Below are 288,358 nucleotides of genomic sequence, written 5' to 3'. Positions count from 1 at the left end.
TTTTTGATGTATGCCTTCAAGTCATTTCTGACTTATGGTGACCCTATGGGGTTTTCTTGGCAAGATTTGCTCAGAGGAAGTTTGCCTTTGCCTTCCTCTGAGGCTGAAAGTGTGTAATTTGCCTAAGATCACCCGGTGGTTTTCAATGGCGAACCAAGGATTCAAATCCTGGCGTCCAGAGTCATAGTCAAGGGCTCAGACCATTACACCATGCTGGCTCCTATGGCATGATGAGATCCGCAATCCAAAACAACCACCAGAAGGCCACATTTTATAAATAAATAAGAGGAAGTGCTTGTTCTTCTCTTAAAATAAGGTCATCTAAACATGAGACCAAGGTCTTGGTTTAACCACAGATGAAGTATAGGTAAACTAAAATGTACTGTGTAGCATGAACACAAAAGTATCAAGTGGTACTGGACCTCCGACTGTATTGTAACAGGACTTCTCTCTGCTCCCTCTATTTATCTGCTGTGGCTGCCAGGTTTGAATCCAACCCAGGAAGAGTACGGATGAGCTCCCTCTATCAGCTCCAGCTCCACGTGGGGACATGAGAAAAGCTTCGCACAAGGTTGGTAAAAACATCAAAACATCTGGGCGTCCCCTGGGTAACATCCTTGCAGACAGCCAATTCTCTTACACCAGAAGCGACTTGCAGTTTCTCAAGTCGCTCCTGACACGGAAAAAAAAAAAAACTGGTGCTGGGACTATGTGGCAAGTAATTTAATGTTCTGTATTGGTGAAGTTTGTTTAGAAGCACCGTGGTGTAGTGGTTAGCGTAATGAATTGAAATAATCTATATATATAACTGAGTGATGGCATCACAGCGACCCACAAAACAACAAAACTACAGGCCCCCCAACCTCGAAATTTGACAGCACAACCCATCATCCATGCCTCTAGGTTGATACAACAAAAAGAAAAGAAAAATAAAGTCCTAATTAGAGGGAAAGGAATAATTGTTTTTATCCAATTACTGCCAGTTTAGAGGGCTAATCTCTGCCCACTTGGTCTCCGAGCAACCAACTCAGCCCAGGGACAGGCAGACTTAGGCCTCACTTAGGTCTCTTCCACAGATTATCTAATTTGCACTGGATTATATGGCAGTGTAGACTCAAGACCCTTCCACACAGCTATATAACCCATTTATAATGGACTTAATGTCAGGGGAAAACCTTTACCTTTTACCTTAACTACCACCAATTCCTCAATACCTTATTTCCCATACCACCATACATCGCCACAGCAACGTGTGGCCGGGCACAGCTAGTAAGATATAATATTCAGTTTGTGACTAAGATGTATCAGTTTAGGTCAATGATGGGCAACCTTTTGCGCTTGATGTGTCAAAATTCACCAAAAAACCTAGCATGACTTGGGTGGTGTGTCACTTCGAGAAAAAAACCATGATTTTGCAATATATATAGTTTAAATAACAAAAATGTATAATTGTAATATATAACTGTATTTAATAAATCAAAAACTATTTACTACCATTATTTCCATGTACAACAATCTATGGTACCTCTTGCAGCTTCCACACTGATTTCTCTCTATTCTAGTTTCAATGAAGTCATGAATAATGAATAATAATATAATATGATAATATACTACAATAATAATAGATTAATAATTGAATGATATAATATATATATAAATGTAATGTGCATAATTCCCATAGAGTAAACAATGAAACCCCTGGACCAAATCACACCAAATTTGGCCACAAAAGACATACCCAATCAATCTGCACGCGGCAGCGTGTCAGCAAAAATGGCTAGGCGTGTCAGTGCTAACATGCATGTCATAGGTTGGCCATCACTGGTTTAGGTGGATTGCCATGTAACATCTTTTAGGTAGGAAATAAGCACAACATAACATTGGTGTGTTTGTTTATTCATCTTTAGACCAAGCAGTTACTGAAATTAATAGGCATTACATTGACTTGTTATGCATGTTTGTAAGTATTCTGCGGAGATGAGATGCACCTACTGAGTGGGTGGTTTCTCTTTGAGGGGAAAATATGCTTGTTGGCTGAAAACAGATGTCAGAAAATGAGTCCCAAGTGTGCTCTTGGCTGAAAGAGACACCAGTGCCATTTATTGATGTACAAATGGTCCCTCCCACAACTATAAAATGCTTTGGTGAAAATCTAATAGTGCTTATTATTCTTACAAAACAAAAGGAAAATATATTTCTTGCTTTATATTCTTTATATGAGTTGCAACAGAGCGCACTGGGGAACAATCAGGGTGAAAGGGGCTAAATTGTGCCAATTTTAAAGAAACAAAATTATTGAAAAATGGGAAATTCTCTTGTTTAATCTCCTTGAGGGTGTTGGTTGTTGGTAAGGACAGAGTAGATCTGCAAAGGTACCTTCTGTTTTTATAGTGCTCCATATGTTCCACTCTCTAAAGTTGAACTATAGTGCTGAAAAGAGTGTTCCTGGGAATAAATATAACACAAAGAGCTAAAGAGACAGATTTATGTGACAAGGGGCAGAATTGGGAAAGGCTTCCACTGTTGTTATTGGTTTTTTAAATTGCTTTGGAAATATGTCTGTGTTGAACACCAGATACCATAAAGGATTTCGAGCTCAATATTCAGACATCAGCTGCTGTGAAGTCTTCATTACTATGAGACCAATTCCCAAGGAGAGAGGGACTTCATGTCACAGAGTTCTTGTCCTCCTCCCTGTTGATACTACGCAGCAGGGAAGAACATCTGGCCTTTAGCCTGCTACAATTATATATTTAGAATCTGACTGCAAACTTATAGGAAACAGGAAACTGGAGAACTTTCATTTCATGTTACAATTTCCTAATGGAAAAAATTGTAACATGATTGTAACTTTCACAGCTCTCTGGGTACGTGTCAAATTATTGAAACAGGATTTCAAAATTAAAGAACACCAGTAATATATTTAAAAGGAATTTGAAAACAAACACATAATAAAACTTCCTTCCTTTTTTGGAGGAGGGTCTTTGTTGAGCGAGTGGGCTTATTAACAAAAGACCCTCCCCATAAATGCAGCGTAACTTATTAGTAGCAGCGTGACCCAGCACCAGTAGCCAAAAGTGATAAAAGAACAAAAACACACAGATCAATGTTATCTCTTTCTTTGGAGGCTTCCCTTTATAACAAAATAATATGGTTGCACTATTTACAAAAACAAGATTTCCATAACACAAATAAGTTCTTTATACTTCCTTCTTTGCTTCAGTGCTGGGTTTCTTTCTCATGCAGATAAACAGCTTCACTCTCACAGAGCCTCCTCTCACAACTAACGTACACAGGAGCTTCACACAGTAGCTTTACACACAAGGCCTACACCCTGAGGCTTCTCTCACAGATGCTTACTCATACCAGGGCTTCTCACATTGAGGCTTACCTCATACTGAGGCTTACCTCACACTGAGGCATTCTCTCACTGAGGCAAACCTCAGGATGGCACTAGCTTTAGCCCATTAACTCTAACAGGCTTCAGCCTACTTACTCTCCTCAGGGCAACACTAACTTATTTAACCCTTTCAGTGCTTGACTCACATTTTTGTAACTAAATACACCTAGTTAATTTTTAATATTTTTGACAGTCTTCTCCCCTTCCTCAAATTAAAAATGCTAAGATTGTCTGTACAAATACTAAATTTGCTAATGAAGCCATCTCTTTTTTAGTGCCACACAGAGAATGACATTAATCTCTTTCAAGTCAGGTTGCCAAAGTTACCAACTTGATCGTAGGTGTTGTGAATAAGGCAGGAGGGGGCTAAGTGAATGTGTATTGCAAGTGATTGCAAAAATAAAACATTTTCCTGGAAAGTTGCACAGCAATTTGATTTTGAAGAAAAATGTTTATAACATGCAGATCTTATTAACATGGCTGAAAGACAGGACAGTAACCAAATACACTTCTGTTCAATGAGAAATATGCTAACAATGTGAATTTTTAAATGTGTAGCCATATTGGTGTGCCAGCATAAAGATCTGCTGGATTGACCATTATAGCAACATAGATCCCCATAGATATTTTCCAAAGACGAGCAAAAATAAATAAATAATGCAAATGATCAAGGTGGCCAATTGCAACATTCACGCTTGCCTCAAACAGACAACAACAACAACAACAACAACAACAACAACAACAACAAACTTTCTTTATACTCGCCACCATCTCCCCGCAGGGATTCGGGCAGCTTACATGGGACAAGGCCCAAACAGCATAATTGAACAAAAATTCATACTATTCAGAAGATAAAACTGTAATACGATAAAACAAGAATTTTACAACAATTAATAATATCAGTCAACCATCAGGCACAGTTCTGTCATCTGCATAGGTGGAGGAACTGCTGCAGCTATGTAAGAATAAAATAATGAGTTAAAATGCATAAATGATAGGGACCTAATAAAATTCAGGATCGAATTATAATACAACCCACCCTAGACATTCCACAGATATATAAACCCCACTTGCCTAGTTCCCAACATCTGTGTATGTTTGCCATAGATGTGGGCGAAATGTTAGCAGAGAATGCTTCTGGAACATGGCCATACAGTCTGGAAAACTCACAACAATCCAATGCAAATGATTTTGGTGATCTATATCCACAGTCCCAGTTCCAGTAGGTTTTGTCTCCACTATGAACATGACTTTTCTAAGCTTCAGCTGTGATTCAACCAAGACCTTAGTCTTGTGTTATACAGTCAGCTCTTCACATTAGTGGGTTTAACTTTTGTGGATCTGATTATTTGCTGATTCAATTAATATGTTGGCTCTAGGAATCTCTTAACTGCCATAGCTCAGTGCTGTGGAATCCACTGCCATGGTTCAATGGAATTTGGAGTTAGCAGAGCTACCTGTTCTCTTTGACCCCTAATATTAGGAAGAAAGCCTTTACTGTAATAAGGTGTTTGTGGAATGCAATGCTTCAGAGAATACTGGATCCCCCTTTTGAGGGATGAGGTTGGATGGAGTATCCTTCAGAAGTGCTTTATTGTGTTTTCCTGTATGGCAGGGGGTTGACTTCCAAAATGAGACATATATTTAATACTACCAAAATGAAGAATTACTCAATTTAAGAAACCTTTGCAAATCCTGTGGCGCAGGTGTTGAGCAACCAGCTGCAGCCAGCTGCAATGAATCACTCTGACTAGGAGGTCATGAGTTCGAGGCCAGCTTGAAGCCCCGTGTTTGTCTTGTCTTTGTTCTATGTTAAGGCACTGAATGTTTGCCTTATATGTGTAATGTGATCCGCCCTGAGTCCCCTTCAGGGTGAGAAGGGTGGAATATAAATACTGTAAAATAAATTAAAAATAAAAATAAAAATCCTAGTCTGGATGGCTTTTTATCCAGTATCTCTTAAATACTACACAGAAATCAAGAAAAAACATCAATTGCTAGCCAATGTTGAACATCTTACAAAAGCTTTCAGTAAGCCTGTTGGAAGAGTGACCAATTCCACAGGGAGCTGTGCTCAAATCACGGATCAATGATCCCAGATCACATCCTTGTGGATTCAAGTATGGCATCATTTGCCTGTATCGTGGAAGTCAATTGCGTTTAGGAGCTGTGGGACTAGTGAGATGTACTATATTAAACAGCACATTGCCCCCAGTTCATGCAGTCTAATTTGTCACTGAATGCAAATGTTCAGGATGTCAGCTGTGACAAGGAAGCACAAAGTGAAGAGGCAGAGGCATCATTTTATTCATACTGTACTCATTCCAGCCTTCCTTCCTCTCTTGTTGTGTCTCCCACTCTCTCTTCATGAAGCCAAACATATCAGGAATAAAAAACCACACAAAATCAACTAACCCAAAGTTCCTGAAAGCGGGCAACAGCAAAGCGGACAACAATCTCACAGAGCGGACAAGAGCAAAGCAGACAGCAATCTCCCAAAGAGCACAAGACACAGAGGCTGCTGCCTTGAAGCCCTAAAGCCCTGTATTTTCACACTAGCACTCCCTCTGGTGCTAGCATTTAACTCAAAATGCTGCTCATATGTCAAAACAAAATCAGGGCCAAGCAATAGCTCTTAACTCAAAACACTCTTAAGTTGGGGTGCTTTTAAGTTAAGGTGCCTCTGTAGAATTAAGTACAAAATGAATGCAAGTACCAATGTCAAAAAGCTCCCAGTCTGGATTCTCTGAGACTGGAATAGAAATACCACCCGATTCATGCACAAGAGAGAACAAAAGACAACGCCATCAACCTGGAATCTACATGTAACACTTCACATCATTCATCCTCCCCGTGTGTTCTCTAGCTGTCCCCTTCGGTAGAGTATTATTTGGTTCAGAATAGCTGAGAAAGTCAGAAGCTAGAACATTCTGTTACAGCCTTTCAATATTTCTGTTTTGTTAGTCTAATAAACATATGCAAAAATGGAACAATCTGATTGTCATTAGGCAAGCATTGTTTATTTGTCTAGATGTGATTTTGCCATAATTTTATTATCATGGATGAATGCATGGCATTTCATTCACTGTAATTATGAAGCTGATTTTGGTCGCTGGGAAGCTTCACACTAATTTCTAATTTGCTCGGTTTGTTTGGGCTCTGATGTGAAGTGGGACTCCATCCCAGGACATCCTCTTTCTCTTTTCAAGAGAGCGTAAACTGAAAAGGAGACAAGACTGAACTCATTAATCCTGCAATGCCGGCTGAGCTCAGCAAGGACAGTTAGAAACCCAAACAATCTGAAGGCACAGAGTTTTATCTCAGGGTTTCTCAAATGATAATATCACGTCCCACCAGTTTCAAAATAAATGCATTTTGATGTGAATGTAAAGCTTTGTTTCCTAAAATTGTCTGCAGAATGGAAATGAAGGGGGAGGAAAGAGATTATTAATATGTGGATGGGATGAAAGAAGAAGACAGATTACTTCCACACAACAAACATTTCTACAGTGCTTCAAAAGAGAAATAAAAAACACAGAAATCCATATTTCTACATTTAATAGCTTTGAATATATTGGCCATAAGACGTTATTCCAGTTTGTTTCATAGTTGAATAGGACTGTCACTAGTTTCTGGCTTTGCTATAGATGGTTGCCACAATCATTTAATGGTACAGTAGAGTTTCACTTATCCAACACTCGCTTATCCAACGTTCTGTATTATCCAACACATTTTTATACTCAATGTTTTCAATACATCGTGATATTTTGGTGCTAAATTCATAAATACAGTAATTACTATATAGCATTACTGTGTATTGAACTACCTTTTCTGTAAAATTTGTTATATAACATGATGCTTTGGTGCTTAATTTGTAAAATCACAACCTAAATTGATGTTTAATAGGCTTTTCCTTAATCTCTCCTTATTATCCAACATATTCGCTTATCCAACGTTCTGACGGCCTGTTTACGTTGGATAAGTGAGACTCTACTGTATTACAAAAAGAAGGAGTTATCTGTTAATGCAATTTTCCTATGAAGATGGTCCAAATGTATTGAGGTTAATGACCAGAGCAGTAAGGCTAGATCTACACTGCAGTATAATCCAAATTATCAAAGCAGATAATCCAGATTATCTTCTTTGAACTGTATTATATGAGTTTATGGGCCTTTCCACACAACCATATAACCCAGAATATCAAGGCAGATAACTGGGTTATCTGAGTCCACACTGCCATATATTCCAGCTCAAAGCAGAAAATATGGGATTTTTATTCAGCTGCGTGGAAGGAGCCTTTGTTGTTGCTGTTTATTTGTTCAGATTCTTCGTGACCTCATGGACCAGCCCACACCAGGGCTCCCTGTCAGCCGTGGCCACCCGCAGCTCCTTCGAGGTCAAGCCAGTCACTTCAAGGATACCATCCATCCATCTTGTGCTTAGTCGGCCCCTCTTCCTTTTTCCTTCTATTTTCCCCAGCATCATTCTCTTCTCTAAACTTTCCTGTCTTCTCATTATGTGGCCAAAGTACTTCATCTTTGCTTCTAATATCCTTCCCTCCAGTGAGCAGCTGGGCATTATTTCCTGGATTATGGACTGGTTGGATCTTCTTGCAGTCCAAGGAACTCTCAGAATTTTCTTCCAACACCACAGTTCAAAAGCCTTTACTGCAATATAATCCAGTTCAAAGCAGATAATCTGGATTTTCAAAAGCACTGTAGATGGGGCCTAATTCTAGTTGGTGTTGGCTTAGGAAGTATCAGGTTAGACTGGCTGTAACACTCATGTGTAGTTGTGTACACTTAGTTTTGACACACCTATTCTGTCTTGCTCAAGATAGCAGGATTACAAACAATAGGTAGAAATTTTACGAAAACAGGGCTGGAACTCTATTGATCTCTTATACCAATGTTAACGTTCCAGAAGCCACTTTTTGGACATGTGAGCAGTGGCAGTGGGAGAAAATGATAGTAACCTTCCAGGGCTCAGGTTTTGTAAAGGCAGGTTTCATTGCTCATAGAGGGGGCTTTCATAATAATAATAACAATAGTAATAAACTCTATTTATATCCTGCCCCCTTTCCCGAAAATACGAAAAACAGTATACGTGGTATCAATCACACTCAAAATCAAGGATTAAATCAAGCAAACAAATAAAAAAGGGTGGATCACAGAAGTTAAAATTAAAATCCAACGAACATAATTAAGACAACTCATAAACATCAATCACATCAATGTAGGACTTAAACAATTAAAACATGTAGCTTCCCCCACCTCAACCACATCCACTATTGAAGCTACTGTGAAAATGCAGTCCCCTGTGATTTTTTTCCTCCTGGGTCTTTGTGGGGAGAGGGTAACTGGTACTCATGACCACCCACAACCAGCATCCCCCACAGGTCACTTTAGTCTTTGGCCGATATCCAGAGCCTGCCCCACTTCCATGACCTATGTCCCTCCCATGCAAATCTGGGCCAGCCAGAAATGTTCTGAATTGTTCTCAGAGACATTGTGAAATGGCAGACAACGTTTTGAGGTAATGAGACAAAGAGAGTTCCGGTGGCCAGAGAGAATATGGACCCTCCTGTCTCCAGGAAAAAAGGGTACAGAACAAAGAAACACAGGTCCTTTCATACCATTTTTGCCTTCATCTACCTACGTCATATAGGTATTATCCATCACCAATTAATGTCAAAAAAGTCTTACTTTGCACTTTACTAAAAGCTACTTTTGCATTTTCCTAAAATATAGGCTACTTTCAAGACCTCTGACCCTCCATTAGGCCTTATCTAAGGAATTCCTATCTAGGCTTCCTGGGGTCCCATTAATTGAGGAATTTTCCCCTATCTTAGCTCTTAGAGAGTCATTAGCACTCCTACATGGCGCCAAGTTACTTTAAGCTTATCTTGACATCCCAAAAGCCTTAATTTGTCTTTTGTCCATTAGCATGGAGCTTATTTATTCTTGTTGACACTTGACAGATGTCTCTGCCACTTTGGGTGAACTTTGGTCTCTGCTATGAGGAGATGGTTATTTGCTAGGCAGAGTGTATTTTTGGGCTATATACACACATTCTGCTTGTGATTATATATTTTCTTATTCCTATTTCTAATATGATTACATTCAATATATAGTTTCCAATACAAGTATTATTTTTTTCCAATACACCTTCATCAATTGCAGTTGGCGAAGAATGGGAAGAGCTTCTCACCTGAGCTGTGCAGGTAGAGCTATAAGCAAGGCCGTATGGACTGATCCTCTCTGGGTCTCCGATTCTACCTTCCTCCTCTATTATCATGACAGGTCTTGTATTGGCTTAAAGCTAACCTCAAAAAATGAGGCATAGACACTGAGAACTGGGAAACCCTGGCCCCTGAGCTCTCTAACTGGAGGTCAGCTGTGACCAGCAGTTCAGTGGAATTCGAAGAGGCATGAATTGAGGGCGAAAGGGAGAAATGTGCCAATAGGAAGGTGCATCAAGCCAACCCTGACTGGGACCACTTTCCACCTGAAAACAGATGCCCTCACTGTGGAAGAACATGTGGATCAAGAATAGGTCTCCACAGCCACCTACGTACCCACTGCCAAGACACTACACTTGGAGGGCCATCATACTCGGACAATGAGGGATCACCTAAGTAAGTAGGTACTTACTAAGTAAGTAATAAATATTTATTTTTATTTACAGCATTTATATTCCGCCCTTCTCACCCCGAAGGGGACTCAGGGCGGATCACATTACACATATAGGCAAACATTCAATGCCTTTTTAACATAGGACAAAGACAAACAACATAGCTCCAAGCGGGCCTCGAACTTATGACCTCTTGGTCAGTGATTCATTGCAGTTAATTGCACTGGCTTGCTCTCCTTTCTGCGCCACAGCCCCGGAGCTACTTGGGGTTTCTTCCAAAATCTTTCTTTCACCTGTTCCACTTATTCACATTCTCCCACTTTCTACCACTACCCATCCTGATATGCTTACACCGATAGGACTGTGATCTGGATTTTCACTCAGTTTAAGGCAGGCATCATAATGACAATTGCTGTTCAGGAATAGAACAGAGTAGCCTCAGGAGCTGGTGGCCTCTCTTTGTTGGCAGTAGTCAACTACAGTTCAGAAAGATTTTGAGAGGCTGCAACTTCAGGAACCTCTTTATTGCCATACCCACAAACATCTATGTTTTCTACACAAAGGCTGGATGATCCGAATGTTGTAATGTCATGTACAGTACAGAGGGAACGGGTTAGAGTACATGATGTTCAAGGAATCTTCCACTTTCCTTCAATATTTTTAAAAGCCCCAGAAAGCTGTGATTTTAAGCAAAATTAATGGTGGGAAATGGGAAGGAGGTGAGCAAATGAGGAAGGTATTTGCTCACAGACAAAAAGGTTAAACAGGTCCTTCCTGTTGTACATCTGCTTAAACTCATAAAATTCAGAGGCTGTATTTTCCTTTTTGAAATAGAAAAGAACACCCTCTTTTTCCAGGTGAAAACAAGGCCAGTCCTTCCATTATGTAGAATGAGATAGTCATCTGAGGACAAGTTTTTGGAAGGACATGTCATAACAGCCAGATAGCAGTTTTATAAAAACAATAGGAAATATATATACTATTCTCCATTTTTCCCAGTTTGTCTGGGCCAACCCCATCAATCCTCTGACTTCTTATCTTTTCAGCTGTTTTTCAATCTCTCTTTCTCTCTCTCTGGCTCCCGCTTTCCCTCTTCATCTTGGCTTACTTCAATTGCTACTGAATTCAAAGGGCAAAAGTAGTTTTCATTCGCTTAACTCAGCAGAAGGGAGAGGAAAGGAGAGGCTACAGCCTTGTAGCGTCAGGCTTTTCTAAACTCAGTACATATATTCCAGTATCTATCTGCTTAAAATGGTAGTTTTGTGTATCCTTGCACATTACTAATTTTTGTCTTCTTGTTACACACTTTTGACCACAGTCTGATGTTGCTTGGCACATGTCCAAATTTGCATTTGGGAAATGTTAGGGATATGTATATTGTTGGCAAATATTCATTGCTTCATATGTTTACTTGTTCAAAATGAAAAGTGTGTGTGTATGAGTGTGTGTTGTGGTGGTGGGGAGCTATTCAATAGTAAAAGGGGTTTACAGAAAAGAACTACTAACCTCTGCCTTGTTTTACACCTTCATGCTTTTTAATACATTTCTCCAGATGCTCTTCTGGAGTCATGTCTAGAAATGGAGCCAGAAGTAGGGAAAAGTAGTTGGAAACTCTCTGGAAAAAAGTGAAACCTTGAAAGGAAGACAAAATTGGCATGCTTTCTCATCTACCCTTTTAATAGCTGAAGTAATAAAACGCTAAACATGACATAACAATACTAGTGATGCTTGTAGTAGGAGCACAGCCTGAGTATCCCTTAGCCAAAATGCTTGGGACAAGAAGTGTTTGAGATTTTTGTTTTTTTGAAATGTTAGGATACATGTATTTGCATATACAAGCATGTTTTCTGCTGCCCTGGAGAACAGGATGTGGAACAATTGCTTTAAACTACAGGAAAGGAGATTCCACCTGAATATTAGGAAGAACTTCCTGACCATAAGAGCTGTTCAGCAGTGGAACTCTCTGCCCTGGAGTGTGATGGAGGCTCCTTCTTTGGAGGCTTTTAAACAGAGGCTGGATGGCCATCTGTCGGGGGTGTTTTGAATGTGATTTTCCTGCTTCTTGGAAAGGGGGTTGGACTGGATGGCCCACGAGGTCTCTTCCGACTCTATGATTCTATGATTCATACATAATTATGTATCTTGGAGATGGGAACCCAAGCCTAAACATGAAGTTCATTTATGTTTCATGTAAGCCTTATGTTTCATAAATTCCCACTGGCAATTTTATACATTTTTAACACAATACTGTGCATAAAACAAAGCTTGTGTCCATTAAACCATCAGAAAGCAAAAGTGTTGCTCTCAGCCACCCATGTGGACAATTTCAGATTTTGAACTTTTTCAGATTTCTGGATAAGGAATGCTCAACTTGCAGTACAAGTCATAATATTAATGTGATTATGGGGATTGGGTTGATATTGATAGGGCAGCAAACACTCTGGGTTTCAGTTGAACTTGAAAGAAGCTTTCTAAGGTGCTGAACTCTTTCCCTGAATAGTCATAGCACCTTGAATAGCTCCTTTCTAATACAAACTAAACATTCAAGAGGATTCACATCCTCGAAAAAGGAATCATCTACAATCCTTGAGTGCTAATGGGTATCACATCTGGCCTTGCCCTGAGAATTGAGAGCAGTCATGTCATAAAGCAAAATGAAAAAGGATTTTCTAAGAACTGGAAATTGTACATTCCGGAGAAACATATAGTGAAAAATGACAGCTCAGACATGAATGAATAGTAGAAGACAAGAATAGAGTTTGCTAAAAGAAGGTCACTGCAGAAAATGTTTCAGATTTCTCCCTGAGTCTATATTCTTTCATGTCCAATAATAGAACCAAAAGGACTGAGTTGGCAAAAGTAGATTTCTTCTGTCATTTTCGGCCTTACTGAAAGTACTTCTCTGTCACAGTATGTACAGTTTACTGTGGATGAATTTAATTATATCAATGAAGACATGATAATAAAGGGAAATATGGGTCCTTCCTATTATGCCCTGGTTTTCATTGTCTGGTTGTGTCTGAAGATACCTTGTTTAACACTATTTCTCCTGCACCCCCTGTGTGCATCCTTTCGTAAGAATTTTGACCTCTTTTATATCATGGCCTTCACAAATGCAGCTTAGAGTTTATAAGGCATTATAAATGTGTTTGTAGTGAACCAGTTCTAGACAACTTACTGGTGCTTTGACAGTTACTCTTTTTTATGTCTAGGGATTTCTGGACGAGGTTGCTTATTTGGATCCATTTCAATTTGGCTTCAGACCGGGACATAGAGCAGAAACAGCTTGGGTCACCTTAGTGGATGATCTACATGGAGAGCTTGATAGGGGGAGTGTGACCCTATTAACCCTCCTGGACCTCTCAGCAGCCTTTGATACCATCAGTCATGGTATCCTTCTGGGGAGACTCAAAGGGATGGAGTTAGGAGGCCCTGTGTTGCAATGGTTCCGATCCTTCCTCTCGGGCTGCTCCCAGAAGGTGGTATTGGGGAAATCCCACTCAACCTCACGACCGGTGGGTTGTGGGGTCCCGCAAGGCTCATCGCTATCCCTGATGTTATTTAACATCTACCTGAAGCCCCTGGGTGAGATCTTCTGGAGTTTTGGAGTTCAGTATCACCTGTATGGGAATGATGCCCAACTCTTCTACTCCTTTCCACCTGATGCCAAGGAAGCAGTCCTGACCCTGAGTGGCTGTCTGAGAGCAGTGATGGACTGGATGAGGGCAAACCAGCTGAAATTCAATACAGACAAGACAAAAGTACTGCTGGTCTCAAGGAAGATGGATCCAGGAACCTGAGCTGGATGGGGTTACACTCTCCCTGAAATCTCAGGCATGCAGTTTTGAGGTCCTCCTGGACTCCGCCTTAAACTTGGAGGCCCAGGCGGTGGCAGTGTCTAGGTCGGCCTTCACACAATTAAAGCTTGTATGCCAACTGCACCCATTCCTGGAGAAGTCAGACCTGGCCACAGTAGTACATGCAATGATTACATCCAGATATTGCAACACGCTTTACGTAGGTCTGCCCTTGAAAAGTGTTGAGAAACTACAGTTCGTACAAAGATCTGTAGCCAGGCTGGTAACGGGAGCACACTACACCACTCCTGAGACAGTGTCATGATCTCCAATCCTTGACATCTCTGGTTGGCTGACAAGGAACAGATGCCAGCCATAAAACAGGCCGGCCATAAAACCTCAATTACCCTCTGGTATGTGGGAGCCCCTATATATGTGGGCCAAAAGAAGGTTCTGGCATTTGGTACAATAAAAATCTGTTGGAATCTACCAGCGTGTCTTGGTGCTTTTTCCTTTGGAAGACGGACCCACAGCACAACTGAGAGAAGAGAACCCGACATTTTGTACCGAATCACCTACTCTCGCTAGCTCCTATCTACAGCAACATGGAGGGAGGAGAGAGAGAGAACCAATTCGAATATTTCGGGGGAGATGAAGCAAGCGTCAATGGAGGAGGGGAGGAAGAATCCCACAGCCCCTTGGACGAAGCAAGCTCCGATGGAGGGGAGAGGGAAGAATCTCACACCAGGCCCAATTCAAGGTGCTAGTTCTTACCTATAAAGTCATACACAGATTCGGTCCAGCCTACCTGGAACACCATGTCGCCTTTAGCTTACACAATTCCTAACAGCTGGTAAGCTGGTAAGGATTTTTGGGAGCTGAAGTCCAAAATACTTGGAGCAGAGTTTGGAAAACACTGTTCTAATGTGATGTAGCACATAATCCAGTTCAAAGCAGATAGTATGGATTTTAAATGGCAGGGTAAAAAGGACCAGAGTTGCATATATGGCGGCAGTTGTACTTTGTATATTAATGAACTATCACATATGCACATTGTATGGGGATGTGCATGTGATTGTACATTCATTCATACATGTTATGATTTTTTTCCATTGTACAAGATTGCCATTCTGAGCAAGGGCTGCTAGCCCAATTAACTGCATGTGAATTTTGCCAATATTCAATCTTCATGTAGAATCTTGGCTTTTAAATCACAAGGTAGGATACTACTTGTAGGCAATGTCATCTACCTCCTGCAAATGTGGTCAGGACACCACAACCTAACGTTTTTGTTTAGTTTTACTATTGGTATTTTAGTAGCACAGCTTTGCTTACAATAAAGGGAGCATGACCTACTTCCATAGCCTATGGTTGGATGGAGAATTGGTTATTAAAGGGATATGTGGAATATCTTTGCATGCAGAATTGATCATTTGAGTCAAGCTGGCTCAGTGACTTGGCTTTGCATTCTAATTGAGCTCATACATACTGGCTTCTGCTTCAGAAATGCCACATTTAATTCATATGCCTGAAAGTAAGCACACATATACTAAATGCGCAGTGGAGGTCAGGCAAAATTTACAATTGAAATCAAGCATTAGTTATGGTCACTACTTAGATAACACAGTTCTCAAGACAGACTTGTATCAACCTGATGAATTTGCTTATTAAAACCAATAAACTGCCATTTAAAAGCAAGAGCAAAACAACAACAAATACTGTACTGTCAAAAGCTAAATCCAATTGTGATGGGTTATATCTTTGTCAAGAAGCTTCTGTGCAAGACAGTGTATGTACCAAATCCAGACCTAAAAATAGATTGAAATATTTAGTTTCATCCAAGATTGCCTGAAGATTATCAGCAATCATTCAGAAGTGGCAATTTAATATGGCAGTTCTAGAACAAAAATGGATAATCTGCTGATGCTCTGCCACAATGGGAAGCAGTGTGTGCTTTAGTATTTGAGGATATTTCTAATTAGGGTGTCAAGGAGACTCATTTTAGGTTACCCTGAAGATTTCCTGACGGGGTAATGTTTTTCCTATTAGGATCTTCATACGTCAAAAATTCTCATTTGCACAGAAGCGCAACACTTTGTAAATCAGTTACAGTCCTATTTAGGGCTGAAAAAGCTCACCTCAGGTTATACTCAGATTACGGTCCTTGCCTGCTTATATTTGGGTCGTCTTATCTTACTAAAGTCTTATTACCCTGTTTCCTTGAAAATAAGACATACCCATAAAATAAGCCATAGCAGGATTTTTAAGCATTTGCGCAATATAAGCCATACCTTGAAAATAAGATAGGTGTGGTATGCAGCGTACCGGCGCAGACTGGTAAAAAAGACAGGCAGCTCTTTTTATCTGCCCCATTGTGACAGCTGCTATCTCGGAGGTGAATGGGAGAGGTGTGGGTAACCCCATCAACAAGGGATAAAATCACTGACAGTGTTGTTGCCAATGCACTCCAGGCAGATTACATGGATAAGAGTTGCTCATTTACTGAAAGCTCTATTGCTCGACATGAAAAATTAGGGCCAATGGTTCTAAATGAAATGGAGTTGCAAAAAATTCAGGATGGAATCCCGGGTTTGGAGAGTTATTATGATGTTCCAAAAGAAGAGGACTTAACTATATTTGAATAAATGTAGATTGTTATACCATACTTAATAAAAATAAGACATCCTCTAAAAATAACCCAGCGTGTCTTCTTTAGAAAAAATAAACTTAAGACAGTGTCTTATTTTTGGGGAAACACAGTATTATTTTAAATTAGTTTTATGTAAATATTCAAAAACATTTAACCTACTGATGCCACAATTAATGTAATTTTATTAGTGTCTTTTTTATTTTTATTTTTGAAATTTACCAGTAGCTGCTGCATTTCCCACTCTCATCTTATACTCGAGTCAATAAGTTTTCCCAGTTTTTTTGTGGTAAAATCAGGTGCCTCGGCTTATACTTGAGTATATACGATACTACACATTGGTGTACACGGGCTAATAATTTATACTTTAGCATCAAGATCCTTCTGTTTCTAAACTGCCTTGTACAGAATTTTGGAACAATAAAATGGTAATAGAAAAAGAATGGGATGAAAAAGAATTAATTTGGTATAACTGTGGTTGTGCAGTTACAGATTCAGAAAATGTGGCCCCAAAAAGGAAAGGCTTAATTTGTTGTCGAAGGCTTTCATGGTCGAAATCACTGAGTTGCTGTGAGTTTTCCAGGCTGTATGGCTATGTTCCAGAAGCATTCTCTCCTGATATTTCGCCCACATCTATGGCAGGCATGCTCAGAGGATGTGAGGTCTGTTGGAAACGAGGCAAGTGGGATTTATATATCTGTGGAATATCCATGTTGGGAGAAAGAACTCTTATTTATTTGAGGCAAGTGTGAATGTTGCAATTGACAGATATGTAAACCCCACTTGCCTAATTTCCAACAGACCTCACAACCTCTAAGGATGCCTGCCACAGATGTGGGTGAAATGTCAGGAGATAATGCTTCTGGAGGTAAAGGTAAAGGTTTCCCCTGACGTTAAGTCCAGTCATGTCTGACTCTGGGGGTTGGTGCTCATCTCCATTTCTAAGCCGAAGAGCCAGCGTTGTCCGTAGACACCTCCAAGGTCATGTGGCCGGCATGACTGCATGGAGTGCCATTACCTTCCCGCCGGAGCGGTACCTATTGATCTACTCACATTTGCCACCAGGGGCCCCAATGCTTCTGGAACATGGCCATAAAGCCCAGAAAACTCACAGCAGCCCAGGAAAGGCTTACATTATTTCTGGAAATAAATAGAGCTTGGTGTTCATAGATCACATTTTCCTTTTGAAAGACAATCGGACAACATCGAGGAGACAATCGTATGCATCAGCTCTTCATTTGTGCATCTTATAGTAGCTGTTCCCATGAAATATACCACAATAAAGGTTTCAGATGCCACTTACTTGAAGGTTAACTTTATACCGCTTTAGCACAAATGGAAATAAGATTCCTGATCAATTCTTTGTATAAATAACTCCAGTGGAAGGATATGGGGAAAGAGTAACTTGAACTGTTTGGATATAGGGATGATTTCGCTTATCCAGCTACAATTGCTGGAAAGGAAGTAGAAGTTATTGCTGTCATTGAGAACTGCTTAGTTTTGGGCAACTTCCATGGAAGTCAACATTGATTTCGATTTAAGTAAAAGGGTTAAGATAGGTCTGAGCAGCTACATCCTGTATTAATATTCTTTTTGACAGAAATTCTGCAGCCCTAGTCATTTCTAAAAAGATACTCTGCATTTTCAGCATTCCCAGGATGTTCCCCTAGTTCCTTTTGTAATTTGAGATTTTTTCTCCCCTGAAGCCAGTCCTACAAAATTTAAGAGAAAACATTAAAAGAATATTGTTCTTAATCCCAACTTGTGTTGATCCATTGAATTAATTGAAGAACAGTTCACACTTATATCAGTTCAATTGATTCAATTGGTATGTTTTAATTGATCTTAGCATTTAGATATAAACCATTGAAATGGCTAGTAAAAACCAGATCTCTTCTCCTGTAATTTCCCTTCAATTTGGTTCTCTCAGCTTATGCTCTCCACCCATTTGGGGGGGGGGGGAGCAGGATATCAGTTAATCAATCAATCAACTTATTGAACAAAGAATAAATTAAGTGACTACTGTTCATGGAAACGTATGCTATAATAAAATTTATTCAGATGATTAGGAAAAGTGCCATTAAATTGTTTGGCATCTTTGTTTTCAATGTGTCAAACTATCTTGACTATCTCAACTTATTATACTAGATCAGGTCATTGGGCCATTTAGTCCAATATTGTGAACTCTAATTGGCAGCAGCCCTCCAATGTTTCTGGCAACAATCTGTATCCTGGTGTCCTGTTTTGCTCCAGAAACAGCCTTACAACACAAGCAAAGGTAACAAAAAAGCTTTACTTCAGCAAAATAATAATGCAAACAGCAGTAAAGGAAATAGAAGGTAAAGTTTAAAAGCAATGCAAGGTCTTACAGCACATGCGAAACAAAAGTCTTTGGCACAAGTCTTCACAGCAGACAGGAGTAATAGTCTTTGGCAAAAAAGGGGCTTACAACATATAGGAACAAAAGTCTGTGGCAAGAAGTCTTTTGCAAAGCCAATGCTGGAGCTGTGGTATGGAGACTGGAACACAAACACATCAAGTAAGTCAGTTGCAGCCAGCACTGACTTCTGGCTTTGCTGCTAATTTATAGCGCTGAGCTCCCAGCACAGATGTTCCTAGGGCGAGGTCTGATTGCTTAACATTTTTGTTGTGATTCTAGCTGATCGTCTCCTTTCTTCTTTTACCCTTCGCCACTCTAAAAATGCAAGGACTTGTAGTATGTTCTCTGTCTCTTCTCCATCCTCAATACTTGGCCCCAAATTCCCAAGTGCTACCTCTTCAGCCTCCTGTTCTACCTCTTCCTCAGAAGCAGAAGAGTAGTCCACAACACAGGGTGAATTCATATTGAACATTTATAGCACAATGCTTCCACACTTTAGCTACCATTACAACATCCTATGAAATACTGAAGTTTACAGTTCGAGAGGGGCATTTAGAGTTCTCAGACAAAGTGGCTGTCAATGTGGAACCACAGTGCTACAATTATGTAATATGAAAGGGCCCCAGAAATCTCCAGCATTATTTGTTGGTACAGTACCTAAGAATCAATCAGTTCCTTGCTACCTTCTGAAAATGCCTTGCATCGCCACCATGTCTATCTTTATTATTTCCCTAAAGTACCGTAATAAGGCAAAGATTTGGCCACATAATGAAAAGACAGGAAAGCTAGGAGAAGAGAATGATGCTGGGGAAAATAGAAGGAAGAAGGAAGAGGGGCCGACCACGGGTAAGATGGATGGGTGTCATCCTTGAAGTGACTGGCTTGACCCTGAAGGATCTGGGGGTGGCAACGTCCAACAGGGAGCTCTGGCATGGGCTGGTCCATGAGGTCACGAAGAGTTAGAAGCGACTAAACGAATAAACAACAATAAGGTAACCACAAAAATATTGAATGATAAGTGCAATTTAAATTTCCAAATTCGGTGGACAATGGAGCAACAAGCAACCCTAAAAGACTGGAATACCAGCCTGCTTCACTTTCCTTAAGAGAAAAACCTATGCACATTTACCTGGGAGTAAATCCCATTGAACACTGTGAGTCTTACACCTGAATAGAAATATATGGAACTGTGATGCTAAAATATTTACATTGTATGTCCCAGTTTAGTGATTGGAAGGGAATGCAATTGCTCACAGCTGCTGTTGGGGACAAAAGGTCACCTTTGAGACATTAGCTGTCAGGAAATATATATCCCCCTATGGATATATTTTATTACTTAATGGTTTTAATCATCTGAACATTCATATATTCCTTTTCTGACCCCATTCTTTGGCTTCTCTAAGGGCAATTAATCTTTTCTTGAGTACTTAACGTTACTCAGTACAGCACTGTTGTGTCACCACCAACTGCCAGCTGACCTTTATTTGGAAGGACTGTGTCGTGTAATTCCCGGAACATGAGGATACTGCATAATGAATGCCATGTATTTTTCATAGCTTCTGTTGTTCTCTAGCACTTTATAGAATTGATGCCAATATGGCTCAATATTTAGCTTTGGCAATGCTTCGTCTCCAAAGTAATTAAACAGATCCAAAGCTAGATCCATCTGATTGGTCCAACTAGAATAGATACACTGAATGAATGGCATTTGGTAAGTCAATACGCAGGTGAGCCTCATTGTTTCAATGAATCTTTCCACATGGGATTAACAATGCATTTTAGCTCTTTAATGAACAGAACATTAACCAATTTTCCACCTGCAATCATTTTGGCTTCTAAGGCTTAGCTAAGGAATAAAACTATTGAAGACACTGATATACATTTCTGGCTAAATATTCATTCATTTGCAATATGTGATTTTTTTAAAAAAATGAGAGGTCATCAAAGTTGATTCTGTGGCCCTTGGACTCTGCAGATTCCCCTTAGAAAAGAACAGGGTTACACAGCTTCTTTTGGAAACGGTATTTAATTAATTTTAACTTATCTTTCTCTTACAATAGTTCCCTCCCACCCAAAAAAAAAAAAACCTACACAGATCTGGTTTCAGTATGTGTAAAAAGCCTGGCAAAAAGTTTGAGAGACACCCTTTTGGAAAGATTGCAGTTTATGCATGGGCATCTGTATCCAAATGCATAGAATCATAGACGTGGAAGATACCTCATGGGCCATCCAGTCCAACCGCCTGCCAAGAAACAGGAAAATCGCATTCAAAGCACCCCTAACAGATGGCCATCCAGCCTCTGCTTAAAAGCCTCCAAAGAAGGAGACTCCACCACACTCAAAGGCAGAGAGTTCCACTGCTGAACAGCTCCCATGGTTAGGAAGTTCTTCCTAACGTTCAGGTGGAATCTCCTTTCCTGTAGTTTAAAGTAAAATGGAAAGTGAAAATTTCAAGAAACAGGAAATGCGGCGCAAACATCAAGTTTTATTTCAGATAACTTTAAAGTGCCCGTAAGAAATAGTTTTAATGGAACCATTACCATCTACCAGTGAAATATCCCTTCAGTGAGATTTTTATAGGCTGGGCTTACATGGTCATTCTCAACTAATTACTTTTCTCTGTTCCTTGCCAAAGCTTTTTGAAACCTGTACAATTGCCAGAGCACAAAAACCCATTCTCTCAGTCCCCTCAGTTATATAGATGGCTCTTTTTAAAATTAGAAATTTGACACTTTGTAAAAAAAAAAAATCAGTAATGAAAGTTAGGTAGCAGATCTCTGACAATGCACTGCCACCGTGTGGTTGAATTTGGAAAGTGTCACATTTATACAGCAGTGCACCTATATAATACCCCTATATATTGTATTCTGGTGTATTCTGGTGTAGTGCTTCACATTTTGTCTATAGCAGTCGGATCTCTACATTCACCTGCTCTCCAGAATATACCAATTCATTTTTTATTAATTAAAAACCCTATAAAATGTGGCCTCTGTATGGTACAAGCCCTTTAAAGTCCAGACTATCTGAAAACGGTAGTCCTACACTGCCATATAAAATCCAGATTATCTAGTTTGAACTGGATTATATGGCAGTGTAGAATCATATATTCCAGTTCCAAGCAGATAATATGGATTATCTTCTTTGCTAATCTGGATTATATGACAGTGTAGAATCAGCCTATATCTCCTTTTATAAACCAGCATGAGCATTAAGGTCTACAATGCATTCTCTTGGGGTGAACCTACACTGAGCCCTTATTCTGAGTCTGATATGGGATGGTTTACATAGCCACCTCTGTGGCTACTATGGAGATATCAAACTCGGGCAGAGCAGGCCCAAGGTAATTTTCAAGTGTAGGCAAACAGAATTTTGGCTCCCCCCCCCAAACCAATTACTGAGAAATAAAAGCACTGGATAAGCGAAAATGTTGGCTAATAAGGAGGGATTAAGGAAAAGCCTAAATAATGAACAACACTCTGAAAACAGGGGAATTTCAGACAGGAAACAATCAGGGCCAGCTAACACCTCCCAACCAAGGATGCCCCCATGGAGGAAGCAGCCAGGCTTTGAATCTGCAAGGCCATTAAATGCTAATCAAGCTGGCCAATTGCAACATTCACACTAGCCTCAAACAGACAAGAGCTCTTTCTCCTACCCTGGACTTTCCACAGATATATAATCCCCACTTACCTAGCTTCCAACAGACCTCACAACCTCTGAGAATGCCTGCCATAGTTGTGGGCCTGGCCCCAGAGGCAGGCCTGGCCCCAGAGGCAGCCCTGGCCTTGGGCAAGGCCCCGGAGGCTGGGCGCAGGCCCCTAAGCCTAGCAGGCCCAGAGACTGAAGCCGAGAGGAGGTGGGGAGTGCGTGCCCGGGTGCCCGCGCATGCGCACATCCCCCGCCTCCTCTCAGCTTTGGTCTCTGGGCCCGCTAGGCTTTGGCCTGCAAGCAGGCCCAAACCAAAGCCGAGAGGAGGCAGGGGTACGCCTCAACTGCACCCCCAACAAAATGGCGCCACAGGCAAGTGCCTGGTTCGCCTGGTGGTTGAACCGCCTCTGCTCAGGGGCCTTCCATACAGTCATATAATCCAGAATATCTCGGAAGAAAATCCCACAATATCTGCTTTGAACTGGGCTGTCTGAGTCCACACTGCCATATATTCCAGTTCAAAGCAGATAATGTGGGATTTTATCCAGCTGTGTGGAAGGGGCCGCCGTTCTTCAGACAACTATATTTACTGTCCCCTCCCATTCCCGTTGTCCTGGCAGTCTCCAGGTCTAGCTGCCATGGTTTAATCCTATGGAATCCAAGGAGTTGTGGTTTTGCAAAGTGCTTAGCTTTCTTTACCAAAGAGTTTTGTTGTCCCACCAAACTACAAGTCCAAGATTCTACAGCATTGGGCCATAGCACCCAAATTAGCATCAATCAGTATTAATTCTACAGTGAAATGCACACTAAGAATATATACCAGAAAATTCTCAGCTCATTACATTGCAAATTCCAGGATTCTATAGAATGCAACCATGACTACAAAAGGGCAACCGAAGTGCTATAATTGTATGGTGTTTGATACACTCTCATACAGAATGGTGTAGTATCAATTGTAATGGGGGGGGGGGGAGAGAGTAAAAAGTAATGATTCACTATAATGTTTTCCTCTTTGTACAGTAAGTTCAAGAACGTATGTCTCACAGATGAAGAAATAGTATGGTATTTATAATTCATACCGGAGCCCCCAGTGGTGCAGCGGATTAAACCGCTGAGCTGCTGAACTTGCTGACCGAAAGGTCGGCGGTTTGAATCTGGGGAGCAGAGTGGGCTCCCATTGTTAGCTCTAAATATAAGGTTGTCCTGTTACTCACTAGTATTACAGAATAGAATAGTAGTTACAAACTGATTATAGTTTATAATACAGGAACATAAGGAATAAACAAATAAGAACTATTTTACAACAATGTACCAAACATTATATTCATGCTTGAATGTTTTGCCAAAGTAACTGATATCTAAAGTAAATGAATCTAGTTAAAGTGTTGACCACAGTTTATGATTGTACTTATCAGTTACTTTGGCAAAACATTCAAGCATGAATATAATGTTTGGTACATTGTTGTAAAATAGTCCTTATTTGTTTATTCCTTACGTTCCTGTAATATAAACTATAATCAGTTTGTAACTACTATTCTATTCTGTAATACTAGTGAGTAACAGGACAACCTTATATTTATACTTAATTCATAGATTTCTGTGTACATTAGTGATCTCCCGCTGTTAGCCCCAGCTTCTGCCAACCTAGCAGTTCGAAAACATGCAAATGTGAGTAGATCAATAGGTATCGATTCGGCGGGAAAGTAATGGTACTCTATGCAGGCATGCCGGCCACATGACCTGGGAGGTGTCTATGGACAACGCCGGCTCTTCAACTTAAAAATGGAGATGAGCACCAACCCCCAGAGTCGTACATGACTAGACTTAATGTCAGGGGAAAACCTTTATCTTAGAATTGATAGTCTGAGAGCTCTAGTGCCTCACCAAAGTACAATCCCCAGAATTCAATAGACTGTGCAGCTATGATGGTTAAAGTGGAATCACAGTAATATAATAGTAATAATCACAATAATAGTCAAAATACAACTAGTTGGGAAACATTCTAAAATTAAGTAGGGTATCCCTGTCCTCCATACACCCTTTGCTGATATTTGCATTATCCAGATAAGAGAGAAACACTGCAGAGTAGTTTTGTTGTTTTTGCAGAGTAGTCTTGCTCACAATGAGATGTGCTAAGCTATTGGTCCCCGCATGGGAATTGGAAGATTGCCTGGAATGATGGGTTTTATAGTCACAGGCCCTTCCATACAGCTGAATCAAATCTCACAATTTCTGCTTTGAACTGGAATATATGGCAGTGTGGACTCAGATAACCCAGTTCAAAGCAGATATTGTGGGATTTTCTGCGTTGATATTCTGGGTTATATGGTTGTTTGGAAGGGCCTCTGGACATCTAAAGGGCACCAGGTTATGGAAAGTTGCTATAGAATGGAAGGATGCTTTAAAATTCTTAGCTTGACTTTACCAGCATGGTTGGTAGTTGTAAGAGAAATCTTCAAGGCTTTCATTAAGTTCATCAACAGACATCCAGGAAATACTGAAATGGGAACAGTTTAATAACATCAGTGCTGCAGTATTTATTTCCTCCAGAGCATTCTATATTTTTAAGAAAAATTATGCAAAAGAGTTCTCTAAAAATCTGCCTTTAGGCTAAGCCTTTTATAAATCATTTAGTAGGCAAATGGACTTTTATCTTTAGATCGGTGCTTGATTTTTAATTATGCTTTTAATTACAATGATTGCATTCATTAAATGAAAATGAAATATCTGACTCTTAAAGTTCATTTGCCAGAGCAACAACTGCTGGGGAAGGTGTAAAGATAATTTTGCGTCTACTTATTTTAGAGATGTTTTTTAACAAGTCCATTTCATCTAGGCCCTATGCCAGTGGTATAAAAATATATGAAGCTGATTAGAGAGGATGAGTGCCATGGGGTTTGCATCTGTTGGGATAAAAAAGTGCTTTATTTTATTTTAAAATCATATGTTATTAAGAGTTTAGATGATGTAATAATAAATTATCCCCTCCCCAAGCTCCCCTGCCACAAATCACATTCTATGAGTGGAAGAGAATGTGTTCAGAGGAGGGCGACTAAAATGATCAAGGGTCTGGAGAACAAGCCCTATGAGGAGCGGCTTAAAGAGCTGGGCATGTTTAGCCTGCAGAAGAGAAGGCTGAGAGGAGACTTGGTGAGGGCCATGTATAAATATGTGAGGGGAAGTCATAGGGAGGAGGGAGCAAGATTGTTTGATGCTGCCCTGGAGACTAGGATGCAGAACAATGGCTTCAAACTTCAAAGGAGATTCCACCTGAACATTAGAAAAAATTTCCTCACAGTGAGAGCTGTTCAGCAGTGGAACTCTCTGCCCTGGAGTGTGGTGGAGGCTCCTTCTTTGGAGGCTTTTAAGAAGAGGCTCGATGGCCATCTATCGGGGTGCGTTGAATGCAATTTTCCAGCTTCTTGGCAGGGGGGTTGGACTGGATAGCTCATGAGGTCTCTTCAAACTCTATGATTCTAAGTATAATCAGATAATACTATAAAAGAACAATATACAAGAAGTGCTCATCATAAACATTCTTGAGGAGCGACACTAACTATACCTTTGACCCCAAACCAAACAAAGCAGCAAAAAATAAAGGCAGAGGGCAGAAAGATGCAGAAAGTTATTAGATTTAGCTAACTAATGTATTAAGGAGCCCCGGTGGTGAAGTGCGTTAAAGCTATGAGCTGGAGACTGAAAGGTCCCAGGTTCAAACCCCAGGAGCGGCGTGAGCAGCCGCTGTTAGCTCCAGCTCCTCGCCAACCTAGCAGTTTGAAAACACGCCAATGTGAGTAGATCAATAGGTACCGCTCCGGTGGGAAGGTAACGGTGCTCCATGCAGTTATGCCGGCCACATGACCTTGGAGGTGTCTATGGACAATGCCGGCTCTTCGGCTTAGAAATTGAGATGAGCACCAACCCCCAGAGTCAGACATGACTGGACTTAACGTCAGGGGAAACCTTTATATTTTTTAATCTATTGTATTAAAGGCGGCTGTACGCAAAAATTAGGACAATCGATTTTATTCTGGTAAATATCACAATTATTCTAGAATCAATTAATTTCTGCTTTCATATGGAGTTGCCTCTACAAAGTATGACATGAATTTCATTCCTGGTCTTATTTAATGCCATTCCACAATTCAAATGGACCCTCAAACCCCAATTTGTAGGTTAAACTCAGTCATAATACTTAACATAGATGTTTGGGATAAAAATATCAAGCAATTCTATGAAAAATACAGAACCCCCCGCCCCATAAAAATAAAGTCTTTAAAGCTGTCCTCAGGGCCCTTCCACACAACGTATCAAGGCAGAACATTCCACAGTATCTGCTTTGAATTGCGTTATCTGAACCCACACTGCCATATATTCCAGTTCCAGTGAGAAAATGTGGGATTATATTCAGCTGTGTGGAAAGAGAATATTCATAAAGGAAAAAGACAAAGCCAAGCTTAAACTTAGAGAGGGAAATAGAAGACTTAAGGCTGTTCCACACAGCCCTAATTCCCAGAATATCAAGGTAGAAAATCTCACAATATCACCTTTGCACTGGGTTATCTGAGTATGTACTCAGAAAATGTGGGATTTTCTGCCTTGATATTCTGGGATATTCTGGGATATTCTGTGGAAGGGCACACAGCCCTTCCTGAATAAAATCCCGCATCTTCTTCTTTGCACTGGAATATATGGCAATGTGGACTCAGATAACCCAGTTCAAAGCAGATATTGTGAGATTTTCTGCCTTGATATTCTGGGTTATATGGCTGTATGGAAGGTCTCTGAGATAGTGACATTTTTGCTTTTCTTAGTGTGTACAAGTTTTATTTCATGCACAAGAAAATCAAGAACAATGTAAAAATTGCCTTCAGGTCATGTATGTGAAACAAACGGTGTATATGAAACACAAACAAATTTCATGTTTAGACTTGGGTCCCATCTCCATGATGTATCATTATTCATATACCATTGGCCATTCCAAAATCCCCCAAATCTTAAATCTTAAGCAGTTCTGACCCCTAGCATTTCAGACAAGGAACATTCAGGCCCCTTTCACACAGCTGTATAAAATCAACATTGAACTAGATTATATGGCAATGTGGACTCATAATCCAGTTCAAAGCAGATATTATGGATTGTCTGACTTGATATTCTGGGTTATATGGCTGTGTGCAAGGGCCTTCAACTTGTACTGGATTTTGTTTGTGAATTTGGGACCTGAGGTGCCTGTGACTCAGGCCCCTTCTACACTGCCATATAAAATCCAGATTTTATATGCTTTGAATTGGGTTATATGGTAGTGTAGACTCATATAATCCAGTTCAAAGTAGATAATGTGGATCATCTGATTTGATAATATGGATTATATGGCAGTGTAGAAGGGATTTCAGGCCCCTTCCACACAGCTGAATAAAATCCAACATTATCTGCTTTGAACTGGGATATATGGCAGTGTGGACTCAGATAACACAGTTCAATGTAGATATTGTGGGATTTTCTGCCTTGATATTCTGGGTTATATGATTGTTGAAGGGCCCTCAGGCAGCAAAATAGTTTGGGGTGCAGAATGATATCACTATATAGAGGGAAGTCAGAATTTCAGATCAGTTCATTTTCAATAATAATTTGCCAAAGCAAACACATTTCTAGATGGCAAGGATGAAAAGAATGTGAGATTGTATAAAATGAGATGCACGAAGAACCCAAATAGACACATCTGTTTATCTCGAGGCCCTATACTTTGAGCATTTTGCTTTGACAAGCTGGATCTTCATTCCTGTGTAGTCAACTGTTTTAAACAGTGAATTGTATTTGACACATTTCCCAGTCTGGGGCTCCTAATTTTAATTGCAAGACAGACAAGTTGAAAATGGTTTGCACCATGTTGTGAATTGCTGTACCTATTGAATTAGGTGGGGAATATATGAGATATTTTTGTTTCAATGTGTTTTTGAGAAATGGACAAAAATTATAAATTTTACAGGGAAAGATTTTATTTTAAAAAAACCCATAAATGCAGAAGAAAGCAAAAGTGACAGATTTGCACAAATCCCATTACTGCTAGATGTACTGTGTATTTGATAGTTTTAATACATTAGAGTCTCACTTATCCAACGTTCTGGATTATCCAACGCATTTTTGTAGTCAATGTTTTCAATGCATTGTGATATTTTGGTGCTAAATTCGTAAATACAGTAATTACTACATAGCATTAATGTCTAATGAACTACTTTTTCTGTCAAATTTGTTGTATAACATGATGTTTTGGTGCTTAATTTGTAAAATCATAACCTATTTTGATGTTTAATAGGCTTTTTTCTTAATCTCCCCTTATTTTCCAACATATTTGCTTATCCAACGTTCTGCCAGCCTGTTTATGTTGGATAAGTGAGACTCTACTGTAGTTTCATCTATGCAAGTGCTGTGTATGTGCTGGTGTCTAAGGGCAACAGGGATACCAGATGCAGGTCCATTGCAAAATGGTCAGATTTTTCATTAGTTCTGTGTGCAATTTCTCTTCTCAGCTGGAAGTGAGTGGTAAGTGGCAGGATCCCGAAGATTGCTCTGCTAGATCTCACCAATTCCTTTATAGAGAACACTTCTACCTAACGGTTTGCACTCACAGCCGCAGAAATTCTGATTCATGCTCACAAATGTATTTATCCTCCCCTTGTTTGATTGACAGGTTGAGGCCTCATACATTCTAATTGATCTTTTGGCAGCAATATACTGTAATTTATATGGAAATACGCATGTGTCAGTCCAGGCTGTCCCGCAGCGGTCTGAACCCAGTCGTATCATTTAAGAAGAGCACTTCCCGATCCATAATTTTCTCCATGTAATTTGCACCTCAGCTTTGCAGGCACATGGAGAACCCTTCCATATAAACACACAGAAGTGATGAGCTGTCAAAACATGAAGCTTTTGAGAATATTCTCTATTGGCTCAGACTCAGGACACTTAACAACCCTTCCCCGAGCAGAATAAATGACTAGCAAATCATTTCCCAAATTGATGTACTGCTTATTGAATTTGGTTTTGGTGGCAAGGATCTATGCTTCCCGAGCTAGCTGATGTGGGAAATTGGCAATAATCTTTTCCCAGTGCCAGGGACCAGTAGCATAATAGTTAAAACTAATTTGTTAAAACTATTTATTTCATTCTTTATTGGAAATGCACCAGGGACTGGTGTAGCTCAGGGACCAGCACCAGTTCCTCAACCATGATTGTGAATAGCATTTGTCAACATTGGTACTTCTTAGACTTTTCCACTCGCTACCCTATTCAGCCTGAGAAATGTTTATGTTATCCCAGGTATATTGATATTCAAAATAGGTATAAAAATCAAACATTTACTGATAACAAATTGTTTTTTTTAAACTCACAAAACAATATATAATCAACACAATACAACCACCAGTGATGGCTTCCAAAGGAACATGAGGATCCCCAGTCAACAGAAAAGCCCCAAGTCCCAGTCCACATTGTTAGTTGCACCGATCTACTTCCCGTTGACGTCTCTCCCAATACAAATACAAATCAGTATTTGTAAGGCTTGCTAAACAGACTGATTTTCCTTTCATAAAAGAGTATACAGCACAACAGATTTGTGTAAATGTCTAAAATAGCCACCAGGTGGCATTCAGAAAACTTTTATTGTTGCCAAAATTTTCAGGACCCCAACATTGAAAGAAGAGGACCCCATTTGGGATCAGGGAACACACAGTTTTAGAAGAAGGTGATCTAGATAACTTCTAGAGCAAGCAGCAGACTGCTAGCTGGTAAATTCTGGAAATTGCATTTCAAGGCTATCCCTCTTACTCCAGTGGTTCTCAACCTGAGGGTCCCCAGATGTTTTGGCCTTCAGTTCCCAGAAATCCTAACAGCTGGAAAACTGGCTGAGGTTTCTGGGAGATGTAGGCCAAAAACACCTGGGAACCCTAGGTTGAGAACCACTACTTTACTCCCACCATTGTAGTTACTAAAATGTCCCATTCAGGACTGCCCCAAAATTTATGGGGTGAAACCTGAGATCTAGGGGCGGCATTTGGTGATTTCATTAAATGTTAGGTGCTGACTGCTACACCCCAACACTTGTCATTCAACACACATATACAGGACATATGTCTTAGCGAAATAGGATGTTTCTACTTCAAGATGAAATGAGATTATTTCTTTTCATTTATTTAGCAGGGTGGCATAAGGAATATTTAATCTAGTTTATTACAAGGAGCCCCCGGTGGTGCAATGGGTTAAAGCCTTGTGCCGCCATGACTGATGACTTGAAGGTTGGGTTGCTGACCTGAAGGTTGCCAGTTAAAATCCAACCCGGGGAAAGTGCAGATGAGCTCTCCCTGTCAGCTCCAGCTCCATGTGGGACATGAGAGACGCCTCCCACAAGGATGGTAAAACATTAAAAACGTCTGGGCATCCCCTGGGCAACGTCCTTGCAGATGGCAAATTCTCTCACACTGGAAGCAACTTGCGGTTTCTGAAGTTGCTCTTGACATGAAAAAAATAGTTCATGTCTAGCCTGCATATGAATGAAGAACAAAGTAGGGAGTGAACCCTAGCACACAAAAACAGGAAGAAAACTAGTTGTGTAAATGCATTGATACTCTAGAGAGTATTTGAGGGTTGCAGCAATAAATCATTTGTGTTCTTAATTGCCATGAAGTCATCTTGGATTTATGACAACTCTATCAAAGAGAGACCTCCAAGACGCCCTGTCATCAACAACAAATCAATCAATGCTTGCAAACTGTAGTAAGATACTACTGTACTAATCGAGCTAGAGATTTACACACAGACCTTTCCTCTTTCCTGGAGAGAGGTCTCCCAAAACAAGAGAATTCACACTCTCATTGCCCACTTGAAGATGACTCATGAAAATTGGGGAATCAAAGCTAAGTTCTGAAATGTGGCAGCCATTGTACTTCAGTGGGGAAGATGGTGTCAGTAATGCAATGCGGAAAAAAAAAACAGCAGTAGAAGACAATGGAGGAGACGGTTGAAAGGTTTGAACACTTTTTCTTTGAAACTATAAACCATTGGTGTCTTGAACACTCTGATAACAGCATGCTGTTTCTCAGTGTCAGATCTACATTAATTTAGGAAAAAAGTATATTGATTATAACAATTAAATCTTTAATCTATGCTAGTGGATCTCTCAAGTAGTATCAGGTGCTTAAGATACAGAATCTGTTCCATCCACCCTTGCCCATACAGGGTCCAGCAGACAAGATAAATAAGCTTAATTTTCTTTGTAAAACATACATAAAACATATCAATTGCACACAGTCGAACACATGCTCTAATGGAGAAGGGGGAAAATGATTGGAGGCTAGAGTGATGCAGGAAGAGAGGAGGCATAGTAAAGCAAGCAAGCAAACAAGATTTCCGCATCAATATATGCCGTGCCTAAATGCATATGCTGGATCTAAATGTCTAGTGGTATAGTGGGTTGGATGTGAAAATTAGCATAGACTGTTATCTCTGAGAATTATACAGTTGGAAGAGACCTCCTGGGCCATCCAGTCCAACCCCCTGCCAAGAAGCAGGAAAATCCCATTCGAATCGCCCCCGACAGATGGCCATCCAGCCTCTGCTTAAAAGCCTACAAAGAAGGAGCCTCCACCACACTCTGAGGCAGAGAGTTCCACTGCTGAACAGCTCTCACAATGAGGAAGTTCTTCCTAATGTTCAGGTGGAATCTCCTTTCCTGTAGTTTGAAGACATTGTTCTGTGTCCTAGTCTCCAGGACAACAAAAAACAAGCTTGCTCCCTCCTCCCCTCATATATTTATACATGGACACTATGTCTCCTCTCAGCCTTCTCTACTGCAGACTAAACGTGTCCAGCTCTTTAAGTTGCTCCTCATAGGGCTTGTTCTCCAGATCCTGGATCATTTTAGTCACCCTTCTCTGGACACATTCCAGCTTGTCCACATCTCCTTTAAACTGCAGTGCCCAGAATTGGACACAGTATTCCAGATGTGATCTGGCCAAGGCAGAATAGAAGGGTAGCATGACTTCCCTGGATCTAGACACTATACTATATGCAGGCCAAAATCCCATTGGCTTTTTAAGCCGCCGCATTACATTGTTAGCTCATGTTTACCTTGTTGTCCACGAGGACTCCAAAATCTTTAGTGTTTCCAAGATCTTAATGCAAATAAGGTTGGATTTACACTGCCATATAATGCAGTTTGAATCTGCATTATAAGGTCAGTATAGATTCATATAATGAAGTTCAGTGCAGTTAAACTGCATTATATGGGTCTACACTGCACTATATAGCAGCGTAGATCCAGCCTCAGACACACAATGCATTAGGAAATGAAGTTCTAGTGTAGATTGGCCCCATATCACCTTTTGCCTAGGTCAATTTCAATTGTCCTCTATGGAGAAGAGAACCTGTAGCATATACAAGTCCAATTCTGGGTGGGGATGATTTTAGGTGACAGCTTTCAAGAGCAATGAAACAAAATTTAAACTCAATCTACCACTTGTTATTTCTGTTTTAGCAGGATAATCCCCAAGTGCTGTTCTCTCCCCTTCTACTATAATGGCCTAAACTTTAGCACATTTACTTCTCCTAGGCATTTCATAGATTTGTTAAGAATCTTGATACAAGGGTGATGAACAATGGAAGGGGAAAAAAACTATTTCTCACGCAGATTTGTTGAAACCTATTTGAAGTGTGTTCCTATGCAACAAAAATTAAGTGTCTGTGTAGGTGTTCCATGGTTTACAAACTCTACTTCTCAGTTGTTATACGATAAAAAAAAAATCCACACACAATCCAATTTTCTCCCTCAGTAAATGCTTCCCTTGAAAAGCCTACTGGAAAAGCATAATTCATCTGCCCATTTACAGGCTCTATTTTCTTTCAGGCTGTGAAGAACCTTTGATTGTGATTGTTGTTTTCCCTTTTAAGAAGCCTGGTGTTGGAACAAGTGACAGATAAGACAATTTCAGAGCTTAGGGACCATACAGATCAATTGTTCATTTATTCTGAAGTTGGGTTTTTTTTAAAAAAAATACACCAAGCAGTCAAAGCACTACAGTGAAGATTCTGTTTGGCAAATTATCTTTCTATACTAAAGGAAATTTAATGGGTATTCTCGTTCTACTGGCAGGGAGTTTAAAGGCAGCTTTAGTCGTTACATCCATATACAGTACAGTATTTTTAAAGGCATTCAGTAATTTTTCTCCTTGCTCTGAATCATTTTATGTGCCATCTTTCAAAATCGTCTGGAGATATTGTACATCTTTAGGTGGCTGTAGCCGAACCGAAAACTAATGCATTGCCATAAAATTCTATAAAGCCCACTGTGGAGCAGAAATCCCCATGGATGAGGATGATGATGATGATAATGATAATAATAATAATAATAATAATAATTGTGCCGTTTTCTGGCATAGTATATTTCTGCCACTTCTGTGACTGTTCATTTGTATTTTGATTCTGTAGCCCACTTATCGATGGATGTCCAGAATCAGCAGCATCCACCGCAGTCCTTTTTATCCTGGGCGATGACTGAGCCAGTATAGACTTCGTTTTGGTTTGTTTCTCCATAATGCTAATGGGTTAGGTGCTCTTAGTTCCACTCCTCAACTGAGACCTCTCTGACTTGGTTGGACCTGCTGGTAGTTACACTACCACCAGCACAATTCTCAGCATCCTCGGAGCAGTTAAGCCCCCCTCCCCCCTCCCACAAACACACCACAACTCTCACAACACAGACGAACTACAAACAGAGGCACAACTATGTGGCCCAAATGATACATTGGAATTTATGTCACAAGTGCTATCTGCCAGCAGTACTGGTGGGATAACAAACTCGCAAAGGTAGTGGAAAATGAACACACAAAAATACTGTGGGACTTTCAAATCCAGACTGACAAAGTTTTGGAACACACCAGACCTCATGGTTGTGGAAAAGAAAAAAAGTTTGGATTATTGATGTTGCCATACCAGGTGACAGTCAAATTGACAAAAAACAACAGGAAAAACTCAGCCATTATCAGGAGCTTAAGATTGAACTGCAAAGGCTCTGGCATAAACCAGTACAGGTGGTCCCAGTGGTAATCGGCACACTGGGTGCCATGTCAAAAGATCTCAGATGACATTTGGAAACAATAAACATTGACAAAATTATGATATGTCAACTGCAAAAAGCCACCTTACTCGGATCTGTGCACATCATCCGAAAATACATCAAACAGTCCTAAACACTTGGGAAGTGTTCGACTTGTGATTTTGTGATACGAAATCCAGCATATATATCTCATTTGCTGTGTCATACTCTGCCTTTGTGTCAATATAACAATAACAATAACAACAACAACAATAATGATACTTTATTTATATCCCACCACCGTCTCCCTGAAGGAACTTGGGACAGCTCACAAAAAGCAAAGAATACACAATAATAAGCATATAAAACGATGACAACATAAACATAAATTTACACAACACTTTCACCTAAAAAGTCACATAATAAGGTTTAAAATTCCATAAAACACAGCAGTACCTGCAGACAAAAATGGTTGTCTTCAAGTATCCATCTAAAGTGCCGGAGTGAAGCAATCACTAAGTTCTCAAGTCTAACCACTAAAACTCTAATCAAGGTCAATGGCCTGTTTAAAAAACCATGTTTTCAGGTTAGACTGACAAACTTGAAGAGTGGGGGCTAGCCTAATCTCTCTAGGGAGGGAATTCCAGAGCTGGGGGCCACCACCGAGAAGGTCCTCTCTCTCGTCCCCACCAACCAAGCTTGGGACAGAGGTGGAACCGAGAGAAGGGCCTCCTTGGCAGATATCAGAGCCCACACCAGTTTATAGATGTGGTTACAAAGATAGGTTGGATCTGAAGCGTATAGGGCTTTATAACCTGCACTTTGAATTGGTCCCGGAAGCTTGTCGGCAGCCAGTGGAGCTGCTTTAATAGGGGTGTCGTATGCTCCCTGTAGCTAGTCCATTAATAATCTAGCTGCTGATCTTTGGATGGGTAGGTGAGCCCACCCCCATATCTGCAGAACCAATATCTGCAGTTTCACTGATTGGAGATTTCATTTATCCTTACAGTCTATGAGCTAAACCCAACTAGAACTTATGTCAGTGTTTACTAACCCAGTTTTCACTGATTCGGTGGGTCTACTTTAGGAACAGCTAATAGATAGGTTTGCCCTCTGTCTCCGACTCTGTTCTTGCCTGTGTATTTCCTTTGAAGTTCCACTATTAAACTCATGCCAATGATTTGTGATGGCTCAGCAGTGTGTGGAAGAATGAAGAAGTACTCTATCAAAGACTCAGTGTCACAAGCGGACGGTGAAGCGGCAGCTCCCCCGTGGCCAGAATTGAGCAAACCCTCATGAAGCTGGAAAATGTTAAATTGCTTCTGTGTCTCTCTATATATGTCGTATGTCTAATGGCATTGAATGTTTGCCATGTATATGTGCATTGCGATCCGCCCTGAATCCCCTTCGGGGTGAGAAGGGTGGAATAGAAATAGTAAAAGTTAAAGGTTTTCTCCTGACATTAAGTCCAGTTGTGACCGACTCTGGGGGTTGGTGCTCATCTCCATTTCTAAGCCGAAGAGCCAGCGTTGTCCGTAGACACCTCCAAGGTCATGTGGCCGGCATCACTGCATGGAGCGCCGTTACCTTCCCGCCGGAGCGGTACCTATTTATCTACTCACATTTGCATGTTTTCGAACTGCTAGGTTGGCAGGAGCTGGGGCTAACAGCGGGTGCTCATTCTGCTCCCAGGATTTGAACCTGGGACCTTTCGGTCTGCAAGTTCAGCAGCTCAGCGCTTTAACACACTGTGCCACCACCAGTAAATAAAATAAATAATAAAATAATAATAAAATCTTACTTGAATTCCATGCTGTGTTTATATAGCTGCTACTTCACCAAGTAAAGAATGCACTGATCCAGGACAATTTAAATATATTTTCCCTGTGCACTTAGTCCTGCCTCTGTTTCTTAAGTACAACACTTTACCCATATCTTTCTTTACATTCTTTTCTCACCAAATCTTTGTAAATGAACAGCAAGCACCGGTTCACTATCAGCGTTACAGCCTGTACAATGCAAATAATGTGTCTCTGTATATAGTACAGTGCTAGGTCCATTTACCAGTCACTTCAGTTAAACACCCACAAGCTTTTTCCCTCCTACTTGTTTCCTAATATGATTCTCTTTATAAAGGATAAGCCTCCTTTTTGCATCAGAAATGATGCTGCTTAGTTGTGTGACAAGGAGAAGGCTGTTCATTTGTAGTGATTATGTCTACAAATCAGCACAGCGTGTAGATAGGTGGCTGATTTATATGCACAGAACACTATATCGGATTAATACACCGCTCAGAAAAACAAAAGCATTATATTTGTGAGGTTGGCTTTGAAGATCCCATTTCCTAAGCCTAGTCATGCACTGCATTATTTTCTGCTTAAAATAGAAACTCTATATAGATTAAAAATGATAACTATATTCTATATTTGTTGGGCAGAGAAATCACAGATGGGAGGCTGAAAGAGGACCATAGGAAAAATTGTGCCAAATGGAGAAACCAAACTGCACTAGTGAGATCTGTGCTATATCAGTTGCAAAGAAGACAAAGTTAACAATAGCCTATTATCTGCTTCCCCTCACCTATAACATTAGGTAGGGCTCTAGATGAGTCAAAGAAGCATTGGACATTGGTAGAAAAAACTGGCAGCCTCATCCCACACCGCATTAAGGAATCAAATGGCAGCAAATGGATCTCCATATCGCTTTCTGGCAATCTGAGAGACAGTAAGGTCAACGTCAGGCTATTTGTATTGATTTTAAGCATAAATGAAATTTCTAGCCAATCAGAAAGCAGGTCAAAATCTGATAAATTCATTTCTTATTTTAATGATAGCTTTAAAAATCAGAAAATAGTGGAACACATTCTGACTCTTCCAGAATCACCAATGATTTAATTGCCTCTTTGCTCTTCCTTGTTTTGCATAAAATGTACACACGGCACACTGTAAACTGTGGACATAATCATTATTGGTGATTATTCTTGTCCTGTGCTCCATGAACATTTCACTTTCCATGCACTGTTACTATTTTTTCCTTTCTCCCTCCTGCTCTGTATTGGACTTCTATTCAAGGAGGTCAACAGGAGAATATGTGACTCATTTTTATCCCCTGCAAAATAGGTTAGAATGAAAAATATTGATTGGTTCCAAGGTCTCTCAGCAAACTTTGAGATTGAGCAGTGATGTAGACTTGGATCTCAATGCTTCATTGAAAATCAGCCCAAAGGCTACACTTCCGTATTGCAGCAAGACATTTGGGCATTATCATTATCATTATCATTATTATTATTTACAGCATTTATATTCCGCCCTTCTCACCCTGAAGGGGACTCAGGGCGGATCACATTGCACACATAAAGGCAAACATTAATAATAATAATAATAATAATAATAATAATAATAATAATAATAATAAACTTTATTTATACCCCGCCACCATCTCCCCAATGGGGACTCGGGGCGGCTTACATGGGGCCATGCCCAGAACAATACAATATAACAAAATATAATAGAACAACAAATCATAGCACATTAAACAACACAATAAAAGAAAATATACACTACATTAAACAAGGTCAAAGAACAATAAAACCAAGGGCGGGCCACATGAACACTAGATTAAAACTCGAGGTGAGAAAGGAAGTAGGAGTAAAAACCACAGAGGACAGGATCATAAAGTGGCGGTGCGATCTGGAGGACAAATATTGAAGGAGAGCAGCAAAAGGAATGTATGAAGTGATTACTCTCCAAAGGCACAACGGAAGAGCCATGTTTTCAGGTCTTTCTTAAAGGCTGCTAGTGTGGGGGCTTGCCTAATCTCACCGGGCAGTGAGTTCCACAATCGGGGGGCCACAGCAGAGAAGGCCCTCTCCCTTGTTCCCACAAGGCGGGCCTGAGATATTGGCAGTGGTGACAGGAGAGCCTCCCCTGACGATCGAAGGGATCGGGCAGGTTTATGATAGGAGATACGGTCACGAAGGTAGGTGGGTCCCAAACCGTTTAGGGCTTTATAAATGATGGTCTGCACCTTGAATTGGGACCGGAAGATGAACGGCAGCCAGTGGAGCTCCTTAAACAGGGGAGTAGATCTCTCCCTGTAACTCGCCCCCGTTATTAGTCTGGCCGCCGACCGCTGGACCAGTTGTAATTTCCGGGCCGTCTTCAAGGGAAGCCCCACGTAGAGTGCATTACAGTAGTCCAGTCTAGAGGTGACTAAGGCATGCACCACCGTGGTCAAGTCAGACTTCACGAGGTATGGTCGCAGTTAGCGCACAAGTTTGAGTTGTGCAAAGGCCCTCCCGGCCACCGCCAACACCTGCGCCTCAAGCGTCAGCGCTGAGTCCAGGAGGACCCCCAAACTGCGGACCTGTGACTTCAGGGGGAGTGCAACCCCGTCCAGCACAGGCTGCCACCCAATACCCCGATCAGACGAGCGACTGACCAGGAGGGCCTCTGTCTTGTCGGGATTGATCCTCAGCTTGTTCCTCCTCATCCAGTCCGCCACAGCGGCCAGGCACTGGTTCAGCATCCGAGGGGCTTCCTTGGAGTTAGATGGAAACAAGTAGTGGATTTGGGTGTCATCTGCGTAGAGATGGCAACGCCCTCCAAAACTCCGGATGACCTCTCCCAGCGGTTTCATGTAGATGTTGAATAGCATGGGGGATAGGATAGACCCTTGCGGGCACAGGTCAATGGCCAGGGGTCCGAGCAAGTATCCCCCAGCTTCACCATCTGGGAACGACCCTCCAGGAAGGACTGGAGTCACAGCAGAACCGTGCCCCCGAGCCCCATCCCGGAGAGCCTCCCCAGAAGGATACCATGGTCGATGGTATCGAAAGCCGCTGAGATGTCCAAGAGAACCAGCAGGGTCACACTCCCCCTGTCCAGCTCCCTGCAGAGGTCATCCACCAAGGCGACCAAAGCCGTCTCAGTACTGTGCCCAGGCCTGAAGCCAGACTGCGAGCAGTCCAGAAAATTGGTATCATCGAGGAATTCCTGGAGCTGCGTGGCAACCACCCGCTCCAGAACCTCTCCATTCAATGCCATGACATAGAACAGAGACAGAGACAAGACGCTGGCCTCAAACTCATGACCTCTTGGTCAGAGTGATTTGTTGATTTGTTGCAGCGGGCTTGCTTTCCAGCCTGCGCCACAGCCCGTTATACTGAATTGTCTTTTATACCTAATTAAGGTAAAGGTAAAGTCATTAAGTCTAGTCATGTCCGACTCTGGAGGTTGGTGCTCATCTCCATTTCTAAGCTGAAGAGTCGACATTGTCCATAGACACCTCCAAGGCCATGTGGCCGGCATGACTGCATGAAGCGCTGTTACTTTCCTGTCACTCTACTCACATTTGCAAGTTTTCGAACTGTTCGGTTGGCAGAAGCTGGGACTAACAGCAGGAGCTCACCCCCACATCCCAGATTTGAACCACCGACCTTTCAGTCAGCAAGTTCAGCAGCTCAGCAGCTTAATCCGCTATGCCACTGGGGGCTCTTTATACCTAATTAGGCTCTACTATTTTTCAGCATTGTGGCTCTGAATGTCAGTAAAATGTTTCACCCTGAATATGCCACCTGGTGAATATGATGCTGGGTGCGATCAGTGTGACCAGAGAATGGATACATGCTCCCATGGTCAGATGAGTGAAATTTCTGGATTGGGGCCTATTTTTCTGCTGGTGGGATACTACAACCAAAAAGGATCCCAGGGAAACTTAATAACATTGTCTAGCCAATTTAGCTCTTTAAATGTGTTTGTGAAATGTAGGAAAGTGTTTAGTGTTGGGAGAGCGGGGCAGATCTTTACCGATGATGGATAATTTTTTTCAATGAAGCACATTTAGCTTGGCCAAGGGTGCTTGAAAACACAGGTATGATTAATAATATTAGCTTTGGTTTCTAATATGGCTTAAACACAGCTCACAGGGTGGCAGGGTTCTGTCACCTCCTATGTTCATTCATCTCATCTGGCTTTGGGTTCACAATGTAAAGTGGGTGGCTTTCTGGAGTCCCGCATTGTTTCTGCACCAATGCCTCAGCCTCTATTGGTGAAGGAGGAGGATTGCCGCTAATGACCGCCCAGAAATAGGAGAAAATGCTGATTTATTGGAGGCCATTCTTGACCTTGACACAAGATGGGATGGGCAAAGGGAAGGAGCTCAGAACAGAGCAAAGACAAGACAGAGAGATCAAACGGGAGCTTGAGACTGACCATGTCCCCTGCTCCCTCCACCCGCATTCAGCTAACACCTGGCTGAGTTAGAAAACATGACCGGCCCAACCTTCCCGGTTGAAGCCAATTGAAGCTGTCAGCTCCCAGCTTGTCATCCGCTGTATCAGGAGGCCCCTGGGCTACCCCGAGAGCTCTAATTAGGCTGGAATGGTACTTCTGCAACTGACCTGCTAGGACCTTTGGCAAAGCAGTTAACATCATTACTTAATTTTTGGGGAAAAAAAACTCCAAAAATGTGTGAATGTAAATGAACAGCCAAGAATATCTGAACGGTTGGAGGAACGATGTCAGTGGCATCATTCTCCCAAACTCATGCAGTCATTCAAAGAATATGAATAGTTTACTTGTACTCTCTGAAAGGGGTGGTTGGAATATGTGCGCGTGTATGTATGCATTTATGTACAGCAGAGAGGGGTCTTCTAATATGCCTGGACTCAACCCAGTCTAAGCAAATCCAGAAAACATGGTAATCTTACTACCATTTTTGGGACAAAGGGTGGTAAACTAAAAAAAACTAGCAGAACACCACTGTGAACACAGACAGATAGAATGCTTTCCCTAAGAATTAAATTTGTTCATCACACATACTGTAGAGTCTCACTTATCCAACATAAACAGGCCGGCAGAATGTTGGATAAGTGAATATCTCAGATAATAAGGAGGGATTAAGGAAAAGCCTATTAAACATCAAATTAGGTTATGATTTTATAAATCAAGCACAAATTTTTTTTAAGAAAAAGCCTATTAAACATCAAAATAGGTTATGATTTTACAAATTAAGCACCAAAACATCATGTTATACAACAAATTTGACAGAAAAAATAGTTCATTACACATTAATGCTATGTAGTAATTACTGTATTTACGAATTTAGCACCAAAATATCACAATGCATTGAAAACATTGACTACAAAAATGTGTCGGATAATCCAGAATGTTGGATAAGTGAGTTGGATAAGTGAGACTCTACTGTATTATCAAATGTAGAAAGAAACAGAGAAAAGCTATTTGGTGTATGTGATGACCATCTAACTGGATGGGGAGTGGGGAGAGAATGCATTCTAACTCTTATTTTGGTGTTTTGTTTTGTAATTATGTATTGACAAAAATGTGTCAGATGAAGCGTAGAACAATATGTCTGTTCAGTTCTTTATTATGTTTAGATCTTGTCTTTCCCCTGACCTGGTCAGTGCTGCCAGGTGTCTCTTATTATAAGAGATTTCCCTTCTTTGAGAACTAGTAAGCGTTTCAGTTTGTATAAACTGAATAAAAGATGCTTATAAATCCCATATTTTGGGGTAGGCCCTTCATAAAAGCAGAACATGGTATCCTCTCTGTGGTCTCAGAATTTAGTGCTGATTGCAATAATAATGATAAAACTTTATTTATATTCCTCTCCCCCCCCCCCCCCCCGAAGGAACTCGGGAGGCTTACAAAAGCACTCCAAGGTGCCATATAATATACAGCAAGTAAAAAATAATACATAAGTATAAACAAGTAACAAAATTATAACAACCCCTGTAACACTATAACATAAATCAAAATACAATAGAATCTTGCTTATCCAACATAAACAGGCCAACAAAACGCTGGATAAGCAAAAATGTTGGCTAATAAGGAGGGATTAAGGAAAAGCTTATTTAACATCAAATTACGTTATGGTTTTACAAATTAAGCACCAAAACTTCATGTTTTACAACAAATCGACAGAAAAAGCAGTTCAATACACGGTAACATTATGTAGTAATTACTGTATTTACTAATTTAGCACCAAAACATCACAATTTATTGAAAACATTGACTACAAAAACACTGACTACTAAAAGGCAGACTGCGTTAGATAATACAGAATGTCGGATGAGCGAAGGTTGGATAAGCAAGACTCTACTGTAATACAATTTTAAAAACATCAGTAAATACCTCTACCAAGTGAATATTAGATACCAACTGCATGAAAAAAATGATGTAATAAGAGTCTCGTCAATCACCGTAATATAAAATCAGAACTATTGGATGGAGGGTGCATTTAGGCTCATTAAAAAGTTCAGAAAGTCCCAAATTTTGCTCGCATTCATTCCAATTTTATTTTGGAGAACCATATGGATTATTTTGTTTATCCCACAATGTTTTCTGTCAGTTCCTGGTAAATCAAAGACTTTTTATACCAGTTCTCCATGCTAGTTTGTGTGCATATATGTGTACAAGTTGCCTGATGACCTATGGTGACCTCATGGGTTTCATAGTGCTTCTTAGTGTCTTTCCACACAACTATATAACCCAGAATATCATGGCAGCCAATCCCACAATATCTGCTTTGAACTGGGTTATTTGAGTCCACACTGCCTTATATTCCAGTTCAAAGCGGAAAATGTGGGATTGTATTCAGCTGTGTGGAAGGGGCCCTAGGCAAGGAATACTTAGAAATGGTTTTGCCAGTTCCTTCCTTTGAAATGTAGCCTACAGCGCTTGGTTGTAAATTTATTTTAAACCAGTATAAAATTGCAAAGGAGTAAAATAAGCCTAGATGCACCCCTATTGATGAATTGTATGAATTAATGCATTGATTAGTAAATTGTTGGTATCTGCATAAATTTAAACGCAAGGCTTTCATCAGCAGAATAAAGGGTGTTTTCTCCTCTCTCATCTTCAAATTTCTCCCTTCTCCTTAACTATGGTATTCTGGAGTACTGAGCAATCCTTTGGAGAAGGTTGGGTGGGTTAAGGGTATGAGTGCTGAAAGAAAGCAGTCAAATAAAGTTTTGCTCTGTAAACCGAAGTTCAGCCATATAATGCGGAATGAAACCCTTACATGTAACACTTCCAAAGAAAAATAATTGTTTCCTTGTGTTGTCGAAGGCTTTCATGGCCAGGAACACAAGGTTGTTGTATGTTTTCTGGGCTGTATGGCCATGTTCCAGAAGTATTCTCTCCTGACATTTCGCCCACATCTATGGCAGGCATCCTCAGAGGTTGTGAGGTATGTTTCCTTCTTTTTAGATGGTGAATGTTTGAAAAATGTACCAATGGAGTAACAGACATTATAAAAAGTCACATTCCTGCCCGAGCGAGGAGCAATATCTTTTTAACATGACACAGTTTTTGTAACTACAGTAGAGTCTCACTTATCCAAGCTAAACGGGCCGGCAGAAGCTTGGATAAGCGAATATCTTGGATAATAAGGAGGGATTAAGGAAAAGCCTATTAAACATCAAATTAGGTTATGATTTTACAAATTAAGAATCAAAACATCATGTTATACAACAAATTTGACAGAAAAAGTAGTTCAATATGCAGTAATGTTATGTTGTAATTACTGTATTTATGAATTTAGCACCAAAATATCACGATATATTGAAAACATTGACAACAAAAATGGCTTGGATTATCCAGAGGCTTGGATAAGCGAGGCTTGGATAAGTGAGACTCTACTGTATTTGGACTAATACTGCTATTACCAGCATTACCACTACTGCTAGAGATAGTAATAAACCCCACATCTTTTCTTAATTAATGACACCCAATTTGGTGATCAAAAGATGCAAAACTATGCAATCTATTGTCTTAAATACTCATCAAAATATCATGCCACTCATTAACATCCTCTTTTCCAGCCACTGCCAAATCTTCAAAGTGTTATGTGCATCTGAATGGCCCATATGCATAGATGTCACTTGAAAGGCTAAATCCCCTTTCCTCCAAAATAATCCCCCAAAGGCTTGTTGTGTCTGTGCTTTTGCACATAACGAAATCAAGGGATTTGCTTATTTAGACCAGCCACAACAATGTATGTAAATGACAGCCAGACTGAAAGCGAGAAAATTCCTTTCTGGGTCTTCCCAGGGCAGGAGTGTGAAGGGAGATGAAGGTTTTTGAGATTATGTACTACTGGTTTTCCAAGGACATGGTTTGGGGAGGGAGAGGTTCATCCTAAGGGAGCTCTTAAGCTAAATGCCTCAGTGTTTTAACCAACAAAAGAGAAGGGCCTGTCAAGAAAGGTCAGAAACCTTAACCGTAGAGCACTCAGTAAGTCGATAGTGCTCAGGTGCCTAAATGTGACCCCCTTCCTCATCACATGCTCAGACTTGACCCAGCCCAGTCTATTTAGGGGGCTTCCCTCCAGCTGTGGAACACATTGAAAAGCGGTCGCTCCCTGCCTTGCTTTGACATATTTTCGGCAGGACACCTCCCACTGCGGCCACAATGGGCTCTGGGAGGGAGGAATCAAACCTGTCAACAGCCGCAGGAGGTAAGCCCAATGCATTGTCTTAAAGGGCTGGCCTTGTTAAATGCAACCCGTAGCCTAGCAGCTCCGGCACCTGCTAACAAGATGAGCCTCCCCCCTCCTTTGCCTACTCTCCTCCCCGCTCTATGCCTATCTTGTCTTTGTGTAATGGCTTAACTTGATCACTTTAGTTCCTTTATAAAGAGAAAGAGGGAAGGGATCACCCCACAGACCAGATAAAATAATTGCTCACAAAACAGGATTTCTCTGAAAATGGCGGAAAATGTCATAGCAATTGAAAAGCTCTTAGGGTAGTTGACGCACAAGATTTTCAGCAGAGAAGAGGATTCTTCATAGAGATGATCTCTTTGTATGTTGGATTACAATAACAGTGAGTTTGCTTCCTCGTTTTCCTTGGGAGCATTTCCTCTACAAATAAATGCTTTCACATGCAAATTAAATTCATTATGTATAAAGACAGATATCACATAAGCACACAAATTAAACAGGAGGAATGTTATTTGTTATTTTGGCTACTATCTTCCGCATACTACCTTAGGTGCAAGTCTCACTGATCACAGTGTGACTTAATTTTGAGCAGCCTTCCATAGGATTGCACTGTTGTTTATGTAAATTAATGGCATTTATTTCAGCGGGCAAGAATCTTTGAAGAATATTATTAGATTCAAGGTTGGAAACAAGGAGGTTCACAATTTTATCTTTTTTAGCATCTTGAACAGTGTCCTTTAAAAACGACTCCTATAACATAGTTTCTCCTATAGAATATTAAGCAGCATTTAATATGTGACATAGGACAAACACTCCTAATAGAAAGAGAACAGATGAGTAATGCTCCAAACAGAAGAAACTAGAGGGGGGGGGGGGGGGCTGGTTGAATGGGTGGAAAGAATTTTTAAGATTTTTTAAAAATACATGTCAAATGAATATGGAAACAACTACCAGATTTTGTTCCTCCAGACAGAAAACTCTGAAAGCATGATTATTTGAATTCTTGTATATTCACCCATGACATATCAAAGCTAAATTAGGATTTTTTCTTTTTCTGCGGGGCACCTGATCTTTAACAGTTACATGGCAGGAAAGTATATCGTGGCCACAGAAGCAAGCTAATACAGTCAATTCTCTGTATCCACAGATTCACTACCTACAGATTAAACTACCCATAGTGTGAAAAAGTACCAAATGAACCCACAAAATATGATTTTGCCATTTTATACAAGGAACACAATTTCATTATGCCTTTATATATAATGGGATTTGAGCATCCACACATTTTGGTATCCCTGGGGGATTCTAGAACCCAAACCCCGCAGATACCATAGACCAGTGGTTCCCAACCTTTGGGCCTCCAGGTGTTTTGGACTTCAACTCCCAGAAATCCCAGCCAGTTTACCAGATGTTAGGAACTGTGGGAGATGAAGTCCAAAACACCTGAAGGCCCAAAGGTTGGGAACCACTGCCATAGACCTACTGTAGTTCCTGATTTCACCACTGTAAATAGGTGAGAATTTTGTGTTCAGCTTTAATTTCATATATATATATAATTTGATATATATATATATCAAAGGATGAAAAGAAACCAAGGTTGAATACATCAAGAGCAACAATACTATTCCTAGGCCCCTTCCACATGGATGCCAGGATCCGATCCCAGATTATCTTCTTATCCCAGATTATCTGGCAGGGGAGACTCAAACAATCCACTTTAAAGCAGATAATTAGGGATCAAATCCTGGGATATAGGGCAGTGTAGAAGGGGCCCTAGATTCTAGTAGGGATGCTAGACTATTGATGGTCCAGAACTCAAACTTGTAGTATCTGAAATGGTGTGAAACTCACGATATTTTTGATATTAAGTTGAAAACACGAGGCAGATTAATCTTTCCCTATTATTTATTTACAGTATTTATATTCCGCCCTTCTCACCCCGAAGGGGACTCAGGGCCGATTACAATGAACATATATATGGCAAACATTCAATGCCATCGGACAAACAACATACAGTATAGACAGACACAGAGGCATTTAACATTTTTCCAGCTTCACGATTCAAGCCACAGGGGGAGCTGTTGCTTCACCATCCACTAGTGGCTGTACTTCCTCATTCCTTCCGCCTGTTGCTGGCAGTTGTATGGTGTTGTAAATTAGTTAAATTAGCCTCTCGCATAAAGCGTACCTAAATTTTCCTACTTGACAGATGCAATTGACTTTTGGGGATGCATAGGTCAACAGCAAGCCGGGCTATTTAATGGTCGGGGGCTTAACCCAACCCGGGCTTCGAACACATGACCTCTTGGTCAGTAGTGATTTATTGCAGCTGGTTACAAGCCAGCTACGCCACAGCCCGGCCCTAGAAGGCAGCCATATTATACTGTTCTTTATTGGTTTGATATATTCCAAAGGAAGATATCCTAGGAGTTATAATTGAACCTAATACATGTTCATTGTGTTTTCTCCTAACTTGTATGGTTTTTAAAACCTCAGGATGTATCTTGAGTTCCTTCTGATGGTGCCATAATTTCTTAGAATGTGTAGGTTAAAACCCCCCAGAAATGATTATACTTCATTAGCAGGACTAGCATATCCAGAATTAAACGGGTGCATGGTAATCTTGGATATATCCATGCTAATAACTGGTTATCTATTTCATCCAGTTTCCTGCTCATAGTGCTAATTCAGCAAATTTGATTGTAGCAGCAGTTTCCTATGCACCACAAGGATGCTACTGATACCACCAGTTTTATAATTATCACTAAAATTGCCATTTTTATCAAGGTGTATGCATATGGAACATGAGTATAGACTAGAGGGCTAAACTTCTGCTGAGAGGCAAGAAGAAATAACAGAGCAATGAAGAGACAAAGCATATTACCATGTCAGTGGCTCTTCATTAAAATATCCTAGGGGTGCATCTACATTGTAGAGTTAATGCAGTTGACCACCACTAACTGCCATGGCAATCACGTGAGTTGTAGTTTTATATAGCGTTCTCAACAAAAGAGTGCTGGTGCTACGTCAAATTATAAATCCCATGATTTCATGGCATTGAGCCATGGCGGTTAAAGGGGTACACAACTGAATTGTTTCTACGATGTAGAGACAGTCTAGAATGTTTGGCATGTAGGCAAATATAAATGAAGACATAACCCAAGTGGGTAAAGAGTAGTACTAGTGCCAGCTTATTTCTTGTGCTTCTTTACTTTCTGATCTAGGATGTTTAATGCACATTTTACACTTGAACTATATAAGAGTTTGAGTGCCCAAATATTTACTATATACTCTTTTGTCACATCACCTTAAAAACAAAATGATGAAGAACACTCCAGAAATAAAGAAAATGGGGAGGGGGAAGGGGGAAGAGAAAGGGATAAATCATTTAAAAAGAAATTTAAATAAATAAAATCTTGCTCTCCAAACAATAGAATGCTTTGAAAAATAGGAGTAATGTATTTTTTCTGTACCATGATCGATGAAGGGTTATGGAAGATATACACACACTCACAGACCAAAGCAAATGAAACTATTTTTCTTTAAACATAGCTAGGGCAAATATACAAGTAAAAAAAATCAGCAGAATAAGATCAAATTCCTGTGGTTAAAATTGACATAATCCGCATAATCTGCGTCGCATCCTGCATCAACTATTAGGAGCAAATTAAAATTAAACTAATTAGCATTTATTTTTGAATGGAATAGGTTGTCACATGTAATGCAACGGATTTACTTCAGTCGTGGTACTGAGTCACTTTATTCCATACAGATATACAGTAGAGTCTCACTTATCCAACATAAACGGGCTGGCAGAACATTGGATAAGCGAATATGTTGGATAATAAGGAGGGATTAAGGAAAAGCCTATTAAACATCAAATTAGGTTATGATTGTACAAATTAAGCACCAAAACATCATGTTATATAATAAACTAGTTGTGCCCAGCCACGCGTTGCTGTGGCGAAGTATGGTGGTATGGGAAATAAAGTATTGAGGAATTGGTGGTAGTTAAGGTCAAGGGTCCCCTGGGCTGAGTGGGTTGCTAGGAGACCAAGTGAACAGAGCTTAGCCTTCTAACTGGCAGCAATTGGATAAAAACAATTATTCCTCTCCCTCTAATTAGGACTTTATTTTTCTTTTCTTTTTGTTGTATCAACCTAGAGGCATGGATGAGGGGTTGTGCTGGCAAGTTTCGAGGTTGTGGGGTGTTTACTTTTGTTGTTTTGTCCGCTGCCGTGATGCCATCACTCTTTTATATATATAGACTAGCTGTGCCCGGCCACGCGTTGCTGTGGCAAAGTGGTGGTGGTATTGGTTAAAAATTGTTGTGTAATTTTTATTTGACGTTATTTGCATTTTTTTATTAATTTTATTGTAAGTTATATTTTTATTTATTATATTTTATTATTTTCTTGTATTACTTTTAGTTATTTTCTGTTATTATAGTATTTTATTGTATTAATTTTTTAGTGTTTTTAATTATTTTTTAGTGTTTTTATTATTTTTTATTGGGTTGCTAGGAGACCAAGTTGGAGGAGCTTAGCCTTCTAACTGGCAGCAATTGTATAAAAACAATTATTCCTCTCCCTCTAATTAGGACTTTATTTTTCTTTTCTTTTTGTTGTATCAACCTAGAGGCATGGATGAGGGGTTGTGCTGGCAAGTTTCGAGGTTGTGGGGTGTTTACTTTTGTTGTTTTGTCCGCTGCCGTGATGCCATCACTCTTTTATATATATAGATTTGACAGAAAAAGTATTTCAATGCGCAGTAATGTTATGTTGTAATTACTGTATTTACGAATTTAGCACCAAAATATGATATATTGAAAACATTGACTACAAAATGCGTTGGATAATCCAGAATGTTGGATAAGTGAGACTCTATTGTATATGTATTTTAAAAACCTGTAGTCATATCATCTGATGTGTTATCTTTCTTGTATAATCTTAGTATAATGTATCTCAGCTAATGGCATTACTTTGTTAACAGAAAGAAGGATACATCACAAAAAAGAACACTGCAACATGTTTCAGCAAACATTTTACTCAAAGATAACAATATTCACAGGTAAGTCTTGTTTGTCAGTTCCATGTAAGAAGGATAGTGTCTTCTTGTGACTGTACTTTTCTAGCTCCCCAATATCTTGGAAGATATAGATTGAAAGCAGACTAATGTCCAGTGGACATATAGAGAAAAATAAAGTCTAGTAACAATATTTGGATTCCTAATCTGCTACCAAGCAAGCACCATGTTTGCAGACCCCTTCCCTGGGGCAGTAACACCTACTACCGTGTTTCCCTGATAATAAGACAGTGTCTTATATTAAATTTTGCTCCCAAAGATGCGTTAGGTCTTATTTTCAGGGGATGTCTTATTTTTCCATGAAGAAGAATTCACATTTATTGTTGAACAAAAAATGAACATTTATTATATACTGTTCAGTAGTTGTCATCACAAACCAGCATAACCAGACAAACTGTGAATCCTATCAAGAATTTCATGTTACTACAATTATTTCCATGTATAACAATCTATGGTACATACATTTACTGATCCTGCATGCTCTGGTGTTTATTTATTTATTTATTTGCGACATTTATATACCGCCCTTCTCACCCCAAAGGGGACTCAGGGCGGTTTACAAGTATATATACATACAATATATTATATTATACAATTATATCGCAATATTATTAGTAATATTGCATGTAATATAAATATACAATTATAATAGTGAATTATAATTATTATTACATTGTATTACATCATAATATTATTATTAATATTACATGTATATACAATGTATTATAATATTAGTATAGTATAATATTATTATATGTTCTGTTTGGCGGGCATGCTTCCAAAGAAAAACTTTGCTAGGTCTGATTTTGGGGGGAGGCCTTATATTTATTTATTTATTATTTATTTACAGCATTTATATTCCACCCTTCTCACCCGAAGGGGACTCAGGGCGGATCACATTACACATATAGGCAAACATTCAATGCCTTGACATAGAACAAAGACAAGACAAATGCAGGCTTTGAGCTGGCCTCGAACTCATGACCTCTTGGTCAGAGTGATTGGTCTCAGCTGGCTGCTCACCAGCTTGCGCCACAGCCCGGGCCATCATTATATTTAGCAATTCAGCAAAACCCGTCTTATTTTCAGGGGATGTCTTAGTTTTGGGGAAACAGGGTAGTTGAGATTGTGAGTCTCCCTTCTAGTTTCTCTAATGAAATTCGTTTTTTTTTCATGTCAGAAGCGACTTGAGAAACTGCAAGTCGCTTCTGGTGTGAGAGAATTGGCTGTCTGCAAGGACATTGTCCAGGGGATGCCCAAATGTTTTGATGTTTTACCATCCTTGTGGGAGGCTTCTCTCCTGTCCCCGCATGGGGAACTGGAGCTGACAGAGGGAGCTCACCCGCTCTCCCCAGATTTGAATCACTGACCTGTCAGTCAGCAGTCCTGCCAGCACAAGTGTTTAACCTATTGCACTACATGAGGTTGCTCTAACTTGATAGGTGACTTGAAGGTGCATATACACTTATGGCAACTCCATGATACTAGAGGACATTGTGGCAACCCCCACTCAATCTTGGAAGTGTTATGCCATTGCCAGGTAAATCCAAAGTTACCCATCAAGGTAAGTAACAATCTTCCAGAGAGCATTTTTGTCGAGGGAGGCAGCCCTAGGAAGAGACTTGTAAAAGAGCAGGCCGACAAGAGGTTTTGGATACTATTAGTTTGAACTGCTAAGATTCCGTGAACTCCTCATTGTCTGTCACTTGGCGGCAGCAGTGGCACACAAGATGCTCACACCCAACAGCAAATGTCTAGTTTATGACTCAGTGCCAATTTATTTGCAACTGTAATTTCTCGAAGAATATTATGCGAGAACATGTTAGCTAATTACAACACTAAAGGCATGAAAAAGAAATGGAATGGCTGGAGCTGCCATTTCATGCCTACCTTTCTCCAAAATAAAGAGTTTTTGCTGAAACAAATTAGGTGTTGAAATTTTAAATAGGTTTCCCGAAGTTCTTTTTTAAAACGATTATATGGTAATCACATATTTGTGGTACCTTTTGACTGAATTGTTAGTGAACTCCTAACATTCTGTGGGGCTGTCTGAAATCTTACAATTAGAATATTAGTAAATCACCCTATGGGCACAGAAAACCCATTTACTAATATATTAAGTATTGGTCAAAACACTGGGAGTGGCACTTAGAGAAGGGTTTTGACATAGGCGTTGGGGGTTGTCTAAAATGACAACTTTGGGATTAGGTGTGCCTCGTTTGTTAGTTATTTCAGATTTTAAACTCCACCTACAACATGTATATTTTAGTTATATTTTTTTGCCTCAATATTTTATGTTTTCAACATTTAACATGCAGTATGCCCACCTCCCCCAATTCATAGATTCAATGTCTACAGTTTCACTTATCTACACACCTGCCCCCAATTCTCCCCTGGAAGTGTTTGTGAGATTCTGGAGGTCATCCAGTGCTATTTTATGGTACGTTTCTGAACCAAGTATAGTCAAAATAGAAAGTTTGTTATTTTCTATAGTCTCAAGAATTACAGTGGCTCTTGGAACATATATCCTGTGGATACAGAGGTCATACCATAATAAAGGCAGTCCCCGAATTACAAACATCCAATTTACAAACTACTCATAGTTAAGAATGAGGGTGGGACAACAGAATGTGAGAGAAATTTCCTCTTTGGAAGGGAAATTCACTCCTGAAAGAACTATCATGGGGAAAGGGTATCTCCACTGAAGCTTCATCTCCAAACCTTGTTTCCACCACAAGCTAAATTTTTCAAAATCCCATGATCACAGGGACAGAAAGTGAGTTGAAAGCTTCTGAACTGGGGCACAGACAGCAAAATGAACACCACACCTTCCCTATGCTATCCAAAGCTGGAATTATACTTTAAAAATGTACCTGTTCTGACGTACAAAACAAATGCAACGTAAGAACTAACTTACAATCCCTATCTTGTTCATAACTTGGGGACTGCCTGTAAATATATCTATATATGTGTATATATAAATGTAATGTGCATTTTACTATGGAGTAAACAACAAAACCACTGAACCAAATCACACCAAATTTTGCCACAAAAGACATAGTCATCCAAAATATGCATTCAAACAAAAACAAAACAAAAAAACCTAGAAAAATAAAGTCCAAATTAGAGGACGAGGAAAAGCTGTTTCCCCCCCCAAATGCCAGTTAGAAGGATAGGCCTTGCCCACTTCATCTCCTAGCAACCCGCTCAGCAACAATGGAGCTCAGGGCATCTTCACTCAGGCCTCTTCCACACAGATTATCTGATTTGAACTGGATGATATGGCAGTGTAGACTCAAGGCCCTTCCACACACCTCTATAACCCAGAATGCCAAGGCAGGATAATCCACAGTATCTGCTTTGAAATTGATTATCTTGAATCCACACTGCCATATCATCCAGTTCAGTGTGGATTTTATACAGTTGTGTAGAATGGGCCTCATATAATCCAGTTCTAAGCAAATAATATAAAATTATAAATAGATAATAATTACTGTGATATAATAATACTGAACAATATAATCTCTAAAATCAGGACAGTAAATAAAGAGCATCACTCAGAAAACAGGGGAATTCTAGAAAGGAAACAACCAGGGCCAGCTAACACTCCCAACAAAGGATTCCCCCAGGCAGCAAGCAGCCAGACTTTGAAGCTGCAAGACCATTAAATGCTAATCAAGGTGACTACTTGCACATTCATACTTGCTGCACTGAGACTATTCATTGCTATTCAACCTGGCCAACCAAGATTTCCCCAGGATAGAAAACCCTCAGGTTTTGAAGCCACGAGGCTACTCCATCCCATTCAACCTGCCCAAGTAAGGATGCCCTTATATAGAAAGTGGCCAGGCTTGGAAGCAGCGAGGCTATTCAGTGCAATTCAAATTGGCCAAAAAACCATTTCCCCAGAATGCAAGTACCCAGTCTTCCAAGCAGCAAGTCTATTCCATTGTATTCCAGCTCACCAAACAAAGATTCGCATAAGAAGAAAATGGCCAGGCTTTGAGACTGCAAGGCTATTCACTGCTATTCCACCTGGCCAACAAATGATTCCCATAAGCCACAAGCAACACATGGCAGGGCACAGCTAGTATACACACACACACTAACTTGTTTCTTTTTGATGTACGAGTACTTGCAATCTTCCGCATATGTTGGTCCACTCTCGGAAGGCTTCTCTATGCTCCTCTTAAATCCATGGAACTGACTGATTTCATAACCAAAACGCAACTTAAAGCACATTGCTATGATACATACAATTAGTATTCTGGAACTAGAGCAAGCCCGAGATAATGGTTTGGTGGAGAGAGCGCTATAGATATTTCATAATTTATTGCTGAGGAATATTTGCTTCCATAAATTATGGGAACATTCCTGACCAAACACAAGGACATGTTTTGGGAATTATATTTATATTGCGTCTTTCTTTGAAGTGGTTCTCTTTCCCCGCCTTTTATTTTCAGAGAAATCCTGTGAAGTAGGTTAAGTTAACATTGACTGGTCCAAGGTTCAGTTTGCTGAGTGAGGATGCAATCTTGGGTGTTCCTAATACTAGCCCAATGGTCTAAACCAGGGGTCCCCAAACTAAGGCCCGGGGGCCGGATGCGGCCCTCCAAGGTAATTTACCTGGCCCTCGCCCTCATTTATAATATAATATTTTATATCAGTTTTAATAATATAATATATTGTATATACATATAATATTGATAATAATATTATCATTTTATACAATACAATAATATCATATAATAATATTAATTATATGTTATATATTACATATAATATTACAGTATAGTGGTATACTTCGATAATGCTAATATTGTGCTATGCTAATAATATAATATAATATATTGTATGTACATACAGCTGCTCTGAGTTCCCTTCGGGGTGAGAAGGGTGGGATATAAATGCAGTAAATAAATATAGTAAATGATTTTGGACTTAAATAAATAATTCTGGATTTAGGCTCACCCAAAGTCTGAAATGACTTGAGGACACACAACAACAACAACAACAATCCTAATTAACCTGACTATCTCATTGGCCAGAAGCAGGCCCACACTTCCTATTGAAATCCTGATAGGTTTATGTTGGTTAAAATTATTTTCATTTTTAAATATTGTATTGTTCTTTCATTGTTGTTGTTGTTGTTTTGCACTACAAATAAGATATGTGCAGTGTGCATAGGAATTTGTTCGGCTTTTCCCCCCAAATGATAATTCGGCCCCTCAACAGTCTGAAGGATTGTGGACCGGCCCTCTGCTTTAAAAATTTGAGGACCCCTGGTCTAAACATTAAATTACATATTTATATCCCTCCTTTCCTTTAAAAATTCATTGATAAAAACAGCAGTATGAAGAGATACCCAGCAGTTTTTAAAATAATGAAATATATTTGCATAATTACCAACTATTCTGCATGAAAACCCAAACAGAGAACAGCACAGGAACTAAAAATGCCCCCAAACAAAACAAAAAAACCTGAAAACCCCAAAGCCCTCCTAAAGCAGGTTTTACCAATCTAATTGTAGATTATTAAGAAGAAGGTAATAAAGTTTTCTCAGGGAGGGCTGTACAGAGGTTGGGTAAGGTCCTTCCTTGGTCCTAAGCATGCCAGGAACACACAATTAAGAGGCTGAGGAAGATCTTTACTGGTAGACAGGCTCATATGAAAGTAAGTAGTCTATTAAATCTTATGACCTCAAAACATAAAGCTTGTAAAGGCTCTCACCAATCCTTTGAAATTAAAAACTAGAGCAGTTGTTTCATGAAATGCTTTTCCTTAGGTTGTTTCATGAAGTTCCAATGTTCCTTATATACAGCCTTAATACCCAACTCAACTGCTATATTTTACAACCAGTTTTCAGACATTCTTCACAGGCAATGGAGACAACACTGGAATTACTGTCCTCAAAAGGTGGCGTATACACTGTGTAAAACCCTGGTCAGGTCTGGTATCTTTGGGAATAGATTTATAGTAGAGTCTCGCTTATCCAAGCTCTGCTTATCCAAGGTTCTGTATTATCCAAGGCAGTTTGCCTTTTAGTAGTCAATGTTTTTGTAGTCAATATTTCAATACATTGCAAAATTTTGGTGCTAAATTCATAAATACAGTAATTATTACGTAATGTTATTGTGTACTGAACTGCTTTTTCTATCCATTTGTTGTAAAAGCATGATGTTTTGGTCTTAATTTGTAAAATCATAACATAATTTGATGTTTAATAGGCTTTTCCTTAATCCTTCCTTATTATCCAACATTTTCGCTTATCCGATGTTCTGCCAGCCCATTTATGTTGGATAAGAGAGACTCTACTGGAGTTGGAGCATCAATCTAAGCTTAGCTAAGGCCCCAAACAGCTGATACTGGGAATCCAAGGCCAAGAACAAAGCTAGCATAAGTCTGCGATATCAGCTGGGCCTTCATTTTCCAGTAGAACACTTTTATGAGATCTTCTCTGTTGACTAAAGAATCTGTTTTAATAACGACAACAGTAAGTAAGTAAAACTTTATTTATATACCGCCCTCTCTCCCAAAGGGACTCGGGGCGGTTTACAAGCATAAAAACAACAACATACATTACATAAGCAGCACAATACACACATTATTAAAACAAAATTAAAAACCTATACAACTCGTAAAACAGTGAAAACCATAAAAAACAATCACAACAACCAGAATAACAAGAATCAGAAAAAAACCCTCCAGAAACAATGAAAATACTACAAAAGTACCAGCTGAGTATCTCTTCTGAAATGCTTGGGACCAGAAGTGTTTTTGATTTTGATGTTTTTAAAATTTTGGAATCGTTATATTTGGATATATGTGCATAATGATATACCATAGTTTGGGGATGGGATCCAAATCTAAAAATGAAGTTCATTTATGTTTTATATACCTTACACACATACCTTGCATGTTATTTCAGATAAGATTTTTAATAATTTTGTGCATGAAACAAAGTTGGTGTACACTGAACCATCAAAAACCCAAGGGGTCACGATCTCCAAAACCCAGGTACAATTTCATGCAATAGGACACACACTATGCTGCTAGGAAAGGGATGGCCCACAACAACTTATGCTTTAATGGAGGAGTAATAATTATGTGACTATTAAGTAGGGCATCATCAGGGTGGGCAAAGTCTGAAGCTGAGAGGATGTAAGTCACAATTTTCACTTATCCAGAGTATCTAAGTGCCTAACCAAATCCTATATAGTAACATATTCAATGTTCTTTGGTTCAAATCAAAGTGTAAGCAATTCAGGATATAATATGCTTTCATAATATTTATTAATTAGGACATATATATCTCAATTTCCCTCCTAAACTGGTTATTGTTTGGTTTTTAAAAATATTCCACAATAATAGTTTTAAATTATCATCCTAGAAAATTATTGTGATCCTCCATTTTGAAAATATAGAGAACAATGAATTATTTGCATAGATATAGCAATAACTGATGAAGAAGCATGCAAGTACGCAAGCCTTCTGTCTGCAAGCACATTACCACGATGAATGACAACACTGCCATGAGAGTCATTAGTCTATTGTGTCAATGATCCTTGAACTAATAAGTCTTTAAGTAAGCCTTGACATGATAGCTCACAATAGCTCCTTCATAATGTCAGTACAATGGAATCTCTTAGTAAGCCTTGAAATCATTCTCTGCTATATAAATAACCTATGATGTGTGGCATGTAAGAATTTACACACTACGATCTCCAAATGGATTAGGGAAAATTGATGCCCATTTCCCATAAGCTTAGAAGTTAGTGGTAGGGGGCTGTTCTGAAGTAAGCAATTATTTTCTTCTTTGTATCCTAGAACAGCTGGAAGTGAAAGATCTTGCACTAACAGGAGAACCATTCCTTATTTCTGATCACTTCTTATGGGAAAACCCCATGAAGAGGCAGAGTCAAAAACATCCTTATTTTCATATGTGAGGGAAAGTAGACCTTGGGGGGGGGGGGGAGTAACTGTGGTCTATAAAGACCATTTTAACTTGACCAGATTACCTGTTAGGGAGCTGAATCACATTGAGTGTATTATCTGAGTCTGAAAACCAGGGATAGACTAAGGATTCTGTTAGTGTGCCGTTCACACCACTACCTAACAGACTCCTTCGCTGAGCTCACGGAACTAGTCTCAGAGGTATTGTTGGAGTCACCCAGAATTTTGCTTCTGAGTGACTCCAACATATCACTGGAGGCCAGTTTGTCAAGTGCAGCTTGGGAGTTCATGGTATCCGTGACAAACATGGACCTATCCCAATTGTTTACTGGACACATTCAGCGGGTCATACTCTTGATGCCATTTTTAGCTTGGAATGGATGGATCTGTGGGCAGAGATTATCAATACCTCCAAGTTGTCATGGACATATCACTTTTTGGTCAGGGCTAGTATCACAGCTACAACCTATCCTTGCAGAGGTGGAGGATCTATTAAAATGGTCTTGGATGACACACACTTCCTTGACCCATTTCAAACTGGCTTCAGAACAGGATATCAAGTTGAGACTGCTATGGTTGTCTTAGAGGATGACCTTCTTAACACTGCCAAGTTGGTGCTTCTAGACCACTCAACAGCTTTCAATACCATCAATCATGGTATCCTTCTGGAATGCCTGGGGGGGGGGGGGGGTTGGCAATTGGATGCACTGTGCTGCAATTGAGCCTATATGGTAGGTGGATAGCAATAAAGCTTACAATTCTGTGTTTTCATCTATATCCAGTTGTATCAAAAGCAAAGGCCTCATCTACACTGCCATATAATGTAGTTTGAAATTGCGTTATATGCAATATGGATTGGGCCAAAGATAGTAGAAGCAATGTCTACTCGAGGTGAAGGTAATATATGTATGCGGGGAAGCAAGCAAGGAAGGAAAGAGCCACAAAGAGTGCCATATTGCCATGGAGCCATTGTGAAGCCCTCTAAGAGCTGAAGAAAAGAGAAAGGGGAGAGGAAAGAAAGGAGAAGGAAGTAAGGGGGGAAGAAAGAAAAAGGAGAGAAAGCAGAGAAAGGAAAGGGGGAAAGGTGTGAGGGGAAGAAAATAGAAAGAAGGGATAAAAGCAGGGGGTCCACAACTTTTCTAACAACATTGTGAGGTGGGCCTTCTCAGAGCTGGAGAAGGGAGAAAGTAGGCAGACAGCAGTCCCAACAACACTTGGGCAACACTGGGCATATATGCTAGTAATTAATACAAGTAATTCACTGAAAACATTACATTGCAATCTAGCAGATGTCCTGCAACCTTGGAATTACACAAAATTTGACTTCTGGGTAGATGCTAGCAATATTGTATAATATATCTATCTCGTTTTAGCAGGAATTCATATAGTGACCATTTAGGAAAATACATTCTTATCTTAAACGAGGCAAGCCAATAATTACAGGCAAAACAATATGCTGCCTAATTTCGGGATAGCCAAAAACTGGAATTCCTTATCTGGAATCCTGAAATCAAGAAAGACTACTCCATAATCATTCACTTTTGCTTTTTGATTATTCAAGGCACACAAACTTTGTTTCATGCACAAAATTATTACAAATAGTATGTAAAAACTACTTTCAGGCTACGTGACTATGGTGTAGGACATTACACTAGCAACAGTGAGCAGGCTCAATTTTTGGCTCTTTCTTTCCTTCCCCTTCCCGTCTTTTTCTCTCTTTCCTCCCTTGCTCCTTCCATTCTTCCTTTCCTTTCTTTTCCTTTCACTTCACTTCTTTCCTCCTTTCCCCCCATACCTTTTCTTTCCCTTCTCTCTTATTCCTTTCTTCCTCCTCCCTTCCTTCCATTTTCCTCTTTCTCTTTCCTTCCACCCTCTGCCTCATACACATGTTATTGATCTTTCCCAGTGACATCGCAAAAGACCACTTTACCTAGCAAAGGCCAATCCTACACCTAGCAACAGCCTTTGTGGTTAAAAACAGACATACAGTAGAGTCTCACCTATCCAACACTCGCTTATCCAACTTTCTGGATAACGCATTTTTGTAGTCAATGTTTTCAATATATCGTGATATTTTGGTGCTAAATTCGTAAATACAGTAATTACTACCTAACATTACTGTGTATTGAACTACTTTTTCTGTCAAATTTGTTGTATAACATGATGTTTTGGTGCTGAATTTGTAAAATCATAACCTAATTTGATGTTTAATAGGCTTTTCCTTAATGCCTCCTTATTATCCAACATATTCGCTTATCCAACGTTCTGCCGGCCCGTTTATGTTGGATAAGTGAGACTCTACTGTACATATAGTTTGACATATACACATCTAAGAATTTCATGATTCAACTTAGATCCTATTGCCAAGATATTATGCAAACATATATATCCAAATATTGGTATTCCAAATAAAATAAAATGAAATAAAAAATCAGACTCCAAAGCACTTTTTGATCCCAAACATTTCAGATACTATGCTCAACCCGCAAAATTATTTCTCACAAATATGAACTTTACTAAATATAACTCAAATGAATCAAGAACATTTTATCAGAGGACATCTCTAACACAAGTGGAGACTATTCTGCCATTGAATCAAAACTCAAGAGATGTAGCAACACACTGATATCCTGATCACATTTCCTTTAGGGAATGTCTTCTCAATTCAGAAACTTCTGTGGTGAATACAAAGTCATGAAGAGGGTTAACTCCCTGGAGAGATACCCTCATATTTTAGAAAATATGTGAAAGGAAAAGAAAATGACTCAGTGAAGATTTTTCTTCATTACTCCCCAGCCCACTGAAGTGAACACACAAAGAGGGAGATCCGTGTACATTGATTTTAGACCTGAGGAAGTATACAGCTAACAGCATTTTAAGTGTATCCACTTTCAGTTAGTTCAACAAAATTACGAAGGAAGAAAGTAACAATGTGAAAGTTTTTGTGGGTAAATTGCAGGCTAAAAGCAATCGTTTAGACTTTGCAATGTTCCTTTTCATCAAAAGTAAAGGTTTTTTTTTAAATATACAGAAATAGCAACAAGAAGGGGGTTCCCTTCCTTTATCTTTGCTAGACAGTTTGCAAGATGTAATCTGTGTCTCTTTCAGGATGGTAATCTTTGGCAATTTCGTTGTTCAAAGAGTATATCCTAAAAGGTACCTGCTAGAAAATTTCTGGTGATAAATATCATAACCAACCTCTGAAAAGTCTTAAGAAACAGTAAATACTCTGTGTTCAGAAATAAAAGGGCCTTACATATCTCAATCCAAAAACTACACCCAATGCTTCTGGAAGTGTGGTTTAATATAGACAAGATTCATAAAGAAATATTACTGAAGTTAGATTTTCCTATGGTCCTTGTATACAATAATAAATGGTGTTTAAGTAGTTATCCCCACTTTTTACATGGGGATATTTAAAGTGGCATGAGTTCAAATACACAGTTCAAGTAAAAAACAGGCTCAACAGCAGCATTTTACTGTAGCGTTATAACAACCAAACACTTTGAAAACATTGCATTGTGATTTGTTATGATATGGCTAAACAGTTGTAGCTATTGAAGTACAAATTTAGGATACCGCATTGCTACTGTATAAGCAACCAAAGAAGAATTACAGGAAAACACAAAATTTATGAAGGGGGAATGACTGTATTTGGACATCACAATAAGCCATGGGTGTATATACACCAAGCATGAGCAAACTTGGGCCCTCCAGGTGTTTTGGACTTCAACTCCCACCAAGACACCTGGAGGGCCAAAGTTTGTCCATACCTGATCTATATTGTAGAATGAATGTGGTTTGGCACCACTTTAACTGCCATGGCGCCTACAATGCAATGGAGTCTGCAAATTATAGTTTTACAAGGTTTTTGGCCTTCTCTGCCCAGAAGTGCTAGTGCCTTTCCTAACTGCCGTTTCCAGGATTCCATAGCAGCTAAAGTGGTGTCAAACTGCATTCATTCTACAGAGTAGATCCACTGCATGTTTTGCCCTGAGAAGAATAAGCTGTACCTACACAAATCCCAAAATACATGCATACTCCTTTGACAAGGCTACAAAGAACTGGTATTGATTAAGGGTTTGAAGCATGAAGTATGAAAAGATGAAGAACTGCAACACACTAACTACTCTGAGTGGTTTTGAGTCTTCCAGGCTGTATGGCCATGTTCCAGAAGCACTCCCTCCTGACATTTCACCCACATCTATGGCAGGCATCCTCAGAGGTTTCCAACAGACTTCACAACCGCTGAGGATGTCTGCCATAGATGTGGGTGAAACGCCAGGAGAGAATGCTTCTGGAACATGTCCATACAGCCTGGAAAACACACAGCAACCCAGTGATTCCGGCCATGAAAACCTTCGACAATGCAGTAACTACTCTCTTTTTGGGCACCATTTAGGGGCACTAAAGGGAAGATGGTGAAACCCCCACAAAGCCAACTGAAGGCCCTTCCACACAGCCATACAACCCAGAATATCAAGGCAGATCATCCACAATATCTGCTTTGAACTGGGTTATCAGAGTCCACACTGCCATGCAATCCAGTTCAATGGAGATTTTAAACAGCTGTGTGAAGGGGCCTAAACTCAGTATAATATCTTTCCTTTAAGTGTTAGTGACATCACACAGGCAATGAAGGTCTGCATAGTTAAAGCAATGATATTCCCCATTACTTATGGATGTGAGAGCTGGACCATAAGGATGGCTGATTGAAGGAAAATAGACGCTTTTGAACTGTGATGTTGGAGGAAAATTCTGAGAGTGCCTTGGACCGCAAGAAGATCCAACATGTCCATACTCCAGGAAATGATGCCCAGTTGCTCACTGGAGGGAAGGATATTAGAGGCAAAGATGAAGTATTTTGCCACATAATGAGTAGACAGGAAAGCGTGGAGAAGATAATAATGCTGGGGAAAATGGAAGGAAAAAGGAAGAGGGGCCGACCAAGGGCAAGATGGATGGATGGTATCCTTGAAGTGACTGGCTTGACCTTGAAGGAGCTGGGGTGGCCACGGCTGACAGGGAGCTCTGGCGTGGGTTGGTTCATGAGGTCACGAAGAGTTAGAAGAGTCTGAACAAATAAACAAAGTGCTAGTGAGTTCATTTAAGACAAAATAGGCTTCCTTTTGTGCAGTGATTCCAAGACTCAGGTGTTTGGACTTCAGTTCCTAGAAACCTCAGCTGCCTTGGCCAATGATGAGGGCTTCTGGGAGCTGATGTCCAAAAAACAAAAAACACCAGTGTTTGGGAAACACAGAGTGAAATGAGATGCATGCTTGTTAAGAACTAACTCTCGCTGAGTAATAAGCCTAGCTGTCAAATAATGTATTGTCAAAGGCTGTCATGGCCAAAATCACTGGGTTGCTGTGAGTTTTCTGGGCTGTAGGGCCATGTTCCAGAAACATTATCTCCTGATGTTTCGCCCACATCTGTGACAGGCATCCTCAGAGGCTGCGAGGTTTGTTGGAAATTTGGCAAATGAGGTTTATATATCTGTGGAAGATCCAGGGTGGGAGAGATAACTCTTGTCTGTTGGAGGCAAGTGTGAATGTTGCAATGAATCACCTTGATTAGCACTGAATGGCCTTGCAGCTTCAAACCCTGGCTGATTCCTGCCTGGGAGAATCCTTTGTTGGGATGTGTTAGCTGGTCCTGATTGTTTCATGCCTGGAATTCCCCTGTTTTCTGAGTGTTGTTCTTTAATTACTGTCCTGATTTTAGAGTTTTTTTAAAAAAGTGGTAGCCAGATTTTGTTCAGGCAGGAATCAGCCAGGCTTTGACGCTGCAAGGCTATTCAATGCTAATCAAAGTGGCCAAGTGGAACATTCACACTTTTCTTAAGCAGAGAAGAATTCTTTCTCCCTCTCTGGACATTCCACAGATATGTAAACATCACTTGCCTAATTTCCAACAGACCTCACAATCTCTGAGGATTCAGGTGAAACGTCAGGAGAGAATGCTGCTGGAACATGGCCCGCAGCAACCCTGTCAAATAAATGATTAAAATACGGGAGTTTGAATGAAAGCAATGAGGAGAGGCTGGTTGGGCAAAGCAAAGGGACAGTACTTTTCAATTGACTAAAAAAGGCAAAACTCCTTTCAGACAGTCAGAAAACCACAGATCTCGCGAGACTCTGGAAATCTAAGGAGGCGCGTGGCCCGTCTCTTAGCAACGGGCTCCTAGCGCTGCACAGGGAAGTCATGGCGTGCCGGGACAGCGACGACAAACAGCAGCGCCGGTTCAATCTGACCGATCTTAAGCACCAGGCTGTAGAGTATTACCGGAACAACGAAGTGCCGCAACGCCTGGAAGAAGTGCTCAACACCATGTTCTATCAGCGCCCCGAAGACTTCTACGGGTACCTGGTACGTTCAACGCTCGCAGAACTGACACGGAAGTACGCGCATGCGCCTTCGGTCCCAGGAGGCACTCCAAGTGCGCATGCGTCATAGGAAGAAGAGCAAGATTTGAACTGGGGGTGTGGAGGAGGAAGGCTAGCTATTCAAGATTTTCACAGGGAATATATATTCAAAAAGCCAAATGGGGCAAAAACTGGAAAGAGATCTTTCCAAGGGCAGATATCAGAATTCCAGCAAAGTTGGATTGTGTGCTACTTTGCTGCCTAATTTTGAACTGGGTTATCTGAGTCCACACTGCCATATATCCCAGTTCAAAGCAGATAATGTGGGATTTTATTCAGGGGACCTCAAATAACCCAGGGCCCATCCACACAGCCCTATATCCCGGAATATCAAGACAGAAAATCCCACAATATCTGCTTTGAACTGGGTTGTCTGAGTCCACAATGTCATATATCCCAATTCAAAGCAGAACATTTGAGATTTTATTCAGGGGGGCTCAGATAACCCAGTTCAAAACAGATATTGTGGGATTTTTTGCCTTGATATTCTGGGTTATATGGCAGTCTGAATGATCCCTTACACATTTGGCAGTGATCAGGGGCCCTGCTTCCGTCTTCATGTATTCTGACCAATGGGACAAGGGTGAAGTCCATTTTGAAAAGGATTAGAATAATTTTTTATTGAAACAATCTAATAAAGGACTCTAAAAATACAAAAAGGTTTATCACCATTTCTGATTCAGGGATTCTGTTTTTGTCTCTTTTCTTTCAAGAAACTATTTTGCCTTTCCGAACAGCCATATAACCCAGAATATATGGACATGGCGTTTAACTCTTGTATTTAATGTGTAGTTGTGTTTTATGGTTTTATTAAGGTCTATTTATATTATTGAATTCTACACTGCTTTATATGCTTTATTATTTTATGTATGCACTTTGTTAGCACTGAATGTTTGCCTTTCTATGTTTATTAGCCACCTGAGTCCCCACGGGGACATGGGGTGGGATATAAATAAAATTTTATTATATACTATATTGTTTCAATTCTAAAACTCCTTCTAAAGCCCACACAGCTGAATAAAATCCCACATTATCTGCTTTGAACTGGATTATATGGCAGTGTGGACTCAGGGCCCTTCCACACAGCCATATAACCCAGAATATCAAGACAGAAAATCCCACAGTAACCTGCTTTGAACTGGGTTATCTGAAACACCTTCCACACAGATGTATAAATCCACATTAAAATGGATTGTTACTTTACTTACTTATTTAGGCAATCCCTCGTAGCTCGAGAATGATGGTCCCCCAGATGTAGTGTCTTGGCAGTGGATGCATAGGTTGCTGTGAAGACCTATTCTTGACCCGCATGTTCTTCCGTAGTGAAGACATCGGTTTCCAGACGTCAGGGTTGACTTGACGCGCCTTCCTCTTGGCACGTTTCTCTCTTAAGCCCTCCATTCATGCCTCTTCAAATTCCACAGCACTCCTGGTCACAGCTGACCTCCAATTAGAGCGCTCAAGGACCAGGGCTTCCCAGTTCTCTGTGTCTATGTCACAGTTTTTAAGGTTGGCTTTGAGCCCATCTTTAAATCTCTTTTCCTGTCCACCAACATTACATTTCCCATTCTTGAGTTGGGAGTTTAGTAGCTTTGGGAGATAGTGATCAGGCATTCGGACAACGTGGCCAGTCCAGCGGAGTTGATGGCGTAGGAGCATCGCTTCAATGCTGGTGGTCTTTGCTTCTTCCAGCATGTTGACATTTGTCCGCCTGTCTTCCCAAGAGATTTCCAGGATTTTTCGAAGGCAATACTGATGGAATCTTTCCAGGAGTTGAGTGAGTGTGACGTCTGTAGACAGTCCATATTTCGCAGGCTTATAGCAGGGTTGGGAGGACAATAGCTTTAGAAAAAAGCACCTTGGTGTCACTACAGATGTCCCGATCCTCAAACACTTTCTGCTTCATTCGGAGAAATGCTGCACTCGCAGAGCTCAGGCGGTATTGTGTTTCAGCGTCAATGTTGACTTTTGTGGAGATGTGGCTGCCAAGGTAGTGGAAACAGTCAACATTTTCTAATGTTACACCATTAAGCTGTATACCTGGCATTGCAAAGAGATTGGCTGATGACTACTGGAAGAGCACTTTGGTGGTACTGAAATTAGTGTGCGTCTTACAATGAACAGCATCTTAGAATCCAAGAAGTACCGTAGTTTTGATATGTACTTTATTGTATTTATTGTAATACCACATTGATTACCATCGTCTCCTCCTTAATTGATCTTTCTTTATTCGTGTGTGTTTGGAAACAAAGATCAAGCAAAAAAAATGTTGTTTTTTTTTGTTTTTTTGCCAAGGCCTTCTAAAATGTGCAGATCTTTGCCTAAGGCTTTCACATTCAAATATTCCAAAAGTATCATGACGTTGTGCTTTTTCCAGAGGGCTGGACATCATGTTTCCCACTGGCAAATTAAAATTTAATTACAGCAATTGTTGTCTTCAAGGCAAACTACTTCGCTGGATTGTCAAAACCTCCGGTGATATGCAAATTAGCTGGGAAAAGAATCCTGGATGGGATTGGTCAGCCAACGTTGGAAGTGGAAGTGACTTGCCGGATTAGGGAGCGTGAAAAGGTACGAGTTTTGATTTGCTTCATTCATTGTTTAAACCAGAGCATTCAAAAATTTATGTCATGCCACGTTAGTGTGTCGGCTGCAGTGTGTAGGTGTGTCACACAAACATAATGTGAAACTTCTGAATCTTTGTGATATTAGCAATAAATCATGTATATTAAAAATACAGTAGAGTCTCACTTATCCAAGCTAAACAGGCCGGCAGAAGCTTGGATAAGCGAATATCTTGGATAATAAGGAGGGATGAAAGAAAAGCCTATTAAACATCAAATTAGGTTATGATTTTACAAATTAAGCACCAAAACATCATGTTATACAACAAATTTGACCGAAAAAGTAGTTCAATACGCAGTAATGTTATGTTGTAATTACTGTATTTACGAATTTAGCACCAAAATATCACGATATATTGAAAACATTGACTACAAAAATGGCTTGGATAATCCAGAAGCTTGGATAAGCGAGGCTTGGATAAGTGAGACTCTACTGTATAAATGAAAGGTTTTTTTATGAGACATGTTGTGTCCCATATATTTTGTTGTTACAATTTATGTATGTGTCTGTATCTCTTACAAGAAGCTGCTTTAACTTCTAGTTTAGCAGTAAAACTGAATTACGGTGTCGAAAAATGATGCACATTTAAAACTGTGTTACTAATATAAAATGTTTGGAAAACTTATATCTGAGCCAATGATTCTCAATTGACAGAGGCCTGTGAATTTCCTGAAACGAGAGATAGAGGCAAGTGGTCCCTGTCTGGACAAAGCTAAAGTAGCATGTTATGAGACGCTTGCCTCTTATTCCATCATTTTCCCCACAAAGTGTACATTTTTACCTAGATCACCATTGCCACCATGTGTAAAACCTGCTGCCACCAAGAGTGAGGCCCTTCCTTTAACCCCACCTCTGCCACTAATGTAAGGAACTCCTCCAGACCCACTTCTGTGGCTATCAATAAATGCCCTCAAAGTTCACGTGTGGGAAGTTATGCAACTTCTGTCTCCACTGGACACCGACTCTGTTCATTGCTGCCACCAGACACAATGTTTGAACCCAGACTTCACTTAAACATTGCATCCCAGAGACAAAAAGCAAATGATATACAAAAATTTATATGTTTTAAACAGAAGTTTAGTGCCTCAAATCAGTATACTGTCGTTGGAGTATAAATCACAACAAACTGTGTGCTTCTCATTGTAAGATTTGAGTGGAAAAAATAAGGTTCTTTCCTCCTTTTGAAGTTCTCTTTCATCTTTTGGAAAACGTGTTATTCAAAAAAAAATTTTTGAAGGATAAATAAGACAATATTATCTAGGCTATATGCATTGTTCAAAACCACTAAAGCAATGCTCTTTGTATTAACAAAGATATAAAAACAAACAAAAGCTCTGTTTTATGAATGTTAAACATTTTATTACTTGTTGTTTATGTATGTTTTACTGTTGTAAATTTATGTTGTCATAGTCTATATATTTATGTATTGTTTATTTTATGTTCAACACTTGTAGTGCTTCTGTGAGCCTCCCTGAGTCCCTTTGGGGAGATGGTGGCAGGGTAAAAATAATGTTTGTTATAATTATTCCTTGGTGAAATCCTTGACATTTATTGCATTTGTTAATGGAAAGAAAAACCCAAACATATATCAATAAAAAAGCCTTTAACAGAAATAAATCAAAGTCATGTTTATTATGAGAAATTTCAATAGTAAGCAGATCTTTAATATTCTGCAGCGGGTTTGTTCCAGCACAATCTCTTCTCATGCTGAAATGCTTGAAAATGCTTCAACCGAAGCTTTTGATGCTGATGAAAGGGAAAGACGCGAATCTGTAAATACAGCAGTTGAATGGATAAATGAATCACTGAATGAAATGTTTAGAGGCCTTCAACCTACTGACCAGGATAACATCGATAAGCTGCTAGGGTAGGAGTCCATAGTTGTTCTGTTTATTATTCAGCGTTGCTTTTTTAAAATTTCAAATTCCATTGTTTTAATTTGAACAATTATGTGAATTTTTCAACAGCATACAACAGCTTTTTAAGATTTAAAAAGCAGTACCTTAAAAGCTGCAGAGAAATTCAAAAAGTTCATTTGTCTAGGTAAAAGGTAAAGGTTTTCCGCTGACGTTAAGTCCAGTCGTGACCGACTCTGGGGGTTGGTGCTCGTCTCCATTTCTAAGCCGAAGAGCCGGCTTTGTCCGTAGACACCTCCAAGGTCATGTGGCCGGCATGACTGCATGGACCGCCGTTACCTTCCCGCCGGAGCGGTACCTATCGATCTACTCATATTTGCATGTTTTCGAACTGCTAGGTTGGCAGGAGCTGGGGCTAACAGCGGGCACTCATTCCGCTCCCGGGATTTGAACCTGGGGTCTTTCGGTCTGCAAGTTCAGCAGCTCAGCGCTTTAACACACTGCGCCACCACCAGGGGCACAGCACAGCAAATCCTCATTTTAAATGTTTTTAAAATGAAGAAGTGCAGTTTGATTATATTGGGATGGAAAGGACAAAACAAATAAAAAGTACATACCAAGCACAAAGTGGGAGGGTGAATGGTTGACAGAAACATGTGTAGTTGGTTTTGAATAAGTACATTTTATATATCATTTAATATATGTTTAATTTTAAATTTGCACATTTAATAAACACAAAACCCTATACATTTATAAATATTGATGTAAATGATATCAGTAAGACCTGCGATGGAGGCGGGAGTGAGACAAGGGCCTCCCCCAATGAACGAAGAGATCATGCAGGTTCATAGGGGGAAACATCATCACTAAGGGCGGCAGGTCACAAACAATTTAGGGCTTTATAGGTAAGAACCTGCACCTTGAATTGGGACCGGAAAATAATCGGCAGCCAATGAAGCTCCTTAAATGGGGATTGACCGTTTAAGTTGATCACTCCAGTTAGCAGTCTGGCTGCCGAACGTTGGGCTAATTGTAGTTTCCGGGCCATCTTCAAGGGCAAGCCCACGTAGAGTGCGTTGCAGTAGTCCGGTATAGAGGTGACTAAGGCATGGGCCACCGTGGCCAAGTCAGACTTCACGAGATATGGTTACAGCTGACGCACAAGTTTTAGCCCCACCCTTTAGTTCTGAAAGGCCTCTCAGGAGAGGCTCAGCCCTGTCTCGGGCTCTTGGAAGGAGACCCTGCCCCCTTCCATAGCTTTGCCCCCTGTGTCCTAAAAGGGGCCACAGGAGAGGTATAGATAGATTCTCAGCCCTGTCTTGTGCTCTTGGGAAGAAGCCACACCCACTCCTCTAGTTCCATCCCCTGTGTCCTAACAGGTGCCTCAGGTGCTCCGCCCTGTCTCTGGCACTTGGGAAGAGGCCCTTCCCTGGCCCCGCCCCGTGTCTTAATAGGTGCCATCACCGCCCCCCTGGATTGCTGCAGCGCCCACCAGGGGCCGGTAGCACCCACTTTGGGAATCACTGGTATAGAGTGGCATGCAAACTCTCTCCACACTGTCCCATGTGTAGCTGAATAGCCTAAATAAGTAGGAATCTTTCACTGGTTGCCAAAGTCACACCCCACTCCTCCCCACTTGTGCTTCTCTCTATACCAGTGGTTCTCAACCTGGGGCCCCTGGATTTTTTTTTGTCCTACAACTCCCTGAAATCCAGCCAGTTTATCAGCTGTTAGGATTTTTGGGAGTTGAAGGCCACAGGTTGAGAACCACTGCTCTTTCCAGCCTAGAATGGTCTCATTAAGATAAGTTGTAGAGAAAAAACTTGACATGATAGAAGAAAACTGACTGCAGTTTTGAAATCAGCATGCCCCTGGTGGTGGCGCAGTGTGTTAAAGCGCTGAGCTGCTGAACTTGCAGACCAAGAGGTCCCAGGTTCAAATCCTGAGAGCGGAATGAGCGCCCGCTGTTAGCCCCAGCTCCTGCCAACCTAGCAGTTCGAAAACATGCAAATGTTAGTAGACCAATAGGTACCGCTCCAGCGGGAAGGTAACGGCGGTCCATGCAGTCATGCCGGCCACATGACCTTGGAGGTGTCTACGGACGACGCCGGCTCTTCGGCTTAGAAATGGAGATGAGCACCAACCCCCAGAGTCAGTCACGACTGGACTTAACATCAGGGGGAAACATTTACCTTTTTACCTATTTCAAAATAAGCCCCCCTCTACACAGCCATATAAAATCCAGATTGTCTGCTTTGAACTGGATTATATGGCATTGTAGACTCATGTAATCCAGTTAAAAGCAGATAATGTGAATAATCAGTTTTGATGATTTGGATTATATGACATTGTGGAAGGAGCCTATAACAGCTGAAAAACCCATTTCAACTGGAATTATGTTAAAATTGTTCCCCGGTGTAATGTATCTTGCTCCCACCTTCTCAATGCCAGTAAGAAGTAGGGCTTCACATGGTGAATAAACTGTTCAGGAGAATGGGCCATAGATGGTTCAAAAAGATAAGAACCAATGTCTTGAATATAGTCTGAAAACCAGTAGTAACTGATACAGATGAGATGGAAATTGAGCTTTTGTCTGTGTTTGGACCCACCAACCGAGACAATCCCTTGTATGTGGCAGTTCTATTCATGGGGTTTTAGTTAAAACAATTATAATTCTGTCAAAATAAACACCATGATGATAGCAAGTTTAACTTTCATTATTCCATGCAGTAAAATAATTAGTGGGAATGTATGAAGGTTTAAAATAATCTAACTATGAGCAGTTTTTGTTTATTTTATTTTATTTTATTCATTCAAGACTTTTAATAGAATGCTTACATGTTCTAATGAGAATCCACAAAGCACATTACATAAAAGGACAATGCACCAAATTAAAGATGTGTAAACATAGGTGTAAAAGTAAGTTAAATATTAATTGTGTGCCATGAAGCTTCCCACTCATTGTGGAATTCATCATGATTGAAACAGTGAAGGCTGATACCACTTTCTTCTGTCCTAGAGAATATTTTTCCGAGAAAGCTGAAGAAGATAAAGTAAGAAGGGAAGCTGAAAAAGAAAAAGAAACCCAGGAGGCAGTGCCTCCTGTTTCTCATCCGCAACCTGCTGCGCCGCAATCTGGAAAGAAGAAAGGCGCCAAACAAGGTTATCAAATAGAGTTTGCATTGATAAAGATAATTTCAGTTCTTAAAAGGGATGCTCATAATGAATATATATAATCGCTTTGTACAGAATAATGCTTGCGTTAGGGAAATTCTTGCCTGGTTGCTTAAAGAACAGTGCTGTTAACATAACAGCATAGGATTTTTCATGTAATCTTTTTTACTGATTTATTTAATTTTTATCTTGCTTTTATTCCATGTTGGACCAAAAGTGACTACATTAAACAAAGTAACTAAAACCATCTGAATCCAAAAAAATTGTTAAGCATTAAACAAAATTCCATTTAGAATAAGAAAGGCACATGAAAAGCAATATATGAAAAACCAGCACATTTGTTCCACTATCTTTAACCAGATAGAAGCTGAAGACCTGTTATCTTTGCTTACTGGTAAAAAGAGAGCAGTGATCGGGCCAACTGAGCCTATCTCAAAAAAGTCAATAGACTGGAGATAGCCACCACAAGAACACTTTCTTGCTTTTTCTCTTAAGATTCTGCTTCCCCTTTGTACATCCTCTCATCCCTCTCTCCTCAATATGTGATGAGAGAGCTGAATTCAAGTAAAGTTACATGCCTATGTTTTTGATGCTAAGTAAAGCCATAGTATTGGTATTTAAAGGAAATGGGTGTAGTAGATTGATGATCCCAACAGTATTTTCTTTGTTGGTATGTGAGTTTTGGCATGTGAGTTTCTAAGGCTCCTTCTAAACTGCCCTATATCCTAGGATCTGATCCCAGATTATCTTCTTATCCCAGATAATCTGATAGTCTAAACTCATATAATCCAATTCAAAGCAGATCATCTGGGATCAGATCCTGGGATATAGGGCAGTGTAGAAGGGACCTAAGAAGAAACTAGAAGGTGCTGCTTTAAATCAACTTGGATTCCATTACTTTCTTGACCAATGTCAAATATACCCAACCTACACATCAGATAATCAGAAGCTACATTCTGTGTCAAGGGTGTAGATGAGGAGGAGGGAATTAGGACATTGCTCCTCAATAAGAGTTCTGTCCCCTAATTGAATTTTTCTTCAGTTCCCAAATTGCTAGAGTGAGAAACTGACCATGGTTCACACCTAGAGCTTATATTTGCTGTGTTTGCATTTCCTTGGTGACTGTGCCTATTTATTTTCTTTGGATGACTAAATTGTATTTATTATTAGTAGTATTAGTATTATTATTTATACCCAACTTTTTTTCTGCCAAAGGTGACTCAGAGTGGCTAACAATAAAACTATAACGATATGTGAATTAAAACCTAACACATACGAACATTTATATAAGGTTACACACTGGAAGTATTAAAAATAGTTTAATCCATTAAGCAATTTATAATACATACAAACACCCTGACTTTCTTTTCCCCAAAAAGAAAGATTTTAACCTGCTGCTGGGAGGACAAGGAATTCCAGAGCCAAGAGACAGACACCAAGAAGGCCCTTTCTCACATTCCCACCAATGGAATATTTACCTAAAACTTTACATTATTGTAGTACTGGAAATGTGGGGACCAAAGCAACATTTTATTGATGGGTACAAAAATTGATGGGTAGAATTGTTATTTAAGTGGGAAATGCTCTCATTTACCCCCTCCCTGGTAGCTACATCGATGCACCTGTTTTGCTGATTTAGTTTATTCTTCTAATAATAAAATCAATAGAGTGTCATCTGCTGTTAAGTTTACATTAGTTTGGCTGCATTTGGCACACAGAGGAGAAGATACTACTGAGGATGTCCACAGGCAGTAACAGTTGGCTGTGTGCTGGCTGCCAGCTGATCTATTTGCCAGCCAGGCACCCTCCACCCCCAGAGTTTGCTTTTATGAAAGCAACATGTAAAACATGGACCTTTGGGTTCAAGTCGTATAATCAGTCTTCCACTACCCTCTGTTGAAAGTAAGGCAAGTATGCCCAATGCTTCTGATCTTAGTCTTTTGATTTTTGAATAACTACCGTAATTGGTTTCATTATCTGGTAAAAAAAGAAAAGAAAAGAAATGTACATACAGGTTATCTACCTTTCATCAGCATGGGTGATCACTCGTGGCCAAGTATGATTGTCTTCCAGGGGTAGACTCTTTGCGGTCCATAAATGACTGTGAAGACCTGTTCTGGATCTACATGGTCTATCATAGTAAAGACATCTATTTCCAGATGGGAAACAAGGGTTTGCTTGACATGCCTTGCTCTTGGGACATTTCTTCCTTTCATCTTGTATTTGTGCCTCTTCAAATTCCATAGCACCATTGGTAACAACTGACCTTTAGTTACAGCCATCGAGTGCCAGAGCTTCTCAATTCTTAGTGTTAATACCACATTGTAAAGGTTTGATTTCGGCCCATCTTTCTGTTTTTAAGTTGAGAATAAAGTAACTGCTTTGGGAGATGGTGATTGGTGTACTTTTATGTACAATTGTATATAAATTACCCTTGAATGTGTGATGTCTCATGGGCCTTGGAGTTCTGATCCCAGCGCCATCGTGGCTGATGATGACGAAAACAGGGGATTTTTGCCGGCTCAGCAAGAGCCGGAATCTTTCCAGATGCCTGTTGTTGATGATTCTACCCGAGAGCCCATTAAGGAAGACCTTGAACAGGCCTTTCCCACTGCCTCCCCTCCTTTTGCTAGGAAACAGTTCTATGCGGCGGGCCGGGGTGAGAAAGAGCAGTTTCGGAGGAGCTTGAGATTAGCAGCTAAACAAGACGTTAATTAGCTATGTTCCCCTGGGAAATTCTAGGGAGGAACGCATCTGGAGGGAGATGTGTTTTGCTCTCCTTTCCCTTGGGAAAGGAAGCTCAGGACACCTGCTTGCAGAGAAATGAGACTGAGTTAAAAGTGCCCGACACGGAGGGTTCCGTGCGGAGTCAACAGATCAGCTTCAGGAGTGATTTCGTGTTTCCAGCCAAGTGTGGACTTCGTAAAGTCCGCAACTCCAGTTCCTTTGCCTTGCCTTGCCTAGCCAAGTATTCAAGAACTATCTTGCCTTGCTTCCAGCCTTGGACCTTGTTTCTAGTATCAAGCCTTGTTTCCAGTTCTTGCTGTGGACTTACTTTGAACTTTGGAGAGATTTTGGACGCTTCCCCACTCTATTGCTTGCAAATAGAGTGTGTTTCGGTTTGGATTTGCAACTTTGGACTCTAATATAAAATATTGGACAATATAATTTTGGACTATATCTGACCTTCCCTGAAAGGTCTTTTATTGGACTACATCTTCTACTTGTTTTTATTATTCTTACATATATCCTTAATATATTAGATAGTTTTGGCCTCCGTGTGTCGGTTCTTAGTGCTCCGTTGCCCTGGGCGTGACAGAATGCTTCATATTCATGTTTAGTTTATGAGTGATCAACATCATGTCAATTGTACTGCTATCCTGACAGCACAGATTGTATAGTTTTAATTTCAGTTGTTTTGAAAGCAATCATAAATGGAACTAAGGAGGAGTGTGATGATAGATCTATCACCTCATCTATATTCCTACTGACTCAAGTCTCCTAAGGCTATCCATGTTTTTATCCCTGCTGAATAAATCCCAGTTATTCTAATTTCTCCCTTATTGACAGCAGGGACTATTGGTTGGGTGGGGATTAGCTGCAACAACTCCAGATCTCTGGCAGCTAGCAGACCTAGATTTTGCCATTTGTGCATTTGGAAAAATTGATTATTTTTGTTCCAATGGATCTAACAACAGCTATAGATAACCCTGATTTGAGCTGTTCTGCATGTTGTTGCAGTTGACATCCATTGAGCTTCCTGGGCAAAGTGGGGGATTCTGTCAAAGGCAATGTTTCAGTCCCACTTCAGGTACCAATATTTGGTGGCACTGCCCATTTTAATGAATATAAAATAATCAGTTTTTAACTTTTCTTCCAGAAAATATTCAGTGATTAATCTTTTGATAGAATTAACAGAAGCAAGAAAAGATGTACAACTTCCAAGAATTTATTATTCTGTAGAAAATTAAACTGATTTCTTAGTATCTCTGGAGAGTGTACATATTCATGCTTTATTTTTTCATGCTTGACATCTCATCCTTAATTTTCCTTAGCTATGCACTCTGGATGTAAAGAAGGATCAAATCTACAGTGTGCTTCAAATTAAAGATCTGTTTAGCTGCTATCTCTGTATAGAGTCCCATGCTTACACTTGGGTACATTTATGTTCTGCTGTTCAAAAGTACATTTAGTGCTTGGATTAAAGGTTAGAGTTTTCAAAGACACTCAGCATCCTCAACTAGTGTCAGATTTTCAAAAGACGCCAGCTCCTGTTTGGGAATCAAAGCAAACTATTGGATGACAAAGAGTTGAGAACATAAATGTCACAGTGGGAGTTGATGGTTGCTAAGTTCTACACTACAACAATCTAGCTACTATTAAGGTATCTTAAGTGGAAACTGGGTAATTTTCAAAATGTACCTTGGATTGGATTCTGAGTTTTGTGCACATAAAAGTCTGGATCTGAGGGTGTTGAAAGATAAAGGGCATAATGTCAAAAATCAAGAAAAAGGAAAAGAGAGAAATGAGGATAATTATGTCCAGGGCACAAGTTGAAATATCACAGTAGTATATCTTGGGACAAAAGTTGTTGAAAGTCTAAAATATTTGTGATAGAAAACTAGTTGAAGAAAGTGGCTAAATGTAAGGGAATTTAAGCAGAATTTGGATGAAATATTATCGGGACATAAAAATGGAATTATTCTAGTGAAAGAAACCTATATATTTCTTTGTTAATTTCCTTGGACTTTATGATATAAAACAAATGGGGAAAGTATAGCTTTGTAGACTTTCTGGATGGCAGTTCCCATAATAATTCATCATTGGCTTTTCTAGTTAGGTGTTAATAGGGCCATAGATTTCCCAGGTCCCATCGTCACTTTCCACTTAATGCAGTTTCAACTTGTATTGATGAAATAGGTTTCACTGCGCAGATGATTACATGAGAAATCCTGGAAGCGGTTTGATGTGCAGATGGTGACGACGCAAATAACAGAGCACTGATGCACATTAAGGGCCTTCTTTTGCACACTTTTGTGGAAGCTTATTGTTTGGCCACCACAGTTTGAATGTAGCTTCAAACTGCATTAAATGATCAGTGTAAATGGGCCCGCAAACTTGGCATAGATAATTCAGTTGCCACCATCTACTTTTCTCTGTGTTCTTGATAATGTTAGCAGGAAAATAATGCAAACATTTCTTCTTCTTCTCCTCAGGGAAGAAGGCTTCTATAGTGGAGAAGCCAATCCTTCCAGCAGAACCCGCTGAACCAATAGTTAAGGGAAGCATGGCTGTTGGGTGTATTTCACTTGCTCTTGCAAAGACTGCAGCAATCATTTCTGAGATACCTTTGTACATGCATATTGCTTTGCTGAAAGCCAATCAGGTACTTGACAAAATTTTGACATTCTACTTTTGTCCCAAAACACCTATCCAAGATGGGAATGAAGTAATCCAGGCTGATTGTCGGATTTGCATTCTAAGAACTGTAAAATCTTTTATTTAATGTCTGTGAAAAGCAGACATGAACTATATTCTAGTAAAAATATTGCTGTGCCATGACCTTCTGCTGCTAAAATAGTATAGCCCTAGACCAGTTCTCAAACTTTTTGAAAACTTTTTGAAACTTTTTGCAGAAAAGGTTTATATTATAATATATATGTGTGTGTGTGTGTGTGTGTGTGTATCAGACATGGGCAAACTTGGACACAGGGGCCGCATTGAGCTTTAAAATTTGACAGATGGGCTGGGCCAGTGGCAGATTGAAGACGAATGTTTAGCCTGCAGAAGAGAAGGCTGAGAGGAGACATGATAGCCATGTATAAATATGTGAGGGGAAGTCATAGGGAGGAGGGAGCAAGCTTGGTTTCTGCTACTCTGGAGACTAGGATGCAGAACAATGACTTCAAACTTCAGGAAAGGAGATTTCACCTGAACATCAGGAAGAACTTCCTCACTGTGAGAGCTGTTCGGCAGTGGAACTCTCTCCCCCGGACTGTGGTGGAGGCTCCTTCTTTGGAGGCTTTTAAGCAGAGGCTGGATGGCCATCTGTCAGGGTGCTTTAAATGCGATTTCCTGCTACTTGGCAGGGGGTTGGACTGGATGGCCCATGAGGTCTCTATCAACTCTATTATTCTATGAACTAATTGGAAAAAAATGAACAAATTCCTATGCACACTGCACATATCCCATTTTTAGTGCAAAAAAGAAAGAAAGAAGAACACAATATTTAAAATGAAGAACAATTTTAACTAACATAAACTTAGCAGTATTTCAGTGGCAGACCCCAGGGGCCATCCGTTCCAACCCTTTTCTGCTATGCAGGAAAAGCAAAAATCAAAGCACTCCCCAAAGGAAGGCCATATACCCTTTATAATAATAATAAGGGTCTTGGTGGCAAAGGGGCACAGGGAAAAGAGTCTGGGTGGCAAGGAGTGCAAGGAAAAGGGTCTGGGCAGCAAGCTATCCTTGCGGGCCTTAACTTTCTCTGTGCTGATGAAGTGCTGTGTCTCCACAAACCTCCATGTGGCCTGCAGCTTCCTTGGCCTGCGCCTTTTATTTATTTATTTTATTTACAGTACATATTCTGCCCTTCTCACCCCGAAGGGGACTCAATGCACATATACATAACAAACATTTAATGCCATTACTAGACATAGAACATACAGACAGACACAGAGGCAAATTAATATTTTCCAGCTTCCGGCTTCATGAGGGTATGCTCAATGCCGGCCACAGGGGGAGCTTCATCGTCCACTTGTGACACTGAGTCCTTGGTGGTAATGCTTCCTCATTCCTTTCTGCATGCTGCTGGCAGTTTTATGGTGTCATAAATTGGTTAAATTAGCCTCCCTGCATCAAGTGGTAACTAAATTTTCTATTTGACAGATTCAACCGTCTTTCGAGCTGCTTAGGCCAACAGTGGGCTAGCTATTATTAATGGTCAGGAGCTCAATCCAACCCTGGCTTCGATCTCATGACCTCTTGGTCAATAGTGATTTATTGTAGCTGGCTACTAACCAGCTGCACCACAGCACCTCACTGCCTTCCCAAGGGTGCGGTTTGCCTCCTTGTTGCCTCCATTTCTTTCTTTCTTTCTTTCTTTCTTTCTTTCTTTCTTTCTTTCTTTCTTTCTTTCTTTCTTTCTTCTTCCCTTCCTTCCTTCCTTCCTTCCTTCCTTCCTTCCTTCCTTCCTTCCTTCCTTCCTTCCTTCCTTTCTGCCTCTTCCGCATGGCAAGAGGATACTTTTGGCAGTGAGGGCTTCCAGCTAGTCACTCTTGGGGGTGGGGGGAATGTGGAGCCTCTCAATTTGCTTTGTGGTGCTCTGTGGAGCACAGTTTGAGAACCACTGCCTTAGATTCTAGCTGATATTCTTATATTAGAACATAGGAGGTAACTCAAACCTTCTGTGCGGATGTACAGATTTGTCTTGTCCACTCCTAACGTTTAGAGGAGTGCTTTCAAAGACATATGACTAATCTTTAATTTCTTTCTGTCATCCTACAGGTAGCTATGTTTTCCTATGCATACATCATTTAATAGGCATGTGCTGATTATTAGCAAATTACGTGGGGCAATGACAATTTGGTTTATTTGCTAATCACAGTTGCAAATGTGAACAATTTCATTTGCATATTATACATCTCCTTTCTGATTGTGATGCTGCACAACTCAGTTCAAAGTAATACACAAAGGACCAATAATATTAGGTGCATATAATAAAGCTTCAGTTTGCAGTGAACCGTAAATATGTTCTTTATCCATTTTAGGAAGCACCTAAAGAACTGGCTGTGCCATTACCGATGATAACAGTGTTGAGCTGTGGCAAGTCATCACCTGGAAAACTGAATTTGATGGAGGAAGTGATGCTTATACCTCCAGCTTGGCTAACAGTCAAACAAGTAATTCATCCTTTTTCCTCACTTTGACTTTAATACTGTGTTTTCCCAAAAATAAGACAGTGTCTTATATTAATTTTTGCTCCTAAAGATGCGCTAGTTCTTATTTTCAGGGGATGTCTTATTTTTCCATGAAGAAGAATTCACATTTATTGATGAACAAAAAAATGAATATTTATTATATACTGTACAGCAGTTGTTATCACAAATCAGCATAACCAGACAAACTGTGAATTCTATCAATAATTTCTTATTGCTACCATTGTTTCCATATACAACACTCTATAGTACGTACATATACCAATCCTGTATGCTCTGGTGTTCTGTTTGGCGGGCATGCTTTCAAACAAAAACTTTGCTAGGTCTTACTTTTAGGGGAGGCCTTATATTTAGCAATTCAGCAAAACCTCTAATAGGTCTTATTTTCAGAGGATGTCTTATTTTTGGGGAAACAGGGTATACACAGTATTGAAAAGCACTTTCCCAATATTATGATCATCCTTTAAGAAGTAAATATTGTTTATTTAGGGCATAATTGTATATCCAGATCTGTCTGCTTATACATGTTGGCTATTAAATGGAAGAAGTGTGAATGGCCGCTTTAAACATAACCGATATGATCACAAAGGTAGTAGAGAAACTATCACATACATCCGTGTATGCAAGAAATGCTTTAATGCACATCCCCTTGATTTTTTTGGTGTTTGAATCCGGGAAGTTCCGAGTAGATTATGCCTTTTCTGAGTAAAGAAAAAACAGAATAATAACAATAGAAACATTTAGAAGGGTTTGTGTAGTGAGAATTTTATTTTCATAAAATGGAAAATCATCTTCAGAAGTAAATATGTTATTCAGTACAGACAGAATAAGAAAATATCTACAAATACACTGATTTTAAATGGGCATATGAAACTGGTTTTCATAGATTAATATGCGTATATTCATCTGCTGCCATTCCAGACAACCTCAACAGTGGTTTCCCTTCAAAGATGTATGGTGTGATTTTGCTCAGTTATCTGAAAGAAGTAAAGCCATGGGACAATAAGATTCAACTGGATGTGGTTCTCTACTTTTTAGCAAAGTGGGAATTGATATAGACCCCTAGTTACTAAACATATGACATTAGAAAAATAATAAAGGGTTAACATTACAGCGCAGCCAACCTATGCTGTCACAAAATGTGAATTGATGGAATTAACTCAGAGTTTCAACAGCAGTAGCCTAGTATAAAGGTAAAGGTTTTTCCCCAACATTAAATGTAGTCATGCCCAACTCTGGGGATTGGTGCTCATCTCCATTTCTAAGCCGAAGAGCAGGCTTTGTCCATAGATACTTCCAAGGCCATGTGGCCAACATGACTGCATAGAGTGCCATTACCTTCCCGCTGGAGCAGTACCTATTGATCTACTCACATTTGCATGTTTTCAAACTGCTAGGTTGGCAGGAGCTGGGGCTAACAGCAGGCGCTCATTCCGCTCCCGGGATTTGAACCTGGGAACTTTTGGTCCACAAGTTCAGCAGCTCAGCGCTTTAACACACTGTGCCACCAGGGGCATAAACTTGCCAATATTTCAATGGGAAGTGTGGGCATGCTTTTGGTTGATGAGATAGTTACATTAATTAGGATTGTTGTTATGTGCCTTTAAGTAGTGTCAAACTTGCGGCAACCCTAAGTCTAAATGACCTTGGAAGGCCGCATACGGCCCATGGGTCTTAGTTAGGGAACCCCTGCTGTAAGGCATGTATAACAGGGTTTTCTTGGGAAGATTTGTTTGATTGAAGAGAGGTTGCCATTTACTTTTTCTGAAATTTCGAGACTGTGACTTGTTCATGGTCACCCAAAGATTTTCCATGGCTTGAATTCTCATCTCCTGAAAGCTTACTCTAACACTCTAACAACTACACTGCACTAGTATACTGTCCTAGCATGTTGTCTGAATGTCTGATCACCATCGCCCAAAGCAATTATTTTATTCTCAATTTAAGAACAGAAAACAAAATGTTGGTGGACAGCAAAAAAAAAGGATTTAAAAATGGTCTTAAAACTAATATTTTAGAATGTGGCATAAATATCAAGAACTAGGATGCCTTTGGCACTTGAACATTGTAACTGGAGGTCAGCTGATACTAACAGTGCTATGGATTTTGAAGAGGACTGGATAGAGGGCGAAAGGAAGAAACGTGCCAAGAAGATGGCACATGAAACAAACCTTTATTGTGACTATCTTCCGGATGGAAATCTAAGTCCTCACTGCGAAAGACCATGTAGCTCCAGAATAGGTCTTCATAGCCATGTACAGATCCACCACCAAGACTATCTCTGGAAGACCATCATTCTTTCCACAATTGATTGCCTATGAGCTATTATTGGCCCTTTTTACACTGCCAAACAAAATCCAGATTATCTGCTTTGAACAGGATTATATGGTAGTGTAGACTCATATAATCCAGTTCAAAGCAGATAATGTTGATTCTCTGCTTTGATAATCTGGCTTAAATGGCAGTGTAGAAGAGGCCTCAGATTCCTGTTTATTCACCCTTACCTACTACCTATTAACATCTGAACACAGCTACTTGCAGAAATTAATACTTCAAATATTACGATGTTACAGCTGGTGTTATGTTGCATGTAGTCCACATTCAGTCTGGATACTAGTAACAGTGGATCTACCAGGGTATTTAGAGTAAATATTTACAATATAGTAGTGACATTATTTTAAATATACAAGTTTTTTAAAAAAAAAAAACATTACATTCCTTTTAACAGAAAAAAATGAATGGTTTTGAATACTTTTATCTAATTTTCCAGGCTATAAAAAGATGTCTGAATATTCAGAAACAACTGATGAAGCTGACAGAACCTGTAAGTAAAGTGATAATGTTGATAAATTAAGCAATTTTTAATATTCAGGAGCAAATGCCATTGCTTATGTAGTTAGGAAATAAATTTGTATCAACAGGTTTAGGGGGAACTGAAGTCTGCAGAAAAATATTTCAGGAAGGATGCTTCTACCTGGAAAAAACCCCCAGGGTGAATCTGCATTGTAAAATTAATGCAGTTAGACACCGTATTTTTACTGCCACAACTCAGTGCTATGAAATCCAAAGATGTGTAGTTTGGTGAGGCACCAGCACTTTTGGCAGGGAAGGCTAAAGATCTTGTAAAACTACAACTCTCATGATTCCATAGCATTGAGCCATGGCAGTTACAGTGGTATCAAACTGCATCAATTCTACAGTGTAGATGTATCCTCAATCCCTTGGAAGACTGAGGCCTTTTCCATAAGCAGATGAGAAACTGAGACTAGTTTAGGGCCTCTTCCCCACAGCTGAATAAAATCCCACATTATCTGCTTTGAACTGGGATATATGGCAGTGTGAACTCAGATACCCAGTTCAAAGCAGATATTGTGGAATTTTCTGCCTTGATATTTTGGGTTAAATGGCTGGGTGGAAGGGCCCTGAGTGTTGTTGTATGTCTTTCGGGCTGTGTGGCCATGTTCCAGAAGCATTCTCTCCTGACGTTTCGCCCACATCTATGGCAGGCATCCTCAGAGGTTGTGAGGTATGGAGAAAACTAAGCAAAGAGGTTAATATATATCTGTGGAAAGTCTAGGGTGAGAGAGGTCAGTGTGAATGTGTAGTTAATCACTTAAATTAGCATTAGTTTAGGTGGTTGAGTTCACCTTGGAGGAGGTGAGGTTCGCAGATTCTTTGTGCACGGTCTGTCAGGGCTTTGATTGTGCTCCTTTTTTGACTTGGGTGATGGTTGGAGTTTTTATGAAGGTATCTATCTGTGTGTGTAGGTTTTCTGTAAACTGTGTGGCCCAATTGTTGATTGGGTTTGCGGATGACCAGAACATCTAGAAATGGCAGTTTTCCTTCCTTTTCTTTTTCCATGGTGAATTGGATGTTTGGGTGGATGCTGTTAAGATGGTCCAGGAACTTGCTGAGTTCTTCCTCTCCATGGCTCCAAATCGTGAAGGTGTCATCTACGTATCTGAACCAACCATCACCCAAGTCAAAAAAGGAGCACAATCAAAGCCCTGACAGACCGTGCACAAAGAATCTGCGAACCTCACCTCCTCCAAGGTGAACTCAACCACCTAAACTGGGCTCTACAGGCCAATGGATACTCCACCACAGACATCAGAAGAGCTGCAAGGCCAAGAACAAGCCATGAGAGTCAAGACAAAGATCCACCCAGAGGAAAGGTGTACTTACCATACATCAAGGGAACTACTGACCGCATAGGGAAGCTGATGAAGAAGCACAACCTACAAACTATCTACAAACCCACGAAGAAAATCCAACAAATGCTACGGTCAGCGAAGGACAAGAGGGATCCTCTCTCTTCTGCAGGAGTCTACCGGATACCATGCAGCTGTGGACAAGTCTACATAGGGACCACCAAACGCAGCGCCCAAACAAGAGTCAAAGAACATGAAAGGCACTGCAGACTAATTCAACCAGAGAAATCAGCCATAGCAGAGCATTTGATGAACCAGCCTGGACACAGAATACTATTTGAGAACACAAAAATGCTGGACCATTCTAACAACTATCATGTCAGACTACACAGAGAAGCCATTGAAATCCACAAGCATGTGGACAACTTCAACAGAAAGGAAGAAACCATGAAAATGAACAAAATCTGGCTACCAGTATTACAAAACTCAAAAATCAGAACAGTAAATAAAAAGCAATACTCTGAAAACAGAGGGTTTCCAGACATGAATCAACCAAGGGCAGTTAACGACTCTAAACAAAGGATGCCCCAGAGGCAGGAAGAAGACAGCAGATAAGCTTTTCAATGCTAATTTAAGTGATTAACTACACATTCACACTGACCTCTCTCACCCTAGACTTTCCACAGATATATATTAACCTCTTTGCTTAGTTTTCTCCATACCTCACAACCTCTGAGGATGCCTGCCATAGATGTGGGCGAAACGTCAGGAGAGAATGCTTCTGGAACATGGCCACACAGCCCGAAAGACATACAACAACCCTGTGATCCCGGCCATGAAAGCCTTCGACAACACACGGCCCTGAGTGTGTCCAGAAGGTGCAGAATGCTGCTGGTAAAATCTGATGTTTTACCATCCTGTGGGAGGCTTCTCTCATGTCCCAAGCTGGAGCTGATAGAGGGAGCTCATCCGCGCTCTCCCCGGGTTGGATTCGAACTGGCAACCTTCAGGTCAGCAGGCCAACCTTCAAGTCATCAGTCCTACTGGCAGAAGGGTTTAACCCACTGCGCCACCGCACAAAACTAGGGATTTGATGTAATGCAAAGGCATGGGTGACTGAACAGAGTTACTTCAAACTGTAACTTTTTATTGCAGATCCCTCCTGTTTAGTTTAACCTGTGTAGTTCAACCCATTAATAATAACTGGACTAGCTGATTTGAATTCCTTTCTATTCTGCAAACAAAGCTGACTGTTAAAGCAGAATTGTTTTGGGGCCTGATCCAAACCTACCTTGAGAGGGGTATCCCTTTTCACAAGGATAAGGAAAAGAAGAAAGTGAAACAGGGCAAAATATCATCCAATCTTTAACACATGCTAACACACTAAAACACAGGAAATATATTACTGGGAGGTCACTTGAGTCAGGGGAATAGATGGTTGGATTATATTCACATTTAACAATGCAAGAGTTTGACTTTTTATGGTAGTACCGCAATGTTGTGTTGTATTTAGAGCACTACACTGTCATTTGTAGTAAGTGCCCTTTTTAAACAAGTCAGAAAACACATGAGGCAAATAACCTCAAAATAGCTTGTTTTATTTTAATTGCTAAAGTGAAATGAAGAAAGAATGGTTGAGGTCACGAATTATGATGAAGAAACCAAGACAAGAGGTGTGTTGTTTGAATGGTTGGATATCTTCAAATGGGATGGTATTAACGTCCTTACATTAAATAAACAAATTGGAAGTCCTTTTGTAATGCAACAGGTAAAATACTGATTCAAATTGAATCAAATTTATTAAACTAACAGTAGACACATGTTTGCTTTGTTGTTAATATGTGTCTTCAAGTTTCTGATCTATTATGGCAAGATTTTTTTCAGAGGAGGCTTTCCCTTGTCTTTCTCTGAGGCGGAGAGAATGACTTGCCCATAGTCCCCTAGTCAGTTTCCATAGTCCATAACAACAACAACACAACAATGTATTTCTTACCTGCCTCTCTTCATGGTTCAACGTGGTTACAACATAACTCAAAATGCATAATCATCTTAAACAGTTTATATCAAAATATGTTTACATAAAACACATATTAAAATACACAGAACAAAAATCTAAGCGCAAAAAGCGAGTTTAAAATTCATGAATAAAAGCAAGGATTTGAACCCTCATTTGCTGGAGTTCTAGTTCAGCACACAAATTACCATACTGCACTGGTTCTCTGTTTTTCTCTCCTACCCTAATGTAACAAATAAGTGTCTAGCTGTTAGTTTAGTACCACTGGGGTAAATTTACGTAATCTTTCTCTGCTTGACTTGAATCTTGCTCCACTTGCATTCAACAGAGATTCTAATTTGTTTATTTTATTTAAGAATGCTATCACCTCTGAAGTTGTCCAACAATTCAAAATATGTTAAATTCTATTGACACGTCAGAAGTAAAACCACTTCAGTAGCTTTAATGGTGTGGTGCTCTGTTATAGAAGTTATTTGCATTTCTTATATTTGAATGATATGCTTCATTTTATTTCCTAGAAACGGTTCATTCAAACTCAGTGCCATTATTCATAGTGTTGAGTATCTCTTGTTAGTTGGCAAAAACCCCAATGCATTATTGTTGCAAAAATGGGTTCTCTGAGTGCTGTTTACATTCATTTTCCCTGGGTATTCCTTAAAGTTACTTTGCATAATGTCCTCAATATTGTTAAGATATTTTGTTGACACTTGTCTAAGTATTTATGTCTTTTCAAATGATTTTTTAAAGCCAGTGCAGCTACCTAGCTCCATGGGAGAGGGTAAAAAGTCTACTTCACGTGATGCAAAAAAAGCACCGGTAAGAAGAAAAATAATGCCATCTTGGTTTTGAAAGTGGGCTGTTGCAAACCATCAAGAAATGTTGATAAAATTATCTTGTGAAGTGGAGGTTGTCAAACAGTAGATCAACAATAATCCCAAAGTCTTTTTCTAGTACTGCTGAACCATATATATCTGTGTATTTTAATGTGTGGCCTAGTGTGGAATTTTTCATTGTCTCTATTGAACTTTATTTTATTAACTTTCTTCCAAATTTGCTATTTTATCTAATTCCTTTTGAATTTTGAATTCTTTTTCTATCTTTCAATGTATTGTTTATTTATTTGCCATATTTATATCCTGCCCTTCTCACCCAAAAGGAGACTCGGAGTGGCTCACATATATATAGGCAGCCATTTGCCATACAACATACATTCAAAAATGTATTAGCCACCTTTTTCAGGTTTCTTAATATTGATGCCCTCCACTCCATCATCTAACTCATTGATAAATATTTTGAAAATAATGACCGTAGGAAAAACCCTCCAACTTAGCTCCTTCTTTCAGTTTAAAGCACAACCATCGATCATGACTCCTTGAACATGGTTTTCCAACCAAGTATGGATTCCTCTGATAGTGTTTCCATCTATTCCAATCAGTTTTACTAATGAAAGACTTTATTAAATGTTTTGCTGAAATCCAGATAAATGACATAATCAGCATTCCCACTATCTATTAAATTAGTTACTCAATTGAAAAACAATATCAGATTAGTTCAGCAGAATTTGTTCTTGACAAATTCAGGTGTGCTCCTCTGTATCACTTCATTGTTATCAAGGTACTTTTAGACATACTCCTGTATAATCTATTCTAATTTTCCTGAAATCGAGGTTAGTCTGATTAGTCTGATAGCTTCCCAGAACTTCATTTTTGCCTCTTTTGAAGGAAGAAACAATGGTTGCCTTTCTCAAGTGCTTTGGCATCTCATCCTCTCCCAAAGATTTTTCAGAAAGGATGTCTATGCCATTTACATAGCTAGCTATTGACTTTTAGTCTCTTGTTTTCCCCGTATTCACCGATAAGAACACCACCTCATACTCCTTCAGCTGCCTGCCCAATGTTTCATAATCAGAAGCGATTTGCTCAAAGGGTGTTCTGTGACTATATACAGTTCAAAGATAAGGGGAAATTGTCTTACCATAAACTGCCCCACAAAAAGTATATACAGTGGAAGAGCAATCAACCGAAAGCTATATAGTAGCTGCACAATCTTTGAAATAGCGATGACAGTGTGAGACACATGGAAAAGATGTATTGTTAAGCCAAATTCATTGAAACGCTTACTTGTATGTGGTTATATATAAATTAATATCAACATTGTTATTTTGTTGCAGCCTCCTGTTCTTAGAAAAATGTCTCACTTAGGCTGTCTTGTAATTGGGAGTGAAAGCCTAGAACATCCCCTGACCTTGATCCAAACTGCTTGTGCAAATCTTTCCTTGGAATTAGGGACTGATGTGTATTTGGGACTAAACTGTGCTGCACAAGAGCTAATGGACTATGTAAGCTTCATTTTAATTATCCTAATTTTGAAAATTCCTTATCTTTATCCGTGGTTGGTCATCTAACACTCACGGCTGTATGACATGTTGAGGGGATGTTATTGTAAGGGGAAAGAAGCATAAGAGCTGGAGGAGGGATCATTTATTCCCAAACAAGGCTATGGATTACCGTTATGGTCTCTCAAAGTGCCTTATTATGATGCTTGAATCCTGCCCTTATTAAAGAGATTATTTGGTAACTTCATCTTTGATGTAACTTATTCGTATTTTAAATTTTAGAGTAAGGGAAAATATGAAATACTATTTGGAATACACAAGTCTGCTGAGGAAATGGTTGATGTATACCTGGAACTGACTAAGAAATTCCCTTCTATCAAAACCTTTATAGATCCACTGAGGAAAGAGGTAAGAACTGTTTTCTATTTTTTTTTTCAACAAAATAAATATATGTTTTTAAAAATCACTTTCAAATGAGCCAAACATGAAACTTTGAAAGTAGTACATTTTAAATAATGAGTTATAGTGAAAATTGTCCAGGCTTTATTTACAATATTTACATTGCTTACTATCCAAAACAATTCGGACACATGTTGCATCCACACAGACAAACATGGAGAATGTCAGTCTCTTTCCAAAGTCTGTTCACTGTGCACGAAGCATCTCCTTTGCATTCCACAGTCTGTGATTCATCTTCCTGTAGTTCAAACGGAAGTCCTTGCCATTTGCCATTCCAGCAATCAATCAGGGCTGGCCAGAATTAACCTCGTGGCTGCTGGAATGCTTGCCAGAATGAAACACACAATCCAACAGCAAACAATAGATTGAACATTTCACTCTATATCAACGAAAACACTAAAAAAATCACCCAACAATGTAGCTGTGAACCAACTAAATGTGATAAATACACAGATGTACCTCAGGTAGTGAAGTAGATGCATTATTTCTTTAAGAGTAGAGACATCACACTGCCAACGAAGATCCACATAGTTAAAGCAATAGTATTCCCTGTAGTAATCTTTGGACATGAGAGCTGGACTATAAGGAAGGCTGAGTAAAGGAAGATAGACCCTTTTGAACTGTGGTGTTGGAGGAAAATTCTGAGAGTGCCTTGGACTGCAAGAAGATCAAACCTGTCCATACTCAAGGAAATAAAGCCCGACTGCTCACTGGAGGGAAGGATATTAGAGGCAAATGTTAAGGGCCAACCAAGGGCAAAATGGATGGATGTTATCCCTGAAGTGACTGGCTTGACCTTGAAGGAGTTGGGGGTGGCCATGGCTAACAGAGAGTTCTGGCATGGGCTGGTCCATGAGGTCACAAAATGTCGGAAGCGACTGAACAAATAAACAACAACATCAATTTTTTTACGAGAGTTAGAAATAACATGGCAAGAATAGGAATAGGTTTTTGCATGACAGAAAGGAAGAATGCTTGCCTTGTTGGATGACCTGTGCCAGGAACTGTGTGTCACAATTGGTTATGCCAGACCTTTCAGCAGCTTACAATACCATCAATCATGGTATATATATATTTTTAAATTGCCTCTTGGATGGGGCTTTCAGGCATTATTCTACAGTGGCTCTCTTCTTTCCTGTATGGACCCTCTTCAGAGGGTGGTACTGGGGATTCCTGAGCAAATCCTTGACCATTGGCTTGTAGAGCCACTCAGTGTTTGGTTTTGTCTACTGTGACATTGGGGAGCCCCAGTGGCGAAGTGTGTTAAAGCACTGAGCTGCTGAACTTGCGGACCAAAAGGTCCCAGGTTCAAATCCCGGGAGCGGAATGAGCGCCCGCTGTTAGCCCCAGCTCCTGCCAACCTAGCAGTTTGAAAACATGCCAATGTGAGTAGATCAATAGGTACCTCTCTGGCGGGAAGGTAACGGCGCTCCATGCAGTCATGCCGGCCACATGACCTTGGAGGTGTCTATGGACAATGCCGGCTCTTCGACTTAGAAATGAAGATGAGCACCAACCCCCAGAGTCAGACATGACTGGACTTAACGTCAGGGGAAACCTTTACTTACTGTGACATTTAACATCTGTGTGAAACTTCTGGGAGCAATTGTCTGGAGTTTTGGGATCAAGTGTAACCGGTTTGCAGTTGTGACCCAACTTTGTTAAACTCCTTTCCACCTAATTTCGATGAAGCAGTTCCTTTGCGAAACCGGTGTCTGGAAGCTGTAATGGCCTTCATGAAGTCAAACAATTTGAAATTAAATCCAGACAAGGCCTAAGCCATGCTACTTTTCAATAAAAAAAACAGATCTGGTAATAGGGATTTAACCTGTGTTGTCACATTCTTCCTGATGGGGTTACACTCCCCCAGAATTGTAATATTATAAATGTGGAATAGGAGTGTATTTGCACATATGGAAAATAGCAGTGCATTTGCACAGTTAAAGCTAATGTGTCATTCGCAGGGCCGGCCGGAGATATTTTTTGGTGTGAAGCGGGGGTGCTGAAAAGCGCCCCCGCCACCGGCCCCGCCTCCCGCGCCCTGGCCCCGCCCAGCGTGCCCTGGCCCCGCCTCCCACACTGCGTGGGAGGCAGGGCCAAGGCACGCTGGGCGGGGGGGGCGGCGTCAGAGCTGGCTCCGCCTCCCACTCTACTCCCGCTCGCCCGTCTGGCCTTTTCTAGCAGGCCAGACTGCAGCGGAGGTCCCTGCAGGCCGCGATTGCGGCCTGCAGGGACCTCCGCTGAAGTCTGGCCTACTAGAAAAGACCAGACGGGCCAGGGCGCACTGGGCGGGAGGCGGGGCACCGTCAGGGCGGTGCCCCGCCTCCCGCCCAGCCTGACGGCGCCCCCCCGGGCCTGCGCCCGAGGCGGCGGCATCAGGTGCCTCAATAGTGGGGCCGGCCCTGGCCATTCGTGCATATTCCTGGTGAAATCAGATCTAGCCATGGTAATACTTGCCATGGTTAAATTCCATTTGGATTCCCGCAATGCATACTGCATGGGCCTGTCTTTGAAAAGTGCTCAGAAACTTCAGTTGGCCCAAAAAACTGCAGCCAGATTGTTAACAGGGTCTGACTACGGCAGCATACAGCTCTACTGGCTGCCAGTCCATTTACAGGGACAGTACAGAGTGCTGGTGATGTCCTATAAAAGACAAAACAAATGGATAAGACCTCTGAAACTCTCTGATAACTCTCTGAAATAACAAACGGTAAATAGAAAGTGTTGAAATATGAATGTAAAGTATGTATGTGTGCATCTATAGCCTGTAATATATACGGTATATCTAACATCAACATCTTATAATTTTGGAATAATGTTTGTTTTCTACTTTTTTTTCACACAAAAATGTATACACCCTTAATAGGATTGAATATTACAATAGCAGAGAAGTATTGCAAACTTAGAAACATTAAGTTATGTTTATAGCTCTCCTTCAACAATGTGAGCAGTGCATTGATGCATAGGGACATCAATTTGAACACTTTACATAAAATTGTAATTTAAGATGGAATTTGTAAGTCTCTGGTGGCACAGTGTGTTAAAGCGCTGAGCTGCTGAACTTGCGGAACAAAAGGTCCCAGGTTCAAATCCCAGGAGCGGAATGAGCGCCCGCTGTTAGCCCCAGCTCCTGCCAACCTAGCAGTTCGAAAACATGCAAATGTGAGTAGATCAATAGGTACCGCTTCGGCGGGAAGGTAACGGCGCTCCATGCAGTCATCCCGGCCACATGACCTTGGAGGTGTCTATGGACAATGCTGGCTCTTCGGCTTACAAATGGAGATGAGCACCAACCCACAGAGTCGGTCACGACTGGACTTAACGTCAGGGGAAACCTTTACCTTTTCCTTTACCTTTTATATATGTAAAGGTATATAACTAATGTAATAGGCCACTAAAATAATCAGTTATTTAAATTAATAGTATACATTCCTTACTATGAATAGCAGTATGAGAGAAAGTCCATAGGATGTAAATCATTTGTTGAAGAAAAAAAATGGTCCAAGTTCTCAATCGAGACTCCTTTCAACTGGACAATGTAAATCCTGTTTTGTCCAATATTTCCTCTAGACTAAAGTCTGAAGTGTTGAGGGAGGGGGGACACCCTACATAGTCATAATAAAATTCAAAGAACACATATTTACAAGGACTAGCTTTAATCCAGTACTTACCAACACTAGAGTATAGAGGATTTATATACAGTAAAAATGCCTCTTCTCCTTGACTCCCCACAGCCTAATGCTAACATACAGAGGTTCTGTTTATATAGAAAGACTTTTACTCCAACATCTGTATCTCATTTGTAATTAATTTTGGTAGCTTGAGTCAAGGCTACAACCTGTTGAACTTACAGTTAATGAGCCTTCAGACAGAATAAATTCTTCTTAAAATACATGACTGTATAGGTTAACTACAGATAACAATTAAATTAGAACCTTTTGTAGTACATATAAAAATAATTCACTTTCAAACCAACACAATAAGACACTAGAATAAAACAATGGCAAAGGACATCTTTCAAAAAGGAACAGACAATGTTAGCAAACACAATAAATTCTCCATCATAACAGTTCTGTAAGTCCTTCAAAACCAAACACACATTCCAAACATTAACACTATAGGTTATCTGTATATACATGTAACACGAATACAAGACTGGAAGACAATGACGGTAATTACAATTGTACACCTTTATACAAACCACTGGTAAATAGCCAAAAAAACTAAACAAAGAAGACAGAAGTCTCATCTCATCATCTCATTGGTGATCCAAGTATGATTGCCTTCCAAGTGTAGGGTCTTGGCAGTGGGTCCATAGGTGACTGTAGGGACCTATTTTTGACCTGCATGTTCTTCCACAGTGAGGACATCGGTTTTCCAGCTGGAAGGTGGTCTTGGTCAGGGTTGTCTTGACATGCCTTCCTCTTGACATGTTTCTCCCTTTTGCCTTCGGTTCGTGCCTCTTCAAATTCCACAAGTCAACTGACAAGGATATTGTCATCTAGTCTATATCTTCAGTTAAACCATTCAAAATACAATCTTCCCTTCACTTTATAGGTTTTACATTCACAGTTTTGGTTATATGTGGCCTTGCCCTGTCCACCTCCCAAAGTTGGGGCTGCTATGTGGACATTTACATGGCTGTCTGGCCCCCAGGAGGTGAGCGGAGTGGAGGGGAGGCTGTCGAGGTTTCACCAGCCAACTTCTTTCTTTCAAGTGAGCAAAACAGACTCTTGTCTTGTGCCTTACAGGAAGAGGTGGAGCTTGCCCTTGGCAGCACATCACTTGCCCAGCTTATTTATTTATTTATTTATTTATTTATTTATTTATTTATTTATTTATTTATTTACAGTATTTATATTTCGCCCTTCTCACCCTGAAGGGGACTCAGGGCGGATCACATTACACATATAAGGCAAACATTCAATGCCTTAACATAGAACAAAGACAAGACAAACACGGGTCTCTGAGCTGGCCTCAAACTCATGACCTCTTGGTCAGAGTGATTTGTTGCAGCTGGTTGCTCAACAGCCTGCGCCACAGCCCGGCTCCTCTTCTTGTGTGTTGCAAATGTCTGGTTTGCCTGAGCAAAGGGAGGGAGGTGCCAAGGAGAGCAGAAATATGCAGTGTACAGGAAGAGTAGGAGGAACCGGATCAGCAGGGTATGAGATGTTGTGGGCACGTGAATAGATTGTTTCTCCTCCTCTTCTTGTTTGCTTCATGTTTCTGTTCCCTTTGGTGTCTCCTTTCCTTTGCTTGGGCAGAGCAGGCAACGCCTAGCATGCAGGAAAAGGAATGGGGACTTGCGGGGTAATCGAAGTGATGTGTGGGGCCAGCTCCTCTGCTTCCATTTAGGACCATGATAGAAGCCCCGCCCTTTGAGACCACAGCGATGATGCCTTATTCCCCCCATTTCTGAAGTTATTTCTATTTTTCCACTACAATGAGAAGCGGATAGTCTCAGTATTGAGAGCGAGATGGGATATCAATGAATAAATAGGAGTAGCAGTAGTAGTCATAGTCGTAGTGATGATGATGATGATAACAAGAAAATAGTATATTTATTTATTTATTTATTTATTTATTTGCAGTATTTATATTCTGCCCTTCTCGCCCTGAAGGGGACTCAGGGCGGATCACATTATATACATATAGGGCAAACATTCAGTGCCCATATACACATAGAACCGAGACAGAGACAGACGCAGAGACAATTTAACCTTCTCCTGAGGAGATGTTCGATTTTGGCCACAGGGGGGAGCAGCTGCTTCATCATCCACTGTGACGGCACTTCCTCATTCCAACGTTGTAAATTACTTAAATTTGCCTCCCCACTTTATAAATTGTACCTTATTTCCTACTTGATAGATGCAACTATCTTTCGGGTTGCTAGGTCAGCAATGAGCAGGGGCTATTTTTTATTTAATTGACGGGTGCTCACCCCGCCATGGGCTGACCTCGAACTCATGACCTCATGGTCAGAGTGATTTATTTCAGCAGGCTGCTCACCAGCCTGCGCCACAGCCCGGCCCCAAAATAGTATAGAACGCATTCAATTCATTCTGAAGATATCTTGCTCTCTTTTGTAACTCATGACCACTTCTGCTTTCTGTAATTAACATCTGCATTTGTTAATCACTTCTTTTTCACCCCGTAAAGGACAAGCAACAGTGGATTGTCTTACGCAATACCCTGGGTGCCAAATGCCATCTTATCGCAGAGGATTCCTGCAGGAATGTGTCTAAACTTCTCGAGGACGATGATGACACAAGCACCCCAAAATGCAGGGGTTTCATCTTAAAATATACCAATGAAACTAAAATTTCTGACCTTGTACAAGTGAAGCAACGTTTAGATGGTGAGAGGAAAAGTAATTAAATTTAAATATCTGTGAAAAGTGTGTAATATTTTATATTTCACTGCCAGTCCAGAGAGATTTTATTAGATTAAATTGCACTGACAATAGGATTCACATTTGAAATATGCCTATTAATTCGTAGACTGTATTTTTAAGCTTAAAGGACTATATAGAACTTGGAGGGCTGGATATATCAAATCTCTTTGGTACATGGATGGGAAAATTGTATTTTAAAGCAAAATAATGTGTAGTCTTAGCATGGGTTTTTTTTTTTAATTCCAGTAAAATTTGTTCAGATTTGGTACCTTTTGGAAACAAGCTCCACATTTATATATTAAGTTCTTAGCTCTGCACTAGATTGTTGACAGAGAATTCAAGCAAACACAAAAAATTTTAGTAGGACAGAACTAACTTGCAATGGTCACATGCAACATGCGACTTTTTATGGAGGACAGAGGGCAGAATACAGATTTGTATGAATGTGATTAAATCCCTTTTTGTCTTATATAGATCGGAAGCAGACTTGTACATTAGGAAGTCCAGATGGAGAGTCTATTGATGACAGCCTGGTGGACCTGGTAAATACTGAATGCTCTTCAATTACTCCAATGCTGCTTTTTGTTATGAACTGGTTCATAGTACAAATGTTGTTGTGTCGCATATAACCTTTTAGAAAATTGGCTTTCTAGAGAAAGTTGGCTTTTAAAGGGAGTTAATCTTTGAACTTCAAGGGGGGAAGAGGTTTGGCAGTGAACAAGTGAAGCACACTGAAAATATGGATTGTCTCTTGATGACATTTTGAGGAAAAGTTAAGTAAATTATTCAAAACATAGAGCAGGAACAGTATTTCTTGTATTACAGGATTTAATGGACTTGTGCTAGACTTTTTGTGTTAAATTATATAGGGGATGCCACTAAAAATGGCAATTTATTGAAAATTGATGTGAGTCTTATCCAGTAGCACCCCATCACCCCACTCTGCCCCCTGCCGTCGGCTTGACTGTCTCTCTCCAACCTTAACTCTACACGGCTTATCTCACTATATTTTGCACTTTATTCTGCTCCTTGTTGGAAGTAACTGGAATTTCTACCTCACTCCAATTCTCTTGGATAATGTTTTAGCACTTTGTCCATTTATGCTCCCAAATGGCATTACAATACATATTTTTGTACTTTTGTCTAGACCGCCCTCCCATTTTATTCACTTTCTTACTGAATGATGGTCCTTGCATGTTATCATCTTAGTGTTTTTATTGTATTATATTGCATCATTATGGTCTTAATGTGTTTTATCTGTTTGAAGATGTTGTTTTTACATGTATTTCATTTTGTTTATTATTTGTTCTTTGGGCTTGGCCCCGTGTTAGCCGCCCCAAGTCCCTGCGGGGAGATGGAGGTGGGATAGAAAAATAAAGTATTGTTATTATTATTATTATTATTATTATTATTGACACAATGACATAGTCTGACACAGCAAACAAGATAGATATGCTGGATTTCGTATCACAGAATCACAAGTCGAACACTTCCCAAGTGTTTAGGACTGTGTGATGTATTTTCAGATGATGCACGCAGATCCCAGTAGGGTGGCCTTTTGCAGTTGGCAAATCGTAATTTTGTTAATGTCTATTGTTTCCAAATGCCGGCAGAGATCTTTTGGCACGGCACCCAGTGTGCCGATTACCACCGGAACCACCTGTACTGGTTTCTGCCAGAGAATTTGCAGTTCGATCTTGAGGTCCTGATAGCGACTGAGTTTTTCCTGTTGTTTTTCATCAATCCGACTGTCACCTGGTATGGTGACATCAATAATCCAAACTTGTTGTTGTTGTTGTTGTTATTGTTGTTGTTATTATTATTTTATTGTATGACATAGCAAACAAGATAGATATGCTGGATTTCGTACCACAAAATCACAAGTCGAACACTTCCCAAGTGTCTAGGACTGTGTGATGTATTTTCAGATGATGCGCACAGATCCCAGTAGGGTGGCCTTTTGCAGTTGGCAGATCATAATTTTGTCAATGCCTATTGTTTCCAAATGCCGGCTGAGATCTTTTGGCACGGCACCCAGTGTGCCGATTACCACCGGGACCACCTGTACTGGTTTCTGCCAGAGTCTTTGAAGTTCAATCTTGAGGTCGTGATAGCGGCTGAGTTTTTCCTGTTGTTTTTCGTCAATGTGACTGTCACAACATTATTATTATTATTATTATTATTATTATTATTATTATTATTATTATTATTATTATTATTATTTATTACTGCTTTCAGGAATTACTTCTTTTTTCTTATCCTGCCTCCTTATAGCAGCTGTGCCAATAACTTGTTGGTGTGAGAAGTAGATACATTATCAGCAGGAAGCTGAGTTTTAGTCATCAGAAAATTTATTATAACAACATGATGAATTAAATTAATTCCCACAACCTAACCCTTTTTTAAAAAAATTATCCATGCCCTTATGGATTTTTATGTCCTTGGAAATAAATGCTCAGAACATGTACTTCCAGTATAATAAGTGCACATATTTCAATTATAGTATTTCATTCAGAAATGAAGATTGTGTTTCTTGAGGAGTAATTTGCACCCATTTTTATTTTGTGCCAAAATTTAGTCAGGAGAAATCAGCCTATTTATTCATTTAGCTGTGAATGTTTAAAAACTGGTCTTTAGTTTTAGTTTGTTTATTCTTTTTGTCTAAGGCCGTTGGACTAGGAACCAAGTTCATCAAATTGGGAGGTCTTTCACGTGGAGAGAGAGTGACCAAATACAACCGTCTCCTTGCTATAGAGGAAGAACTGAGCAAGAATGGAAGACTCTGTAAAAACCTCTTTTCTTACTTTGTTTTCAGTGTTTAATGAATAAGAATACAAAGATTGGAAAAGGGCGATTGAAATCACTCTGCGGGAGGGAAGGCGAATCAAAAGACTATAAATAAACACTTGCAGAAAACAGGGTGACATTTGCCACAAAGTATATTGTCCTTATAATGAGTTATCTATTTACCTGAATGTTAAAATAAGACATTCTTTTGGAATAGGCTTCAACAACCTTTTCTTCAGCAGAATTAATTGGTCAGAATCTTCAAGGCCAATAGAAGACTTTTTTTAAAAAAAAAGAAAGACATTTATTCACAGAATTTGAGCTGGAGTCTGGCATGTTGTAGATGATGTAAAGAATTGTTGTTTATTGTTCTATTGTCTTCCATGTAAAGATGCAGAAATGTAACACTGAGAAAATGTTATATCCAGCTGCATATTTAATATTGAATGTATCTCTAATAGGAATCTTGGGGAGAGATAATAGTTGGTGATAGACGGCATTTGGGCAGTGGGGACAGTTTTTACAGGACTTCCTAGAAAGCACAAATCTCGTACACAACACAATAAGCAAAGCACTATTTATACGACTGTGATACTACCTTTATATGATCTCCTAGAAAGTGCAACCGCTCGCATAGTGGTTTTTACATTAGTGGAGTGTAGTAGCAATAAGTTAGGGTTTTCATGCTGAAAAGCCTAGGTATCTTAAAGTTATTTGGAAAGAGATTACCTGAGACTCTGGAAAGCCACAGCTAAGTAACACGCTTATGGTCTTCCTGGGCATATAGTTTGACTGGATATAGGGCATCTTTGTATATTGAGATTTGTTTTGTTGTAGTGGCATACATAAAAATGATAAAGTTTCAATTTCTTGAGGGGCTCTTGCAATGATCCCATGTAATTTCATTTGAATTATTGTATTTACTCATGTATAAGTCTACAAAGTTTTAGTAATTCTCTCTCCCAAACCTGCCCAGGACATATAAATATATAAGGCAGACTTATATGTAAGTGTATACAATAATATTTTGTAAGGTAAAGGTAAAGGTTTCCCCTGACGTTAAGTCCAGACGTGTCCGACTCTGGGGGTTGGTGCTCATCTCCATTTCTAAGCCAAAGAACCGGCATTGTCCTTAGACAACTCCAAGGTCATGTGGCTGGCATGGCTGCACGCAACGCATTACTTCCTGCTGGAACGGTACCTATTGATCTACTCACATTTGCATTTCACATTTCAAACTGCTAGGTTAGCAGAAGCTGGAGCTAACAGTGGGCGCTCATTCCGCTCCCGGAATTTGAACCTGGGACCTTTTGGTCTGCACATTCCGCAGCTCAGTGCTTTAACACACTGAGCCACTGGAGGCATTATTTTGTAGCATTAAAAATATTTTGTAGCATTAAAAATATTGCATTAAATCCCCAGAACACATGTAATATGGTGTACTATTTAGAATGCTGGAATAGGCGTCCAGGAGGCTGGGGTTTGAATTCCAACTCAGCTTCAATCATACTCTCTCATCCTTGAAAGAGGCAATGGTAAACCTCTTCTGGATCAATCCTACAAAGAACACCCCAGGATATGGTTGCCACAGGTCACAGTTTATTTCAAGGCACTTAGCAATTTGTTGGACACAGTTATTTCTTATGCAGGTGTGACAGCGTCTTGATTTACCTATGTGATATTTGTGAACAACAAAGCGTGAAGACAGGATTCTGTTACTTCCTTTTAGAAGTCTTCTGTAAGGACAGATTGTGTGAATGGGAACCCAGTGCATTTTCCTTAGCCTACTTCCACTCTACTATGTGTACAAAACACTACTGCTCTCCTGTATATACTAAGGACCTCATCACATTAAGACTGGGATTATCCTTGCATTGTGGCAAATCCAGTGAAGCTCAGCGTGTGGTGTGGTGAATCTGTCGCCCCATGCTCTGCCTCGCCGGCCTTCCCCCTAAACTCATCCCATGGAGGGAAGCATCATCGCTCAGCTTCCCCTCATTAATTTCGCTGCCGCTGCCTCCTTTGACACTTCACTTGAGGTACAGAGCCCTGCCGGAAGAAAATCAATGTCGTGTGATGGAAGCCGGTGGGCTCCATGCCTCAAGTGAAGTTGAAATGTTGTAGGATGGGCAATTTTGCACGTCTGATGAGACTATTTGTGTATCACGTTATAGTCTACGGATATATCACATACTGAAATGACATAAGTCTTTGATCTGTCAGCCAGGAAGTCCTGGTTTTGCCATTCAAAGGATTTTCTTACCAATTTATGCACATAAATAGAAGTAAAATAAAGTAAAGGATGCTTTATGTTCCAGGAGTTTAAATAGAAGATGTTAGTACATGTATCTCTTAACACTGAAGTCAGCTAGATATGAGAAGGCATTATGCTATCTTGAATTGTGTCCTTTGTGTTACTGTAACTTCCTTTGGGGTAAAGAGATATATAAACTTGGGGAGAATGATACAGAATCTTGAAATCTGTCATAGTTTGGATATTGTGGTCTAAAACATGTCTCAACTAGAGTAAACCTATTGAATCAATTCTTGAATGATGAGTCAACACTGACATAAACCTAATTGATTCAATAAGTGTGCTGTAATAGGGATCCTATGTTGCAAATGAAATTTGGCATCCTATTACTTTTTAACTAAACAATTTAATATCCCACCTTTCTCTTTGTATAGGATTCATATTTAATACAATAATAGAACTGATATTTTATATATATGTTAACTTGGGGTCTTTATTTTGAAACACACTTTTCTGATTGTTTTTTCTTAGATGGACAAAATATTTTTAAAACTGAAAAATATTATTCTTGCCTGTTTCATGCACACTTAAAAAAATCACATAGGAGATATCTTTGTTCTCATTACAGGTGAAAAAGATGAACGTGATTTATTTGATGTTGAGGAGGAGGAGGAAGAAGAGGAAGAAGATGAATTTGATTGTACTGACTTTGATACAGGAACAGTTCCTGCTGCTTTGTAGGAAATGATGTTTCGATTTTCATGTTTTTTGGGCCAGAAGCAGCTTAGAATAATTTGCTTTAAAACACACTATACCTTCCTTGGTTTACTAAGATGAGGAAACAGCTGTATTTGTCTGTTTTTGGCTTTTTGGTGAAGAGGCATTCCCTAACTCCTTGACCCCAAGACAGTTTTCAGGTCCTTGGAGCCCTGCTCTATTTACGGGGAAGGAAGCAACCAGGCAGTAATCATCAGCTACAAATGGAAAACAATGAGGTTGTTCTCTATCCGGGAAAGCAATTTCATTTCTGTTATGCCTGATCACTTTTCTTCTCCTTGCCAACAAACACCCTAACAGCTGCTTTGTGCAAGTGATAAAAATCTTGGCAGGAATACAGATTAATCTTGAATCTTGGCCAATATCTTCCTGAGGATACTCTGGCCAGGATTTGGTGAAGGAAACCTTGAGGAAGCAGCTACAAAATCCATGAGTCATGCATATTTTAACAGTCGATTTAAGAATGCAGGTAGTTAAAATATTAGTCAACACTGAAAATAGTGCCTTAATTTTGAGTTTTATATTCAGAGTAAATTCATACTGCTAATAATATTTTCATTTTAAAATATTAGTAATAAATTTGGTTGCAGACAGAATGATTTTAGATGAAAATGTTAAAATACCTGTCTTCTCTTTGTTTTTTTATGTGTTTAGAAAATTATCTCTTTGTGAAATAAAGCTAAATGAACATTTGGTAGATAGTGCCTCTTTATAAATGTATTGAACTCAGGTGATGTGAGAAATAACCTCAAAACTTCCAATTTATTTCCGTAGAGAATCTCTGCCTTCGTACAGAAAGCATGCACATATAGATTTACTCTTTTCACAGATACAGCACGTCTCTACAAGAGATATGTAAATTTAATTAGGAACGAGTCAAGAATTTTGGTCTAGGTTTCTCCACCAGCTCTGCTTCATTTAGACTGCTATATAATCCAGTTTGAAACTGCATTATGTGAGCAATAATCTGGTTTGTAGACTCATATATATAGTGACATTCCATGCAGTGATGCCAGCCACATGACCTTGGAGGTGTCTATGGACAACGCCGGTTCTTCGAGTTAGAAATGAAGATGAGCACCAACCCACAGAGTCGGACACAACAAGACTTAATGTCAGGGGAAAACTTTTACCTTCACCTATAGACTCATGTAATTCAGTTCAATGAATTATATAAGTATATACTGATCATATAATGCAATTTCAAACTGGATTATATGGCAGAGTAGATGGGGTATATTTTTCAATATATGGTCAATCACAATGTTTGTTTATTCCAGTGTGGAAATTGAGCTGTATTACTCTGGTTTTAGTCAGGAAATAATACCAAAACAATGCTTGGGAAATAATCAGAAACCTTTTTAATAAGCAGCATTAAAAAGAAATAATTTATATCAGAGTATAACAAATAATTTAACTAGAAATAAATACACTTTTGAAATTTTGTATCTTTTCCAGTTGCAACAATTCAAGAAAAAATACTCATAGAAATTTTCATATTAAATTCAGTGTAATCAAACTGATCTAAGTGCAAAATCAATTAGTAGGGGAAAAGCCCCACTGAAAGGCTGATTGAAAAGAGTAACAAAAGGACATGCTTCCCTATATGTATGGAATGATCAACCACAACATTTTCTAAACACGCGGAGAAAGTATTTTGCACACAACTACTGCTCTAACTGCAATACGGTGCTTATCTCTTCCAAAGTCACTGCCACTGAATTCAGTAGTGTTACTCTCGGCTATGTATGCATAGGATTGCAGCCTTAATGATTTGCTTTTTTAAAATGGAGATAAGCACATCTATATACTAAGCCAATCTAGCAAACTAAACACATTCATCCTTTAATTCTGATCACCATCTCCTATTATAAAAAAAAACTTTACAGTGCATTGAAGAACATGATCACCCAAGTTTAAACAAACACTATATTGCAAATTGTTCAAGGCTTTCAAAATGTATCTGACACACCTTGTTATTGTAAAAATATTTTGATCCTGGATACATTAAAGAACTGGATTTGCAGGCAAGGTATTAAATTATACCGTATATTTGTCATCGGGGAGATTAATATGCCATATGAACTACTTTACTGCAAGGTGAAAACCCCATGTTTTATATATTTTTGTTTCTCATTTGATGATCTATTGTGGGTTTTTTTGGCCATACAGCATCTCCGAGTTGTCTGCTAGCAAAAGCCCTGAAGTTTCAAACAACAAAAGTTTCTGCTAAGATCAATAATTTGCAAGAAATCGTGGCTCTGGGATATTTAATATATTACAACAGAATTTGGAAACTTCTGGCTGTCAACATTGCTGGGCTATAACTCCCCTCAATTGTCATGTTTCTATATGATGATACATATTTGTTTCGTTGTTTCGTGAAGATTTTTGTTACTCTGAAATGGCCTTTCATAGAAGAGGGCAAGTCTGGAAGAGGGCATGGTTAACATGTAAAGAAAATATAATGGTTAACATGAAGTTGCTACTAGATCATCTTCTCTCTAGAGAGGCAGCTCTTTGTATCAGCTCACTATTTTGTATTCATTCACAAAACACTATGGCTGTTTCATGAAATATTCCTGCCAAAAAAATACTATCCACGTAGTGAATTAACATCTCCTTTCCTGGAGAAGCTATCATTTGGAAACAGTGGTAATCATGTTTTATTAAACAGAAAAATAAAATCCAGATTTCTGCCTGTGATGCAGCTGGCATAGGTCTGATGTACAGTTTGGTCCTAAATATCAAGCTTGAGGAAACATGGGAAATATCATCTGAATTTTTTTTAGCTATGATTGAACTACATGTGTGTGTGTGTAACAAAATGTAGCAAGATTATACAGTGTCTCATTGTGTTAAAGGAAATACATTTACAGTAGAGTCTCACTTATCCAACTTTCGCTTATCCAACGTTCTGTATTACCCAACACAGTCTGCCTTTTAGTAGTCAGTGTTTTTGTAGTCAATGTTTTCAATACATTGTGATGTTTTGGTGCTAAATTTGGAAATACAGTAATTACTACATAACGTTACCATGTATTGAACTGCTTTTTCTGTCGATTTGTTGTAAAACATGATGTTTTGGTGCTTATTATCCAACATTTTCGCTTATCCAACGTTCTGCCAGCCTGTTTATGTTGGATAAGTGAGACTTTACTGTATTTACTTTCTCCTCCAAACAATATATCTGGGAATTAACTCTCTGACCCTGAAAGTAAAGAGTGCACCGCCAATAAAGCCAGTGGAAATCTGTTTCCATTTCACTTCAGCTATGGAAGCTTTAGATTAATATTCCCTGTCTCTGGAACAATTTATGCTTAGGATCTTTTCAACAGCTAAGCAAGCTTTTGTGACTACAATACTTGCAAAGAAACTGATGAAAAAAAATGCTTGCTACAGTACTGCATTTTTGCTTTCCTAATGTATTGATGCGAAACTGAACAAGAAGGATACAATAGCCCTTATCAGTGTGAACTGATGGCTTCAGTAGCATTAATGCAGTTAATCTACTTGTGGTTTTCACTCATCCCCAAAACTTTCTCAATATATTGGATAGCTCCTTCGAAGTTTGGACTACAACCCAGAGTTTATACCACATGACTGATATGAAAGCCACCAGCTACTACTAGACCTTCTATGAAATATTGCACTTTTGAATTATAGCAATGTAAACATAATCCACCAAACAGAACCCTTTGAAATGAATGGAAATTGAAGAAGGGGCAAGAGCACAGCTTAATTTGTCATTTTCATTAGGAGAAGATTGGGTAAGTTGAGTAGGCCTAGAGGCATGTTTTATGCCCTGGGCTCTGAACAACTCCACTGAAGTGGTCAGATATCTACTTTTGAGTCTCAAAAATGTTTATTTCTTGTATTTATTAATGCAGGAGGCCTTAGAAGCTATTTAAAAGGTCCACTGCTTCTTGGGAAGCAATTCACTCCCTTTTGTTTGGCCACAAATGTGACTCTGGATGTGTTGAGGGCCATAAAACATATCTAAGAACACAGGTACTTTGCTGCGTTCTGTCCTATGCAAATTTACCTGGAAAAAGTCCTATGAACTCAGTCAGATTTGCTTCTAACTAGATACATATAGAATGTACTGTGAGTCAATTGAGTCAGCTAAATTACTTGACTAAACAAAATTTAATCAATTTTAAAAGTCAGGAGAGAATGCTTCTGGAACATGGCCATACAGCTCGGAAAACTCACATCAACCCAGTGATTTTGGCCATGAAAGCCTTCAACAACACAATTTTAAAAGTGTTCTAATATTTAAAACTAATTTATTTACAAATAAAGTCAAAAGTCAGGTGGTAGACACTTCCTAGAAGAGGCAGAGGCCGTTTATTTTCTGTTTCACATAGAATGGGATTGGACAAGGTGGCCCTTGATTCTTTCCAACTATATAATGCAATGTATGCATTTTAAGGATTGAATACAATCTGGTAAAATTGTATAATTTTTTTTGAAACATTTGTCCATTTATGGCAATTTAAACTGCCTGGATAACATGGATGCTATTATCTGACTATCAGTGCAGTTTGAAATGCAATGTCAGGAGTAAATTGTCATTTTAATGAGAGCGTGAAGCCTACCAAATGTTCAAAAGTGCAGAAACCTGAATTCCATTAATGCACTAGACCACCAAACATCACTAGCACAGGCAACGATAGGAGAAGGGAAAGGTCATAAGGGACATATGGGAAAAATAGTCCTCTTGGATCTACATCATGTTACCCTGAAAAAAGTGTGACCACTTCAGGCCAAGAAAAGCCCAAACATGACTTCAATAGACTGTCCTGTTTGCTAAAGAATTTATGGTTACCCCATCAGTCACTCATACAAGTGCATTTATGTTCCAACCTCATTAAGGTTTGACCTATTCTTTCAAATCAGCATTAGTAGTCTTTGACTCACGCCTTAAACAAGTCATTATTGCAGAATAATATTTGATTTTTTTGCATAATTCAAGAAGTAAACATCTTACAGCTTTTGGAGAGACAGAAATAGAGCAGAGGTAAAAACAGGAGAAAGTAGCCCAAAGTGAGACTTTGGATTGTACAAAACTAAAGCTAATTCAGTAAACCAGACACACCAGAAAGTATGAAGTATAGCCCTTTGCAGTAAACAGAAATGAAACAATTGACAATCACTGAAAGGAACTTCCAGAAGTCAATGCCTTTTCATACATCAATTAGCAGTGAGAGGTGTCTTTTTCTTTTGTTTGTTCCACGCTACCATCTTTATGAAGGTGTTGACCTTTTTCTTTAGTCATCTGGCCTTGATCCACGTGTTCAGGCATTTGCTCTTTGGTTTTCTCAGCATTCAATAGTACCATGGATTCTTCTGGCTTTTCTATACCAGCAACCTTGTTTTCAAGTCCCACATCTCTTGGTGACCTGAAAGGCATGATGATTTCTTTTTAAAACCATAACTCCTGAAATGCTTCTTTGTGCTTGCAAATCTTTTAATATAAACAATATCCCCACCAATGTTACAGCACATGCTCAAGAAACAATAGCTGCATTATGGCATAAGACTTCAGGCAACTTTTGCAATTCTCATGCAACTTTCTGAAGTGGTACTTCACTAAAGGGACTGGAGCTAATGTGACAATTGTTCTGAGGACCTCAGTCATGTTACATTAGCAGCATGAAATGAATGGTTAGATTAATAAGGACACAAAATTGCAATACAGTTGTCCCTCTACATTTGCAGAATTGACTTCAGCAGATTTGATCATTATTTTTAATGAAAGCCTCTCTAGGAATCTCTACGCCCTCCAGAACAACTCGATGGTCAACTTCTGATACAAGTTGATCACAGTATCAGTGAGAACATCTTTTTAGGAATCTTTATGTTCTCAGTATGATCCAGTGGCACAGCAGGTTAAACCACTGAGCTGCTGAGCTTGCTGACCAAAACGTCGGCAGTTCAAATCTGGGGAGCGGCGTAAGCTCCTGCTGTTAGCCCCAGCTTCTGTCAACTAGCAGTTCGAAAACATGCAAATGTGAGTAGATCAATAGGTGCCTCTCCAGTGGGAAGGTAACAGTGCTCCATGCAGTCAGGCCAGCCACATGACCTTGGAGGTGTCTACAGACAACACTGGCTCTTTGGCTTAGAAATGGAGATGAGCACCAACCCCCAGAGTTGGACACGGCTAGACTTAATGTCAGGGAAAACCTTTACCTTTGTCTAAGATCCAGTGCAAGTTGACTAGATATTTCTAACGAAGTGTTCTCCCCAGTAAAAAAAATTAACCATTTCATTATTTTTGTTTTTTTCACTTGTGGGGATACTGTGACCCTAACCCCAGTGAATTTGGAGTGTTGACTTCGCTTCACGTTTCATTGAGTATTCATCAGGGTTCATATATAAGGTTTCTGCTAATGATCATTCATCTGCTCTGGGACCATCTTTGTCTTTGATCTTCTTCCAATTAGAGGGGGTCCCAATGAGTAGAATATGGCACAAGAAGCATTAACTATTCACAGAACTGGTTACAATTTTTTTTGGCCTGTATAGACAGGGCCTTAGTTTTTTATTCCTACAACAAGGATTTTTACCTAGTGATGGTCCCTCAATAAGGTTGCCAACCTAAAATGGCTTAGCCAATATAAATGTAGCTTTCAAATTGCCAACTACCTAAAAATTCAAATGTCAAAATGATTGATTGATAACTGATTGATTTGTATGTCTTGTGCTACTTATGCTGTATGGTTTCCTGCTATGTTGGAAACCGCCCTGAGTCCCTTGAGGATATAGGGTGGTATATAAATAAAGTTTTATTATTATTTATTGTTATGTTATTGAGGATATAGCACACATATTATTTGACATATTATAAATTGTATCAGAAGGTGAGAGACTTGTACCTTGGTCCATATATCAAACAGACAATTTAATGGGAATCTCACATCAGAACAACATATTTTATGTGTGGCAAAGACCCAAAAATTACATATAAAACAGCTCTGAATTTAAGCAAAACAATACATTTGAGAACCACATATGTGGGGCTGATCGGGGTAAACTATAGGGGTGATAAGGAAATATGGAGCCCCGGTGGCTAAGTGTGTTAAAGCACTGAGCTGCTGAACTTGCAGACCGAAAGGTCCCAGGTTCAAATCCCGGAAGCGGAGTGAGTGCCCGCTGTTGCTCCAGCTTCTGCCAACCTATCAGTTCGAAAACATGCCAATGTGAGTAGATCAATAGGTACCGCTCCGGCGAGAAGGTAACGGCGCTCTATGCAGTCATGCCAGCCACATGACCTTGGAGGTGTCTACGGACATAGAAATAGAAATGAGCACCAACCCCCAGAGTCAGACATGACTGGACTTAATGTCAGGGGAAGCCTTTACCTTTACCTAAGGAAATATGATGTATATATTTAATTTTATCATATTTATTTACTGTACTGTTATAAGTGTTTTATTTAACTTACTATTTAGACTGAAATCAAGTCTTATCAAGCCTTGTTGTTTGGTTTGGTATTGTGATATAGCCTGAGGGATAATCAATAAAATTTACTGACCTAGTGATGGTAATTCTACCTTATCTAATATTGTTATGAATTTCATGTTTATTACCATTTATTTGTACTGGGGAAATTTTTTAGAATGCTACAATACTTGGCTCATAACCTTTGGTTATGCTAAAATTTACTTGTGGGAAAATAAATTAAGAGACCAATTGGCTAGCAGCTGGACTCAAGAAGTACAAATTGGCAGATTTGACCGTAGTTTGTGGCAACTGCCAGTAAGCGGTAAGCATTGGAAACTACAAGAAGAACATTTTGGGGAGAAGGAAATTGATGTGATGAGTCCAATTATTACTGGACCGGCTCAAGCAATTGTTCAAGAAGAAAGGTTACCCAGCAAGACAGGGGGAAGGAGAAATTGTGCAATTTCATTGGCTTAAAGCAATAGAATCCTGCCGCTTTAGCTAATGAAAGCCGGATCACAAAAATGGCAAAGTGTTGTCCTGGAAGAATTTTGTCCTCCACAGCCAATTTGTCCTTAAGACGAATTGGGCACATGTAAAACTGCAAAAATGTTGCTTAGTCTATGTGATTATGTATAGTTAAGATTATGCACACTACTACCATTATTTCTAACATAGGTGTACAGTGTTCCCTCACTTATCCCTGGGGTTAGGTTCCAGGACCACCCGCAATAAGTGAAAATCTGCGAAGTAGGGACACTATATTTATTTTAATATTTATACATTATTTTAGTAGTTATACACTATTTTAAGTCTTTATCAAACAATTGTGTGTTGATAAATCGCATCCTCCTCCCGTTGCCGCTTTGGCTTCTCCTTCCTCCCTTCCTGAGGCTGTAAATTGTAATTTTTTATGATTGATAATAGTCTTTTAGAGTTTATTGAAAAACCGCAAAACAGCGAATCCACGAAAAGTGAATCGCAAAGTAGTGAGGGCACACTGTACAAGGCTAATTAGTTCATCAAGTTAACCTTAGTGATTCTGTTCCAGAATTGTTCAACATTTTACTTTTAGGAAAATAATGCTGGAAAGTGCTGTAGGTTTCCGTCTTCCCCTGACATTGAAAAGGGAAATACTCTTTTTAACATTGCAGGGAAGGAAACTTTCGAAGTGACACAATGCTAAGGGAGTTATTTGAGGAAAATGCTACCTCGGAAAACGCTGATTGCCCCAACACGAGGAAAATGGTCACAGCCGTAAATGCCAGGGTCCTTTTTATTTCACTTTGGGAGTGAACTATCTTTCAAAGCTCAACAGCTGGACTATTTAACACAATATGGTGAATCGGAGTATAATTCTTCACCAGGCTCTCCACGGGGAGCTTGCATTAATGGATGGCAGCAATCCAACGGCTGATGCACAGCCAAAGAGTAGGAAGCCTGTGTCGTATACAATAAAAATGGATAACAGAGCAATCATATTTATCACCTTCGAGAGCAGAAAAATGGGAGACTTACGTCTGTCAATATAACACAGCTGAATGGCAAAATCCAGTGATTAAGATATATTTCCAGGCACAAAATAAAAAATTGCTACTCTGGCTTTCTTTGGTGCTTTTTTCAATTCAAATCCTCCCCTCCTTTTAAAGACAACTGCTATTATTCACAATGCTATATTCTTATAAAAAAATCACAAAAAAAATTCTCATGAGTTATACAGTTGTTGACTTAACTATGCTGTATCCTGTGCTTGAATCTGGCACAGAGGTAAAAACAGATTTTTGAAATCTGTCTAAAAGGGCATAGTCCACCAAAAACAGGGTTGTTGTTTTTTTTTGTAATTGCTTGTGTAGCTCTATTTCCATGAACAAAAGTGTCCTATGGTTTGTTGTACTCTGTTCCTATTTCATTACAGAAGTTGCTCTTCTGCTTTAGAATAAATGTCATCACAAAATAAATTTGTAAAGAGCTCTTTGTAGAGACTGTATTAAATTGGTAAGCAGAGGGAGGAGAAAGACAATTTCATTGTTTAATCCTTTGCCGTGTATTGCTATGAATGATCACACAGGCATTTTCTGACCCCAGGACCTGTAAAATCAATTTGTATGGAACAGCATTTAACTATTATTTGTGATGATAGACCCTTAAGTGGCAGAGAGTGTTAACTTCTAGCTTTTCACAAGCTTCCTAATAAGAATACCGCTCTGGAAGTCAACATGCAGATTAACAGTTGTGGAAATACCTATTTAAAACAAAGCCAATATTTCTGAAGAGGGTACATTTAGTCTATATTAACATAATAGAACTACCAAATACACATTTTCAAAAGCAAATAAATGCTATTAACCTATGAATTGGAGGCTGAATACATATTTAACAAGACAGAACAGCAACAAGTCTATGCCTTATTGTGGAAGCTCATGCACATATTTAATAATTGATACAAAGCAAAAATGTCCCACTCAGAACATAAGTACTTATTATACTTTATAAAGACAACACATTAAAAGGGAAAAGAAAAATGATGATAGAATACACAATCTGCCTGTCAAGTATTACAGGTCACCAGTCCACAATTTTCATGTGAACCAAAGAATTAATCCAAGCAGCAAAAACAATGGGATAAAATAAGGGATGGATAACTGTGCCTTGGGTTTGTGCATATCTAACTCATCTTAATTTCAATATTGCTCTTGTTTTATTGCAATATGAAGGCAAAAGGTTTTTGAGTATAATTACTATAAAGGGATTAGCTTTTACAATTCTCAGAAATAACAAAACCAGAATAGCACCTTTCTTTCCTAGGTTAACAGATAATCTCCTATTGCTCTTAATGTCCCAAAATCAGGAGTGGGCAACTATGTCAATTTGCCATATTTTGACACTCTCTGTGCCATTAAACCAATACGTCTTTTCCTAGTAAAACAGAACCAGAAGTCATCTTCTGTTTTAGATTGTATCCCTAGGACACTATTTTTTAAAGCAAGGTTAGGTAAAGGTTTTCCCCTGACATTAAGTCTAGTCATGTCCGACTCTGGGGGTTGGTGCTCATCTCCATTTCTAAGCCAAAGAGCCGGCATTGTCCGTAGACATCTCCAAGGTCATGTGGCTGGCATGACTGCATGGAGTACCGTTACCTTCCCATTGGAGTGGTACCTATCGATCTCACATTTGCATGTTTTCAAATTGCTAGGCTGGCAGAAGCTGGGGCTAACAACGGGAGCTCGGTCCACTCTCTGGATTCAAACTGCTCACCTTTCGATCAGCAAGTTCAGCAGCTCAGTGGTTTAATCCACTGCACCACCAGGGACTCCTACATGTAGTTTAATTTATTGATGTTAGGTTTAATTTACTGATGTTAGGCTTTAATTTGATGTTAGGTTTTAATGTTATTTTCATATGCGGGGTTTCTCTGGGATTTTATGGCAGTATTTTACGGAGGCATTGAATGTTTGCCGTTGTATGTTGGAATCTGTCCTGAGTCCCCTTGGCGAGATAGGGCAGAATACAAATAAAGGCGTTGTCTCCTTCTCCTTCTCCTTCTCCTTCTCCTTCTCCTTCTCCTTCTCCTTCTCCTTCTCCTTCTCCTTCTCCTTCTCCTTCTCCTTCTCCTTCTCCTTCTCCTTCTTCTCCTCCTCCTCCTCCTCCTCCTCCTCCTCCTCCTCCTCCTCCTCCTCCTCCTCCTCCTCCTCCTCCTCCTCCTCCTCCTCCTCCTTGAATTTGTATGTAAATCAGAACAGGTGCATTTTTAAAGTGTAACTCCATATATATAGAGAGAGGGGGGGGTGCTTTGGATACCATATAGAAGGGCTAGCACTGCTGCGAGGTTTATTTTGCTGTCTATGCCCCTATTCAGAAGATTTCACCTCATTTTCTGTGATCATTGGATTTTGAAAAAAATGACTTGTTATGGAAACAAGGATTGGTGGAAAGCTTCAGTGGAGACCCCTTTCTCCCATGATAACACTTTCAGGAGTGAATTTCGTTTCTTGGGGTAGATTTCTCTCACTTCCTGTCACCTCACCCCATTCTTTACTATGAGTAGTTTGTTAGTTGGATGTTTGGACTGCCTATAATTACAACCATCATACTACAAATAAGAAAGTGTGTCAAGAAGATCCTGAAATTGTCCAATTGTCAACCGTGTTTCCCCAGTCACTACAAACATCTGCCGCCTCCCTTTCTGCCATTCACAGGGAAGGTACTTTCTTTATTAAAGAAAGAAGATTCTTAACTTCCAGAACATCCTGTTGTTCTTTCCCATTTGTTGCTAAAGCTTAATTGTCCATGTACAAACTGCGCATGAAAAACCTTTGTGTTTGTGTCTTTCTCAGGCCGAGCTGTTTCCTGCAGTGTCGGTAGACAATTCAGTGGTGCTAAGATTACAACCGAGGGAAGGAAAGCAAATCCTTTAATTGTATAAAATCATCAGATTAAGCCTTCCCCTCTATGCTGCTTGTTCTGCTAGCTGAATTCTATACTAGGTGGAAAAGTTTACTAAGAACTGAAAAAGTACTAAGGCCAAGAAGAAAAAGCTCAGAAGACTAAGACACACCTTTCCTTTCAACGTCCATCTATCTCAGGAACATCAGGAACTGGTGGCTTCCTATTGAACTAAATCGCCACCTAGTTTCTTTGGAGAAGATGCCAAAGGAGATCCCCACTGTGTTAAATATTTGGGAACAACAACTGGATTAGATGTCACCCACTGCATACAAGTTAACATTTTCCCTTGGTCTTTTCAGCCTCAAGCTACTTTCCTGGAGATTGGGTTCAAACCTGAAGCTGACGTCAGATCTATGTCAGTCTGTAATGCCTTTTTGAAATTAAATTCAGACAACTAACTACAAACAAACCTCATTTTATGCAACCTGGTACTATGTATTGCATTTGTTTAACAGCAGAACAACAACAACAAAACAAAATGGTTCAAAGACCAACTGAAAGCATGGGGGCTGGAGGTTAAAGAAGTGTAATAGCAAGACTGTAGAAGCTTCAAGGCATAGAAGTAGAGAAAGGCATTTTAACTTGTCTTTCTATGCTTTTCAGTTCATGAGTGGATTAGTAAGTGATTTAACCCTTTTCTTAAACTGAACATACTTTGAAATCCTGTTCTGTATAATTAAGAATAACCATGATTGATGTTCTTCTAGGCTGCCAAAAAAGCGCAGAAGCTTTACCAGCGCCTGAAGTTATAGCAAAAGAACCAGGTCAATTAATAAAGTGGCCCTGAGGGGAACAGAAGGTGATGCAGCAAATGAATTCACCATGCCTCTTGCTTACAAAGCAACAGACAATTTCTGACTCACCCGGTTTGTTAAGAAGGAAGTTTGACTTAATTGGCATGTCTGGTTATCACCTGGGCTGGAACAAGAGCAATTGCCCCCCACTTCTGTTTGCTAAGAGATTTATGGGTTTCACAGAATGACCACTAAATATGGAGTGCTTAGTTGAGTTCAATTATTTTACTTTTCAAAAAATGCTCTATCATTTACTTTTGTTTGCCATTTACTTTGTTTCTGTTTTCTGAACAATGTCACTCTCAGATAGGAAAATCCCAAACATTTGACGCATTTTGAGTGTAGCTGGATGCAATTACAGTAGAGTCTCACTTATCCAAGCTAAACGGGCCGGTAGAAGCTTGGATAAGCGAATATCTTGGATAATAAGGAGGGATTAAGGAAAAGCCTATTAAACATCAAATTAGGTTATGATTTTACAAATTAAGCACCAAAACATCATGTTATACAACAAATTTGATAGAAAAAGTAGTTCAGCACGCAGTAATGTTATGTTGTAATTACTGTATTTTACAAATTTAGCACCAAAATATCATGATATATTGAAAACCTTGACTACAAAAATGGCTTGGATAATCCAGAAGCTTGGATAAGCGAGGCTTGGATAAGTGAGACTCTACTGTACTCCTATCTAGTATTCTTCCAAAGACACTGGTATATTCCAGACAAAAATTCCAAGCTAAATGTAATTGGTATAGAACTCATTGATATACAGTAGAGTCTCACTTATCCAACCTTCACTTATCCAACATTCTGTATTATCCAACGCAGTCTGCCTCCTACCCAAATCCACAGCTGTTTCTCTAGGCAGCAAGAACTTATTTTTTTACGGATTTAACTTCCGACAATGTTGTTACTGTAACTTCATTTTATGCAATTCTATCTTTATTTGAAGTCATTTTTTTTTAATAATCAACATTTTCAATACATTGCAACGTTTTGGTGCTAAATTTGTAAATACAGTAATTACTACCCTGTTTACCGGAAAATAAGACAGCCCCTGAAAATAAGACCTAGTAGAGGTTTTGCTGAATTGCTAAATATAAGGCCTCCCCTAAAAGTAAGACCTAGCAAAGTTTTTGTTTGGAAGCATGCCCACCAAACAGAACACCAGAGAAGACAGGATTAGTAAATGTACGTACCAAAGATTGTTGTACATGGAAATAATGGTAGTAAAAAGAAATTCTTGATAGGATTCACAGTTTGTCTGGTTATCCTGGTTTGTGATGACAACTACTGTACAGTATATAATAAATGTTCATTTTTTTTTGTTCAGCAATAAATGTGAATTCTTCTTCTTCATCGAAAAATAAGACATCCCCTAAAAATAAGACCTAGTGCATCTTTGGGAGCAAAAATTAATATAAGACACTGTCTTATTTTCGGGGAAATGCCGTACATAATGTTACCATGTATTGAACTGCCTTTTCTGTCGATTTGTTGTAAAACATGATGTTTTGGTGCTTAAACCATAATATAATTTGATGTTTAATAGACTTTTCCTTAATCCCTCCTTATTACTCAACATTTTCACTTATCCAACATTCTGCCGGTCCATTTATGTTGGATAAGCGAAACTCTACTTTAACTAAATGGATCATAATCTATGAAAGTTTGTGGCAAAATGCATCTGTTATTCTTAAGTGTCACAGGGCCCCTTTTTCAAATTTATCTTTGCCTCTTCGATTTATCTTTCTCATTTTTGACTTTGTAGCAATCTTTCTGAAATGATTACATACTTCTCTCTAATCAATTTCACACTATCATCCCTTGCTTTGGGAGAGCCAGTGTGCCTAGTGGTTTCAACAATGAACAATGACTCTGGAAAATAGAATTCAAATTCCCACTCAATTATAGACCCCCCCCTCCTCCGCACACACAATGACCTCGAGCAAGTCACATTCTCTCAGCCTCAGAGGAAGGAAGTGGCAAGTCTCTTCTGCCTAAATCTTGCCAAGAAAACCCATGACAGTTTCACCTTAGGGTTGCCATAAGATCGAAAAGACTGGAAGGAACACAACAATACCATGCTTTAATGTATTAATTTGTGGAGCCCCCAGTGGCGCAGTGGGTTAAACTCTCATGCCAGCAGGACAGATGACTTGAAGGTTGGGTTGCTGACCTGAAGGTTCCCAGTTCGAATCCAACCTGGGGAGAGCACAGATGAGCTCCCGCTATCAGCTCCAGCTCTATGTGGGGACATGAGAGAAGCCTCCCACAATGATGGTAAAAACATCAAACAGCTGGGCATCCCCTGAGCAACATCCTTGCAGATGGCCAACTTTCTCACACAAGAAGTGACTTGCAGTTTCACAAGTCACTCCTGACATTAAAAAAAACATATTAACTTGACTGCTGTTTTTGGGTATAAATATACGTGAGTAAAAGAACTGTTGTTCAACCTAGCTGTGTTTTTTAATATTTTTGTTCTTCATTGCATACTTTATTGACAGCAAAGTAGAAATTGATTTTATAGCATCTCCATCTAACAGTTGACTACACCTTTCATTAAACAGATATGCCTAAGTCCAGTTGCTAGTTCCAACTAGAGTGGATCATTCACCCCTTGATGTGTGTTGGAAAGTTGCTGCTAACTGGGAGAGAAATAAGGTTGAACACTGTGAAAGCCATCCACTGCATGGCTATCAACCTCCTCCCAGTAGACTCAAATCAAGGAAAAGCTTCACGAGAACCATCACTCCTCCTCATGTTCCTCCAGCAACAGCAAGAGAATCCCTCTGGATGGCTAAACCAAGAAATCCCAACTGGATGGCCCCCCACGAAGGTCTTCCTCCAGGGGCAAACCAAGAATGGGCAACTTGGAAATCCCTGAACAGACTCAGAAGTGGAGTGGGCAGATCAAAAGACAACCTGGCAAAAGGGCACTACTTAGAAGAATCCTCCACCTTGTGTGACTGTGGAGCAGAACAAACAACTCCGCATCTGTATGATTACCCACAATGCCTCATGAACAGAGGAAGAATTGTTTAAATCTACAGACAATGCAGTTTCTGTTGCCTGTTTATGGCCTAAAATTATTTAGTTGCTTGTGCTCCCTCTATTTTGTCAGTTTTATACTTATTTATGCAATGCTTTTGACACAAAATAAATAAATCAGTGCATTCAATGGGTCATCACTAGCTAATTACAATTGGATTTAAAACATAGTTAAGCCTGGAGAAATTAAACAACTGCAGCTTCTTGGGGAAATTGGTCAGGCTTCACACTGTCACAATTTGGGTAAAAGCTTAACCTTCCTGCTGTGGTATTGATGTATATACTTCCCGCTCTATACACACACCTGAGAACTACAACAGGAAAGAAACAATAGCAACTTCCTTCCCTTGCAAAACAGCAGCTTTGTGGGGTGGAGTCAGAATACAAGAGCTATTTAAAAAAATGCCTTCTCATTCCACCACCTTTCAGCTGTGATTACTCCCACCAGATGTGATTTTGAAGTTAAAGCCCCACATTCTCTGTGCATAACAAAATGCGTAATTTGGCTTTTACCTTCATACCACAAAGGTTAACCTAATTTTTTAAAGAGTGGGGCTGCTATATCACTGCGATGATGGTTTTGCTTGCTTTTGGCTCTTATTTATTGCAAGTATTCTATTTTTTCAGAATAACATTGAACATTTATATATAGCTAATGCCCTGAAGTGGGTGATGTTTTTGCAAACACTGCGTGCTTTGGCTAAATTACTTTTTCTTCAGTTAACCAAGTGTAAAGTAAGTTTGGGCTATGGCATACTTTTCTGATTTCTTTCTTCAAGTTGTGAAACATTATATAAACCAGGGGTCCTCAAACTTTTAAAGCAGAGGGCCGGTCCACAATCCTTGAGACTGTGGAGGGGCCGAATTATCATTAAAAAAAAAAACGAACAAATTCCTATGCACACTGCATGTGTCTTATTTGTAGTGCAAAACAACAACAACAATGAAAGAACAATACAGTATTTAAAAATGAAAACAATTGTAACCAACACAAACCTATCAGGATTTCAGTGGGAAGTGTGGGCCTGCTTCTGGCCAATGAGATAGTCAAGTTAAATAGGATTGTTATTGTTGTGTGCCTTCAAGTCATTTCAGACTTTGGGCGAGCTTAAGTCTAAAATTATTTATTTATTCATTTACTACATTTATTTACTACATTTATATCCCGCCCTTCTCACCCCAAAGGGGACTCAGAGCAGCTGTATGTACATACAATATATTATATTATTAGCATAGCACAATATTAGCATTATATATTACTATATTGAACTATAGCACTATACTGTAATATTGTATGTAATATATAACATATAATTAATATTATTATATGGCAGGGGTCCTCAAACATTTTAAGCCGAGGGCTGGTCCACAATCCTACAGACTGTTGAGGGGCCGGATTATCATTTGAAAGAAAATACAAACAAATTCCGATGCACACTGCATATGTCTTATTTGTAGTGCAAAAACAACAACAACAAGAAGAAGAATGAAAGAACAATACAATATTTAAAAATAAAAACAATTTTAACCAACATACATTTATCAGGATTTCAATGGGAAGTGTGGTCCTGCTTCTGGCCAATGAGATAGTCAAGTTAATTAGGGTTGTTGTTGTTGTTGTTGTTGTTGTGTGCCTTCAAGTCATTTCAGACTTTGGGTGAGCATAAATCTAAAATTTATTTATTTATTTATTATTTACTACATTTGTATCACACCCTTCTCACCCCAAAGGGGACTCAGAGTGGCTTACAAATTATATGTACATACAATATATTATTAGCATAGCACAATATTAGCATTATATATTACTATACTAGCTGTGCCCGGCCATGCGTTGCTGTGGCGAATAATGGTGGTATGGGAAATAAAGTATTGAGGAATTGGTGGTAGTTAAGGTAAAGGGTAAACGTTTTCCCCTGACGTTAAGTCCAGTCATGTCTGATTCTGGGGGTTGGTGCTCATCTCCATTTCTAAGCCGAAGAGCCGGCGTTGTCTGTAGACTCCTCCAAGGTCATGTGGGATGACTGCATGGAGCAGCGTTACCTTCCCACCGAAGCAGTACCTATTGATGCACTCACATTTACATGTTTTTGAACTTCTGGGTTGGCAGAAGCTGGGGCTAACAGTGGGGGCTCTGTCAGTTCCCCCAATTCAAACCTGCGGCCTTTCGGTCCAGAAGTTCAGCAGCTCAGCGCTTTAACATTCTGTGCCATCAGGGGACATTATTTCCTAAAGGTTGTGAATATACAATATTTCTGATTGTTTTTTTTTTTGTCTGTTGGAGGCAAGTATGAATGCTGCAATTAGGAAAAATGATTAGTATGTAATGGCCTTGCAGATTTAAAGCCTAGCTGTTTCCTCCCTGAGTGATTTTTTTGTTGGGAGGTGTTAGCTGGCCCTGATTGTTTCCTGTCTGGAATTACCTTGTTTTCAGAGTGGTGTTGTTTGCGATATTTTATATGCTTCTACTGTCTGTGGCCTTGAGAAAACAGAGGATTGGCCAGACTTTGATGATGGGAATCCTTTGTTGGGAGGTGTTAGCTGGCCCTGATTGTTTTCTGTGTGGAATGCCCCTATTTTCAGAGTGTTGTTCTTTATTTAGTGTTCTGATTTTAGAGATTGTATTGTTCTGTTTTATTATACCACATTAATTTTTATATATTCTGATTTTAGTGTTTTTGAATACTTGGAGCCAGATTGTATTCATTTTCACGGTTGACCGCAACACAATAATAATAATAATAATAATAATAATAATAATAATAATAGTAAGGATAGTAATGATAGTAATAATAATGACTTTGGTAATACATAGTGCTTCACTGCCTTCTCAGCTTCCTTTCTGGAAGAATCCTTTCTTGGGAGGTGTTAGCTGGCCCTGATTGTTTCCTTTGTGGAATTTCCAATTTCCTTGCTTTATTTACTTTCTTTATTTCTTTATTTCTTTATTACTGTCCTGGTTTTAGAGATTATATTCTTCTGCATTATTCTATCCTAGAAATTATTTCATATCAAAGTAGAATCTCACTTATCCAACATTCGATTATACAATGTTCTGGATTATCCAACACAGCCTGCCTTTTCATAATCAATGTTTTTGTAGTCAGTGTTTCAAATTCATTGTGATATTTTACTGGTAAATTTGTAAATACAGTACAGTAGAGTCTCACTTATCCAACATAAGTGGGCTGGCAAAATGTTGGATAACCGAATATGTTGGATAATAAGGAGGCATTAAGGAAAAGCCTATTAAATATCAAATTAGGTTATGATTTTACAAATGAAACACCAAAACATCATGTTAGACAACAAATTTGGCAGAAAAAGTAGTTCAATACGCAGTAATGCTATGTAGTAATTACTGTATTTATGAATTTAGCAATATATCATGATATATTGAAAACATTGACTACAAAAATGCGTTGGATAATCCAGAACGTTGGATAAGCGAGTGTTGGATAAGTGAGACTCTACTGTAATTACTACATAGCATTACTGCGCATGGAACTACCTTTTCTGTCAAATTTGTTGTATAATATGATGTTTTGATGCTTAATTTGTATAACGATTACCTAATTTGATGTTTAATCAGCTTTTCCTGAATCCCTTCTTATTATCCAATATATTTACTTATCCTGCCGGCCTGTTTATGTTGGATAAGTGAGAGTCTACTGTATATTGATCATCTTATATTATCTGCTTAGAACTGGATTATATGAGGCCCCTTCTTCACAGTTGTATAAAATGCACACTGAAGTGGATTATATGGTAGTGTGGAGTCAAGATAATCCAGTGCAAAGCAGATAATATAAGATTATAAATGGGTTATATAGCTGTGTGGAAGGGCCTTGAGTCTACACTGCCATATAATCCAGTGCAAATTAGATAATCTGTGGAAGAAGCCTAAGTGAGGCCTAAATCTGCCTGTCCCCTAACTGAAACCTGGCTGTCCCTTGGTTGCTAGGCAACGAAGTGGGCAGAGATTAGCCCTCTAAACTGGCAGCAATTGGATAAAAACAATTATTGCTCTCCCTCTAATTAGGACTTTATTTTTCTTTTCTTTTTGTTGTATCAACCTAGAGGCGTGGATGATGGGTTGTGTTGTCAAATTTCGAGGTTGGGGGGCCTGTAGTTTTGTTGTTTTGTCCACTGCCCTGATGCCATCACTCTTTTATATATATAGATTGAACTATACCACTATACTGTAATATTATTAGTAATATTATATGTAATGTAGAATATATAATTAATATTATTATATGGTATTATTATTAGTGTTATATTGTATTATATTATAATATTATTATCAATATTATAAGTATATACAATATATTATATTATAAAACTGAGGGCGGGGGCCAGGTAAATGACCTCGGAGGGCCGCATCCGGCCCCCGGGCCTTAGTTTGGGGACCCCTGTTATATGGTATTATTATTGGTATTATATTGTATAACACTATAATATTTTTATCAATATTATATGTATATACAATATATTATATTATTTAAAATGATATAAAATATTATATTATAAAACTGAGGGCGGGGGCCAGGTAAATGACCTTGGAGGGCCACATCCGGCCCCCGGGCCTTAGTTTGGGGACCCCTGATATAAACTAAATCTTTCTTCTGCCCTAAGTATTCTATACCACACCTACACTGGCTGCAATCATGTTGGTGGCCAAAGTTGCTGTGATGCTGTGTTGCCGTCCAAACAGACCAAAATTTCCTTGTGAGCATCTGGCTACCATATCTGCTGATGTCATAGATTTATCTCCTCTTTCTTGATGGTGATCAGTAGTGGTGACACAAGGACAAGCCACCCACTTCCCCTCCACTGTGCAAGGATAGAGTAGCTGCAGCAGTTTCTGTTTTGGCAGTGGATTGACCAAAACAGACCTGATCCAGCTGTCTAGACCAGTGATTCCCAAAGTGGGTGTTACCGCCCCCCAGTGGGCGCTGGAGCAATCCAGGGAGGCGGTTATGGCACCTATTAGGATACGGGGGCAGGGCCAAGGGAGGGGTGGGGCCTCTTCCCAAGAGCCGGAGACAGGGCTGAGCACCTGAGGCATCTGTTAGGACACACAGGAGGTGCAGCTAGAGGAGTGGGCATGGCTTCTTCCCAAGAGCCCGAGACAGGGTTGAGAATCTATACCTCTCCTGAGGCGCTTGTTGGGACACAGAGGGCGGAGCTAAGGAAGGGGGCGGGGCCTCCTTCCAAGAGCTCGAGACAGGGCTGAGCTGCTATACCTCTCCTGAGAGGCCTTTTAGGACTAAAGGGCAGGGCTAGGGGCAGGTGTGGGGCCTCTTCCCAAGAGCATGAGACAGGGCTGAGCCTCTGTATATGTTCCCTGAGGTGCTTGTTAGAACACGGGGTGGGGTATAGAGGTTCAGCCCCATCAGGCACTTGGAAAGAGGCCCTGCCCCCTCCTCTAGCCCTGCCTCCTGTGTCCTGGCAGGCGCCGCAGGACAGGGATAGAAGCTCAACCCTGCCTCAGAGCTTGTAACTCTGCCCATCCCAGTCCTGGCCACCCATTTGTGCCCCCACCCACCTCCCCTCGCAGCCCTGCATCTTGGACTTGAAAAGAGGCTCAGCCCCGCCCTCTTGAACAGGAGCCACACCCACCCCTCTAAGCCACGCCCCCCTTTCCAGGGGGTGTTGAGTCATATTTTTTCTGGAAAGGGGACAGCAGGCCAAAAAAGTTTGGGAACCACTGGTCTAGACTGTTGAGAAGCCCAGGGATACCTCAGAGTTTGCAAGAAAGTCAACTATTTCTGACATTGCCTATAAGCAAAATTGGATTAAGGGCAAAAATACACAGGATAGTCCCTGGAAGTTGCCATGCATTGTAAAGACAGCCAGACATGGATTCAAAGCTGCAGACCCCTACACCGACCTTTACTTACCAGTCACAAATTCTTAGCTGCTCAAAAAGGATATGAAAAGCTCATTCTCTTTTGTAAAAAAAAGTAGCCTCATTATTTGCTGACAGATTAATAGGCAGCTTTAATTGTTAACACATCTGCTTTTAAAAAAATAATGCATACACCATGAAATGACACTTGTATGATGCACTAGATTAGGGATTTCTAAGAGTTGGCTGCCAGCTAAAATCTGCACCAAAACACAAAACATTGGTCTACCTGACTGCTCACAGGGAGGCCAATGTCATCACAGCTGGATGTCCATCTCACACACTGTGATGTTGAAAATTTCTGAGGTTATGACCAACCATGAAAGAGTCACAATATATCACTGTGTCTGACCATGGGTTCATCAAGCTTAGTACTTTCTCAGCATTCATCAACTACTGCACAGCATGGTTTCAAGTAAACATTCTACCCACCTACGCCACTTGGATACTTTGGACTACAAAGCTCAAAGCAAGGGCATTGATTTTAGGAGATTGCAGCATTGGGAGAACCTCCACTACAGCAGAGCTAATTCTACAGACTAGGGTCCCTTCTACATTGTCTTATATCCCAGGATCTGATCCCAGATTATCTGCTTTAAACTGGATTATATGAGTATCCACTGCCAGATAATCTGGGATAAGAAAATAATCTGGGATCATATCCTGATATATAGGGGCAGTGTGGAAGGGGCCTAGGATTGCCAGAGGTCATGACCCAGGGTGCTTCCAGAAAAGGGAAAATCCCACAATGAAGTGGGTTTTAATTAATTCAGAATAAACGTGGTCATTCCACATTAATATGCTTTAATCGGAGACATTGTTTGGATGTTTCTGCTAAAAGCCCGACAGGCCCCACACTGGAAGGGCCTGTAGAACTATGAGTTTTCATGGATCTTTTCCAAGGAGGAGTCTTCAGCTTTGAGGTGCTCGGCCTAAAGACAAGTGGAAAGGGCCATGTACAAAACTCCAATTCAGCTAATAGAGCAACAGCTCACTACAATTTGAAAGCCCTAGTGATACGTTGCTGTAGAGATTCTCCAAGAAATGCATTTACTTAGTTACATTCATTTTTCTTTCCCTGTCATGATTTCAGGGCTTACTCTTTGCTTTGCCCTTCATCCTCCATCTGCTAGAATTACACAAACTAGATTAAATATTTCTTATTTTGTCTCCCTAAGCAAATGGGAAAGAATAACCCCGATTCCACTTTGATCTGGGAATGCCCTCCTTTAACTATGATTTCTGTCTTAATTTCTAAAACGAAAAATATTTTCTCTCCTGTGAAGGCTTATTTCCATGTTTCAGCAAACTGTAACTAGTACTTAATGCATAATGCTTAATGACATAACCAGAGGTCCACCCTAAGACTTCAGCCAAAAAATCTCAGGGAATCAGATAATCTTGAATTGACAACCCCGCCACATACACATTCATTTGAATCGGTGCACCTACCCTGCTATGGGAAGTGGAAGAAGGGAGAAGAGAGAAGGGATAAGATCTCATTTCTCAGTGCTATGTGACGGTTATTAAAGTAGCTAACACCACTCAGTTCCTCATTCTGTTCTCTTCTTCCATATACAACAGGATGAAAAGGAGGAGGAAGGCAGTGAATAGAGGCCCTATTTGGATGTCAGACCAGTTGCACTGTCCTCTTATATCAGTGGTTCTCAACCTTTGGTCCTCCAAGTATTTTGGATTTCAACTCCCAGAAAGCCCAACCAGCTTACTAGATGTTGGGAATTCTGGAAGCTGAAGTTCAAAACACCTGGAGGACCAAAGGTTGGGAACCACTGTCTTAGATCATAGCATGGGAAGGAGTACTAAATGTGAGATATTGTACATTATCATGTTTACACATTTTGGTCAAGTTGTAGCTCTCTTTGAAGTCCTCAGTGTGTGGTATCCATAGTAAACAGAGCTTGTCTAAGAGCCAATATGATAAAGTGATCTGATTTTTGGATTAGGCCCTAGAAGACCAAGGTTTGCATCTAAGCTGGTTATAGAAATCCAGAGTGACCTTGGGTGGGCCATGTTTTCTGTCTAAAACAGTGGTTCTCAACTTCTAAGTCCCCAGATGTTTTGGTCTACAACTCCCAGAAATCCCAGCCAGTTTACCACCTGCTAGGATTTCTAGAAGTTGGAGGCCAAAACATCTGGGGACCCACAGGTTGAGAACCACTGGTCTAAAAGAAAGGCAATGGCCAACTATCTCTATAAATATCGTCCAAAAAAAAAAAAAGCAAGCAAAAATCCATTTGAATGTGGCTTGCCATAAACTGGACTTGAGGACACATAGCAACAAGAAGGCATTGTTTAAAAGACCCAAGATGAGCCATTTTGCTTCCTGAAGAAGTGATGTTTGAGATACAGTTCTCTATAACATTCCTGCCAGAACCATCGAATCAGATCTAACCTTGGGGAATTCCACTCTATTGGTTTTCCTTACCGATTATAAATAGTGTAGACCACACTGACACTACTGCATAGTCTCTCCAAGAGTATAGACAATGACACTGGTGGGTTTTTGTCTTCAGATAATTTAAAAATAAGAAATTATGCCTCTTTGGTTGTTGCTGAAAAGGCAAGCTGCATAATAAGCAGAGCTTCACATATGCTTTTTAGAGCACCTAAGAACTATGACGGTCGACACAAGATCCTTTTCATGGTCAATTCACCACGCATTCTAGAGACCTTGGGACTGCAATTATTTCATTTCCTTCCTTGCAAATGCAATTTCCACTTAGTTTACTAGAATAAAAGGTAGATAAAAAGGTAGTAACGGTAGCAGAATCTACTGATTAACATTATTCATTCAAATTTGTGTAAATCCAGAGATGAACAATGCCATAGGGAAAAAAATAGCAGTCCTCATCTCTGAACTACACTACCTTTTTGTCTCTTACTTAGCAGCTAAAATAATAATAATAATCTCAAATGTAAAAAAATTGAAAAGGTAGAAGTTATACGCAATTTTTATCTAGATAGGTTTGAAAAGAAGATATAAAATAAAATCAGAAACAACATTTTCTTTAAGCATGCCAGTACAGGCAGAATCAAATCAAACCCAATACCTTTTTCTGCAAATGCTAAAAGCGCAAATAAGGGAATAAAGCACTAAAATAGATGTGAATTGAATTTCCACTTCATTTGCTGAGATTTACTCCTTTGAACTATGAGATGCAAACCTTTTCAGAAAAGGTGTTCCTTTTCTCCACGGACAGAACAGGAAATCAGAGGTTTAATTAACCATGATTATAACATTTTGCTGATCTGATTTGTCTCACCTATTTCCTTTTTTCTTTAAGTAATAAAACTGCCTTCCTGACATCCTAGAAAGAGGACAAAATGAAAGCTTCAGAGCAGTTAAAAAAAAAGCTGGGAATTGTTAGAAAACAAACTGACCCTCGACCGGATCTCTCTGAAGTATGCATTTCTGAAGCAGGATTAAGTCTTTGATGATTAAACAGCACTTTGAAAAAAAATGTACAGTCAAGGAAGGTAATACCTTGGCAAACCAACTGAGGATTTATTCAGCCAAACAGATGGATGCTTCGAAGTGTCAGATCTCAACACCTCCAGCTAACTCAGCATTCTGTTTTCCACTGATTAAAAACAGTGTCGGGCCGCTGCATCTCAGGTGGAGAAAATTTACAAGTTCTTGGCTGACATATTACGGTGGACTAACAGGTATATGTCACTAGCAGGGCAATCCTATTGTTGAAGTCAGCACAGCCAACATATCAAACACCCTGCTGGGTTCTTGCCAGCAGGGTGGAAGTGAAATAAGATTTCTCTTTTTTGTGAAATTGCTTCTTTCCCATTGCTTACCATTTCTTACACCAGCAACTCGACTCAAAGAATGTTTCTATACATACATATAACTGATACAACAAATCGTAACTTGCCTCTTTATATTTTTTTGCCATTAATGTATTGACCCTTTCCTTTCTTTTATCTTGTATCAGGCTCAGAAGAAGAGCATTAATTACTATGCTATGTTCTTGGCTAACTGGAAAAATAAAATAATATTTTTCAATACTTTGATATGATGGACTTTATTGCATGAGGCAGGCAAACTCACTGAGCCTGGTGCCCCAGGTCTCAGCAGTGGCCAGGGGAGCTCTTGCACAATGAAAACTTGTACGCCCATTGCACCCGTACCTTGAGAAGCCAGACTTGGTCCACACTCTCATTAAATCTCGAACAGACTACTACAACATGCCCTACATGGGGGTGCCTTTGAAGACTGTTCAGAAGCTTCAAGTAGTATAATGGGCAGCAGCCAGGTTCCTTATTGGAGTGGCATATGGGAGCATACAATCCCCCATTACATCAGCTTCATTGGCTGCCAGTCTTTTATTGAACGCAATTCAAAGTGCTGGCTTTAGCCAATAAAACCCTAAACAATTCTGGCCTAGCTTAACTTTCTGAACGTATCTCCCTTTATGAACCAGTTCAAGTGTTAAGATCTGCCAGGGAGATCCTGCTCTCGGTCCCACTGCTTTTGCAGGTGCAATTGGTGGGGACGAGGGACAGGGCCTTCTCGGTGGTGGCACCTCGGATGTGGCACTCCCTTCCCAGTGAGATCAGATTGCCCCCTCCCTTCTGGTGTTCAGGAAAAAACTTAAAACCTGGCAGTGCAAGCAGGCGTTTCACAAATACAGTGTTCCCTCACTACTTTGTGGCTCATTTTTTGAGGATTCGCTGTTTTGCGGTTTTTCAATAAACTCTAAAAGACTATTATAAATCATAAAAAATTACAATTTACAGCCTAAGGAAGGGAGGAAGGGAAAGCCAAAGGGAGAGAAAAGGAGCCCAAGAGGCAACGGGAGGAAAAGGAGGCGATTTATCAACACACGATTGGTTGATAAAGACTTAAAATAGTGTATAATTACTAAAATAATGTATACATATTAAAATAAATATAGTGTCTCTACTTTGCAGATTTTTACTTATTGCGGGTCGTCCTGGAACCTAACCCCCATGATAAATGTGTGAACACGGTTAACAGGATTACAGTATAACAGCTATCACAATAGAGACATAAATGAAGCAGCTTAATGATAACTATGGGATTGGTACAATATTTAATATGTTCTGTGATGGTTATATATATAAAGTTTTTAACTGGTTTTAATTCATATTTATATGTCTATTGATTTTAGTTAATTGTCCTGTTTGTGTATGTATTGTTTCTGTATGTATATTATGGTATTGAATTTTGCCGATGGTAAGTCGCTCTGAGTCACCCTTGGAGTAAGATAGAGTGGGACAGAACTGTAATAAATAAATAAATAAACTGGCATTGCAGCTGGACCATTTGGTGATGTCCCTACCACATGACACCAAGTGCGTCCCACCGCACAGTGATCCCCTCCTTGACTACCTAGGAATGGGTAAAACCCATCAATAGCTCCCAATCATACAATGTTTCCACCTTGGTGAGATGAATCCCTTCTGTACTAGTATGTAACATGAAGTGAGGGGGAGGGAAGATTTTCCTCCTCTCCCCCTCTCTATTCCCAAACTGGCCATTTCCCTTCTCTTTTATATTTTATAGTTACATTAGCATTTTTCTTTTTAAATTCTGGAATGGCACAATTGCACTAAACCAAAAACTTAAGGAACAGCAGTAGTGTGGAAAATGAAGGAGTATGACTGCAGGACCATGAACTAGGAAATAGGTGCAAAATTGAATGTGCGAGAGTTGCGATATTCAACTCAGTATGTATTTGCGCAGTAAAGTCCTTTGTCTCTTCTCCACTTCCAACATCACTGGTTCTCAACCTGTGGGTTGCCAGATGTTTTGGCCTCCAACTCCCAGAAACCCTAACAGCTGGTAAACTGGCTGGGATTTCTGGGATTGTAGCCTGGGAACCTACAGGCTCAGAACCACTGTCCTACATGATGCCAGACACCTTGGTCATCTGAACTTCATGGGCTAAAGGTAATTATTTAGAATGTTGCAACATCTGGATATTTTCTTCTTTCTATTCCCACAGTCCCAATATACAGTAGAGTCTCACTTATCCAAGCCTCGCTTATCCAAGCCTCTGGATAATCCAAGCCATTTTTGTAGTCAATGTTTTCAATATATCGTGATATTTTGGTGCTAAATTCGTAAATACAGTAATTACAACATAACATTACTGCGTATTGAACTACTTTTTCTGTCAAATTAGTTGTATAACATGATGTTTTGGTGCTTAATTTGTAAAATCATAATCTAATTTGATGTTTAATAGGCTTTTCCTTAATCCCTCCTTATTATCCAAGATATTTGCTTATCCAAGCTTCTGCCGGCCCGTTTAGCTTGGATAAGTGAGACTCTACTGTACTTGCTTCAGATCAGTTTCAACCCATATTTATCCAGTAGGGTAAACATCCACACATAAAATGTCTTTAGAAACAACTGTTTTGTCTGCCAATATATTTTCTTTGTTTTTTGTTATCTGGTTGTTCTTATTTCTTTTCTTTCCTCTTTTCTTTTTATTTTGTAGTTTGAGGTCTCACAATTGGAACACTCTACATTTGAGGGAAGAATTTAGAAGTTAAGGTTGTATGTATTTTTGGCTCTTAAGAAAGTTGATTTTGTTTCCTAAGACTGGCTCTTATCTTTGAAATCATAATGGTTTTTAAGACACTTTAGCTTGTAAAACATGTTGACCATTCTCATCTTGTCTTAACAATTGTCCTGTGACAAAAGGCTCAGTGAACTAAGAATATTTTAGCTTGTTATTTTCGTTTCCAAAACATAACTGCTGCATTTATATCTAGATGGCTGCAATTGCAGTTCTAAGCAAAACGTGCATGGATGATTCAACAAAAGCAAATGAAAATCAACCGTATGTAACTACAGCCCACCACAATGAGCCAATTCACACTTCACCCAGATGGCAAGTAAATACTACAAAGCGTGAAAGCAAAACCTGACTTTATGAATACAGAGCCATGAAGTAGAAATTTATCAGTGTTATAGCTTTCTTGTGTTAACAATCATGACTACTTCATGATTATAGATATATGAATCTCCTTCAAACTTTACAGCATTCTGTGTGGTTTAATGCCAGGGTACATCCATGCAACAAATATATTTGATGCTAAGTTCAATGTGAATGTTAAGAGATGCTGTGTATCTGAGCTAAAATAACTTTTCCCAAGAATGACTGGGGACAATATTTGTGTCATCTTGTTGTTGAATGTGTATTTCTGGACTTATCTGTATAGTGCTCCTTATTAAGCAACTAGGGTGAAAAGATTAAGCACACCAGATATTGAGCCTATAAGTTTTGTGACTTGGGCCTCCATTACTGTTACTACTCGGTAAAAAAGTAGGTAAAACTTCAATGTCTTTTTGCAAAAAGTTTCAAACATCACAGCATGTCAACCCACCAACAAACATTAGTACTTACTAGTCATGTAATATGACCATTGGTCGGAGCATTAATAAATTGATTGATTGATAGTCATGTACATTCGAGGTAAACCTTGATTCGTTTTGTGTCCTGGCTTTCGGTGGGGGCCCTGATCCGTTTCTACTTGAGCCTCTCGAAATTGGGAGGGCAGATATTTGTTTTCAGTTTTTGGTGCCGAAAGATCTGTTTTTTCTGGCCCATTATTGGGCAGGGACTTCCCACCCAGACTCCGCTTCCCAATGTGCGCTTTTGGATGGTATTTGCCTCACCATCTGGGGAGTCGAAGAGCTCCCTGGCTGGGGCTGAAAATCCACCATGTCTGCAGCCAGTGGCCTTGCTCCACAACCCAAAGTGTAGGCCCGAAGCACCCAGGCCTGCAAAGTCCTGCATCCGAGTGTTGAACAAGCATTCGCTCCTTACTTGGTGCTCAGCTGCAGGGCCTTGAAGGCCCAGGCATTTTGGACCTACATGCATGGCAATCAATCTGAAAAGCAGATCCCGCCTGCCTTTCGTATTGAGTTTATTTTCATTCCTGGAGGGGTCTTCCCATTCCGTACCATCTGAATGGATATAATGAAATGGAAACATGAATCAAATGGATGATACAAATACCAGGCTCATGACTAGTACTTACTCAATGGCATCCTTGGAGCTTGTGCTCTTGATCATTTTAGGACACTGTTCATCCGAACCTGAAGCTACTGCAGCTTTCTTGCTCAAGGTGGACTGTGTTCCATTGGATCCTAACAGTGGCATAGACTTGGATTCTGACGTAGCCAGGATTCCAGATGGACCTAAAAACAAAGGAGTTTAGCATTTGCATTCTATATATATAAAAGAGTGATGGCATCATGGCAATTCACAAAACAACAAAAGTACAGGCCCCCCAACCTCAAAATTTGACAACACAACCCATCATTCACGCCTCTAGGTTGATACAACAAAAAGAAAAGAAAAATAAAGTCCTAATTAGAGGGAGAGCAATATTTTTTTTATCCAATTGCTGCCAGTTTAGAGGGCTAATCTCTGCCCACTTGGTTGCCTAGCAACCATGGGACAGCCAGGATTCAGTTAGGGGACAGGCCGATTTAGGCCTCACTTAGGCCTCTTCCACAGATTATCTAATTTGCACTGGATTATATGGCAGTGTAGACTCAAGGCCCTTCCACACAGCTATATAACCCATTTATAATCTTATATTATCTGCTTTGCACTGGATTATCTTGACTCCACACTGCCATATAATCCACTTCAGTGTGCATTTTATCCAGCTGTGAAGAAGGGGCCTCATATAATCCAGTTCTCAGCAGATAATATAAGATTAGAAATATACAGTAGAGTCTCACTTATCCAACGTAAACAGGCCGGCAGGATAAGTGAATATGTTGGATAATAAGAAGGGATTCAGGAAAAGCCAATTAAACATCAAATTAGGTAATCGTTATACAAATTAAGCACCAAAACATCATATTATACAACAAATTTGACAGAAAAAGTAGTTCCATGCGCAGTAATGCTATGTAGTATTTACAGTAGAGTCTCACTTATCCAACACTGGCTTATCCAACGTTCTGGATTATCCAACGCATTTTTGTAGTCAATGCTTTCAATATATCGTGATATTTTGGTGCTAAATTCATAAATACAGTAATTACTATATAGCATTACTGTGTACTGAACTACTTTTTCTGACAAATTTGTTGTCTAACATGATGTTTTGGTGCTTAATTTGTAAAATCATAACTTAATTTGATGTTTAATAGGGTTATCCTTAATTCCTCATTATCCAACATATTCGCTTATCCAACGTTCTGCCGGCCCGTTTATGTTGGATAAGTGAGACTCTACTGTACTGTATTTACAAATTTACCACTAAAATATCACAATGAATTTAAACACTGACTACAAAAACATTGATTATGAAAAGGCAGACTGCGTTGGATAATCCAGAACATTGTATAAGCGAATGTTGGATAAGTGAGATTCTTCTTTAATATGAAATAATTACTGGGATAGAATAATGCAGAACAATATAATCTCTAAAACCAGGACAGTAAATAAACAGGGGAATTCCACACAGGAAACAATCGGGGCCAGCTAACACCTCCCAACAAAGTATTCCCATCATCAAAGTCTGGCAAATCCTGTTTTCTCAGGGCCACAGACGGTAGAAGCACATAAAATATCGCAAACAACACCACTCTGAAAACAAGGGAATTCCAGACAGGAAACAATCAGGGCCAGCTAACACCTCCCAACAAAGTATTCCCATCATCAAAGTCTGGAAAATCCTGTTTTCTCAGGGCCACAGACGGTAGAAGCACATAAAATATCGCAAACAACGCCACTCTGAAAACAAGGGAATTCCAGACAGGAAACAATCAGGGCCAGCTAACACCTCCCAACAAAAAATTCACTCAGGGAGGAAACAGCCAGGCTTTAAAGCTGCAAGGCCATTACATCCTAATCATTTTTCCTAATTGCAGCATTCATACTTGCCCCCAACAAACAAAAAAAACCCAATCAGAAATATTGTATATTCACAACCTTTAGGAAATAATATCCCCTGATGGCGCAGCGTGTTAAAGCGCTGAGCTGCTGAACTTCTGGACCGAAAAGCCACAGGTTTGAATTGGGGGAGCGGAGAGAGCCCCCACTGTTAGCCCCAGCTTCTGCCAACCCAGAAGTTCGAAAACATGCAAATGTGAGTGCATCAATAGGTACCTCTCCGGCGGGAAGGTAACGCCGCTCCATGCAGTCATCCCACATGACCTTGGAGGAGTCTACGGACAATGCCGGCTCTTCGGCTTAGAAATGGAGATGAGCACCAACCTCCAGAGTAAGACATAACTGGACTTAATGTCTGGGGAAAACCTTGACCCTTGACCTTCACTACCACCAATTCCTCAATACTTTATTTCCCAGACCACCAGACTTCGCCACCTCAACGCGTGGCCGGGCACAGCTAGTATTGTATAAATAGCATTTTACCAAAACTAAAATTAGCCCAAAAGGAATTATACACTGTCCTCCACAGTTGTATTTCTCAGTTTTGGAGATTTTATTATTTAAGAATTTTATTCAATTTATGAAATTGTTATCTTTAAGAATCTCTAGGTCTTTTAGTGCAGCCCTATGGTCAATTTCCACTGGAACTTGCCCGTTCCTCCAGAGTCATGCAACAAAGACAGAACTTCTCTGCAGAAATTTCTAAGTCCTTCAGATGAAGTTGACTATGGAGTTGTGCAAAAAGACCTAAAGATTCCTATAAAGGTGTTCTCTCAGGAAAAAAGAAATACTTCTTTATTTTTCATTTTTCCACACTCACGGGGATCCTTTGTCCCTAAACTCAGCAAATTTGGAGGGCTGATTATATTCACATACATTTTTTTATGATTCTCTTGCTTGAGTCATATGAAAATAATTGTTCTGGCAAGACATGGGAATAAACAATCTATTTCATTTATTTATGTATGTATACAGCACTTGTATGGTAAATGTCTGCCAAAGTGAATCAACAAAACAATTAAAATGAAACACAACTGAAACAATTCCAATAATTAATGAAAGCAAAATTAGTCATTTAAAAACAACATACAACACTGTAGTTCAGGAAACCAGATAAAAAACAAACAAATGGAAAAATAAAAAACAGCACTAATTTAACTACTAAAATTCCCAGTCAAGCACCTTATCTTAAAACAGATAGAAACACAACTTTTAAGCCATCTAGAAGTTAACAAGGCTGATAATGTACAAGTTGTTATTTAATTGTTAAATGCCACTGACATTAACACCCTGAGTAATGGTTCACATTGACATTTTTCAATTTGATTATTTCCTATTTTTAGACATTTGAACTGTTTTTTTAAACAATTCTCACATGAAACATTAATTAAATTACAAATTTGTGTTAATAGTAATGAATTCTAGCCTACGGGATGACCTGCCAGAAGAGATTGAACAGCAATAAAAACTTGTCACTTCTGGCAGACTTATCCAAATAAAATTGTGAATTCTAGGAGGAACAAGATGATGGGCTTGCAAGCAGGATCTCCAAGGTCCACCTTCCGGTTTGGATATTTTCGTAGAGGTGCAGCTGGTTCTTCTCATTATCTAATGCTAAACCAAGAATTGAAAGTGCCATCATCTTAGAGGTCATGCTCACTCTCACAACACTATATTAACATGCAGCTTTATGCTATTGTGACTAGGACAGCCAGGTGTTAGTTTATGAACCGGCGAGGGAGAGAACATGACAGCTGAAAAGATCACAATGGCTTTAGTGTCAGTGTCTGAACATCACAGCAGAAGGTTGCCTGTTCTGGCTTCACTGAACAATACCGGCAATTTTAGAGCTCTAATAAAACACACTGGAAAAACAATCAGAGCTCCCCTTGTTAATGAGGTTTGCAACCTTAAAGGTTTCAAAAGGATGGCAATTAGGCCTCTGGAACAGCACTGAGAAAATAACGGAACTAATTTGTGGGATCTGAAAAGATCAACGTAACTTACTGCTACTGTCTTGATCAGTTGTCACCTTTCTCAGTCGCAGAATTCTTTCTAATTCTGTTTCATTATTGTCTGTGTCAAGAGATTTTAGACTTCTTGAACTTGTAGATGTACTCAGTGTTTCCTGGTCATAAAAAAGTCAGCAAGGTGATAGTCAAGAAAAGCTGCTATGATCATAAAGTAACAATAGCCTTATTGTATATACTACTATTCAGGTTTGATGATTACAATACATTAGGTACCTACATGGACTATCTTTGAAGACTACATGGAACTTTCAGTTGTTTGGAACTGGCCACTCAGAATACAAGGTTCTTTCCAATCTCAGATTTTGTGCTATCAAGCTTGGCTTTGGGAATATGAACAATATTCAAAAATGTTCTAACACTTCATGAGAAGAGAATTTTGACTCGTCAAGACACTGCAGTAAAAAAGTCAGCTCATTATGGGATTTTTTTCTTTGCACAAGAGCAAAGGGACAATATTTAAAAGTTTTATGCCAAAAAAGCAATTTTTGCACAAAACACTTTATTTTGCAAAAAAAGAAAAGAAATAATTTGTTTGCAAAACCCTCCAAAATGAATCAAATGCAGAAATGTACAATATTATACAAATGTCATTCAACTGGGAGAAATTATTTCATTCTCGCATGCAACAATGAAATAATCAAAGATTTATATTTATTTTGTGCAGCAGGATATCTGTAGGACTTCCAGCTCTAATATGAGTCTGCCTGTTTGTTAACAACCTTCCCTTTATTGATTAGGTGGGCAATAACTAGAGATGCCCACTCATAGAATATTCTCCCCACAGCAAGTACTAGTGCCTATTTGCCCCAGGGTCTCCTGAATATACGAGGGTTATCCAAAAAGTACATTACGTTTTGGAATTAAAAATGAAAAAAGTATAGGCGAAAACATTTACCATATGCAGCTGAAAGCTACACCCAAATACCACATCTCATGTAGTCGCCATTCAAATCTAGGCACTTATTATAGCGATAAGTGAGCTTGGAAACTCCTTCCCCACTAAATTCTGCCGCCTCCATTGTCAACCCTTTCCCCTTCCGCAGCTGCGCAGCATCACCAAAACACTGCATTGCCACCCACGACCCCATTGTTGGAAACAAGTGGTTGTTCTCAAGTTGAATTTATATGTACGAGTGGAACAGGTACATTTTAAAGTGTAACTCCAGCCATTTTTTAAAGTTTTAGATGGCATAAAGAAGGGTTAACATCCCTCTAACATTTGTTTTGCAATCTGTGCCCCTGTTCAGTTATGTTTTGTATGTTTTTTTATGGAATTATGCTTTGCAATGTAAATGTATTTTATGGTGATGTATTTTAATTTTTGTTCCACTGGGCTTGGTCCCCATATAAACTGCCCCGAATCCCTTCAGGGAGATGGGACGAGATATAAGAATAACATTATCATCGTCGTTGTCATCGTCGTCATCGTGGGAAACAAGGACTGGGGATAAAGTTTCAGTGGAGACCTTTTTCCCATAATGACTCTTACACGAGTGACCTTCTCTTCCTTGGGGTAGGTTTCCTCTCACTTCCAGTGCCCCCCTCCCAGTTTGCAACTAACAGTAGCATGTAAGTCGAATGTTTGTAACTCAGGGACTGCCTGTATATCTTCCACAGTTTCTGGCCACAGGCCATGTTGACCTGCTCTGAGTCTCATTAAGAGGGGGGAAAGGGATTATAAATAAATAAATATAATAATTATGATGATGGAAATTACAGTCCAAAACATTTGGGGGACATAAATGTAATCAGCAGTATAAACTAAGGGAAAATGCTACCCTAGGTAAATTCTGTGAATCTCTTCTTTTCAGAGTCATAGAGTGAGAGAACAGACCTAGACTCCAGAACTGCTGCAATTGTGGGACTTGGACAGAAAGGACATCAGCCAGCATCTGCTGGACATCACCCCCTTCCTATTGCTATCACCTTTTCTTTGTTTATTGTGTCTTTTTAGATTGTAAGCTTGAAAGCAGGGAACTGTCAAAGTAACAATTACAAACTATATAGAGAGATTTGTTGTCAAAGGATTTTTATAGAGAGAGTGTCAGGGAGAGTGGCGATGCCAAATAAATAAATAATTCAATACTTACAGTTGACTCTCCATATCCATAGATTCATCCACCCATACCTTGTAAATATCCCCCTCCTCCCCCTAAAATAACAAACAGTAAGCCCTAATTTTGCTATTTCATGCAAGGGACACCATTTTATTGCACTATTGTATACAATGGGGCTTGAATATCCCCTGGCTTCTAGGGTGGGAGTGAGCTGAAGCAAACCTCAGTGGATACCACTGTACATGATGTTCATTATCTTCTTTGCACTTTGTCCTTTTTACAAATACACAATTTCCTCACATGGAATTGCACTATGTAGTGACAACGCAAAATTGTATTCTTCGGCTTGCACATATAATGCCTACTCTGAAAATGATGCTTGAAAAGAAAATGCAGCCCACAATTCTTAAAATTGGCACATCTTGAAAGACTTCAGCAAAACAGCACTTAATTCGCAATGTTTCCTTCAATTAAGTTAAATCCTGCATTTTGTTAGTATTCTGAATTTAACAGAGCAGTCATATTATTAACAAGTAACTCCTAGCTATTGTGCTCATGCTACGGATCTAGTAGCAAAGCTTGTTTTACATCAAGCATGAAATGGAACAAATTAATATCACTTTGTTTACCACAATTATACGAATGCCTACATGAAATGCATAATTAGCACAGTAACAATATGCATATAAGTATTTAGCTTTACGCCTCCCAACCCTATTTTTTCAGTCTCACTGTGCTAATAACTAGCCTTGCTAACACACCAGAAGTTGGTTTTCTAGAGTGCTCCTTTTTAGTTCTATTAGAGAAAAGATTTGCAAGAAGCAAGTAAGATGCTATTATAGCAGGTACCGAGACTCCTATTCAGCCCAAGGACTTGGCTGGGATCTTTAGAAGGAAAAAGGGCAGTCACAATATATTCTGTAATTGCTCACATGAGCTCACAAAATTACTCAAGAGCAATACCACATGAACATTCTGAACATCTGTCTACATCCATACAGAACACTTTTCATTCAAGATCCAAGGAAAACAAGTCTAATAGGAGGGCTGTTATTTTTCTTCTTACCAGAATTCCCTTTAGCTCTTTCATTGCACTCTCGGAGGGTTTGGGCACTTCTGGCTGCAATTAAAGACAAAATACTCATCTCTATAATTTGATTTTGTAAATGCTAAATAATGCATTCAAGAAAAAACAGCATTCTCTATGAAAAATGGTAAGGAGTGGGATTCCACAAGGAAGACTTTATTGAAGTACACTAGACTGGATTGCAGAAATACTAATTGGATGAGCCTTTATAGTACAAAATACATAGTACGGGGACCAACCAAAGTGTGCATTTCTGTGTATGTGTGTGGAGCTAAATGCCTAGAATTGCTTAGATACAAAGGCTTTTTTTAAAAAGAGAGGGGGGGGGGGGAAATGTAGTCGATGTAAGCCTAAAACCTGGTCACATAAACCTTCATTAACTGTACAAAGCCATGTTATCTATGAAATCCCAGGTGTTGCAGTCCAAAAAACAAACTCTTTCTACTTCTGTTTGGACTGCATTACAAACTTCCCCCTCATTAACATAATTTACTCTAGTACATAATTTACCAGTGGTTGGTTTGTACAAGACTGTCTAAACAGAAGAAAGGGCCATTATTTCTGCAGTATTTTTTGCCCAAATTTAAGTTGGTCTCTACAAACAGGAGTTAGAAACACAATTAACTTCATTGACTTTCTGCATAAATGATGAAGATCATTTTTTGCTTCTTTTCACTGCTACTTGGTACAGTGAATGGCCCTGCTTCCAAGTATATTATTAAAATACTTAGTTGGTTTAAATCAAGGTTGGGCAACTGTGGAAGTCTAGGGGGCAGCATTAGTCCACCAAGAAACACTTGGACAGTTGCACACCTCCTGCAAGAAAATCAAATTTCATTTGTTTCCAAACACCATCTAGACATTGAGGAGCAGCATTTTTGATTTAGGGGTGTATTTTATAACAATAGGAAATGTGTGGAAACCACTTTCTGTTTCAAAAAAGGCCTTTTCTAGGGCCTAACTTCCTTTACCTCTGGGGATAGGGGCATTAAAAAAAAGATCTGAGTGGACTTTATGCACCATACAAACTGGAGTTTGCTCAACTCTGATTTTAAAAAAATTGTTCCTCCCTACTACAAGGCTGAGTGAAGGAAGAGAGAGGCTTTTGAACTGTGGTGTTGGAGGAAAATTCTGAGTGCCTTGGACCACAAGAAGATCAAACCAGTCCATACTGCTCACTGGAGGGAAGGATATTAGAGGCAAGGTACTTTGGCCACATAATAAGAAGACAGGAAAGCTTGGAGAAGACAATGATGCTGTGGAAAATGGAAGGAAAAAGGAAGCAAGATGGATGGATGGTATCCTTGAAGTGACTGGCTGGGGGTGGCGATGGCCAACAGGGAGCTCTGGCGTGGGCTGGTCCAGGAGGTCACGAAGAGTCGGAAGTGACTGAACGAATAAACAACAAGATTCCTCCCTACATCTGATGGTCTTAGGGTGGCATATAATACAAACAATTTGCACAGTATGAAACAATTTAAAACAATCTAAACCATTTAGACTAAATGCATATTTAGGCATGGTAATTAATAGCAGTCAAAACAAAACCATTCTGATGTGCAATTTGGCTGAAATCAAAGGCTTAAGTAAACAGCCATGTTGGTACAGTAGAGTCTCTGTTATGGTTGAGCCTTATGGCTCCGATACTGGGAGACGTGGTCGTAAGACTCCTCGGGAGTCAGATACTCTCGAGGAGCGAGAAAGGAAGCGGCTGCGGGACTTATTTGCAGAACCATCTGACGAGGATTCCTTTGAGGGTTTTACTGAGAGAATGGAGGAAGAGATGGTTAGCTCAGAGGAGGATGACATGGAATGGACTCGTGTGAGGGGGGATTTGGGTGCCAGTGGCAATGATAGTATGGAAGGCGATTGGGGACCTTCAGGATTAGACCCGTGGACAAGCTGGAGGGATGGGACGGGATCCACAGCTGGGGATGCTGTGGGGCGTAGTCAAAGGTGTTTCAGTTCTGATGAGGAAAGTGATGAGGAAACGCCTGGAATTAGGGTAACAGCTGATAGCGATGAGGAGCTGTAAACTGGCATAAAATGGGGTTTGGAAGCAATGGCTAATTGCGTTGGGCAAGGTAATCTGGACGAACGCTTGGGCTCTGTGTGGGAAATTCCTGAAGACGGGTGTGATTCGTTTGCTGACTACGTAAGTTACCAAGGACACTGGGCATAGACGGCGGGAGGAACTGTGTGGGCTTTTGTTGTGCAACCTGTGCTTAATCTTAATAGCTTGGACCTCCGTCGTCTTCTTGACGGACGCCATCTGTTTATTCTGGACTGACTGACTGACTGACTGACTGACTACGGCCTCGGACTCTCCTTCCTGTGATTATCGTTGGACCTGGTGAACTACAAACGTCTGTACCTGCCTTACGACCTTCGGACCGGATTGGAACTTCGCTGACCGCTTCTGCCCTTGAATGCTGCGTTTGTATCTGGAAATTGCTTGCTGTGTGGAGGAGTAACCTCTTAGTTACTCAAACATAGCTTTTGGCAGCAGAGAAGCATCTGCTGCCAGTTTTTTGTATTCCTTTGAACCTTTTGTTCACCAGCTTTTGTTTGTTTTAGTCCCAGGCTGAAGTAAGCTTTTTTGGTTTGACCCGGATTAAACTCCGGTTTAATCCGGTTTATCTTTTGAACGTTTTCCTTGTGTCTTTTTACTTTTAAGGCCAATGTTTGCCTAGCCCTTGTCTTTTACGGGCATTTTTGGTTCTGTAACTCCAATAAACTTTGTTATATCTTATCTTGTGGCGTTCTGTCCTTGACAGATTGCCCAACGCCCATAAAAAAGTTTTTTCTTAGTAGTTAATTGCGTCAAGAAGACGATGGAGGAGCTCAAGGCTCGCTTTGATCAGTTGCAGGCTGCTTTTTACGCTGCACAAGCAGCACAGCCAGCCAAAGGACATGTTATGACTCCCGAACGTTTCGACGGGTCTCGGAACAAACTGCCTACCTTTTTGGCACAAATTGAACTCTATTTTTCCCAGATTAGTGTACAAGCTTTTCCTACGGACACTAGCAAGGTGGCATTTATTTTGAGTTTATTGACTGGTCCCGCAGGACAATGGGCCACTAATTTGATTTTGGGAAATGACCCAGTCAAGGACAATTTAAGTGATTTCAAAAAATTATTAACTGACACTTTTGGGGATCCCCTCCGTACGGAGAATGCTAGCTGGGCTCTTTATCGGTTGAAACAGGGAAAGGGGACTGTTTTGGATTATTTAAATAAGTTTAACTCGTATCGACATCAATTAGACTGGGGGGAGAATGCATTTATGCTTTTGTTTATTGCGGGTTTAAATGACTACCTCCAGGATGAATTGGCACGTTTAGAGCCGGCAGAAAGTTGGGATGCCTTAATAGCTAAAGTGTTGCGTTTGGACGCCCGGTTCGAATCCCGTAAACAGTCTAGAGCAATGTCTGCGCCACCTGTGTTTGAGCCTAAGGCACTTGTGACAAAGGGGGACGAACCTATGGAACTCGGGGTGTTTAAAAAACTATCTATAGCAGAAAAAAACCGTAGGAGACAACTGGGGTTGTGTTTGTATTGCGGGAATGCTGGGCATTTTGCCAGAACTTGTAATGTAAAACCTTCCCAGCTTTCGGGAAAAGGCCAGCCCTAGTGCGACGTGAGTCCAACGCATTAGGGCTTTTAAAGCAGTCAACTGAGGGGAAGAAACATGTCTTTGTACCCATTTCTTTATCTGTTGGGGGAAAAGAACTTGCTTCTACTTTGGCACTGCTGGACTCAGGGGCTACGGTCTCATATGTGGATGTTGGGTTTGCAAGGAAGCATGGACTTCCTGTAGTGCGTAAAGCATGCGATGTATGGGTGGAAGGGGCGGATGGGAGACTATTGGAGACTGGGGTGGTTAATCATGAGACCTCAGAGATAACGTGGGAGGTACAAGGAGTAACGGGAAAGTTTGTTTGGGATATTACACGATTACCAAGGTACGACGTGATCCTGGGAATGGATTGGTTAACCTTAGTAAATCCTCAAGTGGACTGGGTAACGCGTACTATAGCTTTTAAGAGGCAGGAATGTTTTGCTCTAAACCCTTCTCAGCTTGATATGGAGGGAGTGCCTGGTGAATATGGGGAATTTCAAGACGTATTTTGTAAAAAAAGAAGCAGATAAGTTACCGCCTCATAGACCATACGATTGTGCCATTAGACTAGTGGACGGTGCAAAATTGCCAGCAGGAAGGTTGTACGCCTTAACAGTACCAGAAAGGCAAGCCTTGAGAGAATTCCTTGACGAAAACCTAGCTAAGGGGTTTATTCGCCCATCTAGCTCTCCAACTGCTGCACCTGTGTTCTTTGTAGCTAAAAAGACAGGAGAACTCAGGTTGGTTTGTGATTACCGGGTTCTTAACAGGCACACCATTAGAGATAGGTACCCGCTACCTCTGATTTCGGAATTACTATCGAGGGTGCAAGGGGCTAAGATCTTTACCAAGCTTGACCTGCGGGGGGCGTATAACTTGATTAGAATACGGGAAGGTGATGAATGGAAGACGGCATTTAACACGTGTTTCGGATGCCACGAGTTCCGTGTAATGCCTTTCGGACTTTGCAATGCGCCTGCGGTCTTCCAAAGGTTCATAAACGATGTATTTAGAGACTTAATTGATCAATTTGTGGTGGTTTATTTGGACGATATATTAATTTTCTCTAAGGATGAAAAAGAACACCGACAGCATGTTAAGCAGGTACTACACCGCCTACGGGCTAATGGGCTTTTCGCTAAGGCTTCTAAATGTGTTTTTCATGTACCTGAAGTTGAGTTCCTGGGGCATGTAGTTTCCGGAAAGGAACTCAAAATGGATCCGCATAAAGTTGACGCAGTCAACTCATGGCAAGAACTTAAGACTAAGAAAGATGTGCAGCGGTTCTTAGGCTTCGCTAACTACTACCGGGAGTTTATCCCAAACTTTGCCAAACTCACGGTACCTTTAACGCAACTCTTGCGTAAGAAACAACCGTTTGTGTGGGGACGGGAGGCTCACAATGCGTTCTTACAGTTAAAGTCTAGCTTCCAGGCAGACAATATACTAATACATCCGGATGTGGACAAGCCGTTCATAGTAGAAGCAGACGCTTCTAGCTATGCGTTGGGGGCTGTATTATCTCAAAGGGATTCATCAGGGACTTTGCGTCCCTGTGGATTTTACTCTCGGCAACTAACACCATTTGAACAAAATTATACTATATGGGAGAAGGAATCACTGGCTATCAAGGTGGCGTTTGAGGTGTGGCGGCACTGGTTAGAGGGCGCACGGCATCAAATTGTGGTCAGATCTGACCACAAGAATTTGGAACATTTGCAAACGGCCAAGAAATTAAATCAACGCCAGATTCGATGGGCTTTGTTTTTCTCTAGGTTTAATTTTAAAGTTCAGTTTGTGGAAGGGAAGGCAAATTTGCGGGCAGATGCATTATCTCGCAAACCCGAATTTAAGACCAGTGAGCAAGTAGTGTGCCAGACAATTTTGCCTACTGCCTCTTTATGTGTAGTGGAAAATGAGATTGGATTGCATGCTCAAATCCTAGAGGCTCAGAAGGAAGATAACTGGACTCAAGAGCAACTCATGCTATTGTCAGTAGGGAATCGTACAATGTTGCCTCATTTACAAGATCAGGATGGAGTACTGGTACGCAATGGACAGGTTTATGTACCAGTGGGGGCACTCAGGTTGGAGGTCATTAGAGCACATCATGACGAACCCATGGCTGGGCATTTTGGCAGATTTAAGACCGTACAGCTCATTACCAGAAACTACTGATGGCCAAAGATGCGACAAGACATTCTTCGCTTTTGTGATAGCTGCGCTGTTTGCCAGCAGAGTAAGACGCCTGTTGGGCGCCCTAGAGGTTTACTATCTTCCTTACCTGTCCCTGAGAGACCATGGCAAATTATTTCCATGGATTTCATTTCTGATTTGCCTAAGTCTGGGGGTTATACATGTATTTGGGTGGTGGTGGATTTATTTTCTAAAATGGCTCATTTTATACCATGTTCAACAATCCCAGCGGCTCCTACATTGGCGTTATTGTTTACCAAACACATTTACCGTTTACATGGCGCTCCTGAGGTGATTATTTCTGACAGAGCTCCACAATTTGTGTCGCGTTTTTGGAGACACTTCCATGAGTGTTTAGGAACTAAATTGAATGTCTCCTCAGCTTTTCATCCGCAGACGGATAGTCAATCTGAAAGAGTTAATGGGTTGTTGGAGCAATATTTACGTTGTTTCTGTTTAGACCAACCAACTGCTTGGGTAAAATGGCTATCGGTGGCTGAGTTCGCCTATTCTTCTGAAATGGCTGCTTTGCATGATGTTGCTCGTCGTTTACTATTAGAAGCTAAGGCAGCGCAAAAGACTCAAGCCGACCGTCATAGACAAGCAGGGGAAGAGTTGGAAGAGGGGGATTTGGTATGGTTGTCTTCTAAGTACATTAAACAGGCTGGGGGAAAGTTTGCGCCGCGGTATTTGGGACCTTTTCCTATTGTTAAAAAGATTTCTTCAGTAGCATTTCGTTTGCGTTTGCCTTCTACTTTTAAGATCCATCCTGTTTTTCACCGTTCTTTGTTAAAGTTAGATACCTCTGGACGTCGTGGTGCTGTAGCTGAAGACATCACTGCTGTCTCTCCACCTTTGGAGGAGGAGGCCTTTGTGAGAGGGGATAGTGTTATGGTTGAGCCTTATGGCTCCGATACTGGGAGACGTGGTCGTAAGACTCCTCGGGAGTCAGATACTCTCGAGGAGCGAGAAAGGAAGCGGCTGCGGGACTTATTTGCAGAACCATCTGACGAGGATTCCTTTGAGGGTTTTACTGAGAGAATGGAGGAAGAGATGGTTAGCTCAGAGGAGGATGACATGGAATGGACTCGTGTGAGGGAGGATTTGGGTGCCATTGGCAATGATAGTATGGAAGGCGATTGGGGACCTTCAGGATTAGACCCGTGGACAAGCTGGAGGGATGGGACGGGATCCACAGCTGGGGATGCTGTGGGGCGTAGTCAAAGGTGTTTCAGTTCTGATGAGGAAAGTGATGAGGAAACGCCTGGAATTAGGGTAACAGCTGATAGCGATGAGGAGCTGTAAACTGGCATAAAATGGGGTTTGGAAGCAATGGCTAATTGCGTTGGGCAAGGTAATCTGGACGAACGCTTGGGCTCTGTGTGGGAAATTCCTGAAGACGGGTGTGATTCGTTTGCTGACTACGTAAGTTACCAAGGACACTGGGCATAGATGGCGGGAGGAACTGTGTGGGCTTTTGTTGTGCAACCTGTGCTTAATCTTAATAGCTTGGACCTCCGTCGTCTTCTTGACGGACGCCATCTGTTTATTCTGGACTGACTGACTGACTGACTGACTGACTACGGCCTCGGACTCTCCTTCCTGTGATTATCGTTGGACCTGGTGAACTACAAACGTCTGTACCTGCCTTACGACCTTCGGACCGGATTGGAACTTCGCTGACCGCTTCTGCCCTTGAATGCTGCGTTTGTATCTGGAAATTGCTTGCTGTGTGGAGGAGTAACCTCTTAGTTACTCAAACATAGCTTTTGGCAGCAGAGAAGCATCTGCTGCCAGTTTTTTGTATTCCTTTGAACCTTTTGTTCACCAGCTTTTGTTTGTTTTAGTCCCAGGCTGAAGTAAGCTTTTTTGGTTTGACCCGGATTAAACTCCGGTTTAATCCGGTTTATCTTTTGAACGTTTTCCTTGTGTCTTTTTACTTTTAAGGCCAATGTTTGCCTAGCCCTTGTCTTTTACGGGCATTTTTGGTTCTGTAACTCCAATAAACTTTGTTATATCTTATCTTGTGGCGTTCTGTCCTTGACAGTCTCACTTATCCAGGACTTGCTTATCCAAGGTTCTGGATTATCCAAGGCATTTTTGTAGTTAATGTTTTCAATATATCATGATATTTTGGTGCTAAATACGTAAATACAGTAATTACAACATAACATTACTGCGTATTGAACTACTTTTTCGGTCAAATTTGTTGTATAACATGTTTTGGTGCTTAATTTGTAAAATCATAACCTAATTTGATGTTTAATAGGCTTTTCCTTAATCCCGCCTTATTATTCGCTTATCCAAGGTTCTGCCGGCCCATTTAGTGTGGATAAGTGAGACTCTACTGTACTTGGTACTGGAGTGAGAGCAGCGTTGGTGTCAATTAGATATCCACAGTGACAGTATTCTACAACATAATGTAGTTATGGTGATGTATCCTCAGATATAGGGAATACCTATATTCCTGTCTCTGATTTGAATCCTGATATTTCAAGAGACAGGCCCAGGAACTAGGTTTTGAATACTTAACACTTTCACTAGGTTTTGAATACAAAGTGTTATTTAGCTGTAGAGAAGATTGCAACAAAGTGCCTTCAGATGCCTCATGTTCTACTGGAATAAAGGGACTGAGGAGTCGTTCCATTAATTACACAAAGACAACTTCTGGAAAGATGGTCATTCTACTCAAACTCTGCCCCTAGTTTTATATGGGAGCTACTAATGACTTAAGGAGCCCGGATGGCGAAGTGTGTTAAAGCACTGAGCTGCTGAACTTGCAGACCTAAAGGTCCCAGGTTCAAACCCCGGGAGCGGCGTGAGCACCCGCTGTTAGCTCCAGCTTCTGCTAACCTAGCAGTTAGAAAAGATGCAAATGTGAATAGATCAATAGGTACCGCTCCGGTGGGAAGGTAACGGCGCTCCATGCAGTCATGCTGGCCACATGACCTTGGACAATGCCGGCTCTTCAGCTTAGAAATGGAGATGAGCACCAACTCCCAGAGTCAGACATGACTGGACTTAATGTCAGGGAAACCTTTACCTTTACCTTTTACCTTACTAATGACTAACCTTTGTCTTAGAGCGGTTGGTCTGATTAACAGGTCTAAGGTGGACACCCTTTTTAATTCTATCCATCATTTCTTCCACAGCTTGTCTCTTCAGATCTTTCTCTTCTCCTGTTTCCAACAAAAGAAAGTAATCAGAGTAAAAATAGTGACTTACTATAAGATTGTTTACCACATCCTCTTATAAATTGGTGTCTCCTTTTCTATTACTGAAAGTTGGTGAAGACAGGCAAGGAAAAGAAGACAAAGTCATAATGTATGTGTGTGCTTCAACTTATCTATTGACTTATAGTGACACTATAAATTTCATAGGGTTTTCTTAGGCAAGGAATATTCAGAGACAGTTTGATTAGTTCCTTCCTCTAAAACAGTGGTTCTCAACCTGGGGTCCCCAGATGTTTTTGACCTTCAACTCCCAGAAAGCCTAACAACTGGTAAAATGGAAATACATTTGTTAGGACATGACTACAGATCATGATGATGTTTTAAGATAGGTAAGTAATGCTATTTAATTAGATCATGGAATAATTAACTGCAAAATGGGGTAATGCAGCATGTTAAACTGTTGAGCTGTTGAACTTGCTGACCGAAAGGTTGGCGGTTCAAATCTGGGGAGCGGAGTGAGCTCCCGCTGTTAGCCCCAGCTTCTTCCAACCTAGCAGTTTGAAAACATGGAAATGTTATTAGATCAATAGGTACTGGTCTGGTGGGAAGGTAATGGTGCTTCATGCAGTCATGCTGGCCACATGACCTTGGAAGTATCTTTGGACAACGCTGGCTCTTCAGCTTAGAAATGGAGATTGGCACCAACCCCTAGAGTTGGACATGACTAGACTTAATGTCAGGGGAAAATCTTTACCTTACTATAATGTCTGGTGCAGTACAATATCTGATAAACCTGATATTCTCTCAGAATATTTGTGATCTGCAGGAAAATATTTTTACTGGAATGGTATTCCAAGTCAGTGTTTTTCAAGCTGAATGCCTATTTAACTGTTACTGTGATTTTTAAGTCCTTAATGGAGATTAACAGCAACACTGAATTAGGTTATAATAACTCAATCACATGGCAGCTTTCTCAATTTTAGCATACATCTGAACCATTTACAGAGCTAGCAATTTATTGTGCAAGTTAGGGAAGGTCACAGCTGCTAAAAACTATTAATTTATCAAAAAGCCTACCCTGTTCATTACAATTAGCTAAAAGCACAATCCAATGCATGTTCTATCAGAAATAAATCTCATTAAATTCAAGCAGACTGCCTTCCAAGTAAATATGTATAGGACTGCACTCTAAAGCCCCTGTGCTGTCCTAAAGACTTAGGGTCTTTCCACACAGCCATATAACCCAGAATATCACAGCAGAAAATCCCACAATATCTGCATTGAACTGGGTTATCTGAGTCTACACTGTTATATATTCCAATTCAAAGCAGAAAATGTGGGATGTTATTCAACTGTGTGTTTGGTTGTGGTATAAGTACCCAATGGGTCAGAGCACACTTCATCATATTAATGTTATCCTTCATATGCATGTTCATGAGTGCACATTAATAAAAAGAACTTGTTATTTAGAGTTGGGGAAACTGCAGGCCTGGCAAGGGATGCTGGATGTTGTAGACATAACTTTAGATAGTAACTTCAGTTCAATAGGTCAGACAGAGCAACAATATATACAATAGTTTCTCTGACTTCTTACAGAGAACAGAGAGAATAAACAGGCCTTTTAAAACAGTCTTTGAACATGCCTCATTGCCTTAGAAATTATCAGGCCTCAGAGAGTCAGCAGCCATTAATTCCCAAGTTGTTACCTCTTTGCTCTCTGAGGGAAAAGTGACTGCTCAAATTGTTTCTCTCAGCAGCAAGCCAGAAACAGTAGCCAATCAGAATGTTGGTTCCTGGCACACTTAACCAATCAGCTACTGACACATGTCTTTCCAGTCAACCCATTACACCATGATGCCTTTTACAAATTCCCACAAGGGAGTATTCCATTAGTAATGAACCATTACCCAGAACTTGGTAAAAGTTCAATTTGAGGACTATAACTCCACAAATTCATCCACTGCCATATTCACCTAGTGTAATGGTTGAAGGACAGAGAGTATTATATTTCCCAAAAGTAACTTTGCTTATGTTTACTCTTAATAAGCACAGTCAAATCCAGGCAGGTTCAATGGAAGGGCACAAGATCTAGCCAGAGAGATAATTTGATAGGTGATTACCCAAAAAGGAAGAGTTCCAAAATGGAAACACCTTCTATTTGAATTAGAGAAGCACCAATTCAAAACTGCCCAAACATGCACAGATGCTGAATGGGATTCTTTCTCTGTTTTCACAAATACTGTAGCCTGGGATTGTGGGATTTCCCACCCTGTAATTTGTGGCTGCAATGGACAGCTCCTGCTCCACATGGCTCTCCTGGATTGCATTGGGCTGTCACATATTTACAAGTAATCATGGGTCTTGTCAGAAGAAAAAGTGGAAATGAAAGCTGAAATGGAAAAGGGCTATGCAGCATGCCTTAGTTCTGTTATTAATGGGGGAAAGGGAGATGTGTGCGCTAAAATCTACCTGCTTTGAACTGACATGTTTTTATTGCTCATGCTCTTTTATTGGTGCTTTCTTACTTCATCTCTGGAAAGGTTTGTTTCCCCCTAAAGATTTGCTGAATTTCAGTGGCAGAATATTGTTGACTATTCTATGATGAATGTTAAAGTTTTGTTATAGTATTATATTATTGTATTCTCATTTCAAAATGTGTATTCTGCTCACCACCTTGGGATGATCTAATTTAGAGAGCTGTATTATAATATTAAATAAAGAAACAATACAAATTTGAAAAGTACTATTTTGGTAAGGATAAGGGTAAAGGTTTCCCCCTGACATTAAGTCCAGTTGTGTCCGACTCTGAGGGTTGGTGCTCATCTCAATTTCTAAGCTGAAGAGCCGGCGGTGTCCGTAGATGTCACCAAGGTCATGTGGCCGGCATGACTGCATGGAGCTCCATTAGCTTCCCACCGGAGTGGTATCTATTGATCTATTCACATTTGCATGTTTTCAAACTGCTAGTGTTATTTATTGCTATATAATTGTATTGTTTTACCTTGCTAAATAATGTGTTATTATGTTGCTATGTAATGCATGTGTTGTTTTTATGATTGGAAACCGCCCTGAGTCCCATCCGGGAGATAGGGCGGTATATAAATAAATAATAATAATAATAATAATAATAATAATAATTATTATTATTATTATTATTATTATTATTATTATTATTATTATAGGTTGACAGAAGCTGGGGCTAACAGCGGGAGCTCACTCTGCTCCAAGGATTCGAACCGCCAACCTTTCGGTCAGCAATTTCAGCAGCTCAGTGTTTTAACCACCCTGTGCCACCCTTCCCTTGTCTACTTTTCAGACTGATGTACTATCTTGGACTGGGAATGATATGGACATATTATGGAGAACACTGCAATCTTCATAGGTATGTGAGCTGTTTTGGCCAAGAAGGAAAGTGGTTCAGAAACAACTGGGTATAAGGAAGACAAGAGGCCAGAAACCCTAACAGAAAACCACTCCTTCCTATTCATAGCCTTCAGTTCCCATTTCACAAAATCAAACTCTCTTTCTCAAACAGCTTCCGCTTAATGCTGCTTCCTCTCTGATTCCCTTTCTTCCTCTTTCTTTGGATCACTATCCAAACACACACAAACATCATCCCTAGAACAATAAGGTCTATGATACACCAACATAGTTTACCCACAATTTTCTCTCTTTACTCCTAACAAATTTAAACAGAATGGGAAGTGGGTCTATATAGTAAAAGCCACAGAAGGAATAAAGAAGGAGTAGGCAGAGAATCAGCACAGTACTTGGAAACAATTTTATTTGGATTCTTATGAAAATCTAAGGTATGTAGTGTGACGTGAAGCAGATACTGGTGAAATAGTCATAACTATCATATTTTCACATCTACATTAATGTGTTTTTTTCATGTCAGGACTGACTTGAGAAACTGCAAGTCGCTTGTGGTGTGAGAGAATTGGCTATCTGCAAGGATGTTGCCCAGGGGATGCCCAGATGTTTTGATGTTTTTACCATCCTTGTGGAGGGCTTCTTTCATGTCCCCATGTGGAGCTGGAGCTGATAGAGGGAGCTCATCCACGCTCCCCCCAGGTTGGATTCGAACCAGCAACCTTCAGGTCAGCAACCCAACCTTCAAGTCATCAGTCCTGCCGGCACAAGGGTTTAACCCACTGCGCCATTGGGGGTTCCTACATTAATGATGTTGTCCTATCATAATGTAAAGCTGGGTAGAAACAAGGAAGCTTAAAGGCAGGTGTCATGCCTACCTTGTATTTATCACAATATCACTTCAGTGCACAACAGTAACCATCAGCATTTATTTTTTTATAATACCACCACAATTATTGATAGGCAGTAACAAATCTAACGTGGTTTCTGCTTAACCAGATTAACAGAGATGGTTCTTAAAATAGAAGGATCTTTTTGCTTAACATAAGGGCATCGAATCCACAGGGGAAAAAAAGTGATTTCCCTGACAAAACAATTTGTTTTACTGACAAGAAAACCTGGATACCTGAGTCTTGCTGAGATGCTGTCTTTTCTTTCTTGGCCATGCTGCTGTTTGGATGAGACTTCTTACGAATCATTGACATCAGGGACCTTTCGCAAAGTGAAGGAGGAGACAGTCACTCAGCTTTCTCTTGAACATGACATCTCTACTTTCAGAACTCGCTTTAGGGCCTTTTCGTTGCCTTTATTTCCATTGTTGCCAAGGGCATCAACCCCTTCCAGGATTGGGGCCCGTTTATATGACAAGCATTGTGAAAAGAGCTGGCAATAACCGACAAAAAGCGAGCTCTCTTATTGACAAGAGTGTTCAAACATTGCCAGGCAGAGACAGAAATGTCACACCGCCTAAAAATACACCCAACGTATTATTTATTTTGCTATTGCTGTTGACAAGGCATAGTGCAAAACACTTAAGATCTGAATATTAAAAGGTAACGTAGCACTGTGACATGCATGGCAAAATAAAGCCTTCTTACACAATAAAAAAAATTGAAGGGTTTGAAATGTTAACATGACGCATTACTCTCCAGAGAACAATGTTCCCCAGCAGGGTGCCTCTATATTGTCCCTTCATTTCTACAGTATATATTTGCTAGAGTAGTTCTACTGGTAAACAAACAAAATGGAAATGGAAAATAAAACCCCCCACAGTATCTATGGTTTCTGCTCAATCGAGAAAGCATGATATTAATTTTAAACAGGCACTGACAAGTCAATATTTGACCAAATATGAGATGTTTGCTGTCATTTCTTTCTTTTTCTTTTTTACAAAAAGCTTTTAAAATGCCGAAAAGAGGGGAAAGTTGTTATTATGAATGTGTACTGGGATGCCTTGAACACTTTTCTGAATGTTAAATGGCCATCAAAAGAATAAATAAATTCAGTGATCTTTAAACAGCCATAAAACTGCCTGTCACATTTAGAGGAATATGAACATTTTAGAACTATGAGAACCCGCCTAAAGACTAACCTGTGAAAAATGCTGCTAGCTTATTAAATAGAAATGGACTAGTTTTTGTTCTCTTCATTAAATGATCAGCCAAAGTACATTCTGTCCTTTGTGCGATACTCCTAACAGACCCTGATCCGCTGATTATTGTGTAATATCTGTTCTGCATATAATAAGCAGGGAAGAATAGCTATATTTCTGTCCCTTACCCCCTTTCAAAGAAAATTAGCAGTTATTCCATGTGGTCCGGAAAACATTAAATCCCCCCCTCTCAAAAAACAATCCGCCCACTAACAAATTGGTACTAGAACAGGAGACACAGATTTGCTGTTCTTCAGTGTTTTTTTTTCTGAAAGTGAGCGATTTCAGCCTTGAGACAGAGCAGTCCCACCTCCGTCTCAAGTGTGGTTGGTAGGTACGAGAGAACGGGCCTTCTTGGTAGTGGCCCCCCAGACCAGCCCCTACCCTCCAAACCTTCCATACACAATTAAAGACCTGGCTTTTCCAACAAACTTTTGATCATGTTTATACTTTCTTATAATACATAGGAGGACCTTTAGACTCTTTATTAGCATTTTACAATTCTGAGGTCGAATACTGCTGTTTTATCTACAGCAATTGCTTTATTGTTTTTACCAGGGGGTACTGTGAATTTATGATGCTGTGTTGACTGTTTATTGCCTATGTTTTGTTTTGCACTTGTTGCATTTGTATTTTGTGTCACACCTTGAGTGTTTTGAGAGCTGCCCCGAATCCCTCTGGGAGATGGTGGCGGGATATAAATAAAGTTTGATGATGATGATGATGATGATGGTGATTGTGTTGTCGAAGGCTTTAATAGCCAGAATCACAGGGTTGCTGTGTGTTTTCCAGGCTATATGGCAATGTTCCAGAAGTTTTTCTGGAACATGGCCATACAGCCCAGAAAACACACAACAGCCTTATTATTATTATTATTTCCGGTCCCAATTCAAAATGTAGGTTATTACCTACAAAACCCTAAATGGTTTGTGTCCAGTTTATTTGTGTAACCGTGTTTCCTCCTATGAACCTGCTCAGGCCCTGAGCATGGTCCAACCACTGTTATAAGCGTGGTTGGTGGGGACGAAGGAAAGGGCCTTCTCGGTGATAGCCCCCGGCTTTGGAATGCTCTCCCCAGGGAGATCAGACTGGCTCCCACACTAATGACTTTTAGGAAATAATTAAAAACTTGGTTATGGAAGCTGGCCTTTGAAAATGACTAACACAATTTAAATGATGGAGGATTTAATTGCTAACTGGTTTATTGTTTTAAGAAGGGTCTGATTTGTAATCCTTTTAATCTCAATATATGTTTTAACTGTCACATACCTCCTTGTCCATCGGTAACACCCTTCCGAATTTTATTAATATGTTTATGTGTTTTAATTCTTTAATTACTGTGTGATTTTAGTTTGATTTGGTTGTATGGGGGCCCCCTGGTGGCGAAGTGTGTTAAAGCGCTGAGCTGCTGAACTTGGGGACCAAAAGGTCCCAGGTTCAAATTCCGGGAGCGGAATGAGTGCCCGCTGTTAGCCCCAGTTCCTGCCAACCTAGCAGTTCGAAAACATGCAAATGTGAGTAGATCAATAGGTACCGCTCCGGCAGGAAGGTAACGGCGGTCCATGCAGTCATGCTGGCCACATGACCTTGGAGGTGTCTATGGACAATGCCGGTTCTTCGGCTTAGAAATGGAGATGAGCACCAACCCCCAGAGTCAGTCACGACTGGACTTAACGTCAGGGGAAAACCTTTAGCTTTACCTTGGTTGTATGTTTACTATTTTACTGTCATGTTTAAATTTATTGTTTTATTCCAATTTGGAAATTTTATTATAATGATTATGTTAGTGTCATTTTATATTTTTGATATTAAGTGAAATAGTTGTGGCATTGAATGTTTGCCATTTATATGTATGTTAACCACCCTGAGTCCCTCTGGGGAGAGGGCAGTCTAGAAATAATTTTTTTATTATTATTATTATTATTATTATTATTATTATTATTATTATTATTATTTTGATGTAAGCTTCCCCAAGTCCTTTCGGAGAGAGGGGGTGAGATATAATTAAAGCTTATACCGAGACGGCTTTGGTCGCCTTGGTGGATGACCTCCGCAGGGAGCTGGACAGGGGAAGTGTGACCCTGCTGGTTCTCTTGGACATCTCAGCAGCTTTCGATATCATCGACCATGGTATCCTTCTGGGGCGGCTCTCTGGGATGGGCCTTGGGGGTACTGCACTGCAGTGGCTCCAGTCCTTTCTGGAGGGTCGTTCCCAGCTGGTGAAGCTGGGGGACACCTGCTCGGACCCCTGGCCATTGACCTGTGGGGTCCCGCAAGGTTCTATTTTGTCCCCCATGCTTTTTAACATCTACATGAAACCACTGGGAGATGTCATCTGGAGTTTTGGAGTACGGTGCCATCTCTACGCGGATGACACCCAACTCTACTACTCTTTTCCACCTAAATCCAAGGAAGCCCCTCGGATACTGGACCAGTGTCTGGCCGCTGTGTTGGCCTGGATGAGGGTGAATAAACTGAGACTTAATCCTGACAAGACAGAGGTCCTCCAGGTCAGTCGTATGTCTGATCAGGGTATTGGGTGGCAACCTGTGCTTGACGGAGTCGCACTCCCCCTGAAGGCGCAGGTCCACAGCTTGGGGGTCCTCCTGGATTCAGGGCTGACGCTTGAGGCTCAGGTGTCGGCCGTGGCCGGGAGGGCCTTTGCACAATTAAAACTTGTGCGCCAGCTGCGACCATACCTCGAGAAGTCTGATCTGACCATGGTGGTCCATGCCTTAGTTACCCCTAGACTGGACTATTGCAATGCGCTCTACGTGGGGCTGCCTTTGAAGACGGCCTGGAAATTACAACTAGTACAGCGATCGGCAGCCAGGCTTCTAACTGGAGCGAATTACAGGGCGCGTTCTACGCCTCTGTTTAAGGAGCTTCACTGGCTTCCATTTACTTTCCGGGCTCAATTCAAGGTGCAGGTTATCACCTACAAAGTCCTAAACGGTTTGGGACCCACCTGCCTTAGAGACCGCATCTCCCCCTACGAACCTGTACGTTCTCTTTGCTCATCGGGGGAGGCCCTTCTCTCGCTCCCACCACCCTCACAGTCGCGGTTGGTGGGGACGAGAGAGAGGGCCTTCTCCGTCGTGGCCCCCTGGCTTTGGAACTCTCTTCCTAGAGAGATCAGGCAGGCCCCTACCCTCCTCTCCTTTTGTAGGAGCTTAAAAACCTGGCTCTTCCAAAAGGCCTTTGATGCCTAATTGGATGTTGGACTGATCCATCTGCCCATTTTATAATAGCCCCCATTTTGAGATGTTGCCAATGCTATTTTGCACTTTATTGTCCATTTCTACCGGCACATTCTGTTCTGGATTTTATGAATTAGTCTCCTGTTTTTGTATGTTTTTCATATGCTTCTTGCCGATTTTAACGATTGTCTTATTGCTATTGATGTTTTACTGGTATAATTGTTTTATAGTCGTGTTACTGATATTGATTGTTTTATCGGGCTAGGCCCCATGTAAGCCGCCGCAAGTCCCTTCGGGGAGATGGGATGGGGTATAAAAATAAAGTTATTATATTATTATTATTATTATTATTATTATTATTATTATTATTATTAAAACAAAATCTGATCTGGAACAACAGGTTCAAGTAACATCTTCTAATATATAGTTTACCATTTTGAGATACATTACAATTGGGCTTTTTTATAGTATAGTATTTCAGACACTGTGTAAAGTTCTTTATATGTTTGTTTGTTGAGCATAAATTTTCTTGCTATTGATTTAAAAATTCCACCCAAAAGTTACAAATCTGATTATATGATGCCTAAGTATCACATACAATTGTCGTTATTAATTTTGATCACCGAGAGCCCCCGGTGGCACAATGTGTTATACCCTTGTGCCGGCAGGACTGCTGACTGAAAGGTCTGCGGTTCGAATCCGGAATGCTCCCCATGCAGGGACATGAGAGAAGCCTCCCACAAGGATGGTAAAAACATCAAACATCTGTGCGTCCCCTGGGCAACATCCTTTCAGACGGCCAATTCTCTCACACCGGAAGCGACTTGCAGCTTTTCGAGTCGCTCCTCACATTAAAAAAAAATGATCATTGCATTCATCAATGTAAAAAGTATGCATAGACTTTAACATTACAAACTAACAGTTGTAGGTCTAGCATGTTTCAGGTTATACTTTAAAAATGTATAAAATGAGTTTACAACTACACTAAAAGGGTGTTTAAGATAACATATTAGTAATTCAATTGCAGAAAGCAAAATATATGCCATACCTTCTTCTGAGCTTTAGATCATGTGTAAATATTATTCTGCATTAAATATTTCATAGGTTTAAAAAGGATTATACCCCTGCCTGCTTCAGGAATATTGCAGAAAGGCTTTTAAGAGATATAGTACTGGGCACACTGGGGGCATAGCATGCAAAGAATTAGCGGAGCAACGGTTCTCTTCAAATAGATCTAAATTGCTTTGGAAGCAAAAATTAGGCAAGTCACATGAGGTAACAGAAGGTAGAAACAGGCTTATAAATGCTTATTTAGAAATACAAGTAATCAGACTTTAGGGCAGTCTACGTTTTCATTAAAATCATAAGTATAAATTGATTCAAAAGTGAATCTTGTTCACAATGCTTGGAACAATATGTTCCAAGATCAAAATTAACCTTCTCCCCCGTCTTTGTTAAAAAAAAACTGTAGTCTTATTTTTCAATATCTATTCTCTTTTAACAAAATAAGAAGAAAATCACATTTACTTATCAATGAGATTAGCATATGCAACTTTTGGAGGAGAAAAATTGTAGAAGATAGAAGAAAATGTTTTTTGATTCAATAGTTATTTTTAATGGTCACCTCTGACTCTTCCATATTGGCTTCAACAGAGAAGAGGGGAAAGGAGAAAGGCTGGGTTTGATTCTGTATCAATCTTTGGATGAAATGATATGTATTTTCTCCTGCACCGATGTCTTCTTATACCTATCTCTTATACCTGTCAATCAGGAAATTCATTGTGTGGATTCTTATCCCAGATAGAAATAGTAGTGGCAAGCTTCAGTGTCAATCTGGAAACTGGATTTGTGCAGCCCTATTGATAACATTCAGGCAAAATCCTTCACATTATTCATAATAAAAAGCTACATTAGAACCAGCCACCTTCAAGATCATTTCTGTAATAACTACAATATTCAGCACACTGAAACACCAGGAAATTATGTAGGTGCCACAAATTAGATTTCTGGAGGCAGTTCGGATATTTTCAACAGAGTGTAAGAGACAAGAAGCTCAAATCTCAGAACAATCCATTAGCACAAATCCTATAATTATATTTCAAACTACGAATATACTGCAGTTTATGTTGAATGTGAAATACATATAACTAAAAATTACAAGGTCTTGATGGATGTGGGTCCAAACGACATCTTTACACCCATGTGTGTGTGTATGTATATATGTGTGTGTGTGTGTGTATGTGTGTGTGTGTGTGTGTGTGTGTGTGTGTGTGTATATATATATATATATATATATATATATATATATATATATATAAATTCTGAACATAATTTTGATGCATTGGGGCAAAGAGAGTCATATGAAGTCTCTCAGTTTATGTTTTCCATGGTATCATATGAAGATCATTCATGTACTGTGAGTATATGTCTCTTCAGGTTGCCTGTCAACCTATGGTGACCCCATGAATTTCATAGAGGTTTATTAGGCAATAAATAAACAATATCATAGGCAGTTTGGCCACTTCCTTCCTCTGAAATAAATCTTACAGCATCTGGTATTGTTTAAAGGTTTTCCATTCAAGTACGAATCAGAGTTAACTTTGATTAGTTTCCAAGATCAGATGGGATCTGCTGCCTTTAATTATATATAGCTTGACTATTGTGGAGAATTAGAGATAAAGTAGATAAAATTGTGGAAATTATATATAGTCAATAAGTTTCTATTTGACCTTTGTTTCACCTAGGACCTTATCACATTGGGATATAATCCGTTCATATCAGTATGCATCCCATTTTTTTGGACTAGATGCATACTGTATTGAGATGGGATGCATACTCTCCTCATCACACCTGATTATTATGATTCTTCTAATTTGAAAATACTGTGCTTAGACTCATCACACCACGGAAGGCTGGCTCCTCCCAATTCATTGAAAACACCTCTACATCATCACTCTATGAGCTTTTACAAAGTATTGTTACTGATGGGATGCATACAGATTTTCCTATCAGACAAAAATAGTACTTCAGCAATGGAAGAATCCATATTATCTCCAAAAACATGATTAGAATTCCATCTGCACATAATCAATTTCTGCAATGCTTTGCAGACGGATTCTGACGAAATACTGACGGGATGGGGCAAACATCATGTGATGGGACACATTTAAAATCATTCTCAAACAGTCTCAGACATTGAGTATTTCCTAATGTGAAAAGGTCCCTAGACATACCACCTGTCTTTTTCAGCAGTGCATAATGTTCTAATTGACTGATGTGTTCCCCTCTCCCTGACACATTTAAACAAGTTTGAGGAATCTGTAGTCATCCAGATGTTGATGGTCAATATACCATTCCCTATCATTAGCTTATTGGGTGGGTCCAGTATCATCTAAAGCTCTTGTCCTAAAAGAAAACCACACTGTTTCCTCCATTTTTCAGCACCAGCATTTTTATGTTAGCAACCAGCATGTTTATGTTATCTATGCTTACTGGATTCCAACTGGTATAGTCTAGTAGAAAAACTAGGGCAGGCCTGATTTCTCTCAGCTATTCCCACTTAACTATGGATCTGTTGCCATTACCAAGGCATAGCTTTCCAACCTTGGGATGACTTAACTGTTTTATTCTTACTTTGTTAGTTGTCTTTTTTTTTTTAGTATTAAAGAAACATTAAAACCCACTAGAAAATTAAATATAAAACTATAGTTGATATTGTAAAGCTAGATTTTGTGTGATCTGCTGATATACACAACTTTTGGGTTAATCATACTGATTTGGTGACGTTCAGAATCATTCCTTGCATTATTCCAGCAAACAAAAAGTGTCATAATCTAGATGTGTTGAGTAGATATAGATCTGAAGCTGGTGGGTTGTGACTCAAAATCCAGGTTACATCTCTTCCCCTTGAAAGACCTACTGTCATTTACTTCAGCAGGTAATATCAGATACTGATGCTTTGGTTATTTTAAGTTGGACCTAATGATACCCGTTAAATTTAATATATTTAGTGACCTTTGTATATAGACAAGAGTTCTCCAAATAACCATAAAGAGTTCAACTGAATAGAATGTGTAGGTTTATTGCAAAAGTTTATCTTGGTAGCATAGATTCAAAATAAAAATAAACATTTGGGGACAACATATGAAGACTGTGACATCCTATTAGCGACATATCATGGAGTAGGCTGTTACTACACTATTACATTCACATTTAAGGTCATTGTGAAAGAAGATATCGAGTAACTCTTTGTACAATAACTGCTATTTGGAGTTGTTGAGAGCACTGGGGTGAGCACCATGGCCAATCAATGGCTAGTGGAGTGGATTTGGGGTATGATCTAACTGCAGATTTGCATTCAGGAAAAAAATAGAGCACTTGTCATCCCAGATTTTCAGCCAATTCACTGGTTAGTCCTGGGATGTGCTCTGCTGGTGCCATCATCTGGAACTGCACAGTTTTATGCCCCACTAATGGTTATACAATATCTGGCCCAGTTTATCAGTTACAGTTGCAGCTAATATTCCAACTTGACTGGTCAAAACAATCAGAAGACATTCCTAGGAGCAGGCAAAATGGCTTTTGGTCTGTCACCACAGAGTCAGTAAATCTGTAATGTAGAATTGCTGTTCAGGACAGGAAATCTGGAACATGCTTTATACTGTAGTCCACTTTATTCTTGCCATCAATAACCAAGCTTGGGCTCACGGGTATTGCAGTCCTAAAGTTTGGAGGATGTTGGGTTGTCTGTCTTATTGACATCTTATTCCTGAAACTTACTGATCACTGAGATCCTGTCATTTAATATTGCAAAACATATATTTCTGTTCTAAACCAAGAATTGGCCCTCCATTATTGATGTATGACAGTTTCTATCAGCACTAGCTACTAGAGCCAAAGGTGATGAATGATTGGACAGGACTGCAACAACATCTAGACGGAGACAAATTGAGAATCTAAAAAACCTAACATTAGATTAAATTGTACCTGATTGGATTTGGAGGTGGTGGAGGTAGTGGAGGTGGTAGTGGTGGTGGAGGAGGTGGTATGGGGGTTTCTGGCTGTTGAATCCTTTTTTGAAGGTCATCCGCTGTATAATGAAAAAATTGAGTCTCCAGTAAAAATCTTCTTATATCCAACCATATTAGAAAATAACAAATACAGGTTTGGCAAAATAGGAAAAAATCCCTTAGAATGAAGATTAATTAACTATTCAATGGGTTATGCTGATATAACATTAGATGCCAATTTGTTTTCTAAAATGCTTTCTGAGTTACACCATTTGTCAGAAACAGTTATGGTGCCTAATGTTTCTATTATTCTATATACAAATAACATCACATTGTACGGTAGATTCTATATATCTATTTCAGAAATCTTCATTGTAAACAGTTTCCAGCATGCATATAGGCATCCATCCATACATTTAATGAAAATGATATTAAACAAACTGTTATCCTGGTAACATTGGGTGTCATCTCTGAAGTTCTAAAACACTAGATATTCTTCCAGATATGATTCAAACAAAGCAGCCATTACAAGGGTATAGCACTAAAAGCTCTGTAGGGATCTATAATATATTGGTTGGAAGGCACCTCGTCACATCCATTGGTTTAAATACCTTCCCAAAAACTGATACCAAGATGCCAAAGAGACCATAATGTAGGACCAAGACCACCCATACACAGGTCTGGGAAGGTGACCTATTTTGGACTATGGTTCACAAATGTTTACTGGGAAGCTTCTGAAATACAGAATCCAAAAGGGTAACATTTTCCAATTCTTATCGGTCTAGATAAATTTCCTTTGTGAGCAAAACTAAAGATGAAACAAAATGAATTATAACAGTTCCATATAAGTAGTATTTCTTTATTTACCATTCATAAGTCCAACTTCATTGTGTCAGTGCATATCTAATCATCATATAACTTGAAACATATTGACTTTGTCTGATTTTAGAAGCCAGGCACGATTGGATCTGGTCACTCCTCAAATGAGAAACTGCCTGAAACTGATTTCCTGCCTGAAACCTTGGGAGAACTATTTCTGCCAGTTGGAACTAACATTATATGGCTAGATAAGAAAAAAAAACTGGTTCAATATAAAGTAGGGGTTTTTTTGTATATGAGCATGAAGATTTATCTAGAATGCCCAACAGTAGACCAATATGAAGAAACAACTTTGGCTCTTAATTAAAAATGGAAAAATATGCAAATAATGGTTGGAAAACATATGTTAACATGTTGAAAAATGATTATGGCAGGAATCGAAGGCCAACTTTTTTTTTTTTTGCACTTTAGGACTCATTCTGCGCAAAATTCACGCATGGTTGATTTGTAGAGAAAACAGCATTTTCTGAACAAAAAAGAACTGTTTTGAATAGAAAACAACATTTCTGCATAAAAATATTAATTTAAGTGTTGAAAATTGCTCCTTCCTGTCAGAAAAAGGTTGATTGTTTCAACACACAACCACAAGAGAATTTTTCACAGAAGAAGTCCTAGATGCAAATGGCTTTCAAAACCTGTGCAGTTTTAATAGAATTTTTCACAGTGGGAAGAAAATTATTAAAATTAGTCCTTACTTCCTTCAAGAAGACACTCAGTGAAGAAGTACATCACAATTTTTAATACTAACGGTCTCCTTAGTGATTATTGGTTCTGTTTACTTGTATTATATAACACTCTGCTTCCGTGGACATACTACCACTTCACAATCCCTGAAGAATCATTAGTGTATTCTTCTTCTCCTCACTTTTTGATATAGTAAACAGCCATTATTTTTAGTGTTCTGGTAATAGTTGAAATGTAGCAACCTTAAAGGATACCATCAAATGGAAATTTAGTCAATACACACACTCAGGTAATTTATATCCTATGGTGGTCTCTGAACGAGTTTCCTTGGTAATTTCCATAGGTTTTCCAGTTACTTTACAAGCCTGTGATTAATTTAACACACAACACTGTAAAACAGTTTTAGGGTTTTGCACAAAGGCATTAGTATGTTTTTCTTTTGACATTTTCCATCCACATAATCCAGCTGCTTTAGGATAGTTAAACAGTACTTCCCCTGCTGGTAGCTGTATTTTGAATTTATTAAGAAATGGCAATCTTAGATAAAGAGTCGTAAATTACAGTTTTTAGCACTTAATAGGTACAATGCTGTAAGCTGGTCAGGCACCATCCTGGCAAATAAGTCTTTGGTAACAACTAAATTACAGTAGTTGATCCATACTGTATGTATTCTAAGTGGTTTTGTCAGTATTCCTGATGCCTTGCTTTACCCTATAAACTGGACAAATAATAGCCACTAAGTCAGACAGGTTCTACAGTCAGATAGTGAGGGGTAAATGTTTAGCCTGAAGTGCATGGAATTAGCCACACGGCTCCCACCGGTTTTAGCCATTAGCACCCAAGAGAGTTGCAAAGCTAATTCCTTCTGCCATTGACACAGCATTTACTTTTTTAAATGTCACTCACGTAACACAAGGGGAAACAAAACTCTGACATCTGTAGGAGTTGCAGCTTTCTGACTCATTGTGAAGGGCTAAATCTTTTCTCAGAATATATAAAGAACTTCTGTATCTGGACTGTGTCTGTGAAACTTTTTAGTCTCATCATATGACTATGTTGGAGAGCATTCCTCCTTATAAAGATGCTGTGGAATTACAAATGATACAGGGGCAACTTGTGTCTCCCAGATAGAAAATCCTTTCTGGGTTTTAAAGGTGAAATCTACACAGTACTGAACCTGTCCTAAAGACAGGTCTCAACACATTTCATAAAGCTTTAAACAGTTCGGGTCAAGTCTATCTGTCAAAATGTACCTCCCTATATAGACCATCTCGCACACATTTTAAATCATTACTGATATGTCAGGCACTTTTTATGTGTTTTAGTCATTTAACTTTTCAGGGTACATGTGTTTTCTATGTAATTATGTTCTATCCAAATAGTTTTTTCTTTATTATTTTATTTTTATTTTCTCTTGTCGTTATAAGTTTATTGACACTATTTTGTGTTGTTTTGATTTGTGCATTTTTGTTGACTACAGCATTGAATGTTTGCCTTTCTATATGTAAACCAGAGAGGACGGTTTACAAATAAAGATTATTATTATTATTACTATTATTATTATTATTCCTCAAAGATCAGACTAAACCCCAGGGGGGATTCAACCACTGTCTAGGAAGTTACAGCCGCCATGGAATCACCACTGCATTGTAAATGTAAAGTAATGTAAATCTGCCACCCATGAAAAGTTTGCACATTGTGACTTAATCTGTCCCACTAATTTTATTAAAGCAATTAAACTACTCCACATGCAACTCTATATGTCAAAATATGTTTTGCAGAGTGTTGATATTCTTGTTGCAAATATAAATTGGTTCAATTAACAGCCAACTGCATCACAGAACGGTGATCAAATAACATGACATAATGACTATGCAAAGGATAGTCTTAACTGTAATCCAACAGTGTGTTGTTCAGTTCTATGAAGTCTGCCTTACCTGACTGCTTTAAGATTTTAATTTGTTCTTCGGCATTTTGACACTTTTCTTCTAATTCTTTTTTATCTTCTTCTAAAAGTTCCAGCTGTTGTTTCAGTGATTTAATTTCCTTATGCAAGACTTCATTAGATAGTTGTTCCTCTAATTCTTCCACCTGTAATTGACAAATATAAAATGACAGTAAAATCATCATCATCCACCGATGTTACAAAGGAAGAACCAAACCAAGTCATGGTATTAATTCCTTAAAGCCCAGTATCCTGATTGTGCCAAAAGCATGGTTTGGATACTTCAGGCATTTAGCATTATGCTAAATAGTTATTCATCTTGAGCAGTACAATGTTGGATCTCTCCCCATATGGCTAGCATTCATTGGTGCCTTAGGTTTTCTTTTTAAATTCTTAGTTTCCACTCTGGATCTCTAGATTTCCAGGTTTTGTTTTATGTAGAACACCCAACACTAAAAAGAAAGCATATTTCATTAACCTTCTCAATTAAAACTGTATTTTATTTCATTCTGAATGGACAATCTAGACTGAGTGTTAATTTGTTTTTCTTTTAGAAAATTAAGATGCCTGTTGGCCATTAAGATCAATTATAATTAAGCAGGGAAAGTGAATATTTGCCTTGCTAGCAGCCAAAGGATTTGACTCAGGGCAAGCAATTGAAGCCCCTGTGAAGAGACCAGTATTAATGTATTGACTTGTGCTTTTACACCAGTCTTGGCAGAAGGAGGTGCAGTTCTTCATCCAGCAACCTGCCCACCTGCTCTCGGCACATTATGAGTGAATGCTGGTCACCTTAAGGGGCCAAGTAGGATTTTTTTCCTAAACGGAGGGTTTTTTTGCCTACCCCATATTGTGTTGTTGGAGAAAGGCGTTTATTTGGGTGGCACTACTAATTAAGTTTCCAATGACAGGAACTAGGGGGAGAACATTGTTTGTGTTCACCTTGGGATCCTCTATATGGGAGTGATGGGGGATACCTGGGATGGCCCTGACAAGTTTTGGGACTTGTGTGAATCTTGGGATTTTTCCTCTTGAGGCTGGACTAGGGGGTTTCCACTTTCTCTTACAGAGTTTTGGGGCTCGAGAAGGAGTGCCCCAGTAATGACCATCTGGGCCAGCAAGCCATTAAGTGGACTGCCCCCAGCGGTCAGGTGTTTACCCATAGGTGGACAAGGAGGTGGTCATTATGTGATACCTGGCCTGTGTCATGACTTATTTCTTTGTTGCTCCCCCCGGGTTAATTTTTAATGCTCTCAATTCCAGTTGAAATAGGTCAATAAATGGCCTATTTTGTTGTCTGGTCTCTTATTTCATGGTGTGGCTTCAATTTAAAACAAATCCTGGGTAGTCTGTAGTAATACAGCATTTTAAAAGACATATCAATTATAATAAAAACAGAGGATAAAGTCCTATAGGTATATTATACTTTAAAGCATGGCAAAGAACATCAGATGAGAAGTCATCCATTCCCTAAATCCTAGCAATTTCCAAACTAGATGTAAACTTTCCAAGGTAATAATGAAGGCCAGCTTTTGTTCCTCTAATCATAGTTTTCAGAAATAAACCCAAATGCTGGGGATTCAGAGTGGTTTATGGATACCCACAACACATTTCTACACATAAACAGGAAGCACCGTTGATGCAAAGGGTGACAGGAATTGGGTTGTTGTAGGGCGATTAACTGCAACATTCACGCTGACATCCAACTGACAAGAGTTCTTCCCTCACCCTGGACTTCCCACAGATATATATAAACCTTCCTTGCTGAGTTTCTCCATACCTCACAACCTCTGAGGATGCCTGCCATAGATGTGGGTGAAACGTCAGGAGAGAATACTTCTAGAACATGGCCATACAGCCCGGAAAACATACAACAACCCTGTGATTTCGGCCATGAAAGCCTTCAACAACACAGTGACAAGAATTAATATGCAGAATTATAAAAAAAACCCTAGTATTTGTTGAAGGAAGCAGCATGTAGCAGTGAAACTATATATTGTACAATAGTGGTTCCCAAACTTTGGTCCTCCAGTTGTTTTGGACTTCAAGTCCCGGAAATCCCAGCCAGCTTACCAGCTGTTAGGAATTGTGGGAGCTGAAGTCCAAAACACTTGGAGGACCAAAGGTTGGGAACCACTGTTGTACAGGAACAGTCTCTGTTCTAGTCCTATTGGCACTACTCTACACCTTCCTGGAAAACTAAGGTCATCTGGAAAATCTCCTATACATTGTTGATTGAAAGGAAGGACAAAAAGAAAGAAATGTGGTAAAACCTTTAAAGCAAAATGATTTTTATTTTCTCGCAAGCTTTACAGAAATAGAACCACAAGTGTATAAATAGAATTACTACATCAAAAAATCCATAAAATTGGGATCCATAAAAGCCCATGCAAAAATATAAAACCTTAAAGACGCTGCCACATTTCTTTTGTTTCCTTCCCCTTCCTTCCTCATTTTTATGCTGCAAGAAACCAACAGGACTACTTTCTTGAAAATTACCATTGTGGACTGAAAAAAAACCCTGTTAGATTGAAATAAAGGCTGGCAAGCTGTGTGGTCTAAAGGTCATTACACTATGTAACATGATTTTTGTTCCTGGGTTATAAATGTCATTTCCTAATTTGATCTATCATAAAAACATGAAAAAAAGTTGATTAAAATGCAAAAACTTTTGGCAGTCTAAAAATGGCAGTATTTTCATTAAGGAGAATTACAAACGAAGTGCCTAGACTGAAGGAAATAATAGTACTACCCTCAGCCCCAAAAATGAAGTTTCTGGAGTATAACAACTACTTGTAAAGTAAGTGCCACACAATTTAACAGGAAATAACACTTTCAAACCAGGAAAACCAGGAAAAAATATCAAATATTGCTACATAGTATTTATTTCAACCCCAAATTTCTCCAAGATATATTTACCCCTCCATGCTAATTTTATTGCCTCAAATAAGTTTCTTTGGGGGGAGGGGGTGAAATACAATGTTTTGCTAGAACAGTGGTTCTCAACCTGGAGTCTCCAGATGTTTTTGGCCTTCAACTCCCAGAAATCCTAACAACTAGTAAACTGGCTGGGATTTCTGGGAATTGTAGACCAAAAACATCTGGGGGGCCCAGGTTGAGAACCACTGTGCTAGGACAAGGAGTAGAGGGGCAAAGCATTACTTCTGGAGGTTTCCAGCAATATTAATTCTATATCATCCATCCTCAAGAGGACAGGTGCATGCGGACTTCGGGCCACAAGACCGCTGCCTCTAGTTTAAAGAAAATATTATATTCTTAAAAATCCAGAGATGTCCAGTCCCTAGGTTCCGTAATAATATTCTGTTCTCCGCACTTCATCCAATATCCTGACCCTATGATACAGTACTGGCACTATCCCATGCCTGGCCCTTTTATAGCCTGGTCACACACATTGTTTTACTGGCTATTTGTTTTGTTATTGTGCTTTTATCTGGATTGTTATATCTTGCTATGCTCTTATTTTAATGGTTTGTGTTCTAATGGATTGTTGTATTTATGTTGTGGATATTTTGTCCCGTATGTAAGCTGCCCCGAGTCCCTTTGGGGAGATGGTGGCAGGGCATAAGAATAAAGTTGTTGTTGTTATGGTATCAAATTCTTTTTGGTGCTATAATCTAAATTATATTACATTCCAATACACTAGGTACTGTGTTGGTCACCTATGAGGACACATTTAGTGTGCCAAGTTTTAAACCTGCAGCACACTCGTTTTGTGTGTGTGTGTGTTTTTTTTTTTTGATATGCCTGTGTATTTTTTAAATGAGCAAATTCATCAATTTTTACAATACAGTTCAGCACTGGCACAATGACCGTAGATAAAGAAGAGTTTAAAAATCGCCTCCTCTGACAGCACCATTTAGTTTGCAATAAAGTAACAATACTGTTTTGTGAGCAATTATTTTGCAAAAACACTTCCATAATGGAAGAGCCCAAATGTTTCAAAGGAGATTTAAAAAAAGAAAAGAAGAGGAGCACATTTTCTGACAGGTTTTGTTTTTAACTATTTCAGGCAATAAGACACTAATGTAAGTTATTAAATGACTCCTTCTGTTAAAGGTTATTATTCATACACACACTTTCCTCAACCCCTGCTGTTTGCAATGGGTGAATTATAGAATACGCTGAATTGAAGTGCTGAGGCACACTAAAATAAAGACCTCTTTGCCCTTTAATATACACAATTTGGACAAATTTGGAAAGCAATCCTTTCTCAGAAGCTTGCAATTATTCTCAATGCACGTAAGCGCAGACAAGTATACACATGTTTTAGAAACAATCACTCAATTTTCTTCCGCAAATAACACACTTCCTCCAGTATTGTACATTACTAAAATTCCCCATCATGAATGAAAGCCAGCAGAATTTCACATAATTATTTATTGGAGGCATACACTGATCACAAGATTTAGCTTGGACCTCAGTTCGGGATTTTGGAAGTGCCCTGATTCCGTTTGGACTGATTTGGAGACAGATTGATTTTGACAGGTCCAGCCCTTTAGCTAACATTCAGACACATTTGAAGGTTTGTGTTTCTCACTGGTTATGCGTAGAAAAGCAAACTATGGCTCTAGTTCTTTTTATTTATGAAAAGTGAATTGAAATAGGTTGCACTGTAAGCCTTAGGTTTCAGTGACATACCAGTATTAAAGTAAAGTAATGTATGTACATTACTTTTTTGGAATGGGGTGCAGAAAGCTATTTTTTTTAAAGTTTTTAGAGCTTTATTAAAAATGGGGGTACACAAGTTCTGAATATCTGCTGCTGCATACTCATGGGAAGGAGAAAGGAGTCAGGGAGGCGATTCAGATGGTGCAATTGTGTCTTCTTTGAGATAGGTAAAGGTAAAGGTTTCCCCTGACATTAAGTCCAGTCGTGATCGACTCTGGGGGTTGGTGCTCATCTCCATTTCTAAGCCGAAGAACCGGCGTTGTTCATAGACATCTCCAAGGTTATGTGGCCGGCATGACTGCATGGAGCGCCGTTACCTTCCCGCCTGAGCGGTACCTATTGATCTACTCACATTGGCATGTTTTCAAACTGCTAGGTTGGCAGGAGTTGGGGCTAACAGCGGGTGCTCATTCCACTCCCGGGATTTGAACCTGGGACCTTTTGGTCCGCAAGTTCAGCAGCTCAGCACTTTGCCACCACGGGCGAATGATATAATGATATAATGATAATAATAATAACAATCTTTATTTATATTCTGCCCTATCTCCCCGGGAGGACCCAGGGCAGATTCCAAACACAAAAGGCAAAAAAGGCCCGAACACAACAACTATACACCCATAATAACAAAAATTGACAACCCAACATATAAAAACAAATTATGATTTAACAACTGAAATTAAATTAAAAACACAACCTATTATGTTGGACAAAAAGCAAAACATCAAAACATTGAACAGAAATCTTCTCAGTTCCTTGGGGGCAAATAGATTGGTCATTGTTCAAGATGTCTATTGAGCTGCTGGGGCAAACAGGGCATGGATATGGATGGTAGCTATTAATCCAAGGAATAATGATAGTATTACCATCTATTCCTCTTCTCACAAGCCAGTGAGCAAAGGTATGTCTTCAGCTGTTTTGTGAAGGTACAGAGAGAGGGGGGCATCTTTAATTCCTTAGGAAAGAAGCTCCAGAGGTGAGGATGGCCATGGAGAAGGCCCTTTCTCTTGTTTCCACCAGCCACACTTAGGACGGGAGTGGGACAAAGAGCAGGGCCTCTTCCGATGATCGCAGTGTCCGAGTTGGTCTATAGTCTGGACCCAAGCTGTTTAGGGCTTTAAAGGATCCCCAGTAGAGGAGGAGGGCCTGTTCCATCTGTGAGTGCACGCTTGTCCACTTCCTCCAAAAAAAAAAAAGCGGAGACCAACTGCTTCTTCTTCATCTGAATTCCTCACCTTCACTTCTCTCCCCAGGAGGAGCTCCTCCTGGAGTCTGACAGCCATTAGAGTGAGGGAAGGAAATGGAATTGCATGACTGGAGCATTTATTTAACAAGGTGGCAGGAATTTTTATAATAATAATAATAATAATACTCCTGACCTCACGCTCGTGTTAAAAAACACAGTATGGATTGTCGATGTTGCAATCCCAGGTGACAGCAGGATTGAAGAGAAACAACTAGAAAAGCTAGCACGATATGAGGATTTAAAGATCGAATTGCAAAGACTCTGGCACAAGCCAGTCAAGGTGGTCCCAGTGGTGATTGGCATACTCGGTGCAGTGCCTAAAGACATTGGCCTGCACTTGAACACAATCGGCGCTGACAAAATTACCATCTGCCAGCTGCAGAAGGCCACCTTACTAGGATCTGCATGCATTATTCGCCGATACATCACACAGCCCTAGACACTTGGGAAGTGTCCGGCGTGTGATCCAATACAACAGCCAGCAGAGTGTCTACTGTGGACTCGTCTTGTTGTGTTTCAAATAACAACAACAACAACAACAACAATAATAATAATAATAATAATAACTTCAAAGACTCTGGCAGAAACCAGTGCAGGTGGTCCCTGTGGTGATTGGCACATTGGGTTCCATGCCAAAAGATCTCAGCCGGCAATTGGAAACGATAGACATTGACAAAATTACGATCTGCCAACTGCAAAAGGCCACCCTACTGGGATCTGCACGCATCGTCCGAAAATACATCATACAGTCCTAGACACTTGGGAGGTGTTCGACTTGTGATTTTGTGAAACAAAATCCAGCCTATCTATCTTGTTTGCTGTGTCATACAATAATAATATTATTATTATTATTATTATTATTATTATTATTATTATTATTATTATTATTTATATCCCGCCCTCTCTCCCCAAAGGGAATCAGGGTGGTTATACTAGACAACTTTAAATTCTGGTGTATTTATGTTTAGATAGAATTGTTAATGTTTTTTTTTTCTTGGCAGAATCAGAAGGAAATCAAGTGTACCAAGTTTCAGTGGAACAAATGCAAGGATTTTTGCACAAGGGCAGCCTTTCCATTTGAGGAGCGTTTCAAAAAGAGAAAGGAGAATTTATCCTTTTAGTTTCTTTCTGAATCCTTCTGAATCAGACAATGCAGAAGTGGCCATAAGTAACACACCTGAAAAAATTCAGAAGGATTGGTTTGTTGAAGGCTTGTATTCACATTTCTTTTTTACTTTTTCTTGTCTTTTTGTACTACTACTATTGTTTTTTGGCCCAGAACAAGCATAGACTCTTGTGAACTACTAAGCCTAACAAATCACATGTTGGATCTTGCCCTGTGCTTGACTCCCTACCTATTAAACTGAGGAGGATTAATGAATTCATTGTTGAACCACCACACATAGCTACATTACAATCTGTATTTGGCTTTGTGAGTCAATGCTGTTCCAATGCTGTCAGCAGCAGAACTATTATTTTCCATCTTTTGCAGTCAATACGTTGCAGGAGACAGGTTAACACTGTACAATGTAGGGTATTTCTAGCTTGAAAAGTTACAACAGAGGGCCTATCCAGACAGCCCCTTTAACACGGGACTTCCATACAGATGACGTCCCAGAGCAACATGAATTAATTTGCCACAAACCAGAAAAACCCTGTTTCTTTTGTTAATAGGTAAATTTTTGTTAATTTGTTAGTAGGTTTATTCTGCACCTTCTTGGAAGCTGTGGGATAAACTCACTACTTCTGCTGTCTGGACTACTCCCTTAAAAGTTCTGGGCTTTTGAGGGGGCAGTCCAGACAGTAGTCCCATGATTTTCCGGGTGAAATTAGCGATTTTCCTACTCCCCCCCCCCTCCTGCTGTGTCATTCCTACGCACCAGGAGAGTTCTGACACCACTCTAATGGAGGCCGGGTAAATTCTTTTACTTTTAAAAAGGGGTTTTGGGGGTTTTGGGGAGGGGTTTAGACTGTCAAGGTGTATTCCCTGAAAGTTTTGGGAGCACATCTGGACACCCATCCCAGAAAGCACGCTCTTTCTGGGGTGTGTGTGGATGAGGACCCAGGAACATTTGTGTTTTTTAAACGTGAATGTTTCCGGATTAACTGGCTTGTCTGGAAGCACCCATAAATACTTTCCTTCTTGAAACAGTTGCTTAAATTCAGTAATGGTTACACTTTAGCAGCCCCACTGAAATCAATTGTTCTTTATAGTCTAATGATAAATCTCACTGATTTGAATGTGTTTCCTTCAGATAAGGCTAATATTGGATTAAACCCAATATATGGTGCTCAAAGTTCCATACAGTGACACTTATTTCCCATGCCAGTAAGGTAATGCTCAAGATCCTGCAAGGCAGACTCCAGCAATACATGGAGTGAGAGTTGCCAGATGTCCAAGCTGGGTTCAGAAAAGGCAGAGGAACGAGAGACCAAATTGCCAATATCCGCTGGATAATGGAGGAAGCCAGGGAGTTTCAGAAAAACATCTACTTCTGCTTTATTGACTATTCTAAAGCCTTCGACTGTGTGGATCATAATAAACTATGGCACGTACTTGGTGGTATGGGGATACCAAGTCACCTTGTCTGTCTCCTGAGAAATCTGTATAAAGACCAAGTAGCCACAGTAAGAACAGATCACGGAACAACAGACTGGTTCAAGATTGGGACAGGAGTGTGGCAGGGCTTCATACTTTCACCCTCCCTATTCAACTTGTACGCAGAACACATCATGTGACATGCGGGGCTTGAGGAATCCAAGGCCGGAGTTAAAATTGCTGGAAGAAACATTAACAACCTTAGGTATGCAGATACCACTCTGATGGCCAAAAGCGAGAAGGAGCTGAGGAGCCTTATCACCAAGGTGAAAGAAGAAAGTGCAAAAGCTGGGTTGCAGTTAAACGTCAAGAAAACCAAGATCATGGCAACTACACCTATTGATAACTGGCAAATAGAGGGAGAAAACGTGGAGGCAGTGACAGACTTTATATTTCTAGGCGCGAAGATCACTGCAGATGCAGACTGCAGCCAGGAAAAGCTTGGAAAAGATCACGATGCTGGGGAAAATGGAAGGAAAAAGGAAAAGAGGCCGACCAAGGGCAAGATGGATGGACGGTATCCTTGAAGTGACTGGCTTGACCTTGAAGGAACTGGGGGCGGTGACGGCCAATAGAGTTCTGGCGTGGACTGGTCCATGAGGTCACGAAGAATCGGAGACGACTAAACGACTGAGCAGCAGCATGGTGTGCAAAAAGGAAAACAGAATATGACCACTGAAAACACTTACCTTCTGCTGATGTTGCAACCTTTCTTCCTCCAGCATTTGGTTCAGCTTGGCATTTTCATCCAGAGCTTTCATGAGCTGTTCATCAGGAACAGCACTTTGCAGCAAAAGTTGACTTTGCCGTTTCAGTTTATTTTGTTCAATAAACATCTACCAAAAACAAGACATATTGCCAGTTAGATTATCTGACTGGTATTTCTTGATCTGAATGAATATAACACAGGTCACTCAAATTCTTTTTTTTTTTGACCAATCAAGGAGTTTAGATGCAGTGAGTTATTAGGATAGGCATATTAGTCCTTCTCTGTGTGGGACAATGCTTCATAAATGCGGGCTCTTAGATGTTGTTGGGTTCAAGCTCCCAGACCCCTGAGTCACCTTAGTTTTTAGTTGGAGATTCTAAATCTTCCCAATAAACTATTTTAGAGTGGACTTGAAAGTACTTAACAAATTACCCAAGAATAATCAGGAATATTTAGAACATGTAATCAGGGATGTCAAACTCATTTTCGCTGAAGGTCAAACAAGCCTTATGATAGCCTTCAAAGAGCAGTTAAATTCATGGATGAAGAATCTGTGGATACAGAGAGCCAACTCTATTTTTTACACAGTGGTCAGTCAGAGTTCTTTAGTTTTTACCCAATTTGGGTCCCCAGATGTGACTGAACAACTTCAATCAATTTTTATTATCCGCCATGTGGATTGGGGATAATGTAAATGTGTAACCCAACAACACTTGTGGCCCTGAGATTGAGGAAAGGTCAAAGGACATTTTAACATCAGACATTATACTCATAAGCCTTGTATCTAAATTAAAACCCCATTCTCCTGACTTAACAGAAAAACTACAGTCTTCCAGATGTTACTGTATCACAACTCTAGTCATCTCTAGTCATGATGTCTAATGAAGAATAATACAGGAGTTGTAGTGCACCATCTGGAGGGCCATATAAAATGAGTTGGTGGCTGAATTTCGCCCACAAGCCTTGCGTTTGACACACATGATTTAGATAATCAGTTGTTGAAAGATAAGATTAAATGAGAAAAAAAAACATTTTCTCATCAGCTGTAGATATTCTTTGTCTATACTGTCATATAATTTCAAATCTTTCAGAGTTTATCGCCAAACAATGGCACCTATGCATGCAAAACCTCCAACAAAAAAAAAATTCCATACCAATATCCTTTTTTGCACCAAACAGTATAAGGTTGTTTCTTGAATGAACAAGAAAGGCATAGTAAAGATTCATTGGAAAATATCAGAAGGTGAGGAAATTTTGATCGATATGCTAGACACAGAACAGTTATTGCCTATTGTGTATAATATAGAATATTCTTGTTTATGGAGAGAGAAACACAAATCAATTATTTAAAAATTACTGAGAAATTGATCTGTACAGCAGCAAAAGAGAGATGCATTTTAGGATTACTATATTAGAAACAAAATGCTCCATTATGTCTTGTCTCAATCCCATGCTGTTTATTTACCAGTTAAAATAATAGCCACAGCAGGCTGGCCGATAGTTTCTTACTATTCCTTATATAACTGGATGGTATGTCATTAAACAAAAATGAAATCAGATATCTAGATGTGTATTTATTTATACAAATAGCCTGCATGTTACTCTGAACATGCTGTATTCCTGGACCTGTCAACATAAGATCAGTATTGCCTATTCTTATATAGCTCATCCTGGGTTGAGCAGCAAGGAAAGACAGAACCAGGTTTTGGCAATGCTGCCCTTCTACCTAACAAGTTTTTCAATGCTATTGCCGTAGCCAGTACTGATGGTATCGAAGAACTACAATAATTTCCATGAGGAGAATTCTCATCCTTTCTACTGATTTTCACTCTTTCATTTTTTTTTCATGTCAGGAGTGACTTGAGAAATACTACTATGAAGCTGCTAACTTTAGCTGGCTAAAGGACTGGATTAAATTGGACAACAAAAAATTACTTAAATTAGAGGGACACAATTTAAGATATGGCTGGCATGCTTATCTATGGGATGAAAAGGACAAGGTGAATAAAGAATTTAAAAGGCATATTATAAGATCCAGTCTCTTAACAACGTGGAAAAGATACAAGAAGGGGATAGAGCCCAAAACCCCTCTGTGGCTGCGCCCACTTGAAGCAGTCTTGAGACCAGCTACATGTATTGAAGTTGGAACGTATGAGGAATATTTAGTTAAAGAAAGAGGGCAATGGGCACTTAAGGGCAGAGAAGAATTAGGGTTAAAAGACTGGTTCAGTTTTTACCAACTGCATGATAGATTTAGAAAGGATGCGGCGGTGGGATTTGCATCCAAAAAATCCGAGTTAGAATGTATCTTTGACAGAGGCAACAAAGGCTTACTCTCAAGGCTTTATAAATTTATTCTAGACTACAACCTTGCAGACAACCAAATAAAAACCGTTATGATCTCTTGGGCCAGAGACTTTGGTAGAAACATAGACCTGGAAGAATGGGAATATCTCTGGAAAAAGGGGTTTAAATTCTCTCTGGCCGGCTCAATTAGAGAGAATATGTTTAAAATGTTCTACAGAACATACATAACTCCAGAGCTTCTGGCGAAAATAGAGAAAACAGAAGGAGGGGCCTGTTGGAGATGCAAGAAAGTAAAAGGAACATTCTTCCACACATGGTGGACCTGTAATATAGTTCAAGAATTCTGGATAAAAGTGGTGAAAGAAACAAATAATATGATTACCAATAAGGTCAAGAAGAACCCCGAGACATGCTTATTAGGTTTATTTAGAAGGCATATTAGCGCAGGAGATGAAGAAATTTGCCAATATTGTTTTGTTGCGGCAAGACTAATAATCGCAAAAACATGGAAGGGGGAAGAAGAGCTAAGTATTAGAGATTGGAGAGACAAACTGGGGGGATATATCCAAATGGCCAAGCTGACAAATAGCAACAGAGGAGGAAATAATGAGGAGTTTGCAAATAAATGGAGGCTGGCACTTGGGTATTTGGAAAAGAAGACAAAGGTAGATTTGATGACAGCCATAAAGGGGATTTAGCGAAAGAAGATACAGGGGTAGTTGACGGTCAGTTACGCGATACTTACTGAGGGGTATCGGAGGTCTAGGGGGTTGGGTTCACGGGCGAGGGGTAAGGGGGACAAGGATAAGTTAAGGTACAACTATGGTATAGCAAATCTGTGATCATCCATTAGTTTAGCGACACTACAGTGCAAATTGTTATACCTGTTTGTATTTTTTTTTTGTTTCTTCTCTTTTTATTCCTTTTTTCTATTTTATTCCTTTTTCTTCTGCGGTTGTATATGGATACATGTTATTTTAGTTACTGTTTTTCACTTTCATTAATAAAAAAAAATGTGAAAAAAAAGAAAAAGAAACTGCAAGTGACTTCTGGTGTGAAAGAATTGGCTCTCTGCAAAGATGTTGCCCAGGGGATGCCCAGATGTTTGATTTTTTTACCATCCTAGTGTGAGGCTTCTCTCATGTCCCCACATGGGGAGCTGGAGCTGACAGAGGGAGCTCATCCACGCTATCCCCGGATTCAAATCGACAACCTTCAGGTCAACAACCCAACCTTCAAGTCAGCAATCCAACTGGCACACAGGTTTAACCCACTGAGTCATCGGGGGCTCATTCTTTCATGACCTGAAACATATCCTACATATCCTTATAAATAAATAGGGATGGGGAAATCGGGACAGATCGTTCTTCAGTTGGGTCTCCTTATTGTCATTTCAGGTGAAAAAGCACTTTGAATTTTTTTTGGTTTTCTGAACAACTAGAAAGTATACTCTGAGGGTGAATCTATTTATGTGTTTTAAATGCAATTTTTTTATCCTTGTATTGTTGTTTTAATTGATTGGCTTTAACTGTTATAATACTCTTGTTTCATATTGTATTACTGTTTTATCTTTTTTATATTGTGATTTGTATTATGTTGTCAAGTTCTACTCCTTCAGTCTTAGAGGAAAGCAGTGGCAACCCCTTTCTGAATACATCTTAACAAAAACATCTGTGACAGGTTTACCCTAAGTCAAAGTTTATGTGGAAACCCGTAACAACCACAAAAGTCTGTCTACTCGTACGTTCTTATTATTCAGAGAATATTCTTCCCACCACCAATCCAGAAACTGCTTCCACAGAACTAACTGTGGCACTAAAGCAGAAATGTCAGTTCGGTTCCCAGGAGTGAAAGGAAGCAAAGCTTCCTCCTCCTCCTCTTCTTCTTCCTCTTCCTCCTCCTCCTCCTCCTCCTCATCCACGTCAACAATTTGAATTATGGTTGGCTAGTGCTGAAAAAGATACGGAGGCGCAATGTATTATTGAAGACCTGAATCTGGTTTTCTGAATACAGTAGTTTCACTTATCCAACATAAATGGGCCGGCAGAACATTGGATAAGCGAAAATCTTGGATAATAAGGAGGGATTAAGAAAAAAACCTATTAAACATAAAATTACATTATTATTTTATAAATTAAGCACCAAAACAACATGTTTTACAAGAAACTGACAGAAAAAGTAGTTCAATATACAGTAATGTTATGTAGTAATTACTGTATTTACTAATTTAGCACCAAAACATTGCAACATTTACTACAAAAACAATGACTATTAAAAGGCAAACTGCATTGGATAATACAGAACATTGGATAAGTGAAGCTTGGATAAGCTTGGAGACTCTACTGTATTACTAGAAATATCAGATTCCATTACAACAAACATCTACCTTGGCCTTTTCCCTCCTATAAGCTCATTCTTCCATTATCCTCTGCAGGTGACAGATTTAAGATTTGGAAGATGAACACACTTGTCCCTTGACCTCACCCAATTCCTGTATGTGAAAGTTGAAGATATGGGATGTTACATTCATTATAGTTGTATAGCAGCTGCCCCCACCCCAAGCACAAACTAGGCTACACATCAGAACCCTTCCATAAGTGCAGTTTTTTTCAGTCCATTTAGAGAGACATCACATATTAATGGAACACTTATTACAAAATAAGTCAAAGGCCATTAATGCATCTAAATGAAGAGTTATTGTGGAGCTTGTCATTAATAAAGCCCATTGATATCTCTGAATCAATAACATGCAATCTCATGAGAGGAGCAAAATTCCTATACAAGGAGGTCATGGCTGTCTGGAATTATGTTTTCTCTCCTCTAACAAAAAGTGGGTAACATTTGACCTTTTTGCATGGAAATGTTCAATGCAGGATTTTAAACACAATGTCTGCCAAGTACTTGTTCAGAGACCTATAATGAGAAGGGCATTCAAAGTAACCAAGATAAATACAGTCATTGCACTTAAAATAAGTTTATTATGCATCGATTTGATTGTGCACAGAACCTTTATTACTTACCCATATACAGAAAAATTGAGTGAATTAATAGGCAGGGCATTGGCTCTTTCTGATCTCTTTTTCATCTATCCCTAATGTCAAATTTCACCAATCATTGCCTTTATACTTTCAAGAGCATCTATGCAGCCGCACAAGAGCAGTACTTCAAATCATTGAGATGTATGCTTTGCAACATTGCAAGTTTTGTCAGTTCAACAAAATGATCAATGCAAATTCCAACATACTGTGTAAAGAAGAGGCTATATGTCTATGCATGATGCTTAATTTGTTGGGCATGTTTGTTTTCTACTCAAATCTATGCAGAAGACCTTTTCAAAAATAAAGCTATATATACTTAAACAAGGTACTCATATTTTCAAGTAAAAACCATGACACTGCTTTGTTTGGTCATTCTATAGCTAGTTTCCTGCCTCATAATGACTAGTGATGTGTGCGGTATTTGTTTCATGTTTCATTCGTCTATCGTTTAGTATCTTCCATTCAGATGCACAAAATGAAACAAGCCATTTTCGGATGAAACAAAAAGTGACACGAAAGAGAAAGCTGCATGGTCACCGTGCTTGCTTTTGTTTTCCTTTCATTTCGGGCTGCGTAACAGTAAGCAGGCATTGACAGAGGGCTGCTTTCCCATTACAGCTGATGTGTACCAATAGGTGTTAATAATAATATTAATATTGATAACAGTAGTTACTCTCGGACCCTAAGCTAGGTCTGAGAGAGGTCTGCTTCCCCATGACAGCTGATGTGTGCCAATGGGTGTTAATATTAATATTAATATTAATAACAATAGTTAATCTGGGACCCTAAGCTGAGTCTGAGAGAGGGCTGCTTCCCCATGACAGCTGATGTGTACCAATGGGAGTTAATAATAATATTAATATTAATAACAATAGTTACTCTGGGACTCTAAACTGAGTCTGGGAGAGGAGTGCCTCCCCATGACAGCTGGTGTGTGCCAATGGGTGTTAATAATAATAATATTAATAATAACAATAGTACTCAGGGGAAGACCCAAATGTTTTAAAAATTGGTGGGCTGAAAGGGGTCTAAATGCTCTCTGTGTGTGGTGATTTTCACTCCTCTAGGCCAAAATCCGAGAGGAGGGGGTTGAGCCTCAGAAGCCCTCCCATTGCTGCCAATGGCCTGAAAATTTTTGGTTTTTTCATAAGTGAGACAAAAAAATTTATTCGTATAGGCGTTTTTGGAAACAGGGACAAATACAAAACTGATACAAAATGAATGAAACTAAACTAAACAAACAGCAATTCCGTACAAATGCACACCACTAATAATGACACATATTATCCTGCTCCTCATTTGTTGTTATGTGCCTTCAAGTCAACTCTGACATATGATCATCCTGCCATAATTCTTTTTGCAAAATTTATTGACATGAAGTTTGCCACTTAAGAAGAAACAGTGCGATTTGCCACAGATCATCCAGTAGATTTCCATGGCTGAGTGAAGATTCAGTTTGGTTTTCTGTAGTCCCAGTTCAACACTCAGGTCACTACACCTCACTGGCTCATTCTTCATTTTCATGTTTATCTATGCCAGGCATGGGCAAACTTTCTCACTTGGGGACCTCATGGCTGGCCGGAGTGGGGTGGGCAGGCCGGGAGGGAGGGGATTCTCCCCAAGTTCCCCTCCCCCCACACACAGGAGGACTGGATGCCTAGAGAGGAACTTTTCCGTCCTGTCACATCCACCTCGCACTTTCACTCTCCTTCTTTCCACAACACACCAATACACACACGCCTCTCCCCTTGAAGGCTCACCCTTTACACAAAAGAGGGGTGTATGTGAATGGAAAAGGGTACATTTGAGATGAGGGCAGGGGAGAAAGCTGAGAGTGGCTTTCTCTTCTCTTTTGGAGGCAGAAAGTGAAGGAAAGACAGGAAAAGTTTGGATCCCAAAAGGGTTGGCCTTTGTTAGGATGAGATGGTGGATGGGAGAGAAAATGTTAGACCTCACATTGTCTACTCCTGATATATAATCCTAGAGTTGGAAGAGACCCCCAAATGCCATCCAGTCCAATCACCTGCCATGTAGGAAGGCACAATCAAAGCACTCCCAATAGACAGCCTCTACAGAAAAGCCTCCAGAGAAGGAGACTCCACCACACTCCCAGGCAGCCTAGACCACTCTCCAGAAAGTTCTTCCTAATCTTTTCAGCTGAATCTCTTTCCCTGCCATTTGAACCCATTGCTTCCTTGTGCCCTGGTCTCTAGAGAAGCAGAAAGTCAGTTTTCCCCTCCTACTCAATCTTGAAACATGGTATTTATGTTACTTCTCAACCTTCTCTTTTCCCAGCTAAACATCCCCAGGAGGAAAGGAGGAAGGAAAAAGAGAAGGAAGGAAAGAAGAAAGGGAGAAAGAGAAGGAGGGAGGGATAAAGAGGAAGTTAAGGGAGGGAGGGAGGGAGAGAAGGAGGAAGGAGAGAGAGAAGGAAGGAAGGATAGAATGGTGAAAGAGAGGAGGGCCTGAGAAAAGATCCCAAGGGGCCGCATCCGGCCCCCGGGTCTGCGTTAGCCCATACCTGATCTATACACTTGGCCCTCGATATCTATGAGAGACTGGTTCCAGGATCTTCTGTAGATACCAAAATCCAAAAATGCTCAAGGCCTCAATCTGACAACTGGCAAAGGGCACCATTGGAAGATACTCTAGGGCAGCTCCACAGCCTCTGCCAAGATTAAGCCTACTGTAAGACCACTGAGGTTCCTCTCTGAGCAGTCTCCCGTCTTCTTCTTTCCTTCTCACTCTCTCCCTGACCCCATCTAAGCAGCTTCTTTGCCCTCAACAGGGGACTGCTGCAGACAACCTCCACCACAGTCCTGCCACAAGGTGAGGACAGGAAAAGATGAGAACTCCCACACTGCTTTATTTGAAATATTTTCAATCTGTAGGTAGTTGAATCTGTGGATATGGAACCTGTGGATTTGGACAACCGATTGCATATACCTTTCCCATAGTAAACCACATTCAAATATATCTATTTTGTACAGGTCACTTTTTCCAAATGACTTAACCTTTGAAGACACTAATAACAAATCAATTCAGAGTTGCTGTTGGTTAAACCCAACAGTGGAGCGTGTTTCCAGTAGCCAGACCCTGAAGCAAAAGTACCTATTTGATTTTGCTGACACTGTCAACTTCTCTCTCCTGACACTTCAGTAAACAAAATAGCCATTTGGCCAGAATTAGTGTCTGAACAATGCGTTACAAAAATGTGATACAGCAACACATAGCTGAACACCTCTAATTTAGTCATGTTTGAAACTAAGCCTTTCAAACAGGATGAAACAAGGGGACTTACAGTAATTAGTGTTCCCGAGGTAGAATACCCAGTGAAAAAAGAGGAAGTATGGACTGGGGAGCCTAGCTTTGGGCGTTCATTAAATGTCTTCTTGGATTTTTGTTCTCAGAAAATAATGTATGAGTGACCACATACATTTGAAGCTTGACATGTATAGCTTTCTTGATTTGGTAAACCAAGCACTTGTCCGTTGACATTCTTCCTGTATTTAGTTAATCATCAAAAGTGCTTGCAATTTACAGATAAGGGCCCAACCCAAAGGCCATGTAGTGTGTGCTACAACTGGGACCCATTTATCTAGAAGGCTGATAGAAAATCCCCTTTGGAAACTCATGGGCCTCCAGGAAGAAGCTGCTTAGTACACAGCTATGAGCATGTCTAAAGGGACTCTTTGTATTTCATAAAAGAGCACTAATGTCTTAGAAGAATAATCAAAATCACATTTTCACTCTAGTCCAAAAAAGGTAAAAGCTTTCCAACTAGCTACAAGAAAATAAAATTCTTCTTCAGACAAGATGACAGAATCTATAGGGTGAGGATAAAAAAGTACACACTGAGAGCTTATGAAGATGTTCTTGTGACAATGATGCAAAACCCACTTGACTCAGTGAATGCTCTTCTGGAAAAATTAAGGCATTTGGGATATAGTAAAGGTAAAGGTTTTCCCCTGACATTAAGTCCAGTCGTGTCCGACTCTGGGGATTGGTGCTTATCTCCATTTCTAAGCTGAAGAGACGGCATTGTCTGTAGATGCCTCCAAGATCATGTGGCCAGCATGACTGCATGGAGCACCATTACCATTCCGCCAGAGCGATACCTATCGATTTACTCACATTTGCATGTTTTCGAACTGCTACGTTGGCAGAAGCTGGGCTAACAGTGGGAGCTCACCCCGCTCCCTGGATTTGAACTGCCAATCTTTCGATCAGCAAATTCATCAGCTCAGCAGTTTAATCCGCTGCGCCACCAGGGGCTCCTATTTGGGATATACTCCACATTTAAAATGAACACTGTCAAAACAAAATTATTAACTAAAACGTGGGGCCCTCCAAGGTTTTTGGGGGAGCTAGTGCAGTCACCTATGCTTCTACATTTTCCCATCCTTGATTTAGGAAAACACTGGGAAGAGAACAGATAGCACATTCACATCATTCTTGAAAATATTTGCACTAGTCAGTTATTTAATCTAACTAATCCATGAGCTTACATACCTCTTGTGCAAATGATTCTGCTCTCTTTCGCAAGTTTTTCTCCAACTCAAAGTTGACCTGTAGTTCATCGTATTCTTCTACTGCCAGTACAGACACTGTTTAAAGCAAAAAAGAGAACAAAACCAAACACCACAACACACACAGTAACGCAGACAGAAAAATAATCATACATTAGGGAAGGAAATTGACATGTTTTAATTATGCCATGAAACAGGATTACACAAACAATGGCTTCATATAAGTATAAGAGTTTTTAGAGAAATGTCCACCTAAAGCTCCAGTACTAAATCAAAAGAATCATATAAATATAATGAAGTGCTATGAGAAACTCGTTCAGGTGGAGACAGCCCTGTTGGGGGAGCAGTCCCTTTCTCATCTTTTAAAAACAACGAAATCATATTTTTAGGATATAAATACACCAGATCCCACCTAATTTTGGAAGCTAAAACAGGATTAGCCCTGGTTGGTACTTGGACAAGAGAACTGTCAACAAATGCAAGGTGATATCGGCTATATTTCAGATGAAGGAACTGGCAGAACCACCCCTGATTATTCCTTGTCTAAACAACCCCTCAAACTCATGAGGCTACCATGAAACATGAGGCTACCATGACTTGAAGGCACATATACATACAATCTCAGCTTTACTGCTAGGAGGAGGAGTAGATTTAAGAAGACACTATGATTTCTATATGGTAAATTGGGCAATAAACTTGGAATGGGTTGAAATTACTATGGAACATGTAAGTACACCTGCACCACTTTTGCATATATATGTTTGTCCATTTTTCATATTACTTTAAAATGACCACACATGCCTCTACAATATTCCTCTGAGGTGGGGGCAAGGCCCATGAACTTGAAATTCCAGTGAAGTTAGCCAGATAGCTATTTCCCCTTAATGGAAGAGTCACCTATCCTTTCCCTTCTAACAAGGGAAATCAAGTTTTCTTCAGTATGTGTTAAAAGTTTGTCAAAAGTTTGTATTTGAAACAGAATGGACAAAACTGAAACAATATTCACATTGACATCTTTATATGGCTTGATCTGAGTCCAGAGATATCACAAAGCCTTTTTTTGGGGGGGGGGTGGGGGTGGATGGTGGTGGTGGTGATAAATAACCTGATATTTGTACATGAAAATGAATGCAGATGAGGTTTCCAACTTCACCCATAAGTACTCATTGATAGGACCGGTGGAGGGAAGAATCCATCATTTTCACCATTCTAGCCATTCAGGCAAGATGGTCAAAGTACAAGGGGCCAAAAATACATGCTGAATGATCTTGTTGTGGAGTCCCCAATGGTGCAGCATGTTAAAACACTGAGCTGATGAACTCGTGGACCAAAAGGTCATAGGTTCGAATCCAAGGAGTGGAGTGAACACCCACTGTTAGCCCTAGCTTCTGCCAACCTAGCCGTTCGAAAACATGCAAATGTGAGTAGATCAATAGGTACCTCTCCGGTGGGAAGGTAACGGCGCTCCACGCAGTCATGCTGGCCACATGACCTTGGAGGTGTTTACGTACATGCCGGCTCTTTGGCTTAGAAATGGAGATGAGCACCAACCCCCAGTGTCGGACATGACTGGACTTAATGACAGGGGAAAACTTTTCCCTAAACCTGATCTTGTTGTTATTGTTATGTACCTTCATTTTGATTTTGACTTATTATGATCCTAGCTTTTCTTGGCAAGATTTATTCAGAGAATGTTTGTTGCTGCCTGCCTCTAAGGTTGGGAGAGAGTGTTTCTTACCAAAAGTCACAGAGTGCATTCCCATGGTTTAATGGGGATTTAAACTCTGGTTTTCTGGGGTCCTAGTCCAACACTCAAACCACACTTTTCTGCCTTTTAGGAAAGTCTTTTTTGGAAAGTTCACATCTGTGTATTTCTTGAAAAAATCCCTGAAGGTGCTTTGACTGGCCTTACACTATCAAAATACCTAAATTATATGTAGTGATATAATATAATTAGGCTGAGGTCTATATGGTGCCCTTTTCCTCTATTATATGCTAAACCTGTGCATCTCCAGGTGTTTAGGACTAAAACTCCCAGTTTACCAGCTGTTAGGATTTCTGGGAGTTGAAGGCCAAAACATCTGGGGACCCACAGGTTGAGAACCACTGTGCTAAATCAACACTAACATTTTACACATTACATTTTGTAACAACATTTAAAAATAGGTTGACTGTGCTCCTGCAGTATGTACACAAAGAAGCCAGGAAATGTTCATGAATATCTTCAGGTAAGTCATTCATGAAGTAGCCAACCATTTGCTTCATCCTATGGATGCTATTAAAGTTGTGTAATCTTAGTATATGGATAGGAGGGGCAAGAGCCATTACACTTGTATTGGATCCATTTCCTCTTAGCTCATAAAAGCTGCCAGAAGAAGAATGGCTGAGTGAATAAAGTGAGTAAAAATAATGCTTCATTGCAACAAAACAGCTTTTCACCTTCCCTAAAAGAGGCTGCACCACCAAACGCAACCATGGTGGTCACCTTCCCATAACCCTTTCTTGGAAAAGATTCAGCAGTATGTCCTAGCTTCCCAAATCCAGGAGTTCCCAGATGGAATGGATTATCAAGATCCATTTCAACCTTGCTTTAGGATTGGCTATGGAAGGAGACAATTCTTGTGGATGAACTATGCCAGGAGATTAACACAGAGGTGTGTTTCTGTTGAATCTTCTGGACCTCTCTGTAGCATTTCATACCATTAATCATGGGATCCTTCTAAACTGCCTTTCTGAGATGGGACTTGGGGACACTTCCTTACAGCAGCTGTGGTCCTTCTTGAATAGGTAAACCCAGAAAGATACAACAGCGTCCCTTCTCAATGGTTACACACAACCTATTAAATGGTGTCTCATGGGGATCTAGGCTGCCCCACTTGGAATTTCGTTTCCTGATTCTTTATTTATACTTTATTTATTTTAAAAGGAATTAGTGCAAGAGCAGTAATGAAACACTTGAAATGTTAATGCATACCTCGATTACATTTTTCCAAAACATTCTGTTGATTCTGAACTTCTGCTGCCAGTACTGCATTTTCTTCCTTTATTTTATTTACCTAGAACAAACAGGGAACAAGCATAAAACAAAGATGATTAGGAACAATAAACTATGTACAGTCCAACATGTAATAATTGATCTTTCATTAGATGTTGCTCATTCAAACCACATTTATGAGATGTTCCATTGATCTTAATACTTTTCTTGCTTTTTAGAGTTAGCTGGGTAACCTGAACCATGTGTATCAGAGCATTTTATAATATCTACAAATGGGACTTGAATCTTGATAAGTTTGGTCAGAATTTCAATCAAATTAGCATTAAAACAGCTAGAAGTTTAAATGGTGTGTGTGTGTGTGGGGGGGGGGGGGGTAGGCTGCACTCTTCCAAACGCTTTTGAATTGTCAGTTCCACAAACCCTCATTGTTGGCAACACTGGCTATGATGGATGCAGTTCTAGGCCAAGTACAGTTTGAAGACTCCATTGCCCACTCTTGCCTTAAATGCTAAATTTTAACAACACCATGGAGTTGAGAAGTAGCAGTAAATTCTTTCCACTTGGTAAAGGGATTCTAAAATCCTTATATATACTGAATTGGCTTGCAATCTTTAAATATTGGAAGGAATATTATGCCAATTGAGAATGTTTGCTTTCTGTTGTTCGAAAGACTGAATTGTGAACCAATGGATTCAAATTACAAGAAAAGAGATTCAACCTAAGCATTAGGAAAATTCCTGACAGTAAGAGCTTTTCAAAAGTGGCACAAGACTGTCTTTTACAACAGTTGACTTTGTTCTTTGGGCAGTCTCTGTTGAAGTGGGAATGACTGTATATAGAGTTGTTTAAATGTAATTGAGTTATAGTGTTGCAATGTGAGCTGGAGATTGCATCATGCTGTCTGCTGTCCACTATGCGAGTGTGTAAAGAGTTAACTGTGTATTGCATCAGACAGCAGGGGTGGTTATAAATAGCTTGCTGTGTTATCTGTTCTCCCCTCTGCCCTCTGTTCTCTGCCTATTTGCACTCTGTATGTATATGTCATCTTGAGAGTTTTCCATTTGTTAGTAAATCTTTTGTAGAAAGCCAAACAGGCTTCAGCCTATTTATTGGTGCCAGTGATTCTTCGTTGATCTTCCGCTGCATGTGTGTTTATCCAAACCGCGCACTCTGACAGTGGTTATGGGCCCAGGTTCAGAAGAATCCAGAAGAGGATCAGAAGGACCAGCTGGATCAGCACCAGCACCTACTCCAGAACCTGTGACTGTGCCAGAACCAGACCAGTTTCCAGTGTACCCAGTATTTAGCTGAATTGCTAAATATAAGGCCTCCCCTGAAAGTAAGACCTAGCAAAGCTTTTGTTTGGAAGTATGCCCAACGCACAGAACATCAGAGCATGGAGGATCGGTAAATGTAAGTACCATAGAGTCTTGTACATGGATATATTGGTAGTAACAAGAAATTCTTGATAGGATTCACAGTTTGTCTGGTTATGTTGGTTTGTGATAACAACTACTGTACAGTATATAATAAATGTTCATTTTTTTGTTCAAGAATAAATGTGAATTCTTCATGGAAAAATAAGACATCCCCTGAAAATAAGACCTAGCGCATCTTTGGGAGCAAAAATTAATATAAGACACTGTCTTATTTTCGGGGAAACACGGTACTTACCTTATAGTTCACCTCATAGTCATTATAGTCATTATAGATAGTGCTTATCATAGCCTTGTACATACCCTATAGTCCTTACCTTATAGTTTCCTCATAGCTTGTGTGTTTATTCTTTATAGTCTTTATAACCTTCATTCTCTATCAATATAGTTTTATTTCTGTATAATTTCAGCAATTTTACCTCATATTATTTCTAATACAGTAAAAGGACTATTTCCTGTGTTTAATAAACTTATTTTTGGTTATCTTTAACCAGCTTCAAGAGTGTTTACTTTGGGGTTTGAGGTATAATTAAAGGGTAAACCGAAAGCCGCTTGGGTAGCCAGACCTATAGATAGCCATTTTCCCCAGCGTGCCTTCACAGTGAGGGAGAAGACTGGTTGATGCTTAACTAAAAATCTAGCTTTAATTTTGTGAAACAAAATACAGTCAGTCAAGACATGATTTGGCAATTTTGACTATTTCAATATTAGATTGTCTTAGATAGATAGATAGATAGATAGATAGATAGATAGATAGATAGATAGATCCTTCTGCCACTGCATCCTAAATCTCTTACTTATGGAGATCAACTAATGGTAGTGATGGAAGGTTCTAACATACTTGAGCTGGGCATTAGAATTGTGCAATCAGAGTATAGTGCGAGCCGTTCTGTGTCCTGGCTTTTGGTGTGGACCCCGATCCATTGTTTGAGAACCTCCCGAATATGGGAGGGCAGATAACTGTTTTTTGCTCTGGGGGTGCCAAAAGATCCATTTTCTAATGGCCCATTATGGGGGGGGGCTTCTCAGGCTCCCCTTCCCGTCATTTTAGGCATTTAAGTCATTTGATTCTACTTTATAGGAGAGGCGCTTAGCTGCAGGCAGGCGTGCGTGCTTTAAGGATGCTTCTTACTTGTTTCTACTCTAGAGGAGTGGTGCTTGGCTGCAGGCAGACACGCACTTTAAGGAGGCATGTGTTTTCTCTCAATAGCACCAGCACGCCAAGCAGCTTTCCAAGAGGCATTTTAAGGAGGCCTGGGGAAGGAAGAGCTATGACCTGTAGCTCAGTAGAGCTATCTTTCCTGCACTACCTTAAAAATCCTGTTTTCAGTGCTTGCAATCTCCTTTCTGCTTGCTGGTTTTGCTTCCTTAAAGCTGTTTCTACTTCTACTCTAAAGGAGACATGGACTACTCTTTTTGTTTGCTGGGATTACTATTATTATTAATTATTATTATTATCTTTTAGTATTTTTGAAGGAGAGGAAGAGAAGGAGAAAAATAAGGTAAAAGGGTGCCTCTCCCTCTCCAAGCCCCCAAATGCAGGTGTGCGCACCCCACCCACTGTCCCTCAGGTCCCCAACTCCCAGTTACTCCCATTAAATAAAAATAATTAGGAAAATAAAGGAAAATCAAAAAGATTTAACTGTGATGCTGAATAGGGGAGGAGGAGCCAAGATTGGCTCCTGCTTGCTTTCATGTCGGGCAGATTTTCGTACTTGGAGGGCCCTTACAGTTACATGCTCCCGAAGTACCAAAGATACTGAAGGAAACAAATGAAACAGGGGAAACGAAATCCACACAAAACCCTACTGGGCATGAAGAGAATCCTTCTGGGAGTTTGTGACCCAAGTATGTGACTGTGGCTGAATCTACACTCCCCTATATCCCAGTTATCTTCTTATCCCAGATGATCTTTAAGTGTAGACTCATATAATCTGGTTCAAAGCAAATAATCTGGGACCAGTAGCTTCACCAGAGGCTGGTAAGTTGCAGATCAGGGCATGGTCAATTTGATCATCCAACCACTTAAATGCCATTACCAAATATAGTTTTTCAAGATACACACTGATTATTAGCCTAGAGAGAGAGAAAAGAGAATTGGAAGAGGAACTAGGTAATGGAAAAGAATAATCGAGATAAAAAAGCTGTTCACAGACCCACTACCTCTGGGTAGGACTCAAACAATTCATAGACTGGACCATCATATACTAAAAATTAGCCACACACACACACACACAGACTGACATCATTGACTCATAGCCTTCTTACCATAATACTTACTTCTACAACTTCTTCAACAAATTTGATCTTCAGGTTTTCCAGTTCAATGGCAATGGATTTCTTTTCCTCCTGAAGAGTTATAATTTGATCTCGCAGATCTACATTTTCAAGAGTGGAGGTGGAAGTTCAATTTTCATTTGACTTTCCAAGCATACAAAACACATAGAAAAAAAGTATGCTGGCAGAAAAGCTGAAGAATCCAGCATCAATAGGTCCTTAAATTATTGAGAAGGTAGATGCCTTACATGTAGATCCTGTTACAAGTTGCTTTATCAGTTGCCTGCTTTGTCTGATCCTTTGTCTGAGGCTGATTTTGATTCTGAAGACCTGCTAGCCTGTAAACTCAATGTGCACTTAGCCTGCTTTAAAGGGGTTAACACACGGTAATTTCAAAGCCCAATTATAAGTTATGTATTGCCCTTAATACCTATACTCTGCTGCTAAAAACAAAAAAGAATGCCTTGCCTTCTCACTGGCAATGGGATGAAACACATTTTGCCTTGGAATTTTGTACATTTTCAAGGTTGCATTTCAGTGAAGAAAAAAAGTGCAAAAAAAAGGTGGACACCTGTAAATTGTGCTTGATTAAAATGTGCATATTTTTAAAATGTGCACAAATACACATCTGCCAGTAGGATCAGTATGCAAAATATGTAAATGTTAGTATACATACATACAACAAGACAAACAGTTTGGAAAAATACACAGAATTTTTCACATAACTATTGAAAAGACTTTTGCTTGATACAAAAATGGACGTTATGTGAAAAGCATTAAGATTCTGAGAAATGCAACAAAAATTGAACTGACAGATTTTCATGTCTCTATTAATAATCTAGTATCCCTATGGCAAAAACCCTACTACACCTAGGAAAGTCACATTCCACAAACTGGGAACCATTGCCCAAAGAGATTCTCAGTATTCAGTGAAATCAAGCCATTTGGCAGCCTCCAATGACTCCATATTCATAGGGATATTTAGCAGTTACAACACAAACATAATTTTCCATTAGTTTTGAATATGTATATATTCTCTTTGTAGAAAGCAATTAAACAGAGTATAATAAAAAACAAATAAGAATATTATGAAATACAAAACGAGTATTGAAATCCAGAAAATGCCCTCAAAATGAAATAGTAAAACATGCAACAGATTAATTGGTTTTAATTAGCATAATATAAACAATAGGTATTTAATAACAATTGATTTTTAATAACAGCAAATATCAGAGGAGGAAGTACATTTGTAGGACGAAAATAAAGCTTTCTGTATAGCTGCCACAGTGATTTGGCATGAGCTGAATTTCATAATGAAACCATCTTTGCGGACAACAGATTGAATGAACTCTAGTAATTTTGTCTTTGGAAAAATTCTTGTAGAATATTATTAAGAGGAAATGTTTCACAGTATTCTGCAAATATCAGAATCACATTTTTTTAAGACAGACTTGAAAGTAGGAGTAGAAAAATCGAAACTATAGGCTTATTTACACTAAAGATAGTCTGCCTTGAATCCCATTTCAGTAGTAAGGTGGGATAAAAAGAAAGTTCTTCTGAAATGTCTATTCTATTTGGTTACAGAGGATGTATATTATGGAAATAGTGGACAGTTTTTCAAAGGATGAGTGCACACATTTTCCAATAGGATTTCGCCCTTCAACATACTCACAAGGATACAAGAAGGCATTCGATGAATGACAAAAATCTGGAAATATGGAAATAGTTAAGGACACTCCAGGATCGATGCAAGGTCTAAAGGTTTTATGTGGAGTCTGTGATAGTTTTATAGTTTTAATGGTTTTAATCTATTGTCATATGTTGTCGATTTGATGTGTGAAGTTTTATACATGTGAGGCATTGAATTTTGCCATTGATTATGTTGTGAAACGCTTTGAATCCCCAAGGGGTGAGAAAAGTGGTATATAAATACAGTGATGGGCTGACAACTTCGATCTCATAAGGGCAGTGACCCTGCTATGGTTTTAGGTTATATTTTAAAGAACCCAAAGTATTAAATGATGCCCACATATAGGTTCAGCACTTTAGATAGATCCTTTAAAGTTCAGACTGAAGTCTACAGTGAATCTACGGTCAAGATGACAAACATGGAAGCCACCAGCTACTAGCATAGGCAAGAACCAAGGAACAACTGGACCTGTTTGGACACTGAAACATGTCCAAGTGCATCAGGCATCTTCTGCTGATCAAAATTTACATGAATGTGTACATGTGTCAAAATAAAACGTATGTGAATTCTTCATTCCTCATGTTTCCCTTCACTGAAATATTTTTTTCACATGGGAGCCAACCCTGAAACCTGCAGTCTAAAGAATGACCAAATATCAGTATACCATGACTTGTTGGTTCAGCAAAGTAACAGCATCCCATTAATGACTCCTCTCAGGAACGAACTCTAGCAAACTTAACAGGGTCAGAAACTGGGTTTTTAAGTTGTAAACAAAGTTAAATATATGAGTATTAACATTTCTTCTAAAAACTCAAAACTGTTTAAGGACAATAGATGACAGAAAATGTGGACAATTATTGCTATACCTGACAATGGCCGTAAGAATTATCTTTGCTCAGATTGAAAGATTGAAAGGCTCAATGATTCTGATGCAAGAGGATTTATTTATGAAATAAGTGAACTTGCAGACATGGATAAACTTACTATGTAAATCAAGGAGAATTCTCTAACCAACTTTAAGAAAAACTGGGGCTCATTCATTGTGTTCCTTTAGTAAAGATTGGGTCAGATCTCCATCACTGGTTTTTTTGGACTAGAAGAGTGTTATTACGTGGATGTATCAATGGTTCTTTTTCACTTAATGGATGTAGAATGCTGAGAGATTATAACTATTAGACAGAGAATGTAAAGCCCTTAGATTAGATAATGCAGATTGTATGTCGTTTTCTGATGCTTTGAGTGTAGTTGTAGTATGTTTTCTTTTACTCTATTGAAATTATTTTTAACTTTTTAAAGTCAGTTTGTATGTTTATATGTAGGTTTTGTATTAATCTGTTTAAATAAAAATAATTATTAAAAATTAATCATAAAAACCCAGTACGTCTCAGGTAAATGGAAAGAATCAAACTCCTATAGATATCGGAGCTCATGGCGCTACAGAGCAGGGTGGAGAACATGTGGCCTTCTGAATATTACTGAGTTTGAACTCCCATTATTCATGGTAAGCTCACCCATTGGCCAGGAATGGCTAGAGTTGGAGCCTAACAGCATCTGAAGGACCTGAAGTCCTTCAACCGTATTATAAAGAACCAATTACTATTTATGGAGCAACCTGATGTTTGTTATTCATGGTTACATTTAAAAATGAGAACTTCGTCCTACTATCTAGGCAACTGATTACCTTTTATCACCTGCTGGCATTGCAGTGATTCACATGCACCAGGGCTACTTTCTGTATCCGTAGAGGACTCATCGTCATCTATGTTAATTTCTTCAGTAATGATATCTGGACCCAGCTTTGCCATATACAACATGCTGATTCTTTTCAGAGTCTTGTTTTCTTTGTTCAGCTACAAATGTAAGACAAACCAGATGCACTGTTAACTAAAACACCCTGATTAAATTTGTCTTTATTACTAAAAAAATCCCATAAATATGCCTGTCAGCATAAAGCCACCAAGAAGCTTGAATAATGGGGATGAAAGAAATGACCCCACAATAAGCAGTATATTATCGCATGTTAATATTTATTCGTTGGTCTTCCAGGGCTTACTCAGGACAGCTAATAAACTACAACAAAACTCCAATCAATATAATAAAAAAGGGTGCAGGAGATAAAGCAAAGACATTGGGAAAAAACATTGTTCAATGAAACAAAAGCCTCTCTTTTGTTTTAATGAAGAGAGAAAAAATAAGCTAAACTTTTTGTCTTGTCTTTGTTCTATGTCAAGGCATTGAATGTTTGCCTATATGTGTAATGTGATCTGCCCTGAGTCCCCTTCGGGGTGAGAAGGGCGGAATATAAATACTGTAAATAAATACTGTAAATAAACTATTTTGGGGAGGGGATGACTAAACTTCCAAGGCTAAGAATTAGTCAAAAACTGGAAATGTCTTCACCAATATTTCCACTGTGTCAGCAAGAGAGAGTGTGATGTAATGGTTTGAGCACTGGATGATGATTCTGAAGACCAGGGTTGGAATCCCTGCTTGGTCATTGAAACTCATTGGGAAGTCACACTCTCTCACGCTGAGAAGAAGGCAAAGGCAAATCCCTTATGAACACAGCTTGCATGAAAAAAATTGTGATAGGTTCACCCAACAAAACAAGAAAAAACCAGCAATGAGCTAGCTGGGTCTGGAGAGAACATAACTTCCCAAGTTCTGCTCAAAATATCTCATGAGCACCAGGTTGGGAAAGGTTGCCAAATGGTAAAGAGATAGATTTTGGGCATTGTGGACCCAAACACAAATCCTGAGCCATGATTCATACAAGTGGCAGCTTTTTCTACACAATGTGCACTCCCACTTCCCCTAAGTGGTTTTCCTTTTGGACAGAAAATATGAGAAATTCTGCATGGCATAGTCACCATATATTAAGAAGTAAGTCAGCCTTGACACAGCTGTCCAATAGGAAAGATAACATTATGTGTCACTATAAGCAAAGAATGGAAAGAAAGGATAGTTACATCCATAAATTCATTTTCTTACTGATATGTTGATTGACTATCTTATGAATCCTAATGTAATATCATTATGCAAACAATTAAGTAAATACTTCCAGAAAGTACAGTGCTAATGCATCTAAATGAAAAAAGATTTCCTGCTGGTGTGATTTTTGCCACATCTGCAGAAGTACTTTGAGAAGGGGGAGAGATCTGCAAATGCACCCAGACCAAGTCGGCATTGCTAATGAAATTTGGTACAAAATTGCTGCAATCCATTTTCTGATGATGAAGTGGTTCAGATGTGTTTTTCGCAACTATATATATATATATATATATATGTATGTGGGTGGCTATGTGTGTGTATGTGTGTATCACACAGAGATAAAAACATTCCTTAATAATAATAATAATGCACTTCTGATGAGATGGAATATAGAAAATTATACACTTGGTAAATTCATCAACCTAGATGCAATCAGCAGAGCAGTACAGGTCACCTTTCGCTTGCTCCATGGTTTGCTTTCATAAACAATCACCTGAAATGCAGTCCTCGGACTGACTTTTCCATTTAAATCAGACACTGAAATGTTCATTATTCTTTCATGTCATGGATACTTGGGGCATTTTTAACATGTTTATCATTTCACCCAGATATATAGATGAGGGAGATATATATATATATATTATGATAGTATTCCTCATATTTTAAAAAGCACTAAAGTTAGGTCAAGGAAATTTACCTTTTGGGAATGTCAGATAAAAGGAGTGTGTGTGTGTCATATATATATATTTGTGTGTGTGTGTGTTATACACAGTAGAGTCTTGCTTATCCAACCTCCACTTATCCAACGTTCTGTATTATCCAACGCAGTCGGCCTTTTAATAGTCAATGTTTTTGTAGTGAATGTTTTCAATACATTGCGATATTTTGGTGCTAAATTTGTAAATACAGTAATTTCTACATTACGTTACCGTGCATTGAATTGCTCTTTCTGTTGATTTGTTGTAAAACATGATGTTTTGGTGCTTAATTTATAAAATCATAATTTAATGTTTAATAGGCTTTTCCTTAATCCCTCCTTTTTATTCAGCATTTTCACTTATCCAACGTTCTACTGGCACGTTTATGTTGGATAAGTGAGACTCTACTGTATATGTATGTATGTATTCTGTCCAAAGGAACATCATTAACGTAACATCCAGGCCTATACGTATATATTTTGCTGCCTGAGGCAAAGATAATTTCATCGGGGGGAGAGGGGGAGAGCACTTCATAAAAGGCAAATATGCAAGCCTACTTGCAACCTGTGGCAAGCAAGTATCTAGCAAATGATCGTTTCACAGCCAGTGTCTACATAGTGATCCTAATGTCACAATGTACAGTTGTCCCTCTGCTGTTATGGGTTTCACACTCATGGTTTTGATTGTTTGTGAGCTTGTGCTGCTTCCCCTGCATCCTAAGATTGGAGTCAGGGTTTGTACATTCAAGTAGCAGCCACATCCTCAGGAAGTGAGCAAGGGGGTTATTTTTTGGGGGGCGGTGTTTCTGTTCTGACAGTATCTCCCTTCTTTTCCCAAATGAAACAGATACTCATGGTATGCAGGAAGAGGAGACACCGATCCTGGGTCACTTCACTTACCATGTGGATCTAGGTCATCTTCGTCTTCCTGTGCACCATGAATATCTTTTTTGTCTGGGCAAAGGGACCGGGACATATATAGTATATATAAGTTGTATACTATTTCCTACTGAAGTGTTTTTAGTGTAGAAATGTTGTCACAGACTGAGATGAGCATCCATACTTCAGTTAACAATTTAACAAGATGTTCTACATGTGAAAAAATGTGTGCTTTCTTTGCACAACAACAACAATAATAACTTCACCTCCATCACCCAGAAGGGATTCAGGATGGCTTACATATGGCACAAAGTGACTAAAACAACACATAAAACAAACACACAGTACAATACATAATAAAAACAGTAGTATATAAAACAACAATATGAACTCAGAACAGCACCCAATAACCTATAGTGTCGGCTATCATAAAAACATTGCCAACTGTAAACAAGAAGAAGGGAAATTGATAGTACAAGTTGTAGCTAAGGAGCAAGGGAATTGTTGTGATGGAGTCTTTGAATAATGATACTACTAGGTGCACTAGAAGAGGAAGAAAGACTACTCGTGAGCAAGACTCCAATGAGGAGCAACAAAGGAAGCGGATCCAAGAAATACTTATGGAGCCTACTGATGATGACTCATTTGAGGGTTTTGAGAGGGATGATGGGGTTGAGAAACAGGAGGATGGGATGACAAGTTCAGAGGATGAGGTAATGGACTGGACTAAGGTGCGAGAGATCCAGGACATCTTTAGAGAACCCACAAGTAGCGACACGTTTGAGGGTTGGCACAGTGGGGATACAGCTGGGTCTTGGGGAATTATGGGTTTGGATAAAAGATGGACTGGGTGGAGGGATCGGCAAGGGGCTTCAGCTGAAAGGAGGTCTGGTGGGGAGTTGTCTGATTCTAGCTCTGAGGAGGAATTAAGGCAACAGGCTGCAGCTGCTAGCAGGGTGTTGGCTGATTCTAGTTCTGAGGATGATTTGTGAATAAAAGTGGGTTTGGGAAATGGATCACCTTTGCAGTCGGCAAAGTGTTGTTGGGTGTTCGTGTGTTCATGTGAGCTGTTTGGGAAGACGTACTTTGGGAAGACTTCTGTGAACTTGCTGTGCTGCATTCTATGTTTTGGCTCTGTGTATGACCTGGACTGGATTTCGTATTGCGGACTTCTCCTTCTCTGACCTGGACTGGATTTCATATTGCTGACCCGGATTGGACTCGACATTGTGTTGGGTGACTTCAACAGATGTCTTCGGGGCCCCTGCTGGTCGTCAATTCCTGCCTGCTGGCGTCGTGCTGGGAATTGGAGTGCCTTCTTTGTTGTTTTACAAAGTTTGTTTTTAAACCAGATTATACTCCGGTTTAATCTGGGTTATTTTCCAGGGTCTGGGGTTTTGTGTTGTTTGCTTGGAATTCTGTGTTTCACACTGAAGATTAAGTGTTCTGAGCCTTTTGAGTTTGTTTTTGGGCTCCTTTTGGTTGTGAACTAATAAACTGTATTTCTACTAACGTTTGGCCTGGCGCTTTAAGGAGTCTGTGTTGCAACAGGAATAGTATGAAAATGCTGTGCTGTATCGTAATTGTGGGCCATTGGGTTAGACATTCTCAAAGGTTTGTCTAAACATCCGAGTCTTCAATTCCCTCTGGAAGGAGGACAGGGTGGGGGCCTGCCTAATCTCCCTGGGGAGGGCATTCCAAAGCCAGGGAGCTACTACCGAGAAGGCCCGCTCCTTTGTCACCACCAACTGTGCTTGTGACAGTAGCAGGACCACGAAAAGGGCCTTCCCGGCAGATCTTAACCGTCATTCTGGTACATAGGGAGGGATGTGGTCACGAAGATAAGCAGGGCCTGAACTGTGCACAAAATGTATCAATGTCAGCAAGGTTTTATATGGTCTTCCTGTGAGTAGACACTTAATGCAATATTCCTTGTGCTGACATATTAGAAGAAACTCAAAAGTAGGGTTGTTGTATGTCTTTTGGGCTGTGTGGCCATGATCCAGAAGAAGACATACAACAACCCTGTGATCCCGGCCATGAAAGCCTTCGACAACACAATTCAAAAGTAAATCCCATGCTATTCAATGAAATCAAATGCCAAGCAATGAGCTAGCAATTGTAGGCATATAGCCCCATTCTGTCCACGTTTATTCAGGAGGTAGTTTCACAGGATTGAAACTGCAGCTACTTGAAAAGATCACAGTACTTTTTCAATGCCCAAGCAGATAAGAAGTGAGTGGGTGGGGAAACATTCTGAATTTCCCTTTCAATATCCTGAAAGTACTTTTACACCCAAACTTTGTGTTCCAATCAGAAAAAAGGAAACTTACCTTTGTCGCAAGGGCTTCTGCACTTTCACGACATGTCTTTTCGATTTCAAGGTGGTTTTGTATACAGCTGACTTCCTCAATAACCATGTGAGAAACTGAAACACATGCGGGAAAGAATTTGATTCATATTGAGTTTGATATGAGTCAAGCCTTCCCCTCCTCCCTCATTTTTGCTCAGAAAACCCATCCTATGATTATGAATATCTACTTCATGTTAGCTACTTTTTAAAGGCATGTACACATACACTAAAATATACAGAGATATATATCAGGACATGATTGTCATGACAGAAAAAGATGCAGAATCCTAAAACCAGAACTAAATGTTTACATTAAAGAGTTTTAAAAGCATTTGTAAAAAAAATAGAAGGCCACCAAGTCCAAACATAACTCTCCTTGCAGGAATTCACAATCAAAGCACTTCCAATAGATGAACAAAACAATCTCATTGGGTTTGACTTGTTCATGTGTTCTTTCTTTCTGGACAAGTGGTATCAGAAAGTATCAGAAAGTCAATGTACCTCAACCTGTTGAGATTTCTTTTCTTGTAAAGAACAAAAAAAAAGTGAACATTTATTCTTCCTAACACTATCCTAGAGGGTTTTCGTGCCCTTTCCCACCAAATCCCACATGAAAACATCCAAGAGGTAGTTCTCTGTAGTTGTAGGCCAATGTTTTCTTCCATGTCCTTGCAACAAAAACATACTATATGGATGACAATGTTAATAAGATGAGAGTTCTAAGTTATTATGGGATGTTAGGTGAAGAGAAATGTTCTCTAACTCATTTGAATACATGCCCTTTAGGCCTTTGCATGTTAAAAATAGATGTGCTTTGAAAGCAACCAGTAGTGAAATCCACATCAGGAAAGTAGTGAATCCATTCTTTAAGGTCCAAACATTAGAGTCCAGTCCATACTTTAAAGTGTTGAACCTATTTTGCGTGTAGAGTTAAACCCTTTGGATGGCTCTTTAAAAGTTTTGATTTAAGACTTTATCACACAAACCCGCAATTACACAACAATTGTGTTATTGCTGACAGTGGATACATACTATGTTGAGCGCCCTTGATATTGAACCTCACTCCAAATCAGCAATTTTTCTGATTTGCCAGTTTGTGTTCCTAGGATCATACTTCCACACTCCCTTATAACCACACTACTGCTGTTGCTTATTTTTTCATTTTCATTTTTAGTGTGATTGTGTAATTCAAGCATTTTTAAAGATCAATATAAATATAAAATATAAAATAAAAGGAAAGCAGATAGCATGGAAATAGTGAGGGGAAAGGCAGAGAGGAGGAGAATCCTGCTTCCTGATGGCATACTGTTGGCATGCTAGCACAGCAGTGGAAGGGACCAATAATAATAATAATAATAATAATAATAATAATAATAATAATAATCTTTATTTATATACCACCCTATCTCCTGAATGGGACTCAGGGTGGTTTCCAATAATAAAACAACACATACATTACATTACAGTGTAATAACAAATTTAAACAAGGTAAAACTATACAATTAAATAGCAATAAATAACACTTACACAACCTGATCAAGGGGACGGGAACCATAAACCAAATATATTAACTAAATCATTTCAGGCTAGATAAGTCTTGTGCAGTATATTCAGGTCCAGAGATCAGCAGTATTCCAATGTAATTACTCAAAACCTGCCAAAACAAAATAGTTGATGGATAGGATTGGGAGCTATTAATGGCTTTTACCCATTCGGGAGGGGGGGAACGGTAGTGAAATGCATATGGCATTATATGATAAGTAACATAACTAAAGATGATGGTCCAATTGCCATGCTGGTTTGCCTGCCTTGTGCGATAAAGCCAGAGCAGATTCATCACCCCACTGACATGGAAATCATTAACCATCAACAAAAACAACAGGAGACCGGTGATACTTTCTTTCCCATACACACTTTCTCATTTGCTATAATTGTTATTTACTTTTTCAGTTCTGCCAACATCTGGCACCACACCACCACAGGGATGGACACAAATAGTCTACACACAAAGAGATAAATAAAGACCCAGCAAGATTTGAAACACATTGTTATAACGGGACCTAGAGAACCACCACATGGCAGTAGCATTTCATGGAGACAAGTTAAAAATGTAGTCTGGCCCAGAGACATTGTCTACACTGGGATCATGCAATCACAGAATGTAGAAACAAAAAATATCAGCATACGTTCCTGTGCTTTAAGAGGCTTATCTTCTATTAGGTCAGCCCAGGCCACCGATTTTTGCTGTGTGCCACAAGCCAAGAACCAAATAAGCATGGTGCTCCATGCAGCGATACTATCAGAAAATGGAATGAGTTGAGCAGAACGGGATGAAATTCCCCCAAGCAATCTGGTCTACTTGCTGCAGGGGGAAGAAAATCACATTCACCAGGCCACAATTCTATGAATACTTGCTTCATAGTAAGCGCCAACAAACTCCGTGAGACTTTTTTATGAGTACACATGCAATCCTTTTCATTCTTAAACATCTAGTGAAAAAAAGCAAAACGTAAGAGAACATTTTATAGCTTTCTATAACTCTCCCATTCTCTTTCTTTCTCTTTCTCAAAAGAGACAGGGAGTACACAGACTAAATTGTACACAGGTTGAAAATCCTTTATCTGAAAATCTGAAATCTGAAATGCTCGAAAATCCTCCACATGAGCGACTGACAACTTCATCACAAGGGGCTAAAATTGATGGCATGCACCGACCTAGCCCCGGTCACTCATGGGGCTGGCTGGCTCCCATCAGATGACATTGTGCCAGCTCCATGGGTGAAAGAGGGCAGAATCAGTGAACTGCCATGGCAACATGGTAGGTTTTCCATGTCACCATTTACTTTTAATAGGAAAAGCAGCACTCTCCATGTGCGCACCATGCTTTCCCCCATGGAATCAATAGCTACAGGAGCCAAGTGATGTGGGGCAAGGGGTGGCAGCTTCCCCACACTCCATGGCGAAGTGAGGTGAACCTTTTTTGGCAGCCATGTGATGCTGACACTATTGCTTTCCAATGGTACAATATAAACAAACTTGGTTTCATGCACAAAATTATTCAAATATTGTATTGTATATAAAATTATCTTCAAACTATGTGTATGAAATATAAACGAATTTCATCTTTTACTTGGGTCCTATCTCCAAGTTGTCTCATATGAATATATCCCAAAATTTTTAAAAAAATCAAAATCTGAAACACCTCTAATCCCAAGCTTTTCAAAGAAGTGATACCCAACCTCTATGAAAAGTATAAACATGGAAAGGGAACATTTTAAGTGTGCTTATTATGCAGAAATATGTGTCAAAGAGGTTTGTATTTCTTTTCAGATATTTACACAACATCCTTCAAGATCTAAGATCTGTTGGAGAGGCCCTTTTCTTGGTCCCACCTCCGTCCGTGGGGATGAAAGAGAAGGCCAGTGGTGGCCCCCTGGCTCTAGAATTTCCTCCCTAGAGAGATTAGGCTAGCCCCCACTCTTGAAGTTTTTCAGTCTAATCTGAAAACATGGCTTTTTAAACAGGCCTTGGACACTGATTAGAATTTTAGTGTTTAGATTTGAGGACTTAGTGATTGCTTCACTCTGGCACTTTAGATTGCTACTTGAAGACAACCATTTTATCTACCAAGTACTGCTGCGATTTATGGAATTTTAAATTTAATTATGTGATGTTTTTAGGTGAAAGTGTTGTGTAAATTTATGTTGTCATTGCTTTATATGCTTATGTAGTGTGTATCTTATGTGTACGGAACTTTGGAGTGCTTTTGTGAGCCACCCTGAGTGCCTTCGGGGAGATGGTGATGAAATATAAATAAAATTGTTTATTATTATTATTATTATTATTATTATTATTATTGATTTTCTTGAAGAAACACAATATACACAAAAAGAATACATCATATAGTACAGTTAAGTCAGAACTTTAAAAGTTGATCTCTCTGAGATCTTCCGGGGAGGCCCTCCTCTCACTTCCGCCTTCCTCACAGATACGTCTGGTGGGGACGAGAGAGAGGGCCTTCTCGGCTGTGGCCCCTCGGCTCTGGAACTCCCTCCCCAGGGAGATTAGGTTGGCACCCTCCTTACCATCCTTTAAGAAACAATTGAAAACCTGGATGTTTGGGCTGGCCTTTGGAGAGACAGCTATTGGATGACCAGCCTCATTATAATTCTATTCTGAATGTTATTAAGTTTCTTTCATCGGGGTATTTTAATCTAATGATTTTATCTTATATTGCTGCTATAGTCCCCTCTCTCCACCTTTGAAGTTGACAGATTTGCATTGGTGGTTGTTTGATATTATTACTGTTGTATAAACCTTTGTTTTAACTTCTGTTTTTATCATCTTCTTGTGTTTTAATCTGTGTATATTGTTTAATGTATTTGCGCTGTTACTTTTGTAACGTTGTGAGCCGCCCCGAGTCCCCATGGGGAGATGGTGGTGGGGTATAAATAAAGTTTTATTATTATTATTATTATTAAAAGTAACTAGTTAATTCAAAAAAGTAATTACCGTATTTTTCGCTTTATAAGACGCACTTTTTCCCCCAAAATAGAGGGAAAAACTCAGTGCGTCTTATAAACGCAATATGACCTCACGTGGGCGGAGCTAGAGGGGTTGTGTGGGGTTGTCCTCCTCCTGGCCTGCTTCCTGCCCCACGGAGGGCTCCCTGCCCCACTCCCCTTCGCCTTCCTTCCCCACCGAGGCCTTCACCTGCCTGGGGAGAGAAGAGGGAGGGAGGAGGACTCACCTGGGGCGCTGCAGTCGGCGCAGACCTCGGCCCGAGGCACCTTCCGAGACATCCTGCACCGCAGAGAGGAAGGAAGGAAGGATGCAGAAAGGGGCCCTGGGCCGGCCCTCGGAGAGGAGGAGGCATGGGACAACTTGAGCCTTCCCTCCAGGGGTTTTGGCCTGGCGGGGAATGGCGACGCCGCTGACGACGCCGAGGGGACACCCGGCATCACGGCAAGCAAGGGAGGCCTAGCCTGCGCGCCTCCAACCACCGCCTCAGCTGCAGCAGCAGCAGCATCTTCCTCCCCAGCCGGGCCAGACCGGGGACAGAGTGCGCATGCGCAAACCCTCCCTCGCTCCCTCCCTCTCTCCCTCATGCGCTCTGCGGAGAGAAGCGTCGCCTAAGGCAGACAGGCCCGCCTTCTCTGTGAGGGCAAGTTGGGCATACTTCTCTCACGAAAGAGGCGCCCAAATGCTCACAACACACGGAATCGTGCGTTAGGAATTCTGTCAGTCGGAAAGGAGTCTCCTGCACTTCTGAGAGAAAGAAGTTGGCTTCCATACCTAAGCTTGAGTCTGCTGCCCTCTGAGTCTAAAGCAAGCATGGGCAAACTTGGGCCCTCCAGGTGTTTTGGAATTGTGGGAGTTGAAGTCCGAAACACCTGGAGGACCCAAGTTTGCCCACGCCTGGTCACTTTTTACACCTACATCATTTTGTGATACAGTCAGTGCCAACAATGAAGCCATCACGGAAGAAGTCAACACTTCCCCATTTTCCTCCTCTGAAAACTAGGTGCGTCTTATCATCAGGTGTGTCTTATAAAGCGAAAAATACGGTAGTGGCTATTCCAAAGCCAAAGGAATGATTCAATTAAAGCAGTGGTTCCCAAACTTTTTTTGACCAGGGACCACTTGAACAAGGACCACTTTGACTAAAGACTACTCTCCAACATTAGTACCAAAAGGGTTACAGATCAGTTTTTGGTCAACTTTAGATTCAGTTTGGTTATTTGGGGTGCTGAATCAGAAAACTGCATTGGGTAGACCACATCAGCTCTAGTTTCTGATACAAAACATATGCCATCCAGTAGTCGCTATTTGCTCGTCCACAGAAAATCATGTTTAATAATCTAGAGCTGATGTGGTCTATCCAATGGAATTTTCTGAATCAGCACCCCAAATAACCCCAGGAACAGGCCTAAAAACGAAGATACCAAGGTGCCCTCACTTCCAAGGGGCCCTCACTTCCAGCCGCCACATGGAATGGCTCCGCTCATGTTGAGGGAGGAGGAGGAGAAGCAGTTGTCAGGAGGTTTGTTGTTGTGCCTTTTATGGGCAGTCAAGTCTCTCCCCTCCCGACATCCCTGTTGTTTCAGCACTATAAGTGGGTTTCACAAGACTAGTCGCTCTCATTGCAAAAGGGGTAGTAAAGATTTAGTTCTTGGGAATAACTGGTGGTCCACTGAATTAAAGGGTGTAACTTTGAAAAAAGCTATTTTGTTTTCTTTCTTTTTTAAAAAGTAACTAAAGTAGCTACTTTTGAAGTTTCCTTTTTAGGTAGCTTCTTTTAAAGGCTATTGGCAGTGGGGGAAAAAACACACTCAAATAGTGAGATCATAAATATTCCATCAGTATACAAGTAGGGGGTCCTTGGTGGCACAGTGTGTTAAAGCGCTGAGCTGCTGAACTTGCAGACCAAAAGGTCCCAAGTTCAAATCCCGGGAGTGGAATGAGTGCCCGCTGTTAGCCCCAGCTCCTGCCAACCTAGCAGTTTGAAAACATGCAAATGTGAGTAGATCAATAAGTACTGCTCCGGCGGGAAGGTAACAGCGCTCCATGCAGTCATGCCATCCACATGACCTTGGAGGTGTCTATGGACAACGCTGGCTCTTCAGCTTAGAAATGGAGATGAGCACCAACCCCCAGAGTCGGACACGACTGGACTTAACATCAGGGGAAACCTTTACCTTTACCTATACAAGTAATACTGCAATCTCTTTTCATGTTACAATCACAATGGAATTATTTGTAACAAATTATTTGTACCAAGTTACTTCAAGGTTCTGTCTCTTTCATGTTGTCTAATCTGCCGTCAAAAGAAAAAAAAACACAGAAAAAGTGATAGATTGTCATTTCTTCCTATCACAAATGATTTGTCCTTCATAAAGCAAGCAAAGACAGTTGCTCCTCTTGATTTTAAAAAACAGGATTTCATGTTTTAAGTTTTTTAAAATACCTGTCTTCCAAGAGATGATAATTCATGATTCATTTAAGATTAGTTAACCTGCAATTATGATTAAACCCAAGAAGTTAAAAATATGAAAAATTAAAAACAAAAAAAGAGAGAGACTTCATAAGACAGCCCAAAGTTCTTATTACGCTGATATTAAAATTCATAAAGCAACTCTAAGTGGCCAGAAACCTCTCCAACCTCAACATTTTTTCAGGGGTAATAATAATATGCAGCAAACGCAGGCCAACCAAAAACCACTTAACTAATTAGTAGTTGCAGTCACCGAGAAAACATGAATCAACACTGTTATTACAAGTGGCACATTTGAGTGGCATCTAATTATGACTTGATGAGCTTGATACTTGCATTATCAACATCACGACCACATCCCATCAGGGACTAAAAGCCGCTGATGGCATTGACTGCAAGAAACTCCCACTCAATGGTACCGCAGCACCCAACAATCTCCTTGGCAGGGGCACGTTAAGCGTAATTACTGGCCGACATTGTAAATAAACAGGATTGGAAGTGAAAATTGTACCAAGTGCATAAGACACAATCTGACACATTGGAAGTGGCAGCCTTAATTGAGAGTTTCTTTGACTGCTCAAGATCATTTCAACTGCATTTCTTGGAGGACAGTGATTATAACTGTGGAGACAGACGGCATAATGGTATCAGCACTGCTGACAGAGCAGTGAATTAAATTGTATCTGCTGTTGTGTGAAAGCCTTGATGAGAAGTACAGATCCTTAGTGGTCTTATCATTATCACACAATGGTCATGTTGTCATCAACCTCTCTGGCTCCAATTGAAAAGAAATGATTGTGTGTTGAAGCTTCCCCCCGACTCCCCCCATACACCTTCTATCTCTTGTGCTGAATAGAACCAATTTTCAGAGAGCAATGAAATCACGCTATAGGGCCTAAAATGCAGCTGCTTGGCATACAAACTGGGCCCCATTAAACAGGAATCATGCACAATATGTGTTTATGCCGGGAGAACAAATAGAAGCTGAGCGCAGGCCAAGTTTATTCACAGACACAAAGCCCGTGTAGCTCTTCATCAATATAATTGCCTTTTATATTGTCGTTTAAATAATGGGCTCCATTATTGCTGTAAAATCCTAATATTCCTGGTATTTTATTGCTATATTTACAAAGTATGTCCTTTTTTTTTTTTGAAGCAAGGGGGGGAGGACTGTGGAAGGGAAGATAAAGGCAAACTATGACATTTTACAAGGGCAAATATTACTTTTGAATTTTAAACCTTAGCTACTTGTCACTATTCACCAGTTTCTCAAATTTCAAATATCGTAACACAAACAGGCCACAAGGTGTAGATGTGGGTGGGTATGCAGTATTATTTCCATTCCCCTCTCCCTTCAAAGGAATCTGACTTCTTAGACTATATATATATATATATATATATATATATACACACACACACACACACACACACACACACACACACACACACACACATACACACACACACACACACACACGGTGCTGCCAACCTGATCATTTCATGTCACCCCAAATTTAAGACTGTTTCACAGGAAGTATTGCAAAACTGCATTTATTAACCAATGTAAACAACAGCTGTTTAAATGTCTTTGTCAAATATGTGTTAGGTGAAAGGCTGTGTGTATGTGTTTTAACCTTTTATTATTAATCCTCCAACAAAACATGTTACAGTGACACAGACCTAACACAACAGGCTGCGAGACTGTTGTCATCTCCTCTCTCTTGAAGCTATTCAAAGGAGACTTTCCACTCCCATTAGCTGTGCTTTGTTACCTCCAGACACCACACTGAATCAATAGAACCATTATCATACAAGAGGAAAACGGGATATTTGGCAGGAAGGGGGGTGAGTTGTTAGCATATTTGTTCCTTGGGCCAGTTGAAGACATTGCCATAGTGACTTTAAACATGACTACGTGCATGTGTTGATAGTCCATAAAGAGGGAATCTGAGTCTGAAAGAGGCATTGCCCAAGGCTTTCAACAGCAAGCAAATGAGCCTGGTTCTCTCACACCCCCTGCCCCATATAAGACACATGATGACACTATTATAGGTTCACCATAGGTTGAAGACACCTTTTTGTTTATTTCAGTATGTAGCTGCTCATAATACAGGTTGAGTATCCCTTATACAAAACACCTGAGACCAGAAGTTGGTATTTTGGCTTATTTCATTGGTGTGTGTGTGTGTGGAATATCTGTATTTTCATAGACATACATAATGAGATGCCTTGGAGAAGTCTAAACACAAAATTTGTTGATATTTTATATATCTTATACAACCTCCATTCCCTCTCCCACTGAAAACAATAATGACAATTAAATAAAAATTTGACTTCCCACCTCTCTAAAAACATAAAGTGAATATGTTGAATCACAGAATCATAGAATCATAGAATTGGAAGAGACAATATGGAACATCTCCTTGGGTGAGAAAGGTGGGGTAAAAATGTTGTAAATAAATAATAAATAAATAAGCATCTAGTCCAGTGGTTCCCAAACTTATTTGGCCTACCGCCCCCTTTCCAGAAAAAATATTACTCAGTACCCCCTGGAAAGGGGGGCGTGGCTTAGAGGGGTGGGCGTGGCTCCTGCTCAAGAGGGCAGGACTGAGACTCTCTCCTAGTCCAAGATGCAGGGCTGGGAGGGGGAACTGGGTGGGGCCACAATTGGGCGGCCAGGACTGGGATGGGCGGAGTTACGAGCTCTGAGGCAGGGCTGAGCTTCTATCCCTGTCCTGCGGCACCTCCCAGGACACAGGGGTCAGGGCTAGAGGAGGGGGCGGGGCCTCTTCCCAAGTGCTTGACGGGGCTCAACTTCTATACCTCACCCCTGTGTTCTAACAAGCGCCTCAGGGGAGGTATACAGAGGCTCAGCCCTGTCTCGTGCTCTTCGGAAGAGGCCTCGGCCCCACCCCAGCCCCACCCTTTAGTCCTAAAAAGCCTCTCAGGAGAGGTATAGAGGCTCAGCCCTGTCTCCAGCTCTTGGAAGGAGGGCCCGCCCCCTTCCCTAACTCCGCCCTCTGTGTCCCAACAAGTGCCTCAGGAGAGGTATAGATTCTTAGCCCTGCCTCGGCCTCTTGGGAAAAAGCCACGCCCCTCCTCTGGCCCCGCCCCTGTGTCCTAATAGGTGCAATCACCACCCCCCTGGATCACTGCAGCACCCACCAGGGTGCCCACTTTGGGAATCACTGATCTAGTCCAACCTCCTGCCATGCAGGAAAAACTCAGTCAAAACACCCCCAAAGACTATGTAAAAGTCTCCAAATAATGAGCTCAACCACACTCCGAGGCAGTGAATTCCACTGTTGAACAGCTCGTATGATCAGGAAGTTTTTCCTAATGTTCAGGTGGTATCTCCTTTCCTGTAATTTAAACCCATTGTTCCGAGTCCTAGTCGCCAGGGCAGCAAAAAACAAGCCTGCTCCTTATGACATCCTTTCAAGTATTTAAACATGGCGATCATGTATCCTCTCTTTTTCTCTCCTCTGCCTTACTAGCCCATTATTATTAATTTTCCAAACCTGCAAGCATTTTCATATTTTCTTGATATTTTATAAATGTTACAATTGATCCCCATTCATTTAAGGAAGTGGGACATGAGAGAAGCCTCCCACAAGGATGGTAAAACTATCAAACCATCCGGGTGTCCCCTGGGTAACGTCTTTACAGATGACCAATTCTCTCACAACTGAAGCGACTTGCAGTTTCTCAAGTCGCTCCTGACATGGAAAAAAAAATAAAGAAGTATATATAGATTTGTCTTTTATTAAGATGGACTGCATATCCATTTCTTCGAATTCAAAAAGTTTTATAATTCAATTTTCTCTTGAAGGTAAAGTTTTATTCTTCTATTTTGGCACATAAAACATTCTTGCTGCTAGAAGCATACAGTGTAATAACTTGAAGTTCAAATTCATTAGGAAGACTCTTCTCAGTTTTCTCTTCTGCAGGCTAAACATGCCCAGCTCTTTAAGCCACTCCTCATAGAACTTGTTGTCCAGACCCTTGATCATTTTAGTTGTCCTGCTCTGGATGCTTTCCAGCTTGTCAACATCTCCCGTCAATTGCGGTGCCCAGAATTGAACACAGTATTCCAGGTGTGGTCGGATCAAGGCAGAATAGAGGGGTAGCACGACTTCTAGACACTATACTCCTATTTATGCAGGCCAAAACCCCATCGGCTTTTTTTGCTGCCGCATCACATTGTAGCCACATGTTTAACTTCTTGTCCACAAGGATGCCAAGATCTTTTTCACACGTACTGCTGTCGAGCCAGGCGTCCCCCATTCTGTATCTTTGCATTTCATTTTTTTTCCTGCCTAAGTGGAGTATCTTGCATTTGTCCCTGTTGAACTTCATTTTGTTAGTTTCAGCCCATCTCTAATCTGTTAAGATCATTTTGAATTCTGCTCCTGTCTTCTGGAATATTGGCTATCCCTCCCAATTTGGTGTCATCTGCAAACTTGATGATCATGCCTTCTAACCCTTCTGTCAGAATACACCTCATTTTCAAACATCTAACTCACCTTTTTGCAATTCTTCCAGCCGTTTGACTGCTTCATCTCTCTCTTGCTTGATTTTGTCACACTACAAAAAGATACAATAGCAGTTTCATATTTAAACAATGGCCACCAGTGAGCAGAGGAAACATATGCAAACATACAAAACAAGAATTCAGTTAAAATCACAAGAGCAAAGAAACTGAAAATATATTATGAAAAAACCATGGGTCATGTCCTTATTTATTTTATATCCACATACCGGTTTGCAAAATGTTCACATAAATACAGAAAACAGCTACATTACACATTATTCATCTTCTGCATTTTTATCTGGGCAATTTCAAGGACAGGACAAGACAGGACAGTTTATTCAGACTGCAAACGGTTACCAAATAATCAGAATTGTATTTATATTATCAAAATTTCAGTAGAGGACTAATGACCAGCAAGGAGAAAACAAAGCATTATATATTGGAGAAATGCTCTTATTTTACTCACTCAAAGACACTTGATTAGTTAACTCCAAACTATTTAAAACAAACTTTATGAGAACCAATCTTTTATGAGAAGGATGTTTGGCTATCATTTCCTCTTACCAGAAACCAGTCACATATAAAATCTAACATATAAATCTAACATGTCACATTTTAGGTAAGTTTCTAAATAGCATATATGTTATGGTCTGAACTTTATCCTTTTCATCCTGTGGGTTTCATGAATGAGATGGGATTTGAATATTGGCTTCCAGAGTTGTAGTCCAACACTCAGACCACTACACCATCCCGGCTGTTTTGCACCATTTCCCATAATGTATTTTCATCCAGCATTTTCACACAAATACAAAGCTTTGCCTCATTATTTCATCTGAGCACCATATTTGAAAAAACTATCAAACGGAGCCCCGGTGGTGAAGTGTGTTAAAGCACTGAGCTGGAGACTGAAAGGTCCCAGGTTCAAACCCCGGGAGCGGAGTGGCGTGAGCGGCCGCTGTTAGCTCCAGCTCCTGCCAACCTAGCAGTTCGAAAACATGCCAATGTGAGTAGATCAATAGGTACCGCTCCGGTGGGAAGGTAACGGCACTCCATGCAGTCATGCCGGCCACATGACCTTGGAGGTGTCTATGGACAACACCGGCTCTTTGGCTTAGAAATGGAGATGAGCACTGTGAAGAAGTGTATAATTATATGTTGTTTAGAGGTGATATGTATATTTGATTTTGTTTAAACAGCCAGGTTTGGCTAAGTTAAAATGGTGAGTATTTAAATTGATTATATATGGGGGAAGGTAGCCATCTTAGAGTGCTAGAGCAGGTTACCATAGCAACAGGGGCGGAGCCAACCGCCGCCTGGAAAGGAAAAGGGGGAATATTTTAAAAACCCAAAGGCAGTCTGTGATTTCCATTCACAGTGAAGGAACTAATTCTCAGGTGGAGAATCAGGGTGACTCGGGCCTAAAATAAAAGGATTTATTTTAGGAGTCTGTGATTTCCTAGTCACAGGGAAGGATCTGATTCTTGTGTGGAGAATCAGGCTGGCTTAAATAGGAAGATTTGAGTCAGATTTAGGATAGACCAGACTAGGCAAGTTAGGTGATTTGTCTAGGGTCTTTTATAGAGCCTGTGGATTAGGGAGAATTAATCCCAGGGGATCCAGTAGGATCAGGGTTTAGTGTAACTTAAAGAAAGAAGTATTTTGAAAGTTTAACCACCTCATAACCGTTTGTAACCATTAAGCGAAGTGCCTTTACCAAGTTATCTGAAACCATCAAGCTCTGTACCTGCAATAAACTTATTTTGATTTTATTCCAACTAAGCCTCTGTCATACTCTCATATTAAATTAAGCAACATCAACATCTGTAGTGGAACAAATAGAGAAAGCTTATAAGAACCAGTACCATCTGCCTGACGTCTCTCCATTGGTGGCAGTGAAGAAGATAATCAAACAAATCATTAATTAACATCATCTCTCATAAGGCATCTTTATTCATTGGTGGTGGTGTGTGTGTGTGTGTGTGTGTGTGTGTGGGATTCAAAAGGGTTCCATCTCTGACACACATTCCTGTCAGACACCTCACCTCTGTGCAACTTGGTGGCAAAGCTGAGGGGATTCTAAAGGGATTCCATTCCTCTGTCACCCTCATCAAGTCTCCACATAAGTTCCTTACATTATTTGGTGGCAGCGGTGGGATTCAAAGAGGGATTCCATCCTCTGCCACATCACCTCCTTACATTATTTGGCGGCAAGCGGCGGGATACGTATAACATCCCTAATTTGGTGCCTGAGATCGCTCATTAAAAATTTTCTGAGGTAAAAGTTATAAGGAATGGCCACCAGAAAGCAGAAAAGAGGAGCAGGAGAGGTAGAGGTGTACCAAGGGGAAGAGAGTTCAGATTCGGAACAACAGACCACCATGTCAGAAGCAATGATGAAATATCAATTAGAGATGAGGAAATTAGAATTAGAAGCACAGCAGAAAGAAAGAGAGAGACAGGCACAGATAGAGAAGATAAAATGGGAGAAAGAGGCAGAAGCACAAGAAAAAGAGAAAGAGAGACAGGCACAGATGCAGAAGATGAAATTGGAGAAAGAAGCAGAGGACAAAGAAAAACAGAGACAGGCAGAGATAGAGTTGAGAAGGATGGAGATTGAATGGGAGAAACAGAAGCTGACACTGTCTCAGCCTTCTGTGGAGGCACAACCAGGAACTCCCATCATTAATCCTGTTGATTTAGCCTTAAAGAGGTTTCCTAAATACAACAAGGAGGATGATGTGGAGCAGTTTTTAATTTCGTTTGAATGGTGTTGTAAAGATCTGGAAATAGCTGAGGAAAATTGGATGATTTACCTCAGGCCACAGATTTGTGGAAAGCTATTAGAGATCTACAGTGAAATGGTGGAAGAAGAACGCAGAAATTACACTATATTTAAACAGCTGGTACAACAAAGGTTACAGCTGACTCCTGAATTTTATAGAACAAAATTCAGAACTCTGAGGAGAGAGAAAAATGAAAGTTTCTTACAACTAGCTGCCAAACAGGCACAATATTTTGAGAGTTGGTTGAGGAATTCTGAGGTAAAAGACTTCCAGCAGCTGAAAGACTTAATAAAGTTAGAGCAGCTATACCAGCAAGTTCCATCAGATTATCGATGGCTGGTACAAGATAGAAAGCCTCAGACTGCTAATCAAGCAGCTGGGATGGTGGACCAACTAATTACATTGAAGGAAGGGTTTAAAAGGGAAGAAGGAGGATTTAAGGAAAGACAGTTTAAACAGCCATCTTTTTCCCTCACGCGCGCACAGCAAGGGAGAGGAGCTTCCATAGAAAACACCACCTGGAGGATGGCTAGTGTAATGAACCCTGCCAAAATGGAGGGCAATATTCGATGCTTTCACTGTGGGAAGGCAGGACATTATAAATCACAATATAGTCTTTTAAAGAAAGAAAAACCCTCTTTCTATGTTAAGAAAGTCCCAACCAAAGAGGCAACTAAAGAACCAGCTAAGGTTCAAAAAGATTTACCTCAGGAAATTCAAAAGGAGAGGCAATGTCTGTTTGTTTTGTTAGATCAAACATCAGATGAATATTTGGAAAACATCAACATTGATGGAAACCAAATACAAGGATGGAGGGACACAGGTTCAGAAGTCTGTATCATCAGACCTGAATTAGTAGCATCAAAATGCCAACACCCTATTTATCAAGTTAATTTAAAAGGTTTGGGTCCCGTGATCCCAAGCGAAGTGGTTTCTTTACCAGTTCAATATGGCAAGTGGGAAGGAGTATGGGACATTGCTATTAGTTCTGATATTCCATATAAATGCCTAATTGGAAATGACCTTGCCAGAGAAGTCAAAAAGATACCAAAGACTCTTGATGAGGGTGAATATAAAGAGGAAAGATCTGAGAAAGAAGTTGTCTGTTTACCTATACAACAGAACTTAGAAGAAAATCCTGAGGCAAGTTCTGTAATGGCTGATTTGGTAAATAAGACTGAAGGGGAAAGAGAAATCCTGAGGGAACAAAAGTCTGATGACACATTGCAGCTTTTGTTTGAGCAAGCCCAAAACACTGAGGGAGATTTAACTTTAGAAAAGCCCACCAGGTTCATTAGTAAAAATGGAGTTTTGTACAGGGAAGTTTTAAATCAAAAAGCCCCAGAGATGTCCGCTTCCTATACGCAGATTGTGGTACCTCAGAAGTATAGAGATCAGTTGATGGAGGTAGCCCATGACAGCCCACAAGGGGGACATTTAGGAATTAGACGGACCACTCAAAGAATCACTAAAAATTTCTTTTGGCCTGGCATGTACCAGCAAATTAAAAGGTTCTGTCAATCCTGTGACACATGCCAGAGAATCAGCTCAGGAAGGGATAAATTTAAGGCTCCATTAGTCCCAATGCCACTAATTGGGGAACCTTTTTCTAGAGTGGGCATAGATATCATCGGTCCTCTTCCCAAACCCAGTAGGAGAGGATGCAGATATATTTTGACTATGATTGACTACACAACTCGTTATCCTGAGGCAGTAGCCCTAACAAACATCGAGACAACAACAATAGCCAATGCACTGCTCTCAATATGGGGAAGAACAGGTTACCCTAAAGAGTTAGTATCAGATTTGGGAACCCAGTTCACTTCTAGACTAATGGAAAGATTGCTGGAACTGTGTGGAATAAGGCATTTGACATCATCAGCCTATCATCCACAAACCAATGGCCTTGTTGAAAACCTAAATAAGACCTTGGTTCGCATGATTAAGTCCTACAGTCAGCAACACCCACATGACTGGGACATCAAGCTCCAGCAATTGTTATTTGCCTATAGGGAAGTTCCCCAGGACAGCACTGGCTATAGCCCCTTTGAATTGTTGTACGGGAGGCAAGTGCGAGGACCGCTTGATTTAATTCGGGAATTCTGGGAAGCAAGTCCAGGACCGGAACCTGTTTCAGTGACTAAATACATCAAAGATCTACAGTCAACAATGGAAATGGCCAGGAACACCGCCCAAGAACATCTAGCGACAGCCCAGCAGAGACAGAAAGCTCACTACGATACAACGGCCAGATGCAAGAGCTTCGAGATAGGGGATGAGGTCCTGTATCTTACACCAACCAAGACCAACAAGCTCCAAGTAGATTGGACTGGACCGTGGAAAGTCATCAAAAGACACAGTGGCGTGAACTATTCTATATATGATGAACAGTCTAATGTGGAAAAGCTGGTGCATGTGAATATGTTAAAGCCATATGTAAATAGATCTGTAAATGTATGTATGATAATTTCGGGGGAGGAAACAGGTACTTTTCCCTTTTGGGAAGGGAATAGGAAAGCCTATAGGAGCAGCGAGCAAGTAAAGGTTGATGAGGGATTGTCCCAGAGTCAACAGAAACAAGAAATTATTAAATAAGTATGACCATTTATTTTCGGATCTCCCAGGGAGAGTACAGGGGATATATCATCAAATCATCACTGGTGATACTCCACCCATAGCGTCTCCTCCATACCGAGTTACAGGCAAAATAACTAAATGCATTGAGAGGGAGGTAAAAGAAATGTTGGACATGGGCATTGTAGTACCATCAAGCAGCCCATGGGCCTCACCAATTGTTTTGGTTCAAAAGCCTGATAACACCATAAGATTCTGTGTGGACTATCGACTTTTAAACAAGGTAACACAATCAGATACCTACCCTATGCCTCGGTTAGATGATCTGTTAGAGAAGATGGGGAAGGCCAATTTCATCAGCAGCCTGGATTTGACCAAGGGATTTTGGCAGGTACCTATGGCACCTCAGGACCAGGCAAAGACAGCTTTTAGGACTCATGCGGGATTATATGAGTTCACCGTTTTACCTTTTGGATTAAAAAATAGTCCAGCCACGTTTCAACGTTTAGTGAACAAAATACTTAGTGGTATGGGAGATTTCTGTGTGGCTTACATGGACGACATAGGGATTTTTAGTTCGAGTTGGGAAGATCACTTGAAACACCTCAATCAGGTGTTGAGTCGGTTAAAGGAGGCAGGTCTAACTATCAAGGCTTCCAAGTGCCAGATAGGAAACCGCACAACCAAATATTTAGGGCATATAGTAGGTTGTGGGAGTATCGGACCGGAGCTAACCAAGGTTGAAGCCATCCACCAATGGCCTATCCCAAAAACCAAAAAGCAAGTAAGATCATTCCTTGGTTTAGCAGGATATTACCAGAAATTTATACCATCATTTAGCACTTTAGCAGCCCCTCTAACTGATCTCACTAGAAAGAACTGCCCCAATCAGGTAATTTGGTCCCCTGAATGTCAGAAGTCCATGGAACAATTAAAACAGGCCCTTACATCAAACTCTGTTTTAAAAGCCCCAGATTTTGACGCACCTTTTATTTTGACCTGTGACGCTTCTGATACTGGATTAGGAGCCGTCTTAAGTCAGGTTGACACAGAAGGGGAAAATCATCCAATCCTCTTTCTGAGTAAGAAATTACTTCCTCGAGAGTGCAGCATGTCAACTATTGAAAAGGAGTGCTTAGCCATAGTTTGGGCTATACAAAAATTAAGGCCTTATTTATGGGGGAGGAGGTTCACCCTCCAAACGGATCATGCCCCATTAAAATGGCTAGATAACACCAAGGGAACTAATAACAAGCTTCTTCGATGGAGCCTGTTACTACAGGATTACTCCTTTGAAATAAAACATGTAAAAGGTAAAAACAACATTGTGGCGGATTCACTTTCCAGGACATATTAGAGGTTGCAACAATGAAGGTTTGTGTTTATATATGTTGCATGATAATGTGTTAATATTATATGTTAAGAGTGTATTAATATGTATTGTTGTATATTTTTAATTACAATCCACATTATTATTTTTGACCATACTAGGATGTAGAAAAGTCAAAAATAATCTTTATGGGTTGGGAGGTGTGTGAAGAAGTGTATAATTATATGTTGTTTAGAGGTGATATGTATATTTGATTTTGTTTAAACAGCCAGGTTTGGCTAAGTTAAAATGGTGAGTATTTAAATTGATTATGTATGGGGGAAGGTAGCCATCTTAGAGTGCTAGAGCAGGTTACCATAGCAACAGGGGCGGAGCCAACCGCCGCCTGGAAAGGAAAAGGGGGAATATTTTAAAAACCCAAAGGCAGTCTGTGATTTCCATTCACAGTGAAGGAACTGATTCTCAGGTGGAGAATCAGGGTGACTCAGAAGAATTTGAGTCGGGCCTAAAATAAAAGGATTTATTTTAGGAGTCTGTGATTTCCTAGTCACAGGGAAGGATCTGATTCTTGTGTGGAGAATCAGGATGGCTTAAATAGGAAGATTTGAGTCAGATTTAGGATAGACCAGACTAGGCAAGTTAGGTGATTTGTCTAGGGTCTTTTATAGAGCCTGTGGATTAGGGAGAATTAATCCCAGGGGATCCAGTAGGATCAGGGTTTAGTGTAACTTAAAGAAAGAAGTATTTTGAAAGTTTAACCACCTCATAACCGTTTGTAACCATTAAGCGAAGTGCCTTTACCAAGTTATCTGAAACCATCAAGCTCTGTACCTGCAATAAACTTATTTTGATTTTATTCCAACTAAGCCTCTGTCATACTCTCATATTAAATTAAGCAACATCAACATCTGTAGTGGAACAAATAGAGAAAGCTTATAAGAACCAGTACCATCTGCCTGACGTCTCTCCATTGGTGGCAGCGAAGAAGATAATCAAACAAATCATTAATTAACATCATCTCTCATAAGACATCTTTATTCATTGGTGGTGTGTGTGTGTGTGTGTGTGTGTGTGGGATTCAAAAGGGTTCCATCTCTGACACACATTCCTGTCAGACACTTCACCTCTGTGCAATTTGGTGGCAAAGCTGAGGGGATTCTAAAGGGATTCCATTCCTCTGTCACCCTCATCAAGTCTCCGCATAAGTTCCTTACATTATTTGGTGGCAGCGGTGGGATTCAAAGAGGGATTCCATCCTCTGCCACCTCAGCTCCTTACAAGCACCAACCCCCAGAGTCAGACATGACTGGACTTAACGTCAGGGGAAACCTTTACCTTTTATCAAATGTTAATTCAGTTGAGGACATGTGAATTATGTATGTTCACACTAAAATGTGAACTGAACAAATTCCTCCTGTAGGATGTCCTGCAAAAACAAAGTTTTTGCAATTTAATAAACATTTTTCATGTTTTTATGATATAACCAATTAGGAAATGACATTTATAACCCAGGGACAAAAATAGAGTTATGTTGTGCTATTGTTTAGGTCCTAAGCTTGACTTCCTGAATACTGTACTATACATTACTGTTTTTCATATTTTTCCTTTTTAAAAAAACCTATAAAGTATATTGACCATGACCCTTGTGAGAGTTATGTTTCATTTTGTCACCAATCTAGAGGTTGTTTACATAATCAGGGATGTTTTGGGTAGATTCAAAGTCAGTTAAGTTGGAATTGTTATTCTTAACCTTATCCTGACCTGTATAGAAAATGTCTTGGGTGATACAGTCATCTGACTTCTCCTTAAGTTACTTGCAATCACAAATAACACTACTTTACAACCACCTTAGATTGTGTTTATATGACACCTCTATTTCATCAAGCAAGAATGACTTCTTATCTAAAGGTACTTCACCTTTCACCAGCATCAAAACCCCAGAACACACGAACCAATCAGAGAATTGAACAGAGCCAAGTTGTGCCTGTTATATGAATGCTGTGGTGAATTCTATTCCAAAGGTAAAAGGAGTTAGTCTATGCACTGAACCTGGCTGGGTGGGTGAAGATAGGATTCAGCACCTTGGATAGCTCCAAGTCTTCAGCAGAGTCCATACTGTTGGTTAAAACCCAAAGCAGATCATGACTGGAAAGCCTCTTGACAGACCTTGTGAATAGCACCATTTTCTCCACAGAGGGAATGTTTGTTGTCAGTATGATGCTTACATACATGCATGGCTATAAGTGCCTTTCACATGTTTGACTCCATTACTACCATTGATCCACGGCTGTCCTTGGCATTTTGGCTTTTTCAAAGAATGGAGTCTGATTATCTAAATGAGAAGCAGAAGCAAGGATAAACCAAGGGAAGATATGTAATGATATCATTTACAAAAAGCCAACCTTAAGGGTAAACTCAAGAAACTGAACAGGACATATCATTATTAATAGGTAGATAAGATTAATATAGTTGAACATAAAAAAAACAAGATGATAGCAACCAGACTGACTGATAACTGGCAAATTTATTTATTTATTTATTTACAGTATTTATATTCCGCCCTTCTCACCCCGAAGGGGACTCAGGGCGGATTACAATGAACACATATATGGCAAACATTCAATGCCAACAGACAAACAACATATATAGACAGACACAGAGGCATTTAACATTTTTTTCCAGCTTCACGATTCCGGCCACAGGGGGAGCTGTTGCTTCACTGTCCACTAGTGGCTGTACTTCCTCATTCCTTTCCTCGTGTTTTGCTGGCAGTTTTATGATGTTGTAAATTAGTTAAATTAGCATCCTGCATAAAGCATACCTAAATTTCCCTACTTGACAGATGCAACTGTCTTTCAGGGCTGCATAGGTCAACAGCAAGCCGGGCTATTTAATGGTCGGGGGCTTAACCCAACCCGGGCTTCGAACTCATGACCTCTCGGTCAGTAGTGATTTATTGCAGCTGGTTACTAGCCAGCTGCGTCACAGCCGTGCCACAGAGAAGGACAGTGACAGACTTTGCATTTCTAGGTGCGAAGATTACAGCAAACACAGATTGCAGCCAGGACATCAGAAGATGTTGACTTCTTGGAAGGAGAGCAATGACCAATCTCGATAAAATAGTGAAGAGTAGAGACATCACGCTGGCAACAAAGGTCCACATAGTTAAAACAATGGTATTCCCCATAGTAACCTATGGATGTGAGAGCTGGACCATAAGGAAGGCTAAGTGAAGGAAGATAGACACTTTTGAACTGTTGTGTTGGAGGAAAATTTTGAGTGCCTTGAACCGTAAGAAGATCAAACCAGTCCATACTCCAGGAAATAATGCCCAATTGCTCACTGGAGGGAAAGATATTAAAGGCAAAGATGATATACTTTGGTCACATAATGAGAAGACAGGATAGCTTGGAGAAGACAATTATGCTGGGCAAAATGGAAGGAAAAGGGAAGAGTGGCCGACCAAGGGCAAGATGGAGGGGTGTTATCCTTGAAATGACCAGCTTGACCTTGAAGGAGCTGGGGGTGGCGATGGCCAACAGGAAGCTTTGACATGCGCTGGTCCATGAGGTCATGGAGAGTTGGAAATGACTGAATGAATAAACATCAACAAGGATTAATACTGGATTTAGCCCTCTTCTTTGTCTGATTGAAGCTGGACCAGTACATAAGTAAACACTGAGGTGAGTGAATAAGTGAAGTCTTTCTCTGTAGTCAATAGATGGAAATAGAATTTAAGGGTGGAACTGGATTTCAGCAAAAGAATATATCCTGAGACTTCATGGCTCAGACCAACTATCTCTGTAGTCTAGTATTCTGTTCTCATAATGGCAGACAAGTTTCCCAAGGAACACACTGTCTCACTCATGCTCAGCAGATGATACAAAAACCCATATTACATGGGGTACTGAAGGAGACACATATTTATCCTGACTAACAGCTGTTGATACCACAATACATATTCATATAGGAGAATGTAAGTAATCGTTTTCTTCCCTCCAACAGAATCCCTATCTTCATTTGGGTCAACCAGCTATTTCATTTAGACTTTTTGGAAAATCCAAGAGGATTCTGATTACAGATTTCCCATGGTTCATTTGCTAGTGCCCTTAAAGCTTGTCATAGTATTCCCACCCCCAACACATATAGGAAGACTCAACTGGAAAACGCTTAACAATAATTTTGATCTGATAAAATCCAAATTCAATTGACACTTCAGGATCTGCATTTACATGTATAGAAATAGAGCAGAATGAGACTCAATTGTGAGAGATGCTGAAATTAAAACATCTCAATCAAAGCTATATAAGACTTGTATGACAATGGGGTTGCCTGCCATTCTTTAAAAAAACACCTTTATATCTCAGAATGAAAATGGATGGTCAAGGCCATCAAATCCACAGATGCCAGCTGCCCTACCTCTAACAAAGTATTCTTTCCTCTATCTTAACTCCGATGCACAAAGACATCCACACAATGCCAAACCCTCTGAGAATGAAAAAAAATCTGTATCGTGTATATTCATGTCAGTGATTCATATTGATCAGCCTCAGATGTTTGAATACATAGATAGTTTTACTGTAAATCAATAGTGTTTTGTATTTACTTAATGACAAGAAGACTGTAAAAAGAAAATTAAGTATTCTACAGCTAGCTTTTACCACCTGATGAAATCAATGGTTTATAATAATAGGTCTCATTGCAACAAATATGGCAGCAAGCAAAGTCAAAACAAAATCTGTCAAGAGTAGCTATAACTGTTACTACATCTCTTTTAGAATTTGGCTTAGTGCAGATTTTAATGCCCCTGATTTGTTAAGGATCATTGAAAGACGAGGAGCTGGCCCAGGTTTGTGAACTGCCTCTCCATCCTTCCTCTCACCGCTAATTTAAATCTTCCCCCAAACATTCAGTTCTCAGACTCTCAAATAATATTGGCAAATATGCTTTAATCTTTAGAGCCTGGTTAAGGCAGAGCTTCCGGTTAGCATTCACTATGATCAAGTCTGATGCTAATGGAGGGATTGATTTATTCTGAAGGAAAAAGGAGGGAGAAGTATATATCACAGTAACTTCATTTTCTAAATCACATCACGCAAGTCCTAAAACACATGGGGTAACATCAAATGTTAGGCCTAACTATAGCAGCCAAAGTAGTAACTCATCTGGAAAACAATTCAAAAAGGATATTGAAAAGCTGGAGTCTGTCCAGAGAAGGGCAACCAAAATGATCAAAGGTCTGAAAGCCATCTACTATGAGGAGTAATTTAGGGAGCTAGATATGATTAACCTGGAGAGGTTAAGAGATGACATAAATAGCCATGTTTTGAAAGAATATCCCATTGGGGAGGGAGAAAGCTTATTTTCCATTGTCTCAGAGACTAGAGGTGGGCCCGGGCTGTGGCGCAGGCGGGAGAGCAAGCCAGCTGCAATTAACTGCAATGAATCACTCTGACCAGGAGGTCATGATTCGAAGCCGCTCGGAGCCTACGTTTGTTTGTCTTTGTTCTATGTTAAAAGGCATTGAATGTTTGCCTATATGTGTAATGTGATCTGCCCTGAGTCCCCTTTGGGGTGAGAAGGGTGGAATATAAATGCTGTAAATAAATAAATACACCAGTGGTTCCCAAACTTATTTGGCCTGCCGCCCCCTTTCCAGAAAAAATATTACTCAGTGCCTCCTGGAAAGGGGGTGTGGCTTAGAGAGGTGGGCGTGGCTCCTGCTCAAAAGGACAGGGCTGAGCCTCTCCCCTAGTCCAAGATGCAGGGCTGGGAGAGGGAGGGGGAGGTGGGTAGGGCCACAAATTGGTGGCCAGGACTGGGATGGGCGGAGTTACGAGCTCTGAGGCAGGGCTGAGCTTCTATCCCTGTCCTGCGGCACCTCCCAGGACACAGGGGGCGGGGCTAGAGGAGGGGGCGGGGCCTCTTCCCAAGTTCCTGATGGGGTTCAACCTCTATACCCCGCCCCCGTGTTCTAACAAGCGCCCCAGGGGAGGTATACAGAGGCTCAGCCCTATCTCACGCTCTTGGGAAGAGGCCCCGCCCCCACCCCAGCCCCACCCTTTAGTCCTAAAAGGCCTCTCAGGAGAGGTATAGAGGCTCAGCCCTGTCTCGGGCTCTTGGAAGGAGGCCCCGCCCCCTTCCCTAGCTCCGCCCTCTGTGTCCCAGCAAGCGCCTCAGAAGAGGTATAGATTCTCAGCCCTGTCTCGAGCTCATGGGAAAAAGCCATGCCCCTCCCCTCGCCCTGCCCCCATGTCCTAATAGGTGCCATCACTGCCCCTTGGATCGCTAAAGCACCCACCAGGAGGTGGTAGCGCCCACTTTGGGAATTACTGGTCTACACTGCCATTTAATGCAGTGTAGAGTCATATTAGCCTACGTTCATCCACATAACACACACAGTCTGGTGCAAATTAATCCAGGATAAGCCACTTAACGCTGCTGCACTTTGGGATAAAAAATATAGGACAAAGTCTGCATCCTGTTCTGGGATTCTAAATTTCCCCTGTGTTGGGTGAGTGGGGAGAGCCACCATGGATTCTTATGTGGGATTGTGTCCCCACAGCTATCACGTGCTTCATGGGCTCAGACAGCCTGGGGAGACAGAATGGCTGACTCTACTACCACCTAGCACCCCAATTTTGCCTTCCAAAGACAGAAAATGGTATGCACCTTGTGCTCTGGCCTGCTTTACTTGCTGGTTTGCTGCCATATGACTGAACCTGGCAGCTTCAGAGGAGGGGGCTTGCTCTTTTGGCCCAGTTCCTTTGCATCCATTCCAAGATTTTATCATTATACTTTTTGTATGTGATTTTTTATGACTTGTTTTTATTGTTGATTGATCTGTTTTATTGCTTTATTTTTATATTGTTGATGTCTGGGCTTGGCCCCATGTAAGCTGCCCCGAGTCCTTTCGGGGAGATGGGGCGGGGTATAAAAATAAAATAATATTAATTATTATTATTATTATTATTATTATTATTATTATTATTATTATTAGTATTATTATTATTATTGCTCCTCCAAAGTTGCTTTGTTTTGCCACATGGGACATACCAGGAAGTAAAAGAACCCACAGATCAAGGTAAGTGGCTGTTTTCTGTCTTTTGGTTGCTAGAGTGTTAGAGAGAGTAGATGCCTGACAATTCCCAGCTGTGCTGAACCGATTTCATCACGGCTGGACTTTGGGGCTGGTATCCCACCTTGGAAGCAGTTGACAGCACCCAGGTGTGGCCATAATGCAGTTTCATACCATACCAGTTGGAACTGCCCATACCAGTTAGAGCTGTATTATGTATGTAGAACCAACCTAGGATATGTGGCAACAGAATCAAACTATGGGGGTAAAGATTCCATATGAATGTTAGGAAGAACCTCCTAACATTAACAGGGAAATATGCTGCTCTGAGTTTGCCAGTGTCCTATTCTGGAATTGTTTAAAGCAGAGGCTGGATGACCATCTGTCGGGAGTGCTTTGATTGTGTATTACTGCATGGCAGGAATTGGGCAGGGTGGTCCTTACAGTCTCATCCAACTTAATGATTTTATTATTCTAAGCCCATTTCACTCTAACATCACATTTGATTTGTGATTTGGAAGTTCAATCCAAATCACTACAAAAGCAATTTTCTCTCATGTAGGCACAATAGAATCATAGTCTAATCACTCTCGATCCAATTAGGCTCAGTTGCGATTGAGAAAGGTCTCTGGCAACTACACATTTTTAGCTGCCATGTTCATCAGATCCAATGTTCCTTCTGATTAATGTCTGATCCATATTTACTTAGAAGTAGATCTCACTGATATTCAAACAGAAGTGCAGTGTTGGTTTTAAAAGGTGCACTTCGGCCTGCTGCTATCTAGGTTTATAAAATACTTGGTAATTGGCAGGACACTAGATTCAGGTTATGGTGAACAACTTTTGAATATTTGTTCAGCACAAGAGGAAAAAACAGTTACAATAGCAGAGGGGGAAACCCAGCCTGTGCGCTCATGTGCTTTGACATAAATGCCATCCAGGATTAGGATTAAGCATGCATAATAAAGTATTTGTATGGGAGCTCTGATCTAAATAGAACATTGTGGTGCTGCTGATAGCTGACAGTTTAAATTACAGAGCAAACAGGGAAGTTGCTTTACTATTGACCTTTGGCCAAAAATATGGTAAAAATGAGTTTGTTCCCTCAGCTCAAACATTCCCTCTTTCAATTTCAGGTACAGAATATTCCTCATTAAGTTGGGAATGGTATTTTAAAAAATTATACTGTAGTCATAGAAAAAGAGCTGACTAATATAGGAATCTTGATTCAAAATAGCACATTTTTGGGCTGTTGCTAGTTCAAAATTGCTATCTAAATAAGGAAGTAGTTTTACTACTGATGTGTAACCAAACATATTGTGACAAGTAACAGCACCTATACGATCCTGTCTACAAACAGAAACATGCTCTGATGGTTGTTTGTAATTCAATGAACCATCCTGAACAGGGATGTATACCAGCTTTTATGCTGACTTTCAGGGCAACACTATATTTTATAATGATGAGTTCTTTGGAAAAAAAATCAAAATAATATACTTAAACTTCCCTCTTTTAATTTTAAAGAAAAATCAACTGATCTGCATTATGTTTCTGATACAACTTGTGGGCCTGTACCCACTTGCTGTTGAAAACACACTGTTTTCTCCACTGATTTTTGTCACCAAATATCATGTTTACTGTAAGTATCAGCTTCAGCTGAAAGAAACTAGTGATGATTTTCAGTAGAAAGTCAGTTCAGAAACAGGTTTCTGCAATCTGGTTGTGTGCTTTTCAAAATTGCCAATGTTAGCTGAGATTTAATCAGGAAATATCCAATTAGGGAAAGCTTGTATAGAGAGGCTCCAATCCAGCCAGATCAATGATGGGGAGCTTCGGGATTTTCCCCCCCTACAAATTGAAAGTTTGTCTTTATTCAAAGTAGTTGCTATATTTGATGTATTACTGTTAAGGAAGTCAAATTTGCTCATAAACTTATCCTAACATAAGGGAATGGAGACAAAAGTGAGTTAGGCAAAAAGAGAGAGTGCTTTGTTCCATATGTCAGTGGCTTGCAGATTTTGTATGCTATTGTTTTTAAAGTAATTAAAATTACATTTTTGTAACTTTTGGGATTTTTTAAAAAAAATCTGTAGCTATAATGGTAAAAAAACAACAACCAGAAAATGTTGCTTCTTAAATTAATTTTAAGCTTTTCATCTAAGCATCCCTTACTTAAAGGGAGTGCTTGTGAGGACAAACATAAAAGAGCCAAACCAAGTTAGCACAAGGTGTTTTCTAAACCAGCTTCCAAATGGGGTTTCATATTCTAACTTGACAACAATTGATGGTACACACATTCAAATGAGAGCATTTATTTTGATGAAAGCAAATCAACTTGAACTCTCCCTGGAAGCCAAGATGATGAAACTCAAGCTGTCATACTTTGGCCATATTGTGAGAATAATAATAATAATAATAATAATAATAATAATAATAATAATAAGAAGAAGAAGAAGAAGAAGAATAATAATAACTACTTTAATTTTGTATCCTGCCTCCATCTCCCCAAGGCGACTTGGAGTGGCTTACATGGGACAAGCCCAGTCAAGACTCACTTAAAAAAAATACTTGGTAAGGGTGGAAGGCAGGAGGAAAAAGGGAAGACCAGATAGAGAGACTCAATCAAAGAAGACATGGCCCTGACTTGGCAAAAGTTGAGCAGGGCTGTTGATGACATGGTGACTTGGGAGATTTTTCATTCATTGGGTTGCTATAAGTTGAAGTCAACTTGACAGCAGTTGACAATAACAATGTGTTTGATTACCAAAAAGGAAACCATAAGTAAAGTGGAGCCTGAAAGACTTGAAAACTTGGATGTTCCAACGTGCCTTCGAATAATAGTTTAGCTTGCAACCATGCCTGCCCAGCCCTAATTTCATCTATTGTTTTGGTTCCAGTGCTTTATTTCCAGCCCTGCCCTAGTTTCTGAGTTTTGCACAAGCCTTGCTCTTCCCTCGTAAACCTGAATATGCCCACTTTTTCCAGTAATTGGATTTGTGATGTTGATTGATGATGATTAAAATCTTTTTGGTTTTAATTGTTTTAATTATATTGTTTATTTGTTATGCGTTTTTTAATTTCATAATTTGAATTCTCTGTTTATGTTGGGTTGGTCCCCATGTAAGCCACGCCAAATCCCTTCAGGGAGATGGAAGAGGGTTATAAGAATAAAGTTATATTATTATAGCATGGTGAAAGAAGAACTTATCCCTAGATCCATACCTCACAACCTCTGAGGATGCCTGCCATAGATGTGGGCGAAACGTCAGGAGAGAATGCTTCTGGAACATGGCCACATAGCCCGAAAGACATACAACAACCCTATCCCTAGATACATTCTGGAAGTCTTCACGTGGTCTCTAAAAGATTCTAGATGTTTTTCTTTACTTATGCAAGACTTATTTGATCTGGCCTAGGTGTTTTATGTTACGTGTGTATACTGTTAGCTTTGAATAGAAAAGTTGCTGAAACATGTTGAACTTCTCTTTCTTTTTGCAATGCATGCCTGCTCTGCCCCCATGCTATCTTAACTACTTGGAAGGTGAACTGGTTGCACAGGGAACAGATTGGAGACTATATAGTTGAATCAAACATGAATTTATTAACCAACAAGAATTTTAGACTTTGTCTCCTCCTGTCTCACTACAAAGTCTTTGTAAAAGTAAAGGTAAAGGTTTCCCCTGACGTTAAGTCCAGTCGTGTCCGACTCTGGGAATTGGTGCTCATCTCCATTTCTAAGCCGAAGAGCCGGCGTTGTCTGTAGATACCTCCAAGGTCATGTGGCCAGCATGACTGCATGGAGCGCCGTTACCTTCCCGCCGGAGCGGTACCTATTGATCTACTCACATTGGCATGTTTTTGAACTGCTAGGTTGGCAGAAGCTGGGGCTAACAGTGGGCGCTCACTCCGCCCCCCGGGTTTGAACCTGGGATCTTTCGGTCTGCAAGTTCAGCAGCTCAGCGCTTTAACACACTGAGCCACCGGAGACTCCATAAAGTCTTTGTGGGGAGAGGTAATGTCTTTGAGAGATAGACACGGTTTTGGCAGAACTGAGGCTCTTGAATCTTTATTTCTTCTTATTGTCTCTTTCTTGTATAGTGTTCAACCGTGATGGTCTCAATATTTAACTCTGACTGGACTTGAATAGAGCTCATACGGCTCTGACTAGATGTACACCTTCCGGCCTTCCTCTCTCTTCACCTTCCAGTCATGAAAAGGTGAACTCTTCCAAGAACCAGGAGTGCTTTGCCTAAGGCTTTGCCCCGAGGGTATTCTTAAAGGGGCAGGGTAACAGAGGCTTCAAATGCAAAGAGGCTGTCTAGATTGACCTCTCAGAAACTGTACATAAAATATTTAACTAAAAAGGGCTTAACTAGGGGTGAACAGTAAGGGTCTTCATGGGGCATGACAATGCCTATTCCATGTTATTTTTGCTTTTAGTACCAAATCTTCTGTTAAATATAATGCTCGGGCAGTATATACTGTATAATATAACAATAACAGATCTACTTCATTAACTCAGATATACCTGTACACAGTAAAAATGTCTTTCGATACAAGCTTTTTAAAAAATAAAACCTTTTAACCAAATTTTATTGCTTCCCTTTTATTGCCTTTTCTGTCCACAGTAAGCCTGGGACCATTGAGAATATGGTCCAATAAGCCTACTTTATAGTCAACAGGTCTCTTCCTCATACCATCTCAAAAATATACAGACTATGCTATTAACATCATATTTCCCATACTCATATTCATTGTATGCTTTCTTTGCCTTTTTTCCTAGTGAAAAAACATTGTGGTTTAAAAACCTGTACATATTTTTATTTTCTGTTGATTTCTCTAAAGCCTTAACACAATATGGACTTGAACATACATATCAGAAACATTCAAAACCACATAAATGCCAAAAGACTGCTTCATTTATGGCATATGCTGAAAATACTTCCTCATACTGCTAAGATATTTAAATAGAAAAGCTTATATCTCTCTGGGGATAATCAAATATGCCCAGAGAGTTTCTGGATGGGGAAATTAGACTGTATTGGCTTTAGTAACAAGACAATATACTGATTGCAGCTAGATACAATAAAATCCACAAGCAGCAATACTTTAACTGAGCCAATTGTGAGGCATAAAACACTCCAAAAAAACACAAAATACCGGTACTCCAGGCACATCTAGACTGACCATTTAATGCAGCTTCAAACTGGTCTTGAAGAAAGTGGTTCCATCGTGTAGATGATTTTATAGAAAATCCTGGAACATGTTTGAGATCTGGATCAAAATGACACAAACCACAGAGCACTGATGCGCATTAAGGGCTTTCTTGTGCACACTTCCATTTGTTGTCTGGCTGCCACAGTTTGAAGCTCGGTTTGAACGTCCATGAAATGATCAGTGTAGATGAGGCCTCTGAAAACACAAGATGTCCCAGCAAGGTTGCAGATTATCTTCAATCACATGAAAACAAATACAAACCTCTTCTTTTGTTTTCTTGTTCTCTTCCTTTAGATCTTCATATTCGCCAATAGCTACAAAAATAAAATGTTAAAAGTTCTGTCATTAGTGTGCTTTGTAGAAATCTCACAGCACTAGGCATTCATAAATATTGTTATAATTCTCTTTATGAGTCTGCTATTGCTCTAAGATCTCTTGGAGAGGCTTTTTTCCTTTGTCCCACCAACATCACAGGTTCATTTCTTGAGAACAAGGGAGACAGTTAGCTTGGTGACTGTTCCCAAACTTTGGAACTCCCTCTCCAGAGAATCCAGGTTGACTCCCTTCTTGTTCTCCTTCCATCATCAACTGAATTTTTTTAGTGTTACCAGGCTTTTGAAAGTTAAATGGAGAACACTTTTAGTGATGTGCTGTACAGTTTCAAGGGTAGCCCCACATAGAGAGCATTACATAATCTAATTGGGAATTCCAGTGCATAAACTTCTGTGGCTAGGTTATCTCTGTCCAGGAAAGCCATACCTGGTGCACCAACTGGAATAAAGCATTCCAAGACATAGAATACACTTGGGTCAACAGTGACAGGGATGGATCTAACACAGTGGTCCTCAACTTGGGGTCCCCAGATGTTTTTGGCCTACAACTCCCAGAAATCCCAGCCAGTTTATCAGCTGTTAGGATTTCTGGGAGCTGAAGGCCAAAAACATCTGGGGACCCCAGGTTGAGAATCACTGATCTAACAGTACTCTCAAAGTATGCACTTACTCCTTCAAAAGGAGTGCAATCCTGTCCAGAATAAGCTATTTACCTAATTCCCAGACTGAACAACCACCAATCCCCAAACCTTCATTTTATCAGTATTCATCTTCAGATTACTGATCCTCATCCATCCTATAAAAGAATCAAGGCCAAAATCCAGCATCTCCAGAGCCCCATCTGACTCCAATGTCAAGAAAGAGAACTGACTGTCATGACCATACTGATGGCACCCCACTCTGAATCCCCTATCATCTACCCCAGTGGCTTCATGTAGATATGGAACAGGATGGAGGATAAAATCGAACTTTGTGGCACTCTACAACTTCCGGTAAAATCCAATGCTACTCCTTAGAACTACCCTTCAGCTAGGAGAGGAATAATTGTAGAACAGAATCTTCTGCTCCCATCCCATAGAGCTGGTCCAGTAAGATATAATAATCAATGATGAAACATCTGAGAAGATCAACAGACTAATGCTCCTCTATTTTCCCCATGAAGTAGATTGTCAATCAGAGCTACCAAGCTCATTTCAGCGCTGTGAGCTGGTATGAAACTAGATTTAAATGAGTCCAGCTAGTGTTTCCTTTAGAAAGGTCTTGCCCATTCACCACATGATCATGCACCTTGCCCAAAAAGAAAATAAATGCAACCAGGAAGCAGTTTCCATGTGCTGCTGGGTTGAGGGAGGGTCTTTTTAGAAAACAGAACACCATTGCTTTCTTCAAGACATCACACAAATCCCTAAGCATTACAAGCCACTTACTGTTTACCACAACTCAGACCAGTCAATCCATTCGATTTTATCAATGGTCAAGTTTACACATGATGGGCTGAATTGCTTCAAATGTCTTGTCCACATTATTACTGAAACTGATTTTATGGACACTGAGCAGAAAATGCACTGGACACCTTGCTATGCTCTGTAAAGTTTATATTTTTATCAAAGTTTTTTAAATAGTTTCAAACATCTGTATTGTTTTTTTAAATGTTGTTAGTCAGCTTAAGACCTATTACTGAGAGGAAGGAGAGATATTGCTGAGGGCAATAATGATGATGATTATACATATATGGCCTGTACATCCACTAGTAATTGCTATCAACTATTTTATATATATATATATATATATATATATATATATATATATATATATATATATGAATGAGCCCCAGTGGTGAAGTGCATTAAAGCACTGAGCTGGAGACTGAAAGGTCCCAGGTTCAAACCCTGGGAACGGCGTGAGCGGCTGCTGTTAGCTCCAGTTCCTGCCAACTTAGCAGTTCGAAAACATGCAAATGTGAGTAGATCAATAGGTACCACTCCGGCGGGAAGGTAATGGCGCTCCATGCAGTCATGCCGGTCACATGACCTTGGAGGTGTCTATGGACAACGCCGGCTCTTCGGCTTAGAAATGGAGATGAGCACCAACCCCCAGAGTCAGACATGACTGGACTTAACCTTTACCTTTACTATAACCAAATAAGGGATAGGGAATAAGTAGTTTTCAAGAGATACTGTTGATGTTCTATCATTTTTCCTCATTAGCTAAGATGGCCAGGGCTGAGGGGAGTGAGAGTCAAAAAGCAGCTGGAAGACCACACTTGATCTGTATCTGAATTATATTATCCATAGGAGTGTTGTGTGGTTTCCAAGCTGTATGGCTATGTTCTAGCAGCATTTTCTTGGGACATTTCTGTGACTGGCATCTTCAGAAAATAAATGCTGCTGGAACATGGCCGTACAGCTCGGAAACCACACAACACTCCAGTGATTCTGGCCGTGAAAGCCTTCAATAATATATTATTCATAGCTACTAATAGTGCTCCATGCACTGTTAGTCCATGCAGTCATGCCGGCCACATGACCTTGGAGGCGTCTACGGACAATGCCAGATCTTCCGCTTAGAAATGGAGATGAGCACCAACCCCCAGAGTCGGACACGACTAGACTTAATGACAGGGAAAAACCTTTATCCTTATCTATAATAACAAAAGTCCCATCAATGATGCCTACCAGAGGGAAAACAAGATTCCAAATTCCACAAAGTGCTTCCACATATGGAAGAGACTCCATACTGTAAACAGTCGCCTTCTGCATTTTACCCTCTATTTGGGGTGAGAACAACTGAGGGGGGAGAAATTGAACACTTGTTTTTCTTAGCCTTTCCTCTATTTGCAAGTGCAGTAGAGTCTCACTTATCCAACATAAACGGGCTGACAAAACCTTGGATAAGTGAATATGTTGGATAATAAGGAGAGATTAAGGAAAAGCCTATTAAACATCAAATTAGGTTATGATTTTACAAATTAAGCACCAAAACATCATGCTATACAACAAATTTGACAGAAAAAGTAGTTCAATACGTAGTAATGCTATGTAGTAATTACTGTATTTACGAATTTAGCATGAAAATATTACGATGTTTTGAAAACATTGACTACAAAAATGCATTGGATAATCCAGAATGTTGGATAAGTGAGACTCCAACTGTAGATATTTTAAATGCAATTGCAAACATAAATGATCTAGTTTTCCAGGAAAAGCAGGTAAGGCTTTATTCTGTCATTTAACAAATTATATTGAGACATTTTCCATGAATGATTAACGAATTGTCACTGAGACCAAGACGATTCTTGTACAGATGTCTCTGGGCTATGGTTAAATTTTCCCATCTGACATAGTCTACAATGCATTTAGAGCAACTGCTAATTATTTATAGAGTATATAAATTATTTATGAAAAGTAACCTTATATGAAATGTGAATTCAAAAGCAAGAAGCTCTTGGCCAAATTGACCATCAAAGTGCGTAACATCGGGGCAGTGGAAAAAGTGTGGCCAATCCACAAGAGGGCTAAAGTTATTAATGAAAAAGAACAGACAAAACTATGACCCTAATGGCCAGCAAATCTTTTTTGGCTAAATTATCTCTCCAAAATTAAGGTATACATCAGATTTGCGTAATACAGTAATCTTAGTGCTGAGCCAAAGCAAAGCGGGAAGTTGCTTCAGGAGATGCACCTGAAGCTCCTGTTTGAGGGACATCATCTATTTTAATTACCATGGCTCAATGCTATGCAATCCAAGGATCTGTAGTTTAGTGAGGCATCTGCATCCTTTGGAAGATGGTCTCAAGACCTTGTAAAACTACAACCTCCGTGATTCCATCATAGCACTGAACCATGAGAATTAAAGTAGATTCATTCTACAACATAGATGCATCCAAAGACATTTTCCCATTGGTGGAAGCTTGGTGTTCTAAATTGGAAAGAGTTCACTTTTTGCTGTTTTTTTACTGCTTTTTGCACATTACATTTAGCAGGATTTTTTTTTTTTTTTGCTTTCAGGGTTTTGAAAGTTGAGGTGTGCATTAGATTCAGCGGTGCATTAGACTCAAGAAAATTGTGTATTTTAAACAGAGAAGCACTGAGTTTAGAGATGTCTAAACTAGAATATCTGTGGTCCCTTTCATCTGCAATTGAAAGGCTTCTCCAGACTGACCAAATGTTATAGCTATATTTGTTTGGATTTTTCTTTGATATCTATACTTATCTTGATAGCTTACAAGCCAATATTTTTGCTTGTACATTTCAACTACTAACTACATTTTTTATTCCAACCTCAAGATGTTCTGCAGCAGGTTAAACCACTGAGTTGCTGAATTTGCTGACAAAAGGTTGGTGGTTTGAATCCGGGGAGCAGGGTGAGCTCCTGCTGTTAGCCCCAGCTTCTGCCAACCTAGTAGTTTGAAAACATGCAAATGTGAGTAGATCAATAGGTACAGCTCTGGTGGAAAGGTAATGGTGCTTCATGCCACATGACCTTGGAGGCATCTACGGACAACGCCGGATCTTCGGCTTTGAAATGGAGATGAGCACCACCCCCAGAGTTGGACACAACTGGACTTAATGTCAGGCGAAAAGCTTTACCTTAATCTTAGATATTTCTGTATCTCCTGTTTCAGCTGTGCCCTGTTTATTTTGGGTTAGTCTTAAAAGAGAGGGTGTGACAGAGGCATTCTGCTGATTCCTGCCCCCATTTAGTTTCCACTTAATATCAATATTTCATTCCCCACTCCTTTTCAGAGATACAACAGTGCCAGACTGCTGAAGTGATAAAATAATATACTATTTCACATTAGGCCTATGATTATATAAAGAAAGGCAACTAGCAACAATACAGGGCCTGAAACCTGGTATATTTGGGGAATGGCCAGATGTAGGAATGGAAACGCCCATTGCAAGGCAGGAATCCCCCACCAAAGAAGAATATCCCAACATTTCCCAGAACTATTGAACAATCTGGTGTTTATAAAAGTATTTTGCTACACCAGTGGTTCCCAATCTTTTTTTGGGGGGGGGTTTTGGGGGTTTTATTTTTTTTGGATCAGGGACCACTCTCCAACATTAGTACCAAAAGGGTTACAAATCAGTTTCTGGTCAACTTTAGATTTGGTTTGATTATTTGGGGTGCTGATTCAGAAAATTGCATTGGATAGACCACATCATCTCTAATTTCTGATACAAAACATATGCCATCCAGTAGTCGCCATCTGCTCACCCACAGAAAACCATGAAAGTAATTTAAATTGTGCAAAGATAAAAACATTTTTTAAAAATACAATAAAATGCCCTTTATTTTTTAAAGTTCTAAAATGCGATATTAAAACAATGCAATTAATCACTGAAGGTCACATGGAATAGTACTGTTTTTGGCTTTCGACATGAAGCTCAGGAGATGAAGCCATCCTAATTTACTTGAGAAGGGAGTTCTATATAGTTGGGTGTTCATATAGAAAGCCCTGTTACATGTACATATCAATTCAAATTTATGAAGAGTTTAGATATGCAACAGGATCCTCTAAGGATCTCAAATTCGAGACATGATCTTATAGGAGGAAACAGTCTTTCTGATATCCTGGCCACAAGCTATTTTAGGGCTTTTCAGGTCAAAACCAACACCTTGAATTGAGCTCGGTAGGAAGCTGGAAGCCAGTGCAGGTCTTGCAATGTGCAAGTATTTGACGTCGGAAATGCACACCCATTATCAGTCTGGATGCTGAATATAGCATTAGCCCTAGTCTCCAGACACTTTTCAAAGGCAGCCCCAGATTGCAGTTCTCTAATCACAGTCTGATGACAGTGAAGGGAGTAAATCCACTCCAAGTTTTAGTTCAGACTTTAAAGGATGTATCTAACGTGCTGAATTCTATCATCAGATTGGGTTTAGTAACCTGAATAACACCTTTAAAGTTTAGATTAAAATCCAGTGCACCCCACTGACATTGCAGACTCAACTGTCAAAAAGGAATAAAACTTTTATGGAAGTTTATCATAGTGTATATTACATAACTAACTATGCATACTTAGCTGCACAGTAGAAGTGCTAAGAACATATATTCGTAAATTTCAGTTATGAATAATGGGGAACTGGCAGGCATGCCTCAATACATAATGGCATTCCATAGAAGTTATCCTGACACATAACAGGACTCATAAACAATATTTGGAGGTGGCAACATGATGCACATTGGGGACCATTAACACACTGGTCCCCATTCTCTTTCTTTCCAATGTACATTAGTAACTTTGCCAGCTTCCCTACATAGTAACATCACTGTAACCCTTTACTGGATATGTCCAGTTTTAATTCCCACAAATGTAAGTCAACTTTTAAAACATACATCCTTCCCAGGATTCAGGGCATGAGGTCATTTTCATAAAAGTCAATATAATCTTTCAGCTATGATTTTGTATTGGCGCAAAAACATACTATTTTAAATGAGAGAAGAAAACCCTTTCAGAAAAGGGGTCTAGTAATTATGGAGGAAAAAATGTCTTTGGGTTTCTCATAAGCAGCTTCTTGATCAGTGTGGTACAACAATGTTAGGCCTTTTCATGCTACTTAATAGCACTATAATTACATTTTAACTGTCATGCAAACATCCTATGGAATTCTAGCATTAGTAGTTTGGGGAGGCGATACAGCTCTCCTGCAGAGAATTGTAAGCATCTCTCACTAGCTAACAAGAGTCCAAAAGTGGCAGGGTTTTGGGATTTTTTTTGTCATGTCAGGAGCAACTTGAGAAACTGCAAGTCGCTTCTGGTGTGAGAGAATTGGCTGTCTGCAAGGACATTGCCCAGGGGATGCCTAGATGTTTTGATGTTTTTACCATCCTTGTGGGAGGTTTCTTTTATGTCCCCGCATGGAGCTGGAGCTGATAGAGGGAGCTCATCCACACTCTCACCGGGTTGGATTCGAACCAGCAACCTTCAGGTCAGCAAACTCAACCGTCAAGTCACCAGTACTGCCGGCACAAGGGTTTAACCCACTGCGCCACTGGGGGCTCCATAGTGACAGGTTAAAACCTCAATCAGTAGCTGATACCAGATGAGAAACTCCCTCCTGGGCACACAGAAGACTAGGTGATTTGGAAGGTCGTGGTTTTGGTACCACGAGATGCAGAGCTAACCTTAAGAAATGGAGCTACCAAGAGGAGTCCACAACATGTGAGTGTGGAGAAGAGCAAAACAATGCAGTCTTTGCCCTGTCACATGCACAATGGGGGGCCTTCTTACAGCAACACCAGAGACACTCAAAGTGGCCAGCTTCTGGTCAAAGGACATTTAGTACAATGCCAAGTTTTCAACTTTGTGGGTTTTCTATACATTACAACTGTATTCTCAATTCACTCCTGATATGATAAATAAATCTCTCACTAAACTGCAAATCTCAGGATTCCATAGGATGTTGACAAATAGGATAATAACACTATAATTCTGCAGTATAAGGGTACTCCTGGAGTAGAAAGGCTGTTAATTCAATCCTGCATTGTACTTGTGTGTGTGCATGTGCCTTCATGTCACCTGTTGACTTATGGCATCCTCCATAAGCCTTTCTTAGGCAAGGAATACTGAGATGTGGTTATGCCAAGACCTTCCTCTGAAATATAGCCTACAGCACTTGCTATTTCTTGGTGATCTCCCATCCAGGGACTAACCAGGGCTAATCTTGTTTAGCTTCCAAGATCAAAAATAAGGTGGTGCCTTTAGGGTATTTAAAAGGTAAAGGTAAAGGTTTCCCCTGACGTTAAGTCCAGTCGTGTCTGACTCTGGGGGTTGGTGCTCATCTCCATTTCTAAGCTGAAGAGCCGGCATTGTCCATAGACACCTCCAAGGTCATGTGGCCAGCATGACTGCATGGAATGCCGTTACCTTCCCGCCGGAGCGGTACCTATTGATCTACTCACATTTGCATGTTTTCGAATTGCTAGGTTGGCAGAAGCTGGAGCTAACAGCGGGCGCTCAGTCCGTTCCCCGGATTTGAACCTGGGACCTTTCGGTCTGCAAGTTCAGCAGCTCAGCGCTTTAACACACCGAGCCACCGGAGGCTCCTTAGGGTATTTACTCATCTTAAATTCTGAAGTAGCCACTGTGAGTAATAATAACCACTGAAAGGTTTCTTCCTCATGATTTTGTACAAAACATCCTCAATCCTACTGAAACCGAAAGGGACTTGGGGTGCTAAATTCTATAAAGAGGGATTAAAAACAGGAATTGCAAGTGTCTGAACTTTCTTCCTGTGTTGAATACAAAGATAAGAGGCATTACTTGTGACAAGTGGCCTTGGACAAAATGAACTTCCTTGGTAACCAGAGCAATTCCTCAGAGGCCAGTTGTCAGGCAAAAAGGGAGGGGAGATGTAAGCCTCTCAAATGGGGGAGAAATATAACAACTATATACTCAACCCAGTGGTTCCCTTTTGTGTGCTACTTTTCAATTTGGTCACTAGCAAGATGAACTAAAGTCGCAGGTTATGTACAAATATCACTTAAGGTTTGATAGGAAAATCACAGTAAAACCAAAGCAAAACAAATGGAGCACAGCTCTCTCTTGCATTAAGAGCCATGCAAAGGAACTACTCAACGTGTTCTTAGATAAGTACTCTATCTTGTGGCTTTCATATCCTTGACACCTTCTTCAAATGTTTGCATTTGGCAACTGAAGATTATAGTTTGTTTGTTCTTCTTAACAGTTTTCAAGTCAATGTGTTGTCGAAGGCTTTCATGGCCAGAATCACAGGGTTGTTGTGTGTTTTCCGGGCTGTATGGCAATGTTCTAGAAATATTCTTTCCTAATGTTTTGCCCATATCAATGGCAGACATCCTCAGAGGTTGTGAGGCATATAACCTCACAACCTCTGAGGATGCCTGCCATAGATGTGGGCGAAACGTCAGGAGAGAATATTTCTGGAACATGGTCATGCAGCCTGTAAAACAGACAACAACCCAGTCTTCAAAAGTCAGGTTCGACTAATGGCTACCCCATGAGAATCTTCTGAGCTACATATTATCAACAGCAGTGCTAAGATCCTGTAGACTCAGGGCTATAATTTCTTGGAGTCTATCTATCTGGAATGTGGCCTTCCTCTTTTTTCGACCACCTTACCAAGCATAAGCCATGAGGAGAGACATGTTCTTGTCTTTTCTAGTGAGTTGTATCTTCTCATGATATGGCCAAAGTGTTGTGACTGCGCCTTCGGGGATTATGGTTGATGGGGATGGAATTCGAAGAGGAAGAAAAAACCCTCGTGATGAGGGTTCACTGGAGGAGTTGCGCAGGAAGCGACTTAGAGAGCTATATGGGGAATCTTCTGAGGAAGATTCAGATGGGGAGATGGATGCTGAGGAACAGGTGGTGGCTGGGGAAGCGGGCACTGAATGGGCACAGCCACCGGAGATGTCTGGGGATTTGGGGTCTATGGATACTTCTGAACCTGGGGTTTCTGCAGGAGCTGATCCCAATTGGGATGCTTGGAGAAGGGAGGATGGTTCTTTAAGTGTTCATGGGGCTAAGCGTGGGCAGGATGATTGGGACTCCGACGAATTGCTAGGTACTCCAGATCCATGAGCTCTAGCTGTGTGGAGCTCAGCCTCTGAGTAGATTTGGGACACCTGGTGTTTGGGTGTGAGTGTTTGGTCACCCAGGAGGAAGGGGAATAAAATGGGAATGTTTGGCCACTGCACTTGGCGTGTGGCAAGGTGTTGCTGAGGCGCCATTGGGATCTCTGTGTTTCCATGAAGACTGGACTTGGACTATAATTTGAATCTGCTGTTATCACCTAGCTTGGCTCTCGCTGTGTCTTATCGTGGACCTGTTTTGGATGACTGCACCCTCTTCAGACCTTGGATTGGAATTTGACCTTGCTACTGCCTTCGCCCTGTGATTGATGACTACTATCGGCTTTTGACTCCTGGCTTGCTCTTTGGACACCGCTGTTATCTCCTGACCTGACCTTGGAATCCCGGACGACGTCTTTTCTCCATCCTTTTGGAGCCTTCGGCTTTATCCACATTGTGGAAGCAGTCTACTGCATTCTTAGTTTGTTTGTTTGTTTCCTGACCAATTTGGTGTTTTCTTTTGGGAACTGTTCCTTTGAAAACTACAGAGCTGGCTGGCAGGGCTTGGACTCAGAAACTGCAGTTTGCACTAAGTTTGTTTAGCTTTGTTTTTACCTGCTTGTGTTGCTGAATTATATCTTTGTTTGAACTGCTCTTGAAGCACTGATAGTGAAGTGTTTCAAGGTTTTTTCTGTGTTAACATTACTTTTTGGCTTATCTGCTGAATAAACTCTATTTTTGTTCGCTAATTGGCTTCTGACTCTTGACACAAAGTATAAAAGCTTTAGTTTACTCATCCTGGCTTCTAAGGAGAGTTCAGGTTTGCTTTGCTTTAGGACCCATTTAATGGTCTTTTTAGCAGTCTACAATACCCACAAAACTCTTCTCCAGCACCACATGAGTTGATTTTCTATCACTTTCCTCATTGTTGAGCTTTCACAACCATGCATAGAAATTTGAATTATAGTGGTATGGGCAGTCCTAACAACAGCATTTAACAATATAGCTTTACATTTCAGGATCTTGTCCAGTTCCTTCATTGTTGCTGCCCTTCCAAGTCGTAGTCTTCTTCTGATTTCCTGATTAATAACTGAAGCAAAGTATGGGAAATCTTAAACTTTTTGAATGTCTCCATTGTCTAAGTCAGTGGTGCTCTATCTGTGGGTCCTCAGATGTTTTGGCCTTCAACTCCCAGAAATCCTAACAGCTGGTAAACTGGCTGGGATGTCTGGGAGTTGAAGGTCAAAACACCTGGGGACCTACAGGTTGAGAACCACTGGTCTAATTTAAAGTTATGTAAATCATCTGTAATAATTATTTTTGTTTTCTGAACCTTCCACTGTAAACCTACTTTTCTACTTTTTCCCTTGACTTTCTTCAGTAATTGTTCCAAGTCTTGTCTATTTGCTGCTAGTAGTATAGTATCATCTGCATATTTTAAATTGTTAATGTTTCTTTTTCAAATTTTCATGCCTCCTTCTTCCATGTCTAATCTTGCTTTACATATGTCATATTTAGCCTATAAACAAGCAGGATGATAACATGCAACTTCATCTGATTCCCTTGAAATTATTTGGTTCGTTTCATCATTCAATGTACATTTGCGATCTGGCTGTTAGTGCTTCTTAGACCCCTTCTACATATATTATTCACTTTGAATTGGACTATATGGCAATGTAGACTCATATAATCCAGTTCAAAGCAGAAAATGTGGATTATCTGCTTTAATAATCTGGATTATATGGCAGGGTAGAAGTGGCCTTATTTTCCTAAACCCTACTTGGATATTGACCATTTCTTGCTCAATACATGATGAAAATTTATTTTATCATTTTGAGCATTACTTTGCTTACAGTGGAAATTAATGCAATGGTTCTGTGGTTACTGCAATCCCTGTGTCTCCTTTTGTGGGACTTGAATGTGTATTCAGTATCTCCAATCTGTACACCACACTTTTGCCCTCCATATTTGCTGGATTTTTTGATACATTTTAAATGGATTCCATCTCTATAGCTTGAAACAGCTCTATTGGAATTCCATCTGTTCATGGCGATTTATTTCTCCCAAGTGCTCAAAGTACAACTTCAATTTCACTTTCTAAAATTGGAGATTGGTCATCATATGTTTCTTCCTCAAATGAATCTGTGATCCTTTCATATCTTTATATGGTCCTTCTGTGTATTGTTTCGGTTGTCTTTTTATTTCTACTAGGTCATATAATGTGTTCCTCTGCTGCTCGTAAAGCACTTCTTCGCTTGCCAAATAATTGCTATATGGCTTGATGTTAGTGTGAGCTAACTAAAAGCCATATCCACCATGTCAAAGAGGCCAGAGTTGAGCAACTTTGGTAAGTCTGGTGACAATTTAAATCAAAAGCAACATAACCATAGTCCTCCTGCCTCACTACTGAAATGTGACAGCAAATCAGATACATTGGTTTAAAACAAGCATGAAATGGATTCTTGCAATCTGCTATTGCATTCTGGTACATTTCCTGCTTGTTTTAAAGGAAAAATCCTGGATTATCAAATGAAATAAACAATGCTGCAGGGCATGGGTTGGTGGTAACAAAAATAAGCATGATGCTCCATTCCATTGGAAGTCTACATGTTCCCAAGCCTTGTAATAAGACCTAACTCTCCTGGCACAGGAAGAAGTAGGAATAAATACAAGATATCAGCAAATTCTAGGGGCAAATTCTGGGAGCCCCTAGTGAGATGAGCTGCTGAACTTGTGGCCTGAAAGGTTGGTGGTTCAAATTCAGGAAGCGGGGTGAGCTCCCGCTGTCAGCCCAAGCTTCTGCCAATCTAGCAGTTTGAATACATGCAAATGTGAGTAGATCAATAGGTACCGCTCCTGTGGGAAGGTGAAGGCACTCCATGCAGTCATGCTGGCCACATGACCTTGGAGGTGTCTACGGACAATGCCGGCTCTTCGGCTTAATGGAGATGAGCACCAACCCCCAGAGTCGGACATGACTAGACGTAATGTCAGGGGAAAACCTTTAGCTTTACCTATCAGCAAATTCTAGGGATCCAAAATTTGAGGAACTAAACATAAATATTTGAATAACAATATTGGAATGGCTTTTAAAATTTTATTTTCTTATCATCTTGGCCTGTCTTTGCAACTCATCGTTTTTTTCTGATGTTTTCTTCTTCAGTTTTATTGTGCAGTTTATACCAGCCCAAAGTCTTTAAATAAATGTTATCACTAAATTGGTTTTGAACCACTATAATACCACTCTTTCATTTAAATTCATTAAATATATGTATATATCTCTGTATTTAACAAGATATGTATTTTATATATTTTTCTATTACATCATACTTTTTACTAGCGTTACTTAGGGAATGTATAAGTTTTGACATGTTGCTAAAAAGACTTTGCTGTTGTAACTCCACAGGGAAGTTGTTCTCAGAAGCTGTGCCATTATAGACAACATTCTGTTCCTATTTTTTATCTAGTGTACAATGAGCCTCATCTGAAGATATTAGGTGGACAGACTAGTAGAGTAAAAGTTACTCCTTTGAACATTTGGTTGCTAAATCACTTTGGTATTTAAAGTTAAGAACTTTACATTCTGAACAGAACCAATATGTTTGTTTTAGAGTCAATATCATAAGTTGCTGTGAGTTTTCCGGGCTGTACGGCCATGTTCCAGAAGCATTCTCTCCTGACGTTTCACCCAAATCTATGGCAGGCATCCTCAGAGGTTGTGAGGTCTGTTGGAAACTAGGAAAGTGGGGTTTATATATCTGTGGAATGTTCAGGATGGGAAAAAACTCCCTACTGTTTGAGGAAAGTGTGAATGTTGCAATTGGACAGCTTGATTAGCATTGAATAGCCTTGCAGCTTCTATGCTTGGCTGTTTCCTCCCTGGGACCACTCTAACAACCATCATGTCAGACTACACAAAGAAGCCACTGAAATCCACAAGCATGTGGACAATTTCAAGAGAAAGGAGGAAACTATGAAAATGAACAAAATCTGGCTACTAGTATTAAGAAACTCTAAAATCAAGACAGTAAATAAAGAACAACACTCAGAAGACAGGGGAATTCCAGAGTAGAAACAATCAGGGCCAGTGAACACCTCCCAACAAAGGATTCCCCCAGGCAGGAAACTGCCAGGTTTAGAAGCGGCAAGGCTATTCAATGCTAATCAAGTTGGCCAATCACAACATTCACACTTAACTCAAACAGGCAAGAGTTCTTTCTTCCACCCTGGACATTCCAAAGATATATAAACCCCACTTGCCTAGTTTCTAACAGACTTCACAACCTCTGAGGATGCCTGCCATAGATGTGGGCAAAACATCAGGAGAGAATGCTTCTAGAACATAGCCATACACCCGGAAAACTCAAAGTAACCCAGTGGTTCTGGCCATGAAAGCCTTTAACAACTCAATCAATATCATGTCTTGGTGTACGAGTTACAATCTTGACTATTGTATTCTGCTTTCACTGATTGCAGATAGTCTTCAAGGGCAGCTCCAGGTATGGAACATTGTAGTAATCCAGTCAGGGAGACACTATGGCTAGACTATCTCTAGTGAGGAAAGTTATAGCTGGTGAGAGCATTCCTGGCTACTAAAGGTTACTTGGGTATCAAGTGAAATGTGTGGATGAAGAAGAATCCACAAGCTATACATCTGCGCTTTCATGCAACCCATTTAAAACAGCTTCAGCAGCCTATTCCTAGACAGGAGAAATATCTACCCAGAAGGCCTCTATCTGTTAGTACCATATACAGCTGCAGTTTTTTGACTTTCAATCAGTCTGTTGGTGAATATGGATACTGAAATAACATAAAGATGAATGCCTCTTACTGTTGCCCATTCCTCAGGCTTCAGATACATCAGGGATGGGAAACGTGTGGTTCTCCAGATATTGTTGAACTGCAGTTTGCAGAATTCCTCACAACTGGAAAAAGTTTCTAGAAACTCTAGTCCAATATGTTTGGAGGACAACATTACTCTCTACCCTGACATTGGGATTTTAAATTGTAAACAGCCCAGTTTTCTTGGAGCTGGACAGAAATCTCACAGAACTACTTTCTGAAGCCAATCCTATATACAAATGGAATTGCTACATCAATGTGACTCCCTCACACCCCTGTTCCACAGACCCTCTGTGGCAAAATGCTAAGAACAATTCCACTGAAGCCCTCTCGGTGTAGCAGGTATGAATGCTGCAATTGCCCACCTTGATTAGCATGTAATGGCTTTGCAGCTTCAAAGCCTGGCTGCTTCCTGCTTGGGGAAATCAGCACTATCACTACTATCTCTCTCATCCTTCGGTGACCAAAGCCATAGTGGGCCAAGCCTAGGCCTGAAGCCAGAATGAAATGGAGTTAGGTCAACCTTCCCCAAACTGGTGCCTTTTTTATGGAATACTCAGCATCATGTAATCCATAAAAAAGGGAAATCAGCCTGTTTAGCAAGCCTTTCAAAGGCTGGTTTATTTTCAACAAATGTATGATTTGTGTACCTATTTTATATATCCATATACAGTAGAGTCTCACTTATCCAACATAAACGGGCCAGCAGAATGTTGGATAAGCGAATATGTTGGATGATAAGGAGGCATTAAGGAAAAGCCTATTAAACATCAAATTAGGTTATGATTTTACAAATGAAGCACCAAAACATCATGTTAGACAACAAATTTGGCAGAAAAAATAGTTCAATACGCAGTAATGCTATGTAGTAATTACTGTATTTACGAATTTAGCACCAAAATATCACGATATATTGAAAACATTGACTACAAAATGCGTTGGATAATCCAGAACGTTGGATAAGCGAGTGTTGGATAAGTGAGACTCTACTGTACCTGGGTTCATGTAAAAATTTCCTGGGCAAAAAGGGGTTGTGAGTGGAAAAAGTTTAAAGCCTCTTCTACATTGCCATATAATCCAGATTATCAAAGCAGATGATCTACATTATCTTCTTTGAACTGGATTATATGAGGCCCCTTCTACACTGCCATATAAAATCCAGATTATCTGCTTTGAACTGGATTATATGGCAGTGTAGACTCGGGGCCCTTCCACACAGCCATATAACCTAGAATATCAAAGCAGAAAATCCCACAATATCTGCTTTGAACTGGGTTATCTGAGTCCACACTACCATATATTTCAGTTCAAAGCAGATACAGTAGAGTCTCACTTATCCAAGCTAAACGGGCCGGCAGAAGCTTGGATAAGAGAATATCTTGGATAATGAGGGATTAAGGAAAAGTCTATTAAACATTAAATTAGGTTATGATTTTACAAATTAAGTACCAAAACATCATGTTATACAACAAATTTGACAGTAAAAGCAGTTCAATACGCAGTAATGTTATGTTGTAATTACTGTATTTACGAATTTAGCACCAAAATATCACGATACAGTAGTCTCTCACTTATCCAACACTCGCTGATCCAACGTTCTGGATTATCCAAGGCATTTTTGTAGTCAATGTTTTCAATACATTGTTATTTTTTGGTGCTAAATTCATAAATACAGTAATTACTACATAGCATTACTGTATATTGAACTACTTTTTCTGTCAAATTCGTTGTCTAACATGATGTTTTGGTGCTTAATTTGTAAAATCATAACCTAATTTGATATTTAATAGGCTTTTCCTTAATCCCTCCTTATTATCCAACATATTCACTTATCCAACATTCTGCCGGCCCATTTATGTTGGATAAGTGAGACTCTACTCCAGGGGTCCCCAAACTTTTTAAACAGGGGGGCAGTTCACGATCCTTTGGACCATTGGAGGGTCGGACTATAGTTGGCCACCAAGCAATAAATAATAATAATAATAACAACAACAACAATAAATAAGAGGGTTGGAAGAGACCCTTTGGGCCATTGAGTCCAATCCCCCTTTGCCTTTGTGCACCGAAAGCACAAGTAAAGCTCCCCTGACAGATGGCCACCCAGAATCAATGTTAATAGTAATAATAATAATAATAATAAAGAGGGTTGGAAGAGACCTCTTGGGCCATTTAGTCCAACCCCCTTCTGCCTCTGTGCACCATAAGCACAAGCAAAGCATCCCTGACAGATGGCCACCCAGCCTCAATGTTAATAATAATAATAATAATAATAATAATAATAATAATAATAATAATAATAATAATAATGGTTGTAAGAGAAGAAGAGACCCCTTGGGTCATTTAGCCCAACCGCCTTCTGCCCTTGTGCCATGGGGGCCGGATAAATGGCTTTGATGGGCCGCATCCGGCCCCTGGGCCTTAGTTTGGGGACCCCTGCTCTACTCTATATTGAAAACATTGACTACAAAAATGGCTTGGATAATCCAGAAACTTGAATAAGCAAGGCTTGGATAAGTGAGACTCTACTGTAGGTTGAAAGCTACCGTGTTTCCCCAAAAATTAGACAGTGTCTTATATTAATTTTTGCTCCCAAAGATGTGCTAGGTCTTATTTTCAGGGGATGTCTTATTTTTCCATGAAGAACAATTCATATTTATTGTTGAACAAAAAAATGAACATTTATTATATACTGTACTGTAGTTGTCATCTCAAACCAGCATAACCAGACAAACTGTGAATCCTATCAAGAATTTCTTGTTACTACCATTATTTCCATGTACAACACTTTATGGTATGTACATTTACCAATCTTGTATGTTCTGGTGGTCTGTTTGGCAGGAGCTGGGCATGCTTCCAAACAAAAACTTTGCTAGGTCTTACTTTCAGGGGAGGCCTTATATTTAGCAATTCAGCAAAACTTCTACTAGGTCTTATTTTTCGGGGATGTCTTATTTTTAGGAAAACGGGGTATGCACATGGCACAGGCTTTCCACCTTAAAAGTCTGAGACTTGAGCTTCCACCAACCCCCACTCTGCCCTCATCAGCATCATGCCAAGCAAAACAACCCAAGGGAGGCTGGCTGTGGCAGTTGTTTAAATAATTTACCAGCGAGGCGGGCAGACTGGCAAAGGGTGGTGCTGTCATTCCCTCCAGCAGACAGGAGGAGAAAGGAAAACAGAGCCCTGCAATCTTTGGGAAAGAAGGCCAACGGTGAGGGAAAGCCGGCACCAGGCCTGGGCTCTTCGTCTCCCTTCTCCTATTAGCTCCATTGCCGAGATCTGACCCCTCCCCAGCCTCCAGATTGTTGCCTTTCTTTGACCTGCTGTTTTTCTCCCCAAGCGCTTTGGGTGGTTCGCGGGAAGGCTTCTCAGCCGCTCCGGAGCGTCTTTCCGCACTGCCTTGGCCACCCCGCGCCTCCTTCTCCTCTGTCTCCTTCCTGCTTTCTTTCTTCTCCCTTACCTTGGTCTTTCAGGCTGCCGATCAGCTCCAGCTGCCTCTCTTCCTGGGTGCTGTCCATGCTGGCGCTGGGAAAGGCCACCTTCCGCCTCCCGTCTTTACCTGGAGAGGGAAGGGAGGCAGATGCGGGTCGAGGCGGGCGCTGGAGCAATGTGCTACTGCACATGCCCGGCTTGCCTGGGGAGCATGTGCAAAGGACCGGCGCTTTTCCACGCGCTCAGGCGTCTCTCGCTGGCACACGCACACGCACTTGGCCCTGCTGTGCTTCCTGGAGCGCAATAATAATAATAATAATAATAATAATAATAATAATAATAATAATAATAATAATAATAATAATAATAATAATAATAATCAGCTGATTTTTCAATCTTGGCCTTAATTCCATCAGAACAAATGCAATTAAGGCCAAGATTGAAAAATCAGCTGATGACCCAAAATGCAGACTGTGCAAGGAAGCTGACGAAACCATTGATCATCTCCTCAGCTGCTGTAAGAAAATTGCACAGACAGACTACAAACAGAGGCACAACTGTGTGGCCCAAATGATCCATTGGAACTTATGCATCAAGTACCACCTGCCAGCAGCAAAGAACTGGTGGGATCACAAACCAGCAAAGGTCGTGGAAAATGAACACGCAAAGATACTGTGGGACTTCCGAATCCAGACTGACAAAGTTCTGGAACACAACACACCAGATATCACAGTTGTGGAAAAGAACAAGGTTTGGATAATTGATGTCGCCATCTCAGGTGACAGTCGCATTGATGAAAAACAACAGGAAAAACTCAGCCGCTATCAGGACCTCAAGATTGAACTTCAAAGACTCTGGCAGAAACCAGTGCAGGTGGTCCCGGTGGTGATGGGCACATTGGGTGCCATGCCAAAAGATCTCAGCCGGCATTTGGAAACAATAGACATTGACAAAATCACCATCTGCCAACTGCAAAAGGCCACCCTACTGGGATCTGCACACATCATCAGAAAATACATCACACAGTCCTAGACACTTGGGAAGTGTTCGACTTGTGGTTTTGCGAAACGAAATCCAGCATATCTATCTTGTTTGCTGTGCCATACAACGTCGTTGTGTTGATAATAATAATAATAATAATAATAATAATAATAATAATAATTTTCTTTTTATACCCCGCCCCATCTCCCCGAAGGGACTCGGGGCGGCTTACATGGGGCCAGGCCCGATCAAACAAACAAATAACAGTAACAAAGCAATAAAACAATTATCCCAGGCTGTGGACCGGGCTGTGGCGCAGGCTGGAAAGCAAGCCAGCTGCAACAAATCAACAAATCACTCTGACCAAGAGGTCATGAGTTCGAGGCCAGCCCGGTGCCTGCATCTTGTCTCTGTCGCTGTTCTATATCATGGCATTGAATGTTTGCCTTTATGTGTGCAATGTGATCCGCCCTGAGTCCCCTTCGGGGTGAGAAGGGCGGAATATAAATGCTGTAAATAAATAAATAATAAATAAATCCCAGTAAAAAACATCAACATCAGTAAAAACAATCATTAAAATCAACAAGCAGGATACAGTGTTAAAAACAGGAGACTAATTCGTAGATCCCAGGCGAAATGCAGAGTGTTGTGAAATGAGAAAGGAAATCTCAAGTTGAATGAACAATAAAGTGCTGTATAAAATGGCAAGACAACAACAATGGGACTATTATGGAATGGACAGATAGATCAATCCAGCAACAACTAAACATCGAAGGCCTTTTGGAAGAGCCAGGTTTTTAAGCTCCTACGGAAGGAGAGGAGGGTAGGGGCCTGCCTGATCTCTCTAGGAAGAGAGTTCCAAAGCCGGGGGGCCACGACGGAGAAGGCCCTCTCTCTCGTCCCCACCAACCACGACTGTGAGGGTGGTGGGAGCGAGAGAAGGGCCTCCCCCAACGAGCGAAGAGAACGTGTGGGTTCATAGAGGGAGATGCGGTCTCTAAGGTAGGTGGGTCCCAAACCGTTTAGGGCTTTGTAGGCAAGGCAGAGCAGAGCCAAGCACAGCAGAGAAAGTGCTCTGTTTGGGGCTGGAGCAAGTCTGGACAAACTTGGGCCCTCCAAGTGTTTTGGACTTCAACTCCCACAATTCCTAACAGCCTACCGGCTATTAAGAATTTGTGGAAGTTTATTTATTTATTTATTTATTTATTTATTACAACGTGTTGTCGAAGGCTTTCATGGTTCACAGGGTTGTTGTATGTCTTTCAGGCTGTGTGGCCATGTTCCAGAAGTATTCTCTCCTGACGTTTCGCCCACATCTATGGCAGGCATCCTCAGAGGTTGTGAGGTATGGAAAAACTAAGCAAGGAATCTATATATATAAAAGGCTAATGAAATTTCGGCCTAGGACAAAACAACAAAACTACACATCCCAGAAACACTAAACTTGGCAGCACAACCCCTCATCCATGCCTGTACGTTCATACAACAAAAAGAAAAGAAAAATAAATTTCTAATTAGAAGGAGAGGAATAATTGTTTTTATCCAATTGCTGCCAGTTAAAAGGCTAAGCTCTGCCCACTTGGTCTCCTAGCAACCCACTCAACCCAGGGGACAGGCAGAGTTAGGCCTCACTTAGGCCTCTTCCACACTGCCTATAAAATACAGATTATCAGATTTGAACTGGATTATATGGCAGTGTAGACTCAAGGCCCTTCCACACAGCTATATAACCCATTTACAATCTTATATTATCTGCTTTGAACTGGATTATCTTGACTCCACACTACCATATAATCCACTTCAGTGTGCAGTCGGACACAACTGGACTTAATGTCAAGAGAAAACCTTTACCTTAATTACCACCAATTCCTCAATACTTTATTTCCCATAAAACCATACTTCGCCACAGCAACACGTAGCCAGGCACAGCTAGTGTTTATATATATCTGTGGGAAGTTCAGGGTGAGGAGTGAATCACCCTAATTTGCATTGAATGGCTACATCTACTAGCTACTTTCTGCCTGGAGGCATTCTTTGTTAACTGCCCCTAGTTCCCATGTCTCAGAGTGTTGCTTCTTATTTACTGTTCTGATTTTTGAATTTTTTAATACTGGTAGCCAGATTTTGTTCTTTTTCATGGTTTCCTCCTTTCTGTTGAAGTTGTCCACATGTTTGTGAATTTCAATGGTTTCTCTGTGTAGTCTGACTTGATAGTTGTTGGAGTGGTCAAGCATTTCTGTGTTCTCAAATAATATACTGTGTCCAGGTTGGTTCATCACGTGCTCTGCTATGGCTGATTTCTCTGGTTGAATTAGTCTGCAGTGCCTTTCATGTTCTTTGACTCGTGTTTGTGCGCTGCGTTTGGTGGTCTCTATGTATGCAAGGCCAAGAACAAGCCATGAGAGTCAAGACAAAGATCCACCCAGAGGAAAGGTGTTCTTAACATACATCAAGGGCACCACTGACCGCATAGGCAAACTGATGAAGAAGCACAACCTACAAACTATCTACAGACCCACAAAGAAAATCCAACAAATGCTACGGTCAGCGAAAGACAAGAGGGATCCTCTCTCCTCTGCAGGAGTCTACTGTATCCCATGCAGCTGTGGACAAGTATACAGGGAGCTCTGGCATGGACTGGTCCATGAGGTCACAAAGAGTCGGAGACAACTAAATGACTGAGCAGCAGCAGGCTAAAGCCAGCATTTTGAATTGTGCTCGGTAGCAGACTGGCAGCCAGTGGAGCTGGCTTAGCAAGGGAGTTGTGTGCTTCCTGTACACAGCTCTGCTGAGCAGTCTGGCTGCAGCCCGTTGAACCAGATGAAGCTTCCGAGCAGTCTTCAAAGGCAATCCCACATAGAGTGCGTTGCAGTACTGTATACAGGATATAACTAGAGCATGGACCACTTTGGCCAAGTCAGAAGTTTGCCCATGCCTGGGCTGGAGGCAGCAGACTGAGCCACTCGTGGCTTATGAAGTATGAGATAATGGGTGCAGCTCCACTGCAGAATGAATGCTGTTTGACCCCACTTCAACTAAAGATTCCAATGCAGTGTAGAATGAATGTAGTTTGACCCCCACCTTCAATAAGGGTGCATCGAAGTATATTTATTTATTTATTTCATATACTGTTTTTTCCAGCCCTGGGAAAAGCGGTTCGTAACATAGTCAACGACAAAGATTCAATGCCTCACATCCATATAAAAGAACATTACAAGTCTAAAAGCAATCACATATAGCCATAAATTAAATCATTAAAACCTATACAAACCATCAGCATAATCATAAAACATTAAAGCATTAAGTATTAAAACATTTAAACATTGCATCGATCTCATGCTTTCCTTTAGCTGCTTCTGTCTTTGTGTCATTTCTCGAATGCCTGTTTACACAGCCAAGTTTTGAGCTGTTTCCTGAATGTCAGGAAGGAGGGGGGCCATCTAATCTTGCTGGGGAGTTTCGCAGCCAGGGAGCCACCACCGAGAAGACCCTGCCTCTTGTCCCTACTAATTGCACCTGCAAAGGTGGCAGGACCGAGAGCAGGGCCTCCCCAGCCGATCTTAGCACTCTAACTGGTTCATAAAGGGAGATGCGTTGGACAGGTAAGCTGGACAGTGGTTCTCAACCTGGTGTTTTGGCCTACAACTCCCAGAAATCCGAGCCAGTTTACCAGCTGTTAGGGCTTCTGACAAAACATCTGAGAACCCACAGGTTGAGAACCATTGGTTTAGGGCTTAATTGGCTAAAGCCAGCACTTTGAATTGTGTTCGGTAGCAGGCTGGCAGCTAGTGGAGCTAACACAACAGGGAGGTTTGTGTGCTCCCTGTTCCCTGCTCCAGTAAGCAACCTGGCTGCCACCCATTGGACTATTTGAAGCTTCCGAACAGTCTTCAAAGGCAACCCCATGAAGAGAGCATTGTAGTAGTCTATTCAAGATGTAATGGGTGCGTGGACCACCATAACCAAGTCTGATTTTCAAAGGTACAAGCGCAACTGTAGCAGAATTCAAAATGATCTTAACAGACTAGAGAGATGGGCCGAAACTAGCAAAATGAAGTTCAACAGGGACAAATGCAAGATACTTCACTTTGGCAGAAAAAATGGAATCAAAGATACAGAATGGGGGACGCCTGGCTCGACAGCGGTACGTGTGAAAAAGACCTTGGAGTCCTCGTGGACAACAAGTTAAACATGAGCCAACAATGTGATGCGGTAGCTAAAAAAGCCAATGGGATTTTGGCCTACATCAATAGGAGTATAGTGTCTAAACCCAGGGAAGTCATGCTCCCCCTCTATTCTGCCTTGGTCACACCACACCTGGAATACTGTGTCCAATTCTGGGCACTGCAATTGACTTACTTACTTAGGCGATCCCTCATAGTTCGGGGATGATGGTCCTCCATTTCTTGGAAGACGCCTATGAGTGATTTTTTTTAATGTGTGGAGGTCGGTGCATGGCCGGTCAACACACAGTCTTCACAGAATGAGGTCCCAGCAGTGGTGTGGTTAACACAACGAGAGTGGCTTCTCAGTCTATTGCAGCCTTCATCCGCTTTCACAGCCGTTGTAACATGAACCATGTTATCCTCTGCCTGCTCCGCCTTTGAGGTCTTTGGGTCTTCGGATTGTTCTTGGTCTGGATCCTCCCCTGTGGCCAATCCTGGGAGTGCATGACTCCAGTGGTTGTGCCCACAGGTTCATTGGAACACGCAAGCCCCTCACCACGTCAAGGTGACAATCCATCGAGGGGACCGCAATTAAAGGGAGATGTTGACAAGCTGGAAAGCATCCAGAGGAGGGCAGCTAAAATGATCAAGAGTCTGGAGAACAAACTCTATGAGGAGTGGCTTAAAGAGCTGGGCATGTTTAGCCTGCAGAAGAGAAGGCTGAGAGGAGACATAGCCATGTATAAATATGTGAGGGGAAGTCATAGGGAGGAGGGAGCAAGCTTGTTTTCTGCTGCCCTGGAGACTAGGACGTGGCTTCAAACTATAGGAAAGGAGATTCCACCTGAACATTAGGAAGAACTTCCTCACTGTGAGGGCTGTTCGGCAGTGGAACTCTCTTCCCCGGACTGTGGTGGAAGCTCCTTCTTTGGAGGCTTTTAAACAGAGGCTGGATGGCCATCTGTTGAGGGTGCTTTGAACGCAATTTCCTGCTTCTTGGCAGGGGGTTGGACTAGATGGCCCATGAGGTCTCTTCCAACTCTATTATTCTATGATTCTATGAACTGGCACAAGAGTTTTAATTGTGCAAAAGCCACCCCCCACCCCCAAGCCACTGTTGAAACCTGGGGTTCCAGGCTCAGCGATGAGTCCAGGAGAACTCCCAAGCTGTGAACCTGCATTTTCAAGAGGAGTGCGACCCCATCCTGCACAGGCTTTAACCCTATACCCTGTTCAGCCTTCCGACTGACCAGTAGGACCTCTTTCTTGTCTGGATTCAGTTTCAATTTTTTCACCCTCATCTAGACCATCACAGCAACCAAGCACCGGTTCAGGACCTAAACAGTCTCCTTTACCTGGACTTGGCCCCATGTTAGCCATCCTGAGTCCCTTCGGGGAGATGGAGGTGGGGTACAAAAATAAAATAAAATAAAATAATAATAATAATTATTATTATTATTATTAGCAGGTGGAAAGGAGTAATAGTGTTGAACGCCCTCTGTGTACAGATGGCATCCAACTCCAAAACTCTGGATGATCTTTCCCAGCGGCTTCATGTGGATGTTAAACAACATGGGGAACAATACTGAATCCTGCGGGACCCCACAGGACAATGTCCCCCAACAACACCTTCTGGAAAAGATCTTCCAGGAAGGACTGGAGCCACTGCAAAACAGTCTGCGCAAGCCCCATTCCCATGAGGAGTCCCAGAAGGATACCGTGATCTACAGTATCGGAGGCCACTGAGAGGTCCAGGAGAACCAACAGGGACACACTATCCCTGTCCAGTTCCTGGCGTAGATCATCTACTAAGGCGACCATGGCTGTTTCAATTCCTTGACCTGGCCTGAAGCCAGACTGTGAGGGATCTAGATAGTCAGTTTCTTCCAAGAACTCCTGGAGTTGCGAGGCCACCACACATTCCAAGACTTTGCCCAAATAGGGCAGATTAGACATTGAGGTCAGGAGGTTTGTCTGGAAGGCATCACAAAAAATGCCGTGGCAAAGAGAGAAGTGGATGTGATGTCTGCCTTTCCACAGAAAGCTGTTTCAGTTTTAGATGTGGACAAAACGTCAGGAGAGAATGCTTCTGGAACATGGCCATACAGCCTGGAAAACTCACAGCAACCCATAAAATACAGCTGTATGCAGCTGACCAGAAGCTAGGGGCAGCTGAAAAAAACACCCTCCGAGTGACCACTGCCAGTCCTGGCTAACTGGAATAAATGTCACTTTGGGGACCTGAGTATGCAGATTTTGGGGATTAATTTAAAACAGGAGTGGCAGGTATATGGAGCAAATTTCTGTCCTAGGATTTTCTGGGAAGGAGGCATACAAACTACAGTACCATAAATGGATAAGGCCAGAAGGTCACTATTGGTATGTTTATTTTACGTTAAACATTACAGCAGGGTGTGCAAGCCATTTAAAAGACAATTTGCCAGTCTGGAGCACTTCTGGGAGAGATTAGCCACCCTTTCCTAAGGTCCAGAGCATATTTTGCACCTTGACCCAGATCGTTGGGATTTCAAGATTTTATTTTGTATGTGACTTTTATGACTGTTTTTATCGTTGTTTGGTGTTTTATTGTTGATTGATTTGTTTTTACTGTTTGCTTTTGTTTTTATATTGTTGTTCCGGGCTTGGCCCCATGTAAGCCGCCCTGAGTCCCTTCGGGGAGATGGGGCAGGGTATAAGAATAAAGTTGTTGTTGTTGTTATTGTTGTTATTGTTGTTATTATTATTATTATTATTATTATTATTATTATTATGACACAGCAAACAAGATAGATATGCTGGATTTCATATCACAAAATCACAAGTCGAACACTACCCAAGGATGATGCGCGCAGATCCCAGCAGCTGGCAGAACGTAATTTTGTCAATGTCTATTGTTTCCAAATGCTGGCTGAGATCTTTTGGCATGGCACCCAATGTGCCCATCACCACCGGGACCACCTGCACTGGTTTCTGCCAGAGTCTTTGCAGTTCGATCTTGAGGTCCTGATAGCGGCTGAGTTTTTCCTGTTGTTTTTCGTCAATGCGACTGTCACCTGGGATGGCGACATCAATGATCCAAACCTTTTTCTTTTCCACAACTGTGATGTCTGGTGTGTTGTGTTCCAGAACTTTGTCAGTCTGGATTCGGAAGTCCCACAGTATCTTTGCGTGCTCATTTTCCAATACTTTTGCAGGTTTGTGATCCCACCAGTTCTTTGCTGCTGGGAGGTGGTACTTGAGGCATAAGTTCCAATGAATCATTTGGGCCACATTATTTACCCCTTTAAATAATAATTATTATTATTTAAACACCACCCTAAACAGCCTTCGTGAGCAGCATGTGGCTCCAACGCTACATTTCACTCATCCCTGCACCAAGAGAAACTTAATGAGGCAAACGGTGCCCATAAATGGCTTTGTAATGTTTTCTCAGAGACTGTCACTATACTATAATGAGATATAGCATTTTAAAAAGAGGGGGTAGAACTATAACAAGGCACAAAATAAAGGGTGCAAGCATTGAAGATCACGAAGTGGCTGACTCAGCCAAAGGCCAAAACGTGTCTCATCGTGGCCTGCTGAGCTCATGACATGATGTCTTATGATTTAGGGATGAGATGGCGGATTACTAATTATTAAAGGTGTGAGATCAACTCGCAGAGTGAATTTTACAATAGAGGGTTAGGGTGGGGATAGAGGATAAGCAAAGGCTTCAAAATGACTAGGCAAGAGCATTACATTGTTATACATCCTGGTAACACCTAGCATTTTTCTAGTTTTGTCTCTTCAATACAATGTTTCTTGCTGGGTTTAAGGAATCTGAGAACAAGGCCTACAGGGAGAATTTAACTATCAATCACATGTACGAAAACCTTTTGAATTTAATACAGTGCTTTAGATACTATCTTGTCCTCCAAAGGAGATAGTTATCCCATCACAAGAAGATGGGCTAACGAAACTGTACATTTTCCAGAGATGGACAAATTGATAACATAAATTAAAGCCATTAAGCAGTTTTTAGTAAAGATTAGGACTTATTAATTGCCTTTTAAGAGAACATTAGAGAAGATAATTAGGATTAGATAATATGTAGAAGTTCATTTAAGATATATAATTCGAGGAAGGAGGATAAATGGATAACTAGAACCATTAGATTAGAAGTTGAAAGTCATTTGTCTTTTTTTTTCCTTTTGGGGGGGTGTACTATATAATTTGTTGAATTATTTTTGTAGTGTAGTTTTGTCAGTAGTAGTTGTAGTATTAATTTAGAATCATAGCATCATAGAGTTGGAACAGACCTCACAGTCTATCCAGTCCAGCCCTCTGCCAAGAAGCAGGAAAATTGCATTCAAAGCACCCCCAACAGATGGCCATCCAGGCTCTGCTCAAAAGCCTCCAAAGGAGGAGCTTCCACCACACTCCGGGGCAGAGAGTTCCACAGATGAACAGCTCTCACAGTGAGGAAGTTCTTCCTCATGTTCAAGTGGAATCTCCTTTCCTATAGTTTGAAGCTGTTGTTTGGCATCCTAGTCTCCAAGGCAGCAGAAAACAAGCTTGCTACCTCCTCCCGATAACTTCCCCTCACATACATGACTATCACGTTTCCCCTCAGCTTCTCTTCTGCATACTAAACTCTTTAAGCCGCTCCTCATAGTTTAGATTATCTTTTGTATTTTGTCTTTTTTGCAGTTTTTCCTTATATGTTGCTTTATATTATATAAATCCATTGTTTAATAAAGATTTTTTAAATTAAAAAAAATCTATGTTGGGTTGCCAGGCCACAGGGTGGATGCCAGTGACATCATGGGTGATGTCATAGTCAAGTTCGAGTGATGTCATCAAGAACATTAAACATCAACTCTGGGCATGTGAATTCAAATTCAATTAAATCCAAGTGTAATAAATTAATAGATGTATCAGGGAAACATATTGGGAAAAACAGATGATGGTGGTGGTGATGGTGATGATGATGATGAACAAATAGGGCAGTAGAGATCAATGGAGAAAGGAGAAAAGAGTCAGACAAGAAGGAAAGGACAAGGAGAATGATTAATATAGCTAGGAGAAATGTGGGCAAAAGAAGGAAAAAGATGGGAGAGATGAAGAAGGAGAAAGTGAGGAGGAGAAAGAAAATAAGAATGAATAATGGGACTAGAAAAGGTAAGGAAAAGATGTGCAACTAACATATTTGAAAGAGACAGAGAAATGAAACAGAAGAGAAGACATTTCATCTGAAGGATGGGGCATATGAACAAAGAACATAAAATCGAATAAGAAATCTTGAAGTTAGGGACAACATTTGTCCTCAATTCAGCGGGGGAACATCGTGATGGTAAAGAGGGGTTCAGTGATTGAATAGACTGCTTTGGAGGTTGATAGTGTCACCTTTTTTGGAGGTCTTTAAAGAGATGTTAGATCAGGCATGGACAAACATTTTTGTCTTGGGGCCCCATTGTGAGCCCAACCAAGAGGGCCGGACCGGGAGGGAGGGCGGTTGGACACCCACTGGGTGGGTCGAGCCTGGGAGGGAAAGGGCCTGTAAGATGGTGGGGCCAGGAGAGGGTGGGGCAGGGTCCAGGTCATCCTCAGGTTGTCCTCCTGGCATAAGGATGGGGCTGCTCAACCCATCCTTATGCCAGGAAGACAATGAGACATGCAGCAACTGCCCTGATCCTCCTTCCTGATCCTCCTTCCCCAATCTTTGGGCTGTCCTCTTGGCATTATGCATCATAGCGCAAGACAGGCAATGGCTGAGAGTGCTCTGGAGGGCTCTCAGCCGCTTCATGCCTTCTTCAGGTTGTCCTGTCGGCATAACAACGGGGCCTCTTGCACTATCTTTATGCTGGGAGGAGGACAAGACATGCAGCGGCTGAGAGTGCTCCAGAGGGCTCTCAGCTGCTGCATGCTTTCCTCCCCTGTCCTTTCTGCATAAGGATGTGGCAGGCCACCATGTCCTTATGCTGAGAGGACAGGTAAAATGAGGAGGGCCTGAAGTAAGAGCCACATCCGACCCGACCCCTGCGCCTTAGTTTGCCCATGCCTGCGTTAGATGGTCATCATTCAGGAGTGGAAATTACTTAAATGGAACTACTAGGTACTTTTTTAAAGTTTCCTTATTCAAGGTAAAGGTAAAAGTTTCCCCTGACGTTAAGTCCAGTCGTGACCGACTCTGGGGGTTGGTGCTCATCTCCATTTCTAAGCTGAAGAGCCGGCATTGTCCATAGACATCTCCAGGTCATGTGGCCGGCATGACTGCATGGAGCGCCGTTACCTTCCCGCTAGAGCGGTACTTATTGATCTACTCACATTTGCATGTTTTCGAACTGCTAGGTTGGCAGGAGCTGGGGCTAACAGCGGGCGCTCATTCCGCTCCCGGGATTTGAACCTGGGACCTTTTGGTCTGCAAGTTCAGCAGCTCAGTGCTTTAACACACTTCGCCACCGGGCTCCCATTTTCTTATTCAAGGGATGCAGAAATCAGGAGGGGGGAATAATCTATGTATGTGTGCATTTGTAAAGAGATATTCTTCTCTTATCAATATGGCCTCAGCCTGGAATTGTCCTAGCAGTGCTTACTTCGGCATAAGAAAAAAAGAAGTCTCAATTGTATGTCACCAATATGTAACATCACATGTACTCCAGTTCCAAGAGAGAAGACCCAGCACTCAACTCATTGTCACAAAATGAAATCCAGCTCTCTACAAAAGAGAGCACACTAGTTTACAGATCTTAAGGCTATGTTCCTATACACTCCTAGAAGTAAACTTGAGAGCCAGAGTAGTGGTGTGGTTTGAGTGTTAGACAAGGGCCCTGTAAAGAAGTGTGTGTTTTATTTTGATTTATAGATGTCATGTTTAATTTCGTTTTAAAAGTCAGGTTTAACTATGTTTAAAAGGGTAAGTATTAGTCACCAGTGCGTGGGGGATAGTAACGGGGGCGGAGCCAACCGCCGTTTGAAGAAAAAGGAGGGAATGTTTTGAAAAAAACAGTTTAGTCTGTGATTTTTGTCACAGGGAAGACACTGGTTCCAGGTTAGGGAAACCAGGGGAACTCAGATCTCTAGTGGTGTTAAATTAAGCAAGTTAGGTGACTTGTTTAGGTTTATTTGTAGAGTCTGAGTAGGAAGGGAAAGCAATCCCAGTTAGATCCAAAGTGATCAGTTAATAACTTTGCAACTATTATCTAAGTGCCTTTAAAGAAGTTACTGTAACCACTAAGCTCTGTGCCTTGTTCTTCAATATCCAAGTCTCTGTCACCTATATTCAAAACTAAGTAACACTACCATCTAATGGGAATAAAAATAAAAAAGAATAAGAGAATAAAGAAAAAAAATTTCCTCTCTGCCTGACATCTCCACAATTTGGTGGCAGCGGTGGGATAAAAAGATTCCTCCCTGCCACATCGCCACAGGCCCCTTCCACACAACTGTATAAAATCCACATTGAACTGTATTATATGACAGTGTGGACTCAGATAACATAGTTCAACGCAGATATTGTGGATTATATGCCTTGATATTCTGGGTTATATGGTTGTCTGGCAAGGCCCAAGGACTCCAGAAAACAAGAATTTCAATCCCCACTCAGCCATGGAAATCCACTGGGAGTCCTTGGGCAAGTCACGCTCTCCAAAGGCAGTCTTCATATTAATTTGGGTGTTAGTAAGTCACTTACAGCACATTTATGTGCTGTATTGATCTTTAGTACTGGAGATAAACTGGACTGATAATGTTTAAGCAACACTGTCTATTGGGGAATCAATGTATAGCAGCATGAAGTCTATCACTCTTCATTCAGAGGCATTATAGGTTAGTGATTCAATCTGCAAGGTGCTATAAGTGTACAGTTACTCCAACAAACAGTATGTGAAGTATCTGTAATGACACATAAACTATTTTAATGGCTCCTTTTAAAACTGTTGTGCAGAAAAGAGGGGTGTGGAAAAGTGAGGGAAGAGAGGACATCTTTTGTTTTATTTTGCAAAAGCAAGTTACTTTCTGAAAAGACCCTTGATTATTATTCATGTATCTATTTCTATACAGCTAAAAGCAGGGCCGTAGCCAGAAAAAAAATTCAGGGGGGGGGTTTGAACCCCTGGCACCCCCCACCCCCGCTACAAACCTGTCAATATCTATTTGAGATAGTGCCTGGAGGGACTCTTAATGTTTTGCGTCTCATAGATTTAGCATGGGGATTTGGTTAACCAGTTAAAATTCATGAGTAAACCAGGTTTTTTTTTATAACCTGAAAAATTTCGGGGGGGGGGGGAGGGTTGAACACCTAAAACACCCCCCTCGCTACAGGCCTGGCTAAAAGACAGGTTTTGTTTTTGTGCTGTGTCAGAACTATGCGGATATATTTATTCACCTCTTTTTGGGGTCCTTAAAGCACTATGTATTTGCAGCATTTTTATTTCTTAAAATATTTATATCCTACCATCTGTTCAGAGATTCTAGGGTGATGCAGCAAAACCAATCTGACAAAATTACTGTATATACTCGAGTATAAGCCTAGTTTTTCACCCCTTTTTTAGGGCTGAAAAAGCTCCCCTTGGCTTATACTCGAGTAGGGGTCCTGGCTGGCTTCTATTCAGGTCAGCTTATACTTGAGTATATAGGTATTCAGAGTTGGACAGTCTTATTAAAGTATTATTATTATCTTAAATTACAGTTTTATATAATTATTCAAAAACATTTAACCTATTGATGCCTCAAATAATGCAATTTTATTAATATCTATTTTATTTTTTGAAATTGACCTGTAGCTGCTGCATTTCCCACCCTCATCTTATACTCGAGTCAATATGTTTTCCCAGTTTTTGTGGTAAAATTAGGTGCCTCGGCATATATTCGGGTCGGCTTATACTCAAGTATATACGGTATATGAATAATAAAAAAATCTAAAAGCTAAACACATAATAATTTTAAAAGTAAAATATAAATTAAAACTGGATAAAATATCTCAAACCCCTACATATGGAAGAGTCTCTATAAAAACAATCAGACTCGGACAATAACTCACTTTAGTGAACAACCTTGTTTTGACTTGGAGCCAATAGATTTTCCAAGAGAACAGAACGTTTTATATGTGGGTTGCCACAGTAGAGAAGGCCCTTTTCTCTGTTATCACATATTGTACAGATTGTCCATAATGATGGGATGTCCTAGGATGTTTATTTTTTAAATTGTCATAAGATCGTACCAGCATCTTGAAAATAGACTGGAAGCATATTGACATTCATAGCAACTTCTTTAAAAATGAGTGTTACATTATTTTTACTTGATGTTCACAGTTAGCAGGGGGATTGTAACCCCGTTGAGTACAGGTTGCCATCCTATACCCCGATGAGCCCCGTGACTGACCAGGAGGGCCTCTGTCTTGTCAGGATTGAGACTCAATTTATTAGCCCTCATCCAGTCCATTACAGCTGTCAGACACTGGTCCAGGAACCAGGGAGCTTCTTTGGAATTAGGTGTAAAGGAGTAGTAGAGTAGTAGAGCTGGGTGTCATCTGCATAGAGACTATATCACTGTAGTGCTAGGACAAACTCAAACTTTACTATAGTGGAGATAAGATTTCAGTTCCCAATATAGAACATGGGCATTTCTTTAGGGGGGTGGGTAAGGTTACAAAGGCAACAAAAGGCAGCTCAGGTTTTTTTGTTTTTTTTCATGTCAGGAGCGATGAGAAACTGCAAGTCGCTTCTGGTGTGAAAGAACTGGCCGCCTGCAAGGACGTTGCCCAGGGGACATCCAGATGTTTTTGATGTTTTACCATCCTTGTGGAGGCTTCTCCCGTTTCCGAACATGGAGCTGGAGCTAGCAGAGAGAGCTCATCTGCGCTCTCCTCAGGTTGGATTCAAGCCAGCAACCTTCAGGTCAGCAACCCAGCCTTCAAGTTAGCATTCCTGCTGGCACAAGGCTTTAACCCATGGCACCACCAGGGCCTCAGTGGGAATGGGGAACACACACTGAACAGAACTGTGACAAATTCTGCACTAGCTGCAGATTCTGAGTTGTCTTCAATGACAGCCCTGCATGGAGTGTATTGTAGTTGTCTAGTGGGGAAGTTAGAGAGCCCCGGTGGCGAAGTGTGTTAAAGCACTGAGCTGCTGAACTTGCAGACCGAAAGGTCCCAGGTTCAAATCCCAGGAGCGGAGTGAGCACCCGCTGTCAGCTCCAGCTTCTGCCAAACTAGCAGTTTGAAAACATGCCAATGTGAGTAGATCAATAGGTACCGCTCGGGCGGGAAGGTAATGGCGCTCCATGCAGTCATGCTGGCCACGTGACTTTGGAGGTGTCTATGGACAACACTGGCTCTTTGGCTTAGAAATGGAGATGAGCACCAACCCCCAGAATAAGACATGACTGGACTTAACGCCAGGGGAAACGTTTACCTTTTTTAGTGGGGAAGTTATATGCCCAAGTTATCTCTATCAGGGAGAGGCTGTACAGAATAAAACTGACTCCTGAATTCCACACCACAGAAGGGCTTCAATAACAAAGATGGGTGTAAGAATATGCCCACATTTCACTCATCTCTTCAAAGAAAGAGCAAACTCGGCAAAGTCAGGTAGTTTACTCAGTTGGTGGACTAGAGAACCACAATACACAAATACTCTGTCTTAGCAGGATTCACCAGCCCATTGTAGAATCCAGGCATTGTTATTAGAATTGGCTGAGGCTGTGCAAGTAATAGTCCATTACCTACACAGCCCCAGTGACTGCAATAACAAGAAGTAGAGCTGGGTGTTATCCTTATACTACAGGAAGTATGCATATGATGTGGATACATCTTTCGCCATTTCTCCTACTGTTACTTTCATGCACATCACACACATACACAAATCAAGAGGTTATCAGATTTCTTACTTTGGCAAATTACCTCTTTAGACACAAAGCTTAGAGCTGTTGCTTTTTATAAGAGAAAGGTGGTCTGAAAAACTGTGAAATTTGTAGTACAATAACAGCAGCAACAACAACAAAAAATTGCCAGCCTCTGCTCTGTTTGAAAAGGCCTTGGTGGATGGTGGCAGTAACAGTGAACAGCAATGGACTCTGCATTGCCAAGCAGCTGGGACTAACAGACGATTCCCATAGTCCCATGGAATAATGTTTTGTCAGAAGCCTTATGGAAAACACAAATTGGTGTCATTACCAGACTGGTCTTACCATTAGGGAGAGCAAGGTATCTGCATTAAATGGCAAATGCTAGGGGTTGCCTCGCAATGGGTAAATCCATGAAAACAAAATTAGGGAAACCACACTATTGGTTTTGCACACCATAAGCTTATCCTGCTGGCATTTCACTCTATGTCAGTAGAGTGGCAAATCCATTCTAGGTTGTAAAGGACGTATATGAAATAATGAACCTTATTCCTAAAATAGGTTTAATGTCTTCCAACAGCTCCATAAAAGAACTGAAGAAAAGTCAGAGTGGCTTTACCATTTCACTGAAATGGAAGCCGCTTGCTGTCTCTGCCTGTTAGGCAGAGATGACTCTTTCTCTAATAGTTGCTCATAATAGTATTATGGGTATCCAGATAGAAGACCAACAGACAAACCTGTCAGGCAGGAACATAGGATGAAGACTCTTCTCCTTCTGGGAAACTGGCCCTAAGCAGTTGAGACATTGAAATCAAAACATTAGCCATTCTTTATCTTACTTAGGCGATCCCTCGTTGTCCGAATATGGTTGTCTTCTAGGTGCAGTTTCCTGGCGGTGGATACATATGTGACCTTGGAGCCCTATTCTTGACCCATATGTTTTTCCACAGTGGGGACATCAGTTTCCAGGTGGAAGGAGGTCCCGATGAGGGTTGGCTTGATGCGCTTTCCTCTTGGCACATTTCTCCCTTTCGTCCTCCATTCATGCCTCTTCAAATTTCACAGCACTGCTGGTCACACTTGACCTCCAGCTAGGGCCAGGGTTTTCCAGTTCTCGGTGTCTATGCCACAGTTTTTAAGGTTAGCTATAAGTCCATCTTTAAATATCTTTTTCTGTCCACCAACATTCTGTTTTCCATTCTTGAGTTGAGAGTATAGTAACTGCTTTGGGAGATGGTGATCGGGCATTCAAACGTGGCCAGTCCAGCAGAGTTGATGGCATTGGAGCATCACTTCAATGCTGGTGGTCTTTTCTTCTTCCAGCACGCTGACATTTGTCTGCCTGTCTTCCCAAGAGATTTGCAGGATTTTTCAGAGGTAAAGCTGATGGAATCATTCCAGGAATTGAGTGTGACGTCTATAGACAGTCCATGTTTCACAGGCATATAACAGGGTTGGGAGGACAATAGCTTTATAAACAAGCACTTTAATATCCCTATGGATGTCCCGATCCTCAGCACTCTCTGCTTCATTTCGAAAAATGCTGCACTCTCAGAGCTCAGGTGGTGTTGTATTTCAGTGTCAATGTTGACTTTTGTGGAGAGATGGCTGCCAAGGTAGGGGAAATGGTCAACATTTTCTAACATTACACCATTAAGCTGTATTCCTGGCATTGCAGAGGGATTGGCTGGTGACTGCTGGAACGGCACTTTGGTTTTCTCGATGTTCAATCAGAGGATGAGCTTCTTTTATGCTTCTGCAAAGGTGTTTAGAGTGGCTTGTGGGTCTTCTTCTGAATGCACACAGATTATGTTATCATCGGCATATTGGAGTTCTATAACAGATGTTGTTGTGACCTTGTTTTTGGCTTTCAGTCTGCTGAGTTTAAATAGCTTGCTGTCTGATAGATAATTTCCACTCCGGTGGGAAGCTTCCCATCAACAAGATGAAGTATCATAGCGATGAAGATGGAGAATAAGGTAGGGGCAATAACACATCCCTGTTTGACACCTGATTCTACCTTAAATGGGTCACTTTGGGAGCCATTGCTGTCCAAGACTGTTGCCATCATTGTGGAGGAGCCACAAGATGTTCACAAATTTGTCAGGGCATCCAATTTATTGGAGGATGGTCCAGAGAGCACTCCGATTCACTGTGTCAAATGCTTTTGCGAAGTCAATGATGTACAGAGGTTGATTTTGTTCCCTGCATTTTTCTTGGAGCTGTCATGCAATAAAAATAATGTCCACTGTTTCTCTGGAGGGTTGAAAGCTGTTCTGGGATTCTGGGAGGGTGTCTTCTGAAACAGGGAGAAGGCGGTTTGCAAGGATTCTTGCGAGGATTTTCCCAGCGGAGGTTAGAAGGGAGATACCTCGATAATTTCCACTTCATCATTTTACCATAACTTCATATTTTATCATAAGCCCATTGGTTTGCTCTGACTATCATGTCTAAGTCTGAATCCAACATATTGGAAGGTGGATCCAACTTGCTTCATATATAGGAATCCAGACGTAGAAATATATGACTGGGGTTGTGGAAGGGGGTTTACCTGGTCTCTCCCAACTTCTGAAACCTTAAATAAGTAATTCAGAGAACCAGGAAATTTTGCTGAACTGGATGAGTTGTGATCCAGGGAGGGAGGGAGGATGCCTGGAAATCAGGTGAAGACACCTTCAGTGAGCTGAGTCTTCTGTTTATGTAAAACAGATTATAGACCCAACTCACTCTAAATAAATAAACTAAATAAACATATTGAAACACAGACAAATTAAAAATAATAACAACTCCATCAATGGAAATTACTCCCAGTTTATTTGGAATGGTTGCAACCTAGTATGCTTTTAAATTTTTGAAAGGAATGATATTGCGATTTCCTTATTTACCATTTTGTAAGCCAGTTTGTGCCATGCTAGTGGAATATAAACGCAAAAATAAGTAGGCTATACAATTATATAAATACATTTATGAATCTAGCCACCAATCAGCCCAAAGGTACAGTTCTACAAATGGAATAAATATGGAGCACATCTAATTTGCATAGGCAGGTAGATTCTGTATGCTTTTGCATGAGTGTGGGGAGATATAATTGTACCTGGACAAACATGGCTTAATATGAAACACCGTAAAGAATAAAACAGCAAGAACTGTTTGAGTACATAATTAACATCATGAATACATTTTGAACAGATGCAAATTTTCCATCAAATCAATCAAGGCCAAATAATAGCTCCAGCATAATATATGAGAGGAAATATGGGCTGTAAGTCTACCTGCCTTGAAAATGAACTAATCAAAACACATTCATCATGAGAGAACATCTATGATTAAAGTAGCAGAATCTAATAATATGGAATCTGCTTTTTTAAACTTTACTATTTGATTACAAACATTAAAATGATTTTGTACAAATCAGCCACTCCCACTGCCGGGGATTTGACTGCCTATGTAAAGAAATTACAACCTTGATTGGAGGATAAAATAAGGAGGAAAATGTTGTATACAACTAGAATGTAATGTTCTAAAACATATATCCAGGCCAAAAGAATTAACAACACTATTCATGAAATGCAAAATTATGAAGGGTGCACTTCTTTTAGAGAACCAAATAAACTTAAATTTACATATCATAACTTTGGAAGCTGACCATTTAAAATGTGCAATCTAACTTTCTCATAAGAAGTCTAGGCAAGTCAAACAGATCTGCCTCATCCCAGTTATTCTTATTTATTCTTAAAGCAGTTATTTGAGGATGGAGAAATGATAATTGATTCAAGGTCAGTTGGTCTTATTGTTTGAAGGATGCTTTGAACCCGCATTTCATCACTTGTAGTCTGATACTGTAGCCACTATACTACACTAGTTCTTGAATTGAGAGTTTTGACAGTTACAAAATTGCAGGGAGAGAGTTAAATGCACAGGTTTAGTGGAGTGTAAAGACCCTTTACTCCACTAATGTCTGAGTAGGATTCTAACCTATTTAAAATCATACATGGCTGATTATAACTTTGATGTCCTTTGTACTCCTAAGTCTTAGATGGCCTTCTCCACTGATGGAACATTCACTGATCTGTATCCATGATGTCATAAATAAGGGAATTTTTTTCAGAGGGCAGAAAAGAAATCCTCTTGTGAAAGCACATCGGGACCTTTCCTATTCCCTTCTCAGGTAGCTTACAGTGCTTCTCAAAATTTAGTTCCCCAGGTATTTAGGCCCCTTCTGCACTGCCATATAATCCAATTCAAAGCAGATAATTTGGATTTTATATGATAGTGTAGAAGGGGCATTATTATTATTATTATTATTATTATTATTATTATTATTATTATTATTATTATTTCCATCATTTCTTTCCCGCCCTTCTCACTTGAAGAGACTCAGATGTTCTAGAAGTCCCAGATATTTTGGTCAATGATCAGGTATTCTGGAAGGTCAAGTCCAAAGCATCTGAAGGAACAAACAATGACAATAGGTAGTTTAATCTTCCTTTATGTTTGATCTTTGGTCTATGTACTTTTTTACTGTCTACTACATTAAATGGTAGTGGCCAGTGGCCATCTAGATTTTTAGATAAGTTTTTTTGTATTGCTACATGGAAATGCTAAGGATTGTCCTATTGCAAGAAAGCATGATATCTACCACCACTTAGCCATAGTCCTCCACCAAGTGACAAGTTTTGGGGATGCAACTGAGGAATTATCTAATTTAAAATGAAGGTTGGGATGTGTGTGGCATCAGTCTAAGTAGCAACAGTGAACTTCATAGCTTTGACTGATGATGATGATGATAATAATAATAATAATAATAATAATAATAATAATAATAATAATAATAACAACAACAACAACAACACAACACACCAACCATCACAGTTATGGAAAAGGAAAAGGTTTGGATCATTGATGTTGACATCCCAGGTGACATTCGCATTGACAAAAACAACAGGAAAAACTCAGCCGCTGTCAGGACCTCAAGATTGAACTTCAAAGACTCTGGCAGAAACCAGTGCAGGTGGTCCTGGTGGTAATCGGCACACTGGGTGCCGTGCCAAAAGATCTCAGCCGGCATTTGGAAACAATAGACATTGACAAAATTACGATCTGCCAACTGCAAATGGCCACCCTGCTGGGATCTGCACGCATCATCCGAAAATACATCACACAGTTCTAGACACTTGGGAAGTGTTCGACTTGTGATTTTGTGATATGAAATCCAGCATATCTGTCTTGTTTGCTGTGTCATAATAAAATAATAATAATAATAATAATAATAATAATAATAATAATAATAGGTTTGGATCATTGATGTCGCCATCCCAGGTGACAGTCACATTGACGAAAAACAACAGGAAAAACTCAGCCGCTATCAGGACCTCAAGATTGAACTTCAAAGACTCTGGCAGAAACCAGTACAGGTGGTCCCGGTGGTGATCGGCACATTGGGTGCTGTGCCAAGAGATCTCAGCTGGCATTTGGAAACAATAGACATTGACAAAATCACGATCTGCCAACTGCAAAAGGCCACCCTGCTGGGATCTGTGCGCATCATCCGAAAATACATCACACAGTCCTAGACACTTGGGAAGTGTTCGATTTGTGATTTTGTGATACCAAATCCAGCATATCTATCTTGTTTTCTGTGTCATACTATGTTGTTGTGTCAATAATAATAATAACAACAACAACAACAACAACAACAACAACAACAACAATAATAATAATCTTTATTTGTATACCGCTCTATCTCTCTGCAAAGTGGTTTTCAACATAGGTAAAGCATTCAATTACCAACACAAAACATACAGCACAACCATAATAAAACATCAACATAATTACTATTAACACAACATACTCATATAGAATTAAAACCAGATTCATATGCTGATCCACTGGGTGAAATTCAACTGTCAATGTACAGGTACAATAGTACAATATCTTAACAAATATTTACACAGAAAAACAGAAACAACATACAAGCAAATACCTGAAATTATATTCATTACAAGATAACAAAACTAATATATAAAGTAAGCTAAGTCAAACACAATTATCTTCTAAATTAAGTGAGACTGCTATAAACTATGTGAATCAAGATCTTGTAAGATTTTTTTCCTGAATATTGGGAAGAATGAGGCCAGGAATGAAATTTAGAGAGAACTTCGGAGATTGTTGGGGCTACAACAAAAAAGGCCTAGCTCCTTGCCCTCAGATTATGTTTCCTCTGAATGAAGTGTGAAGTGTGGTGAATCTACAAAAGCTTACCTCCCACACAGTACCAGATCTGAAAGGGTGAAAAAGCTCACACTGATTGAGATGTATTCTGGTTGTGAGCAACCAGCCATTGTGCTCAAATCTAGTCAGACATAACTTTAAAGCCAAAATGTAACTAGTATTGATCTACTAGCTGATGGTTGCTAGAGAAGAACATATGAATACCTCTAGGTCTTTTAGGAATTTGTTATAATACCAAATGACAGAAATGCCAAGATGATAATAGAACACCACAATAAGCTTTTTATCACAATAACCTTGGCAAACACCTATCTTATTTTTGAATGAGAGCATTTAAAACACTACATCTCTGCAACACAAGTGCCAGTGTCCATGTTCAGCCTTTATTCCAAGACAAAGGCTAACAGGTTGTGCTCTACATTTGCCAGACATAACACTGGTTTTATGAATTTTCTTTCCTATAACAGTACAGAAATACAGTAGTGAATAGTCCTTTTCAAAGACAAAGCTGATTAAACAAGAGTTGCCAGGACAGGATGAAGGCCAAGATGAGCCTGAGGGTTTGCAGAGTGTGATGGGTCCTCCAACCCATTAGCACATTTAAACACAGGGCCTGCACACAGTCAAATAAAACTGTATGGATAACAACGGTGTCAAATCATTTTATTTCTATATATTTTAGTAGGATTTCCAGTTTGTGAAAAACAGCTTCTGCTGTCCTGGAAGCAAGAGATTAAAACTTCAGTAAAGTAGAGAATTCAAATCAAGTACTAAATCTCTTCATCCTATCTCTTTTGATTTATAGTATAGGAAACATACGAGGGTGGGTCAAAATGTGTTGCCTCCTGCGTCATAAAAACATTATGAATGAACTTATAACAGTAGAAGTAGCTGCAGATCATAGCCAGAACTATCCCATACACCAGTGGTTCCCAACCTTTGGACCTCCAGGTGTTTTGGACTTCAGCTCCCACAGTTCCTAACAGCTGGTTAGCTGGCTAGGATTTCTGGGAGTTGAAGTCCAAAACACCTGGAGGCCCAAAGGTTGGGAACCACTGCTCTAGTACAAAACTACCGTCCAACAAAGTCACCATTAATTTGGACACATTTGCACCATCGTTTAACCCAGGTATCAAAACCATTTTGGAAAAATTTGGGGTTTTGCTTCATGACTCATGATTTTAAAGTTGTTTTATCATAATTCAGGTCATTGAACTGGAAACCACGAAGGTTGTCTTTCAGAGGTCCAAACAGGTAAAAGTCAAAAGGGGCCAAATCAGGGCTGTAGGGTGGGTGAGGCACTACTGACCAGCCCATTTTTACAATTACCTGTGTTATGAAAAATGAAGTGTGTGGGTTTTCAATGTTTTGGGACACATCAGAACATGGGAAGCCTCCCATGTTCCCCTTGCTTCGTCATACGACACTTCCAACACAGTTCATGGGCAGAGCTTCACCAGAAGTAGCTGTGCATCATTTGATGGGATCTGGCAGGCTCCATCCAGGAACTGTACTGGAAATATAACAGCTCTGTCTGTCCATATGATTTTTTGTGTGTCAGGAGCTACTTGAGAAACTGCAAGTTGCTTCTGATGTGAGAGAATTAGCTGTCTGCAAGGACGTTGCTCAGGGGATGCCCAGATGTTTTTTGATGTTTTATCATCCTTGTGGGAGGCTTCTCTCATTTTCCCACATGGAGATGGAGCTGACAGAGGGAGCTCATCCACACTGTCCCTGGGTTGGATTTGAACCGGCAACCTTCAGGTCAGCAGTCCTGCCAGCACCATGCTTTAATCCATTGTGCCACCGGGGGCTCCTATTGTCCATGTGATGAAGTGGTAAATTATTGCATGAAGCTCCTACAACATATTCAGCTATTACATACACAACTCGCACGATACTGGAGTATGTCTTCCTAGTCCTTCTCTTTTTGCATCAAGCCTCGTTGAAAGTGATTTGAGAAAAGTGCATTTAGCTTGCCATTGCTAAAGAGATGTTGATTCTTTCAGTCTGTGTATTCCTTGTTTTCATACATAGCTCTTTTTTCTGTAAGAATTGAAGCTTTCTGAAAGTTCAGAAGTTCGGAGTTGCACATCTCTGTACATCCAGGTTTTTAAAATATGAAACATCATCCATACAAACACTTAAAATATTAATAAAAAGGAGCATTTTGCAATTAAAAGTTTTTTCCTCTTGTGTTTATTTGGCAAGGGGGTGTAGTTTTGACTTTGAAAACTTTTTTAGCAGTGCAAAATTTTGCATGAGTGGGAAGTTCATCAAAATGATCTTGCCTTGTAAGAAAAGGAAACATTTTATTAGGAGGGGGAAGTCATATCAGCAGCTTGTTGAGGCCATTATTCCATATTTTATTTAATTTTTAAAAAAGTAATTGATGGGGCAGAAAGGAGAAATCTTTGGCTTTGCAGCAAAACTTGTTTTGACCTACAACTCCCAGAAATCCCAGCCAGTTAGCAAGTGTTAGGATTTCTGGGAGTTGAAGGCCAAAACATCTGGGGACCCACAGATTGACAACCACTGGTCTATTGGAAGGGACAATGCAAACTGGGAGCAAGGAATAGCACTGGAGAAAAGGAACAGTCACAACACACTCATAATGAATGTCCCTGTTTTCAAAGTCACTGCAGAAGTGGCATGGCTGAAATCCCCTTGGAAGACTAGTTGTACAATTTCTGAGCAGCCCCAAAATGGGATTTGACCATTTTCATAAATTACTGCTTTGATGTAACTTGAAGACTGGTATTCAGTGAATGTTTAATTCCTGGCTAGAGAGCCTCCAATGTGGCTAACAGACCTGATGCGATAATGCAATAGGAATACCCACAGACATGCAATCATTCTTTCTTTAGCTTTAGTCAGTACGTTCAGGCAGTAACTGCCAGACACAGGCTTACTCTATTCAGAAAATAATGTTCTCAGAGACAGAGATTTTATTTCAGATAACCGATGTTTATCAGATTGATGGATATCAGCTGCACCATTCAGTTACTGTATAGCAGTGGTTCCCAACCTTTCTTTGATCAGGGCCCACTTGACCAGGGACCGCTTTGACCAGGGACCACTCTCCAACATTAGTACCAAAAGGGTTACAAATCAGTTTTTGGTCAACTTTAGATTCAGTTTGGTTATTTGGGGTGCTAATTCAGAAAACTGCATTGGATAGACCACATCAGCTCTAGTTTCTGATACAGAACATATGCCATCCAATAACAACAACAACAACAACAACAACAACAACAACAACAACAACTTTATTTTTGTATCCCGTCTCCATCTCCCCAAGGGGACTCGGAGCAGCTTACATGGGGATGAGTCCGGTCAACATCATAGCATATAATCACATACACAGTATTATAAAACAGAATAAAACAACAATTAAAAACAAAATAATAGTTGTGATAGAATAAAAGCAATCTCAAACCATTTTGTGGGCCATCTGCTCACCCACAAAAAAAGGAATAATCTAGAGCTGATGTAGTCTATCCAATGCAATGGTCAACTCTGCAGAAAGGAGGAAAAATAAAATAAATACAATAAATAAATAAAGCGGAAGGAGGTTCACAGATCAGATTTTCATCCTTCTGGCCTTTTGCTGGGCCGCGGCCCACAGGTTGAGAACCACTGCTGTATAGAGGACACAATTCAAATAATACTTGGACTTTTATGCCATTTGTCAAGATGCAGGTATAGTTCCTCTTCTTTATGCTTTCCCCCTATTGGCATCCACTAGACCACCCTTCATCCTGTCCTCCCCTGAGAATGACCTTGGGACTGCACCAGGTTCTTGCAGCTCTATAAAAAAACCTGTGAACCCTATGTTCAAGAGATTCCACCTGAACATTAGGAAGAACTTCCTAACTGGGAGACCTGTTCAGCAGTGGAACTCTCTGCCCCAGAGAGTGGTGAAGACTCCTTCTTTGGAGGCTTTTAAGCAGAGGCTGAATGGCCATCTGTCAGGGGTGCTTTGAATACAATTTTCCTGCTTCTTGGCAGGCGGTTGGACTGGATGACCTGGGAGGTCTCTTCCAACTCTAGGATTCTATAAATCTATATGAGCATTTTATCAACAAATGCTTTCCCCACATGCCTCTCCTAGGGCAAACAATATCAGCATGTTTAAAAGAATTGCAACACCCATCACCCAGTACAGATATACAGAGCTGCAAAGGTAGACATATGAGCAGGTACACTAATTATGTCTTTAAAAATTAACAGAGATATAACATTATATGGCTCAAGAAAATATGGCAGTAATACAGCAATACTTGTATGTAAGGCATTAATCGCAAAGACTTATCATTTATCTTTGTTATCTTCTGATTTCAAAGATATCTAACCTGGAGCATTCCTAAACTCTGACTAGAGTACAAGGATATGCATATTTTAGGTTTCTGTATCATTTATAAGACTGAGCTTTTGTTTCAAAATTTGACACAAAGACCTGGGAAGTAGTAACCGACTTCACCATTGTTTACTTTTTATTATACAATTGTGTCTTTTCAGTTGTTTTCCTTTTCCTTCCACATGAAAGCAAAGGTGTTAAGTAGCCTTTAAAATGTTTGTTTAGTATCACCTCACATTAGGCCCTGAATTTGTCTTATTGGAGTCAATGTAAGAGTGACTTTGAAGAAAGCATGAATTGCAATCTGGATTTCATATTGTGATGAAAAATTATAAAGGGAAATCCAACTTCATAAAGGCAGATGTGACATGGTCAAGGTCTCTTGGCACTTTTTTTAAACCATAAAACCACTTATTCTGCATACAGACTTCACTGCTATAATCACTTTGTCTTATGTGGCTGACTATCATTTGCTGCTCCATCACAATGTAGTTTCTGAAAGAATGCTAGGTCACTTCATTATACATCCATGCACAAACATATATATGTTTTAAATGAAACCATCAAAATAAATGTTCCACAATTATAGCTTTCTTTTGACTGTTTATCATTTTGTTGCACTTTGCACACTGCCTAGCAGTACTTCCTCCATTTCCTTTGTTTCAAGAGGATCTGAAAGTTAATTTACGCTCGTGCTTTCAATATAAAATTTGGGTCAACTACTTAACATCAGGAATGAAAAGACAGTGCTCAATTCCACCTATTAGAGGAGTTCTCATCATCCCTTTGAATTACGACTTTCCTGACAACATTGAAAATGAAGGATTTATACTCTATAGCCTTTTGTAGATTTACTTTATAAAATGGTTAAACATAAGATCATGATTAAAATAATAGCAAAAAGCAGGGGGAATATAATCATTTTCTAAATTCAAGGAAGGCTGAGCAAAGGAAGTGAGACGATTTTGAACTGTGGCGCTGGAAGAAAATTCTGAGAGTGCCTTGGACCGCAAGAAGATCCAACCAGTCCATACTCCAGGAAATAAAGTCCGACTGCTCATTGGAGGGAAGGATATTAGAGGCAAAGATGAAGTACTTTGACCATATAATGAGACAACAGGAAAGCTTGAAGAAGAGAATGATGCTGGGGAAAATGGAAGGAAAAAGGAAGAGGGGCTGATCAAAGGCAAGATTGATGGATGGTATCCTTGAAATAACTGGCTTGACCTTGAAGGAGCTGGGGGTGGTGATGGCCAACAGGGGGCTCTGAGGTGAGCTGGTCCACGAGGTCATGAAGAGTCGGAAGCGACTGAACGAATAAACAACACAACAAACAAACCCAACATTCTCCTGCCTTTCAGTGCAACCAGCCCAATTTGGTGACTTTCACCAGAAGTGGAAGATGAGAATCTTGATCTTCAACTGTGTCTATAACACAACACAATCGTAGCTATATCCAAAATCTATACAGTTAGCCCCCCATATGCACAGATTCTGTATCCACAGAATCTACAGCTTGAAAATATTTTTAATCCAAAAACATAAACTTTAATTTTGCCATTTTATATAGGGGCCACTATTTTACTATACCATTACATATGATGGGATCTGAGCATCCACGGATTTTTGGTATCCATAATGGGTCCTGGAACCAAACTGCTGCAGATCAAGAAAGCTCATTGTATCAGGTCTGTGACAACATTGGAGAAGATTTATCATCATTTGATCCCTGTGATGGTGAAAGATGCACCTGGTGAAGATCTGCCAGGGAAAAAGGAGGCTTCACAAGCAATCACAAACCTCAAAAGAAATTAACAGAGATATTGTGTCATTATTATAGCTATGATAATGGAGCTCTATAATCATAGTTAGTTGTAACTACGATGATACACACCCACAGCCTATCTTCAGAATTTGACAATGCCCAAGGAAATAAGAGCCTGAGGAAATGATTTCTACAACACACTTGTGGGGTACCTTGAGAACAAGCAGCTCGAAAGACCGCTTGGAGTCCTACCACAAGTGCTTGTCTTGGGGCATCCCACAATCAGGAATGTACTATGGACATCATTTTCCCATGCTTCAGTCTCCATCATCCTAGAAATGTTTCAACTCAACTGGTGTTAGGCTGTGAAGGTAGGTTTGGGGGGCCAAATTTGGTCATTCGTGGCCATAAATGTTACTCTCTAGCAGTTAGAAACAGAATACTCACTGTGTTGTCGAAGGCTTTCATGGCCAGAATCACAGGGTTGTTGTATGTCTTTCGGGCTGTGTGGCCATGTTCCAGAATGCTTCTGGAACATGGCCACACAGCCCGAAAGACATACAACAACCCACAGAATACTCACTAATAAGGCTAGTATGGCATGTGTACTGCCTGGTAGTGTAGGCTGGGGGCTCCCAAATCAGAGTGACTTGAGTATCCCTCCAAGTTTTAATTCAAACTTTAAAGCAGCTGTTCAAGGTGCTGACCCAGTTTTGGAGATATGATTCAACATCTTGAATAGCTCCTTCAATGTTCTCTAAACCTGGAACATATTCACCACCTCACTGGCATGGAAACCATCAGATGCCACTGGTGCTCAATACAAATTATGTATCGAGCAAAGAGTGTTGCAAAGAATAAATGAAGGATTAATCTATTTAAATAAATGTTAGCAAGTTTAAATGTTAACATTTTGCATCACGGTTAGAGCATCCTTTAGCCAGAATTCTGAAATCCAAAACACTCCCAAATCCCTAATTATCCAGAGAGATGGGTGAGAGGCATACCTTTGCTTTCTCAAACACAAATTTGTTCCATGAAGAACATTATTTAAAATATTGCATAAAATTAGTTTCAGGCAATGTGTAGAAGAAAGGGTATATGAAACATCCAAGAATTTCATGTCGAGATTTGGGTCCCATCTCCAAGTATCTAATTATGTACATATTTGGAAATATTAAACAGTTAAAACTGGTGCGCCAGCTGTGACCGTACCTCAAAAAGCCTGGCTTGGCCATGGTGGTCCATGCCTTAGTTACATCCAGAATGAACTACTGTAATGCACTCTATGTGGGGCTGCCTTTGAAGACGGCTTGGAAGATGCAGCTAGTGCTAAGATCGGCAGCCAGATTGCTAACTGGAGCTAACTATAGGGAGCATACCACACCCCTATTAAAGCAGCTCCACTGGCTTCCAGCAAGTTTCCTGGCCCAATTCAAAGTGCAGGTTATCACCTATAAAGCCTTATATGCTTCAGATCCAACCTATCTTTGAGATTATATCTCCTTCTATGAGCCGACGTGAGCTTTGAGATCCACCGGGGAGGCCCTTCTCTCAGTCCCACCACTGTTCCAAGTATGGTTGGTGGGGATGAATGAGAGGGCCTTGTTGGTGGTGGTCCTTCGACTCTGAAATGTCCTTCCTATAGAGATTAGATTAGCCCCCTCTCTCCAAGCTTTCAGATACAGTTTAAAACATGGCTTTTTAAATGGGCCTTTGAGCTTGAGTAAATTTTAAAGGATAGTCTGAGAATTTAATGTTGGTTTCACTTCGGCACTGGATTCGTTAATTGTAAACAACCAGTTTTATCAACAGTTATGACTGCGTTTTATGCATTTTAATTTTATTATGTGATTTTATATGTGTGGGTGATTGTATGGACGATTACATGTGTAGGTGATTGTAACTTCATGTTCTCATTGTTTTTAGTTCTATGTATTGTTTATTTTATGTGTAGCATTTTGGTGTGATTTGTAAGCTGCCCCGGGTCCCCTTGGGGAGAAGGTGGCAGGGTATAAATAAAATCAATTAGATTTATTATTAATAGTAGTTGTAGTATTTCAAAACCACCCCTTTCAAAATGAAATCCCTGAAATCCAAAAACGTCTAACCCCAAGGATGTTGGATAAGGGATAGTTAATCTGAATTACAGTAGAGTCTCACTTATCCAACATAAACGGGCCGGCAGAATGTTGGATAAGCGAATATGTTGGATAATAAGGAGGCATTAAGGAAAAGCCTCTTAAACATCAAATTAGGTTATGATTTTACAAATGAAGCACCAAAACATCATGTTAGACAACAAATTTGGCAGAAAAAGTAGTTCAATACGCAGTAATGCTATGTAGTAATTACTGTATTTACGAATTTAGCACCAAAATATCACGATATATTGAAAACATTGACTACAAAAATGCATTGGATAATCCAGAACGTTGGATAAGCGAGTGTTGGATAAGTGGGACTCTACTGTATATCACTAAGTGATATGATCCCATCTCCCCATCCCTATTTAAAACTTTAGTTAAGTTGAATAAAGTGCTTCATAAATGCTTCATTGTTTTTGGTACAGCTGAAGTGGACAACCATATGGGTAAATGCATAAAACTTGTTAGTGACAACTAGTTCAAGCCCTAATGATTTCACTGGAGCTATTCTGGGTATGGTTAATAGAGCTAGTTCATAATGTCCAAGCCACTATGTGCGTCCAGCAATCATATGCGGTGTTTCTTGCTTCCTTGGTTTCAAGCCTCATTATTCTTGATAAAACAAAATTTTGTATCATTTTGCCAGGAGATTTTTTTTAGACAAAGCAATACAGAGCCCTAAATAATTTTTCATCTATATGGCTGAATCACTAAGTTGTCAGTTATGAGTGGTGCCTGCCTTTTCACAATGCTGGTATCACAAAATGGACAACATACAACCAAAGCGCCATCCCAGCTTGTAATAGAATAAAATTGTTCTGTTTTCAATGCTTTAAGCAGAAGGAGCAACTGGGAGAGAAGGGCAGCATCCCTTACTTTGTTGAAGCATTTAAAGATACCATATAACTTCCAAAAGAGAATCTGGCAATACAAGAACAAGAAAAAAAATGAATTTATTGTTGTTTGAAAAACATCCTATTTACTATTCCATATCCCTTCATACAATGCATAATCTTTCCCTTCCTTTGTCTATTGCTTGGGTCCTGCTCTGCAGCTTCTGTGGAACTGTGAGCCCCAGAACCCATAGTTTGCAGGATAATTTGTATATATAGTTAGGAGGTAAGACAAGTGACCCAGGGAATTTAATTCCCCTAGATCTCTGGCACAGAGGGAATTATTTAAACTGTTCAATTGAAAAGTACATTGCCTAAGATTATGATGTGAATCAGAGAAACATATTTGCGAGAAATTCTACCAAGCTTCATATGTAGTACAGTTTTATGTTCAAATATAACAATTATGAAACACTACAAGATTTGATAGTTTTCTTGCTTTAGGAGGAGGTTCTGTATTTACTTGCTTAGGCAACCCTTCATTGTCCAAGCATGATGGCCTTCCAAGTGTAGTGGATAAGTAGGAGATTCTGTATTAAAACTATGGAACTGAGCACTGGGATTATTTGCAGTGAGCAATGCCGTCTCAGGTAGCTTTAGCTGAATTGTGTACTTTATCACAACTGACACCACAAAAAAGCAAGTGCCATACTACAACTTTTATTCTTTTCAATGGAATGTTAATTGCAAAATTAAGTAGAAAATTATTCTTGAGAAGCAACTTATTCTTATCTATTTCCAGATTTGACAAGTGAAGTTACAATAGACAGAGGACTATCAGTATCCCTTGAGGTTTGGATTCATGACCCCCATGGATACCAAAATTCATGGATGCTCAAGTTCCATTATATACAATGGTGTAAGAAAATTGTGTCTCTTATTGAAAATAGCAAAATCAATGTTTATTTGAAGGGAAGTGAACTGGAATATTTTCAAGACACCGATGGCTGAATGACTGATACAGAATCCATGGATATGGAGAACTGGCTGTACTTTTTAATACCAATAAAGGTTGTCACACCATCAGTAATTCAGCTATAACATCTATATGTCACAATCCTTTTTTGATAGCTGAACTTTTTTACCTATTCAATTAATTTAGGTGGTAATTATGAGTGTGATGACATTGGACCATGATTTAATTAAATATATTGGGATTAATAAAGGCAGAAAATCAGGGTGGTGTGTATGAAATAAATGTCATATTCTTGATTGACATTCATTGTGTTTGGTTGGATGTCTTCATTCCATTAGGTATTGAATGGCACCCTGATGACAGTCTCATTAGAGATGCAATGACCAAATGGAGATCACTCTTCCATAAGGTCAGGGTTAAGTGAGGTCGGTAGTTTTCAGTCTCACTGTGCCCTTGTAACATGTATCCCAAGGTTGAACATAGTATTATAGTCACCATGACTTTCTCATCACACATTCTGCAAACACTGAATAAAGTTGATCCATGCAACGGCTTTAGAGCCAATCATTTTCCTAGACCAGAGAAAAGTTCTTTTTTTTCTGAGAGTTTGTAGGGCTTGATTCACTAACATGCTTAATGGTTAATGATGGTCACTTGATGTTCTCCAAATAATGCAGGTGGACATTCTCCAGCTGAGAAAATGGGAAAAGTTAAAAGTGGTGTGGCAAGGGGCCCAGAATTCAACAAATTTGTTGTGCAAATCTAATTACAGAAGGAGAAACCATAGTTGAGTTTCTAGGTGGTGAGAAATAACCAATGGAAGCTGCAATTGTTTACAGTTGCTTTTGGGATGACTGATAATGTGGAATATTGCCTCTATGAATGCCTGCCTAATTCACTGCAAATTACTTATTTTTAAAAGAAGCATTTTTTCCAAGACCACTCCATTATAACTTTCCAGTTCTCTTTCCTCATAAAGAAACTGACTCAAATATTGGCCTTGAAACTTTCTATCACCCAGGGAGATAACGTTATTGATCCATGGCTATGCCCCCCAAAGGATTTATAGTTCACCACTATACTTCTTAGAAATGTATCAAAATGTAACTGAGAAACAGCCATCCCTCTGTAACCCTGTTCAGATAATCTCCTGGGATTGGAAAAGGTTGGACAAATTCCTCTGGCTATTTCTCAAACCAGGTAATCATCAGATTCATTGTGTGGATGCAAAGATAGGTTAACTCTTTTACTGACAGCCAAGCCCTTGATTACCTAAGATCAGCACCTTTGTCCCTTGAGTCTTGCACCTTTGTTTCCTGAGATCCATATCTTTGTTTGGCTCGGAACTGGACATTTGAGCTAATCAAAAGCTTATCAACATATCTGTACCATTTGTTTTCCCTGAACTGTGCCCTCCCAGTCTGACCAATCCACAGCTGGCATTCTTGCTCCCAGCCAATCCTGGCGCCGATTCCAGCCTGTCTTTTTTTCAGCCAATCAGGAGAGGGAGCAGAAAGTCTAAGTAGCTGTCAGGACTGTATAAGTTGTCTTGTATTTTTCTGTGATTTTATGCTTGCACATTTTGAATAAAATTTACTGCACTTGCATCCTTTTTGGCCAAATTGTAATAAACCTCTTTGGCTGTTTTCAACCTGGTGAGTAGGTTTCTTTGTCCTGGTCTTTCTGGTTTGGACAAGGAGCCCCTGGTGGTGTAGTGAGTTAAAGCGCTGAGCTGCTAAACTTGCTGACCGAAAGATTGGCAGTTCAAATCTGGGGAGCGGGGTGAGATATGATCTGGTATGATAATTTTTTTTTTTATCATACCAAAGCCATTTCCTACATATCGACTATTTGTGGCACTGCTAAAGTGCAACTGCACACATAAAAGCAATACTGGAAGGCTCGACAAATTAAATCACTGAGCTTTTGAACTTGCTGACTGAAAGGTCAGTGGTTCGAATCCAGGGAGCGGGGTGAGCTCCTGGTGTTAGCCCCAGCTTCTGCCAACTTAGCAGTTTGAATACATGCAAATGTGAGTAGATCAATAGGTACCGCTCCAGCAGGAAGGTAACAATGCTCCATGCAGTCATGCTGGCCACATGATCTTAGAGGTGTCTATGGAAAATGCCGGCTCTTTGGCTTAGAGATTGAGATGAGCACCACCTCCCAGAGTTGGACACGACTAGACTTAATGTCAGGGAAAAACTTTTACCTTTACTTTCTTGTTTAGCATATACTCCCCAGGCACGGACCTTCTAACTGTAGTCCAAGCTAAATCACTACATAAAGAAGCTAGTAACAATAACAGCATATGTGTGTGGTATGCAGCCTAGAGCCAGCTGAAACAATTGACAGAACTTCCATTAATTGTGATGGATGTGACGGGGCCACATGCCATATAAGAGCTCATTACACTGACTGAACATGACAGAGCCAGAATTCCATTGCTTTAGGATTAGAGTGGGCAACTGTGCTTGGTCCAGGTGCAATTTACTACCCACAGGACTTTTGGGGTATCCACAGACTGCAAAGGAGACCAAAATTTGAAAATAAAATGAAATGGGAAGCAGAAGAAAATCTACTTTTGCATATTAGATTATGCATTCTGCAAATGATTACAATGATGAATCAGAGCTCCTGGAGGCTCCCTTGAGCAGCAATGTACCTCTTTTGATGAAAAAAGTATGGTTTTTGCCAGAGGGTCTGAGGGAGACTAAAGGCCCAGGAAATAGCTTTGCAGCCACTTCACAAATGTCAGATTTAGACCTCTAGATTGGAATCAAACCAAGATCAAGCCTGTCTTGCTTCCTTATAAAGGAAGGCAGGTGGAGATTCTGATTCGAATAAAGGTCATATATATGCCTGTAGTTAATTTTCCACAATTCCAACTGTTGAATCTGAAACTATCAGAAATGGGATGATTTGGTAGACAGAGGCAGACCTGACCCCTTGTCCTGTCATGCCAAATAATATATCCCTTGATCCTATATCAAAATCCACAATAATTTTTGGTTTTGCTCAGCTTTCTAGTTTTGCATTCCAGTTGCCTATGACTGTCAATATGTCCATGTCCTGTTTCAGCATGTACTCAATTTCCTCAATGATGGTAGCATACATTCTTTCGGCTTCTTCTTCAGCAGAAAATAACACAGTAATACAAATACAAACAAAATTAAATGGCTTTCCTTGAAAAAAAATATACACAATAATTTTTATAGTCAAATTCATCTAAAGTTCTGTCTATTGATATTCTGGAACCTCAGGACAATAAACCCATATGTGTTTGCATGTAACATTTTTACAAGTCTACAAAACAAAATCCAAAGTTGGATGTTGAGCACTCTGATAGAAAAGATGACCTATTACATATTTTGATGCGGTCTTAACCAAATGGAGTGTTAAATACGTCTAGGCTTAAATATTGTATATGAGTTACAGACATAGACAAAGCAAGCTAACTTTGCACTATGGTCCCAGTGAAAATATTCCCCATTCACACTTGTCCTGCTCACTTCAAAGGATCAGTCTGAACGCAGATTAGAGATAACTGCTCTCAAATCCAATCTTTATTGAAGAACACATGACTTTGGAAAAGTCAGGAATGACTCAATGTTTACATACAACTATTTTTATAACTTTTGATGCTACGTAACACCACACGTAGATATCATCATCAAGCCCCACCTCCAATATCACATTACTACCATTTTCACACAATAAACCAATTATGTTTGTTTATACTTTCGGCCCCAAGTTCCCAGGCGTATTCTATCTTCTTCTGCCAGGTGCTTCTGGGATTGTTTATGTTATGACTCCCAGTTACAGAGCTGAATTACCAAAGCCCTGTAACTGGGTTCCATGACATGGTGCCCTCCTTTTCTTCGTCCTCCTCTTCAGTTCTTCCTTCATCACAAACCTGAAACAAAACAATAATTCTATGTGTCCATTTTGTCCAAAGTACCCGTATATTTTTTCAGTAAGCTACGATGGAATACAGGGTGTATTTTCCCCAAACTTCTTGGCAATGCCAACTGGAAAGTCACTTCGTTGATAACACCCTGTATTCTAAATGGTCCAATATATTTAGGGCCCAATTTTTTCGAAGGTAGCCCCAGTTTGATGTTTTGGGTACTTAACCACACTAAATCTCCTTTCTCCAATTTATCACCTTCCACTCTCTTTTTATCTGCGAACGCTTTATACTTTTTATGTGCTTCCTTCAATGATGCAGTCACTTGACTCCAGCATTCCACCATTTGTGTTTTCCATTTCCCCGCCTCTGTTCCTTCATCCTCTGTCCATCTTGGCATCCGGGGTAGAGGCTGTATTTCATACCCGTAAACTACTTCAAAGGGGGTTTTATTTGTTGCTGAATGTATAGTCGAATTAAAAGCTAGTTCTGCAAAAGCCAACCACCGAGACCAGTCATTTTGTCTCATGTTAGAGTACATTCGAAGGAACTGCCCAAGTGTCTGCTGAGTACGTTCTACCGCCCCATTTGTCATGGGGTGAAAAGCAGAACTTAAACTCCTTTCTGCTCCTAGTATTTCCAGGAATTTTTCCCAAAATTTTGCTGTGAATTGTACTCCTCTGTCACTGATTACTCTACTGGGACATCCATGCAGTTTGTAAATGTGGTTTATGTACAATTCAGCTAGTTTCTCGGCTGATGGTAGTTTCGTCAGTGCTATAAAGTGGGCCTGTTTAGAAAACAGGTCCAATACTGTCCAAATATAACGATGTCCTTTGCTAACCGGTAGTTCCCCCACAAAGTCCATAGCTACACATTCCCAAGGTCTGGTAGGTTCTGCTACTGTTTGTAATAATCCCATTGGCTTCCCTCCTCTCGATTTATTTCTGGCACAATCATCACATTGAACAACATGATTTTTTATGTCCTTCCTCATCCCTGGCCACCAGCAATGTTTTGCTATTGCTTTGGTTGTTTTTGTAATCCCTGTATGACCAGCGCTCTGGTTATTGTGAAAACGATGCAAAATCTTGATCCTTAATGTTGCTGGGATATACAGTTTCTTGTTCACAAACCAAAATCCCCCCTTCTGCTCCCCCTGTTCTGCATTGGACGCGATCCATTGGTCTCCTTCATAAGACTGTTTCAGCTCGTTTCCCCAATTATCTTTTCCGTCGAGTTCAACCATAGCAGTGTTCTCCTTTTGGGTTTGTGCTCTTGTCCTGACAGCTAAGCCCCATTGTTTATCAGAGAATATTGTTCCCTCTTTTGCTGTGGGTATTCCTTCGTGTTGAGGCATGCGTGAAAGAGCATCTGCCAAGACATTCTGCTTCCCTTGAAAAAACTTTAATTGGAAATCGAACCTGCTGAAGTATTGTGCCCATCTAATCTGTTTGGGGGACAATTTCCGAGGGGACTTTAAATACTGGAGGTTCTTATGGTCAGACCAAATTTCAAATGGGATTCCGCTTCCTTCGAGAAAGTGTCGCCAGCATTCTAAGGCTTTTAATATGGCTAGTGCCTCTTTTTCCCATATCGGCCAACACTTTTCAGTTTCGCTGAACTTCCGGGACAAATATCCACAGGGCTTTAAGTTCCCATTTTGATCCTTTTGCAATAGTACTGCCCCATACGCGCAGTCTGAGGCATCGCAATGGATTATGAAAGGGCTCCTGATATCGGGGTGTTTTAGAATGGGTCCTTCTGTGAAGCATTCTTTTAGGGTTTCAAATGCCTTTTGGCATTCTGGCGTCCAACTTAGTTTGGCGCCAGGAGCTTTTACTTTTGCTGTCTCTCCTTTCCCTTTTGTTTTTAAAAGTTCAGTAAGGGGTGCGGTTATTTGCGCGAAGCCTTTTATGAAGGATCTATAAAAATTTGCAAACCCCAGAAACGATTGCAATTGCCTCCTTGTTTGAGGCACTCCCCATTCTTTTACATCTGATACTTTAGCTGGATCCATAGCTAACCCTTCTGGAGATATCCGATACCCCAGAAAGTCAATTTGAGTTTTATTAAATTCACATTTGGACAGTTTTGCGTATAGCTTTGCTTCCCTTAGTCTCTGCAAAACTTCCCGGACCAATTTCACGTGCTTTTCCTTATCTTCAGTCACAATCAAGATATCATCAAGAAATATGAATACCCCTCTGTACAACAATGGGTGTAGTATTTCATTTATAAGCTGCATAAAGCAACCCCCTCCATTTTTTAAACCGAAAGGCAAAATTTCATATTCAAAATGGCCGAATGCACAGGAAAATGCAGTTTTCCAAGTATCCTCCGGTTTTATTCTCAATTTATGGTACGCTTCAATTAAATCAAGTTTAGTAAATATGCTCCCTTTCTTCAATACGGTAATTAAATCCTTTACTAAGGGCATAGGGTATTTATTGTCCTTAGTAATTGCGTTTAAATTTCGATAATCAATGCACAATCGTAGGGAGTTGTCTTTCTTTCTCCTAAATAACACTGGGGCTCCGAGAGGAGAGTTGGATGGCTTAATGAAGCCCCGCGCCAGGTTTTTATCAATATATTTCCTCAATTCCTCCTTCTCCTGCACGGACATGGGATACACTTTTGGTTTTGGTAAGTCTGCTCCTGGGGTTATTTCAATTTCTACTTCTATATTCCTTTTGGGAGGCAATTTACTGGCCTCTTTCTGATTGAAAACATCCACAAAGTCTCTGTATTCAGGTGGCAATAGCTGTGGGTTTATCTCACCTGCTTCATCTTCCTCGTCCTCCTCTTCTGCAATTTTGCTTATCTCCCATTGCGTCTGCTGTTCTTTGAATGCTAAGCTCTTTCCTCTCCAATCTACTTCAGGATTTGCCTGTTCGAGCCATGGTATCCCTAATATTACGTGGTATGTGGCAATAGGGGCTATTACAAAGGATATTCTTCCTTCCCATTTGCCTATTTTACATGGGACCTCCCGTATTTCCTTTGTAGATACTTCCCCAGCAGCGACTGATCCATCTAGCTGCGAAAATGCAATTGGGGAGTCAAGCGCCATCTGCTGGCATTTCAGCGCTCCTGCTAATTCCGGAGTTATAATGTTTCTAGAACAACCACAATCCACAAATGCCTTGCAGGTGGCCCGATTCTCTAGCCCCGAGAGGCAGATTGGCACTACTATCATGCGTTTGTCCCGACTCACCAGTTTTTCTGAAGATTCTGGGGCCTGCACCTCCTCCTCCGCACGCCTCCCGGTTGCTGGCTTGGGCTTTGGGGGTTTTGGCGGCTCCCCCTTCCGGGCCCAGCATTCTGCTGCTCGATGGCCCGTCTTCCCACATACAAAGCATCCCGGTTTAGGTTTGTTGTCGTCTCCTCTGGAGGGAATCCCCGGCCTCCCTCCGGGTCTTTCCTGCTTCCTCGTTTCTCCTCGACCTCTCGCCACCGGTCTTTGCTGGCCGCCGCTGCTTCTGAAGCGCTTTATTTGGGTCAGGGTTGATTCGACGCGCCCCGCTAGTTGAATCCATCCCTGGAGCGTTTCGGGGTCATCTCTGTGCGCTGCCCAGCTGAAAATCTCGGGGCGTAGTCCCTCTTTGAATAACTCCACTTTGGTCACTTCAGACCACTCTGGTACCCTTTCCGCGAGGTGGAGGAATTCCTCTGCGTACTCGGGCACTGTTCTGTCCCTCTGCTTTATTCCTTTCAGCTGGTCTCGAGCCCTCAATTGTTCTAGCCGGTCTCTGAACCGGTTTTCCAGTGCGGCGAGGAAGCGGGGTACTGACCTCAGACATGGGTCGTGTCTGGCATGGAGTTGTACGTACCAGCTGGCTGCTCCTCGCTTTAGTGTGTTGCCGATGGCTCGAACCCTGCTTGCTTCGGAGGGGAATGTGTGTGCATTGTCTTCCATGTATCCTCTGATGCTAATTAGAAAAAAGTTCAGTTCATCTGATTCCCCTCCGTATTCCAGTTTGAGATCTTCCCTTCTCGGCATCCATTCTGCGGCCCGTTGATGCTGTCTGGGAGGCATGGGGAAGGGTTGCATCAGGTTTCCTCGGGTGGCTCCTTGGAACACGCCGCGCCCCACTCCGGTGGTCATTCTGCGCGGCTCCCGAAAGTCTGCCGCCGCTGTCGGCCCTTCCGCCCATCCGCATACTGGCCTCGCTGTAGCTCCCTCATCACGCCTTTCCTCGTCGTACGGCACATCCTCCTCCTCTTCCTGGATCCCCTGCTCCTCTCCGCCTCCGTCTGCAAATCCACTGGACCCGATCCCTGGCCCCAGTGGCCTTTCCACCCCGACGCCCATCCGGGGGGTTGGGAGCTCTGTTGGAGATGGCGGCCTCAGAGTTCCCAGAGCTCGCTGGCGCTCCACTTCGCGCGCCATTCTGTCTCGGAACTGCAGTTCCTGCCAGTATTCCTCGTCCCCCTCGTCCCTTGTCGCCACGGGACTCTGCGTTGACGCTCGCTGGCCCCTCTGGCTCCAATCTCCTTCTTTACTTGGCTCTCTCTCGGCGCCATATTGGATGGGTTCCCTTTGGAGATTCTCTTCCAATAGTGGCACCAACCTCCCCACGGTTTCCGACAGCCTGGATAAATTTGTTTCCAGGATGGATAACCGCAGGGCCACGGTCTCCGGCATGCTTCCTCCAGATCCCCAGCTGGTTTCTGCCGCCGCCGGAACGCCTCTTCCCCCTCTGGGAATCCTCTGAGTCACACCGTCCGGCTTGGGGTACCCCGTAGAGGAAGCTATGGCTTGCAATGTCTCTTCCGCCAACGG

The 288,358-nt window shown here is 40.2% G+C and overlaps 2 protein-coding genes and 2 long non-coding RNA genes across 6 annotated transcripts; 2 read left to right on the top strand and 2 right to left on the bottom strand.

Annotated features, from left to right (window-relative positions):
- Positions 1–56,632: 56,632 nt before the first annotated feature.
- LOC134297632 (uncharacterized) lies at positions 56,633–64,507 on the bottom strand. Its single transcript, XR_010004443.1, has 2 exons — positions 64,378–64,507; positions 56,633–63,166 (listed from the first exon to the last, which is right to left on the bottom strand). It is a non-coding gene; the product is annotated as an uncharacterized LOC134297632 (long non-coding RNA).
- Positions 64,202–101,977, top strand: eno4 (enolase 4). The gene is made up of 14 exons (XM_016995091.2): positions 64,202–64,461; positions 66,960–67,088; positions 68,819–69,009; positions 72,018–72,160; positions 77,389–77,558; positions 79,942–80,073; positions 82,880–82,933; positions 87,022–87,090; positions 88,445–88,612; positions 88,892–89,017; positions 95,228–95,426; positions 95,937–96,004; positions 98,129–98,246; positions 101,132–101,977. Exons 1-14 carry the CDS (start codon positions 64,297–64,299, stop codon positions 101,242–101,244), a joined length of 1,845 nt encoding a protein of 614 aa, XP_016850580.2. The 5' UTR covers positions 64,202–64,296; the 3' UTR covers positions 101,245–101,977.
- Positions 101,978–102,618: 641 nt separating this feature from the next.
- On the bottom strand, positions 102,619–247,568 carry shtn1 (shootin 1). 3 transcript variants are annotated; one of them, XM_062975662.1, is made up of 18 exons: positions 247,408–247,568; positions 229,476–229,528; positions 210,225–210,285; positions 198,686–198,780; positions 193,467–193,635; positions 190,099–190,196; positions 186,362–186,443; positions 183,371–183,465; positions 173,494–173,640; positions 164,266–164,419; positions 160,743–160,845; positions 151,531–151,616; positions 146,932–147,038; positions 138,020–138,073; positions 134,871–134,991; positions 130,990–131,149; positions 126,225–126,269; positions 102,619–106,685 (listed from the first exon to the last, which is right to left on the bottom strand). In XM_062975662.1, the coding sequence occupies exons 1-18, from the start codon at positions 247,463–247,465 to the stop codon at positions 106,481–106,483; spliced, it is 1,893 nt and encodes a 630-aa protein (XP_062831732.1). In that variant the 5' UTR covers positions 247,466–247,568; the 3' UTR covers positions 102,619–106,480. The 3 variants fall into 3 exon arrangements, with proteins under 3 accessions (XP_062831732.1, XP_008113021.3, XP_062831733.1); XM_008114814.3 differs by lacking the exon at positions 126,225–126,269 and having other exon boundaries at positions 247,408–247,567; XM_062975663.1 differs by lacking the exons at positions 102,619–106,685; positions 126,225–126,269; positions 130,990–131,149 and adding an exon at positions 133,800–134,477 and having other exon boundaries at positions 247,408–247,567.
- Positions 144,383–145,881, top strand: LOC134297631 (uncharacterized). The gene is made up of 2 exons (XR_010004442.1): positions 144,383–145,284; positions 145,368–145,881. It is a non-coding gene; the product is annotated as an uncharacterized LOC134297631 (long non-coding RNA).
- Positions 247,569–288,358: the final 40,790 nt, after the last annotated feature.

Source organism: Anolis carolinensis, chromosome 3 (genome assembly GCF_035594765.1).
Source record: "Anolis carolinensis isolate JA03-04 chromosome 3, rAnoCar3.1.pri, whole genome shotgun sequence".
Lineage (NCBI taxonomy): Eukaryota > Metazoa > Chordata > Lepidosauria > Squamata > Dactyloidae > Anolis > Anolis carolinensis.
This window is presented reverse-complemented; position numbering and strand designations above follow the sequence as displayed.

Coding starts and splice junctions, on each gene's coding strand:
- eno4 (XM_016995091.2), top strand. CDS start 64,297: ATGGCGTGCCGGGACAGCGACGACAAACAGCAGCGCCGGTTCAATCTG. Junction 72,161..77,388: donor GAAGAAAGGCGCCAAACAAG/GTTATCAAATAG, acceptor TCTTCTCCTCAG/GGAAGAAGGCTTCTATAGTG. Junction 96,005..98,128: donor ATGACAGCCTGGTGGACCTG/GTAAATACTGAA, acceptor TTTTTGTCTAAG/GCCGTTGGACTAGGAACCAA.
- shtn1 (XM_062975662.1), bottom strand. CDS start 247,465: ATGGACAGCACCCAGGAAGAGAGGCAGCTGGAGCTGATCGGCAGCCTG. Junction 183,466..186,361: donor TTTGGAAAAATGTAATCGAG/GTATGCATTAAC, acceptor TGCTTTAAACAG/TGTCTGTACTGGCAGTAGAA. Junction 147,039..151,530: donor AGCATCTCAGCAAGACTCAG/GTATCCAGGTTT, acceptor TGTTGGAAACAG/GAGAAGAGAAAGATCTGAAG.